The sequence below is a fragment of the Triturus cristatus genome, chromosome 1_1, assembly GCF_964204655.1.
Source record: "Triturus cristatus chromosome 1_1, aTriCri1.1, whole genome shotgun sequence".
Taxonomy (NCBI): domain Eukaryota; kingdom Metazoa; phylum Chordata; class Amphibia; order Caudata; family Salamandridae; genus Triturus; species Triturus cristatus.
The window spans coordinates 193291826-193580183 of NC_140579.1; positions in this window are offsets into that span (position 1 = coordinate 193291826).

Below are 288358 nucleotides of genomic sequence, written 5' to 3' on the forward strand. Positions count from 1 at the left end.
TGTGAGCCCATTGCGTTCCAAGACATGTAAGACCGTCGACAGCTTGGCATCATGGTCTGCTTTTCTCTTCCCCATTACCAAGATGTCATCTTGAAAGTATTGGACTCCCTCTACTTCTTTGAAGAGCCTGTGCATGAGTTTCTGGAATACCGCCACTGCTGAAGCTAGCCCGAACGGCATCCTGCGAAATTGATAGCATCCGAACGGGGTTATGAACGACGTCAGTTTCCTGCTTGTGTGGTGTAGGGCTATCTGGTGGTATGCTGATGTGAGGTCAATGGTCGAGAACCATTTCACCCCTTTGGTCATTGCCAGCATTTCGTCTATTATCGGTAGTGGGAATTTCTCTACTATTATGTTCTTGTTCAATTCTCTCAAGTCCACAGATAGACGCACCTTACCATTCGGTTTCATCGCTACCACCAAAGGAGCCAACCATTCTGCGCTGGTGATCAGTTCTATGATGCCATTTTCCTCTAGTCTGTGTAACTCCAGTTGTACTTTCTCTCTGATTGCCATTGGAATGTTCCTTACTTTGTGACACACCAGTTTTGCTTCCGTTCCGGAGTTCTATCTTGTGTGTGAACTTCGTTAACTTCCCGACCTTGCCCCCGAACACTGTGGGGAATTCTTCCTTCAGTTCACCTGTAATTGGTCGTTGTTCTTCACCTGTCATCAAGACTTGCGTGATGCCTCCCGGGTTCAGTTGTATTCCTAGGTCTCCCTGGTCGACCCACCCTAGCACCGAAGCGCCTTTCTCTGCTACATACAGCTTGCATGTCGTGGTCCGCTCTTTGAACTCGAATTTCAAACTTCTGAACCCCACCATGGGGATGGGGTCTCCCGTAAATGTGACTGGGCGAATATCCGGAGGTTCCAGATGCTTCCCTAGGTGGTCTTTGAAGTGTTCCTCCCATACCGTCTTTTGTATTATGGTGTACGGAGATCCTGAATCCGCTACCATCTTTATCGGTATTCCTCCTATTACCAAGTCACACTGGGGTTTCTTAGAGCAGTTGCTGTCTATTCCCAGTATGTGTTCTTCAATGCACAACACTCCATCGTCTTCTTCTTCCTCTTCACCGTCCCCATCAGTTTCCTGCGCTACGAACTTGACTGCTGTCCTCTTTTGTTTTCTGCGACACACTTTCTCATAATGTCCTATTATGCCACAAAACATGCATTTCGCTCGGAACGCAGGGCACCTTTTGTCGTAGGCTGGATGAGACAGACTGCCGCACCGGTAGCACGTGTTTTTGCTGTCCTTGCTCGGCTTTTTTGCCGGTGCCGTCTTGGGCGTCCATTTTGCCTGGCTTCTCATGTCTCTCATCGATCCTTTGTTCTTTTCCAGTGGTTCCACTTCGGTGACCTTGTTAACCATGGGTCTGACTGTTGTCTCTCTTTTCGCCGCTTCCGCGCATCTCTTTGACAACTCCGCCTTCTTCACCATAGCTATCACTTCCTTCAAGGTCGCCTCACCATTTACCCACAGCTTGTCCTGGATCGTCGCATTCGTTGTGTGCATTACTATCTGATCCTTTATGAATTCGTCGTGCAGCACTCCGAATTTACACGTGGCAGCTAACTTTCTCAGCGCAGCCACATACTCTTCTACCGACTCTCCCGCTGCTTGTTTCCTTTGTTGAAAATTGTATCGGTCTATGGACGTGCACACTGCGGGTCTATAGTGCTTGTTCAGGTCGTCAATGGCATGTTGGAATACATCAACATCTGCCGCTTGTCGTGGCGTCGGGACTATGTTCTGGAACACTCTGATGCCTTCTGGACCTAGACTGTGAAGTAATATCCTCTTCTTTCTCTTACTTGGAAAAGCTTCTCCATTTTCGTCTTCTAGGGCTTCCAGATAGTTCATAAAGTATTCTCTCCAATCTTCCCACTTCATCGACGGGTCTCCTGGTTTCGGCAGGAATGGGATGGGTGTTGTGAGTGAGGACGGTTGGGCACACATGTCTGCTCTTCTTCCCGGTGACCCTTCTTCACCCCTTGGGCTACCTGGCGCACTTTGCCTTATTGTGCGTGGGGGACTCTGTTGCCCCTCTGCTCCACCTCCTTGTCTATGTCCTACTTGCTCCGCCAGGGCCTTCGGCAGTCCGTCTGCTTTCGTCGAGCAGGGGCGCAGGCCTCAGCGCTACCCTGTCGCTATCTTGGTCTCCAGTTTTTCCTTGTGGGCTTTGTCCCTCCTGCGCCGTAGCTCTATCCGTTATCCCTAGCCTGGGATGTGGGTGTGTGTCCACTGTCCTTCCGTCCTAGTCACCGCGCTATCTGTTGTATCCCTTCTTCCTTGTGCACTGTGCTTTGTGCCTTTTTATTCCTGCCTTCCCCTCTGCCGCGCTCTCCTTACTGTTTGTGCCTGCTTGGTGGTTTGTGCTTCCTCGGTTACTGGTTTGCTGCCCACGTGGGTTCTTGTCTCTGCCTGGTTATCGTCCTGTGCTCCAGGTCCCAGTCTCGTCGCCAGTTGTAATGTTACAGGGCCCCACCAGGTGGTAATGACTCCAGCACAAGTAATTGTGTGAATATACTGTATTTATTTACACTTGCTCTGACACAAGAAGGAGAGCGCCGGTAGACGTCCGATCCGCACCGCGGCTCCGCGCTCTCTGCCGAATCTAAGATGGCCACCGCGTCCTACGTCATCGCGCACACGCGAAGTCTAGAACGCTACACTACAGCATTGTCCCCCTCTCGGCCACCCTCTCCTCCGGTTGCGCCCCCTGCCCCTACTTCACCACCTCTTCTGGGCTCCCCTCCACCCCTTACCTCGTAGCCGGGTTTGGACCTGAGTTACGGCCAGGGGAACGGTCGACCCACCGCACTAGGAGCCGAGAGGGAGCACAGAGCGGGAGCAGGAACTCCCAAAGCAAGGACCACCCACCGCACATTCCGCACCGAGGACCTGTCCCCTGAGTGCAGCCTTTCCAACTGCTTCAACCAGCATCCACAATGCAAATGCGGGAATAAATAAGCCAGCGACTGCTGCCCATAGTCAGTGCCTGAGCACCCACCTCCCAGTCAGTAAAGACCTACGTGTGACCAGCAAGACACCTCGTCCACCCTACCAGTGGCCAGAAACCTCCTAGCCACTGCGCAGTATGCATCCTCCCAGTCAGTGCCAATGGCAAGTGATGTGACCGCCATTGAGCAGCGTCCGCCGTGCCTGTGACCAGCGAGTGGCCAGACCTGGCTTCCCACTAGTCAGTGACCAGCGTGCAGCTGCATACCTGTAACCGGTGATGACCCAGCCTGTGATCAGCAACTGGCATCTGATTGGCCACTGAGTAACCTGCCTAAGACCAACCAGCAATTACCAATGGTAAATCGGTCAGCAACCAGTGCCAGATACCTGGACAACTCTTGCTGCTCTACTTTCAGGTGACCACTAGAAACCAGTGACCAGCTGTCCGTGCCAGGGTTCAGTCTGCCAGTGGCCAGCCATTGCGCCAGTTTGCAAGTGATCCGCGTTGGCAACAACCAACCAGTCAGCAACCTGTGCCAGTCTTACCTGTGAAGTGTGCCAGCCCATTCCTACCATTGCAGACCCCAGAGATCAGTGTTCCGACAATCTACCTCTCAGATGTGCCAGCCTCTGCCCCCCACCATCCAGCCTCCAGAGAGCACGGCTCATCCATTCGTCTTTAGAGACTAGAGACCCGTCTCCCCTCAGTCGGCCTCGCCGGGCCCTGGTATAGCGGCCCCAGCCGTGGGGCAGTACCCTTGCCCGCTTCTCCTGGACATGGACTAGCAGCACTTCCTTCAGAGCCTGAGCTCCGGGGAGCGGAACGAGTTCCTCCGGCAGCCACCCGGGCATGGAGTTGGACCCACGCTGGGACCCTGGCAGTAACACCAACCCGGGCTCTGGAGACCCTTAGCTCGCCCACTGTCAGGCTCCACCAAAGCCTTGCGCCCCCCACCGACTCCGCAGGGTCCGCGGACCCTCGCCCAGGCTGCTGCCCGACGTCCGTACCATCTCCGAGCAGCCCAAGGACCCATGGGTGCGGGAGGAGACGGGCGAGGGCCACCTCTTCCAGGCCTACTACTGCTGGCAAGGCTGGTGTGACCTGTGCGGGTGCCAAGTACAGCGCCGCGCGCTACGCTGCACTAGTAAGTACAGCGCCTTGAGGTGCATCCATATAGAATTGCATTTGTCACACTTTTTTGCATGTTAAATTCCCGGAGTTAAGGGTCCGCGACAGATCTGCATAGATGTTGTTTATTTCTGGGGTTGTATTTCCACTGGCGCCATTATTGCTACTTCATGGTGCTAGCTCAGCTCCTCAAGTAGATGTTCAAATAACTGATAGCAAATGGGCCTCGTTAAGTATCCAGGGCTCGCCAGAGCAACCCCATTAGCGTACCTAACCAGCGACTTACTTGTACTAGGACAAAGATTTGTTATGCTCACAAGAACAACGGTTCTTTCATACACCACTGAATCAACACCGCTTCCAAAATGTTTCTCTTCTGCTCACTAGTGATCGTTTATTGGCACTGGAAGGCTGACTTGTTGTGCCGCTCTGACTTATTCGAACCCTGCCCCAAGGTTGTACACAGTGCTCAGAGGCAGCCCTATTAACCCAACTGAGTTCCTTCACCAGCCCTTTCCACTGAGCAATCTGTGTCAGAGCCAGGTGCAAGGCAGAACGCCCTCTTGCGCTAGGGAATGTATCACTTTAAGCTGCCCTGCGATGGGCCCTTAAGTACCCCAGGAGTAAGTCTAGGGCTAGGCCCTGGATAAAGACACATTTGGCGCCCTTGCTGATGGTAGTGAATACACTGAGGCACCAGGGGGCCCCTTCTTGTGTTCACTGGTCAGTCCCTGGCTGAGAAGTGATTGGTCAATGAACACAAACCTCTCCGGACCTCCCCCAACTCACCTAAAGCACCCATAGCTTAGCTGCCGCCCTAAACACCGATGAGGGTATTGTTTGTGTGTGTCAAGCTCAGCAGGGGCGAGAAGGGGAAGAGAGGGCAAGGAAGGGGGCTAATTGGGTGTGAAAAACATCACCCACGATCAAATGAAGGACCACAGAGAAACAAGTAGGAGAGACATAGATCAGACTGGAGCAAGAGGAGAGGGGCGCTGCTGTTTGCACAATCCTAATGCTCCCACCCCCGCGCGCCTCTCAGAAGATTGGTGCCTAGGTCTCCCATGCCAGAACCAGGTGAGCCCTGCCCATCCACTTGCATTTCAGTGGGACTTACTTGCCCAGTGTGAAATAACCGCTTTCCCCACAGGTGACCGCATCTCACATCTCATCTTCTGCCATACGCACGTATTCAGCTCGGGTGCACTTTATTACACATAAACATCCTGCCAGCTGTCACTTACAGAGCATCGTGACATCAATGCACTGTGCAGTGCAGGCTTCTGATTGCATTATGCAGTGCATTCATCTAGTGCCTTTGCGGCACTATGTATTGTAAGTGACTACTATTGCAGAGGCTGCCGCACTTCCCCGAAGGGGGAGAGAGGCTCAGGGGCCGGCGCCATAACCCACGCTGCGCCAAAGGTGGGGAGAAACCGGTTCTGGGCGCCTACGGCGACCAGAAGCGGCAGGTGGGAGTCCCCGCCCCCGGGCCATCGTGGTGGCGACAAACTCCCCCCACCCCGTCCAATGGGGGGGCGAAGCGAGGTACGAACCCCCCAATGGGGGTGCGTTGCTCGGACGGCGGGAAAACGTGGGGGTATATAAGCAGCCGCTCTCCCAGGTAGCTCCTACCTTCGTGGAGCAGGGAGAGCGGCACACCAGGAAGAATTCTCGGAAGATCGGGATTTGCGGTGGAAGGATCGGCTCGGGGCGAAGCGCTGCCCGGGGTTGCAGAGGCCGAGCGTCTGATTGGAGCGGGAGGCGTGGGTTCGGATCCCACCGCTGCGAGTTACTTTAAACTGGTAGCTGAGTGGCCGGAGCCGCAATCGCCTTTGCTTTTGCCGTTGCGCCTGCTCACTGTTGGGGGCGCCCGCTTCCCAGCCGTCGCCGTGACCGGCGCCGACCCCGGGGGGACGCCCGAGCACAGCCCCTACCGCGCTGATATCGTGGGAGCCGGCAGAGAAGACTGGTTAAAGGGACGCCGGTTGATATTCACCCCCATCGCGGCTGGAGCTGCAATCACCGCTACTGAGCCCGCTCACCGCTCACTTTGTATCGCTGACACTCAAGCCCACCCCGAGGCCGATAGGGCTGATACCGGCACCCGAGAAAGCATTCCCGCTCTCTTCACCGCGGCTGGAGCCGCAATCACACCGGTGGGGCCGGAGCGCGCTCTTCCCTGCGGAGCCACAAGCGCCGAGAAAGAAGCCGGACGGTTTGGAAGGAGCTTCCCGCCCAGCAGTATCAAGTCGGTGGCAGAGCGCCGGGGATATCAATTTTGCCGGTAGGGGGCGTGGCTGTTTTGCCTCGCAACACCTGCGGGGCAGCGTTTCTGGAGCGACGGCCACCGCGAGCGGATACAGCGGGACCGGGTGCCGTAGCAGGCAAGCTGTGATTAACCTGTCTCTGATCTCCTCCTCGCGGCAGAGAGCGGCGAGCAGGTGACTTCCCCCTGCCCCCACACACGATCCGGGAGGTGCCCGCGAGCTATAGCGCTCAGTAGCGGGGGGGGAGTGCGGACATACCCAGATTGGTGACTCAGGACTGGGAGAAAGGTCATCCCGGTCTCTGCGGTCAAATCCTGATCGAAGGATTGTTGGAGCTTGCGTTAGCTCAGTGGGCAAAGCGGAGAGAGGAGCAGCTGCAGTTGGTGCATCGGAGGGCAGCAGCACCCCGCCACCAGAGATGGCAGAAGGGCAACCTGCGGAGCTGACAGAGCTCCTCTAGCGCATCCGGGAAGCATCGGCGGTGCATGGCAGTGAGTGGCTGCAGCCACATCTGGGCCAGGACGGGGGGGAAAGGACAGAAGCTCGGGGAACGGACAAGGCTGGCCCATCCTCCCCCAAGAAACGGAAGATGACAATGCCCGTGCAGGCTCAGAGGAAGGTCCCAAGGCAGAAGCCCCAAAGGAGGAAGCCGCCGCCAGGGGGCGCAATGGCAGGCGAACACAGTGGAAACCCCAGCAGAGCACCAGGCGGTGAGCATATTACAAGCATTGTACAGGAATGTCTGAAATCGATGGCCCCACTGTTACTTAATGGTTCAGGGCAGGGGGCTGGGGGGACTGGGGCGCAGCACGCAGATGATGTGACCGGCTTGCCTTGGCATTTGATAGACCCGGGTTGGGTGCGGCAGGCCAGACTTCCCGGACAAGGAGGTCAGGGTGGCACAGGCAACCTAGGGTCCCCTTTAGCGGCATGGGGGTACACGGGCAACTTAAGCAGCCCAACGCTTGAGGCACAAGCCGCAGAGGCCTATACCAGGCCATCCCCCGGCCCTGCATCCCTGACCACAAGAGCCACTTGGCAAGCCTCATCCCGGTGGCGGTCACAGAAAGAATATGGCGCAAAGAGTTTATAGATATTTTTTCCCTGCTAGAGGTACAGTTAGAAGGGTTGGACCACACAACCTGCGACAGGAAGGAAGAAGATAGGAGGGAGAAGCGCGGCGCAAAGAGGGAACGGAATTTTGATAATTGGCTGGACGCGTTTAGAATAATGGCTGCATCATTGTCGAAAAATTTCCGCGCTACGCAGCAGATATGTGGCTCGATGAGTCTAATATTCATTGGAGACAATTCCCAGGTGACGCATGGTTGGAATATGACAAGGGTTTTAGGTTAAAAATGCAGAGGCACCCAGAGATGGAATGGAATGAGGAGGACGTGTACGGTTTTATACACAAAATGCTAGTGGCAAAGGAAGTGAAAGCCTGGGCAGGTAGGAATGACCAGCCCTTTCGGAGCTCCTACAGAGGCAGGGGGAAGTAATTTCACAGACCCAAGTTTAGCACGGGGAAACCGCCCTCGACCAACGGTCCCCCAGCAATCTGCTGGAAGTTTGATGCGGGGGAATGCTCGTGGGGTGCAGCATGCAAATTCCAGCATGCATGTTCAAGCTGTGGCGGCGGGCACCCGTCAGCTGGATGCCGGGGCAAGCAGGAACAGAAAAGAGACAAAAAGGATAAGAAAAGGAAGCACTAAGGTTGCGGTGCGGGGTTTTGGTGACTGCCAGCTAGCCAGATCCCCTATTAATACATTTCAGCTGCGCAAACTAGCGAATAAATACCCCAACAGAGCAGACGCGGCTGTCTTGATGAAGGGTTTTGAGGACGGTTTTGTGATACCATTCAGTGGTCCGCTCCCCCTAGATGGGGCAAACAACCTGAAATCCGCGAAGGAGCACCCGGGGGTGGTAACCAAGAAACTGGAAAAGGAGAAGGCCTTAGGCAGGATAGAGGGCCCCCTACACCCGCACCTGAAGAAAGGTCTGGTTATTTCACCCCTAGGGGTCTTCCCCAAGAAGGAACCGGGACAGTACAGACTTATACACCATCTCTCCTTCCCCGAGGGGTCGTCAGTCAACGATGGGATAAGTGCAGAGGCCTGCTCTGTGAGCTATGCATCGTTAGACGACGCAATTGACCTGGTAAGGGCTGAGGGGCGGGGGGCACTTATGGCGAAGGCAGACATTGAGTCCGCACTTAGGCTGTTACCAGTCCATCCCTCCAGTTTTCACTTATTAGGTTTCCAGTGGGAAAGGGACCTGTATATAGATAAAGCCATGTCTATGGGCTGCGCAATATCCTGCGCATACTTTGAGCAGTTCGCCACCTTTATAGAATGGGCCCTACACGACAGACACCCAAAAGGGGGGAAACTCCACTACCTGGATGATTTCATGTTTACAGGCCCCCCCCGGTCACCAATCTGCGGGAACACATTGGCAGCGTTTGAAGAGCTGGCAGGGATACTGGGGATTCCCCTAGCACCAGAGAAAACGGTAGGCCCCTCCACAAAACTCACATTTTTGGGCATAGAGCTGGACTCAGTAACAGGGACAGCTAGGCTCCCGGAGGACAAAGTAGAGGATTTCAGGGCGGAGGTACGTGGCCTATGCGGCCGGAACAAGGCGACGCTGAAAGAGCTCCAAAGGCTGATTGGGAAGCTCAACTTCGCAGCCAGGGTAATACCAGTAGGTAGAGTGTTTGCCAGGCGCCTCACACAACTGACCTCAGGCCTCACCCACAAGCACCACCACGTGACGTTAGGGGCGGGGGTCAAGCAAGACTTACTGATGTGGGACAAATTCCTCACAAACTTTAACGGCATCCTCATATGGAGGGAAGGTTGGGTGACAGCCACGCAGATAGCCCTGTATACGGACACCGCTGGTAGCACAGGTTTTGGGGCTATTCTCGGCAAGAAGTGGTGTGCAAGCAGGTGGCCAGACAAATGGCATAGACTGGGTATCACAGGCAACATAACATTTCTTGAGCTGTTCCCCATTATAGTGTCACTGACTGTTGGACTTGGCCCTTCTGGCAGGTTCACCCCCGAGACTTTTTGCTTAATATTGTGACTTGGTGTAATAGATTTTGATTTCTGCGCACTTTACCGCTGTGTCTCAGGGTAAAGTGCGTGCGTGTTGTGAGGTTGGCCTGCCCTCCCATAGGAATGCATGGGGGAATGTATGTGTCCCGGTAGTTCCTGATGCGTGGGGTGTGCAGGCCCGTGTTTGGTATGTGCGGACTCGTGGGAGTGAATGCTGCGCGTTGATGTGTGCGGCGTGCATGTACCTGGTGTGGAAGTGCCACTTCTAGAAGTGGGCACTTCAGTGTGCAGTCTGAAATGTGTGGCTTGTCTGGCGATTGGCTGGTGAGGTCAGGTGACGGACTAGGGAATTCCCCAGAGTCAGGAGGAGTCACCCAGTGGTGAATGGGGAGTTAGCATGTTGATGGCTGGGGAGGAGTGTACCTGGGTCCTGAATAGGACAGGGATTCCCCCACACAATGCTGGCGCCGGCCCCTGTGGTGCGTCTAATGACCCTAGCCCTGCCAGTGAATAGGGAGAGGGGCTGAGCAAAACAAAGTGCTCAGGAACCTGTTGGAACTGGTTCGCCCCTTCCCTGCACCTTAGACAAAGGATTTGCCTGTATAAAAATGGGGCTGTGTCCCCACAGAAGTTGTTCTCTTGCATGATCCACTTGAGGGGGGGCCTGCTGCTGCTGGGCGCCAGGAGAGACCGCCACTGGGGACTGCCTCCCTGCTGGAGGGCCCTGTGAGCTGGCTCTGGGCCCAGCCTTTGCCCCCTGCTCTCTGGAGGACCTTTTTGTTGCTAAACCCTGCTTGTAGCGCCTGGGAGCGCTTTTTGGACTTCCTAGCGCTGGGCGCGCTGTTTTGCTGGACCTTCCTTTGTTTATAGCGCTGGGAGCGCTGTTTTGCTCTATGGCGCTGTGAGCGCTTGGGATCTGATAGCGGGTGCCCACCCCGCGATCCTGACGGTGTCTGCCAAGTTCGGCGGGTGCCCACCCCGCCGTTGTGCTCGCTGGCGAGGGAGCCTACCCCTCTCATTTGCCAAGGAATTCACCGCCGCGGCCGGGCTTCAGCCGGAAGTCAGGCAGGCCTGGGGGCGGGCCCCGAGACGGAAGCAGGAAGCGGACGGGAGCCTACCCCGCGCTCCTGTGCAGTGAAGATCCAGGCGGGAGCCTACCCCGCGCTGGACCCGAGAGAGGAGAAGTGCGGCCGGAGCTGGTGCGGAGGGGGCGCGAGGCACATTGTCGGTGCCTGCCCCTCCGCGTTGCAAAGAAGCCTCGGCGTCCATCGAGAGAGGAGACGACGCGGGAGTCCCCGAGCAGCCCGGTGAGTGTTTAGCAGGGCTGGGGGACTCCGCGCCTGTGCAGAGGGGGTGCGGGGGCAGTGTGACGAGCCCCGTGAGGCTCCATCCGAGGGGTCCCGAGTAGCTAGAGCGCTAGACGCTCCAACGTGCGCAGTATTGCTCCTCGAGCCTAGAAGGCTCCCACGTACCCGGGGGCATTGTGGTAGTTTCTGAGCGCGTGGCGCTCCAACAACGGTGCCACTCTTGATTTAGAGCCCCGTGAGGTTCTAGGGGGCATTTCAGGTGGCGCAGAGTCCAGAGGGACTCCAACGTGTGGGGCATGGTTGCTTCTCGAGCCCAGTGAGGCTCCAACGTTGTGCTGAGCCACGAAGGCTCTAGGGGGCATATTTTGAATGGTCAGAGCCCAGAGAGGGCTCCAGAGGCACGCAGTGCCTGAAGTTCGTTTTCCAGCTGCCCAGCACTTAGTGGGCAGCTGCCACGTTTAGGTGGGAGACCATTCTTGTTCTAGTCTGCGCAGCTGGCGCAGCTTAACTTTATTGAACACAGGGCGCCCTAGCCCCTTCCAGGCCAGTTGGCCCAGGGACTGCCACAGGTGGTGGCATAGGAGTTTTGCGCAATTGTGTTCCTACTTGCACCTCTGAATGTGTTTTGATGCGTCATGTGCCATTGCTCTACACCTCTGAATGTTTTAGGCATCATGTGTAACGTTCTATTACCCCTACAGGTATTGTGATACGTAGGTGGTTGTTGCTTTCTCCTAGTACAGGTGGTGCTAGTGAGGTTCTAGTTCCCTGCGTAACAGTCTCCTAAAGTAGTTAGGGTTACGCAGGTGGTACTTCCCCGATACCAGTAAGTACTGGTTGTGTGCTATACAGTTTATTTTTGTGCTACAGTGATTTTATATATTTATGTGCTAAATATCTAAAAGTGCCAATTCCTGACAGTGGTCCAGGTGGCCCTGTCTTGTACATAATCCCTTGTAAATTCTGCCCGTGCCTGTTGGCACATTGTAAAGTGTGTGTTTTTACCTAATGTGTTGTGTATAATACAAAGGTTATTTTTATAGAATACCTTGTGTGGAGTTTCCTTTGTGGTGGGCCTTGGGTGTTGTTGCTGGGTGCGCGCGCAAACGCTTTACACATCGCCTCAGAGATAAGCCTGACTGCTCGTGCCAAGCTACCAAGGGGGTGAGCAGGGGTTATCTTTGGCGTGTAACTTCCTTGCCCTGACTAGAGTGGTGGTTTCTGCCTGGCTTTGGCGCAAGCCTTAGCCAACCAGAAATCGCCAGTTCTAACATTGGTGTTCAGCGGTGGGATTTGGACTTGCGTTTGCGCTGTACCGCAGCAGCGACTGGCTACACCACAAAACTCTGCATTAGATAAATCACATTTTAGGGATTATTGTTTTTGAAGTTCCTTTATTTCCCCTGAAGGTATCATTGTGTAATTGTGTCCAGTACATTTGTCCCCCGCCCTGCGCCCAGAGTTTGGTACCTGTGTCACGTGGTGGTCAGGTTGAGGGATCAGGGGTGGTAGAAACTGCCTTACCAGTCCGAGGGGAGGGTTGTGTGTGGATGGTGTGTGGGGCACTAGACAGTGAGTGTGAGTTCTCCAGGATAGAGAGCTCACTGAAACCTTTTGTGAATTGTGTACTCCTGTGTAGCTCCGACCCCCAGGTTCCTTGTGTTGAACTCTTCTCAGGAACGTCCGCCAAAATGGAGCCTGCTTTTAACTTCTGTAGTCTGTTTAGGTACAGTAGGTTGGAGCTGGTAGGGTTCTGTGAGGAGAGGGACATAGAGGTGGGTGAGTCAGATACCCAGTCCAAACTGAGGGACAACCTGATCCTTTGGCAAAAGGAGGAGTGGGAGCGAGAGCGCAGCGAGGAAGATAGGGCCCGGGCCGCACGCCGAGAGGGTGGTGGGTCTGAGGAGAGCCCTGAGGAATCTGAGGAGGAGGAAGGTTACCTGACAGGGACGCCAGTAGAGAGTGAAGACCCCATAGATAGGGAGTCCCTTGCTGGGTCCAGTGTCAGGAGCAGCACCCCATCCCTTTCCCTGTCCCCAGAGGAGTGGGTAGATAGGAGGGAAGAGAGGGAGCATCAGCTGGCCATGGAGAAGCTCAGGTTAGAGCATGCCCGGGGGATGGCGCAGCTGACCATAGAGGAGAAAAAGCTGGAGACCGAGAGGGTCTTAGCGCAGGAGAGGATAGAGGAGGCTGAGAGGGCCTTCACCAGGGAGAAATCAGCGCTGGAGAGTAGACTATCCCCTGCGCGCAGTCGTAAGTTTCTGGGCTCCCCAGGGAGGGTTGAGTCCAGTGGTGGCAGCGAGATAGATTTCAGTATAGGAAGTCCCAGTTCCCCCAGTCTGGTACCTAGTTCCCGAGAGGAGGAATGTAGGTTGAAATTCAGAACCAGTAGGAAGCTGTCTCACCAGTCTTGGGAGAAGTTTTTGGATGATTGCGATAAATCACTGACTGAGTGGGCGAGGGCCAGCCCGGAAGGTGGTTATTGCGGACTATTTGGTCTGGTTATTAAAGAGCAGCTATGCCGTAGTCTTTATCCCGGATTGCGCCAACACCTGTTGGGGTGTGACGCCTTAGATGTTTGGGACCTTGCAGAGGAAGCCGACCGTTGGGAAAGGGCCCAAGGTTCGCTAGAGTCATTAGGGTGTGACTCCAAAAGTAGTGGTTCAGGGATCTTCCAGCCCAGCGTGGTGGGAGAGGCTCCGGGTAGCCCAGCTAGGTCCCAGTATAGCGAGGAGGGTGTAGGGGCTTACGGCCTGGCTCAGTGGAGCGGGAGTAAGTGGGTGACTGAGGGTCCCCAGACGTACGAAACCCTGCCTCAGGACTTGGGTGGTTTCATGAGGGAACACCAAGTTGGGGACCTAGGCTGTCCTGTTAGCCCATTTGAGGAGGATCACCTAGTGAGTAGAGGACCGGGAGCGCCTGTAAACAGGGCTCCTGTGGTTCTAGTGTCTGGCAGTACCGCTCCAGTAGGGAGGGTACAGAAGTCCAGCGAGAGGAGTGGCATGGGGCTGTGTTCCCCGGTGGAGGAGCCAGTGGGTCAGAGACCAGCCGGGAGGGCTGAGTCTCCTAGAGGTGACCATGGCGACTACACGTCTGGCCTGGGGGATCTTCGCGCACTGTCAGGTGGACAGGGGACGGGAGATCTGCGCCAGGCAGACGGTCATGCAACATATGAGGCATATGTTACTCTCGGGGGGATGGTGTGCAAATCCCCAGAAGTCCTGGAGTGCCAGGCAATTATTCCACCGAAGGTTCTAGACCAGAGGTTGGAAGGCCAGGTTCAGGAGCAGCCTGACCTGAAGGGTCTGACTACTGTAACCAGTGTCCTGACCGGTTCTTCTTCCAGAGGGACCGCCCCAGTTGGTAGGGAGCAGGACTCTGGAAGGGGGTGCAGAGGGTGGGAGAGCCCACCTCTGACCCCGGTGCAACCTGAGGGGTTAAACCCTAGGTTGGGAGACCAGTTCTCAGGGAGGGGTCCTGAGCTGGTTGGTGAGTTATGTTACGGGGTCGCCTCTCAGAGGAAGAGAGGGCGGAACCCTAGGAGAAGAGGTAGGGGGAGGAGAGCCCCACCCGTGACTTTTGGTCAGTCTGAGGGTACGGACCCTAGGCTGGAGGATCAGTGGCAGTTTAGAACTGCCCTGATGAGGGGTAGAGTGGAAAATGGTCACTATGTGCCAGGGGTTACTACCCCCCACTCTGTGGTTAGGCCAGGACCAGTGGCGCCTAGGTGTTCTAGGGCCTGGTCCTGGCCACGGACAGCTGAGGAGTACCAGGGGGGTAGCCCAGTTGGTCCGCCGAGTTTTTTCAGAGGAAACCCTGTGAGTTCAGAGTGGCGTAAAACCGGAGAGTGTCCCTGCCGTTGCGGGCCTGCGTCCGTGTTTTATCGCCCCAAGCAGGGAAGACCATCACGGTGGTGATTGGTCTACCCTGCGTTTTGGCTGGAAGGGGGTCGTGTTGGACTTGGCCCTTCTGGCAGGTTCACCCCCGAGACTTTTTGCTTAATATTGTGACTTGGTGTAATAGATTTTGATTTCTGCGCACTTTACCGCTGTGTCTCAGGGTAAAGTGCGTGCGTGTTGTGAGGTTGGCCTGCCCTCCCATAGGAATGCATGGGGGAATGTATGTGTCCCGGTAGTTCCTGATGCGTGGGGTGTGCAGGCCCGTGTTTGGTATGTGCGGACTCGTGGGAGTGAATGCTGCGCGTTGATGTGTGCGGCGTGCATGTACCTGGTGTGGAAGTGCCACTTCTAGAAGTGGGCACTTCAGTGTGCAGTCTGAAATGTGTGGCTTGTCTGGCGATTGGCTGGTGAGGTCAGGTGACGGACTAGGGAATTCCCCAGAGTCAGGAGGAGTCACCCAGTGGTGAATGGGGAGTTAGCATGTTGATGGCTGGGGAGGAGTGTACCTGGGTCCTGAATAGGACAGGGATTCCCCCACACAATGCTGGCGCCGGCCCCTGTGGTGCGTCTAATGACCCTAGCCCTGCCAGTGAATAGGGAGAGGGGCTGAGCAAAACAAAGTGCTCAGGAACCTGTTGGAACTGGTTCGCCCCTTCCCTGCACCTTAGACAAAGGATTTGCCTGTATAAAAATGGGGCTGTGTCCCCACAGAAGTTGTTCTCTTGCAGGATCCACTTGAGGGGGGGCCTGCTGCTGCTGGGCGCCAGGAGAGACCGCCACTGGGGACTGCCTCCCTGCTGGAGGGCCCTGTGAGCTGGCTCTGGGCCCAGCCTTTGCCCCCTGCTCTCTGGAGGACCTTTTTGTTGCTGAACCCTGCTTGTAGCGCCTGGGAGCGCTTTTTGGACTTCCTAGCGCTGGGCGCGCTGTTTTGCTGGACCTTCCTTTGTTTATAGCGCTGGGAGCGCTGTTTTGCTCTATGGCGCTGTGAGCGCTTGGGATCTGATAGCGGGTGCCCACCCCGCGATCCTGACGGTGTCTGCCAAGTTCGGCGGGTGCCCACCCCGCCGTTGTGCTCGCTGGCGAGGGAGCCTACCCCTCTCATTTGCCAAGGAATTCACCGCCGCGGCCGGGCTTCAGCCGGAAGTCAGGCAGGCCTGGGGGCGGGCCCCGAGACGGAAGCAGGAAGCGGACGGGAGCCTACCCCGCGCTCCTGTGCAGTGAAGATCCAGGCGGGAGCCTACCCCGCGCTGGACCCGAGAGAGGAGAAGTGCGGCCGGAGCTGGTGCGGAGGGGGCGCGAGGCACATTGTCGGTGCCTGCCCCTCCGCGTTGCAAAGAAGCCTCGGCGTCCATCGAGAGAGGAGACGACGCGGGAGTCCCCGAGCAGCCCGGTGAGTGTTTAGCAGGGCTGGGGGACTCCGCGCCTGTGCAGAGGGGGTGCGGGGGCAGTGTGACGAGCCCCGTGAGGCTCCATCCGAGGGGTCCCGAGTAGCTAGAGCGCTAGACGCTCCAACGTGCGCAGTATTGCTCCTCGAGCCTAGAAGGCTCCCACGTACCCGGGGGCATTGTGGTAGTTTCTGAGCGCGTGGCGCTCCAACAACGGTGCCACTCTTGATTTAGAGCCCCGTGAGGTTCTAGGGGGCATTTCAGGTGGCGCAGAGTCCAGAGGGACTCCAACGTGTGGGGCATGGTTGCTTCTCGAGCCCAGTGAGGCTCCAACGTTGTGCTGAGCCACGAAGGCTCTAGGGGGCATATTTTGAATGGTCAGAGCCCAGAGAGGGCTCCAGAGGCACGCAGTGCCTGAAGTTCGTTTTCCAGCTGCCCAGCACTTAGTGGGCAGCTGCCACGTTTAGGTGGGAGACCATTCTTGTTCTAGTCTGCGCAGCTGGCGCAGCTTAACTTTATTGAACACAGGGCGCCCTAGCCCCTTCCAGGCCAGTTGGCCCAGGGACTGCCACAGGTGGTGGCATAGGAGTTTTGCGCAATTGTGTTCCTACTTGCACCTCTGAATGTGTTTTGATGCGTCATGTGCCATTGCTCTACACCTCTGAATGTTTTAGGCATCATGTGTAACGTTCTATTACCCCTACAGGTATTGTGATACGTAGGTGGTTGTTGCTTTCTCCTAGTACAGGTGGTGCTAGTGAGGTTCTAGTTCCCTGCGTAACAGTCTCCTAAAGTAGTTAGGGTTACGCAGGTGGTACTTCCCCGATACCAGTAAGTACTGGTTGTGTGCTATACAGTTTATTTTTGTGCTACAGTGATTTTATATATTTATGTGCTAAATATCTAAAAGTGCCAATTCCTGACAGTGGTCCAGGTGGCCCTGTCTTGTACATAATCCCTTGTAAATTCTGCCCGTGCCTGTTGGCACATTGTAAAGTGTGTGTTTTTACCTAATGTGTTGTGTATAATACAAAGGTCATTTTTATAGAATACCTTGTGTGGAGTTTCCTTTGTGGTGGGCCTTGGGTGTTGTTGCTGGGTGCGCGCGCAAACGCTTTACACATCGCCTCAGAGATAAGCCTGACTGCTCGTGCCAAGCTACCAAGGGGGTGAGCAGGGGTTATCTTTGGCGTGTAACTTCCTTGCCCTGACTAGAGTGGTGGTTTCTGCCTGGCTTTGGCGCAAGCCTTAGCCAACCAGAAATCGCCAGTTCTAACACTGACTATTTGGAAGCAGGAGTTAAGGAACATGAAGCTTACACTGTGGTCAGATAACAAGGGGGTGGTGCAGGCGATTAACAAAGGCGCAGCAAGGTGCCCCGACATTTTAAGGCTAATGCGTCAGTTGGTTAAATTGCAGCTGGAAGGAAACCTGGACTTGAAGGCCCGCCATGTCCCAGGGGTGGACAACACAGTAGCAGATGCATTGTCCAGGTCACAGATGAGCCGCTTCAGGGAACTGGCACCTGGGGCAGACAAAACCATGACCCCTTTTCCGACACACCTATGGGACCTGGGGGGAGGTAGATCTATCTATATTGGTGAATCAAGCCCTCACCCCTGAGGCAGCTAGACGTTACAGGAAATACGCCACAACAGTGATGGAGATAGGTGGCGTTCGATCCCTGGCCAACAGGGACGAGACTCGAGGGGCAGTAGAGCGCTTCATACAGTGGGCATTCACCAACAAAAAGACATGGTCGTGGGCACAGGCCCACCTGGCAGCCATAGCCCATTTTGCAAAAATGTATACAGGAGAGGATCCGACAGCATCCCTGTACCTCAAAGCGGCCATGAAGGGGTGGAGGCGTGCCGAGGGGAAGAAAGTCGATGGCAGGCGGCCCATAGACTTTGAGAGGCTTGGCCAGCTGCTAGAGGCCCTGGTATGGTGTACAAAGGATAGTTTTGAGCTTCACCTCTTTCAAGCTGCCTTTTCCACAGCATTCTCTGGCGCCTTTCGGATCAGCGAACTGGTGGCATCCAGGAGACAGGAGTCAGCGGGGCGATGCCTTCAGGCCGGGGACGTCAGACCCGGGGTCGCCTCGGTGGAAATAGTGCTGCGTAGATCAAAAACAGACCAGGCTGGAAAGGGCGCTGTGATACATCTGCAATGCATCCGGGGGAGCAAATTGTGCGTGATGTGCTGCTTGCGCAGATACATGGGAGCACGCCCGGTGGGGGGAGGGGCGCTTTTCAAACACCAGGACGGAAGCAACCTGAGTAGATTCCAATTTACTGCTCTGATGCGCCAGGCCCTCGCCAAAGCCGGGCTGCCCCCGCGAGCATTTGCCCCTCACTCTTTCAGGATCGGCGCAGCAACAGCGGCGTCGCAGCAGGGTATGCCGGAGGCAAGAATTCAGGAAGTGGGCCGGTGGCGGTCCAGGGCGTACAAAGCATACATCAGGCCACAACTGCTTTAGGCCACACCGGGGAAGGGTCAGTGCCACTCACTTTGGGATGCCGCACGGCAGGGTGAGTGGCACAGCGTGGCACCTTGGGATGCCGCATGGCAGGGGCCACAAAAGAGAAAAAAAAAAAACCCTGGGGAGAGCCGGTGCTCCTGAGCTGCATAATGACTAGCTGATGTGCAAATCCTTTCTTCAGCAGGAAAACGCCCCCGGCTGGTGTGGGTAGTGGGCCATTCATTCGTGTCCAGGATGCAGACATGGTGGCAGCAGATGGGCCACAGGATGGCGGGCAAGCCCAGAGACACGTGCATCCGGTGGCTGGGCCAGCCAGGGATGAAATGGAGCCAGCTGAGGCCGACACTTGACAACCTGCAGGCGGACGCGGCATGGCACCCAGACATTCTGATCATCCACCTCGGGGGCAACGACTTGACCCAGATGGGAAGGAAAGGATTAGGTCACGCCATACAGGAAGACCTCACGAGGGCATCCGCAGTCCTCGGTGGCACGACCATCATATGGTCCGAGATGATCAGCAGGAGCCAATGGAGGGGTGCGGAATCGCACAAAGCAGTAGAAAATGCCAGAAGGAAATTGAACATCACCATGAACAAATTTTGCAAAATCAACGATATGGAATCCATCAGACACGGTCTGATCCCCCCCGGGCGCCAAGAGTTGTATGGCAAAGACGGGGTCCATCTGTCAGAGGAAGGGTTGCAAGTATTTTGGTACAACCTATGGGGCGCAATGACTCTGGCAGGTTTCAGATAAAAAAATAAATTTAAAAAAGCCCACAATAGCAAAGGGGGGTGTCGCAAGAAGACGTGAGCCTCCCTGCGGCGTGGCGGAAAAACTGTACAATGGTTGGCTAAGGAGACACACCGACAGGGCGGTGTGTAGAAGAAGGCCCTCTCACCTTGGGATGCCGCACGGCAGGGTGAGGTGGCCGGGCCAAGGAGGAGGGTAGCAAACGGAGACGGCGCTCGCGGCCCAGACTCGGCCTGTCGGCAGAACACAAAAGGAAGCGAGTTGGGGGCCTAACTCCGGGGGAGAAGCTATCCCTCCCTACACGCAAAGGGCGTGGGTGACCAACCAAATGGTGGTCCCAGTGGTAACAGGACAAAAGAGGACTACCAAGGACTAACAACAGAACTGGTTGGGGGGCATTTACTAACTGGATGTACCACAACAGGAGCTGCTAATGTGATGGGGACAAGGGTGTGCGACCAAAGACATGGCAGTTCGCAAATAACCCTAATGTGACGGATAACCAGTTTTTGTGTAACCATAATAGAATCTGCGGCCAACAACGACCACAACAATTACCATCCTTGTTGGCTGAGTTTCTTGGGTTGCCAGTGGGGCGGGGGGCTAGAGAATAAGTTCCACCGGTTGGGCGCAGTGCGGGGGTTATTGCAGAGGCTGACGCGCTTCCCCGAAGGGGGAGAGAGGCTCAGGGGCCGGCGCCATAACCCACGCCATGCCAAAGGTGGGGAGAAACCGGTTCTGGGCGCCTACGGCGACCAGAAGCGGCAGGTGGGAGCCCCCGCCCCCGGACCATCGTGGTGGCGACAAACTCCCCCCACCCCGTCCAATGGGGGGGCGAAGTGGGGTACGAACCCCCCAATGGGGGTGCGTTGCTCGGACGGCGGGAAAACGTGGGGGGATATAAGCAGCCGCTATCCCAGGTAGCTCCTACCTTCGAGGAGCAGGAAGAGCGGCGCACCAGGAAGAATTCTCGGAACCCACCCACCCACACCTACGAATCAGCAGTGTTGCAGTGCTGGACAGCAACACGAGCGTTGGCGGAAAAACTGTACAATGGTTGGCTAAGGAGACACACCGACAGGGCGGTGTGTAGAAGAAGGCCCTCTCACCTTGGGATGCCGCACGGCAGGGTGAGGTGGCCGGGCCAAGGAGGTGGGTAGCAAACGGAGACGGCGCTCGCGGCCCAGACTCGGCCTGTCGGCAGAGCACAAAAGGTAGCGAGTTGGGGGCCTAACTCCGCGGGAGAAGCTATCCCTCCCTACATGCAAAGGGCGTGGGTGACCAACCAAATGGTGGTCCCAGTGGTAACAGGACAAAAGAGGACTACCAAGGACTAACAACAGAACTGGTTAGGGGGCATTTACGAACTGGATGTACCACAACAGGAGCTGCTAATGTGATGGGGACAAGGCTGTGTGACCAAAGACATGGCAGTTCGCAAATAACCCTAATGTGATGAATAACCAGTTTGTGTGTAACCATAATAAAATCTGCGGCCAACAACGACCACAACAATTACCATCCTTGTTGGCTGAGTTTCTTGGGTTGCCAGTGGGGCGGGGGGCTAGAGAATAAGTTCCACCGGTTGGGCGCGGTGCGGGGGTTATGCTATCTCTTAAGCAATGCAGTGCATTGCTTGAGGGATAGCATACTGCACTATGCAATGCACATGTAATGCCGCCATTGCAATAAGCAGCAGCACTTGTGTCACATCACTTCTGTGACTTGCAAAGTAGGTGTAATGACGATAATGACGCGTAATGCATGGGCCTGTTTATGTCCTGCGTCTCGTGACTACCACATGGTGCAGCGATGGCACTGCAGTCCCAGTCTGCTTGATATTTCTTGAATGTATCACTCTGTGTACTTGTCAGAGCGTGAAACACATTGTGATGTTACACCATTCTGCATGCATTCCAGGGTGGGTACCCAATGGCTAGCTTCTGGGGGGTAGGGTGTTTGGGGTGTTACACCCCCCTAATGAATATATTTTACAGTGGTGGCTGGTAGGGAACAGGGGCGGGGAAAGATGGAGGGGGTTTAGGAAAAAATAAAACTTACCTGGTGGTTGCCATCACCAGCCGACGCCTCTACTCTGCCGCACGAGCCAGGAAGCACCCCGGCTCCCACACTCCCCATGGTTTGGCGCTCAGAGAGGGACTAGGAGGCTGGGCATATTCTCCATTCAGGCTGTGCAATCCAGCCTGTGGAGAACATGCAAAGTGTGCATGATGGTTTGGCCGACCCGAGACGGCCGGCCAAACTGTCATGCACACTTAAGGTGCAGCCACCACTCCTCGACGTCACAGGACCCAGGCCCGCCCTAACTTAAACTGCTGCAGTGTAGCTGCAACACTAAAAATAAAATGAAATCATTCTGTTATTATCATATTATTTTTCCTTTGCACTGCTCTAAAGCAGTGAGGGCAACGCTCCTCCGCCTTATCGGAGGAGCCGCCGCTGGCATTTTCTAATAAACCGTTGGATACAGGTGCTTTCAGTTGGATACGGTGAGGAGTCTGTCGGTTTCACATGGGATTTTAAATGCCCATACTGACAAAAACACACAGACACACACACTCTCATCTCTGTTTTGAAGATCTTAAAACATGTTGTTTTTTTTGGAAAACAATGAGTTTTAAGTAACCGTAACAATTTCCACTCCTCTCCCTTTCCACTGCCCCTTAAACCGTATTTTAACAAAATATGCCAGCGTTATTGTTGTAAAATGTCACGCTCATGCCGCCTCAATCTTACTGACAAATCTACTCCCCGGTGGGTACCTACTTGAAACTAGGGTCAACAACGTTTGCAGGTGGACTCACACCGAAATGGCAGCAAACCTTTCTCTAACGCCATATTAACAAAGAGGACATTTCACTTTACTGTCATTTCCTAATCCCATTTGTGAGAGTGAAAACCTACCGTTCCCCATTTTATGAATCCAGACTGTCACTTCTACAAAACCAGAATATTACTACTTCTAAGAATCCAGAATGTTACTACTTCTAAGAATCTAGAATGTTACTTTCTTAACAAGTCCAGAATGTTGCTTCTTCTAAGAAACCAGAATGTTACTTCTTCTAAGAATCCAGAATGTTACTTTCCTAACGAGTCCAGAATGTTACTTCTTCTAAGAATCCAGAATGTTACTTTCTTAACGAGTCCAGAATGTTACTACCTCTATGAATCCAGAATATTACTTCTTCTGAAAATCCAGAATGTCCCTTCTTTTACAAAACCAGAATGTTACTGCTTCTAAGAATCCAAAATGCTACTTCTACGAATTCAAAATGTTATTACTTCTACAACTCCAGAATGTTAATTCTCCTAAAAACCCGGGATGTTACTTCCTCCATGAATCCAGAATGTTACTTCACACCACATGTTTTTTTTCCCTGCTAAATTGAGCTTCGGTGATGAAAACTAACAAGACGTGAACCCAACATTATTTGCAAAAACCGGGACACTGTGTCTTGATATGGAGTGTAGTTTGCTAGCACAACAGGCCTTTGATGTGTGGTATGGATTCCAAGGTAGCTCAGCCGGTTATGTTGCTGAAATGAAGTGTTTGATTAAAAGTCCATTAAAGGTCACTAAACTTTGGGTCCTAACACGGACGTTAAAGTTGCAGGTTTTTTAATGGCCAGCCATGCCCCAGAGCTTTCCTTGGATGGCAAGATCGTGTTGGAATTACCAGATGGACAAATTGGCAACTGCTTCTTCACCACTTCATCTCCTGGTCCTCATTTAGACTGACGTCACAATCTCTGGGTTGTTGCAGGAAGGCTGCATTTACTCTTGCCTCGGATGGTCTCTTCGTACTGAGGATGTTTCTGGTCCACAGACACACTCACTAGTGGACCGGATGGCATGTCTCCCACCCTGGTCCCAGCTGGGCAGAGAATGGGATTGTATCGCCCCAAGGCCTTGGAATGTGTGAATCATCAACGAATTCGTTCCAGATGCCCATTATTTATTTTTCAGGATAACTGGGCTGCGTGTCCAGGTCCAGTCACCCCCCAGAATGTGTTTTTTGAGTCTGTATCTTTGGCATCAGTCAGTGTTGAGACAGAGTGTAATATCCTGCATTACTCTTTGGTTAGTGTTGCTTTAAAGAATTTCTATTGCTGCTTAGTTACTTCAGAATGTACATGGGTCTTTCTTGAGTGGGAACAGTTGAAACTGGACATGTCTCTTCTTCCATGTAACCAACAATAAATTTACTCAAGACAACTGCTGTTTCCTGGGACATTGTGTATCCTATAACGGCACACATCTTTAAATATTCAATCCTCAAAGAAGAAGGGATGTTTATGGTTCTGAATCTCTATTTACTTCACCTGTAGAAACCTGCTTTATATCTACTTGGGTTTTCACAACAAGTCAGACTTTTATTCTTCACTCTTCAATCAGTAAATCCGCCACCTGCCTTTTCGGACACTCCAGGTGAACCACCAATCAGATGGGAAATCTGGCATGATGCCTTCGAAACCTATTTAGGAGCTATCGGTGCAACCAGATTCGCCGCCGAAAGAAAGAAAAGTTTACTTTTACACTCTTTAGGTTTCGAAGTGAGGTCTATCTTTAAACACTTACCAAGTCTTCCAGAAGGCGATCCTGCACTGAACGATATGTACCAAGAAACTGTCGAAAAACTCAAATTAAGGTTTGACAAGCAACCTAGCCTCATGGTGCTTAGACACAAGTTCTTCAAGAGAAAACAAAGTGATAGTGAAGACGTTGACTCATATATTTCTGTCTTACGTAGGTTGGCAGCGGACTGTAGGTTTAAGAACTTCACTGTTCAACTCATCAGAGATCAGTTTGTCTGCCATTGCAAGGACAAGAACATAAGACAGAAGCTTCTCACTATGGGTGATCCTTCTTTAGATGAGACCATAAAACTAGCTAAAAGTATTGAGATTTCTATGGTCTCACTAAATGAATTAGAAGAAAAAGTAGTAGAATTTGTTAATTCGATTAACCTCAATTCTTCTTCCTTGAAAAACAACAAAAAACCTGCCAAGCCTTTGGGGAACAAATCTGTAAAGGGAACCAAGTCTTCAATACCTACCAACATGGATCCTTCTATTTGTATAAGATGTGGTAACCCACCTCATTTTAAGGGATCAAGATGCCCTGCTTCTAATGTCACCTGCAATTATTGTAAAAAGGTCGGACCCTTTGCCAAAGTCTGTCTCAAGTTAAAGGGTCAAAAGAACTTCAAGAAACCCACTGTATGTATGCTTGATTCGGATTCGTCCTCTTAATCAGAAGTTGTTTCTGTCTTTACGGATTTTTCCGTCTCTGAAGTCATTGAAGGGGATCCCAAAAATTGTGTTGATCCAATAATCGACATTGATGTTGGCAACAAAAGCATCAAACTTCTTGTCGATTCTGGTGCCAAAATAACCATGATCACTCAAAAACTTTTTGATGAAAATTGGCAGGGTACTCAACCCCTTCTTCCTCCCGACCGCACTCCAGTATCATATGAGGGTCGGAAAATTGATCTTGTGGGTTATTTTGAAGATGAGTTGTGTTTCAAAGGAAGAAGAATTAGAGGTAAAGTCTATGTTTCTGTCAAGGGTCTTAATATTTTAGGATGGTTCCATCAAGGTCTTTTCAAGATGATCCTAAGACCTGGAACTAAAGAACAAGTTCTTGTGGTTGATTGTCCTAATGAGGTTCAAGCCCTCCAAGACAAATTCCGTTCTGTTTTCAGTTCTGGACTTGGAAAAATCAAAGGATTCAAACATAGAATAATTGTTAAAGAGGGATGTATGCCTGTAAAACATAAGCTTAGGGGTGTCCTCTACAGTGTCAGGGAAGATTTAGAAAAGGAACTCAAACAATTGTGTGAGAAAGGAATCATCGAGCCAACTGTACCTTCGCTTTGGCTTTCGCCTTTGGTCGTCACTAGGAAGAGGTGTGGCCAACTTAGGGTATGTGTAGACTTGAGATCTCTTAATAAAGAGATTTGGGTAGACTCACACCCTCTTCCTAAGATTAATGATTTGTTTGCGTCAACCAAAGGTGCTAAATTTTTCACTAAATTAGATCTTGCCAGTGCCTATCAACAGGTTGAATTACATCCGGAGTCACGTCATCTTACTGCTTTTGTTTCTCCTCTGGGGACGTTTCAATATCGACGTATGCCTTTTGGTTTGGCGTCGGCAGCGTCGGTATTCCAAAGGGTAATGAGCAACATCCTCAGAGGAGTTAACGGAGTGTTAGTCTTCCAAGATGACGTACTCATTTTTGGTAAGGATGTTTCGACACATGACGACAATTTAAATAAAGTTTTGGGCCTGTTCCAAGAACATGGTGTTGTTCTAAAATTAGAGAAATGTAAATTGTTTTGTACTGAGGTGGAATATCTAGGTCATATCATCACTCAAGATGGTATCAAGCCTAGAACTGGCCTTTTGGAAGCAATCTCAAATGCCGCTACTCCCACGGACAAAACAGGAGTCAAATCTCTACTGGGGTTATGCGAATATTATTCAAGGTTCGTTCCCCACTATGCTACTTTTGTTCGTCCCATTAGCAACCTACTAAAAAAAGGGACTAAGTTTGTGTGGAGTAATGAGTGTATGTTGGCCTTCCAGGAAGGTAAAAGTTGTCTTTGTGAGAGTTCTGTTCTTAAGCCATTTGACCCTAGCCTTCATTGTTGTTTGACTGTTGACGCCAGTCAAGTAGGGTTGGGTGCTACTTTAACGCAAGTAGAGGATGGTGTCGAAAGGACAATCGGATTTGCCTCAAGAGTTTTAAGATCATCTGAATTGCAATATTCAGTTATTGAGAAGGAATTACTAGCTTGTGCATGGGCAATAGAGACATTTTGTTCATATGTGTGGGGTAAACGGTTTCTACTTCAAACTGATCACAAACCCCTAGTAAATATTTTAGGAGGAACTATTACAAAATGTTCCACGCCTAGGATTATGAGGATGGTCTCTAAATTACTTCAGTATCACTTTGACGTCAGGCACATATCTGGAGGGAAGAATGGTAGAGCAGATTTCCTTTCTCGCTTTCCCTCCAAAGATTCTCATGATGATGATGTCCTGTTTGCCGATCTCATTAATGAGGATTGCGAAGATTGTTTTGTGGCAGGTGCAGACATTCCCGAATTAAAGTTTTGTTCTGAAGATGAGTGGAGGTTGGCTTTGGCCAATGATTCTATTCTTCAAGAAGTTTGCAAATTTGTTAGCCGTGGGTGGCCTAGAGAAAAGGTATTATCAGCTTCTCTCCAACCTTTTGCTAAGATTGAAGATGAATTGTCAGTGGAGGATGATATTCTTCTTCGCAATGACAAACTTATCCCTCCACATTTGTTCAGGAGGGGTATTATTGTTAGAGCCCATAAGGGACACTTAGGATCCTCGTTTACGAAGCGTCGCATCCGGGACACATTTTGGTGGCCGGGGATGGACTCTGAGGTCGATGAGTTGGTAATGGATTGTTGCATATGCAGGTCATCTGATAAGTCTCTTAAGACTTCAGTTCCTCCACTTATACCTGTTGAGTGTCCTGATATTCCTTGGGAAAAGGTTGGTATAGACATTATGGGACCCTATATGTCTCTTTTTGGGAGTTATAGGTTTATATTGGTGTTGGTCGACTATGCATCTAAATGGCATGAATACAAGTTGGTTAAGGAAGCAGATAGTAAGAGCATCATCGATTTTTTGAGAGAGGTTTGGTCTAGAGAAGGTTTGCCTGCTACTCTCGTTTCTGACAATGGGAAACAATTTGTTTGCAAGGATTTTGAATCATTTTTGTCGTCCTCTGGTGTAAAACATTTAAAAAGTTCTCTTTATCATCCTCAAGGTAATGGACTTGTTGAAAGAATGAATCGGGGATTCGGGGATTGCGTAAAGTGGGCTAAATCTGGCAATCAAGATGTTGTAAAATCACTCAGTAGTACGGTATGGTTTTATAGAACCACCCCACATTCTTCAACAAAAGTATCTCCATTTGAGCTGATGAGGGGAAGAAAACCCAATACTTCCTTCCGCCCTGGGTGGATGTCAAAATGGCTTAATACTGAGTCAGATGTACACAAATTGATGTGTCTGGTTAAAGACAATGTCTCCGCAAACCAAGCCAAGCAGAAAGCAAACTTTGATAGCAAAAAGGGAACAAAGATGGTTACTTTGGGTGTTGGAGATTATGTTAAGATAAGAAAATCTGTTCATGTCAACAAAGGTGAATTTGGTCCTCTTGTTAAAGTTGTCAAAATTGTAGGTAATGCTGTACAAGTTGCAGGTGGTTGTTGGTGGAACATGAGCAAAGTGGCTAAGGTTCGTTGTTTCAGTCAACAAACATCTTCAAAACTTGACGATAGTTCTGCTTCAAGAGTGGGTAATACCATTCATGCTTTTAGGAGGAGTTCTCGCACTATCATAAAACCTGAACGTTTTAGGGATTGAAGTTTGTTTATTAATATTATTTTTATTATTATTATTTATTTGTTTTTTTTATTTTTTGTGTTTTACAAGAAGGGGAGGTAATGTAATATCCTGAATTACTCTTTCGTTAGTGTTGCTTTAAATAATTTCTATTGCTGCTTAGTTACTTCAGAATGTACATTCGTCTTTCTTGAGTGGGAACAGTTGAAGCTGGACATGTCTCTTCTTCCATGTAACCAACAATACATGTACTCAAGACAACTGCTGTTTCCTGGGACATTACTACACAGAGCACCCCCAGTTGATTCTCTACAAAGACCCTTGGGACAAATAGGCTTGGGTTGCAAGGGGGTGAATAACAGACCTAAGCCAGACATCTAAAAAAGACCACCATATTTCAGCGTACAGGATGTTGGCAGTGACCAAAGGGGTCTAGTGGGAAACATGCTGTTAGAACCGGCGGTCTCTAGTTGGCAGAGGTATACACTTCTGACAAATAGGGACCTACCAACTCTAGTCAGGGCAAGGGGATTACACACTCAGATAACCCCTGCTACCCCCTTGGTAGCTTGGCAGAGCAGACAGGCTTATCTCAGAGGCAGTGTGTTAAGCATTTATGACCACATACAGTAATAAAGTGAATACACTACAGATGGACACGACACAGAAGTTATTATAAAAATAGTATTTTTATATAAGGTTTAGCACAAGACCAAATAACGACAAAAATATACCACAGTCTTAATAAATACTCTTTGGAAGGAAAAATAATAGTTCAAGTAGGGTTTCTTCTTGGCAAATAGTTCTTTAGCAAAGTATTCTTCTGAGCACAGTTCTTTGGCAACAATGTAACCCCCACAGGAGTCACACGACGTCGAGTCTACAAGATTCCCAAGGTTCGGCGTCGACCGCGAGGAGCGCTACGTCGAGCCTGGAGTTGCAACAGACCCCACAAGTACAGTACCTTGAGAAACGAAGAAAACGATGATCCACGGCATCGAGATGTCGGCGTCGAGGTCGGCGTCGATCGTGCCTCGGAGTCGGGTCAATCCGCAGCGGCGTCGAGGGATGTCGGACCGGAGCAGCGCTCACGGCGTCGAGAAGGGCGTCGAGTCGATGCGATCAGCAGCGGCGTCGGGACGGGGTCACTTGGAGGTAGAGCCGATACTCACTCCTCACTGGCGTCGATACCGGCGTCGAGACGGGGTCACTTGGAGCCGGGGCCGATACCCACTGCTCACTGGCGTTGCTGCTGGCGTCGATCGGGCCTGGCGGCCGGCGACGAAGGCTCGGGACACTGGAGCCGTTACTCACGATGTCGAGCTGGATTCGGCAGCGTCGGCGGCGTCGAGACTGCAGATTTTCCCTTGTGTACTGGAAACAACACTTTCCAGCAGTTCAGAAATTCAGTAGATGGTGAAGTCCTTTGGCCCTGTGACTTCAACAGGAGACTGGCACTCTTCCAGTCCTTGGAGATTTCCTAGCAAGTGTTCAGAGAGTACACACCAAGTTCCTCTCTCCTTGTTCCTTGGCAAAAATAAAGAAGCAGCTTTCAGGTTCCTCCACAGCAAAACAGCACTCTGGCAGAAAGGGGAGGCAAGTCCTTAGATCAGCAGGTTTCTTGTCCTTGGTACAGGTTTCCTTGTCAGAAGTGATCTGAGTTCTTGGTTCAGGGGTCCTTCTCTTATACCCCTTTTCTCCTTTGTTCCCTTTGTCCAAGCAGGGAAATTCCCCCCATCTCAGGTTCGTTGTGGGTGTTGCCAGGCAGAGGCACCTGGCCTATTCACTGAGCAGGGCAGAGTCCTAAGCCGCCCAGCAGGAGGCGGAGCCAGTATTGTCACTGGCAGGAGCAGGGCTATCAGTCGCCCAGCAGGAGGTGGAGCCAGCATTGTGTCAGGCAGGGCAGGCTACTCTTCCCTCACTCTATGTGTAAATGCCTCATTCACCCCACACTGACTCATTCAGACCTCTGGAGCCACCCAGCCCCTGACACACACACCAAACCAGCAGAGACCGGTGGATAGTTGGACAAGAAAATAGCCACTTTCTAAAAGGGCTATTTTCAAACATAGAATTTAACCCCTTCGATGCTCATGACGGAACGGTTCCGTCATGAGCATCGGTTGGGCTGTGCTCATGACGGAACCGTTCCGTCATGAGGACAGCCCCCGGGGGAAGCGCTGGCGCTCCCCCCCTTGTGCAGCGATCTTGCCCCCCTTTACGGGGGTGGCAGCGGAAGAGCTTCCGCTGCCACCCCCGAGCCCCCCCACGCTTTCTGATGACGTCAGCGCGCACAGCGCGCGCCGGCGTCATCAGGAAGCGTTGGACGCGCTGGAATCCATTTCTTCCAGCGCGTCCAAGGGGGAAGAGGTAGGTTTTCTTGTCCGGTGGGGGCCGCGGCGGTGAAATTTGTAGTATTGAGGCATCGGGGGAGAGGAAAGAGTATTTCCTCTCCCCCGATGTTTCAATACAGGGCATTCCTGCTCCACGATCGCGCACAGCGTCGCGATCGTGGAGTAGGGATGCCCCACTAGACACCAGGGATTTGTTTTTTCGAATTTGGGAAGCGACCCCTTAGGCAAGGGTCGCTTCCTTGGGGGAAAAATTTGTCGAAGTCTTTTCTGCCCCCCCTGGGGGCAGATCGGTCCGCTTTCTGCGCGTTTCTGCCCCCAGGGGGGGCAGAAAAGCCCACTAGACACCAGGGATGTTGTTTATGCTATGTAGGAAGCGACCCCTTAGGCAAGGGTCGCTTCCTTGGGGGCAAAATTTTTGGAAGTCTTTTCTGCCCCCCCTGGGGGCAGATCGGTCCGCTTTCTGTGCGTTTCTGCCCCCAGGGGGGGCAGAAAAGCCCACTAGACACCAGGGATGTCGTTTATGCTATGTAGGAAGCGACCCCTTAGGCAAGGGTCGCCTCCTTGGGGGGCCCAATAATTTGAAGACTTTTCTGCCCCCCCTGGGGGCAGATCGGTCTTCTTTCTGCCCGTTTCTGCCCCCAGGGGGGGCAGAAAAGCCCACTAGACACCAGGGATGTCTTTTATGTTATGTAGGAAGTGACCCCTTGGGCAAGGGTCACTTCCTAGGGTGGTAAAATAATTAGAAGACTTTTCTGCCCCCCCTGGGGGCAGATCGGTCGTCTTTCTGCCCGTTTCTGCCCCCAGGGGGGGCAGAAAAGCCCACTAGACACCAGGGATGTCTTTTTATTTATGTAGGAAGCGACCCCTTGGGCAAGGGTCGCTTCCTTTGCGGCCTAATTATTTAGAACACTTTTCTGCCCCCCCTGGGGGCAGATTGGTCGTCTTTCTGTCCGTTTCTGCTCCTAGGGGGGGGGCAGAAAAGCCCACTAGACACCAGGGATATAAATATTATTGTAGGAAGCGACCCCTTGGGCAAGGGTCGCTTCCTTGGGCCCCTAAATTTTTTGAAGACTTTTCTGCCCCCTCTGGGGGCAGATCGGTTTTATTTTTTTGCCGTTTCTGCTCCCATTGGGGGCAGAAAAGCCCACTAGACACCAGGGAATTAGTTCAATTAGAAATAGAAGTGACCCCTCGCTTCCAGGGTGCAATTTGTTATATGTATTTGGCTCACCCACCCCGGGACTGAGTAGCCTTTTTTTTCCTGCTGTTTTCTGCCCCACCTGGCACACAAACCGATTGACCATTTGGGTAGTGACATGGCATGTTATAATGTTTATTGTTATATTTTTTGTGATTTCCAATTGTAATGTTTTTTTTGTTTACTTTTTTGTTCTAGGTGAAGGCTTTTCTTCTGTTCACATTGACGTTGTGGTACTGGTGGTTCTGCTGTTTGTGTAGTTTGGTAAGAGACTGTTTTTTTGTACAATGCAAATGTGTTTGATTTCTCTGCCTGTTTTTTTTTGCAAATGGTGTAATAATAGCAGTATGTTTGGTTTTTGAGTGTCAAAAACTTTTTGCATTGGTGCTCGATGTGTATTTTGTTGTCTTGTGAGTAATTTGTTTTTTTTTCTTCTTTCTAGTTTGATATCGTTGGTCTTTGCTGTGTCACTGCAGAGTTTGTTTCTGGTGAGTGCAGCTGTCTCTTGTAATTGGATTGTATAGTTTTTGAGTACATTGATCTTTGTGATAAAAGGTACACATTTTTTTACTTACTTGGTTTGCACATTGTTGGTTGTTGTTGACTTGTTTGTGCAGTCTTCTATCTTAGTAAGTATAATGGCTAGCCGCAGGATGACTGCTCAGCAGCTTGTTGGTTTGCTGTTTGAGTCTTCCTCTGATATTGGGTCAGAGACTGACTCTGCTTCTGAGGGAGAGGAGGCAGGGGACGATTCTGGCAGTGAGTTTTCTCTCCGTATGGGGTCATCGGATGATGAAGATACTCTTAGTGCGGATGAAGTGCCTGTGTTAGAGGAGGAGACTGATGTGCCGATAGTGCGGCAAGAGGCATCTGGGCTGCAGGCTGGGACTGCAAGGCTTCCCGTTGGTGTAGTGCGGCAAGAGGCATCTGGGCTGCAGGCTGGGGCTGCAAGCCTTTCCGTTGGTGTAGTGCGGCAAGAGACATCTGGGCTGCAGGCTGGGGCTGCAAGGCTTCCCGTTGGTGTAGTGCGGCAAGAGGCATCTGGGCTGCAGGCTGGGGCTGCAAGCCTTTCCGTTGGTGTAGTGCGGCAAGAGACATCTGGGCTGCAGGCTGGGGCTGCAAGTCTTCCCGTTGAAAGTGATGACCTCTGGGTTGCCCCTGGCATGGTGCAGCCGGAATTTCCAGAGTTTACTGGTGTTCCAGGGTCTAGAGTGAATACTGAGAACTTTTTGCCTGTAAATTTTTTTCAGTTGTTTATGGACGATGTGTTTTTGGCAGAGATTGTTGAGCAGACTAATTTGTATGCCGAACAGTTTTTGAGGGACAACAGTGCCAGTCTTAAGCCACACTCTAGAGCTACCCGGTGGACTCCCACAAATGTTGAAGAGATGAAGAAGTTCTTGGGTTTAACTTTTTTGATGGGCTTGCTAAGGAAGCCATCAATGGCTTCATATTGGTCGAGCAGTCCCTTGATGGCAACGTCTATTTTTCCGGCAGTCATGACTCGTGACAGGTATTTGCTTCTGCTTCGGATGATGCACTTTGTTGATAATGGTTTAGCGTTGCCACGAGATCACCCTGATTGTGACCGTCTTTTTAAGATTAGGCCTGTCCTTGATCACTTTGTTGATAGATTTTCTGAGATTTATGCCCCTGGTAGAGAAATTGCAGTGGATGAGTCTTTGGTGTTGTTCAAGGGCCGCTTGGTTTTTAGGCAATACATTCCTAGTAAGAGGGCACGCTATGGAATAAAGCTGTATATGCTGTGTGACAGTGGGACTGGATATGTCTCTAATTTCAGGGTGTACACCGGTAAGGAATCTAGGTTTAACCTCCCTGGTTGTCCGTCCACTTTTGGAGTGACTGAGAAAATTGTTTGGGAACTTGGTAGAGGATTTTTTAACAAAGGCCACCATTTATATGTAGATAACTTCTACACTGGTGTGCGGTTGTTCAGGGAATTGGCCAAAGTGGACACTTTTGCTTGTGGCACAATCCGCTGTAACCGTAAAGGTTTTCCAAAAGAACTTGTTTGTCAAAAGCTTGTGCGGGGACAGTGCAGTGCGTTGCGTTGCCAGGAGCTTCTTGCTGTGAAGTTTACAGACAGGAGAGATGTCTACATGCTGACTTCCATCCATGATGAAAGCACTGCACCTGTGACTGTTTGGGGTCAGGTCGCTGAAGTGCGCAAACCTGTGTGCGTTTTAGACTATAATAGGCACATGGGTGGTGTTGACAGAGTAGATCAGAGGTTGGAACCTTACGCTGCTCTTCGTAAGGCTTACATTTGGTACAAGAAGTTGGCTATCCATCTTTTCCACTTGGCAATGTTTAATGCTTTTGTTGTGTTCCAGGTTTCTTGCCCTGAGTCAAAGATGACTTTTGCTAAGTTTCAGGAGTCTGTAATAGGCAGCCTTGTTGTAGTGGAACAGGCAAGTGTTCCTAGAGTTGGACTGGTGGAGGATGTTGCTAGATTGAAAGAACGCCACTTTCCAGATCACATTCCTCCCACACCCGCAAAAGATTTTCCCAGTAGGAGATGTAGAGTCTGTTGGCGAAGAGGTTTGCGGAAGGAGAGTCGTATGTACTGCCCCGATTGTCCCTCTCATCCTGCACTGTGTCTCCCTGCTTGTTTCAGAGCGTACCACACGCGAAAAAACTTTTGGGAACATTCATGAGTGGTAAAGTGAACTGGCTAGTCTGTATTCTTTGGAAAATATGATTCTGTTTCAAGGTTGGTGTTAGTGCAATGTATTTAGTTGCTGATTTTCTGTTAGAAGATTTGTATCTATTTGCAATTTGTTTGTGTTTTTATTTTTTTCTAAAAAAATCCAAAATGTGATGGCGGTGTGTGTAGGCTTGCGCTTGGCTGTTGGTGTGTGTGGACTGGCACTTGGTTGGTGGTGTGCGTGGAATGGTGCTTGGCTGACGGTGTGCGTGGACTGGCGGTGTGCATGGACTGGCGGTGTGCGTGGACTGGTGCGTGGCTGGTGGTGTGCGTGGAATGGTGCTTGGCTGGCGGTGTGCGTGGAATGGTGCTTGGCTGGCGGTGTGCGTGGAATGGTGCTTGGCTGGCGGTGTGCGTGGACTGGTACTTGGCTGGCGGTGTGTGTGGACTGGTGGTGTGTGCGGACTGGTGTTTGGCTGGTGGTGTCCGTGGACTGGAGCTTGGCTGGTGGTGTCCGTGGACTGGAGCTTGTCTGGTGGTGTGTGTGGACTGGAGCTTGGCTGGCGGTGTGCGTGGAATGGTGCTTGGCTGGCGGTGTGCGTGGACTGGTACTTGGCTGGCGGTGTGCGTGGACTGGTGGTGTGTGCGGACTGGTGCTTGTCTGGTGGTGTCCGTGGACTGGAGCTTGGCTGGCGGTGTAGGTGGATTGGCGATTGGCTGCCGATGTACCTGGACTGGCGATTGGATGGCGGTGTGCCCGGACTGGCGCTTGGCTAGCGGTGTGCGTGGACTGGCGTTGGCTAGCGGTGTGTGTCGACTGGTGCTTGGCTGGCTGTGTGTGAGTAGTGACTTTCTGCTGGTCACTACACACACTGCTAGCTGAGTGCCACTCCACGCAATCCTTCAGCCTGTGTAGTTGCTGTGTCTGGATTGTGGGCGTGTGAAAGTGATGGGCCCTTGAATGGCGCTGTGTGCTGGTGTGAGTTTTGTTATGTGATGGGCCCGCGGCTGGCGGTGTGAATGGTTTTGTATGTCTCACACGTATGAAAGGTGTATGAATGGCCTGTAAAGAGGTTGGTGCCTTGTCGTGGCTTTACAGCTCACGAGCTGTGAGTCAATGGTTCAGTTTCTTGCCCTTTCAATTATTACCAGTGCATTTCATGTTTTGTGAAATCACTTGGTAATACAATTTTATCTACTGAACCATCACTCACCCTCGTGCCAAATCCAACCAGTATGTGTGTGTGCTTGCGGGTTAGATGGCTGTGCAGTAATATTTGTCTTTCTGAAGCAGGGTGTACCTTGTCCCTTTTTGGTGATTTTTGTACTGTGTTGCTTTTGTACCTGGTGGTGCGAATGGTCTTGTTTGTATCACGTATGAAAGGTGTGTGAATGGCCTGTAAAGTGGTTGGTGCCTTGACGTGGCTTTACAGCTCACGAGCTGCAAGTCATTGGTTTGGTTTTTTGTGAATTTAATTATTGACAGTGCATTTCATTTTTGTGAAATCTCTTGTTAATAAAATTTAATACACTGAACCATGACTCGCCCTCGTGCCAAATCCAACCAGTATGTGTGTGTGTTTGAGGAATAGATGGTTGTGCAGGAATCTTTGTCTTTAGTTTCTCTGCCAAGGTACACTTTCCATGTAAGAATAACCCACCAACTGTAGATATTGTCGAAAACCCTTGGGAGTTCATGGTGATGTCTCTCTAGTGATTTGAAAAATATTTTTTATCCCCATTGTCCTGTAAACCTCAAACTGTCTGCCACATTTTCTTTGCAGTATTATTCCTAAATTCTCACGCTGTAGTAACAATAGTTAATCTGGTTTTGCAAGGGGGGTTACTTTGGTTTTTTGCCCAGGGCTCGGCGGCCATCTAGGGAAACCTTTCAAACCCACGCATTTCTGAAAACTAGACACCCGGCGGCTTCCAGGGAGGTATGGCTTGCGTGGATCCCCCAACGTTTCCTTACCCAGAATCCCCTGCAAACCTAAATTTTTGCCCAAAAAATCACTTTTTTCACACATTTTGGGGTGGGAAAGTAGTGGCATCACCGGGCTCACACAAATTTACCACCACCCAGCGTTCCCCCAGGTCTCCCGGTAAAAATGGTGCCTCACTTGTGTGGGAGGCCCAAGTACCCGCGGCAGGCAAGGGCCTAAAACGCAGTGAGGCGACATCAAGATGGCCTATCGCCAAACCACCTGGTTTTTCAAGGGGGGTCTCTTTGGTTTTTGGCCTGGTGCGCGGCGGCCATCTAGGGAAACCTACCAAACCCAGGCATTTCTGAAAACTAGACACCCGGCGGCTTCCAGGGAGGTATGGCTTGCGTGGATCCCCCAACGTTTCCTTACCCAGAATCCCCTGCAAACCTGAATGTTTGCTCAAAAAATCACTTTTTTCACACATTTTGGGGTGGGAAAGTAGTGGCATCACCGGGCTCACACAAATTTACCACCACCCAGCGTTCCCCCAGGTCTCCCGGTAAAAATCGTGCCTCACTTGTGTGGGAGGCCCAAGTACCCGCGGCAGGCAAGGGCCCCAAACGTAGTGAGGCGACATCAAAATGGCCTATCGCCAAACCACCTGGTTTTGCAAGGGGGGTCACTTTGGTTTTTGGCCCGGTGCGCGGCGGCCATCTAGGGAAACCTACCAAACCCAGGCATTTTTGAAAACTAGACACCCGGCGGCTTCCAGGGAGGTATGGCTTGCGTGGATCCCCCAACGTTTCCTTACCCAGAATCCCCTGCAAACCTCATTTTTTGCTCAAAAAATCACTTTTTTCACACATTTTGGGGTGGGAAAGTAGTGGCATCACCGGGCTCACACAAATTTACCACCACCCAGCGTTCCCCCAGGTCTCCCGGTAAAAATGGTGCCTCACTTGTGTGGGAGGCCCAAGTACCCGCGGCAGGCAAGGACAACAAACGTAGTGAGGCGACATCAAGATGGCCTATCGCCAAACCACCTGGTTTTTCAAGGGGGGTCTCTTTGGTTTTTGGCCTGGTGCGCGGCGGCCATCTAGGGAAACCTACCAAACCGAGGCATTTTTGAAAACTAGACACCCGGCGGCTTCCAGGGAGGTATGGCTTGCGTGGACCCCCCAACGTTTCCTTACCCAGAATCCCCTGCAAACCTCATTTTTTGCTCAAAAAATCACTTTTTTTACACATTTTGGGGTGGGAAAGTAGTGGCATCACCGGGCTCACACAAATTTACCACCACCCAGCGTTCCCCCAGGTCTCCCGGTAAAAATGGTGCCTCACTTGTGTGGGAGGCCCAAGTACCCGCGGCAGGCAAGGGCCCCAAACGTAGTGAGGCGACATCAAAATGGCCTTTCGCCAAACCACCTGGTTTTGCAAGGGGGGTCACTTTGGTTTTTGGCCCAGTGCGCGGCGGCCATCTAGGGAAACCTACCAAACCCAGGCATTTTTGAAAACTAGACACCCGGCGGCTTCCAGGGAGGTATGGCTTGCGTGGATCCCCCAACGTTTCCTTACCCAGAATCCCCTGCAAACCTCATTTTTTGCTCAAAAAATCACTTCTTTCACACATTTTGGGGTGGGAAAGTAGTGGCATCACCGGGCTCACACAAATTTACCACCACCCAGCGTTCCCCCAGGTCTCCCGGTAAAAATGGTGCCTCACTTGTGTGGGAGGCCCAAGTACCCGCGGCAGGCAAGGGCCCCAAACGTAGTGAGGCGACATCAAAATGGCCTATCGCCAAACCACCTGGTTTTGCAAGGGGGGTCACTTTGGTTTTTGGCCCGGTGCGCGGCGGCCATCTAGGGAAACCTACCAAACCCAGGCATTTTTGAAAACTAGACACCCGGCGGCTTCCAGGGAGGTGTGGCTTGCGTGGATCCCCCAACGTTTCCTTACCCAGAATCCCCTGCAAACCTCATTTTTTGCTCAAAAAATCACTTTTTTCACACATTTTGGGGTGGGAAAGTAGTGGCATCACCGGGCTCACACAAATTTACCACCACCCAGCGTTCCCCCAGGTCTCCCGGTAAAAATGGTGCCTCACTTGTGTGGGAGGCACAAGTACCCGCGGCAGGCAAGGGCCCCAAACGTAGTGAGGCGACATCAAAATGGCCTATCGCCAAACCACCTGGTTTTGCAAGGGGGGTCACTTTGGTTTTTGGCCCGGTGCGCGGCGGCCATCTAGGGAAACCTACCAAACCCAGGCATTTTTGAAAACTAGACACCCGGCGGCTTCCAGGGAGGTATGGCTTGCGTGGATCCCCCAACGTTTCCTTACCCAGAATCCCCTGCAAACCTCATTTTTTGCTCAAAAAATCACTTTTTTCACACATTTTGGGGTGGGAAAGTAGTGGCATCACCGGGCTTACACAAATTTACCACCACCCAGCGTTCCCCCAGGTCTCCCGGTAAAAATGGTGCCTCACTTGTGTGGGAGGCCCAAGTACCCGCGGCAGGCAAGGGCCCCAAACGTAGTGAGGCGACATCAAAATGGCCTATCGCCAAACCACCTGGTTTTGCAAGGGGGGTCACTTTGGTTTTTGGCCCTGTGCGCGGCGGCCATCTAGGGAAACCTACCAAACCCAGGCATTTCTGAAAACTAGACACCCGGCGGCTTCCAGGGAGGTATGGCTTGCGTGGATCCCCCAACGTTTCCTTACCCAGAATCCCCTGCAAACCTCATTTTTTGCTAAAAAAATCACTTTTTTCACACATTTTGGGGTGGGAAAGTAGTGGCATCACCGGGCTCACACAAATTTACCACCACCCAGCGTTCCCCCAGGTCTCCCGGTAAAAATGGTGCCTCACTTGTGTGGGAGGCCCAAGTACCCGCGGCAGGCAAGGGCCCCAAACGTAGTGAGGCGACATCAAAATGGCCTATCGCCAAACCACCTGGTTTTGCAAGGGGGGTCACTTTGGTTTTTGGCCCGGTGCGCGGCGGCCATCTAGGGAAACCTACCAAACCCAGGCATTTTTGAAAACTAGACACCCGGCGGCTTCCAGGGAGGTGTGGCTTGCGTGGATCCCCCAACGTTTCCTTACCCAGAATCCCCTGCAAACCTCATTTTTTGCTCAAAAAATCACTTTTTTCACACATTTTGGGGCGGGAAAGTAGTGGCATCACCGGGCTCACACAAATTTACCACCACCCAGCGTTCCCCCAGGTCTCCCGGTAAAAATGGTGCCTCACTTGTGTGGGAGGCCCAAGTACCCGCGGCAGGCAAGGGCCCCAAACGTAGTGAGGCGACATCAAAATGGCCTATCGCCAAACCACCTGGTTTTGCAAGGGGGGTCACTTTGGTTTTTGGCCCGGTGCGCGGTGGCCATCTAGGGAAACCTACCAAACCCAGGCATTTTTGAAAACTAGACACCCGGCGGCTTCCAGGGAGGTATGGCTTGCGTGGATCCCCCAACGTTTCCTTACCCAGAATCCCCTGCAAACCTCATTTTTTGCTCAAAAAATCACTTTTTTCACACATTTTGGGGTGGGAAAGTAGTGGCATCACCGGGCTCACACAAATTTACCACCACCCAGCGTTCCCCCAGGTCTCCCGGTAAAAATGGTGCCTCACTTGTGTGGGAGGCCCAAGTACCCGCGGCAGGCAAGGGCCCCAAACGTAGTGAGGCGACATCAAAATGGCCTATCGCCAAATCACCTGGTTTTGCAAGGGGGGTCACTTTGGTTTTTGGCCCGGTGCGCGGCGGCCATCTAGGGAAACCTACCAAACCCAGGCATTTTTGAAAACTAGACACCCGGCGGCTTCCAGGGAGGTATGGCTTGCGTGGATCCCCCAACGTTTCCTTACCCAGAATTCCCTGCAAACCTCATTTTTTGCTCAAAAAATCACTTTTTTCATACATTTTGGGGTGGGAAAGTAGTGGCATCACCGGGCTCACACAAATTTACCACCACCCAGCGTTCCCCCAGGTCTCCCGGTAAAAATGGTGCCTCACTTGTGTGGGAGGCCCAAGTACCCGCGGCAGGCAAGGGCCCCAAACGTAGTGAGGCGACATCAAAATGGCCTATCGCCAAACCACCTGGTTGTGCAAGGGGGGTCACTTTGGTTTTTGGCCCGGTGCGCGGCGGCCATCTAGGGAAACCTACCAAACCCAGGCATTTTTGAAAACTAGACACCCGGCGGCTTCCAGGGAGGTATGGCTTGCGTGGATCCCCCAACGTTTCCTTACCCAGAATCCCCTGCAAACCTCATTTTTTGCTCAAAAAATCACTTTTTTCACACATTTTGGGGTGGGAAAGTAGTGGCATCACCGGGCTCACACAAATTTACCACCACCCAGCGTTCCCCCAGGTCTCCCGGTAAAAATGGTGCCTCACTTGTGTGGGAGGCCCAAGTACCCGCGGCAGGCAAGGACAACAAACGTAGTGAGGCGACATCAAAATGTCGCCTCACTACGTTTGTTGTCCTTGCCTGTTTGTTGGGGGATCCACTCAAGCCATACCTCCCTGGAAGCCGCCGGGTGTCTAGTTTTCAAAAATGCCTGGGTTTGGTAGGTTTCCCTAGATGGCCGCCGCGCACCGGGCCAAAAACCAAAGTGACCCCCCTTGCAAAACCAGGTGGTTTGGCGATAGGCCATTTTGATGTCGCCTCACTACGTTTGGGGCCCTTGCCTGCCGCGGGTACTTGGGCCTCCCACACAAGTGAGGCACCATTTTTACCGGGAGACCTGGGGGAACGCTGGGTGGTGGTAAATTTGTGTGAGCCCGGTGATGCCACTACTTTCCCACCCCAAAATGTGTGAAAAAAGTGATTTTTTGAGCAAAAAATGAGGTTTGCAGGGGATTCTGGGTAAGGAAACGTTGGGGGATCCACGCAAGCCATACCTCCCTGGAAGCCGCCGGGTGTCTAGTTTTCAAAAATGTCTGGGTTTGGTAGGTTTCCCTAGATGGCCGCCGCGCACCGGGCCAAAAACCAAAGTGACCCCCCTTGCAAAACCAGGTGGTTTGGCGATAGGCCATTTTGATGTCGCCTCACTACGTTTGGGGCCCTTGCCTGCCGCGGGTACTTGGGCCTCCCACACAAGTGAGGCACCATTTTTACCGGGAGACCTGGGGGAACGCTGGGTGGTGGTAAATTTGTGTGAGCCCGGTGATGCCACTACTTTCCCACCCCAAAATGTGTGAAAAAAGTGATTTTTTGAGCAAAAAATGAGGTTTGCAGGGGATTCTGGGTAAGGAAACGTTGGGGGATCCACGCAAGCCATACCTCCCTGGAAGCCGCCGGGTGTCTAGTTTTAAAAAATGCCTGGGTTTGGTAGGTTTCCCTAGATGGCCGCCGCGCACCGGGCCAAAAACCAAAGTGACCCCCCTTGCAAAACCAGGTGGTTTGGCGATAGGCCATTTTGATGTCGCCTCACTACGTTTGGGGCCCTTGCCTGCCGCGGGTACTTGGGCCTCCCACACAAGTGAGGCACCATTTTTACCGGGAGACCTGGGGGAACGCTGGGTGGTGGTAAATTTGTGTGAGCCCGGTGATGCCACTACTTTCCCACCCCAAAATGTGTGAAAAAAGTGATTTTTTGAGCAAAAAATGAGGTTTGCAGGGGATTCTGGGTAAGGAAACGTTGGGGGATCCACTCAAGCCATACCTCCCTGGAAGCCGCCGGGTGTCTAGTTTTCAAAAATGCCTGGGTTTGGTAGGTTTCCCTAGATGGCCGCCGCGCACCGGGCCAAAAACCAAAGTGACCCCCCTTGCAAAACCAGGTGGTTTGGCGATAGGCCATTTTGATGTCGCCTCACTACGTTTGGGGCCCTTGCCTGCCGCGGGTACTTGGGCCTCCCACACAAGTGAGGCACCATTTTTACCGGGAGACCTGGGGGAACACTGGGTGGTGGTAAATTTGTGTGAGCCCGGTGATGCCACTACTTTCCCACCCCAAAATGTGTGAAAAAAGTGATTTTTTGAGCAAAAAATGAGGTTTGCAGGGGATTCTGGGTAAGGAAACGTTGGGGGATCCACTCAAGCCATACCTCCCTGGAAGCCGCCGGGTGTCTAGTTTTCAAAAATGCCTGGGTTTGGTAGGTTTCCCTAGATGGCCGCCGCGCACCGGGCCAAAAACCAAAGTGACCCCCCTTGCAAAACCAGGTGGTTTGGCGATAGGCCATTTTGATGTCGCCTCACTACGTTTGGGGCCCTTGCCTGCCGCGGGTACTTGGGCCTCCCACACAAGTGAGGCACCATTTTTACCGGGAGACCTGGGGGAACGCTGGGTGGTGGTAAATTTGTGTGAGCCCGGTGATGCCACTACTTTCCCACCCCAAAATGTGTGAAAAAAGTGATTTTTTGAGCAAAAAATGAGGTTTGCAGGGGATTCTGGGTAAGGAAACGTTGGGGGATCCACGCAAGCCACACCTCCCTGGAAGCCGCCGGGTGTCTAGTTTTCAAAAATGCCTGGGTTTGGTAGGTTTCCCTAGATGGCCGCCGCGCACCGGGCCAAAAACCAAAGTGACCCCCCTTGCAAAACCAGGTGGTTTGGCGATAGGCCATTTTGATGTCGCCTCACTACGTTTGGGGCCCTTGCCTGCCGCGGGTACTTGGGCCTCCCACACAAGTGAGGCACCATTTTTACCGGGAGACCTGGGGGAACGCTGGGTGGTGGTAAATTTGTGTGAGCCCGGTGATGCCACTACTTTCCCACCCCAAAATGTGTGAAAAAAGTGATTTTTTGAGCAAAGAATGAGGTTTGCAGGGGATTCTGGGTAAGGAAACGTTGGGGGATCCACTCAAGCCATACCTCCCTGGAAGCCGCCGGGTGTCTAGTTTTCAAAAATGCCTGGGTTTGGTAGGTTTCCCTAGATGGCCGCCGCGCACCGGGCCAAAAACCAAAGTGACCCCCCTTGCAAAACCAGGTGGTTTGGCGATAGGCCATTTTGATGTCGCCTCACTACGTTTGGGGCCCTTGCCTGCCGCGGGTACTTGGGCCTCCCACACAAGTGAGGCACCATTTTTACCGGGAGACCTGGGGGAACGCTGGGTGGTGGTAAATTTGTGTGAGCCCGGTGATGCCACTACTTTCCCACCCCAAAATGTGTGAAAAAAGTGATTTTTTGAGCAAAAAATGAGGTTTGCAGGGGATTCTGGGTAAGGAAACGTTGGGGGATCCACGCAAGCCATACCTCCCTGGAAGCCGCCGGGTGTCTAGTCTTCAAAAATGCCTGGGTTTGGTAGGTTTCCCTAGATGGCCGCCGCGCACCGGGCCAAAAACCAAAGTGACCCCCCTTGCAAAACCAGGTGGTTTGGCGATAGGCCATTTTGATGTCGCCTCACTACGTTTGGGGCCCTTGCCTGCCGCGGGTACTTGGGCCTCCCACACAAGTGAGGCACCATTTTTACCGGGAGACCTGGGGGAACGCTGGGTGGTGGTAAATTTGTGTGAGCCCGGTGATGCCACTACTTTCCCACCCCAAAATGTGTGAAAAAAGTGATTTTTTGAGCAAAAAATGAGGTTTGCAGGGGATTCTGGGTAAGGAAACGTTGGGGGATCCACGCAAGCCATACCTCCCTGGAAGCCGCCGGGTGTCTAGTTTTCAGAAATGCCTGGGTTTGGTAGGTTTCCCTAGATGGCCGCCGCGCACCGGGCCAAAAACCAAAGTGACCCCCCTTGCAAAACCAGGTGGTTTGGCGATAGGCCATTTTGATGTCGCCTCACTACGTTTGGGGCCCTTGCCTGCCGCGGGTACTTGTGCCTCCTCACAAGTGAGGCACCATTTTTACCGGGAGACCTGGGGGAACGCTGGGTGGTGGTAAATGTGTGTGAGCCCGGTGATGCCACTACTTTCCCACCCCAAAATGTGTGAAAAAAGTGATTTTTTGAGCAAACATTGAGGTTTGCAGGGGATTCTGGGTAAGGAAACGTTGGGGGATCCACGCAAGCCATACCTCCCTGGAAGCCGCCGGGTGTCTAGTTTTCAGAAATGCATGGGTTTGCTAGGTTTCCCTAGGTGCCGGCAGGGCTAGGGTTCAAAATCTACAGCTAGTCACTTTGCCAAAAAAAGGGTCATTTTTCGCTACAAAACCACGTTGCGTTTTGCGCCGTTTCCTGTCGCGGGCACTAGGCCGACCCGCACAAGTGAGGTACCATTTTTCTCGTAGGACTTTGGGGAACGCGGGGTGGGTGGAAATTTGTGCATCCACGCAGATTCCAGAACTTTCCATCACAGAAATGTGGTGAAAATGTGTTTTTTTTGTCAATTTTTTATGTTTGCAAGGGATTCTGGGTAACAGACCATGGTGGGAGGCAGTCAAGTCACCCCATCCTGGATTCCCCTGGGTGTCTAGTTTTTAAAAATGTATAGGTTTGCTAGGTTTCCCTAGGTGCCGGCAGGGCTAGGGTACAAAATCTACAGCTAGTCACTTTGCCAAAAAAAGGGTCATTTTTCACTGCAAAACCACGTTGCGTTTTGCGCTTTTCCTGTCGCGGGCACTAGGCCAACCCGCACAAGTGAGGTACCATTTTTCTCGTAGGACTTTGGGGAACGCGGGGTGGGTGGAAATTTGTGGATCCACGCAGATTCCAGAACTTTCCATCACAGAAATGTGGGGAAAATGTGTTTTTTTTGTCAATTTTTTACGTTTGCAAGGGATTCTGGGTAACAGACCATGGTGGTAGGCAGTCAAGCCACCCCATCCTGGATTCCCCTGGGTGTCTAGTTTTGAAAAATGTATAGGTTTGCTAGGTTTCCCTAGGTGCCGGCAGGGCTAGGGTACAAAATCTACAGCTAGTCACTTTGCCAAAAAAAGGGTCAATTTTAACTGCAAAACCACGTTGCGTTTTGCGCCGTTTCCTGTCGCGGGCACTAGGCCGACCCACACAAGTGAGGTACCATTTTTCTCGTAGGACTTTGGGGAACGCGGGGTGGGTGGAAATTTGTGGATCCACGCAGATTCCAGAACTTTCCATCACAGAAATGTGGGGAAAATGTGTTTTTTTTGTCAATTTTTTACGTTTGCAAGGGATTCTGGGTAACAGACCATGGTGGGAGGCAGTCAAGTCACCCCATCCTGGATTCCCCTGGGTGTCTAGTTTTCAAAAATGTATAGGTTTGCTAGGTTTCCCTAGGTGCCGGCAGGGCTAGGGTACAAAATCTACAGCTAGTCACTTTGCCAAAAAAAGGGTCATTTTTCACTGCAAAACCACGTTGCGTTTTGCGCCGTTTTCTGTCGCGGGCACTAGGCCGACCCGCACAAGTGAGGTACCATTTTTCTCGTAGGACTTTGGGGAACGCGGGGTGGGTGGGAATTTGTGGATCCACGCAGATTCCAGAACTTTCCATCACAGAAATGTGGGGAAAATGTGTTTTTTTTGTCAATTTTATACGTTTGCAAGGGATTCTGGGTAACAGACCATGGTGGGAGGCAGTCAAGCCACCCCATCCTGGATTCCCCTGGGTGTCTAGTTTTCAAAAATGTATAGGTTTGCTAGGTTTCCCTAGGTGCCGGCAGGGCTAGGGTTCAAAATCTACAGCTAGTCACTTTGCCAAAAAAAGGGTCATTTTGCACTGCAAAACCACGTTGCGTTTTGCACCGTTTCCTGTGGCGGGCACTATGCCGACCCGCACAAGTGAGGTACCATTTTTCTCGTAGGACTTTGGGGAACGCGGGGTGGGTGGAAATTTGTGGATCCACGCAGATTCCAGAACTTTCCATCACAGAAATGTGGTGAAAATGTGTTTTTTTTGTCAATTTTTTACGTTTGCAAGGGATTCTGGGTAACAGACCATGGTGGGAGGCAGTCAAGTCACCCCATCCTGGATTCCCCTGGGTGTCTAGTTTTCAAAAATGTATAGGTTTGCTAGGTTTCCCTAGGTGCCGGCAGGGCTAGGGTACAAAATCTACAGCTAGTCACTTTGCCAAAAAAAGGGTCATTTTTCACTGCAAAACCACGTTGCGTTTTGCGCCGTTTCCTGTCGCGGGCACTAGGCCGACCCGCACAAGTGAGGTACCATTTTTCTCGTAGGACTTTGGGGAACGCGGGGTGGGTGGAAATTTGTGGATCCACGCAGATTCCAGAACTTTCCATCACAGAAATGTGGGGAAAATGTGTTTTTTTTGTCAATTTTTTACGTTTGCAAGGGATTCTGGGTAACAGACCATGGTGGGAGGCAGTCAAGTCACCCCATCCTGGATTCCCCTGGGTGTCTAGTTTTCAAAAATGTATAGGTTTGCTAGGTTTCCCTAGGTGCCGGCAGGGCTAGGGTACAAAATCTACAGCTAGTCACTTTGCCAAAAAAAGGGTCATTTTTCACTGCAAAACCACGTTGCGTTTTGCGCCGTTTCCTGTCGCGGGCACTAGGCCGACCCGCACAAGTGAGGTACCATTTTTCTCGTAGGACTTTGGGGAACGCGGGGTGGGTGGAAATTTGTGGATCCACGCAGATTCCAGAACTTTCCATCACAGAAATGTGGGGAAAATGTGTTTTTTTTGTCAATTTTTTATGTTTGCAAGGGATTCTGGGTAACAGACCATGGTGGGAGGCAGTCAAGTCACCCCATCCTGGATTCCCCTGGGTGTCTAGTTTTGAAAAATGTATAGGTTTGCTAGGTTTCCCTAGGTGCCGGCAGGGCTAGGGTACAAAATCTACAGCTAGTCACTTTGCCAAAAAAAGGGTCATTTTTCACTGCAAAACCACGTTGCGTTTTGCGCCGTTTCCTGTCGCGGGCACTAGGCCGACCCGCACAAGTGAGGTACCATTTTTCTCGTAGGACTTTGGGGAACGCGGGGTGGGTGGAAATTTGTGGATCCACGCAGATTCCAGAACTTTCCATCACAGAAATGTGGGGAAAATGTGTTTTTTTTGTCAATTTTTTACGTTTGCAAGGGATTCTGGGTAACAGACCATGGTGGGAGGCAGTCAAGCCACCCCATCCTGGATTCCCCTGGGTGTCTAGTTTTCAAAAATGTATAGGTTTGCTAGGTTTCCCTAGGTGCCGGCAGGGCTAGGGTTCAAAATCTACAGCTAGTCACTTTGCCAAAAAAAGGGTCATTTTGCACTGCAAAACCACGTTGCGTTTTGCACCGTTTCCTGTCGCGGGCACTATGCCGACCCGCACAAGTGAGGTACCATTTTTCTCGTAGGACTTTGGGGAACGCGGGGTGGGTGGAAATTTGTGGATCCACGCAGATTCCAGAACTTTCCATCACAGAAATGTGGGGAAAATGTGTTTTTTTTGTCAATTTTTTACGTTTGCAAGGGATTCTGGGTAACAGACCATGGTGGGAGGCAGTCAAGTCACCCCATCCTGGATTCCCCTGGGTGTCTAGTTTTCAAAAATGTATAGGTTTGCTAGTTTTCCCTAGGTGCTTGCAGGGCTAGGGTTCAAAATCTACAGCTAGTCACTTTGCCAACAAAAGGGTCATTTTTCACTGCAAAACCACGTTGCGTTTTGCGCCGTTTCCTGTCGCGGGCACTAGGCCGACCCGCACAAGTGAGGTACCATTTTTCTCGTAGGACTTTGGGGAACGCGGGGTGGGTGGAAATTTGTGGATCCACGCAGATTCCAGAACTTTCCATCACAGAAATGTGGGGAAAATGTGTTTTTTTTGTCAATTTTTTACGTTTGCAAGGGATTCTGGGTAACAGACCATGGTGGGAGGCAGTCAAGCCACCCCATCCTGGATTCCCCTGGGTGTCTAGTTTTCAAAAATGTATAGGTTTGCTAGGTTTCCCTAGGTGCCGGCAGGGCTAGGGTTCAAAATCTACAGCTAGTCACTTTGCCAAAAAAAGGGTCATTTTGCACTGCAAAACCACGTTGCGTTTTGCACCGTTTCCTGTCGCGGGCACTATGCCGACCCGCACAAGTGAGGTACCATTTTTCTCGTAGGACTTTGGGGAACGCGGGGTGGGTGGAAATTTGTGGATCCACGCAGATTCCAGAACTTTCCATCACAGAAATGTGGGGAAAATGTGTTTTTTTTGTCAATTTTTTACGTTTGCAAGGGATTCTGGGTAACAGACCATGGTGGGAGGCAGTCAAGTCACCCCATCCTGGATTCCCCTGGGTGTCTACTTTTCAAAAATGTATAGGTTTGCTAGTTTTCCCTAGGTGCTTGCAGGGCTAGGGTTCAAAATCTACAGCTAGTCACTTTGCCAAAAAAAGGGTCATTTTTCACTGCAAAACCACGTTGCGTTTTGCGCCGTTTCCTGTCGCGGGCACTAGGCCGACCCGCACAAGTGAGGTACCATTTTTCTCGTAGGACTTTGGGGAACGCGGGGTGGGTGGAAATTTGTGGATCCACGCAGATTCCAGAACTTTCCATCACAGAAATGTGGGGAAAATGTGGTTTTTTTGTCAATTTTTTACGTTTGCAAGGGATTCTGGGTAACAGACCATGGTGGGAGGCAGTCAAGCCACCCCATCCTGGATTCCCCTGGGTGTCTAGTTTTCAAAAATGTATAGGTTTGCTAGGTTTCCCTAGGTGCCGGCAGGGCTAGGGTTCAAAATCTACAGCTAGTCACTTTGCCAAAAAAAGGGTCATTTTGCACTGCAAAACCACGTTGCGTTTTGCACCGTTTCCTGTCGCGGGCACTATGCCGACCCGCACAAGTGAGGTACCATTTTTCTCGTAGGACTTTGGGGAACGCGGGGTGGGTGGAAATTTGTGGATCCACGCAGATTCCAGAACTTTCCATCACAGAAATGTGGGGAAAATGTGTTTTTTTTGTCAATTTTTTACGTTTGCAAGTGATTCTGGGTAACAGACCATGGTGGGAGGCAGTCAAGTCACCCCATCCTGGATTCCCCTGGGTGTCTAGTTTTCAAAAATGTATAGGTTTGCTAGTTTTCCCTAGGTGCTTGCAGGGCTAGGGTTCAAAATCTACAGCTAGTCACTTTGCCAAAAAAAGGGTCATTTTTCACTGCAAAACCACGTTGCGTTTTGCGCCGTTTCCTGTCGCAGGCACTAGGCCGACCCGCACAAGTGAGGTACCATTTTTCTCGTAGGACTTTGGGGAACGCGGGGTGGGTGGAAATTTGTGGATCCACGCAGATTCCAGAACTTTCCATCACAGAAATGTGGGGAAAATGTGTTTTTTTTGTCAATTTTTTACGTTTGCAAGGGATTCTGGGTAACAGACCATGGTGGGAGGCAGTCAAGTCACCCCATCCTGGATTCCCCTGGGTGTCTAGTTTTCAAAAATGTATAGGTTTGCTAGGTTTCCCTAGGTGCCGGCAGGGCTAGGGTTCAAAAACTACAGCTAGACTCTTTGCAAAAAAAGTGTAAATTTTCTGTGTGAAAATGTGGTGTGTTCACCTTAGGTTTTGAGCCACTTCCTGTCGTGGGCACTATGCCTACCCACACAAGTGAGGTACCATTTTTATCGGGAGACTTAGGGTAGTTCAAATTTGTAAAGCAACTGTTATTACCTATTGATTTTTGATGCATTTCTCCCTTCCAAATGAAAGACATTGTGTAAAAAAAAAGTCATTTTGAAAAATGACCAATAATTGTCATGCAAATATGAGTATTCCCAATTTCGAAAATGTGCAAATATGCACTGTTTCTGAACTCTGTAATTTGTTCCCATTTCAGAAATACATAGGTGACTTTCATACCGATTTTTCCATGTATACATTTTCCCACAATAATTGCTATATACCCGGACCAAAAAAAAAAAACATTACAAAATGCTGCTCATTTTTCTACTCTGGGTTCGTTGGGCTCTTGGTGAACCTACAAGTCCTATATGTCCCCACACCCAGGAAGGTCTACCGGATGTAACGGTACATTGCTTTCAAAGAGATGTCATAATTCGAAGAAGTTACAGGTAAAAACGTTGACTCAAAAGGCTGCTTTTTTCAACAAATTTTTAATTTTTCCTATATTTGCCTGTAAATTTCTATAAAGAAACCTTGATGGATCTACACAAATGACCCATTGCTGAATTCAGAATTTTGTCTACTTTTCAAAAATGTATAGCTTTCCAGGATCCATTATTGTTTTTGTACCCATTTCTACCGTTAACTGGAAGGAGGTTGAAAGCACAAAAAATAGCAAAAATAGGGTATGTCCCAGAAAAATGCCAAAACTGTGTAAAAAATGTTGGTTTTCTAACAAAATTCTGTCATTCCCTAAAAGCTGGAGAAATTTTGATTTCAGCCCCACAAACCCTTTTTTGATACCATTTGCAGAGAAAAACCCAGAAGCTTTCATTTGCAGCCCGTTTTTCACATTTTTCACAAAAAAAAAAAAAATTGCTGTATTTTGACTAATTTCTGGGAACCCTCTAGGAGAATCCACAAACCCTGGGTACCTTTGGAATCCCCAAGATGTTGGAAGAAAAGGACGCAAATTTGGCGTGGATACCTAATGTGGTCAAAAAGTTACAGGGGCCTAAGCGCGCACTACCTCAAATAGCCCAAAAAAGGCTTAGCACAGGAGGGGAAAAGGCCTAGCAGCGAAGGGGTTAAAAACCATCCATCCTAAAGGGTGTGTTATTAAATTCTGAGTTCAGGGATACTAAACTCGACCTGCTACCATGCTCCCTGAGTCAGATAGATTATAATGGAGTTAATAATCCGTCTGCCCATTCTGGCCTATGGGAGGCAGGTAGCCCTTCAATAGTGAAACACGAAAATGGCTGTAATTCACTATTAGGTCATGCCACACACATCAGGGCATCTGTAAATGGCTGTAAAAGACACATTGGGCTAAAACTCATGTTAGTACCTCAGAGCACACTAGTGGTCTCAGAGAGACCACCTGATGAAAAGAAACCAAGGAAACTTTCAGGGCAAGAAGATACAAATTACAGGATGGAACATCTGCAATAAACCAGTGTTTTTTTCCTGGATACCTGTATGTTCCAGACTCTCATTCCAGGAGTTGCCAACAGTAGTTGGAACCATGGCTTCCCCAGTATAGGTTGAGGTGTCCATTGTAGGTTTCGGAGAGTCATAAACTGTGGTAGCTCCATAAAATAGATTTGAGTACAGTGAAGCTCAGTGGAAATAATCTACATACTCCTAGATTATCCAGAAAATATTATATTTATTTATTTATAAAGTTTTATATAGCGCAAGCAAGATCCAGAAGGATATTAGAGCACTTTACAATTGGATGGAGGGAAGGTATATGCAATAACGGCATCAGAAAAGAATACCAAACAGAACAATTACAAGACAAAGGGATCAAAGAAGAATAATACAATAACTGATACATAGCGAGCTAAGAAGAGTAGCATCCAATGAAGGTCTTAAGGTTGTAGGATCAGTGACTTAAAGCAGATGATCCTAACTCATTAAGGTAAGAACTTGTTCATAAGGAATCTTTTGGCTTCCAATTTGAAAGCAACCGTGGAGGAGATTCTGCGTACTTTCGGGGGAAGAGAGTTCCAGATCTTTGGGGCAGCGCCAGCGAAGTCTCTGTGACAAGTTCTCTTTTTACGAAAGATATGTGGTTTCAAGGGGAAAGTGTTATCACTTCTTGACGGTCTGCCACCTCCGGATAATTCAAACTTATGCGCTAGGTAGCTGGGGGTTTTGAAATTGAGGGCTTTGTGCAACAGACAGGTAATCTTTAGCTGAATTTGTACTTTGTTGGGCAACCACTTAAGGGATTTTAGAACTGGGGGATATGTGCGCATTTCTTTTGGTACCCGTAACAAATCTGGCTGCAGCGTTCAATGATGCCCTTAGTGGCGCCAAGGTATATTTGGGGAGGCCACAGAGAATAGCACTGCCATAGTCTAGTCTCGGCAAAACAAGCGCTTGGACCACCTGCTTGAAATCAGCTTGTGGAAGGAATCAGGTGATTAGCTCCCTTACATATATTGCTGTGTTTCAGGTTTTGAGCAGGAGGTGGTTCTCAGTTAACCAGTTTCGAGTAGACGTTAGAGTAGTTTTGAGTGAAATGAGGTTATCCGGGGAGGAGATTTTCAGATAAAGTTGCATATCATCTGCATACATATGGAAGGGAATGTTCGTGGAATTTAGTGCTTTAGCTAATGGTTCCAAGAACAAGTTGAAGAGTATAGGAGATAGGGCGGACCCTTGGGGGACCCCCCATGGATACTGGAGAGGGCTGGGAGAGAGAGTGGTTCGCCTTGACTCTTTGTGATCTGTGGTGGAGGAAGGACGAGAACCATTGCAACACCCGTCCAGAAAGGCCCATCCTGTTCGCCAAAATGAATAGGAGGTTGTCGTGATTGACATTGTTGAACGCAGAGGAAAGGTCAAGGAGGATTAGGAGGCAAGATTAGTTTTGGTCAAGCATTTTTAAAATGTCATCCATCACGTGAGTGAGAGCCGATTCAGTGCTATGCCCACTCCGAAAGCCAGATTGATGCTGGTCCAGGAGTTGGAAATTCTCAATGTGAGCACAGAGTTGTGATTGGACTCATTTTTCTAGGAGTTTGGGTGGGTGGGGATGTTAGAGATAGGGCGGAAGTTGCTAAAGTCAGCACTATCTACATTAGGTTATTTTAGTATAGGTGATACCTGAGCTGCCTTGTGACAGTGAAGTGTTGACAATCTTTGTCCAGATGGGGATGACGACATTCTTGATTTCTTTGAAGAAGGAAGGAGGCAACGGGTCACTGAAGTGATTAGATGGGTTGATACTCTGAAGAATCTTGCTGATTTCTCTTTCACTGAAGGGAGTAAAGGTTCCCCAAGAGTAGGGTGACCAGGTGTCCCGGATTTGCCCGGGATGCCTGGCCACCCTTCTCTTGTCCCGGCAGATTTCAGGAAATTTAGCTTCTGTCTGGGTTTTTAGAGGGTCGACTGCAAACGGCGGGAGGTTCTTTTTTCTGTTTTACAAAGCAGGGATAGTTATCAGTTGTTTCAAGAAAGCAATTTAATTACCAGGCAAGCTACTGGGTTTACAAAAATTCATTTTATGTATGTTCTAACTGCCTATTCTGTAATTCTCTGCTGAGGAGGGCTGTCATTCTGTCCTCTCGCTTGAAGTAAAAATGTAGTCCTTCTTTTATTGTTGTGAAATGTCTCGGTTTTTGGCTTTAAAATTCTGGTCACCCTACACAAGAGGCATTGTTCTTGGTGCTCAGACTGATAGGTTTGAGCTTCTCTAAGAGGGCAGAAGGTGGTGTGGATCCAGAGGATGGCAGTAGAGCCTTCGTAGAAGCGAGTTCAATGTTGATGAGTCTTGATTTCTCAGTAAAAAAAGCAGCCAGTTTGTCGCATGTGGGTGGGCTGACTCCAGAGTCAGAGTGATTTGGAGCTTCCACTGATTGCTGTTTAACCAGTTCAAAAAGTTTCTTGGGGCGATTAGCGGCTTGATCAAGTTGGGATCTGAAGTAGTCAGCCTTAGTGCTCTTGATTTGTTTGTTGTAGGAGCCCCTAACCTCTCTAAGGAGATTTATTTGATCCAAGGACGGTTTGGATCTCCAAGATCGTTCAATTGCCATAAGGCTGTGGAGCTCCTAGTTTAAATTGTCGTTGAACCATGGTTTGGATATTTTTGTTGAAGCATCTTTTAGTTAGAGTGGTGCAATGGCATCCATGATGTTAGAGATAGTAGAGTTGTAGAAGTCAGTGAGTACCTGAACTTCAGATATGTCAGCTTGGGAGGAGAGGGCAGGTTTACAGTGGACTGCTAGTTCATCTTTATTGATAGCTCTGAGGTCCCTTTTCCAGATCTTCGATTTCGTTGGTTGAGCCCTCCTCATAGACACCTCCCTTTTGATATAAAAGAAGATGTAGTGGTGGTCGGACCAATCGCAAGGGGTTATGGTATCCAATGTGATGGTGTGTCCTTGATGTTATGTTAGGGAAATTTCTAGAGCGCATGGCTGCCCCAGCAACAGGGCGTCCCAGCACTGGCGGACAGGTGACCAGGGGAGATGTGGCTAGATAGAAGAGAAAAGCCAAGTTTTAATCAGTTTTCTGAATGCCCAGTGATCGTGGGTGCTGCGGGCAGCCAGTGGAATGGAATTCCATAGTGCGGGGGCCTGAGCATTGAAGGCGCGACCCCCGGCTCTACACCGGCGGATCCGTGGGATGCACAGCTGATGGTGATCAGTGGAGTGCAATGTACGCAAAGGAACATAATGGGTGCAAAGTTCCTGCAGGATTTGGGGGCCATGGCCATATACAATCTTATGTGTGGTGCAGAGGGTTTTAAACTGGACTCTCTGTTTGGCAGCCAGTGGAGACGGGCAAACAGAGTATGTGCTGCTGCATTCTGTACCCGTTGGGAGTCTTGCAGTAACTGTTTTATTTACACCGAGCAGAAGACCATTGCAGTAGTCCAGGCACGATTGGATAGCTGATTGAACTATCAGTTGGCTGGTAAGCCACGCAGAAGGCCGAAAGAGGTACCGGCCACTTTTTTTCCTTGAGGCTCAAATGAGAGGGCGGTATCAATCAGGACCCCTAAATCTTTGACTGCTTTTTTCAGTATGGGAGGAGTGCCCAAGGTCGCAGGCCACCATTGGTAGTCACACTTGTGGATATCACAGCCAACCACGAGCATCTCTGTCTTGACCGAATTAAGCTGCAGATAGTTGTTTGCCATCCAATCTGCAATGGACAGAACATCAGCACAAAATTTCAGTTGGTCCTGAGCAGGGTTATTGGAAAAGGTGAATACCAACTGGGTAACGTCCGCTTAAGATACCATTTTGATGTTACACTCTTTTGCCAAGAGGGCCAGAGGGCGGACATACACGTTAAACAACATGGGGCTCAAAGCGGAGCCCTGCGGACACCACAGCTAAGAGGGAAGTTACTAGATTGATAGGGGGGGCATGTATCTGAAAAGAGCGTTCTGATAAAAAAGAGGCAAACCAAGCCAAAGCCCTGCCTTTGACCCCGATCTCCTCAAGACGTTGAAGAAGAATCTTGTGGGAGACCATGTCAAAGACCGCACTAAGATCAAGTAAAAATACCGCCAAAATGGCTGATTCTGTGCTGTGCCTGGGTCGAAATCCATTCTGAGATCTATCTAAGATCTGGTTGAGATGATAAGGTCTAGGGTTTCTCCTTTATATGGGTTGGCCGGTCACAATGCTGAATCAGCTCTTGATCACTTAAGAATGATTTAAGGCAAGATACAGCATGGTCATTGGCGTCAGACCAGTGAAAAGTGAAATCACAGAGGAAGATTTGGGACAACACCGAGTTGACATTGCCAGAGATGATTTCCATTAGTTGCTTGATGAAGGGGAGATTGTCCCCCGGGGTTGATAAAAAGTGTGAAGTTTGCACACCAGCAGGTTTTTACTTGAAATGTTGTGACAGAGGTATTCACAGGAGGATGGCGTAGAGGACTTCGAGTGGGAAACCGAGAGTGTGCTAAGCGGAGAGAGGAGCAGCTGCAGTTGGTGCATCGGAGGGCAGCAGCACCCCGCCACCAGAGATGGCAGAAGGGCAACCTGCGGAGCTGACAGAGCTCCTCCAGCGCATCCGAGAAGCATCAGCGGTGCATGGCAGTGAGTGGCTGCAGCCACATCTGGGCCAGGACGGGGGGGAAAGGACAGAAGCTCGGGGGAACGGACAAGGCTGGCCCATCCTCCCCCAAGAAACGGAAGACGACAACGCCCGTGCAGGCTCAGAGGAAGGTCCCAAGGCAGAAGCCCCAAAGGAGGAAGCCGCCGCCAGGGGGCTCAACGGCAGGCGAACACAGTGTAAACCCCAGCAGATCACCAGGCGGTGAGCATATTACAAGCATTGTACAGGAATGTCTGAAATCGATGGCCCCACTGTTACTTAATGGTTCAGGGCAGGGGGCTGGGGGGACTGGGGCGCAGCACGCAGATGATGTGACCGGCTTGCCTTGGCATTTGATAGACCCGGGTTGGGTGCGGCAGGCCAGACTTCCCGGACAAGGAGGTCAGGGTGGCACAGGCAACCTAGGGTCCCCTTTAGCGGCATGGGGGTACGCGGGCAACTTAAGCAGCCCAACGCTTGAGGCACCAGCCGCAGAGGCCTATACCAGGCCATCCCCCGGCCCTGCATCCCTGACCACAAGAGCCACTTGGCAAGCCTCATCCCGGTGGCGGTCACAGAAAGAATATGGCGCAAAGAGTTTATAGATAGTTTTTCCCTGCTAGAGGTACAGTTAGAAGGGTTGGACCTCACAACCTGCGACAGGAAGGAAGAAGATAGGAGGGAGAAGCGCGGCGCAGAGAGGGAACGGAATTTTGATAATTGGCTGGACGCGTTTAGAATAATGGCTGCATCATAGTCGAAAAATTTCTGCGCTGCGCAGCAGATTTGTGGCTCTATGAGTCTAATATTCATTGGAGACAATTCCCAGGTGACGCATGGTTGGAATATGACAAGGGTTTTAGGTTAAAAATGCAGAGGCACCCAGAGATGGAATGGAATGAGGAGGACGTGTCTGGTTTTATACACAAAATGCTAGTGGCAAAGGAAGTGAAAGCCTGGGCAGGTAGGAATGACCAGCCCTTTCGGAGCTCCTACAGAGGGAGGGGGAAGTAATTTCACAGACCCAAGTTTAGCACGGGGAAACCGCTCTCGACCAACGGTCCCCCAGCAATCTGCTGGAAGTTTAATGCGGGGGAATGCTCGTAGGGTGCAGCATGCAAATTCCAGCATGCATGTTCAAGCTGTGGGGGCGGGCACCCGTCAGCTGGATGCCGGTGCAAGCAGGAAAAGAAAAGAGACAAAAAGGATAAGAAAAGGAAGCACTAAGGTTGCGGTGCGGGGTTTTGGTGACTGCCAGCTAGCCAGATCCCCTATTAATACATTTCAGCTGCGCAAACTAGCGAATAAATACCCCAACAGAGCAGACGCGGCTTTCTTGATGAAGGGTTTTGAGGACGGTTTTGTGATACCATTCAGTGGTCCGCTCCCCCTAGATGGGGCAGACAACCTGAAATCCGCGAAGGAGCACCCGGGGGTGGTAACCAAGAAACTGGAAAAGGAGAAGGCCTTAGGCAGGATAGAGGGCCCCCTACACCCGCACCTGAAGAAAGGTCTGGTTATTTCACCCCTAGGGGTGGTCCCCAAGAAGGAACCGGGACAGTACAGACTTATACACCATCTCTCCTTCCCCGAGGGGTCGTCAGTCAATGATGGGATAAGTGCAGAGGCGGGCTCTGTGAGCTATGCATCGGTAGACGACGCAATTGACCTGGTAAGGGCTGAGGGGCGGGGGGCACTTATGGCGAATGCAGACATTGAGTCCGCTCTTAGGCTGTTACCAGTCCATCCCTCCAGTTTTCACTTATTAGGTTTCCAGTGGGAAAGGGACCTGTATATAGATAAAGCCATGTCTATGGGCTGCGCAATATCCTGCGCATACTTTGAGCAGTTCGCCACCTTTATAGAATGGGCCCTACACGACAGACACCCAAAAGGGGGGAAACTCCACTACCTGGATGATTTCATGTTTACAGGCCCCCCCGGTCACCAATCTGCGGGAACACATTGGCAGCGTTTGAAGAGCTGGCAGGGATACTGAGGATTCCCCTAGCACCAGAGAAAACGGTAGGCCCCTCCACAAAACTCACATTTTTGGGCATAGAGCTGGACTCAGTAACAGGGACAGCTAGGCTCCCGGAGGACAAAGTAGAGGATTTCAGGGCGGAGGTACGTGGCCTATGCGGCCGGAACAAGGCGACGCTGAAAGAGCTCCAAAGGCTGATTGGGAAGCTCAACTTCGCAGCCAGGGTAATACCAGTAGGTAGAGTGTTTGCCAGGCGCCTCACACAACTGACCTCAGGCCTCACCCACAAGCACCACCACGTGACGACTTAGGGGCGGGGGTCAAGCAAGACTTACTGATGTGGGACAAATTCCTCACAAACTTTAACGGCATCCTCATATGGAGGGAAGGTTGGGTGACAGCCACGCAGATAGCCCTGTATACGGACGCCGCTGGTAGCACAGGTTTTGGGGCTATTCTCGGCAAGAAGTGGTGTGCAAGCAGGTGGCCAGACAAATGGCATAGACTGGGTATCACAGGCAACATAACATTTCTTGAGCTGTTCCCCATTATAGTGTCACTGACTATTTGGAAGCAGGAGTTAAGGAACATGAAGCTTACACTGTGGTCAGATAACAAGGGGGTGGTGCAGGCGATTAACAAAGGCGCAGCAAGGTGCCCCGACATTTTAAGGCTAATGCGTCAGTTGGTTAAATTGCAGCTGGAAGGAAACCTGGACTTGAAGGCCCGCCATGTCCCAGGGGTGGACAACACAGTAGCAGATGCATTGTCCAGGTCACAGATGAGCCGCTTCAGGGAACTGGCACCTGGGGCAGACAAAACCATGACCCCTTTTCCGACACACCTATGGGACCTGGGGGGGGTAGATCTATCTATATTGGTGAATCAAGCCCTCACCCCTGAGGCAGCTAGACGTTACAGGAAATACGCCACAACAGTGATGGAGATAGGTGGCGTTAGATCCCTGGCCAACAGGGACGAGACTCGAGGGGCAGTAGAGCGCTTCATACAGTGGGCATTCACCAACAAAAAGACATGGTCGTGGGCACAGGCCCACCTGGCAGCCATAGCCCATTTTGCAAAAATGTATACAGGAGAGGATCCGACAGCATCCCTGTACCTCAAAGCGGCCATGAAGGGGTGGAGGCGTGCCGAGGGGAAGAAAGTCGATGGCAGGCGGCCCATAGACTTTGAGAGGCTTGGCCAGCTGCTAGAGGCCCTGGTATGGTGTACAAAGGATAGTTTTGAGCTTCACCTCTTCCAAGCTGCCTTTTCCACAGCATTCTCTGGCGCCTTTCGGATCAGCGAACTGGTGGCATCCAGGAGACAGGAGTCAGCGGGGCGATGCCTTCAGGCCGGGGACGTCAGACCCGGGGTCGCCTCAGTGGAAATAGTGCTGCGTAGATCAAAAACAGACCAGGCCGGAAAGGGCGCTGTGATACATCTGCAATGCATCCGGGGGAGCAAGTTGTGCGTGGTGTGCTGCTTGCGCAGATACATGGGAGCACGCCCGGTGGGGGGAGGGGCGCTTTTCAAACACCAGGACGGAAGCAACCTGAGTAGATTCCAATTTACTGCTCTGATGCGCCAGGCCCTCGCCAAAGCCGGGCTGCCCCCGCGAGCATTTGCCCCTCACTCTTTCAGGATCGGCGCAGCAACAGCGGCGTCGCAGCAGGGTATGCCGGAGGCAAGAATTCAGGAAGCGGGCCGGTGGCGGTCCAGGGCGTACAAAGCATACATCAGGCCACAACTGCTTTAGGCCACACCGGGGAAGGGTCAGTGCCACTCACTTTGGGATGCCGCACGGCAGGGTGAGTGGCACAGCGTGGCACCTTGGGATGCCGCACGGCAGGGGCCACAAAAGAGAGAAAAAAAAAACCCTGGGGAGAGCCGGTGCTCCTGAGCTGCATAATGACTAGCTGATGTGCAAATCCTTTCTTCAGCAGGAAAACGCCCCAGGCTGGTGTGGGTAGTGGGCCATTCATTCGTGTCCAGGATGCAGACATGGTGGCAGCAGATGGGCCACAGGATGGCGGGCAAGCCCAGAGACACGTGCATCCAGTGGCTGGGCCAGCCAGGGATGAAATGGAGCCAGCTGAGGCCGACACTTGACAACCTGCAGGCGGACGCGGCATTGCACCCAGACATCCTGATCATCCACCTCGGGGGCAACGACTTGACCCAGATGGGAAGGAAAGGATTAGGTCACGCCATACAGGAAGACCTCACGAGGGCATCCGCAGCCCTCGGTGGCACGACCATCATATGGTCCGAGATGATCAGCAGGAGCCAATGGAGGGGTGCGGAATCGCACAAAGCAGTAGAAAATGCCAGAAGGAAATTGAACATCACCATGAACAAATTTTGCAAAATCAACGATATGGAATCCATCAGACACGGTCTGATCCACCCCGGGCGCCAAGAGTTGTATGGCAAAGACGGGGTCCATCTGTCAGAGGAAGGGTTGCAAGTATTTTGGTACAACCTATGGGGCGCAATGACTCTGGCAGGTTGCAGATAAAAAAATAAATTAAAAAAAGCCCACAATAGCAAAAGGGGGTGTCGCAAGAAGACGTGAGCCTCCCTGCGGCGTGGCGGAAAAACTGTACAATGGTTGGCTAAGGAGACACACCGACAGGGCGGTGTGTAGAAGAAGGCCCTCTCACCTTGGGATGCCGCACGGCAGGGTGAGGTGGCCGGGCCAAGGAGGAGGGTAGCAAACGGAGACAGCGCTCGCGGCCCAGACTCGACCTGTCGGCAGAACACAAAAGGAAGCGAGTTGGGGGCCTAACTCCGGGGGAGAAGCTATCCCTCCCTACACGCAAAGGGCGTGGGTGACCAACCAAATGGTGGTCCCAGTGGTAACAGGACAAAAGAGGACTACCAAGGACTAACAACAGAACTGGTTGGGGGGCATTTACGAACTGGATGTACCACAACAGGAGCTGCTAATGTGATGGGGACAAGGCTGTGCGACCAAAGACATGGCAGTTCGCAAATAACCCTAATGTGACGGATAACCAGTTTTTGTGTAACCATAATAAAATCTGCGGCCAACAACGACCACAACAATTACCATCCTTGTTGGCTGAGTTTCTTGGGTTGCCAGTGGGGCGGGGGGCTAGAGAATAAGTTCCACCGGTTGGGCGCAGTGCGGGGGTTATTGCAGAGGCTGCCGCGCTTCCCCGAAGGGGGAGAGAGGCTCAGGGGCCGGCGCCATAACCCACGCCATGCCAAAGGTGGGGAGAAACCGGTTCTGGGCGCCTACGGCGACCAGAAGCGGCAGGTGGGAGCCCCCGCCCCCGGGCCATCGTGGTGGCGACAAACTCCCCGCACCCCGTCCAATGGGGGGGCGAAGTGGGGTACGAACCCCCCAATGGGGGTGCGTTGCTCGGACGGCGGGAAAACGTGGGGGGGATATAAGCAGCCGCTCTCCCAGGTAGCTCCTACCTTCGTGGAGCAGGGAGAGCGGCGCACCAGGAAGAATTCTCGGAACCCACCCACCCACACCTACGAATCAGCAGTGTTGCAGTGCTGGACAGCAACACGAGCGTTGGCGGAAAAACTGTACAATGGTTGGCTAAGGAGACACACCGACAGGGCGGTGTGTAGAAGAAGGCCCTCTCACCTTGGGATGCCGCACGGCAGGGTGAGGTGGCCGGGCCAAGGAGGAGGGTAGCAAACGGAGACGGCACTCGCGGCCCAGACTCGGCCTGTCGGCAGAGCACAAAAGGTAGCGAGTTGGGGGCCTAACTCCGCGGGAGAAGCTATCCCTCCCTACACGCAAAGGGCGTGAGTGACCAACCAAATGGTGGTCCCAGTGGTAACAGGACAAAAGAGGACTACCAAGGACTAATAACAGAACTGGTTGGGGGGCATTTACGAACTGGATGTACCACAACAGGAGCTGCTAATGTGATGGGGACAAGGCTGTGTGACCAAAGACATGGCAGTTCGCAAATAACCCTAATGTGACGGATAACCAGTTTGTGTGTAACCATAATAAAATCTGCGGCCAACAATGACCACAACAATTACCATCCTTGTTGGCTGAGTTTCTTGGGTTGCCAGTGGGGCGGGGGGCTAGAGAATAAGTTCCACCGGTTGGGCGCAGTGCGGGGGTTATGCTATCTCTCAAGCAATGGAGTGCATTGCTTGAGGGATAGCATACTGCACTATGCAATGCACATGTAATGCCGCCATTGCAATAAGCAGCAGCACTTGTGTCACATCACTTCTGTGACTTGCAAAGTAGGTGTAATGACAATAATGACGCGTAATGCATGGGCCTGTTTATGTCCTGCGTCTCGTGACTACCACATGGTGCAGCGAAGGCACTGCAGTCCCAGTCTGCTTGATATTTCTTGAATGTATCACTCTGTGTACTTGTCAGAGCGTGAAACACATTGTGATGTTACACCATTCTGCTTGCATTCCAGGGTGGGTACCCAATGGCTAGCTTCTGGGGGGTAGGGTGTTTGGGGTGTTACACCCCCCTAATGAATGTATTTTACAGTGGTGGCTGGTAGGGAACAGGGGCGGGGAAAGATGGAGGGGGTTTAGGAAAAAATAAAACTTACCTGGTGGTTGCCATCACCAGCCGACGCCTCTACTCTGACGCACGAGCCAGGAAGCACCCCGGCTCCCACACTCCCCATGGTTTGGCGCTCAGAGAGGGACTAGGAGGCTGGGCATATTCTCCATTCAGGCTGTGCAATCCAGCCTGTGGAGAACATGCAAAGTGTGCATGATGGTTTGGCCGACCCGAGACGGCCGGCCAAACTGTCATGCACACTTAAGGTGCAGCCACCACTCCTCGACGTCACAGGACCCAGGCCTGCCCTAACTTAAACTGCTGCAGTGTAGCTGCAACACTAAAAATAAAATGAAAACGTTCTGTTATTATCATATTATTTTTCCTTTGCACTGCTTTAAAGCAGTGAGGGCAACGCTCCTCCGCCTTATCGGAGGAGCCGCCGCTGGCATTTTCTAATAAACCGTTGGATACAGGTGCTTTCAGTTGGATACGGTGAGGAGTCTGTCGGTTTCACATGGGATTTTAAATGCCCATACTGACAAAAACACACACACACACACACACTCTCATCTCTGTTTTGAAGATCTTAAAACATGTTGGTTTTTTTGGAAAACAATGAGTTTTAAGTAACCGTAACAATTTCCACTCCTCTCCCTTTCCACTGCCCCTTAAACCGTATTTTAACAAAATATGCCAGCGTGATTGTTGTAAAATGTCACGCTCATGCCGCCTCAATCTTACTGACAAATCTACGCCCCGGTGGGTACCTACTGGAAACTAGGGTCAACAACGTTTGCAGGTGGACTCACACCGAAATGGCAGCAAACCTTTCTCTAACGCCATATTAACAAAGAGGACATATCACTTTACTGTCATTTCCTAATCCCATTTGTGAGAGTGAAAACCTACCGTTCCCCATTTTACTAATCCAGACTGTCACTTCTACAAAACCAGAATATTACTACTTCTAAGAATCCAGAATGTTACTACTTCTAAGAATCTAGAATGTTACTTTCTTAACAAGTCCAGAATGTTGCTTCTTCTAAGAATCCAGAATGTTACTTCTTCTAAGAATCCAGAATGTTACTTTCTTAACGAGTCCAGAATGTTACTTCTTCTAAGAATCCAGAATGTTACTTTCTTAACGAGTCCAGAATGTTACTACCTCTATGAATCCAGAATATTACTTCTTCTGAAAATCCAGAATGTCCCTTCTTTTACAAAACCAGAATGTTACTGCTTCTAAGAATCCAAAATGCTACTTCTACGAATTCAAAATGTTATTACTTCTACGAATCCAGAATGTTAATTCTCCTAAAAACCCGGGATGTTACTTCCTCCATGAATCCAGAATGTTACTTCACACCACATGTTTTTTTTCCCTGCTAAATTGAGCTTCGGTGATGAAAACTAACAAGACGTGAACCCAACATTATTTGCAAAAACCGGGACACTGTGTCTTGATATGGAGTGTAGTTTGCTAGCACAACAGGCCTTTGATGTGTGGTATGGATTCCAAGGTAGCTCAGCCGGTTATGTTGCTGAAATGAAGTGTTTGATTAAAAGTCCATTAAAGGTCACTAAACTTTGGGTCCTAACACGGACGTTAAAGTTGCAGGTTTTTTAATGGCCAGCCATGCCCCAGAGCTTTCCTTGGATGGCAAGATCGTGTTGGCATTACCAGATGGACAAATTGGCAACTGCTTCTTCACCACTTCATCTCCTGGTCCTCATTTAGACTGACGTCACAATCTCTGGGTTGTTGCAGGAAGGCTGCATTTACTCTTGCCTCGGATGGTCTCTTCGTACTGAGGATGTTTCTGGTCCACAGACACACTCACTAGTGGACCGGATGGCATGTCTCCCACCCTGGTCCCAGCTGGGCAGAGAATGGGATTGTATCGCCCCAAGGCCTTGGAATGTGTGAATCATCAACGAATTCGTTCCAGATGCCCATTATTTATTTTTCAGGATAACTGGGCTGCGTGTCCAGGTCCAGTCACCCCCCAGAATGTGTTTTTTGAGTCTGTATCTTTGGCATCAGTCAGTGTTGAGACAGAGTGTAATATCCTGCATTACTCTTTGGTTAGTGTTGCTTTAAAGAATTTCTATTGCTGCTTAGTTACTTCAGAATGTACATGGGTCTTTCTTGAGTGGGAACAGTTGAAACTGGACATGTCTCTTCTTCCATGTAACCAACAATAAATTTACTCAAGACAACTGCTGTTTCCTGGGACATTGTGTATCCTATAACGGCACACATCTTTAAATATTCAATCCTCAAAGAAAAAGGGATGTTTATGGTTCTGAATCTCTATTTACTTCACCTGTAGAAACCTGCTTTATGTCTACTTGGGTTTTCACAACAAGTCAGACTTTTATTCTTCACTATGTGCACTCTTCAATCAGTAAATCCGCCACCTGCCTTTTCGGACACTCCAAGTGAACCACCAATCAGATGGGAAATCTGGCATGATGCCTTCGAAACCTATTTAGGAGCTATCGGTGCAACCAGATTCGCCGCCGAAAGAAAGAAAAGTTTACTTTTACACTCTTTAGGTTTCGAAGGGAGGTCTATCTTTAAACACTTACCAAGTCTTCCAGAAGGCGATCCTGCACTGAACGATATGTACCAAGAAACTGTCGACAAACTCAAATTAAGGTTTGACAAGCAACCTAGCCTCATGGTGCTTAGACACAAGTTCTTCAAGAGAAAACAAAGTGATAGTAAAGACGTTGACTCATATATTTCTGTCTTACGTAGGTTGGCAGCGGACTGTAGGTTTAAGAACTTCACTGTTCAACTCATCAGAGATCAGTTTGTCTGCCATTGCAAGGACAAGAACATAAGACAGAAGCTTCTCACTATGGGTGATCCTTCTTTAGATGAGACCATAAAACTAGCTAAAAGTATTGAGATTTCTATGGTCTCACTAAATGAATTAGAAGAAAAAGTAGTAGAATTTGTTAATTCGATTAACCTCAATTCTTCTTCCTTAAAAACAACAAAAAACCTGCCAAGCCTTTGGGGAACAAATCTGTAAAGGGAACCAAGTCTTCAATACCTACCAACATGGATCCTTCTATTTGTATAAGATGTGGTAACCCACCTCATTTTAAGGGATCAAGATGCCCTGCTTCTAATGTCACCTGCAATTATTGTAAAAAGGTCGGACCCTTTGCCAAAGTCTGTCTCAAGTTAAAGGGTCAAAAGAACTTCAAGAAACCCACTGTATGTATGCTTGACTCGGATTCGTCCTCTGACTCAGAAGTTGTTTCTGTCATTACGGATTTTTCCGTCTCTGAAGTCATTGAAGGGGATCCCAAAAATTGTGTTGATCCAATAATCGAGATTGATGTTGGCAACAAAAGCATCAAACTTCTTGTCGATTCTGGTGCCAAAATAACCATGATCACTCAAAAACTTTTTGATGAAACTTGGCAGGGTACTCAACCCCTTCTTCCTCCCGACCGCACTCCAGTATCTTATGAGTGTCGGAAAATTGATCTTGTGGGTTATTTTGAAGATGAGTTGTGTTTCAAAGGAAGAAGAATTAGAGGTAAAGTCTATGTTTCTGTCAAGGGTCTTAATATTTTAGGATGGTTCCATCAAGGTCTTTTCAAGATGATCCTAAGACCTGGAACTAAAGAACAAGTTCTTGTGGTTGATTGTCCTAATGATGTTCAAGCCCTCCAAGACAAATTCCGTTCTGTTTTCAGTTCTGGACTTGGAAAAATCAAAGGATTCAAACATAGAATAATTGTTAAAGAGGGATGTATGCCTGTAAAACATAAGCTTAGGGGTGTCCTCTACAGTGTCAGGGAAGATTTAGAAAAGGAACTCAAACAATTGTGTGAGAAAGGAATCATCGAGCCAACTGTACCTTCGCTTTGGCTTTCGCCTTTGGTCGTCACTAGGAAGAGGTGTGGCCAACTTAGGGTATGTGTAGACTTGAGATCTCTTAATAAAGAGATTTGGGTAGACTCACACCCTCTTCCTAAGATTAATGATTTGTTTGCGTCAACCAAAGGTGCTAAATTTTTCACTAAATTAGATCTTGCCAGTGCCTATCAACAGGTTGAATTACATCCGGAGTCACGTCATCTTACTGCTTTTGTTTCTCCTCTGGGGACGTTTCAATATCGACGTATGCCTTTTGGTTTGGCGTCGGCAGCGTCGGTATTCCAAAGGGTAATGAGCAACATCCTCAGAGGAGTTAACGGAGTGTTAGTCTTCCAAGATGACGTACTCATTTTTGGTAAGGATGTTTCGACACATGACGACAATTTAAATAAAGTTTTGGGCCTGTTCCAAGAACATGGTGTTGTTCTAAAATTAGAGAGATGTAAATTGTTTTGTACTGAGGTGGAATATCTAGGTCATATCATCACTCAAGATGGTATCAAGCCTAGAACTGGCCTTTTGGAAGCAATCTCAAATGCCGCTACTCCCACGGACAAAACAGGAGTCAAATCTCTACTGGGTTTATGCGAATATTATTCAAGGTTCGTTCCCCACTATGCTACTTTTGTTCGTCCCATTAGCAACCTACTAAAAAAAGGGACTAAGTTTGTGTGGAGTAATGAGTGTATGTTGGCCTTCCAGGAAGGTAAAAGTTGTCTTTGTGAGAGTTCTGTTCTTAAGCCATTTGACCCTAGCCTTCATTGTTGTTTGACTGTTGACGCCAGTCAAGTAGGGTTGGGTGCTACTTTAACGCAAGTAGAGGATGGTGTCGAAAGGACAATCGGATTTGCCTCAAGAGTTTTAAGATCATCTGAATTGCAATATTCAGTTATTGAGAAGGAATTACTAGCTTGTGCATGGGCAATAGAGACATTTTGTTCATATGTGTGGGGTAAACGGTTTCTACTTCAAACTGATCACAAACCCCTAGTAAATATTTTAGGAGGAATTATTACAAAATGTTCCACGCCTAGGATTATGAGGATGGTCTCTAAATTACTTCAGTATCACTTTGACGTCAGGCACATATCTGGAGGGAAGAATGGTAGAGCAGATTTCCTTTCTCGCTTTCCCTCCAAAGATTCTCATGATGATGATGTCCTGTTTGCCGATCTCATTAATGAGGATTGCGAAGATTGTTTTGTGGCAGGTGCAGACATTCCCGAATTAAAGTTTTGTTCTGAAGATGAGTGGAGGTTGGCTTTGGCCAATGATTCTATTCTTCAAGAAGTTTGCAAATTTGTTAGCCGTGGGTGGCCTAGAGAAAAGGTATTATCAGCTTCTCTCCAACCTTTTGCTAAGATTGAAGATGAATTGTCAGTGGAGGATGATATTCTTCTTCGCAATGACAAACTTATCCCTCCACATTTGTTCAGGAGGGGTATTATTGTTAGAGCCCATAAGGGACACTTACGATCCTCGTTTACGAAGCGTCGCATCCGGGACACATTTTGGTGGCCGGGGATGGACTCTGAGGTCGATGAGTTTGTAATGGATTGTTGCATATGCAGGTCATCTGATAAGTCTCTTAAGACTTCAGTTCCTCCACTTATACCTGTTGAGTGTCCTGATCTTCCTTTGGAAAAGGTTGGTATAGACATTATGGGACCCTATATGTCTCTTTTTGGGAGTTATAGGTTTATATTGGTGTTGGTCAACTATGCATCTAAATGGCATGAATACAAGTTGGTTAAGGAAGCAGATAGTAAGAGCATCATCGATTTTTTGAGAGAGGTTTGGTCTAGAGAAGGTTTGCCTGCTACTCTCGTTTCTGACAATGGGAAAAAATTTGTTTGCAAGGATTTTGAATCATTTTTGTCGTCCTCTGGTGTAAAACGTTTAAAAAGTTCTCTTTATCATCCTCAAGGTAATGGACTTGTTGAAAGAATGAATCGGGGATTCGGGGATTGCGTAAAGTGGGCTAAATCTGGCAATCAAGATGTTGTAAAATCACTCAGTAGTATGGTATGGTTTTATAGAACCACCCCACATTCTTCAACAAAAGTATCTCCATTTGAGCTGATGAGGGGAAGAAAACCCAATACTTCCTTCCGCCCTGGGTGGATGTCAAAATGGCTTAATACTGAGTCAGATGTACACAAATTGATGTGTCTGGTTAAAGACAATGTCTCCGCAAACCAAGCCAAGCAGAAAGCAAACTTTGATAGCAAAAAGGGAACAAAGATGGTTACTTTGGGTGTTGGAGATTATGTTAAGATAAGAAAATCTGTTCATGTCAACAAAGGTGAAAGCAAATTTGGTCCTCTTCTTAAAGTTGTCAAAATTGTAGGTAATGCTGTACAAGTTGCAGGTGGTTGTTGGTGGAACATGAGCAAAGTGGCTAAGGTTCGTTGTTTCAGTCAACAAACATCTTCAAAACTTGACGATAGTTCTGCTTCAAGAGTGGGTAATGCCATTCATGCTTTTAGGAGGAGTTCTCGCACTATCATAAAACCTGAACGTTTTAGGGATTGAAGTTTGTTTAATAATATGATTTTTATTATTATTATTTATTTGTTTTTTTTATTTTTTGTGTTTTACAAGAAGGGGAGGTAATGTAATATCCCGCATTACTCTTTGGTTAGTGTTGCTTTAAATAATTTCTATTGCTGCTTAGTTACTTCAGAATGTACATTCGTCTTTCTTGAGTGGGAACAGTTGAAGCTGGACATGTCTCTTCTTCCATGTAACCAACAATACATGTACTCAAGACAACTGCTGTTTCCTGGGACATTACTACACAGAGCACCCCCAGTTGATTCTCTACAAAGACCCTTGGGACAAATAGGCTTGGGTTGCAAGGGGGTGAATAACAGACCTAAGCCAGACATCTAAAAAAGACCACCATATTTCAGCGTACAGGATGTTGGCAGTGACCAAAGGGGTCTAGTGGGAAACATGCTGTTAGAACCGGCGGTCTCTAGTTGGCAGAGGTATACACTTCTGACAAATAGGGACCTACCAACTCTAGTCAGGGCAAGGGGATTACACACTCAGATAACCCCTGCTACCCCCTTGGTAGCTTGGCAGAGCAGACAGGCTTATCTCAGAGGCAGTGTGTTAAGCATTTATGACCACATACAGTAATAAAGTGAATACACTACAGATGGACACGACACAGAAGTTATTATAAAAATAGTATTTTTATATAAGGTTTAGCACAAGACCAAATAACGACAAAAATATACCACAGTCTTAATAAATACTCTTTGGAAGGAAAAATAATAGTTCAAGTAGGGTTTCTTCTTGGCAAATAGTTCTTTAGCAAAGTATTCTTCTGAGCACAGTTCTTTGGCAACAATGTAACCCCCACAGGAATCACACGACGTCAAGTCTACAAGATTCCCAAGGTTCGGCGTCGACCGCGAGGAGCGCTACGTCGAGCCTGGAGTTGCAACAGACCCCACAAGTACAGTACCTTGAGAAACGAAGAAAATGATGATCCACGGCGTCGAGATGTCGGCGTCGAGGTCGGCGTCGATCGTGCCTCGGAGTCGGGTCAATCCGCAGCGGCGTCGAGGGATGTCGGGCCGGAGCAGCGCTCACGGCGTCGAGAAGGGCGTCGAGTCGATGCGATCAGCAGCGGCGTCGGGACGGGGTCGCTTGGAGGTGGAGCCGATACTCACTCCTCACTGGCGTCGATACCGGCGTCGAGACGGGGTCACTTGGAGCCGGGGCCGATACCCACTGCTCACTGGCGTTGCTGCTGGCGTCGATCGGGCTCGGCGGCCGGCGGCGAAGGCTCGGGACACTGGAGCCGTTACTCACGATGTCGAGCTGGATTCGGCGGCATCGGCGGCGTCGAGACTGCAGATTTTCCCTTGTGTACTGGAAACAACACTTTCCAGCAGTTCAGAAATTCAGTAGATGGTGAAGTCCTTTGGCCCTGTGACTTCAACAGGAGACTGGCACTCTTCCAGTCCTTGGAGATTTCCTAGCAAGTGTTCAGAGAGTACACACCAAGTTCCTCTCTCCTTGTTCCTTGGCAAAAATAAAGAAGCAGCTTTCAGGTTCCTCCACAGCAAAACAGCACTCTGGCAGAAAGGGGAGGCAAGTCCTTAGATCAGCAGGCTTCTTGTCCTTGGTACAGGTTTCCTTGTCAGAAGTGATCTGAGTTCTTGGTTCAGGGGTCCTTCTCTTATACCCCTTTTCTCCTTTGTTCCCTTTGTCCAAGCAGGGAAATTCCCCCCATCTCAGGTTCATTGTGGGTGTTGCCAGGCAGAGGCACCTGGCCTATTCACTGAGCAGGGCAGAGTCCTCAGCCGCCCAGCAGGAGGCGGAGCCAGTATTGTCACTGGCAGGAGCAGGGCTATCAGTCGCCCAGCAGGAGGTGGAGCCAGCATTGTGTCAGGCAGGGCAGGCTACTCTTCCCTCACTCTATGTGTAAATGCCTCATTCACCCCACACTGACTCATTCAGACCTCTGGAGCCACCCAGCCCCTGACACACACACCAAACCAGCAGAGACCGGTGGATAGTTGGACAAGAAATAGCCACTTTCTAAAAGGGCTATTTTCAAACATAGAATTTAAAAACCATCCATCCTAAAGGGTGTGTTATTAAATTCTGAGTTCAGGGATACTAAACTCGACCTGCTACCATGCTCCCTGAGTCAGATAGATTATAATGGAGTTAATAATCCGTCTGCCCATTCTGGCCTATGGGAGGCAGGTAGCCCTTCAATAGTGAAAAACGAAAATGGCTGTAATTCACTATTAGGTCATGCCACACACATCAGGGCATCTGTAAATGGCTGTAAAAGACACATTGGGCTAAAACTCGTGTTAGTACCTCAGAGCACACTAGTGGTCTCAGAGAGACCACCTGATGAAAAGAAACCAAGGAAACTTTCAGGGCAAGAAGATACAAATTACAGGATGGAACATCTGCAATAAACCAGTGTTTTTTTCCTGGATACCTGTATGTTCCAGACTCTCATTCCAGGAGTTGCCAACAGTAGTTGGAACCATGGCTTCCCCAGTATAGGTTGAGGTGTCCATTGTAGGTTTCGGAGAGTCATAAACTGTGGTAGCTCCATAAAATAGATTTGAGTACAGTGAAGCTCAGTGGAAATAATCTACATACTCCTAGATTATCCAGAAAATATTATATTTATTTATTTATAAAGTTTTATATAGCGCAAGCAAGATCCAGAAGGATATTAGAGCACTTTACAATTGGATGGAGGGAAGGTATATGCAATAACGGCATCAGAAAAGAATACCAAACAGAACAATTACAAGACAAAGGGATCAAAGAAGAATAATACAATAACTGATACATAGCGAGCTAAGAAGAGTAGCATCCAATGAAGGTCTTAAGGTTGTAGGATCAGTGACTTAAAGAAGATGATCCTAACTCATTAAGGTAAGAACTTGTTCATAAGGAATCTTTTGGCTTCCAATTTGAAAGCAACCGTGGAGGAGATTCTGCGTACTTTCGGGGGAAGAGAGTTCCAGATCTTTGGGGCAGCGCCAGCGAAGTCTCTGTGACAAGTTCTCTTTTTACGAAAGATATGTGGTTTCAAGGGGAAAGTGTTATCACTTCTTGACGGTCTGCCACCTCCGGATAATTCAAACTTATGCGCTAGGTAGCTGGGGGTTTTGAAATTGAGGGCTTTGTGCAACAGACAGGTAATCTTTAGCTGAATTTGTACTTCGTTGGGCAACCACTTAAGGGATTTTAGAACTGGGGGATATGTGCGCATTTCATTTGGTACCCGTAACCAATCTGGCTGCAGCGTTCAATGATGCCCTTAGTGGCGCCAAGGTATATTTGGGGAGGCCACAGAGAATAGCACTGCCATAGTCTAGTCTCGGCAAAACAAGCGCTTGGACCACCTGCTTGAAATCAGCTTGTGGAAGGAATCAGGTGATTAGCTCCCTTACATACATTGCTGTGTTTCAGGTATTGAGCAGGAGGTGGTTCTCAGTTAACCAGTTTCGAGTAGACGTTAGAGTAGTTTTGAGTGAAATGAGGTTATCCGGGGAGGAGATTTTCAGATAAAGTTGCATATCATCTGCATACATATGGAAGGGAATGTTCGTGGAATTTAGTGCTTTAGCTAATGGTTCCAAGAACAAGTTGAAGAGTATAGGAGATAGGGCGGACCCTTGGGGGACCCCCCATGGATACTGGAGAGGGCTGGGAGAGAGAGTGGTTCGCCTTGACTCTTTGTGATCTGTGGTGGAGGAAGGACGAGAACCATTGCAACACCCGTCAAGAAAGGCCCATCCTGTTCTCCAAAATGAATAGGAGGTTGTCGTGATTGACATTGTTGAACGCAGAGGAAAGGTCAAGGAGGATTAGGAGGCAAGATTAGTTTTGGTCAAGCATTTTTAAAATGTCATCCATCACGTGAGTGAGAGCCGATTCAGTGCTATGCCCACTCCGAAAGCCAGATTGATGCTGGTCCAGGAGTTGGAAATTCTCAATGTGAGCACAGAGTTGTGATTGGAGTCATTTTTCTAGGAGTTTGGGTGGGTGGGGATGTTAGTGATAGGGCGGAAGTTGCTAAAGTCAGCACTATCTACATTAGGTTATTTTAGTATAGGTGATACCTGAGCTGCCTTGTGACAGTGAAGTGTTGACAATCTTTGTCCAGATGGGGATGACGACATTCTTGATTTCTTTGAAGAAGGAAGGAGGCAACGGGTCACTGAAGTGATTAGATGGGTTGATACTCTGAAGAATCTTGCTGATTTCTCTTTCACTGAAGGGAGTAAAGGTTCCCCAAGAGTAGGGTGACCAGGTGTCCCGGATTTGCCCGGGATGCCTGGCCACCCTTCTCTTGTCCCGGCAGATTTCAGGAAATTTAGCTTCTGTCCGGGTTTTTAGAGGGTCGACTGCAAACGGCGGGAGGTTCTTTATTCTGTTTTACAAAGCAGGGATAGTTATCAGTTGTTTCAAGAAAGCAATTTAATTACCAGGCAAGCTACTGGGTTTTAAAAAATTCATTTTATGTATGTTCTAACTGCCTATTCTGTAATTCTCTGCTGAGGAGGGCTGTCATTCTGTCCTCTCGCTTGAAGTAAAAATGTAGTCCTTCTTTTATTGTTGTGAAATGTCTCGGTTTTTGGCTTTAAAATTCTGGTCACCCTACACAAGAGGCATTGTTCTTGGTGCTCAGACTGATAGGTTTGAGCTTCTCTAAGAGGGCAGAAGGTGGTGCGGATCCAGAGGATGGCAGTAGAGCCTTCGTAGAAGCGAGTTCAATGTTGATGAGTCTTGATTTCTCAGTAAAAAAAGCAGCCAGTTTGTCGCATGTGGGTGGGCTGACTCCAGAGTCAGAGTGATTTGGAGCTTCCACTGATTGCTGTTTAACCAGTTCAAAAAGTTTCTTGGGGCGATTAGCGGCTTGATCAAGTTGGGATCTGAAGTAGTCAGCCTTAGTGCTCTTGATTTGTTTGTTGTAGGAGCCCCTAACCTCTCTAAGGAGATTTATTTGATCCAAGGACGGTTTGGATCTCCAAGATCGTTCAATTGCCATAAGGCTGTGGAGCTCCTAGTTTAAATTGTCGTTGAACCATGGTTTGGATATTTTTGTTGAAGCATCTTTTAGTTAGAGTGGTGCAATGGCATCCATGATGTTAGAGATAGTAGAGTTGTAGAAGTCAGTGAGTACCTGAACTTCAGATATGTCAGCTTGGGAGGAGAGGGCAGGTTTACAGTGGACTGCTAGTTCATCTTTATTGATAGCTCTGAGGTCCCTTTTCCAGATCTTCGATTTCGTTGGTTGAGCCTTCCTCATAGACACCTCCCTTTTGATATAAAAGAAGATGTAGTGGTGGTCGGACCAATCGCAAGGGGTTATGGTATCCAATGTGATGGTGTGTCCTTGATGTTATGTTAGGGTAATTTCTAGAGCGCATGGCTGCCCCAGCAACAGGGCGTCCCAGCACTGGTGGACAGGTGACCAGGGGAGATGTGGCTAGATAGAAGAGAAAAGCCAAGTTTTAATCAGTTTTCTGAATGCCCAGTGATCGTGGGTGCTGCGGGCAGCCAGTGGAATGGAATTCCATAGTGCGGGGGCCAGAGCAATGAAGGCGCGACCCCCGGCTCTACACCGGCGGATCCGTGGGATGCACAGCTGATGGTGATCAGTGGAGTGCAATGTACGCAAAGGAACATAATGGGTGCAAAGTTCCTGCAGGATTTGGGGGCCATGGCCATATACAATCTTATGTGTGGTGCAGAGGGTTTTAAACTGGACTCTCTGTTTGGCAGCCAGTGGAGACGGGCAAACAGAGTATGTGCTGCTGCATTCTGTACCCGTTGGGAGTCTTGCAGTAACTGTTTTATTTACACCGAGCAGAAGACCATTGCAGTAGTCCAGGCACGATTGGATAGCTGATTGAACTATCAGTTGGCTGGTAAGCCACGCAGAAGGCCGAAAGAGGTACTGGCCACTTTTTTTCCTTGAGGCTCAAATGAGAGGGCGGTATCAATCAGGACCCCTAAATCTTTGACTGCTTTTTTCAGTATGGGAGGAGTGCCCAAGGTCGCAGGCCACCATTGGTAGTCCCACTTGTGGATATCACAGCCAACCACGAGCATCTCTGTCTTGACCGAATTAAGCTGCAGATAGTTGTTTGCCATCCAATCTGCAATGGACAGAACATCAGCACAAAATTTCAGTTGGTCCTGAGCAGGGTTATTGGAAAAGGTGAATACCAACTGGGTAACGTCCGCTTAAGATACCATTTTGATGTTACACTCTTTTGCCAAGAGGGCCAGAGGGCGGACATACACGTTGAACAACATGGGGCTCAAAGCGGAGCCCTGCGGACGCCACAGCTAAGAGGGAAGTTACTAGATTGATAGGGGGGGCATGTATCTGAAAAGAGCATTCTGATAAAAAAGAGGCAAACCAAGCCAAAGCCCTGCCTTTGACCCCGATCTCCTCAAGACGTTGAAGAAGAATCTTGTGGGAGACCATGTCAAAGACCGCACTAAGATCAAGTAAAAATACCGCCAAAATGGCTGATTCTGTGCTGTGCCTGGGTCGAAATCCATTCTGAGATCTATCTAAGATCTGGTTGAGATGATGAGGTCTAGAGTTTCTCCTTTATATGGGTTGGCCGGTCACAATGCTGAATCAGCTCTTGATCACTTAAGAATGATTTAAGGCAAGATACAGCATGGTCATTGGCGTCAGACCAGTGAAAAGTGAAATCACAGAGGAAGATTTGGGACAACACCGAGTTGACATTGCCAGAGATGATTTCCATTAGTTGCTTGATGAAGGGGAGATTGTCCCCCGGGGGTGATAAAAAGTGTGAAGTTTGCACACCAGCAGGTTTTTACTTGAAATGTTGTGACAGAGGTATTCACAGGAGGATGGCGTAGAGGACTTCGAGTGGGAAACCGAGAGTGTGCTAAGCGGAGAGAGGAGCAACTGCAGTTGGTGCATCGGAGGGCAGCAGCACCCCGCCACCAGAGATGGCAGAAGGGCAACCTGCGGAGCTGACAGAGCTCCTCCAGCGCATCCGGGAAGCATCGGCGGTGCATGGCAGTGAGTGGCTGCAGCCACATCTGGGCCAGGACGGGGGGGAAAGGACAGAAGCTCGGGGAACGGACAAGGCTGGCCCATCCTCCCCCAAGAAACGGAAGACGACAACGCCCGTGCAGGCTAAAAGGAAGGTCCCAAGGCAGAAGCCCCAAAGGAGGAAGCCGCCGCCAGGGGGCGCAACGGCAGGCGAACACAGTGGAAACCCCAGCAGAGCACCAGGCGGTGAGCATATTACAAGCATTGTACAGGAATGTCTGAAATCGATGGCCCCACTGTTACTTAATGGTTCAGGGCAGGGGGCTGGGGGGACTGGGGCGCAGCACGCAGATGATGTGACCGGCTTGCCTTGGCATTTGATAGACTCGGGTTGGGTGCGGCAGGCCAGACTTCCCGGACAAGGAGGTCAGGGTGGCACAGGCAACCTAGGGTCCCCTTTAGCGGCATGGGGGTACGCGGGCAACTTAAGCAGCCCAACGCTTGAGGCACCAGCCGCAGAGGCCTATACCAGGCCATCCCCCGGCCCTGCATCCCTGACCACAAGAGCCACTTGGCAAGCCTCATCCCGGTGGTGGTCACAGAAAGAATATGGCGCAAAGAGTTTATAGATATTTTTTCCCTGCTAGAGGTACAGTTAGAAGGGTTGGACCTCACAACCTGCGACAGGAAGGAAGAAGATAGGAGGGAGAAGCGCGGCGCAAAGAGGGAACGGAATTTTGATAATTGGCTGGACGCGTTTAGAATAATGGCTGCATCATAGTCGAAAAATTTCCGCGCTGCGCAGCAGATTTGTGGCTCTATGAGTCTAATATTCATTGGAGACAATTCCCAGGTGACGCATGGTTGGAATATGACAAGGGTTTTAGGTTAAAAATGCAGAGGCACCCAGAGATGGAATGGAATGAGGAGGACGTGTCCGGTTTTATACACAAAATGCTAGTGGCAAAGGAAGTGAAAGCCTGGGCAGGTAGGAATGACCAGCCCTTTCGGAGCTCCTACAGAGGGAGGGGGAAGTAATTTCACAGACCCAAGTTTAGCACGGGGAAACCGCCCTCGACCAACGGTCCCCCAGCAATCTGCTGGAATTTTGATGCGGGGGAATGCTCGTGGGGTGCAGCATGCAAATTCCAGCATGCATGTTCAAGCTGTGGGGGCGGGCACCCGTCAGCTGGATGCCGGGGCAAGCAGGAACAGAAAAGAGACAAAAAGGATAAGAAAAGGAAGCACTAAGGTTGCGGTGCGGGGTTTTGGTGACTGCCAGCTAGCCAGATCCCCTATTAATACATTTCAGCTGCGTAAACTAGCGAATAAATACCCCAACAGAGCAGACGCGGCTGTCTTGATGAAGGGTTTTGAGGACGGTTTTGTGATACCATTCAGTGGTCCGCTCCCCCTAGATGGGGCAGACAACCTGAAATCCGCGAAGGAGCACCCGGGGGTGGTAACCAAGAAACTGGAAAAGGAGAAGGCCTTAGGCAGGATAGAGGGCCCCCTACACCCGCACCTGAAGAAAGGTCTGGTTATTTCACCCCTAGGGGTGGTCCCCAAGAAGGAACCGGGACAGTACAGACTTATACACCATCTCTCCTTCCCCGAGGGGTCGTCAGTCAACGATGGGATAAGTGCAGAGGCCTGCTCTGTGAGCTATGCATCGGTAGACGATGCAATTGACCTGGTGAGGGCTGAGGGGCGGGGGGCACTTATGGCGAAGGCAGACATTGAGTCCGCACTTAGGCTGTTACCAGTCCATCCCTCCAGTTTTCACTTATTAGGTTTCCAGTGGGAAAGGGACCTGTATATAGATAAAGCCATGTCTATGGGCTGCGCAATATCCTGCGCATACTTTGAGCAGTTCGCCACCTTTATAGAATGGGCCCTACACGACAGACACCCAAAAGGGGGGAAACTCCACTACCTGGATGATTTCATGTTTACAGGCCCCCCCCGGTCACCAATCTGCGGGAACACATTGGCAGCATTTGAAGAGCTGGCAAGGATACTGAGGATTCCCCTAGCACCAGAGAAAACGGTAGGCCCCTCCACAAAACTCACATTTTTGGGCATAGAGCTGGACTCAGTAACAGGGACAGCTAGGCTCCCGGAGGACAAAGTAGAGGATTTCAGGGCGGAGGTACGTGGCCTATGCGGCCGGAACAAGGCGACGCTGAAAGAGCTCCAAAGGCTGATTGGGAAGCTCAACTTCGCAGCCAGGGTAATACCAGTAGGTAGAGTGTTTGCCAGGCGCCTCACACAACTGACCTCAGGCCTCACCCACAAGCACCACCACGTGACGTTAGGGGCGGGGGTCAAGCAAGACTTACTGATGTGGGACAAATTCCTCACAAACTTTAACGGCATCCTCATATGGAGGGAAGGTTGGGTGACAGCCACGCAGATAGCCCTGTATACGGACGCCGCTGGTAGCACAGGTTTTGGGGCTATTCTCGGCAAGAAGTGGTGTGCAAGCAGGTGGCCAGACAAATGGCATAGACTGGGTATCACAGGCAACATAACATTTCTTGAGCTGTTCCCCATTATAGTGTCACTGACTATTTGGAAGCAGGAGTTAAGGAACATGAAGCTTACACTGTGGTCAGATAACAAGGGGGTGGTGCAGGCGATTAACAAAGGCGCAGCAAGGTGCCCCGACATTTTAAGGCTAATGCGTCATTTGGTTAAATTGCAGCTGGAAGGAAACCTGGACTTGAAGTCCCGCCATGTCCCAGGGGTAGACAACACAGTAGCAGATGCATTGTCCAGGTCACAGATGAGCCGCTTCAGGGAACTGGCACCTGGGGCAGACAAAACGATGACCCCTTTTCCGAGACACCTATGGGACCTGGGGGGGTAGATCTATCTATATTGGTGAATCAAGCCCTCACCCCTGAGGCAGCTAGACGTTACAGGAAATACGCCACAACAGTGATGGAGATAGGTGGCGTTAGATCCCTGGCCAACAGGGACGAGACTCGAGGGGCAGTAGAGCGCTTCATACAGTGGGCATTCACCAACAAAAAGACATGGTCGTGGGCACAGGCCCACCTGGCAGCCATAGCCCATTTTGCAAAAATGTATACAGGAGAGGATCCGACAGCATCCCTGTACCTCAAAGCGGCCATGAAGGGGTGGAGGCGTGCCGAGGGGAAGAAAGTCGATGGCAGGCGGCCCATAGACTTTGAGAGGCTTGGCCAGCTGCTAGAGGCCCTGGTATGGTGTACAAAGGATAGTTTTGAGCTTCACCTCTTCCAAGCTGCCTTTTCCACAGCATTCTCTGGCGCCTTTCGGATCAGCGAACTGGTGGCATCCAGGAGACAGGAGTCAGCAGGGCGATGCCTTCAGGCCGGGGACGTCAGACCCGGGGTCGCCTCGGTGGAAATAGTGCTGCGTAGATCAAAAACAGACCAGGCCGGAAAGGGCGCTGTGATACATCTGCAATGCATCCGGGGGAGCAAGTTGTGCGTGGTGTGCTGCTTGCGCAGATACATGGGAGCACGCCCGGTGGGGGGAGGGGCGCTTTTCAAACACCAGGACGGAAGCAACCTGAGTAGATTCCAATTTACTGCTCTGATGCGCCAGGCCCTCGCCAAAGCCGGGCTGCCCCCGCGAGCATTTGCCCCTCACTCTTTCAGGATCGGCGCAGCAACAGCGGCGTCGCAGCAGGGTATGCCGGAGGCAAGAATTCAGGAAGTGGGCCGGTGGCGGTCCAGGGCGTACAAAGCATACATCAGGCCACAACTGCTTTAGGCCACACCGGGGAAGGGTCAGTGCCACTCACTTTGGGATGCCGCACGGCAGGGTGAGTGGCACAGCGTGGCACCTTGGGATGCCGCACGGCAGGGGCCACAAAAGAGAAAAAAAAAAAACCCTGGGGAGAGCCGGTGCTCCTGAGCTGCATAATGATTAGCTGATGTACAAATCCTTTCTTCAGCAGGAAAACGCCCCCGGCTGGTGTGGGTAGTGGGCCATTCATTCGTGTCCAGGATGCAGACATGGTGGCAGCAGATGGGCCACAGGATGGCGGGCAAGCCCAGAGACACGTGCATCCGGTGGCTGGGCCAGCCAGGGATGAAATGGAGCCAGCTGAGGCCGACACTTGACAACCTGCAGGCGGACGCGGCATGGCACCCAGACATCCTGATCATCCACCTCGGGGGCAACGACTTGACCCAGATGGGAAGGAAAGGATTAGGTCACGCCATACAGGAAGACCTCACGAGGGCATCCGCAGCCCTCGTTGGCACGACCATCATATGGTCCGAGATGATCAGCAGGAGCCAATGGAGGGGTGCGGAATCGCACAAAGCAGTAGAAAATGCCAAAAGGAAATTGAACATCACCATGAACAAATTTTGCAAAATCAACGATATGGAATCCATCAGACACGGTCTGATCCACCCCGGGCGCCAAGAGTTGTATGGCAAAGACGGGGTCCATCTGTCAGAGGAAGGGTTGCAAGTATTTTGGTACAACCTATGGGGCGCAATGACTCTGGCAGGTTGCAGATAAAAAAATAAATTAAAAAAAGCCCACAATAGCAAAGGGGGGTGTCGCAAGAAGACGTGAGCCTCCCTGCGGCGTGGCGGAAAAACTGTACAATGGTTGACTAAGGAGACACACCGACAGGGCGGTGTGTAGAAGAAGGCCCTCTCACCTTGGGATGCCGCACGGCAGGGTGAGGTGGCCGGGCCAAGGAGGAGGGTAGCAAACGGAGACGGCGCTCGCGGCCCAGACTCGGCCTGTCGGCAGAACACAAAAGGAAGCGAGTTGGGGGCCTAACTCCGGGGGAGAAGCTATCCCTCCCTACACGCAAAGGGCGTGGGTGACCAACCAAATGGTGGTCCCAGTGGTAACAGGACAAAAGAGGACTAACAACAGAACTGGTTGGGGGGCATTTACGAACTGGATGTACCACAACAGGAGCTGCTAATGTGATGGGGACATGGCTGTGCGACCAAAGACATGGCAGTTCGCAAATAACCCTAATGTGACGGATAACCAGTTTTTGTGTAACCATAATAAAATCTGCGGCCAACAACGACCACAACAATTACCATCCTTGTTGGCTGAGTTTCTTGGGTTGCCAGTGGGGCGGGGGGCTAGAGAATAAGTTCCACCGGTTGGGCGCAGTGCGGGGGTTATTGGAGAGGCTGCCGCACTTCCCCGAAGGGGGAGAGAGGCTCAGGGGCCGGCGCCATAACCCACGCCATGCCAAAGGTGGGGAGAAACCGGTTCTGGGCGTCTACGGCGACCAGAAGCGGCAGGTGGGAGCCCCCGCCCCCGGGCCATCGTGGTGGCGACAAACTCCCCCCACCCCGTCCAATGGGGGGGCGAAGTGGGGTACGAACCCCCCAATGGGGGTGCGTTGCTCGGACGGCGGGAAAACGTGGGGGGGATATAAGCAGCCGCTCTCCCAGGTAGCTCCTACCTTCGTGGAGCAGGGAGAGCGGCGCACCAGGAAGAATTCTCGGAACCCACCCACCCACACCTACGAATCAGCAGTGTTGCAGTGCTGGACAGCAACACGAGCGTTGGCGGAAAAACTGTACAATGGTTGGCTAAGGAGACACACCGACAGGGCGGTGTGTAGAAGAAGGCCCTCTCACCTTGGGATGCCGCACGGCAGGGTGAGGTGGCCGGGCCAAGGAGGAGGGTAGCAAACGGAGACGGCGCTCGCGGCCCAGACTCGGCCTGTCGGCAGAGCACAAAAGGTAGCGAGTTGGGGGCCTAACTCCGCGGGAGAAGCTATCCCTCCCTACACGCAAAGGGCGTGGGTGACCAACCAAATGGTGGTCCCAGTGGTAACAGGACAAAAGAGGACTACCAAGGACTTACAACAGAACTGGTTGGGGGGCATTTACGAACTGGATGTACCACAACAGGAGCTGCTAATGTGATGGGGACATGGCTGTGTGACCAAAGACATGGCAGTTCGCAAATAACCCTAATGTGACGGATAACCAGTTTGTGTGTAACCATAATAAAATCTGCGGCCAACAACGACCACAACAATTACCATCCTTGTTGGCTGAGTTTCTTGGGTTGCCAGTGGGGCTAGAGAATAAGTTCCACCGGTTGGGCGCAGTGCGGGGGTTATGCTATCTCTCAAGCAATGCAGTGCATTGCTTGAGGGATAGCATACTGCACTATGCAATGCACATGTAATGCCGCCATTGCAATAAGCAGCAGCACTTGTGTCACATCACTTCTGTGACTTGCAAAGTAGGTGTAATGACGATAATGACGCGTAAAGCATGGGCCTGTTTATGTCCTGCGTCTCGTGACTACCACATGGTGCAGCGATGGCACTGCAGTCCCAGTCTGCTTGATATTTCTTGAATGTATCACTCTGTGTACTTGTCAGAGCGTGAAACACATTGTGATGTTACACCATTCTGCATGCATTCCAGGGTGGGTACCCAATGGCTAGCTTCTGGGGGGTAGGGTGTTTGGGGTGTTACACCCCCCTAATGAATGTATTTTACAGTGGTGGCTGGTAGGGAACAGGGGCGGGGAAAGATGGAGGGGGTTTAGGAAAAAATAAAACTTACCTGGTGGTTGCCATCACCAGCCGACGCCTCTACTCTGACACACGAGCCAGGAAGCACCCCGGCTCCCACACTCCCCATGGTTTGGCGCTCAGAGAGGGACTAGGAGGCTGGGCATATTCTCCATTCAGGCTGTGCAATCCAGCCTGTGGAGAACATGCAAAGTGTGCATGATGGTTTGGCCGACCCGAGACGGCCGGCCAAACTGTCATGCACACTTAAGGTGCAGCCACCACTCCTCGACGTCACAGGACCCAGGCCCGCCCTAACTTAAACTGCTGCAGTGTAGCTGCAACACTAAAAATAAAATGAAAACGTTCTGTTATTATCATATTATTTTTCCTTTGCACTGCTTTAAAGCAGTGAGGGCAACGCTCCTCCGCCTTATCGGAGGAGCCGCCGCTGGCATTTTCTAATAAACCGTTGGACACAGGTGCTTTCAGTTGGATACGATGAGGAGTCTGTCGGTTTCACATGGGATTTTAAATGCCCATACTGACAAAAACACACACACACACACACTCTCATCTCTGTTTTGAAGATCTTAAAACATGTTGGTTTTTTTGGAAAACAATGAGTTTTAAGTAACCGTAACAATTTCCACTCCTCTCCCTTTCCACTGCCCCTTAAACCGTATTTTAACAAAATATGCCAGCGTGATTGTTGTAAAATGTCACGCTCACGCCGCCTCAATCTTACTGACAAATCTACGCCCCGGTGGGTACCTACTGGAAACTAGGGTCAACAACGTTTGCAGGTGGACTCACACCGAAATGGCAGCAAACCTTTCTCTAACGCCATATTAACAAAGAGGACATTTCACTTTACTGTCATTTCCAAATCCCATTTGTGAGAGTGAAAACCTACCGTTCCCCATTTTATGAATCCAGACTGTCACTTCTACAAAACCAGAATATTACTACTTCTAAGAATCCAGAATGTTACTACTTCTAAGAATCTAGAATGTTACTTTCTTAACAATTCCAGAATGTTGCTTCTTCTAAGAATCCAGAATGTTACTTCTTCTAAGAATCCAGAATGTTACTTTCTTAACGAGTCCAGAATGTTACTTCTTCTAAGAATCCAGAATGTTACTTTCTTAACGAGTCCAGAATGTTACTACCTCTATGAATCCAGAATATTACTTCTTCTGAAAATCCAGAATGTCCCTTCTTTTACAAAACCAGAATGTTACTGCTTCTAAAAATCCAAAATGCTACTTCTACGAATTCAAAATGTTATTACTTCTACGAATCCAGAATGTTAATTCTCCTAAAAACCCGGGATGTTACTTCCTCCATGAATCCAGAATGTTACTTCACACCACATGTTTTTTTTCCCTGCTAAATTGAGCTTCGGTGATGAAAACTAACAAGACGTGAACCCAACATTATTTGCAAAAACCGGGACACTGTGTCTTGATATGGAGTGTAGTTTGCTAGCACAACAGGCCTTTGATGTGTGGTATGGATTCCAAGGTAGCTCAGCCGGTTATGTTGCTGAAATGAAGTGTTTGATTAAAAGTCCATTAAAGGTCACTAAACTTTGGGTCCTAACACGGACGTTAAAGTTGCAGGTTTTTGAATGGCCAGCCATGCCCCAGAGCTTTCCTTGGATGGCAAGATCGTGTTGGCATTACCAGATGGACAAATTGGCAACTGCTTCTTCACCACTTCATCTCCTGGTCCTCATTTAGACTGACGTCACAATCTCTGGGTTGTTGCAGGAAGGCTGCATTTACTCTTGCCTCGGATGGTCTCTTCGTACTGAGGATGTTTCTGGTCCACAGACACACTCACTAGTGGACCGGATGGCATGTCTCCCACCCTGGTCCCAGCTGGGCAGAGAATGGGATTGTATCGCCCCAAGGCCTTGGAATGTGTGAATCATCAACAAATTCGTTCCAGATGCCCATTATTTATTTTTCAGGATAACTGGGCTGCGTGTCCAGGTCCAGTCACCCCCCAGAATGTGTTTTTTGAGTCTGTATCTTTGGCATCAGTCAGTGTTGAGACAGAGTGTAATATCCTGCATTACTCTTTGGTTAGTGTTGCTTTAAAGAATTTCTATTGCTGCTTAGTTACTTCAGAATGTACATGGGTCTTTCTTGAGTGGGAACAGTTGAAACTGGACATGTCTCTTCTTCCATGTAACCAACAATAAATTTACTCAAGACAACTGCTGTTTCCTGGGACATTGTGTATCCTATAACGGCACACATCTTTAAATATTCAATCCTCAAAGAAAAAGGGATGTTTATGGTTCTGAATCTCTATTTACTTCACCTGTAGAAACCTGCTTTATATCTACTTGGGTTTTCACAACAAGTCAGACTTTTATTCTTCACTATGTGCACTCTTCAATCAGTAAATCCGCCACCTGCCTTTTCGGACACTCCAGGTGAACCACCAATCAGATGGGAAATCTGGCATGATGCCTTCGAAACCTATTTAGGAGCTATCGGTGCAACCAGATTCGCCGCCGAAAGAAAGAAAAGTTTACTTTTACACTCTTTAGGTTTCGAAGGGAGGTCTATCTTTAAACACTTACCAAGTCTTCCAGAAGGCGATCCTGCACTGAACGATATGTACCAAGAAACTGTCGAAAAACTCAAATTAAGGTTTGACAAGCAACCTAGCCTCATGGTGCTTAGACACAAGTTCTTCAAGAGAAAACAAAGTGATAGTGAAGACGTTGACTCATATATTTCTGTCTTACGTAGGTTGGCAGCGGACTGTAGGTTTAAGAACTTCACTGTTCAACTCATCAGAGATCAGTTTGTCTGCCATTTCAAGGACAAGAACATAAGACAGAAGCTTCTCACTATGGGTGATCCTTCTTTAGATGAGACCATAAAACTAGCTAAAAGTATTGAGATTTCTATGGTCTCACTAAATGAATTAGAAGAAAAAGTAGTAGAGTTTGTTAATTCGATTAACCTCAATTCTTCTTCCTTGAAAAACAACAAAAAACCTGCCAAGCCTTTGGGGAACAAATCTATAAAGGGAACCAAGTCTTCAATACCTACCAACATGGATCCTTCTATTTGTATAAGATGTGGTAACCCACCTCATTTTAAGGGATCAAGATGCCCTGCTTCTAATGTCACCTGCAATTATTGTAAAAAGGTCGGACCCTTTGCCAAAGTCTGTCTCAAGTTAAAGGGTCAAAAGAACTTCAAGAAACCCACTGTATGTATGCTTGATTCGGATTCGTCCTCTGACTCAGAAGTTGTTTCTGTCATTACGGATTTTTCCATCTCTGAAGTCATTGAAGGGGATCCCAAAAATTGTGTTGATCCAATAATCGACATTGATGTTGGCAACAAAAGCATCAAACTTCTTGTCGATTCTGGTGCCAAAATAACCATGATCACTCAAAATCTTTTTGATGAAACTTGGCAGGGTACTCAACCCCTTCTTCCTCCCGACCGCACTCCAGTATCTTATGAGGGTCGGAAAATTGATCTTGTGGGTTATTTTGAAGATGAGTTGTGTTTCAAAGGAAGAAGAATTAGAGGTAAAGTCTATGTTTCTGTCAAGGGTCTTAATATTTTAGGATGGTTCCATCAAGGTCTTTTCAAGATGATCCTAAGACCTGGAACTAAAGAACAAGTTCTTGTGGTTGATTGTCCTAATGAGGTTAAAGACCTCCAAGACAAATTCCGTTCTGTTTTCAGTTCTGGACTTGGAAAAATCAAAGGATTCAAACATAGGATAATTGTTAAAGAGGGATGTATGCCTGTAAAACATAAGCTTAGGGGTGTCCTCTACAGTGTCAGGGAAGATTTAGAAAAGGAACTCAAACAATTGTGTGAGAAAGGAATCATCGAGCAAACTGTACCTTCGCTTTGGCTTTCGCCTTTGGTCGTCACTAGGAAGAGGTGTGGCCAACTTAGGGTATGTGTAGACTTGAGATCTCTTAATAAAGAGATTTGGGTAGACTCACACCCTCTTCCTAAGATTAATGATTTGTTTGCGTCAACCAAAGGTGCTAAATTTTTCACTAAATTAGATCTTGCCAGTGCCTATCAACAGGTTGAATTACATCCGGAGTCACGTCATCTTACTTGTTAGACCTGGCATCTTTGGCGTGGTTACCCCTGACTTTTTGCCTCTACCTCCTGTATTTTTGATGCTATGCTGGATTTCGATTTTGCTGGTTTAGATGCTTTGGGCACTTTGCCACTGCTGATCAGTGTCAAAGTGCAAGTGCTCCCTTGGTAAATTGTTGTATTGATTGGTTATCCATGATTGGTATATTTGTTTCACCTGTTAGCCCCTAGTAAAGCGCACTGCGGGTGCCAGGGCTGGTGATTCAAATGCTACTAGTGGGCTGCAGCACTGATTGTGCCACCCACAGGAGTAGCGCTAAAATGATGTCTTAGGCCTGCTTGCAGTGCCTATGTGCAGTCCAGGACTGCCATGTCGACCTGGCCAGTGCACCCACTGACCAGGCCTTATCCTTCCCTTTCTGTACATGTAAGGCATCCCTATGGTGGCCCTAGGTACCTCCCTGGGCTGGGTGCAGTGTATCTGAAAGGTAGGGCATGTACTGAGGTGTGTAACATGCCCTGGTAGTGAATTACAGCCATTTTCGTTTTTCACTGCTGAGAGGCTATCTTGCCCATAGGATAGAATGGGGAAGGCTGTTTACATGCCTATCTTCCCATAAGGGCAAGATAGAAAATCCAAGTTTGGTATCTCTGTGTTCAGAATTTAATTATACATCTTTTTAGCAAGATGGTTTTTAAATTCACTGTGTGAGAATAGCACTTTTTAGAAAGTAGCTATTCTCCTGTTTAACCTTCCTGTGTGCCTGTGTGCTGGTTGGCTGAAGGGTGTCATGTGATGGGCCAGGTGGCTCCAGGAGCCTGGATGAGTCAGCAGCAGGGTGAATAGGGAGATCTGCTTTAGATGGGTGGGAGGAGTAGTCCCTGGGTTTGAATAGGGCTGTCCCTGCCAAACACAAAGCTGGCTCCACCCCCTGCTGGCCAGGCTGAGGACTCTGCCTCTGCTGGCACAAAGAAGGCTCCACCTCCTGCTGAGCGTCTAACGACCCTGCCCCTCACTCTGAAAGGAACCAGGTGCTCCAGAGCAGAGCACACCCAGGAACCGGTTAGAGCAGGGGAATCCCCCCACTGGAACAAAGAGAGACAAAGGCTTGGAGGGGTATAAGAAGAGGACCCCAGACACCTAAAACTTTAGATCACTTTGGAACTAAGAAGAAACCTCTGCCAAGGAGAAAGCTGAAAAGAACTGAAGAGGAGAAGACTGCCTGCTTGCTGTTTTGCTTTGCTGCCAAGGAGAGGGGAAGGACTTTGCTGTGTCCCCTTCTTTTGATTCTGATCTCCAAGGGCCTGAGAAGAGCTGGCTCCCTGTTAAGAAGTCCCAGGAACAAAAGGACTTCACCACCAGCTCCCCTGGAACTCTGCTGAGAGAGTTATGACCTGCCTTGGAGTGCTTGCCCAGTCTTGGGGCCTCAGGAGGTCGTTTTGCTGTGTTTGGGAGCTGGGAAGCAGAAGCGTGAACAAGAGTGACTGGTACCCAACGCATCATCCGATTGCGTGTCGCAAGACGAGAGTGCGAGGAAAATTTCATCGCGGCACCATCGCAACACGCAGGGTCCCCGCATCGCCGAGTGCGTCGAGCATCGTCCCGGTGCGAGAAGATTCCTGACGCTGCGAGGGTCGTCGCAGAACCAGTTTGCGGGCCGCACCACTGCCGGTGCGTGAAAAGTCTCCAATCGCTGCGTGCGTCGACGCAGAGTCCCGTTCCGTGGCGCATCGAGAGTTGCGGCGCCGGAAGGCAACGCTGCGCCACGCATCGCACCACATCGAAGAGTGTCCCATCGAACCTGTGCGTGAAGCTTCCCCCTAAGAAACCTACGCAACGAAGGCCAAAGTCATCGCATCCTCCCCTTACAGATCGGAGCCGGCGCATCCACCTCTGCTGCGTGAAGCAGGGCTGCTGCAAAGCCTCCCCAGGATCTCAGGAGTATCGCATCGCCTTTGCAAGCTTCCTTGTTATAGCTTTTGGGAACCTTATCGCAACTACAGGTACTGTTGGACACGAAAGTGTCGCATTTTGTGCATTGAGAGTCGCATTGTGCAGGACACTGACTTTTACATCCTGGAGTACTTTCTGCAAACTCTTGAACTATCTTTAACGTAACCTTTTGAATTATATGTTGGTTTGTCTGTAGTATTTGGTCTTGTGAAGTTTTTAGTAAAGATACATTATTTTTCTAAAACTGGTGTGGAGTAAATCTGTGGTGTTTTCACTGTGTTACTGTGAGTGTTGGTACAAATACTTTACACATTGCCTTTGATAGCCTAGACTGCTCAGGCCAAGCTACCTAGAGGGTGAGCAGGGGTTATCTTAAGAGTATATCCCCCTTTCCCTGACTAGAAGCAAGGTTCCCTACTTGGACAGTGGAACCTACCCTGCCAACTAGAGACCCCCAGATCTAACATTGGTGGTCAGCGGTGGGATTGAACTTGTATTTGTACTTGACCCACAGTAATTGGTGTACATCACTAGGAGTGCAGACCAATAGACAACCACATACTGTATTATTTTTGATTCTATTTTTGAGTAACTCTTCAAGAGCATCATGTCTCAGGTGGCAACAAGTGAGAGGGCAAAATTTGAGTTTTCCATTGCGGATTTATATTCATACAAAGTTGAAGATCTCAAGCAATTCTGCAAAGACCGTGGTTGCTCTTTTAAAAGCGGAGCTAGAAAGGATGTGCCACAAAGAGTCCTGAAGGCCTGGTGGGAGGCCCAAGAGGAAAGTGATGCAAACGAAGAGGATGGTTTTGTTCCCCAAGATCTGCCTGTGGGCAGACCAGTCTCAAGGGCTGGCAGCTCCCATTCCAGTAGGGGGCTCACTCCAGAGGAGTTGGAGGAGAATCAAAGGGTGAGAAACCATGAATTGGAAATTATGAAAATGAAAATGAAGCAATCAGAAGTAGACAAGGCGGCGGAGGAGAGCAAGGATGCCCGTGCCTTGGAGGAGAAGAAATTGCTTCTGGCTCATGAAGTGAGCATGAGAGAACTGGACATCAAGGCCAAGCAGGTGGAGTCCGGTTCAAATGGTGGCAGCGCACAGCCAGTGCAGGGGGGTAAAGTATATATCCCCAAAGATTTAGTACAGAATTACAATAGGAGTGAAGATATCTATGCCTGGTTTACATCGTATGAGATAGCATTAAGAATGAATGGTGTGCCTGAACAGCATTGGGGGGCGGGCCTGTGGAAACATTTTGAGGCTTCTGGGAGGAGTGCTCTAGAGCCCTTAGAATTAGCAGGTGCCATGACCTATCCCAATATGAAGGAGGCCCTATGTCTCAGGTATGGACTTACTCCAGAGCAGTATAGACTGCAGTTTAGAAATTCCAAGAAGAAAGAGTCTGAGACTTGGATGGCGTGTGTGAATCTGTACTCGCGGGCACTGGAAGGTTGGATGAAGGGCAGCAAGGTAACTGATTACAAGGGGTTGTTACATTTAATTAGTTGGGAGCACTTGAGTAGTCTATGTGTTCCAGAGCTGCGCCAGCATCTGTTAGATAGCAAGTTGACGGACCCCATTGAGCTTGCTAAGGAGGCGGACCGCTGGACCAGTACCAGGGTACCATTGCCAAAGGTGGGCAGGGTCCCCAGCAGAAGAGTGGGGGGGACAAGGGTAACCAAAAGGAGTTCTCACAAGGGCCCCAAAATAGTTCCCAGGGTAACCAGTCCCAGCCCCTCAAGTCAAAACCCAAACCAACCTGGCCCCCTAAGGGCAGGTCGGATAACAAGGGTCCCATTAAGTGTTATCACTGTCAGGAATTGGGTCACAAGTCTCCTGTGTGTCCCAAGAAATCCCAGGCACCCACTGGTGCTCCAACACCGGGTATAGCTAGTGTAGCTTTTGGGGGGGATTTAATTTCTAGTGATTTGGAGGGTTTAGCAGTTATGTCCCTTGTCTCTTTAGGAGACACAGAGATGGTCCAGGAAACCCCTGTCCCTGATAACACTAAGAAGTACAGGCAGTGGGTGACCATCAATGGGAGGAGGGTGGAGGCTCTCAGGGACACTGGAGCCAGTGTGACTACGGTCAGGTGTCAGTGGGTCCCTGAGGAGCTGATCATTCCAGACGTACTTCACCCAGTAGTGTCAGCTGACAACTCTGTGCGCCTTTGCAAGGTAGCACATGTTCCCTTTGAGTGGGGGGGGGTCTCAGGTCCTCTCAAAGTTGTTGTGAGTCCATCCATGCCAGTAGACTGTCTGCTAGGTAATGACCTGGAGAGTTCCCCGTGGAAGGAGGTGGAACGCCAGGCTCATTTGGAGATGTTGGGTTTGCCTGAGTGGGTCTGTGTGACCACCCGGTCCATGGTAGCCAGACAGGGTTGTGAAGCAGACCTGGAGCCTGAAACAGTGGCCCAGGTCCCTGCCAGAAAGAGGAAGGGCAAGGGGCGTGGTGCGTCCACCCCCGCTGTTCCCACGGTCCAGGAAGGAGCAGAACCTACGGGGGATGCCCTGGAGCCTACAGGGGAACAGGTCGCTGAGCTGGGAGACATACCTGAGCTGACCCATTGGCAGCAAGAGGGTGGTCCCTCCAGAGAGGAGTTCTGCCGTGCGCAGAAGACATGCCCTACTCTTGAAGGTCTGCGGCACCAGGCTGCAGACCAGGCAGCAGGTGCTGATCCGAAGAACTTTTTTCTCTACTGGGAGAATGACTTGTTGTACAGTGAGCCTAGGTTTGCTGAGCCCAGTGGATCACGTACCCTGGTGGTACCCGCAGGGTTCAGAGACTTCCTACTGGGTCTGGCTCACGACGTGCCGCTTGCAGGACATCTCGGGCAGGACAAGACCCGACAAAGGCTTGCCACCCACTTTTACTGGCCCGGGATGAAGACGGACGTCGCTTCCTTTTGTAAATCATGCCAGACTTGCCAGGCAAGTGGCAAGGCTGGAGGAAAATGCAAAGGCCCTCTCCAGCCTTTTCCGGTAGTGAGCACCCCTTTCGAGCGGGTGGGAATAGATATTGTGGGGCCACTGGACCCCAGGACCGCCTTAGGCAACAGGTTCATCCTGGTCCTGGTGGATCATGCCACCCGGTACCCGGAGGCTATCCCTCTCAGGACAACCACAGCCCCGGTGGTGGGCCGTGCGTTGATGGGGATCTTTTCCCGTGTGGGTTTCCCCAAAGAGGTGGTATCTGACCGAGGTACCAACTTCATCTCCAGGTATATGAAGTCTCTGTGGGAGGAGTGTGGGGTAACTTATAAGTTCACCACTCCTTACCACCCTCAAGGAAATGGGTTGGTTGAAAGGTTCAACCGGACCCTGAAAGGCATGATCATGGGGCTGACAGAGCCCATGAGACGGAAGTGGGATGTCTTTTTGCCATGCCTATTATTTGCCTACAGGGAGGTACCACAAAAGTCTCTAGGGTTCAGTCCCTTTGAGCTTTTGTACGGGCACCCTGTTAGAGGACCTCTCAGTCTGGTGAAGGAGGGTTGGGAGAAATCCCCGGGGAAAACCCCTCAGGATGTGTTCAGCTATGTGCTGGCCATCCGCAACCAGACACAGCGCTTCCGGGCCCTCGCTCAGGCGAACCTGGAAGCCAGCCAGGATGAGATGAAGAGGTGGTATGACCAGCATACCACTCTGATGGAATTTCAACCTGGGCAGATGGTGTGGGTGATGGCGCCAGTGGAGCCTTGCGCGCTCCAGGACAAGTGGACTGGGCCATATGAGGTGGTGGAGCGCAAGAGTGAGGTGACCTACCTGGTCAACTTGCGATCTCCCAGGAACCCCATGAGGGTCCTACACGTGAACCGCCTCAAACCCCATTTTGAGAGGTCTGAAATAACAATGCTACTTGCTACAGATGCAGGGATGGAGGAGGATAGCGATCCTCTTCCTGACCTCCTGGCAGCTAAGGAGCAAGATGGGTCAGTGGATGGAGTGGTCCTCTCGCCCACCCTGACCCCAGAACAGCAGAGGGACTGTCGCCATGTGTTGGGTCAGTTTGCATCTCTGTTCTCCCTGACCCCCGGTATCACCAACTGGTGTGTCCATGACGTGGACACGGGAGATAGCATGCCTGTGAAACAGAAGTTTTACCGGGTGGCTGACAAGGTCAGGGCCAGCATCAAGAAGGAGGTTTCTAAGATGTTGGAGCTAGGGGTGATTGAGCCCTCCAGCAGCCCCTGGGCTAGCCCAGTGGTACTTGTACCGAAAGCTGCTGCGCCAGGTGCCACTCCAGAACTTAGGTTTTGTGTGGACTACCGTGGGCTCAATGCTGTCACGAAGACTGACGCACACCCCATCCCCAGAGCTGATGAGCTCGTGGATCGGTTGGGAGCTGCCAACTACCTCAGTACGTTTGACTTAACTTCTGGGTACTGGCAGATTGCCTTAACTGATGGGGCCAAGGAGAGGTCTGCGTTTTCAACTCCAGAGGGGCACTTCCAGTTCCGTGTCATGCCCTTTGGGTTGAAGAACGCCCCTGCCACATTCCAGAGACTGGTCAACCAGGTACTGTCCGGGCTGGAGCAATTCAGCGCCGCATATCTGGATGACATTGCTGTGTTCAGTTCCACTTGGGAAGAACACTTGCAACACCTCTGCGCAGTGTTGAAGGCTCTGCATAGTGCAGGCCTCACTATCAAGGCCAGTAAGTGCCAGATAGGGCAGGGTTCGGTGGTGTATTTGGGACACCAGGTAGGAAGCGGCCAGGTGGCGCCCCTACAAGCCAAGATAGATACCATCCGGGCTTGGGAACCCCCCAAAACCCAGACAGCGGTGAGAGCCTTCTTAGGACTCACCGGGTACTATCGCCGTTTTGTCAAGGGGTATGGCACCATTGTTGCTCCCTTGACAGAACTAACTTCCAAGAAGTTACCGAAGAAAGTGATTTGGACCAGTGCCTGCCAAGAAGCTTTTGAGGCCCTGAAGGAGGCCATGTGTACAGCACCTGTACTCAAGGCGCCTGAGTTCTCCAAGGAGTTCATAGTGCAGACAGACGCTTCTGAGCATGGAGTGGGAGCGGTGCTCTCACAACTAAATGATGAGGACTTGGACCAATCTGTAGCTTTCATTAGTAGGAGGCTACTTCCCAGGGAACAGAGGTGGAGTGCGATTGAAAGGGAAGCTTTTGCTGTGGTCTGGGCGCTGAAGAAGCTGAGGCCCTACTTGTTTGGGACTCACTTCCGGGTTCAGACGGACCACAGGCCCCTCAGATGGTTGATGCAGATGAGGGGTGAGAATCCTAAGCTGTTGAGGTGGTCCATTTCCCTACAGGGGATGGACTTTACGGTGGAACACCGCCCCGGTACAGAACACGCCAACGCTGATGGTCTGTCCAGGTTTTTCCGCCTTAGCGATGAGAACTCCCAAGAGGGTGGGTAGTTCTCCCCACTTTCAGCTGGAGGGGACACGTGTTAGACCTGGCATCTTTGGCGTGGTTACCCCTGACTTTTTGCCTCTACCTCCTGTATTTTTGATGCTATGCTGGATTTCGATTTTGCTGGTTTAGATGCTTTGGGCACTTTGCCACTGCTGATCAGTGTCAAAGTGCAAGTGCTCCCTTGGTAAATTGTTGTATTGATTGGTTATCCATGATTGGTATATTTGTTTCACCTGTTAGCCCCTAGTAAAGTGCACTGCGGGTGCCAGGGCTGGTGATTCAAATGCTACTAGTGGGCTGCAGCACTGATTGTGCCACCCACAGGAGTAGCGCTAAAATGATGTCTTAGGCCTGCTTGCAGTGCCTATGTGCAGTCCAGGACTGCCATGTCGACCTGGCCAGTGCACCCACTGACCAGGCCTTATCCTTCCCTTTCTGTACATGTAAGGCATCCCTATGGTGGCCCTAGGTACCCCCCTGGGCTGGGTGCAGTGTATCTGAAAGGTAGGGCATGTACTGAGGTGTGTAACATGCCCTGGTAGTGAATTACAGCCATTTTCGTTTTTCACTGCTGAGAGGCTATCTTGCCCATAGGATAGAATGGGGAAGGCTGTTTACATGCCTATCTTCCCATAAGGGCAAGATAGAAAATCCAAGTTTGGTATCTCTGTGTTCAGAATTTAATTATACATCTTTTTAGCAAGATGGTTTTTAAATTCACTGTGTGAGAATAGCACTTTTTAGAAAGTAGCTATTCTCCTGTTTAACCTTCCTGTGTGCCTGTGTGCTGGTTGGCTGAAGGGTGTCATGTGATGGGCCAGGTGGCTCCAGGAGCCTGGATGAGTCAGCAGCAGGGTGAATAGGGAGATCTGCTTTAGATGGGTGGGAGGAGTAGTCCCTGGGTTTGAATAGGGCTGTCCCTGCCAAACACAAAGCTGGCTCCACCCCCTGCTGGCCAGGCTGAGGACTCTGCCTCTGCTGGCACAAAGAAGGCTCCACCTCCTGCTGAGCGTCTAACGACCCTGCCCCTCACTCTGAAAGGAACCAGGTGCTCCAGAGCAGAGCACACCCAGGAACCGGTTAGAGCAGGGGAATCCCCCCACTGGAACAAAGAGAGACAAAGGCTTGGAGGGGTATAAGAAGAGGACCCCAGACACCTAAAACTTTAGATCACTTTGGAACTAAGAAGAAACCTCTGCCAAGGAGAAAGCTGAAAAGAACTGAAGAGGAGAAGACTGCCTGCTTGCTGTTTTGCTTTGCTGCCAAGGAGAGGGGAAGGACTTTGCTGTGTCCCCTTCTTTTGATTCTGATCTCCAAGGGCCTGAGAAGAGCTGGCTCCCTGTTAAGAAGTCCCAGGAACAAAAGGACTTCACCACCAGCTCCCCTGGAACTCTGCTGAGAGAGTTATGACCTGCCTTGGAGTGCTTGCCCAGTCTTGGGGCCTCAGGAGGTCGTTTTGCTGTGTTTGGGAGCTGGGAAGCAGAAGCGTGAACAAGAGTGACTGGTACCCAACGCATCATCCGATTGCATGTCGCAAGACGAGAGTGCGAGGAAAATTTCATCGCGGCACCATCGCAACACGCAGGGTCCCCGCATCGCCGAGTGCGTCGAGCATCGTCCCGGTGCGAGAAGATTCCTGACGCTGCGAGGGTCGTCGCAGAACCAGTTTGCGGGCCGCACCACTGCCGGTGCGTGAAAAGTCTCCAATCGCTGCGTGCGTCGACGCAGAGTCCCGTTCCGTGGCGCATCGAGAGTTGCGGCGCCGGAAGGCAACGCTGCGCCACGCATCGCACCACATCGAAGAGTGTCGCATCGAACCTGTGCGTGAAGCTTCCCCCTAAGAAACCTACGCAACGAAGGCCAAAGTCATCGCATCCTCCCCTTACAGATCGGAGCCGGCGCATCCACCTCTGCTGCGTGAAGCAGGGCTGCTGCAAAGCCTCCCCAGGATCTCAGGAGTATCGCATCGCCTTTGCAAGCTTCCTTGTTATAGCTTTTGGGAACCTTATCGCAAACTACAGGTACTGTTGGACACGAAAGTGTCGCATTTTGTGCATTGAGAGTCGCATTGTGCAGGACACTGACTTTTACATCCTGGAGTACTTTCTGCAAACTCTTGAACTATCTTTAAAGTAACCTTTTGAATTATATGTTGGTTTGTCTCTAGTATTTGGTCTTGTGAAGTTTTTAGTAAAGATACATTATTTTTTTAAAACTGGTGTGGAGTAAATCTGTGGTGTTTTCACTGTGAGTGTTGGTACAAATACTTTACACATTGCCTTTGATAGCCTAGACTGCTCAGGCCAAGCTACCTAGAGGGTGAGCAGGGGTTATCTTAACAGTGTATCCCCCTTTCCCTGACTAGAAGCAAGGGTCCCTACTTGGACAGTGGAACCTACCCTGCCAACTAGAGACCCCCAGATCTAACATTACTGCTTTTGTTTCTCCTCTGGGGACGTTTCAATATCGACGTATGCCTTTTGGTTTGGCGTCGGCAGCGTCGGTATTCCAAAGGGTAATGAGCAACATCCTCAGAGGAGTTAACGGAGTGTTAGTCTTCCAAGATGACGTACTCATTTTTGGTAAGGATGTTTCGACACATGACGACAATTTAAATAAAGTTTTGGGCCTGTTCCAAGAACATGGTGTTGTTCTAAAATTAGAGAAATGTAAATTGTTTTGTACTGAGGTGGAATATCTAGGTCATATCATCACTCAAGATGGTATCAAGCCTAGAACTGGCCTTTTGGAAGCAATCTCAAATGCCGCTACTCCCACGGACAAAACAGGAGTCAAATCTCTACTGGGGTTATGCGAATATTATTCAAGGTTCGTTCCCCACTATGCTACTTTTGTTCGTCCCATTAGCAACCTACTAAAAAAAGGGACTAAGTTTGTGTGGAGTAATGAGTGTATGTTGGCCTTCCAGGAAGGTAAAAGTTGTCTTTGTGAGAGTTCTGTTCTTAAGCCATTTGACCCTAGCCTTCATTGTTGTTTGACTGTTGACGCCAGTCAAGTAGGGTTGGGTGCTACTTTAACGCAAGTAGAGGATGGTGTCGAAAGGACAATCGGATTTGCCTCAAGAGTTTTAAGATCATCTGAATTGCAATATTCAGTTATTGAGAAGGAATTACTAGCTTGTGCATGGGCAATAGAGACATTTTGTTCATATGTGTGGGGTAAACGGTTTCTACTTCAAACTGATCACAAACCCCTAGTAAATATTTTAGGAGGAACTATTACAAAATGTTCCACGCCTAGGATTATGAGGATGGTCTCTAAATTACTTCAGTATCACTTTGACGTCAGGCACATATCTGGAGGGAAGAATGGTAGAGCAGATTTCCTTTCTCGCTTTCCCTCCAAAGATTCTCATGATGATGATGTCCTGTTTGCCGATCTCATTAATGAGGATTGCGAAGATTGTTTTGTGGCAGGTGCAGACATTCCCGAATTAAAGTTTTGTTCTGAAGATGAGTGGAGGTTGGCTTTGGCCAATGATTCTATTCTTCAAGAAGTTTGCAAATTTGTTAGCCGTGGGTGGCCTAGAGAAAAGGTATTATCAGCTTCTCTCCAACCTTTTGCTAAGATTGAAGATGAATTGTCAGTGGAGGATGATATTCTTCTTCGCAATGACAAACTTATCCCTCCACATTTGTTCAGGAGGGGTATTATTGTTAGAGCCCATAAGGGACACTTAGGATCCTCGTTTACGAAGCGTCGCATCTGGGACACATTTTGGTGGCCGGGGATGGACTCTGAGGTCGATGAGTTTGTAATGGATTGTTGCATATGCAGGTCATCTGATAAGTCTCTTAAGACTTCAGTTCCTCCACTTATACCTGTTGAGTGTCCTGATCTTCCTTGGGAAAAGGTTGATATAGACATTATGGGACCCTATATGTCTCTTTTTGGGAGTTATAGGTTTATATTGGTGTTGGTCGACTATGCATCTAAATGGCATGAATACAAGTTGGTTAAGGAAGCAGATAGTAAGAGCATCATCGATTTTTTGAGAGAGGTTTGGTCTAGAGAAGGTTTGCCTGCTACTCTCGTTTCTGACAATGGGAAACAATTTGTTTGCAAGGATTTTGAATCATTTTTGTCGTCCTCTGGTGTAAAACATTTAAAAAGTTCTCTTTATCATCCTCAAGGTAATGGACTTGTTGAAAGAATGAATCGGGGATTCGGGGATTGCGTAAAGTGGGCTAAATCTGGCAATCAAGATGTTGTAAAATCACTCAGTAGTATGGTATGGTTTTATAGAACCACCCCACATTCTTCAACAAAAGTATCTCCATTTGAGCTGATGAGGGGAAGAAAACCCAATACTTCCTTCCGCCCTGGGTGGATGTCAAAATGGCTTAATACTGAGTCAGATGTACACAAATTGATGTGTCTGGTTAAAGACAATGTCTCCGCAAACCAAGCCAAGCAGAAAGCAAACTTTGATAGCAAAAAGGGAACAAAGATGGTTACTTTGGGTGTTGGAGATTATGTTAAGATAAGAAAATCTGTTCATGTCAACAAAGGTGAAAGTAAATTTGGTCCTCTTGTTAAAGTTGTCAAAATTGTAGGTAATGCTGTACAAGTTGCAGGTGGTTGTTGGTGGAACATGAGCAAAGTGGCTAAGGTTCGTTGTTTCAGTCAACAAACATCTTCAAAACTTGACGATAGTTCTGCTTCAAGAGTGGGTAATGCCATTCATGCTTTTAGGAAGAGTTCTCGCAATATCATAAAACCTGAACGTTTTAGGGATTGAAGTTTGTTTATTAATATTATTTTTATTATTATTATTTATTTGTTTTTTTTATTTTTTGTGTTTTACAAGAAGGGGAGGTAATGTAATATCCTGCATTACTCTTTGGTTAGTGTTGCTTTAAATAATTTCTATTGCTGCTTAGTTACTTCAGAATGTACATTCGTCTTTCTTGAGTGGGAACAGTTGAAGCTGGACATGTCTCTTCTTCCATGTAACCAACAATACATGTACTCAAGACAACTGCTGTTTCCTGGGACATTACTACACAGAGCACCCCCAGTTGATTCTCTACAGAGACCCTTGGGACAAATAGGCTTGGGTTGGCAGGGGGTGAATAACAGACCTAAGCCAGACATCTAAAAAAGACCACCATATTTCAGCGTACAGGATGTTGGCAGTGACCAAAGGGGTCTAGTGGGAAACATGCTGTTAGAACCGGCGGTCTCTAGTTGGCAGAGGTATACACTTCTGACAAATAGGGACCTACCAACTCTAGTCAGGGCAAGGGGATTACACACTCAGATAACCCCTGCTACCCCCTTGGTAGCTTGGCAGAGCAGACAGGCTTATCTCAGAGGCAGTGTGTTAAGCATTTATGACCACATACAGTAATAAAGTGAATACACTACAGATGGACACGACACAGAAGTTATTATAAAAATAGTATTTTTATATAAGGTTTAGCACAAGACCAAATAACGACAAAAATATACCACAGTCTTAATAAATACTCTTTGGAAGGAAAAATAATAGTTCAAGTAGGGTTTCTTCTTGGCAAATAGTTCTTTAGCAAAGTATTCTTCTGAGCACAGTTCTTTGGCAACAATGTAACCCCCACAGGAGTCACACGACGTCGAGTCTACAAGACTCCCAAGGTTCGGCGTCGACCGCGAGGAGCGCTACGTCGAGCCTGGAGTTGCAACAGACCCCACAAGTACAGTACCTTGAGAAACGAAGAAAACGATGATCCACGGCGTCGAGATGTCGGCGTCGAGGTCGGCGTCGATCGTGCCTCGGAGTCGGGTCAATCTGCAGCGGCGTCGAGGGATGTCGGGCCAGAGCAGCGCTCACGGCGTCGAGAAGGGCGTCGAGTCGATGCGATCAGCAGCGGCGTCGGGACGGGGTCGCTTGGAGGTGGAGCCGATACTCACTCCTCACTGGCGTCGATACCTGCGTCGAGACGGGGTCACTTGGAGCCGGGGCCGATACCCACTGCTCACTGGCGTTGCTGCTGGCGTCGATCGGGCCCGGCGGCCGGCGTCGAAGGCTCGGGACACTGGAGCCGTTACTCACGATGTCGAGCTGGATTCGGCGGCGTCGGCGGCGTCGAGACTGCAGATTTTCCCTTGTGTACTGGAAACAACACTTTCCAGCAGTTCAGAAATTCAGTAGATGGTGAAGTCCTTTGGCCCTGTGACTTCAACAGGAGACTGGCACTCTTCCAGTCCTTGGAGATTTCCTAGCAAGTGTTCAGAGAGTACACACCAAGTTCCTCTCTCCTTGTTCCTTGGCAAAAATAAAGAAGCAGCTTTCAGGTTCCTCCACAGCAAAACAGCACTCTGGCAGAAAGGGGAGGCAAGTCCTTAGATCAGCAGGCTTCTTGTCCTTGGTACAGGTTTCCTTGTCAGAAGTGATCTGAGTTCTTGGTTCAGGGGTCCTTCTCTTATACCCCTTTTCTCCTTTGTTCCCTTTGTCCAAGCAGGGAAATTCCCCCCATCTCAGGTTCGTTGTGGGTGTTGCCAGGCAGAGGCACCTGGCCTATTCACTGAGCAGGGCAGAGTCCTCAGCCGCCCAGCAGGAGGCGGAGCCAGTATTGTCACTGGCAGGAGCAGGGCTATCAGTCGCCCAGCAGGAGGTGGAGCCAGCATTGTGTCAGGCAGGGCAGGCTACTCTTCCCTCACTCTATGTGTAAATGCCTCATTCACCCCACACTGACTCATTCAGACCTCTGGAGCCACCCAGCCCCTGACACACACACCAAACCAGCAGAGACCGGTGGATAGTTGGACAAGAAAATAGCCACTTTCTAAAAGGGCTATTTTCAAACATAGAATTTAAAAACCATCCATCCTAAAGGGTGTGTTATTAAATTCTGAGTTCAGGGATACTAAACTCGACCTGCTACCATGCTCCCTGAGTCAGATAGATTATAATGGAGTTAATAATCCGTCTGCCCATTCTGGCCTATGGGAGGCAGGTAGCCCTTCAATAGTGAAAAACGAAAATGGCTGTAATTCACTATTAGGTCATGCCACACACATCAGGGCATCTGTAAATGGCTGTAAAAGACACATTGGGCTAAAACTCGTGTTAGTACCTCAGAGCACACTAGTGGTCTCAGAGAGACCACCTGATGAAAAGAAACCAAGGAAACTTTCAGGGCAAGAAGATACAAATTACAGGATGGAACATCTGCAATAAACCAGTGTTTTTTTCCTGGATACCTGTATGTTCCAGACTCTCATTCCAGGAGTTGCCAACAGTAGTTGGAACCATGGCTTCCCCAGTATAGTTTGAGGTGTCCATTGTAGGTTTCGGAGAGTCATAAACTGTGGTAGCTCCATAAAATAGGTTTGAGTACAGTGAAGCTCAGTGGAAATAATCTACATACTCCTAGATTATCCAGAAAATATTATATTTATTTATTTATAAAGTTTTATATAGCGCAAGCAAGATCCAGAAGGATATTAGAGCACTTTACAATTGGATGGAGGGAAGGTATATGCAATAACGGCATCAGAAAAGAATACCAAACAGAACAATTACAAGACAAAGGGATCAAAGAAGAATAATACAATAACTGATACATAGCGAGCTAAGAAGAGTAGCATCCAATGAAGGTCTTAAGGTTGTAGGATCAGTGACTTAAAGCAGATGATCCTAACTCATTAAGGTAAGAACTTGTTCATAAGGAATCTTTTGGCTTCCAATTTGAAAGCAACCGTGGAGGAGATTCTGCGTACTTTCAGGGGAAGAGAGTTCCAGATCTTTGGGGCAGCGCCAGCGAAGTCTCTGTGACAAGTTCTCTTTTTACGAAAGATATGTGGTTTCAAGGGGAAAGTGTTATCACTTCTTGACGGTCTGCCACCTCCGGATAATTCAAACTTATGCGCTAGGTAGCTGGGGGTTTTGAAATTGAGGGCTTTGTGCAACAGACAGGTAATCTTTAGCTGAATTTGTACTTCGTTGGGCAACCACTTAAGGGATTTTAGAACTGGGGGATATGTGCGCATTTCTTTTGGTACCCGTAACCAATCTTGCTGCAGCGTTCAATGATGCCCTTAGTGGCGCTAAGGTATATTTGGGGAGGCCACAGAGAATAGCACTGCCATAGTCTAGTCTCGGCAAAACAAGCGCTTGGACCACCTGCTTGAAATCAGCTTGTGGAAGGAATCAGGTGATTAGCTCCCTTACACACATTGCTGTGTTTCAGGTATTGAGCAGGAGGTGGTTCTCAGTTAACCAGTTTCGAGTAGACGTTAGAGTAGTTTTGAGTGAAATGAGGTTATCCGGGGAGGAGATTTTCAGATAAAGTTGCATATCATCTGCATACATATGGAAGGGAATGTTCGTGGAATTTAGTGCTTTAGCTAATGGTTCCAAGAACAAGTTGAAGAGTATAGGAGATAGGGCGGACCCTTGGGGGACCCCCCATGGATACTGGAGAGGGCTGGGAGAGACAGTGATTCGCCTTGACTCTTTGTGATCTGTGGTGGAGGAAGGACGAGAACCATTGCAACACCCGTCCAGAAAGGCCCATCCTGTTCTCCAAAATGAATAGGAGGTTGTCGTGATTGACATTGTTGAACGCAGAGGAAAGGTCAAGGAGGATTAGGAGGCAAGATTAGTTTTGGTCAAGCATTTTTAAAATGTCATCCATCACGTGAGTGAGAGCCGATTCAGTGCTATGCCCACTCCGAAAGCCAGATTGATGCTGGTCCAGGAGTTGGAAATTCTCAATGTGAGCACAGAGTTGTGATTGGACTCATTTTTCTAGGAGTTTGGGTGGGTGGGGATGTTAGAGATAGGGTGGAAGTTGCTAAAGTCAGCACTATCTACATTAGGTTATTTTAGTATAGGTGATACCTGAGCTGCCTTGTGACAGTGAAGTGTTGACAATCTTTGCCCAGATGGGGATGACGACATTCTTGATTTCTTTGAAGAAGGAAGGAGGCAACGGGTCACTGAAGTGATTAGATGGGTTGATACTCTGAAGAATCTTGCTGATTTCTCTTTCACTGAAGGGAGTAAAGGTTCCCCAAGAGTAGGGTGACCAGGTGTCCCGGATTTGCCCGGGATGCCTGGCCACCCTTCTCTTGTCCCGGCAGATTTCAGGAAATTTAGCTTCTGTCCGGGTTTTTAGAGGGTCGACTGCAAACGGCGGGAGGTTCTTTTTTCTGTTTTACAAAGCAGGGATAGTTATCAGTTGTTTCAAGAAAGCAATTTAATTACCAGGCAAGCTACTGGGTTTTAAAAAATTCATTTTATGTATGTTCTAACTGCCTATTCTGTAATTCTCTGCTGAGGAGGGCTGTCATTCTGTCCTCTCGCTTGAAGTAAAAATGTAGTCCTTCTTTTATTGTTGTGAAATGTCTCGGTTTTTGGCTTTAAAATTCTGGTCACCCTACACAAGAGGCATTGTTCTTGGTGCTCAGACTGATAGGTTTGAGCTTCTCTAAGAGGGCAGAAGGTGGTGCGGATCCAGAGGATGGCAGTAGAGCCTTCGTAGAAGCGAGTTCAATGTTGATGAGTCTTGATTTCTCAGTAAAAAAAGCAGCCAGTTTGTCGCATGTGGGTGGGCTGACTCCAGAGTCAGAGTGATTTGGAGCTTCCACTGATTGCTGTTTAACCAGTTCAAAAAGTTTCTTGGGGCGATTAGCGGCTTGATCAAGTTGGGATCTGAAGTAGTCAGCCTTAGGGCTCTTGATTTGTTTGTTGTAGGAGCCCCTAACTTCTCTAAGGAGATTTATTTGATCCAAGGACGGTTTGGATCTCCAAGATCGTTCAATTGCCATAAGGCTGTGGAGCTCCTAGTTTAAATTGTCATTGAACCATGGTTTGGATATTTTTGTTGAAGCATTTTTTTGTTAGAGTGGTGCAATGGCATCCATGATGTTAGAGATAGTAGAGTTGTAGAAGTCAGTGAGCACCTGAACTTCAGATATGTCAGCTTGGGAGGAGAGGGCAGGTTTACAGTGGACTGCTAGTTCATCTTTATTGATAGCTCTGAGGTCCCTTTTCCAGATCTTCGATTTCGTTGGTTGAGCCTTCCTCATAGACACCTCCCTTTTGATATAAAAGAAGATGTAGTGGTGGTCGGACCAATCGCAAGGGGTTATGGTATCCAATGTGATGGTGTGTCCTTGATGTTATGTTAGGGTAATTTCTAGAGCGCATGGCTGCCCCAGCAACAGGGCGTCCCAGCACTGGCGGACAGGTGACCAGGGGAGATGTGGCTAGATAGAAGAGAAAAGCCAAGTTTTAATCAGTTTTCTGAATGCCCAGTGATCGTGGGTGCTGCGGGTAGCCAGTGGAATGGAATTCCATAGTGCGGGGGCCTGAGCATTGAAGGCGCGAACCCCGGCTCTACACCGGCGGATCCGTGGGATGCACAGCTGATGGTGATCAGTGGAGTGCAATGTACGCAAAGGAACATAATGGGTGCAAAGTTCCAGCAGGATTTGGGGGCCATGGCCATATACAATCTTATGTGTGGTGCAGAGGGTTTTAAACTGGACTCTCTGTTTGGCAGCCAGTGGAGACGGGCAAACAGAGTATGTGCTGCTGCATTCTGTACCCGTTGGGAGTCTTGCAGTAACTGTTTTATTTACACCGAGCAGAAGACCATTGCAGTAGTCCAGGCACGATTGGATAGCTGATTGAACTATCAGTTGGCTGGTAAGCCACGCAGAAGGCCGAAAGAGGTACCGGCCACTTTTTTTCCTTGAGGCTCAAATGAGAGGGCGGTATCAATCAGGACCCCTAAATCTTTGACTGCTTTTTTCAGTATGGGAGGAGTGCCCAAGGTCGCAGGCCACCATTGGTAGTCACACTTGTGGATATCACAGCCAACCACGAGCATCTCTGTCTTGACCGAATTAAGCTGCAGATAGTTGTTTGCCATCCAATCTGCAATGGACAGAACATCAGCACAAAATTTCAGTTGGTCCTGAGCAGGGTTATTGGAAAAGGTGAATACCAACTGGGTAACGTCCGCTTAAGATACCATTTTGATGTTACACTCTTTTGCCAAGAGGGCCAGAGGGCGGACATACACGTTGAACAACATGGGGCTCAAAGCGGAGCCCTGCGGACGCCACAGCTAAGAGGGAAGTTACTAGATTGATAGGGGGGGCATGTATCTGAAAAGAGCGTTCTGATAAAAAAGAGGCAAACCAAGCCAAAGCCCTGCCTTTGACCCCGATCTCCTCAAGACGTTGAAGAAGAATCTTGTGGGAGACCATGTCAAAGACCGCACTAAGATCAAGTAAAAATACCGCCAAAATGGCTGATTCTGTGCTGTGCCTGGGTCGAAATCCATTCTGAGATCTATCTAAGATCTGGTTGAGATGATGAGGTCTAGAGTTTCTCCTTTATATGGGTTGGCCGGTCACAATGCTGAATCAGCTCTTGATCACTTAAGAATGATTTAAGGCAAGATACAGCATGGTCATTGGCGTCAGACCAGTGAAAAGTGAAATCACAGAGGAAGATTTGGGACAACACCAAGTTGACATTGCCAGAGATGATTTCCATTAGTTGCTTGATGAAGGGGAGATTGTCCCCCGGGGGTGATAAAAAGTGTGAAGTTTGCACACCAGCAGGTTTTTACTTGAAATGTTGTGACAGAGGTATTCACAGGAGGATGGCGTAGAGGACTTCGAGTGGGAAACCGAGAGTGTGCTCTGGTGAATACAGGCTAGGCCACCACCCGGCTTCAAGGCTCTGTCGAGACTAATTATGTCATGGGTAGGAGGTACTAGGAGGTCTACGATTGGAGTGGAGGCGGGATTTAGCCAAGTTTCAGTGAGGATGATGATGTATAACTCATTGTGTTGGACGAGGTCGAAGATATCGCAGGCGTGTTTACTGGCTGACCTACAGTTGAGTAGTACGCCATTAAGATTAAGTCGTACCGGATTAAGGGGGAAGGAGCCTGGATTGATGTTCACTCTCGTGAGGTTGTCATTATTAATGACTCTAAGATTGTGAGGGGGTTCTCTGTTCGGGTTAGAGTGGATGGCTTGGATTTGCCCCGGAGGAATAGTGTAGGTGTCGAGCATAGGCGAGTAAGAATTGAGTAGGTCATCAATATCATTAGACGCCAGATAGGCCTTCAATCTTCTGGGGCGGGTGGGGGCATTAGGTAGGGGTATGGTTTTCGAGACAGAGGAGGTGGAAAGCTGGCCTATGCGAGCTCTATCCCTAGGGGAGGCTCTGGGCGAATTCGCAGAGGAGAGGAAGGAGCTGATCAAGGGGAAATTATCAATTGAGAGGGCTTTCAAGTCATGTATTTCGAAGGTGCAGCTGGGGAGATATATCGTCCATGCATGCCACCAAGTCTGAGTGCTGGGAGAGGGGTAAAGGATGTGTTGGGAGATCTGGTGGAGAGGAGGGGCCTTGATGTATGCCCTGGGGGTCTAGGGTGGTGGCGTGTAGTTCCGGGAGGGGGAGTTGATCATTAGAGACTGGCGGAGTTCCATGATACTTGGATAGCGAGGTTGGTAAAAGAGAGAGGGTGGGATGGTCATTGAGCTGTGAGTCAGGGATGGTCTATTCTGGGTTGAATGGGTTTGGCCGATCATGGTCCGTGGAGGGCAATTGCCAGGTCTCCGGCCTAGCGGGTGGCATGGAAAGAGGGATGAGGGAAGAGGGATCTTTCGTTGAGACCAATGGCAGTAGGGCGCTAGGGAATCTCTCAGCTTAAGAATCAGTCAGTAGCTGACTGGAGAGCTGTGAGTAGAGCGAAAATGTAATGTTGCCCGCCTTCTGAGTCGGGGGTCTAGAAGGTTGGGCCAGTTCAACAGGGGACAAGAGGCTCTGCGATCATCTAAAGGGGAAGAATGTTTTAGAGAGAGTGAGGACCTGCCGGCTGTGGTGGGGGGAGGACTGGTTAGGTCCTGAGTAATGGTAGAGTGTTGGTAGGTGTCAGTGGGTTTCGCCGAGACCGTGTTTTTCAGTGTAGTGAAGATATTGACCATCTTAACTAGGTTGAAATTGGAGGCTTGGATTAGGATGATACCATTGTTATAGAGGGTGATAGTGGCATTGGTGTTGAGAGTGAGCGAGGGCTCCGTTGTTAATTTGAGACCATGAGGTGTTTTCCTGGTGCCTGACATTCGAAGCATGGAGTAGATAACATTCTGCCAGCATGCTCTTTTTCTAGTATAGAAGATGAGGTCATTAACTATACTACCCTTGTTTGCACAGAAGTAGACATCTGAGGGTTTCGGGTCTGGCCTTGAGTATGCGTTGTTTGTGTTTTTTGGCGGCATTTTAGAGAGGTTCGGTAGGAAATTGATAACGCAGGCGTTAGATCCTGTGGGATCGGGACTTATCTCCATTTTGATAGTGCGACCTGGCGGGGGGAAGCGGTACAGGGTTTATGAAGGTGAAGCTGGTTTTATTTATCAATTAAAGTCTAAATAGGCCAATAGAGGACCTGGTGGGTAGACAGAGTCAGTTTGGAGCAGGTAGTTGGGTGCAATAATTGTAAATATCGGAGTAGGATCATAGGGGAGGGAGATTGCCTAAGGAAACTAGGGGAACTGGGAGGGGGATTTGGAGAAAAAAAACAAAAACAGCAAGAAGAACGGTGGGTGAAGATGGAGTTAACTAAGCGCAGGTGAGTTGTCTGTGTGACTGAGCAGCAAGAGACTTACTGCGGTCTGTCAGGGGACTGAGTAGTCAATTATTAAAGGTGGGTGGGCTGAAAAATATATCCAACACTGTTAAGATGTCCCAAGAAGGGAGTCCTACCTTTGTCTTTACTTCTGTGATTGAGGTGAATGGAGTTGTCATACTACAGTTTCCCACCATAAGATCTGGTGTGAGTCAAGTTATGGACTTGGCCTTTGTAAACCTGCGTTCAGTTCTGTGAATGTACTTGGCCTTTGTAAACCTGCTTTCAGTTCTGTGAATGCACCAGATCTGTATGAAGTGCAGTATACACGTATGAATCTTGTGTAGTGCTAGGCAGGTTGGAGGAATCTTTAACTTTGCCTTTCCCGTTAGTTTTCCCTTTCCATATCCCTTCTTCCTTTCAATTTTCCCTTTCCCTTTCTTCGTTTTCGTTGCATTACTTAAACTGCAGTTGCAAATATGCTCTATGACCTGGCTGGCAGCATCCTTTTTGATGTCACAACTCAACTGTAATAACTTATTCTATAGTATGACATGCAGTGACATTAGGTGATGTAAAAAAAAACTATCACAAAACTCGTGCCAAACACACTTGCTACAGAAGTGATCTTCGCATAACTGCTAAGGGAGCTTCCTCAAACCTGATATGACAGGCAATGAACTTACACGGTTTCGAAATTACAGATAGCACAATGCTTAGAAAGCATAGCAAAGCATAACAGGGAATGCACGAAGTATAAGAAATTGGGCTATTGGTTGAGGGGGTGGAAGCCCCACTCAGGCAACAACCACAAAAGTCACTAAATTAACCTGTGCTTAACTCTCTGGTAGCTTGGCTCAAAGCAGTCAGGCTTAACTTAGAGGCAATGTGTAAAGTATTTATGCTGCAGACATATATTTATAAAGTGAATATACAACACAAGAAAAATCACAAACTTATTTACAAAAATGCAGTAGATGTTAATAAATAAAATGATACCAGAATGTCAAAATTCAAATCAGACAATCCAGAGATATGCAATTTCAAAGTTTTAGGTAAAAATAGCCCCTAAAAGTAGAAAGCACCACTCAAGGTCATCTGGTCACACTAGACTGGGAGAAAGTCACAAGTTCAGGCTGAGCGTGATGGAATACGAGTCGGGTACAGTAACCAGGTTAGTCCCACTTAAAATTTACACTCTGAGTCCAGCACGAAGGGTTCCATTAGCAGTGGAGGAGGCAGCAAAGAGCAGGGAGAGTGTTTCGGATGGTGTTTGCTGTAGTGCAAAGTGCAGGCCTGGGATCACAGCAGTCACTGTAACACGAAGAGTTAGTTGCGCGCCGCGGACGGTCAATGCTGGAGCTTTGTGTTGGTGGTCACCACGAACTGTCGTAGCTGTAGTGCAAAGTGCAGTTCTTGCTTTGCTGGTGGTTGCTGTAGCATGAAGAGCAGTCTCATTAGAACTTCACGTTGGTGTTTGTCATGGGAGCAAAGTTTAGTCGCAAACAGGTCAGTTTGCGGTCACAGAGAGCCCAATCTTCCGTATTTCACCTTTTCTTCTTTGGAGGAGTTCATACTGATGCCAGCCAAAGGCCAGGGCCAGGGGGGCTCCTCTACGAGATCAGGGACTCACTCCAGCAGAAGCAAGCAGGGCTCAGGCAGGTCCAGTTGCAGCCGGTCAGCGGGATAGTTGCAAGGAGGCCTGGGGAACTTGTGTCCCTGTAGCTCAAGAAGGAGGTCAGCCAACTGACCCTTGCAGTCACTCAGGGTTAACCTGGGATGAAGGTAAACAGGTCCAGTTTTCCTTCTCAGACAGCAAGGCAGTCCTCTGTCAGCAGGGCAGTCCTTCTCCTGTAATGTCCACAGGTCCAGGCGTGTTCTGAAGAGTGGCTCTGGAAGTCTAAAATGTATACTTGGTGACAGCCTTTGTGTGGGAATATTCCCTATACTTCCTCCACATCTGGTTCTGCAATGTTCTTCCCCTTTCAAGGCTCCAAACTCTCTAGGGGTGACAAAAGGCAGGCAGGTCTGGCGCCCGATTCCTTTGTATGTGCAGGAGACAAAGCCCTTTGAAGTGTAAATGATACTGGTCCCTCGGTCATCCTGTCAGGATGGCCCATCGTGTCCACACCTGAGCTCCCTTTATCACTGCCTGGGAGCAATACACAAAGCCCAACAGCAGAGCCATTCACAGTCAGGTGACCCAGGACAGTGGCAGAAGGCACAAATGGTTGGGACAAAAAATTGCCTACATTTTAAAAGAGACATTTTCAGAATTGTGACTTAAAATCTGACTGTACCATTAAAGAAGATTGAAATGTACAATTCACTTGAGTCTAAACAGCATAACTCTATCTGATCCCAATGCAAAGTTAGCACATATTAAAATGTAGTAAGGTAACCCAGTGTTAGTAAATGGGAGAGGCAAGTCTTACAAAAGTGAAAAATGACTTTAGGGGGTTTTCACTGTCAGGACATGTAAAACTTAAACACATATCATAATTTTTAAATACAATGTACCTTGCCTTATGAGCCTTTAGCGTCTACCTTAGGGGTGACATAATTATTAAATAGGAATGTTTAGGTCTGGGAAAAAGTTTATTTTGCCAGGTCAAAGTTGCAGTTTAAAACTACACTACAGCCTGCAGTGGCTGCCTGAGACATGCTTTGAAAGCCTACTTTAGTGGGTGGGACTATGAGTGCTGCAGGCTCACTAGTAGCATTTCATTTACTGGTCCTCGATACAGGTAGTACCATTTACTAGAGACTTGCATTTAAAGTAATGGTGCCAATTATGTGTAGTCCAATTTTACCATGTTTTAAGGAGATGGCACAAGCACTTTAGCACTGGTTAGCACTGGTTAGCAGTGGTAAAGTGCACAGAGTCCAAACAGGAGACGTGAATGCGAAAATGTTTTGGAGGGGAAGACCACGCCAAGGATGTTCAGCTTAACATATGTTTTATAGAAATAACCCACTACATGCAGCGTCTATTAATGCTGTGTGATTTACCTCTAATAACATAACAAGCATCGAGCATACAGTAAGCGCTAGGTAAAAACCTTTGAAGTAACACACAGTGAGCTTAAGAGCTCTATCACAATGACCTAACACAATATGCAGCGTGGTGACACACTTTGGGCAGCAGTGGGCAGCGTCAGTGCCAGCTACCAGTCATCTTGAGCCCGTGTTCCTGTGGCTGCACTGCAGCTTGATGTACGGTTTTCTGTGACGCTCCTTAGAGGCTTCGGCAAGAGACCCTCGTGGGTACTGTTCACATTACAAATGGAAAAGCGAAAAATATAATGAAGCGCGCCATTAGAACGCGGCCCCCCGGGGACCCGGTCACGCCCCCTCTCCCCCCTTGCGGACTTCATCGAGGGCCTAGGTGTGCCCACAACAGGAATCACTTCCGGGGCAATGGCGACGTGACGTCACTTCCGGTCATAGACCCGCAACAACGTGAGGGCGTGGGCCTATTTAGGGCAACTTGCCCTGGTCCTCGCCCTCTCTTTCCGTACGACGCCGGCCCCTGTATGCAGGGGTCTCCGTGAATCTGGAGTCTGGTGGGCGCTTCGCACGGTTCGTGCGCGGTGCTGTGCTCGGTGGAGGCTCCATCTGGTGGCTGGCGGATCCGTTGTCGTTTTTCCTCGGAAAAGAGACGGTATTGTTGTGTGTTAAGTGACCGGGTTGTGTCGGCTATGTATTGAGAGCGTGGGACACCCTCCTTTTTGCGGTTATTTGAATAGGCAGGAAAGGCGGTTTGCGGGTCGAGAATCTTCATTTTGTTTGTATAAGTAACTGTTGTTCATCCCGGCGGGGAAGTTCTGTGGAGTGGAAAGCTCCAATTCTATCACTCGTGGTCTGGAGCTGCATTGTAGCACTGGCGAGCATCTCCTGTAGGAGTGGCTGGGGGCACCTATCGGGTACTCGGTGTGTGCCGTTGAGGTGCGTGTACTTGTGGGCCCGTTTCGCTCTGATGGAGGTAGGATGTCGTCACCGGGGAGTACAGCGACCGAATTATAGTTGGGCTCAGGATCTGTGCATCCGGCATTACGATTGCTGTGGAGCTAATAAGTAAGGATTTTGGTTACATTTATTTGGGTAATATCGCTGGGTGTTCAAGGAGCGCCCCTTTTACTCCTCAGGTACTTCCGCCTAACTATTTAAGAGAAGGAAAGCATGGGCGTCCGTCTTAGTTATGAACCGTTTTTCCACGTGGAGAGTCAGTGTGGCCGGATGGTTAGGGGCTGAGGCTCGGGCTCTCTGGATTTGCTTTTGCGATTTTGTTTGATCAACTATTATGCACATATTAAACATTGTCTAATTTCTAGTGCAACGAGGTCATAGCTTTTCTCTACAAGAGGCCTTCGAAGTATAATTTTAATTTTGCACATGGTAGAACCCTGTTCTCGATATCCCCTGGAACATGTGTAGTTTTGGGCCTGTGTTCGTGAAACAGGCGGAGGTACTTTAAAAATGCGCCTCATGCCAGAAAAGGCCCGGCAGCGGCGCATAGAAGCCTTGAACAAGCGGGGGAGCTAGACGTGACAGGAGGCAGCTACGCCGGGCTCCTGCTAGCCACCGCGGGTGATCACCCCATGAGAGCCGCGCTTGCCTCTGAAATGAGGGGGGGCAGTGAGCTGTGCCTGGGAGAGGGGGGCATTGTGTGACTTGGGGTTCATGTGGCAGTCGAGTTCGGCGGGATAGGGTTGCAGGTGAATAGGTAGCATCCGGGCTGGTGCCATCTGGCGAGGGGGGTGGACACGTGGAGTGGGGTTTTACTTTCTCACTTAAGGAAGTGGGAAGCCTCACGATTCTCCATGATTTATGCTGTCCTGCACGGTTCAAAAATGTGCTGGAATGTTTGGCAAAGCAACGACGGGCTGCTTGGAAAGTTGATGCATGGCACACACAAGGGATGATGAGCGGAAAAGGGTATGATTGTAGACAGGTTCCCCGCATTTCGGATTTGAATTGCCGTTATGGCCATGAAATGAGCACTGCATCCTGGAGATATTGGATGGCCATTGCTTGCGAGCGGTCTTATCTGGCGGCGGGAACAGCGATACTCACTTCGGTCCCGGGTTTAAGTTCGGGTCAGTCATTCAAAGGAGAAGAGCGGGACATTTGCACCTAGGGGTACGTCCGAGGTCTCTGGGACAAGTAGTGTATTCCGGAGGGTACATCCGTGCATAGCGTTAATTCTGTTTTGTTAGCTGTGGTTTCAGCGCGGCTTCCCACTTTGTGTGAAGGTGGGAGTGGATTCTGTCATACGCGACACTACGGAGCCAGGTGCGGGCTTCAGAGTTTTCAGGGGCAGCAATGACTAATTGGGTTTCATGATGATCCACACTCCGGTGATGGATGTTTGACGGTTGGGTAATGTGTTGGGTTACCACTAAACTTACATTAAGGTGGGCTGCCTGACTGCATGGTGAATTGTTGCAGGCAGCGGGGCAACCTAATTTTTCCCTACTGATTAGTAAAGGCAATGAGAGCTATCATTGAGAGTGAGCGGCCCGGGGAGTGCGAGTTGGCTGGCGGATAGGACCCACAGAAAGGGAAAGCGCAATGGGGGCAAGGAATCAGTCCAGAATAGGCACTGGGTCTTGAGGGTGGCATTGGTGGGAGCGGGGATAGCTTCTTCCGGGGGCGGTTTCCCGCAATTTTTTCATTGCGGGGTCCTATCTGCATATGCGGCATTTCCCCTCTGGGTTGAGCGCTCCAGTCCTTGGGGGGCGATGTGGACCTGACGCAGGCATGCAGACTAACACGGAACATGATAGGTCCCTGTCTTAGGGGTTTCAGGGGCGTTCTTGTACTGGGGAAAGCCATGTGTGCCAAGGAGGGCTCATCTAAGCAGGGTTTAACCCCCCTTTTTCAGTTAGCCCGATCTCGTCTGTCTCTGGTGATTCTCGTGCCCACCCTGTCAGAAGTCCATGGATTGAGTTTTCGGGGTCTGGTCATTTTGTACGTAACTCAGCTGACTCCGGGCTCAGTCTTGGCTGGGATTGAGGGCTTGAATTAAGGTCCCATGGCTGGGCCAAAAATCTTCCCTTTAGGGCAACACTGCACTGGTTAAGCTCACAGGTGACCCGTTCTTCATACGGTTTGAGTGTCTAGGGCTGCCAATAAGATTGAAACGCGGCATCCGCAAATCTATCAGCTTACTACTAAATGAGGCCCGTTAGTGATTCATGACTCAAGAGAGCTTCCCGGTGCCAGGACAGAAATCCCCCCGGGAATATGATTGATTCCCCTTGTTAGAGGGACAAAAAATGGTGCAAGGGGTTGGAAGCCTGCCTCTGACTGTGACCAGGCAAAACAAATTGATCATGTCCCTATATAACTCAACTGGTGCCCATGCGCAGTGCGCGGATACCTTCAGGTCGAGTTTGCGCTATATAAAACTCAGAAAACAGACATTTCGGCTAAAGGGGGGCTTTCAGCATACCACCTTCATTTATAATGCATCACTATTTTCTGGGTCGCTCAGGTCCCTGCCAGGTGACTCATCTGGAAAATGAGGAAGGCTGTTGGGAAAGATAGGACTGGGCCACACACATGAATTATGCAGTAGTGGTTCACCTTCCTGTTCTATTGCAAACCGACAGTACCAGAACTCGTCAACGGGGTGGTCTGCATTTCCTGCTCTGGGTTTTGAAGTAGACAGATTCACTCCCTAGGGGAGGGTAGGACCAGAGCGTACTAGGAAGGGAACCGTAGAGGTTGGTGGATGATCAGGGGGGTGTGCATGCCCTCGATTATTAGGTGCAGGCTGGTGCATAGTTAGTGCATATCGCGTGCTGGATTATTTCCCGCAGTTGGGCGATCAGGGTAGTTGGTCCCTCTACAAAGTGGGGTCACGATATGTGCAACAAGCCGGATATTTCACCAGACAGGATGGAGTTGGTATGGTTGCCTAAAAGCGAGTTAGATACTGGGTCGCTGGCCCGTGCGCTGGGTCGGCATGGCTCTGGTGGCAAGCAGCTGTGCAAGATGCAGCTGGGGGGGGGGGGGGCGGTGAGACGGTCTGCCTCGGGTGGGTGACTCGGGGATCCTCGGATCCCACAAGTTGGCAGCTGGTGAAGACGCGATGTGGGACTTCAGTCCCCTGAGCTGGCGTATCTTACTTTACATAGGTTGACTGGCCTTGAGGGAGCTCGGTCTGGGTTGGCCCACATTTGGATACGTTTTTTCCGAAGATAGCATGGTTTCATGACGCCTGGAGAGAATTAAGAGCCTGGACTAATGTCAGAGGCCCTGTTAAATTTCGGCCAAGTGCCAGGTAGGCTGGTATGGCCTAGCGTTGCCCTGGGTAAGGGACCTGCTTGTCGATACAGCCATTAATTGGGGATCATGGGGTTCACTGCCATAGGGGGCACAGGTATACTCGGGACCCGGAAGGGTGAAACCGTGCATTTGAATCTGACATGGCTCCGAGCCTGAGGACTGGTGGGAACTTAATGGTGCAGGGGTTGCTGTGTGGTGGGGAGGGCGAAGGGCGGTCTGCCCTGGTCCCCCTTGTGGCAGTAAGGAGGCCACATAAATTGCCTTTACATTGTTAAGGGGAGTCCTCCTGCATACTCCCTAGGCCAGCACTGAGGGGGAGAGACAGTAAGCTCACCCCAGAGAGAATGGAGACACCGGCTGGGGGCAAGGGCACCAGTTTACAAACTAGGGCATGGAGCATCCGCCCCTGGTTATTCCCTACGAGCCCCGATGGGCAGCCTGGTGGTGGAGGGGTGGGCCCCTCAGGTGACGGACAAGGACCAGATGGCAGGGGCTCACCTCAAGGACGCAGGTGGGTTGTGCCATGCGTGGTTCTCAATTTAGTTGGGGGACGCGAGCCAGAAGGCCCCTTAGTGCTGGAGCCATAGATGACATTCTGCATGTTTATAAATTGAGTTCTCTTCGACTTGCTGATGGATTATGATGATATGGTCAAGTTAAATGTAAATATTGCTTAGCGATTAAATTCGATAAATCCATATCGTATCAAATTATATGATTTATATATTGTCATGTTTGCGTGATGGTTTGTAATAAACATGGCCTCTTTTACCCACAGTTCGGATTGTCAAGTATTGATTTGTGGGTTTGGATGGGGGCAGGTCCGGGAGCCAACCTGGGGGGTCCGGGGCCTATGGAAAAGCGCAACATATAATGAAGCGCGCCATTAGGACGTGGCCCCCCGGGAACCCGGTCACGCCCCCTCTCCCCCCTTGCGGACCTCATCGAGGGACTAGGTGTGCCCACAACAGGTATCACTTCCGGGGCAATGGCGACGTGAAGTCACTTCCGGTCATAGACCCGCAACAACGTGAGGGCGTGGGCCTATTTAGGGCAACTTGCCCTGGACCTCGCCCTCTCTTTTTGTACGACGCCGACCCCTGTATGCAGGGGTCTCCGTGAATCTCCCACCCAACCATCCCTAGAGGTAGAGATTGGGGAGGTGTCGGATGTGGAAGAGAGAGTGGCGGTAAGGAGGCCACATAAATTGCCTTTACATTGTTAAGGGGAGTCCTCCTGCATACTCCCTATGCCAGCACTGAGGGGGAGAGACGGTAAACTCACCCCAGAGAGAATGGAGACACCGGCTGGGGGCAAGGGTGCCAGTTTACAAACTAGGGCATGGGGCATCAGCCCCTGGTTATTCCCTACGAGCCCCGATGGGCAGCCTGGTGGTGGAGGGGTGGGCCCCTCAGGTGGCGGACAAGGACCAGATGGCAGGGGCTCACCTCTCAAGGACGCAGGTGGGTTGCGCCTTGCGTGGTTCTCAATTTAGTTGGGGGACGCGAGCCAGAAGCCCCCTTAGTGCTGGAGCAATAGACAACTTTCTGCGTGTTTATAAATTGAGTTCTGTTCGACTTGCTGATGGATTATGATGATATGGTCAAGTTAAATGTAAATATTGCTTAGCGATTGAATTCGATAAATCCATATCGTGTCAAATTATATGATTTATATATTGTCATGTTTGTGTGATGGTTTGTAATAAACATGGCCTCTTTTACCCACAGTTCGGATTGTCAAGTATTGATTTGTGGGTTTGGATGGGGGCGGGTCCGGGAGCCAACCTGGGGGGTCCGGGGCCTATATGATAGGTCAGTCACGCCTCTAAGCCACAGTGGCATGCACGTGGCACTCGGCATGCAGTGTTAAACTCCTCCCGCCTGCCAGGCCTGGGAGGCGAGGCCTACCAGCGAGGGATCGTATGGAGGCCGCGTGCCCGCCGCTGCATTGCAGCCTGGTATTAGTATTCACGCGGCGTCGCGTGGCATGAACCGTCTTCTCCAGCTGCCTGGGCGCCAAAAGGTTACCAGCAAGTGCTCGGCAGGAGTCCGCAGACATTAGTATGCACAAGGGGTTGTGTGTGAAAAGCAAGGTGGCAACCTGCATTGTAGCAATCAGTAGCCAACAGGTGGGCACGCTGTGTTGTAACAGGCTGGCTCCGTGGCTGTTGTGTTGTACGAATTATAGCACCAATATCGGGGCGGGGACAGCCTATATACCCCTGCCCCTTCTCCCGGAAGATCCCTTGCCGGACGTCTTCCCTGGCCCAAGCCAGGAACTAGACCGGCTGCCCACAGTGCCTTCATGCGGCACTAAGGCGGCCGCCCTTTTAGGGGGGGTTGCTGCGCAACCCCCCCCGGGCAGCCTTTCATAGTGCCAATATCGGCAACTGTTGTCACAACACACATTGGTACATAAATAAACCACACGACACATATGTAGGTGGAGAAATATTGCTGCAGGTTTATTAGCATAACCAATTATGCAAACATGGTGGGTTATCTTACGGGCGATCCGATACCAGGGCAGGCAAACCCCTATGCCGCCTGCCTGCCTGATAAGCCTGAATCACACCGTGGCAGTCGCCAATTGGTGCATACCAAACCTTGGGAGGGGCCACCCCCTCCCATCAGTGGACCACCAGTCCACTTGTTTACTCACACACCCCCGTAAGAGGTGGGCGGAGCGTATTATGCCAGCCCCCGGTTACTCAGACCCACAACCGCCCGTAGGACTAACGGGGCGCCGTAGTTCTTCCAGGGGACAACGCTAGACATCCCTGGGTATCCTGGCTTAGCACCACGCTGTGCTGCTGCATGAAGTACCCCTTGGTATCTGCAGACTCTGGATCGCCCTGTAACTCCTCCACAGCCTTGGGAGTGGCCACCGTCACTACCAGGGCCCCCCACCAAAGTAGGCCTATTTGCTTACAACAAGCTGATAACCGGGCCTCTCCCATGTCCATCCCAAACAGGTCTAGCCCATACAGGACCAGAGGCCAGTGTGCCCCCTCAGGACAGGTGCCCCCATCCTTTCTAAACTCCCCGTGGATTTTTAACTGAATTGACCTGAAACCTAAGAAATAGGCGATGGTTCAATGTTACCTTTGCCTGGCTGAAGAACAATACCTATGACAAGCCACTCCTGCCAGGAAGTACCAATGCGGGTGGAGTTAAGAATTGACAAGCCCGCTCTACTTCCTCTTTCCTCAGTTATCTGAGTCTAGCACTAGTCGGAGTATGACCATCACCTTCCGACAGTCACCCCCCTATAAGAAGCCTTGCCCTCCCAAACTTCTGCTAGCATATCAGGGAGCAGATAGGACAACGTGACCCAGGGGGGAGCCAAAGCATCAATACCTCTCTATTGGGAATGCCAATACTTCTCCTGCTACTTTGTAGCCCAAATATGTTTCCCAGGAGTTTCTCCCAATCATATGGACCAAATCACCCCCGTTGGAAGGCCACTTCCACAACCTGCATAGCTGCCAGCCAGTGCTGGAGGGCGGGAGAAGTGACCCGTAACCGTTACTCATATCCATAGTACCTGTTTCGTCGAACTCAAGGACGAGCTACTAAGTGAGCTTACCAGGCTCCGCCCTTGTAACCAGAGGTCAGACCCAAGCCCCTCTAATTTCTGCTGCTTCACCTGCCTGTTAACACGAATCCCAGGGCAGACCACCGGCCTCTAGCCCATGCTCGGCCATGCCTGAGCTAAAACACCTCTGAAAAGCATGCCAACAGGCAAACCACCAACATTGCATTCTGAATGTTCCTGACACTGCCAAGGAACATGCGCATAACTGAAGCAACTGGCACCATGCCATAAAAGTATCAATTTAGCCTTCTATGAATGCAAAATCTGCTCGTGGCTATCCGTATTAGTGCTCCCTCCAAACAAGCAGCGCTAACCAGGCAACCCGCACCCTCTTGGCACTGGCACACTCCCGCCCCAGCTGCCCTAGAGTGCCTGTTCGTGTATAGCCACAACCTTACGTTTTCACTGACATTATACCGGGGTATGATGACACTCATCTAACTCTACTGCTAAGTGCCCGTTGCACCATCGCAAGTATGTCTTTGCCTACTCAGTGTCTGGCTGCAAAGTTTGATGACATTGGCAGCCTAGTCCCGGGTGAAAATAGAAGCGTTACAGTTTCTGGTGCTATCGACGGTACCCGTAGCCTGATGGAACAGAATGGAATTCCCTTACTCCTGTTGAGCACGAACCCACAATCAACTGCTCACCATGGATCAATATCTTCCTGCTAATAATCATTTCCTAGAAGAATGTTGACAAATCTATGTTCTGCAATGGCACTACTTAGCAGCCTGCACCATTCTGCCAGTGCTGAAAAGACCTTTGTCATGCTGCCTGGCCTAATCAATTTGGCCCTGCTCTAGAAGCGCCCGCTTCGGCCTTAGGTCAAACAATTTGCCAGTAACATAGCAGAGTGTGCTGCAGGGTTCTGACTCCTCATTCATCGCAACCAATTATGAATCAACCCTCATCCGGCCCTGCAGCAAGCAGGACTTTGACTCAACGCGTCACCCCAGGACTCAGTCAAAAACCCCCGGAATGGACATGCTCCCCCAACCTACTGATCCACAAACCGCTTGCATACTGCTCACAGTATGGCTGAGAAGAGAGGCTGATGATTTAAAACCCTTTTAGATGAACATTAGACAGACACGACAGGGAGCATCATCCGGAATGAGGTCGGGACCACCGCACCCGCCTGTGAATCAGCCCCGGTGATATTTGTCATGACCCCTCCTAAGACCTTGGAGATCACCATCAGCAACATGCAGTGACCAGGTGGCAGGACCCAGTGGGACCTTCAAATCCCAGATACTCTCCAAGTCCTTGCTGCCTGGCGGCGCTCCCTGCTGCAGGAAACTTGCTGTCCCACAACTCGCCTTCTTGTCCCGTTGGAAATTAAACACTGAAATTGTGTGATCACCTCTCGAGGGGGGGGGGGCGGTGGAACGTATAACAAGCGTCCTGAATGTACTATATACACGAAGGTGTGCCGGCGTGTAGGAATCAGAACCTAACAGTGACTGTGCATAGTAACTAGTATTCAAACTGCGACCTATAGAATATGCATGGTGCTATGCAGCACAGCTTGGCCCATCTGATCCACTTCACAAACCTTGGAAGCAAGCCTTTGCTGGTTACCCTCAAATCCTAGCCGTGCACACCTAACCCAGGGGGTTCCCTTACTAACGAAGCATTAGTCCTAATGCTAGCAAGCTTACCGCTCAGTGTCCCAGGACATGAAATGCTAAATCCACCACATAATCTACGTTCTCTGACCGCAAGTGAAAGGATAATGTGTTCACCAAACCAACGAAAACTAAAATTGCAAGCAGCACTTGTCTGGAGACATTCAACATCTGTCATGAGCGCAGCAACGAGGCAATCAAGCTTGGGGAGCTGACATGCCTCTTTTTCCCTTGAACTCCAAGAGGCCAAATGAGGCAACCCCCCCCCCCCAAGGCTAGGAGGATAGCTTGGGCAGGAGGAAAGCTGAATGTAACCGACGAGCCAAATCCTACCACAGGGGAGCACACAGTTACAGCGAAAATGGGTACTCCTACCCTCAACAGGCTCCAACAAAAGACCGTCATGATAGCCCTAGTGGTGTAGGTTCCACTGCCTCAATCATGAAATTACCGTGCACCCAAAGAGAAAGGCGAACATAAAGACACCAATGGAGCAGAGGGAGCCCTGCGCAGGGTTCAAGGATCGTGTAACAGTTAACTAATCTGCAGGGCTACACAGCTTGCTCGGGCGATCACTATGGCAAGCAGACCGGCCATCCGGCACACCGCACCTTTACTAGGTGTTCCGCGCACTGAAAAGTATGACTGATCACTATTCATGGCGTTCTCACGCGCATTGAGAATACATCTCACTATACACATGTGAATGATGTTACGTGCGATACTGAGCACATGTCGTGCATCCCTATATTAACTACAAAATACGCACTCCCTACAACAAGCCCAACAATTGGCTAACCAGCTGAACCAACCGAAGCGGAGTAAAGCAGGGTCACCCGTGCACGTGCCGTGGGCCCACTGGAAAGCAACAGCTATATGACGCCTGACTGGGATGTACACTCCTGGCGCTGGAGCCAACCACCTTCTAGCCTGCTGCCGCTCAGGGCCCCCCTCATTGCCTACGAGACCCTGAACCACGGACCTTCCTTACACTTTTACGGTCCTGGGGCGCTGGCCGGTACCGCACAGCCGGAAAGTGCGCAACACAGCGGCTTCGATGACAAGGTTGAACGGTTAACAGCCCCTCCCCCTGCAGTCTTCCATATCTTAAAGCAGGAAACCGAAGAGAGCCGGAAATGGTCAAAGGAACCTGGGTGACGCGACAACTACTTGACTATGCCTGATCGTTTCCGCAGCGCGGACACGGGGCTCCAAGCTCATTATGAACGGTGAACCCTTTGAACGGTGAGTCCACATCTTAGCTGACACATTAATGTCAAAATTCCCCCAAGGCGGGTGCTGATCCAAGCAGATTAAACCTTTCGCCTCACCTCAGAGGACTGCACAGCCCGACTAATCCACTGTGCTGCCCAGAGGACACGGTTGACGATCTCAGCCCTGGCACCCTGCCCAATATGGAACACACACCCCATCGCAATAATTTGGGATTGGCAACCAAAAGACAGGCATAACCTCAACACCCTAAATTATAATAGAGTTAACCGCGGACTGAGAAGAGAAACGCATGCGGCTTCCCGAGGGACAAGGCACCCTTAAGTCCTTTCACCCGGTGCACTCTTGTGTCGCTGCCCATAAAACCTTGTGTACACCTGCCCCTGGAGACACCCCCTGAGTACTTGCACCCGGGTCCCCCTGTGCTTGAGGGAGCTATTCTGTGCCTAGGTGATGTGCCTCCAGACTGGTATTTTGCTGTTTCTGTCATTGCATGCGGATATATGATCCAGCAAGAACGTCCTACCCGACCCGTCCGGGTTGTTGGCTTTGTCAATGGTTGTTAGTTACATAAGATAATCAGCAGCAGCTGAGCTTGAAAGTAATATTGCAAAGTTTCACTTGGGCGCGCTGACAGACAATATTGCTTATGATGCAGCATGTACATCATACCTGCCGTGAGCATTGTTTTTACCCATACGTTGTAAGCTGCAATGCTGCATTTGCCTTTGTCTACTAGGGGGGAAGCACCGAATTCCCGATTATAATTGTTGGCTGCTATTGCTGCTGAACCAGCACTGTGCAGCACTCTGCTGTCCAGCAGTGCTGACAGGAATGACAGCACCAAATTTAAAGAAGAACAATACGTACTGTGTCTCATATGTATATTTAAACATTCCTTAACATGTGAGCTAAATCTAGAACATTCCTGACTTGTGTTGCATCTGTGCATAGTTGAATGTATGGGTAGGAATTAACTTAAACACACCAGTTCTACCCTAAGTAAACTAGCAGCATTGTAAAATGCTAATCCCTTTCCCAGAAATAACAGTTTGTCGTTCCCAAGACATGGCCCACAAGCCTGCTGCTAGTGCAGTTAAAAGTCCGCATCAGTCTACCATGTCTATGTAGAATTGAAAACACTCCGTGCCTCTTCAATTCACAAATGGACACACTCTGGCCCTGATATCTCTATTGCAAGACCGGCCAGAGATAACCCATCAGCCACGCGCCAGGGGTCGATTTAGAGCACATGGATGTAGCACGGAGATACAGGTGAGCTACTCCAGGATATGAGGATAATTTTTTATGCCGGATATGAGGATAATAATATGTCGAGCAAACTTTGCTGGGGCACTTATACTGAAGACATGACAAATGTTGCATGCTGAACAGCAAGAGATACGGTACCCACCCATAAACGGCTGCTCAAATGAAACGTTTTTTAAAATGTTTACCGGGCGCTTCACATCTGACTTCGACAATGGTTTGCCGATCCCTCTCTCTTTTCAATGCGTTGTTAGTTTGACCAGTCAGTTACTGAAGCCAATGCTGACAAGTGGACAGTGATTTAAATCCTGGGTATACTAAAGCGCCTACTACCCGTGCAAATCTTGTTTTCTCCGTTTAAACAACAAGGGAGTCGAACTCCATAAAGCCTGCCTGTAAGAACTGCTGTACATTGAAACCGGTAGCAACCCCAGCTTTAAAACCATGGCAGACCCACCACTCACATTCTACATCCCATGCCAATGCACAAACCACGGGTCTTTCGCCATTACTGCAAGCAGTGCGACGATATTCGGAAAGTTCTCGGGCGAAGTTGCAAAAAAAGCACCAGTTGCACTACCGGTGAACACATTCATTTTTTTTTTTTTTTTTTTTTTTTTTTTTGTTAAACACGTGGAGATAAGAGATCTGCCCAGATTCACAAGGTGTTCCGCGCTCCAGCTGCAGCGCGAACCCGATTCCCCAGCTGCGAGGTCAGTCGCCCCCGCCGCTGGCCCCAAGCTCTCTCCACTAACACAATGGGCGCGTCCCGGCTCTCAGCCAGACAAGCGTGCGCTGCTCGAGGACACATCTGCCATCCGTGAGCTCTCATCCGTGGGCTCGTGACACCTCGATCCTTTCTCTACGACCAGCCGTGCCACTATCTTTACTACACTCCTTGCCTCCGGCTCCGCCCCGGATGACACCGGAGCCGTTGCTTGGTGTTTTTGGGGTGGCAGGTCCGCCGTGCGGCACCATGGCTGCTGCCCGTGTCTCCACTGCCAAAGGCATCCAAGAGTGGAAGCCCGCGGGTTCGGGCCGATTTCTCCTGCGAGCACTGGGAGATCGTAAAGCCGTCCGCCACCGACTTGACACGAGAGGGGCAAAGCAACATCCTCTGCACCGAGCGGGGTTGCGGGAGGCTCGCAGGTCTGCCTCAGCCCCCGCAAGCTCCACCAAACCCTAGAAAGAGGGGGGGCAGCGGTGCTACCTGCTCTTCCCCCTCACCCACACATCGGGAGTCCCAGGCCCTGATAATCCCGACCTGGCTCTAGCTGCACCACAGGGGACCCCAAGACTTGGATGCCGTTGGGGGGAACCCGCCAGGGGATCCCCTCGGCAGCTGGCCATGCCAGTCCGACGGCTGCCACATGGGGGGCCCAATAGGTGCCCCCATTGACAGACCCCACTCCCTCGCTGCCCCCCGATGAACAACCACTCGGGTGGCCGTGCAAGGGAGCAAACCACCCCGGCGTTGGAGGCCGCGACCTCGCCCACTGCCCCGTGAACCACACGCACTCAACCCCTCCCTGACCCCCGTCTCCACAACCACACTCTCAGGTGCATCGCAACCAGTATATAGCGCCACTCCTACCAGTGTAGGGCGTCCGAACACTCTGCATCGCACACAAACCACGCAGAACCAATCAATCACATGCGTGCGAATCAGTGCACCGGAAATGGCACCCAAACCCAAAGGACCCAAAGTGTAGGAGTCCATGCCATCCCTACTGGTAGGCAGTACAGTCCAGGGTTGCTTGGTGTGAAGAATCACAACCCACAGTCGATTTCTAGCCAAATCAACCCCTTTTGCAACATTAATCAATGTTCTAACAATGTATGCACTACGGTGTGCATACAGCTCTAGATGAACGCCTGTAGCTCACTGTTGAACATTAGGACCCCAAGTTATAAATTGCAAGTAACAAACTTCTGAAAATAGTAACCAGCTGACCAATTGACACCATACGCACTCTGTAATCTACTTGGCACACGTTCTTTGCAGCAGGCATATTAACCCTCTGCACGAAATTCACCGAAGTCAAAACCTCAACTATACAAAATCCTGCTCGCTCTCCAGGAAGATATTGAATCACACGAGTTATCTGACATTCATGCGAGGCCTGGCAATTGCCGTGGAAAGAAACGCAGCATCCCCAACACCAACCAGTCACAGGGGAGGGTCGCTCAAAACACATCCCACCCGGCCCCATGCAAAACCCGACAAGGCGCGGAGGCTCCGCGAAAGGGGCAAAACACACCCGGACCACTCGGACTGTGCTGGACTGCTACACCCCCGCCACCAAAATCCCCAAAGCAGGGGCAGGGCATGCGAGACGGCCACACCAACAACACAACCCCCGAGGCCACAAGCTCCACGACTCACCGCACACAGAAGAGGGGCACTAGCCAGACCAGCGGGCCACCTCCGTGGAACCTCGCAAGCAAACGACGGACGGCGAGCCGGGCCAAGGCGCGCGAGTCACGACCAGGCCCGGAGACACCAGCGATGAGACGACGCAAGCCCTTCAAGGCGAGACGAGAGGGACAAGAGGGCGAGGAAGGGGCGGGGACAGCCTATATACCCCTGCCCCTTCCCCCTTCCGCCGGAAGATCCCTTGCCGGACGTCTTCCCTGGCCCAAGCCAGGAACTAGACCGGCTGCCCACAGTGCCTTCATGCGGCACTAAGGCGGCCGCCCTTTTAGGGGGGTTGCGCAGCAACCCCCCCGGGCAGCCTTGCACAGCCTTACAGATTGCACGGACCCAGCCCCGATTCACGTTTAAAATGAGCTTTGTCTCTGTGTCTGACATCCGGACCAGACAGGTTAAGGGACTCATCTGAGCAACTGGTACTTACTCTGCTGCGCGCATTCTATTCCATAGTTTTAGCTCTGTGCCATAAATGCAGATGTCAAACAGTCGTGGCCAAGGCCTAAAAATGAATCATGCTTCCAAAACTATTAGCACCTATGCTTTAGTACACTCACACTAGAAAATCAGAGGTGGGAAAAGCAACAAAACGAGAGGTGCCAGGGTCCAATAATGCCGTATCAACTTGTTGAATGTCAACACCCTTGGTGCAGATCAGGGTATATAAATTCTCCCTACTTCCACGGATAGAGTAACTTTACAGATACACGCACATACACTCATCATACTCCTGGGCCCATTTCACTGACATTCACTCATATTACTCTATCAGTACCAACCATGAGAGAGGAAACCTTCTAAACACCCTGCATCTACAACAAGGTCGACGAGACCTAATTGATATTGTCCTGAGTCATGATTTAAACAACAATAATCACAATAGAGTACTCAATAATTGACAAGAAATAATCACCAACACTGTATTTAAAATTATGATTCTTTATCTAAAATTAGTTCAAATGGAAAGGCAATCAAAATAAATCATTATTCTCATAGTTACCTATTCTAGCTAAATGTCATAAATGGGTCAGGACAGGTCTCTTAGTAGAAGTCTCCCAAGTCGCCGTCCTCACAGCATCGATCCTCACCAACGCAAGTTCGGAAAGAAGTGGCCTCAAAAATCCAAATGCAATGACCACAGACCCTCTCTAGTCTAGTATATTTATAATAAAAATTACAAAATAAAGCAACATAAAATGTTCTGAGTTTCCGTTGAGCCGCTGAGCAGAGCGAGCAGGAAAGGATGTAGCATCGCTACATTTGGAAAATCTCCGCTCAGAAAAATCACAAAAATAAAAAGACGGAAGAAGGAACTCAAGTTTACAAATGTTTCTTTCGAAGCCGCTCTTCCTTGATATCTCTAGCAGAGCCACCGCAGCATTGTCATTGTTCATTGTGACCTTATCCTCGTCCAAGGCACTTGGACTTACGCCCAGAACTGCTGTCCTCACGGAAAACTTTTAAACCAGGCGAAGACTGTGGTCAGGTGACTCTCGACCATGTTCAGCAAGGCCCTCTCATCAAAATTCGATCACTCGAATACAGGCTGCAAACGGTAGCCATCTTGTTTTAGGCCAAAATGAACCATCTTAATCGAAAGAAATACAAACAACGTTACTACATCATCACAATGATTAAACAGTGTTAATTCCCACTAATACCCTTATGTGTATGTAATTAACTAGCCATCTGCAACATATTTAAGCATTAGTACACGTTATTTCAAAAGCGTTTTGTGCTTTAAAACAAACAACACTTAGCAACATTCATTTAATAAAACCTGCACATTATTATTAAGCAACATGTATGCTTTCTCACGTATAATTTCTCTTGTTAATCAGGTTGGTTAATTAGAATTTTCACACAAAACAAATAATTAATAATTATGGATTAATATTTTTAGTCAACACGTATAGACAAAACCGGAGCTTAAAAAACCCGATAAATTTTCAACAGACAACTCTGCTCCAGCAATCCCCCCTTTGGTGATATTATCACCAAATAAACAACCCAAAAAAAAAAAAAAATTTTAGTCAAATTTAGTCCCATTTTAGGAGAAATTGGAATGTCTTTTCTTTTTCACAACACTACACACCAGACTCCCTTTCATCATCCCTCTTCGTCTCTAAGTAAACACTCTCCCTCAATTCTTCTAATTCTATTTCTTGTGGATCTCTTTTTGACCTCTTATTTCTCTTTTCAATATTTCTTTTGATTAATTTCTTTTTCCCTCCCCTGTTTTTACAACACAAACACCCCAATCTTAGTATCAATAGAGCAACAATTACACAGGTCAAAGGAAACAATATCTTACCTATAATAGTACTACCTATTTTTGCAATAAAACTCTTAACAGCAACTATTTTATTAGCTATTTTGGTCCAAATACTTTCAACTTCCAGTGGTACTAATTCTTCATGCAAATCAGTAATATTTTTGATATAGACCTTCAGGTCCTTACTTTCGTCAGGAATGTAAGTGCAACAATGTTGAACTTTCAGCATTCCACAAACTCCACCCTCCTTGGCCAATAAAATATCAAGGGCATGTCGATTTTGCATAGACATGGCACGTAAGGCAACCATTTCCGTATTTACCAAAAGAAACCCTCCAGCGGTACTTGTCGATAAGTGATCCACCACTGTTGACAGTTTCCGAATTCCATATGCATTTAAAGAAATTCCCACTGCTGGAATTAAAGCTCCAAATATATCACCTACTATTTCTGACCAAATCTCTCTCTTAAAACGTGTTAGTAAATTAATATGTTCTACATCTTCTATCCTATCTATATGAAAAATCTTTGGAAAGACCAGGCCCACATAACATGTGCCATACCAATGGTCAGGCAACCTGTAATAAGCCTTGTTCCCACAAACATAATACACTCCTGGGAAAACTGGATCCTCTCCTCCCTTGAAACCCCATCCTGTCGCAATGAAGTATCTATCATGACACTCACTAGTCCCAACAAAATATGTATCGGATTGGGATTTCTTCCTTGTAAGGCATAGCTTACCCTTCTGTGGTGCATCTAGAGCTAACGTTGGACTAGCCCCATTCCTCAATTCTTTCCCCATCTCAATGTCCCAAATTGTCTCACTCACTTTATATTTCCCTGCCTTTTCATGCATGCTCATTCTCCTTTCCTCTACCATGTTTAGAAAAGCCTTCTCCTCTTCTTTCAAGCTGCAAGTCAAATTATTCTTAAAAATGTAATCTAATGTTAATTCTTCTTTCTCAATAAAAAATCTCACCAAAAATGTTAGCTTCTTTAGCTGGATTCAGCCTTTTGTTCATAGGCAATTGCCCAAAAATATTATCCTTGTTAGACATCACATAATCTATTTTCCCTAACAAATAGAAAACACTACTCAACACACTACATGAAATTCCATACGTAGCTGGTAAATGGTGATAAGTAACACCCTCTGAAACGGATGCAGGTAACTGCATACATACGTAGCAATCCCTTACTTCCATTGTCTTCACATATTCATACAACAATTTTGAAAAAACATTACTAGAAAAATCATTAATTGACCTATCTTTATGCATGTAAGTATTACTAATTCTAGTTGGGACTACTTTTTGTGAATTCTTCTCTACATTAGTCTCATTCTCAGTATGTATCTCAAATGTACCTATTGTAACTCTAAATGTAACTAATAAAGCTAAAACACCCCATAGTAGCATTATTAATCCAGTACAGCAGCAGCACATTCTACACCATCTTTTAAGAAGGCACATCTACTTTGATTATTCTCTATGTTAGCCATTTTACTACTTTGACCGTGTCTTTTGACTTAGCCTCTACTACTCCACTACTGCAATTCTTTATTTCTGGATTACTTCAGACAGCTAAATTTCAGACTTTCTCCTTTTCACTTTTCACCAAGTGATTTCTTCAGTTCACTCAATTTGGATATTCATCACTCTTCACTCCTTCTTCAGCAATATCAAATTGTATCAGATCATCAACAACATCCTGTGCATCCGACTCTTCTCCAATGTCAGTCAGGATAACTTTTAAGATTCCAACAGAATTTTCCTTTTCCTCAACCACTTTTCTCAAGATCCCCTCCGGATTGTCTCGATTCACTGTTTCTTCTTCTTCTCCTCCTTCAGACAGTGCCACATAAGACCATTCCGGTGATCTGTACTTTTGGTTGGGTCTTCTAATTCTCTTTATCTCCTCAGGTTCTCTTGACTCCTTTTGCTCCTTTCTCTTCACTTCGTTTTGACTCGACACCTCATTCACTTGTTCAGCTTTCGATGTGTTTGCTCTTATCAGTCTGTATCTCAGCTTCTTTACTCTGTTGTTAGGCCAAAGATCTCCTCTTACAACATTTTTCGGTCTTGTCTCTTTATTATTTCTTTCTCCAATCCAAGTTCTCTTTCTCAGAACTCGACCTTCTGATTTTCCATTCTCACTCTCGTCCGATTCTGTTTCAAATACCTCTTGTTCTTCAGCAGTTTTCTTTTGCTCCACACTCTTTATCACCACTGTTTGAGACTTTCCTATTTCTTTCCCTCCTCGGGTCTCCGACACGCAATCTTCTTGCTGTCTACTTGTCCCTTCACCTAGCTCATCAGGAATATTCCCTACACCTCCTCGGGGGTCTTCCGCAATCTGTCCCTCTCTATCTTCTTCTGACCCTACTTCTTCAAGTGTGATCTCAAGTGGATTTTCAACCTCCTCATCTGATTCAGGAGTAATCTCTGTGGAACTGCTCTTTTCTCTTCTTTCTTTTCCACTGCTTTTTGGAACTTCAGGCTCTCTCACAGAATCTGATCTCCCTTTTGAAACTCTCAATGTTTCTCTTGAAGCTTCTCCTGGAAAGAAAGAATCACCTGACTCTCTTTCTCCTTCAGCTCTTCCAGAATTTTGATTTCTCCTTACTGGTTCTGTTTCTTCATCATCACTGGAATCTGACTCTTCAAAATACTCTTTACCAGTCCCATCTTTTGGGTTTGGAACTCTCAGAGTATGACTTGCATGCACCCAGTTCTTCACACCAGCACACTTCACTGCAGTTGTCGTAGTCAGAATGACTTGTCTTGGTCTTCCCCACCTTGGAACCAAGCAATTTCTTCTTCTGTGCACTTTAATCCTCACCCAGTCCCCTGGACTCAGATCATGAGCTTGCTTCTTCTCAAGTGTAGTAGCGTCTTCTCCAACCTGGTGAAACACAGAATGAACTGCGTCAGCCAGGCCTTTACAGTAATCCAGAATCATGTCATCAGTTATTGTCATCAACTTATTGACAGGTACAAATGCATGACGCATTGCACGTCCCATCAAGATCTCATGTGGACTCAAACCAGTAGTTCTATCTGGAGTAGATCTAATAGTCATTAGCACTAGAGGCAAGACATCAGGCCATTTCATTCCAGTGGCTAAACACATCTTACCAATCCTGTTCTTGATTGTGCCATTTATCTGCTCAACAACACCAGAAGCCTCTGGTCTGTCAGCACAATGTAGCTTCTGCTGTATGCCCAATGCCTCACAAATCAAACTCATGAGCTCATTATAGAAGTGTCCACCTCTATCAGACTCAATCGTTACTGGAAATCCGTACCTAGGAATCAACTCTCTTAACAGTAACTTTGCAACTGTTATTCCATCATTTCTCCTAGTCGGATAGGCCTCCACCCATCTTGAGAACAAACAGACTACCACTAGAACATACCTCAATCTGTTCACTTGTGGCATTTCAATGAAATCAATCTGCATTCTGGTAAAAGGACCACCTTCTCTGCCTATTGTTCCTAGACTCACCACTGTCTTTTTCCCAGTGTTAAATTGCTGACAAATCAAACATCTTTGACAAATGCTTTCTGCAATCGTCCTGAACTTTGCATTGTACTAAGTCTGTTTAAAAGACCTGATCATCGCATCCCTTCCCAAATGTCCCTGGCCATGATACATCCTTGCCATTGCTGACAACATAGTTAGGCATGACTGGTCTACCATCTCTATAGATCCAGACATGATCTGTTTCTCTTGGGGCACAACCTGCCTTGATCCAGTCTTTCTTTTCTTTCTTTCCTGCTTCATCCTGCAACTGTTTCACCTCATCCCACGGTTCTAGGACATTAGTAAACATCACAGAACAAAAAGACATTTCCCCTTCTCGTTCCCTATTAATCGAGTGATTATTTTTAGCACAATACTGTGCAATGTCGTTTGCAAATCGGTTTCCAATTGTCACAAAATCATCTCCTTGTCCATGAGCAGCACATTTTACAACTGCTAATTCCTTAGGCAGCTGTATCGCCTCAAGCAATTTTCCAATCACCTCAGCATTCTTTATTGGAGTCCCACTCGACGTCAAGAAACCTCTCTGTAGCCAAAGCTGGCCAAAATCATGCACAACTCCAAATCCATACTGACTATCAGTCATCACAGTCACTCTCAGATCTTTCCCAATTTCGCAAGCTTTCGTCAATGCCACCAATTCAGCAACTTGTGCAGATTTCACTCCTTTCAATGGTGATGCTTCCATAACTTCTGAAACTTTGCACACTGCATATGCTGCACTCAGCACACCATCATCATTCCTCAGACATGATCCATCCACAAACAGCACATGATCACTCTCAGGCAATGGAAGATCTCTTATGTCTGGTCTCGGTTTTGTACAGTAATCCAGCACATCCAAACAATTGTGATCATCTTCTGTCTTTATCCCCACACCTTCATTATCTGGCAATAATGTTGCTGGATTCACATTCACACATCTCTCAAGAGTCACATTTGATGCTCCCAGAATGACTTTCTCAGTTAGAATTTGGAGACCTGTCAATCGTTGAAGAGCCTGATTTGCGGCGGGGAAACGGCTGGTGTCCTGCCCTCCCTCGCTCACCTCGGAGTTCCGCTGGTGCTTTGCGGTGTCCAACCCTGCCGTTGCTGTTACCGCTGAGTCATCTAGCGGCCCCGGCGAGAGGAGACTACAGCTCCCAGGCGCCCTAGCGCCCCACCGACGTCACACAAGCGCCCGGAGGCGCTCAAAAGAACGCCGCTCCCTCGGTGGAGCGGGAAGTTAGAATTTGGAGACCTGTCAATCGTTGAAGAGCCTGATTTGCGGCGGGGAAACGGCTGGTGTCCTGCCCTCCCTCGCTCACCTCGGAGTTCCGCTGGTGCTTTGCGGTGTCCAACCCTGCCGTTGCTGTTACCGCTGGGTCATCTAGCGGCCCCGGCGAGAGGAGACTACAGCTCCCAGGCGCCCTAGCGCCCCACCGACGTCACACAAGCGCCCGGAGGCGCTCAAAAGAACGCCGCTCTCTCCGCATCGCGGGACGCGCGCGGGCGGGCGCCGGACGAAGCCCGGACAAAGGGCGGACAGTCTGAGACAGTCCGGGACAGGAGCGGGTAGGAGGGGGCCATTATCTTTGGTTATTTACCGGTTATTTAGCGCATGCTGATAATTAGTGTGTCATTCTGTGTATAGCTTTATTGGTTGTGCAAAAAGTTGCTACTTACAATGCCCAAAGCTAAACCAACGGCTGCGTTGTCCACTATGGATAATTATTTAGTAAAGATGGTGGATAAAATTAATCAGGAAAGGAGAAAGTCCTTAGGACGATCGGGGCCACAAAGTATAGGCCCGTCTTCCCCTACTGAGCTAGCATCTCAGTCAACCTCCATCCTAAATGTAAGTGTCCATACGAATTTATCGAACAGCCCCGTTTTGGGTGACCTCAATGATACTACAGGTGAGACCACTGATACTATTACGCCCACCAATGAATTAGCATCAGGCGTGGATTTGTCTCTAGATCCAAAAACTCCAAATGCGCAGGCCCCCAGGACACAAAGATCATTACGTTCTTGCAGGACTAATAGTAAAACCAACCAGCCCAAACGAGGGGGGAATCGTCCTGTTAAAAGAACTGACCCCTCATCGTCTAATATTCAGCATGACCTAATTAAGTCACAGGATGGCCCCACGATTAGTTTGGATAAGGGGCAACTAGACTTTTTGCTTAATGCTCTAGAGGCCAAGCTTGACCTCCTTGTTAAACCCCTACTGACCAAACTTGCTACAATTACTGACGAAGTAGCCAGACTGGGTGGTTTAGTGGATACCCTCTTAAGTACAGTAAGCACCATAAAGGCAGTGTCTGTAGTTGATAAAGAGTTGGCATCCGCTGTGGCGTCCTCCAATCACCACATATCTGACACAATGACGACTGATAGCAATAATGTTAGCTCTGAGAACGATCGTGTAGCTATCCCTGCTGTACCTGTTGTACCTAATTCCCTTTTGCAGTTGCCGGCTCAAGCTAAATCCACTTTCAACTCAGTTTTGAGGAAAAATATGGGCCCCAACTTAAGTCATAATAGTTTTAGCAGACCTCAGCCGGATTTACCACCGTCCTGTGCACCATTTGTAGCAGTATTAACAAATGTCCCCCCATTTAACACATCTGGAAGCAACCACGGCTCTGTTGAATCACATTCATCCTTAAAGAACAAAACCGTGGATTGGCTCCATAGGCAGTGCGGTTTTCCAGTTGCACTTTCGGGGGATATTCTAAGCACTAGAAGAACGAATTGGGTGGGGAAATCACCCAAGACTTGTGGAGGGGATTGTATAGTTATCAACTTTCGAAACCCCCAACTTACATCTACTGTGCTGAATAAAGCTGCTTCTCTTCCCACACGGGATGAAGGAATATCCTTACGCCCTTTGGGGTTCTTTTACAGAGATTTCGAAATTCAATCAGACGCTGAGTGTTATCAAGGGAGGTTTAGTGGCCTGAATATGTGCGATGGCCCTACCATCCCTACGTTTAACAGATTTCAGCCTCTGAGTGGCCTTGACTGTAATGACTGACTGGGGCTACCTTCGGTGGTCTCTGGGTCTGCGATTGTCTCTATGGGAAGAGGTAATTGTAGTCCGATCAAGGGGGCTCATGAACTAGTTGAGACCATTTGTCTAAAAGACCCCAATGTTAATTTAATTGATGTCTTAGTGGACAGCAGAATTGTAAGACCGATCAATGGTGTTAGGGACAGGATTGATCAAATTACACCTACCACATTAGACAATAGAGGCCGGTGCACTATTGCATGTTGGAATGTTGCTGGTCTCTCACAAAAGGATACCTGTCTAGGATGGTTTGATTTTATTAACAATTTTAGTATCATTTGTTTTCAGGAAACCTGGAGTCTGGTACCCATTAATTATTCAGGTTTTGTTTCTTACCACTTGCCGGCTGTGGCTTCCACTTCGGGCAGAGCAAAGGGTGGGCTTTTGACTCTGATCTCTGTAGAGGTGCCACTTATTGTAAAGAAACATGTAACCATCGGGGCCCACTCCCAGGTTTTATGGCTTTCTCAGGAGCCGGGTAGAAATATCCTTTTAATCAACTTTTATAACAATGTGTTTGATAACACTAGACATGAGGTGGTTTTTGCTTTGGAGTCCGCTCTGGCGGATATAGTAACGGGTAATAACGTTATGTTTGATTTTATTTGGTTAGGGGATTTTAACACAGTTGTTTGTCCACCTCCTGTTCATAGGGCCTGTGGTTTTATTAACTGTTGGGGGGAAGGTGTCTGTCACTTTCCCCACAATACTTATGGAGAATCACTTAATAAAATCCTGGTGACCTATGATATGGAACCGTTGGAGAATCTGACGGGTGACTCTGGTGAAATCATCCCCACATTTACGGGCCGGAATGCAAATACTGTGATTGATTTCATTTGCATTTCATCCAGCCTTAACCAGTGGTGTACAGCCCCTCTGATAGTGGAAAACCTTATCAGCGATCATAATTGTTTAACTATGGAAGCCGTACTATGGAAGGCGAAAAGGGGCCCTAAACCTAACATCATTGCCAATATTGAACCCCATCGTCCCAATGGCACTAGAATTAGGTGGAAAGGGGACAAAGCAGATATCTTGTCCAACTCCATCATTAATAGCTGTTTAAATGATATTACTGTTATTCTAGAGAATAAAGAAGCAATGGAGGTAACTATCCCTAAGTTTATTAATATTAACACTACTATTGATGCCAAATTTACAGTGTACTTAAAGGGAAAATCATGTAGGTCAAGAGGATGGTTCGACCATGCTAGTACCAATGCACTTAAGGGTCTCAAGGAGGCGCTTGCTGCTAAACCTAGAGACATAAATTTGGTAAGGGAATTCAGAGCCAGCTATCGGTCTGCAATTAATAACAGGAAGGCCGAATTAAGGCTAGAGGCTTGGGACAAGTTAGAACAAGCGGCTGAAACCTCAGATTCCTCCCTTTTCTGGGCTACTGTTAACAGTCCATTTCTTAAAAACGAGGAGATGCCTGAGCTGACTGCTAACGTCAGCGTAGAAAGCTGGGTCTCCCATTTTTCAATGATTTTCGAGTCGAATATAACCCTGGATGTAGACCGAGACGACTGGTCTGCCATTCCCTTAGATATTTCCATTACTGAGGTTCAGGATAGTATCTCTGCCAGTAAGGGAGGAAAGGCCCAGGGGCCGGACGGGGTGCCCATTGATGTCTACAAAAAAGAACCAGAGATCTGGGGCCCGTTATTAACAATTGTGTTTAACGCAGCAGTCTGCCTCGGTGTCCCACCCTCATGGGAGGAATCTATCATAGTACCAATATACAAGAAGGGGGAGAGAAGTGATGCCAAGAACTACCGTCCAATCTCCCTTCTTGATTCCTCCGTGAAAATCATGAGTAGGGTGCTCTTGGCTAGACTCGAAGAATGGGCTGATTCTAATAATATCCTGGCAAACTCTCAATATGGTTTTAGGAAGGGACGGGGAACAGTAGAACAGTGCCTCAACCTTGAACTTCTAATAGGGAAATATACGAAGGCCAAGAAAGGATCTCTTTATCTCTGCTTCGCAGATTTGAGCAGTGCCTTCGATATGGTGAACCATAAGATCTTATGGGAGAAACTCCTGGAAATGGGTGCACCAGAGGGCATTGTACATTTCTTGGCCCGGCTCTATGCCAATCTTAGATCGAGCGTACGTTATGGCTCGGCTGGGGAGTGTACCCCTAAGTTCCCTATTAGACGTGGTATCAGGCAGGGATGTGTACTCGCTCCCCTGCTTTTTACACTTTTTATTAATGAGGTCGATTCGGTCTTAAAGACTGTTGCGGCTGATACCCCTAAAACCCCCGATTTCCATATTCCTGTTTTACTTTATGCAGACGATGCCGTTATTTTATCTAGGACTCCCATCGGCCTGCAACGTCTAATGGACAGATTTTCTCTGTTCATTAAGGACAGGAAGTTGAAGATCAATACATCAAAAACCTTTGTCATGGAGTGTGGCAATAGTTGTAAGAAGCCACATTCTCTTTTTTTATTGAAGGACAAAAGGTTTTAACAGTGGACACTTTCAACTACCTAGGTATCACCTTTTCTAAATCAGGTAGTTGGTCCAATGAGATTAATTATGTAAGGGGTAGAATGGCAAAAAGTGCCCACGGGGTGTTTCAGTTTGCTTCTAAATTAGGGGATAAGCGGCTCATGGATATGCTGAAAATCTACCAAATGAGGTGCCTTTCTATTACTCTTTATGGTGCCGGTATTTGGGGGCATGCACCGAGTAGTAGTCTTCAAGTGGAGGAAAATACCTTTCTTAAAAGACTTTTAAGTCTACCCACTTCGGCTTCTACCGACCTGGTGCATAGGGAGTTTGGGATCCAACATCTCTCAGACCATGTAGCCCTTAGACCGCTTATGCTTTGGCGTGCAATATGGATAAAGGAAGAGACATCTTTAAACAGAGCCATTATTGAAGATTGTCTCTCCACCGATAAGCATCTATCGATTCCATGGGTAAAATTTGTTTCTGATAGTTTTTCCGAAATTTATGATCTTAATGTATTAGAGGATCATCATGCAGCCTCTTGTTTTACCAAAAATGAGTTGAAATCTACTTTTATGAACCACAGGAATGAGAAGCGAGGGAGGACCAGTGGTAATTTAACAACCTGTCGTTTTTATGGAAGTTTTAGTGAAACGATAGGGTTTCAACCGTATCTGAGTTTTGTTTCTAGACCCTCCCATCGATTTGTTCTGACAAGACTCCGTTTTGGTATTGTTCATCATCTGGTCGCATTTCCAAGCATTAGGAAACACCCAACAGGTTCTTGCCCATGTGACAATATTACCGCACAAAGTACTGTACACTTCTTACTGTTTTGCTCATTTTACGGAAATATCCGATCAGCTTTTTTAAAACCTGTTTTTAGGAAATATGGAGTTAGGACTGTAAAAGACACTATGAATCTGTTATTTAACCCGTCACCTGATGTATGTTTTTTCACTGCCACCTTCCTTCTACGGGCTATTAAAGCGAGGCCTAATCTGTCATTTTAAACTGTTTTAAAGTATTTATATGTTTGATTGTTAAAATGATGAAGTTTTTTATGTATGCATGTGCTTTTATGGACTTTGTTTTTAAGCTCCGAATAAAGCCTTATGAACTGAACTGACTTTCTCATATTTAGTCAGCCGACTATGTGACATATACTGAGTTCTGCTTCTTGTCAAAAGAATTGCCACATTATGAGGTACAAATACCCTTACAGGATATCCCATTATGATTCCTTCACTCTGTTCCAGACTTTTACATGTTGCAGCTACAGATTTCAGACAACCTGGTAAACCCACAGCTACAGGGTCAAGTGTCGATGAGAAGTACGGAATAGGCCTTCTCAGTAATCCATGTTTCTGAATTAACACTGAAAGTGCACATCCATTTCTCTCACTGCAGTACAACTCAAACTCTTTTTCATAGTCTGGCGTACCTAAAGCAGGGGCTTCACACATTCTGCTCTTCAACTCCTCAAATGCTGCCATTTGTTCTCCATCTAGTTCCAATGGGTCTTGTAATCTCACTTTTTGTCAGCTTAATCGGTGGCTTTGCTATCAGCGAAAAATTAATTATCCACTGACGACAATAACCCACCACCCCCAGAAACATCCTCACTTCTCTCTGGGTCTTTGGGGCTTTCATTTCTCTGATAATTCTGATCCTGTCATCAGTCACTTTTCTCAGACCCTTTTCAATATTGTGTCCAAGATAATGCACCTCTTTCTTGCAAAACTGCAATTTGGCTGGAGATACCTTTAACCCTCCATCTTCCAGATGATTCAGTAAAGCTATGGTATCTACTTCACAAGCTTCACGTGTCTTTTATGCCACGAGTAGGTCATCAATATACTGCACTAGTACTGAGTTTTCAGGCATGATCAAACTCTCCAATGACTTTTTCAATAACTGATTAAATATCGATGGACTCTCTGTGTACCCCTGTGGGATTCGACACCATGCTAAAATACGCTGGCCAAACCTAAATGCAAAAATCGGCTGGCTGTCATGATGCAGTGGAATTGAAAAGAAAGCATGACACAAATCAATCACTGTGTACCACTCAGCATCATGTGGAATCTAATACAAAATCACTGACGGATTTGGCACAATAGGACAACATGCCACCACAATTTGGATAACTTTTCTCAAATCCTGTACAATCCTGAACTTCCCATTAGGTTTCTTTAGCCCCATTATCGGTGAATTACACGGACTACTCAGTAGTTCTCTCAAAACTCCTTGCTGAATCATTTTCTCAATTATAGGAGTTATTCCTGCAATTATTTCTGGTGTCATTTTGTACTGAGGAATGTTAGGATAAGTAATTCCCTCTTTCACTGAAATTTTCACAGGATCTACATTATTCATCAATCCCACATCCTCTCCAGTAAAATCCCAAACTGTCTTTTTCACTGTGTCTCTCAGCTCTTGAGGCAAATCCTCTGGATTAAACACAGCATATGTACCAAGCATCTCACTTTCTCTATTATCTAGAGTCATTCGGTACAAAACATCTTCATCTTGTGTTTCAAAAGCTATTCCATCCGGAGTACAAAAAATTGTACAATTCATTTTGCATAGCAGATCCCTGCCCAACAGGTTCACTGGACTAGTGTCACAGACTACAAATCTGTGCATTTCCGAAAATTTCCCTATTTGTACCCTTACTGGTTCAGTAAGTTGTGTCCTGATTTGTGTATTTGCTACACCAACTACTTGGATTGCTTCATCCGAGAGAGGAAGATTTCTAATATCTGCTGACCTGACAGTTGATCTTGTCGCACCTGTGTCTACTAAAAAAGTAACACTTTCTTCATTTATTTTCCCATCTACAAATGGTCCTGCCTGGTCTATTTCTAGAGTTGCACCAAGTATGCACTCTTCCTCCTCTCCTCGGCACCGTCAATAATCACCTTCAGACTCACTCCCTTCATTCTTTAACAAATACTGTTGTACCTGGTTAGAACGCCTTGATTTGTTTACCTGCTCCTCATTGTAGAATCCCGAATCCTGATTGTACTTTTGTGACCCTCTACTCTGCGGCAAGGGCGGTTTTGGCTCTTGGCTCTGCTGTCTCACAACCTTCTGTTGTTGCTGCTGTTGATTATTCCCCTCGTTCTGCACCTGTTGATTTAAGGGTTTACTCTCGTTATTAGCTAATGGTGGATTGGTACATTCAGATCTCCAATGTCCCAGTTGGCCACAGTTGTGACAAGGGAACTTTTTCTTCGCTTCCTCAAGATTCCCCTTTCCTTTCCCTGCATATCTGGGCCTATTCCCTGGATTATTTGCCTGTTCCACCAACTGTGCTTCTTGTCTCTCCGCAACCTTCACTTGTGCCCACATTGCTTTCTCTTTCAGCTTTCTCTGTTTTGCTTCAATTTCATCACTGAAATATTTTGCATGTCTCAGAATCTCATCTATTTTCTTACTCTGCCAATCCACTGTATGCTCACGAATTCTCTCACTAATCTCAGGTCTCAGGCCATATACAAATCTGTATACAAAATGACTCAAATCTTTGTCACCCAGGTGCTCATCCCCACTGAATTGTTTAAAAGCCAGTATCAGCCTCTCATAAAAAGCATGAACTGATTCTTTTGCTTCCTGATGTGTTCGATCTATCTTAACCCAGTCTGTCTCTTTTGGAGGTACTTTACTTTTCAGGTATACAATCACCTGATCATACTTCCTCATTACCTCTGGATCTGGTGCTCCTGTTCTCTGATCTCTTGGATATTCCTCAGTAGGCCAACTTACAACTATTTTACACTCAGCCCACAAATCTGCTGGAACAATTATATCAAACAGACTATTCAGGTCAATCCACAGCACTTTTGACAATTTCACAAACCTGTCTACCTGCCTATACCACTCGACGGGCTTTTCTCTCAGTCGAGGGAAATCATTCGTAAATGATAGAATATCCTGTCTGGTCCATGGAACATGTACATATCCTCCTCCAGGTATTTCTCTCATAGGATAAGCATCCACTGTTTTCTCTTTTTCTCTCACAGGAAATGCTGAATAAGTCCTGTCCACTGATTCTTCCCTTATCTTATACCACCTATCCTTCCATTTTTCTACGTCACCCCATTTTCGCAATAAGGCGATCATCTCTTTAATCTGTCCTGTTCTACCATTACCATTCAAATTTTCAATATCCTTGTCTGTAAAATCCATCCTGTAAGACCTCTGCAATGCTTTCACCTTATCAATGTGAACTCCTTGCTCATTCGCTATTGCTCTTAACCTGTCATGCGTATTTTTAGCTCTCCAGGTAATGTTTTTACACATGAATAACAATTCTCCATCATGATGACTTTTTAGAATGTCTGTAGGAACTGTCCCTACAACAAGCTCCTCTAATTCTATGCGTAACTTGGCCACATCAATTGCCTGGGAATCTTTATCCCTCTTTTGAAGGACTTTCATCCAATCATTCAAATCTTCAGCTGTTATTTCAGTAGTTCTTTTCACTGGAACCACTTTTTCTGGCATCCTCTGTGGTTCTAACATTGGCATCCCTGAACAACTAGCATCACTAGTATCCAATCTCGAATTAGACTGTACCTCTAATCCTCTACTGCATGTGTCACGTCTGGATTGTCTCAAATCATCATTACCTTCTGTCCTTTTTCCTGAATCTCCTGAGGGACCAGCCAAACTTGTTATCTTATTCCCAACATATGGAACCACCAAACCATTTTCACCCATCCTCTGTTTATCAAAAACAGGCATAACCGGACCTATGGTTACAGGCACCGTAACAGCTTCTAGATTCTTCGTCAGCTCCCTAATCTTTTCAGTCAGTTCTGATGTAGTTCTGGCTAATTCTCTCGTATTCTCATCACCACATCTTTTCTCTCCCTCTTTTTCTCTGAAAGGGTTACCACTTCTTAATTCAGGTGTCACAACTTCTGTCTCAATGATACGCAATGTATCTCTTATCGGAGAAACAACTGGTGTGCTCTCTTCTGGTTCTGGTCTATATGGAGGTGGTCTCTTGTAAATCATGTCATTCAAGACCTCATCCTCATAATCACTAACTCCATATCTTCTCACTTCTGTCTCAGGAACTCTCTCCATACCCTTCCTTTCTTCCTTCTCGTCAACTGTTCTCATAGGATATAATCCTTCTGACATACTAGCACCTCCTCATTGGATCATGATGAGTTTCACGATCATGTTTCCTCCCAAACATGTATCTATAATTGCCTCCAGACCTCTGTTTTTCTCGCTCATGTACTTCCTCTTCCCATTCCACCAAAGCCTCAAACTGTGTCGGCCTTGGTCTAGGCTCTAGACCCATCATTTTCTCTCGCAAATTTCTCAACACGGCCAAATTAAATGAACCATGTTCTGGGAATGCTAAGACACCATCTTCCTTGGTATATCTAGCCCAATTCTCCAACCATATACAGGTATGATACCCATATCTCGCAACCATAAAGGATGCAGGCGTTTTCGTTGGAGGTAACAATTCACCTTCTCTTGTTTTAACATCTTTATCCTTGTCAAACCATCTCTTTATTTTTCCGAACAAGGATTTCTTCTTTTTCTCTTCTTGGTAATACATATCTACGTTTACCAAAACTTTCTAATCCCTTCCGTAATACAACTGTACAGTACGATATTTAATCCAATAACAGCGCGATTCACACCAACGCACCAATCCTGGAGCGTCTACGTCACCTTGTACCCCTTCCAATCCTTGCGCGGCTCACACCAACGCACCAATCCCAGCGCGAGCACTGTTCTGATCTACTATCCAATCAGAGCGCGGTCTGTATTACGTCAGCAGTCGCTGCAGTCGCTCCTGCTCCTGTCTCCTGTCACTCGTCTACCCCTCCTTTACAAAATCTTCTCAGTAGACTTCGTGTCAAAATTTTACAATATCTATTAGTTACAACATATAAACATCTCCATTGTCTGCTTCGCTAACCATAGAATAGTAAAGAAATCTTTTTCACAAGAATCCCGTCTCTTCCCTGAAACAGCACTCACTTCTGTTCCACTACGGAATTATTACTCTCGTTGACCCTGTAGCACATTCTTCTACTCTGCCCTTCTAACATGCATCCAGTAACTGCTTCCTCCTGGACTGCTCCAAAGAGTCTTACAATCAACTAAATGCTCATACATTCACGCACTTTCATACAAGAAAATGTAGTACATGCACACAGAATCCTGCTTTTCCTGAGAACAGCGAACAGTCTGTCCCACTACAGAATTATATCACACATTAACCAAGCAGTGTTTACCTCTGCCCAGTCCTTCAAACAAGCTCAGAGAATACCTATTACTTCTCCCGTGATAAGCTTTAACGGCAAACCTTACGGATCCCTGGGACTTAAGACCAGAGTTTCACAGATAACCTTCGCTATCATACACACTCCTTTTATACTAGAAATATATCCCTAATAGTAACACAGGACGATGTCACTAATTCCGAACTCAGACAATGTGACGCGCAACTTCAATTGTCACACGTTTTTCCTGCATACGTACAGGTTATTCCAACAATCCCGTCTTTCCCGAGAGCAGCATATACTTCCCTCTGCCCTACTACGGAACTGCTACCAGCTCCCAAATTCCAGAAGCACTACATAAAACTCAACACGACGACTCCAACATATAGTATTAGTACATATACCAACATCAATCAATAATCAATAAATCAAAAGCCAATATACAAGCAATCTAATCAGATCAAGACAATAATCAAAACCATCAAATTCTGCTACCAGGAAATTGGTGCAGATCAGGGTATATAAATTCTCCCTACTTCCACGGATAGAGTAACTTTACAGATACACGCACATACACTCATCATACTCCTGGGCCCATTTCACTGACATTCACTCATATTACTCTATCAGTACCAACCATGAGAGAGGAAACCTTCTAAACACCCTGCATCTACAACAAGGTCGACGAGACCTAATGGATGTATGACGTTACAACGCACACTTTTACAACGCATGCACTTACAACGCATTTTTTACAACGCATAATCCATTACAACGCATGACATTACAACGCATGACACTACAACGCATTTTTAAAAAATACCTTTACAACGCATTACCATTACAACGCATACTACCTTTACAACGCATACCATTACAACGCATAATATTAAATTACATTTAAGGTAAGTATTAGATAGTATAGGGGTAAAAATTACTATTCTAACTCCAGGGGGTGCAACAGTAGGGTAAGTGTTGGATAGTATAGGGGTAAAAATTACTATTCTAACTCCAGGGGGTGCAACAGTAGGGTAAGTGTTGGATAGTATAGGGGTAAAAATTACTATTCTAACTCCAGGGGGTGCAACAGTAGGGTAAGTGTTGGATAGTATAGGGGTAAAAATTACTATTCTAACTCCAGGGGGTGCATCAGTAGGGTAAGTGTTGGATAGTATAGGGGTAAAAATTACTATTCTAACTCCAGGGGGTGCATCAGTAGGGTAAGTGTTGGATAGTATAGGGGTAAAAATTACTATTCTAACTCCAGGGGGTGCATCAGTAGGGTAAGTGTTGGATAGTATAGGGGTAAAAATTACTATTCTAACTCCAGGGGGTGCATCAGTAGGGTAAGTGTTGGATAGTATAGGGGTAAAAATTACTATTCTAACTCCAGGGGGTGCATCAGTAGGGTAAGTGTTGGATAGTATAGGGGTAAAAATTACTATTCTAACTCCAGGGGGTGCATCAGTAGGGTAAGTGTTGGATAGTATAGGGGTAAAAATTACTATTCTAACTCCAGGGGGTGCATCAGTAGGGTAAGTGTTGGATAGTATAGTGTAATATTATGCGTTGTAATGGTATGCGTTGTAATGGTAGTATGCGTTGTAATGGAATGCGTTGTAAAGGTAGTTTTTAAAAATGCGTTGTAGTGTCATGCGTTGTAATGTCATGCGTTGTAATGGAGTATGCGTTGTAAAAAATGCGTTGTAATGGTAGTGCGTTGTAAAAGTTGCGTTGTAAAGGTTGTTCCCCGACCTAATTGATATTGTCCTGAGTCATGATTTAAACAACAATAATCACAATAGAGTACTCAATAATTGACAAGAAATAATCACCAACACTGTATTTAAAATTATGATTCTTTATCTAAAATTAGTTCAAATGGAAAGGCAATCAAAATAAATCATTATTCTCATAGTTACCTATTCTAGCTAAATGTCATAAATGGGTCAGGACAGGTCTCTTAGTAGAAGTCTCCCAAGTCGCCGTCCTCACAGCATCGATCCTCACCAACGCAAGTTCGGAAAGAAGTGGCCTCAAAAATCCAAATGCAATGACCACAGACCCTCTCTAGTCTAGTATATTTATAATAAAAATTACAAAATAAAGCAACATAAAATGTTCTGAGTTTCCGTTGAGCCGCTGAGCAGAGCGAGCAGGAAAGGATGTAGCATCGCTACATTTGGAAAATCTCCGCTCAGAAAAATCACAAAAATAAAAAGACGGAAGAAGGAACTCAAGTTTACAAATGTTTCTTTCGAAGCCGCTCTTCCTTGATATCTCTAGCAGAGCCACCGCAGCATTGTCATTGTTCATTGTGACCTTATCCTCGTCCAAGGCACTTGGACTTACGCCCAGAACTGCTGTCCTCACGGAAAACTTTTAAACCAGGCGAAGACTGTGGTCAGGTGACTCTCGACCATGTTCAGCAAGGCCCTCTCATCAAAATTCGATCACTCGAATACAGGCTGCAAACGGTAGCCATCTTGTTTTAGGCCAAAATGAACCATCTTAATCGAAAGAAATACAAACAACGTTACTACATCATCACAATGATTAAACAGTGTTAATTCCCACTAATACCCTTATGTGTATGTAATTAACTAGCCATCTGCAACATATTTAAGCATTAGTACACGTTATTTCAAAAGCGTTTTGTGCTTTAAAACAAACAACACTTAGCAACATTCATTTAATAAAACCTGCACATTATTATTAAGCAACATGTATGCTTTCCCACGTATAATTTCTCTTGTTAATCAGGTTGGTTAATTAGAATTTTCACACAAAACAAATAATTAATAATTATGGATTAATAATTTTAGTCAACACGTATAGACAAAACCGGAGCTTAAAAAACCCGATAAATTTTCAACAGAAAACTCTGCTCCAGCACCCTTATCTCAGGATACACAAGCCATGTTCAAACCGTGCACGAGTGATGGCTGGAAATTGTTTTCTAAGCACGTTCAGTTCAGTTTCAAGATATACTGCGCCTTTACAGACAGAGACCATCCATATGAAAACAAGCCTTTTTCCTGGCCGAACTGCATATCCTTTCTCTAAGAGAACACAAGCAGCCAAAGGCGCCGTGGCAGTGGCTCGAGGGAGCTTGTTCTGTGACCTCTCACCGAAATCAGCACAAAAGCCGTGGGCTCGCGGGTAGATTTTCTGGGTGCGTTACTCTGTTTCTAGACGGCCTGTGTCATTACAGACAAGGACCACACATGTGCAAAGCAGCCTTGCCTCTTCAAAACACGGCGCTCTAATCCACATGTTTAGGCCTCGTGTCCTATAAACCATGCCATATGCCCTGAGTGGCCCTGGCACAGGCACCACACCTGGGCATGCCCCTGTCGCTTGGGAGACTCATTTAGGCAGCATGAAAGGGATGGATGGAAAGGCTTGAATCAGTGTGAACTGCTAACAATTATTTTGGCCACAGTCAGTTAGAAAGTTTGTTAGCTTGTCTGTGACATTAAGGACAGGGACTAACCCTATGGAAAATAGTCCTAACCCTGGACAAACGAGGTTTGTGCTGCCTGTGCATCTGCTCAGAGGGCACATGGTTGCCTTTCAGTTGATCCTGAGGCCAAGACTTGTCTAGTGGCACCTAGAAAGGTATGGGGTTGGCAGCGATCCCTCTGTTGCTGAGAGTTAACGAACGGTTCTAGTGAATGTGTTAAACTGATTGAAGACTGGTAGAGGGAGTCCACGTCATGACCTACTCCTAAGTACCGGTTCACTGACAGAATATCGATGTAAAAAATATAGATGTAAACAATATAGATGTAAAAAATGTAAAAAAATATAGAATGCAAAAATATCGTCTCCCTATACTTAAAAAGTTAAGTACAAAAACATCGAGGAAAAAATATCGATGTTAAAAATATAGTTATACAAAATATCGATTTTTATATATACAAAATAAAATAAATATTAAATATATTAAATTATATTTTTCTAAATAAAGTAGATTTAATATACATTTTAACATACATAACAAATAAACAATAAAAAAAGTTAAACACACATACATAATGATAAATATATATATTTATTTTAAAACAATTATCAAACTTTTAAATGTAATTTATTTTATAATTTTAAAATTAAATAAAAATGTACAAAAATATATATATATATTCACTGGAAAAAACCATAGGTTTCAGGGGCGTTATAGTTAGCTGGACTTTTCACTCGTACAAAACCATTGAAATTCCTCCATTATAGTTAGTTCAGCTAACTATAACTCGCGCGCCCGCAATGCACTGCTGATGACATCACATATTACATCACTCATGACATGGTCAGTGACATCACTCATGACATCACAGATGACATCTCAAATGACATCACTGATAACATCACTGATGACATCATCCAGTGAATGTGTGTTTTTCTGAAAATTAAATATGTTTTATATATGTATAGCTCAAGGTCGATGGAAGAATAAATGGTTATATAAGTGTCTAAATGGATGATTTGTTTTTGAAAAATTGATTGTATAACTGACTGATTAAGTGTATCTTAGTGAATACGTGGCTTAGTGAGTAATGTTTAAAAATGTAAATATCTGTAGCAGTCTCTCACTTTGTGTATAAGTGGCTGCATGGGTTGGTGAGTAGCTACATGAGTGTCTATATAGGTTATTAGTTGTTTTTTTGAGTATCAGTATGAGTGTCTGTATGGTTCGGTGGGGGGTATTACGTAGTGCATAGGTGCATGAATGAGTGACTCACTATTTTTATGTGTTGAAGACAGCATGTGTGCAGGACTGTATGGGTGGATGAGTGTGTGTATGGGTGTGTTAGTGAGTGAATGACTGTCTCAATAGTGTCTTTATGAGTAACTACATATGTTTTAAGCTAGTATATGTGACTATTGGTGTATATAAGTGAGTATATGTGAGAGTGAGATATTGGAAGAGTTCCTGTATGAATAAGCATGTGTTTCTATAAGTGATTGTTTAAAAGACTAAGTATGCGTAAGTTTCTGTAGAAGTAAGTGTGGTGGTGTGTGTATAACTGTATATGCAAGTAAATGGATGTTTGATTCTTTATTAGCATGTGTGACTATGTGTGTGAGTAACTCTATGGATGAGTGGCGTTGTGTAACAGGATGTATAGGTGTATGAGTACATATGATGAGTGAGTACATGTATGAGTGACTGTATAGGACTGTTGGTGAATGAGTGGATGTGTATGTGGATCTTAGAATTACTTAATAGGTTGTTGTAACTGGTATTGGTATGTCCATTGTTTTGAAAATGTTAGTTTCTATTTTTGAATGTGTGTATCAAAGGTTATATTAGGGTGAGAGGAGGTCTGCCACTTTATCACACAAGGATGATGTCATCAGTGATGTCATGAGTGATGTCATGAGTGATGTCACTGACCATGTCATGAGTGATGTAATATGTGACGTCATCAGCAGTGCATTGCGGGCGCGCGAGTTATAATTAGCTGAACTAACTCTAACGGGGGAATTTCAATGGTTTTGTACGAGTGAAAAGTCCAGCTAACTATAACGCCCCTGAAACCTATGGTTTTTTCAGTGAATTTCTAAGGTTTTTTAAATGCTAATTCCTAACTATAACGTGCTTGAAACCTATGGTTTTTCAGTGAATTTCAAAGGTTTTTTAAATGCTAATTTCTAACTATGCCTACAGAGATAGGACATGTGAAAAAAGAAGAAAAAATGCACAGAAAGAAAAAAAAGAAATGCAGAAAGAAGCAACAGAAGTCCTCAAAGATGAAGAAAAGTGCAGGAAGAAGGATAACGTGCAGAAAGAACAAACAGAAGAGCAGAAAGAAGCCTTGTTGCAAAATCATCCTGCACCCTCAACTTTTTCAGACGGATACTGGTGATAACTGAATCTGACTAACCAGTCCTAGAGCCAGTGCTATGTTAAAAGACACTTATAATACAGTGAAAACACCTACATACACTAGGGAACACTATGCTTTGGTGTCCCCCTGTGATTAGCATGACCTCCTCCGTAAGCCCCTAGTACATAATAGGGCAGGGGGATTAAAACTACCTCTTAAAACGCGATACAGGGCGTGTTTGCACACGTCGCCTCAGGCCTCGTCCCCTCCCTTCCCCACTGTGTAAACACGCCCTGTGGCCATTTTAAGTTGGGAGATTAAGTCCCCTTGAATCCTGAGGGCCCTCAGGATTGAAGGTGAATTATTTCCCCAACTTAAAACGCGCCACAGGGCTTGTTTGCACACGTTAACTCAAGCCCCGTCCCCTCCCTTCACCACTGTGTAAACACGCCCTGTGGCCATTTTAAGTTGGGAGATTAAGTCCCCTTGAATCCTGAGGGCCCTCAGGATTGAAGGGGAATTATATCCCCAACTTAAAACGTGCGATAGGGCGTGTTTGCACACGTCACCTCAGGCCCCGTCCCCTCCCTTCCCCACTGTGTAAACACGCCCTGTAGCCGTTTTAAGTTGGGAGAGTAAGTCCCCTTGAATCCTGAGGGTCCCAAGGGGCAAAATAGCCCACTAGGTACGTCCAGTAAGCGCCATTGCAGAGAGGTGTAAAAAGTGGCACGGCCTGCACCACCTCTCTGCAACGCAGCGCAGTGGTGCTTACTGGAAGCACCTGGTGGGCTAGTTGGCCCCCAGGGTCCCTCAGGATTGAAAGGGAATTATTTCCCCAACTAAAAACGCGCCACAGGGCGTGTTTGCACACGTCACCTCAGGCCCTGCCCCCTCCCTTCACCACTGTGTAAACGCGCCCTGTGGCCGTTCTAAGTTGAGAGATTAAGTCCCCTTGAATCCTAAGGGTCCCTAGGGTCAAACTAGCCCACTAGGTACCTCCAGTAAGCGCCACAGAGCTCCGTTGCAGAGAGGTGTAAAAAGGGGCGTGGCCTCAGAACACCTGTCTGCAACGCAGCTCCCTGGCGCATACTGGAGATACCTGTTGGGCTAGTTGGCCCTCAGGGACCCTCAGTATTGAAGGGGAATTAATTCCCCAACTTACAACTCGCCAGGGGGTGCGTTTGCAGAGTGTTGCAAGGAGGGGGAGTGGCCTCCGGCGCAATGCCGGTCTTTTATTTATTTTATTTTTTTAAGAAGGGGGGCTGTGTGGGCCCCCTTCTTTTTCTAATTTATTGGCCCTGGGGACGCCATCCCCCAGGGCCTGCCTCCTAATTTTTTTAATTTTTTTGCCAAAATTTGGAAGGGGGCCACGTGGCCCCCCTCCTAAGTCCTTAATCGGCCACAGGGACCCCAACCCCCGGGGCATGGCCTTTTAAAAAAAAAAATCTTTAGGAGGGGGGCTGCGTTGCCCCCCTCCTCAGGCCACTTATGGCCCCGGGGACCACATCCCCCGGACCTGGCCATTGTTTTTTATAATTTAAAAAATATATATATTTATAGAAACACCTAGGACATGCTGGACAAACCGTATGTACCTATCACCATGACGATTTGCATGATATTCATTAAAAGGCGACTATGCATACAATGAATCCACGTGGAATGTATTTACACCGCTAGGGAAGCTCTGACGTGTCTGACGCCCTACCGTGCCTAATCCCGGCGCCCCTGACAGTGGGTACTCTCCAAGTAGACACCCTTGTCATTTATTTATACAAACATGGGTAGCTATTGAGGGGCACATTTAATACACACGCACACCAAGCCATTCAAAGGGGATTCGACAAAAATTAATGCAAGAAACCCCCCTCACGGTTAATAAAACACACATCCACCACCGGATGTGTAATACTTTTTATTTTACTCTCTGGAAAGGAGACGAACCTCACATGAGAGTCACAGGGCGCTCCTGGCTGAGCCCAATGCTGTGTTACACCCACCAGTGCCCGCCGAGTGCCACACACCTCTGTGTTGTATTCCACCAGCTTGTGCGTATGCTATGACACTCTCTAGCCCATGTGCACTGTAACACCACCCCGTGAATATGTCATGCCACACTTTCCTTTGCACGGGTTATATTGCCCCATCTAACGTGCCTTCCTTGATGCCTATGTTATAACGCACAGCGCTATGCCATACATATTACAATCTGGGATCCATATCTTTGTCACAGTGCATATGCAACGTTACACTCCCCAGCACATATTTTATATTACAACTTTAGAGACTAGTTAGTTTACACAACACTGCCCTGTGCATATTACACTCCAAGGCACATATCGCATAGCACGCGGCAGTGCCTGTGCTAACTCGCGCTCTCCAATGGATCTGTCATTGCGCACAATGTATTGCATATTATATTTCATGCCCGGTTCATCTTATATCACACTTTTTGGTGCATAGTTTATACCATACACTATATCTAGTTTTCATTTTCAATCGTGCTCTCAGGACTATGTTCTATATAACACTGTGTTCACCTAACCTTTTCACGGGCATTACATTTTGCGATGGGGGGTGGAGGGTCAGGGGGTGTTTCTGCCAAGTGAGCCTGGAGTCACAGTCACAAACGTCCTCTTCTTCCTGAATAAAAGTGAGATTATGCTGCATATTTGTTCATATTTTAAGTAGTTCGCACAGACACACATTTTAAAAACAATAAAGTTCCTAATACCCACCTTCTCTGAACAGTTAGCTTGCTGCCCCATCCCCCACCTCCCTATCCTCTGTTGTCTGAATCCATGGACTAGCCTCCTCCCTCCTGCCATGCATGGTCTGATGTACTGCCACTGCCCTCCATTTAGCATGATGTACCAGTCCACTCCTCCTGCCCTCCATTTCCCAATTCTATGCCCCATCATTGACCTCCTGCTTAGCCTCTGTGCTTAGCTTGCTGCCCCTATTCTCCTTCCCCCTGCCCTCCGATGTCTTTGTGCATGCCCCTGCTCCATCCTTTTTGCCCACCATGTTCCATGGACCTGCCACTCCTATCTACTCTGAGTGTTCTGTTGAGCTGCCACTCCCCTCCCACCTGCCTAGCATTGTCAGATGACTGTAACCTGTCCCTGCCACCGCCACCTTGCCTGTCCACATGCCATGCCCCTATCCCCTCCCTCCTGTCCTCAATGGTCCATTTTACTGCCACACCCTTCTGCCCTCCCTGGTCTGTTGTGCTGCAACTGCTCCTCCTGCCTGCCCCACGCGGTCTGTTGTGAGACCCCTTCCCCTGAACTCTTGTGTCTGTGCCCAGGTCCTGACCCTCCCTTCTATCCCCCATGGTCCTTTGTGCATGCCCCTGCACCCTCCTTCTTGCCCATCATAGCCATTGTGCTGCCACTAACCCTCCCGCTTGCCATGCATGGTCTTCTGTGCAGCCACGGCCCCTCCCACCTTCCCTGTGTGGTCAGCTAGCTGCCCCTGACCCCCTCCCACCTTCCCTCCATGGTCTGTGTGTATGCCATCATAGTCTCACTGTTGCTCTCCATGGCGTGTCTTGCTTCTAGTGCCCATCCTGCCTGACCTCCATGGTCATCTTGCTGCTCCTGCCCTGCCCCCTTGCTCCCAGCCCTCTGTTTCCATGTGCAGACCCCTATTCCCTCCCTCCTGGCTTGTCTGTTCTATTGCAATGCCCCTGATCCGTCCCTCCTGCCATTTATGGTCTGTTATGCTGCAGCTTTCTCTCCTGTCTGTCCATTATGGTCAGCTAGCAACCATTGCCTCTTCCCCTCTGTTCTCTGTTGTCCATGTGCATGGTCCTGTCCCCTCCCTATTGCTTTCTATGGATTGTTGTGCTTCACTCCCGTCCCGCATGCCCGTTGTGGTGTATTGTGCTGCTGCAAGCCCTGATGCCTGCCCTGCAGGGTCAGTTTGGTGCACCTCTCCATGTCCCTCCTGTCCTCTGTTATCCAAGTCCATGTCCGTACCCCAAATCCTCCTGCCTTCCATGATCCAATGTACCATACTTGCGAACATTTTGAACTTGGTAAGAGGGAGATTTTGAAAAAAAACTGGGGTATTGATTTTCCCCTTTGAGTTAAATTGAAAAAGAGGAGATTGTAGACAGGAGGCAGATCAAATAAAGCCCATTTGAGCTTAAAAACATTGGACGTTTCCTGGCTGAATCGGGTCTGTTGGTATGTATGGTTGTACTACCACTGCCTCTTCCTTCTGCCCACAAAGGTCTATTATATTGCCACAGCCTCTCTTGCCAGTCCTGTATTGTTGGTTTGTTGCCCCTGCCCCCCTTTCCACTGCCCTCCATAGTCTGTTGTGCTGCCACGGCCCTTCCTGCCTGCTCAGTGTGGTCAAATTGTTGCCTCTGCACCCTCCTACCTGCCTTCAATTTTCAGAGTCCATGCCCCTGGCCTCTGCCTCTCAACAGTATCCTAATGAACAACTAAATTGCTAACATTCTATATTTATTACAAAAGTGTGGAATGCCTGACGTTATCTTGATGTAATCAAAACTGTAATACCTAGAGCATTTCCTTCAGAAATTACATATATGAGAGGGTCTTTTTTGCATCAAAATTATGGTTAGTGCTCTAAAAAACTAAAATTAAGACATATTTTCGGAGTTTTCAAATAGCGACAAAGCACTTTTAAATTATTTGTTATCTTTATGTTTTTTTTTATCCAGTTGACCACTTGATTAAATGTTGCACTTAGGGGAGAGGATGTGGTGTTACTTCCAGAGTTGCAGACTTTGCAACTGGGGAACCAGGTTGGAGTTTCTGCTTCAGCTCAACATTCTGTGATTCTGGTCAAATCACTTAATCTCCCCATGTCTACAACCAAAATGAATTTGTTCTTGTGTGATGTAACCAATGCTCATGTAAAGCACTCCAATACCTGACAAGTCTGCACTATATAAAACTGCAAAAACACAAAAAAATAAGTGTTTTGCACACTTCTGTCATTGGGCTATACTTGGGCTACTTCTGGGTGATATTTGGGCTACATATGGTCTCTTTTGTCTCTGGTGGCCATCTTGGAAGATTTATTTGTTATGAAGTTTCCTAATTTCCTCATTTACTGCAGTCTCCTTAGTAGGAAATGCTTTCAGTTTTTTACTTTGATTCCATCAAGAAGGTATTCAGATAGGCCACACATTTGCCATAAATTCTGAATGTTAGCACTCTAGTCGCTCATTAGATCACTGTAGTAAAGCTACTGTTCACCACGGAAGTCTGCTGCTGGTATTAAAAGTGCATGTTTCAGTCTGCATGTCAGAATTTTTTAATGCAATAGAAGAGGATTTGAGAAGTCACTCAAAATGTGCCCTAATTTTTCTTTCTTCAGCACTAATCATAATTTCTATGGCAAAATGAACCCCCTCATTGTGTTCCTTTTTAAATTAAATGTTTTAAGTGTTACCAGTTTAATCCAATCAAGATGGCTTTAGGTGTGCCATACTTTTGTCATAAGTAAGACAGTAAGCGCTCTGGTTGTTCTTAAGAACACTCTGGGACATTCTGTCGTTGAGCTATACTTGGGCTACATCAGGGTGATATTTGGGCTAAATTTGGGCTCTTTTGTCTCTGGTGGCCATCTTGGGAGACTTATTTGTTATGAAGTTTCCTCATTTACTTCAGTCTCCTCAGTAGGAAATACTTTCAGTTTTTTACTTTGGTTCCATCAAGAAGGCATTCAGATGTGTCACACATTTGCCATAAATTCTGAATGGTAGCACTCTAGTTCCTCATTAGATCACTTTAGTAAAGCTACTGCTCACCAGGGAAGTCTGCTGCTGGTATTCAAAGTGCATGTTTCAGTCTGCATGTCAGAATTTTTTAATGAAATAGAAGAGGATATGAGAAGTCAAAATGTGCCCTCATTTTTCTTTCTGCAGCACTAATCATACTTTCTATGGCAAAATGCACCCCCTCATTTTGTTACTTTTCTTTTTAAATTAAATGTTTTAAGAGTTACCACTTTATTCCAATTAAGATGGCTTTAGGTGTGCCATACGTTTATCATAAGTAGGACTGTTAGCGCTCTAGTTGCTCTTTGGAACACTCTGGGAAGCTGCAGTAGAACACAAAGGAATCAACTGACAGTCTTTGCCCTTGTTGGATGTACATGTTTTACTGAGAATGTCAGACTTCATTCTCACATGACTGAGCAAGATAATGCGAATTTACGGAAAATATGCTCTCAGTTTAGCTTATAGATCACCTTCCAAACTTCTGTGGGAAAAGCATGAGAAAATAGTTTTCTCTCAAACATGATTCATGATATCCCAGCAGAAGGCGTTTTCACATGGTAAAATCACCTTAGAACAGACCACAATTCCTAAAATGAGTATGGTATCATCAACAAATGATTTATAATGTAACTAAAGTCTTAAATTCATCTATTAACTGCAATGTTTTTTAATGAGGTGCTATCATGTATATTGGTCCCAAGATGGCTGCCAACACTTCTTGGATGAAGTGCTGACAGCCAATCAGATCTCACGATGAGATGTGTGGTTAGGCTCCGCCCAGATATATATGTGATTTTACTTTTGATTTTCTCAGGAACTACTGAACGGATTTACACCATTTGAGCAAAAGGCACGACTCTGAACCAAGGTCTACCTTTCTGCCAAATTTGGTGTAATTACGTTCAGCAGTTCGGGCTGTAGCTGCAGCTAAATGTCCTATGGGAAATTGCATGGGAAAAACACATTTTGGGACCCCCCTTTTTTCTCGGCCCCCGCTACACGAATCATCTCGAGACTTTTAGGATAGGAGCGGACCGGAGCTGGCCAAAAGTTTTGAAAATTTCGCGAAGATTCATCAACGGGCGCCAAAGTTATTCCAAATAGAATGTTGCGGATTTCCTATGGAAAATAGGTCCTAACTATAACTACCTACTGGCGACCGCCAGTAGGTAATATATATATATATATTCACAGAAAAAACCATAGGTTTCAGGCACGTTATAGTTAGGAATTAGCATTTAAAAAACCTCAGAAATTCACTGAAAAAACCATAGGTTTCAGGGGTGTTATAGTTAGCTGGACTTTTCACTTGTACAAAACCATTGAAATTCCCCCGTTATAGTTAGTTCAGCTAACTATAACTCGCGCGCCCGCAATGCACTGCTGATGACGTCACATATTACATCACTCATGACATGGTCAGTGACATCACTCATGACATCACTGATGACATCTCAAATGACATCACTGATGACATCACTGATGACATCATCCTTGTGATAGAGTGGCAGACCTCCTCTCACCCTAATATAAACTTTGATACACACATTCAAAAATAGAGACTAACATTTTCAAAACAATGGACATACCAATACTAGTTACAACAACCTCTTCAGTAATTCTAAGATCCACATACACATCCACTCATTCACCAACAGTCCTATACAGTCACTCATACATGTACTCACTCATCATATGTACTCATACACCTATACATCCTGTTACACAATGCCACTCATCCATAGAGTTACTCACACACATAGTCACTCATGCTAATAAAGAATCAAACATACATTTACTTGCATATACAGTTATACACACACCACCACACTTACTTCTACGGAAACTTACACATACTTAGTCTTTTAAACAATCACTTATAGAAACACATACTTATTCATACAGGAACTCTTTCAATCTCTCACTCTCACATATACTCCCTTATATACACCAATAGTCACATATACTAGTTTAAAACATATGTAGTTACTCATAAAGACACTCTTGAGACAGTCATTCACTCACTAACACAACATACACACACTCATCCACCCATACAGTCCTGCACACATGCTGTCTTCAACACATGCAAACAGTGAATCACTCATTCATGCACCTATGCACTACGTAATACCCCCCACCGAACCATGCAGACACTCAGACTGATACTCAAAAAACCAACTAATAACCTATATAGACACCCATGTAGCTACTCACCAACCCCTGCAGCCACTTATACACAAAGTGAGAGACTGATACAGATATTTACATATTTAAACATTACTCACTAAGCCATGTATTCACTATGATACACTTAATCAGTCAGTTACACAATCAATTTTTCAAAAACAAATCATCCATTTAGACACTTATATACCCATTTATTCTTCCATCAACCTTGAGATATACATATATAAAACATATTTAATTTTCAGAAAAACAGACATTCACTGGATGATGTCATCAGTGATGTCATCAGTGATGTCATTTGAGATGTCATCAGTGATGTCATGAGTGATGTCACCGACCATGTCATGAGTGATGTAATATGTGACGTCATCAGCAGTGCATTGCGGGCGCGCGAGTTATAGTTAGCTGAACTAACTATAACGGGGGAATTTCAATGGTTTTGTACAAGTGAAAAGTCCAGCTAACTATAACACCCCTGAAACCTATGGTTTTTTCAGTGAATATATATATATATATATATTCACTGAAAAAACCATAGGTTTCATGCACGGTGGGCACGCGGTGCGCTACGCGCACCGCGTGCCCACGTTATGCTGGATGGGCCATGTACGCATGATGCGCTTCGCGCACCGTCCGCACACGGAGGACATATTATGCACTTCCTTGTGAAAGGTAATCTATTAATTGTTCGTTAATACTATATGCCTTTCACAAAAGGTGCCCTGCGGGAACCTTTGGCACACGGGGGGGGGGGGAAATTTGGATAATTCTTTTTTTTTTAATAAATTTTTACCGTAATCGGCGTTTTTTCGAAGAAAAAAAAATTTGAATTTTTTGCCTTGGGGGTTCTTGTGGGACACCTTAATCAAGGCTAGGTGGTTAGGAGCTGTCTAACATGCCCCTTTACATTCAACCTTTGTTTTTCCTCCCCCCCTCAGAGTCCGAGAGAGAAAATGGCGGCCGCCACTTCCTGGTTTCGACCGATTCGAATGTTTACTAAGATCTAACAGCCAATCAGAATCGCGCTCGCGTACGGCACCGTACGCGTACGGTAAGCTTACCGTAAGCGCACGGTAAGCGCACCGTAAGCTGCCACAGATATATATATTGATTTAAATGCTATTTTCTCAGGAACTACTGAACAGATTTACACCAGACCTACAAAAGGCACGTCCTTGACCTGTAGACTACCTCTCTGCCAAATTTCAAGTAACTCTGTTCAGCCGTTCGGGCTGTAGCTGTGTCTAAAGTCCTATGGAAAAATGCATGGGAAAAACGCGTTTTGGGACCCCCCTTTTTTCTCAGCCCCCACTTGACGAATCCCCCCGAGACTTTCAGGGTAGGAGCGGAGCGTAGCGCCCCATTAGTTTTGAAAATTTTGCGAGGATTCGTCGACCGGCGCCAAAGTTATTCCAAATAGAATGTTGCGGTTTTCCTATGGAAACAGGGTCCTAACTATAACTACCTACTGGCGACCGCCAGTAGGTAATATATATATACAGGAACTTCGCCGCAATATTCAAAATAGTAGAAAAGAACTAAGCGGACCCAGTAGTATCGGTGCAAATGATTTAATCCAGAGGTATGTCAAACACCGCCATGACGCGTTTCAGCCTCAGAAAGGCCTTGATCACATGACGCTGACTCAGGCAGCCCATAGGTTTATAAAGTGCATTGGTGCAGATCAGGTGATCGATAAGCCAATAGACATAAAAAACATACATTGTATCAATACATCAAATGCTGATATTAAATGGTCACATTTAACAATGTACAAGGTCAAATACACCACTGGCTGATATTACAATGGTAAAAAAACACAATTACTGTTTTTTTTTTTTAAATAAGGGGGGAAACAAATGCTCACCAGCGTGTCAGTTTGCAAATCGATATTCATGAGCTTACAGGCCGTACTTAATTTTTGCAGAAATATAAATACCAAGCATAGTGATTCTTCTTGAATACCCACACTTCTGTTGTTCAGTATAGTTCTGAATGTGCAAAATGTGCAAGTGCAAAATGGCGGATACATATGTGCAAAAAATCGCAAGTGCAAATTGCATACATGTAACCCCATTAGGTTGATACCGTGGTCTCAATAAAGTCCCCACAGCTCATTTGTCTGTATAATACATTGCTGTTGCTAAATATAGTCCTAAATGTGCAAAATTTATGTAAGTGCAAATGGCGGGTATATATGTGCAAATAACGCAAGTGCAAATTGCATGCATGTAACCCCCTTAGATTGATATCGTGGTCTCAATAAAGTCACCACAGCTCATATATTTGTATAATACTTCATTTGGACCCTCAAAGAACCTGGTTTGCACAAGCTGTGTCATTGCTCATGTGAGCCGACTTACTCCACTGACTAGTATAGCTGTGGGGTAGATGAACTACTGCTTGATTGTTGCCTGCTAAGATAAAATATCTACCTATAACTGTTATACAGCTCGCTAGCTCTCTTACATATTGCAAATCAAATTTTCCTCCCTGACCAGAGGGAATCCATAATAATAATAATACCACTAAAAGAGATTTTCTTTTTTGACATATAATATGACCAGCATGTATGACTAATCTGCCCACAAGATCACCCATAAAAAGTGTATAGTGAAGGGAAGGGTTTTGGTGAAAGGGGAAAACATATTAAAAAATTATTTTTAAGAGTATTCCAGAATTTATAACATATCTGCAGTATTTATCTGAATTGTCTTAAATACAAAAATATTAGAAATATGTATAATGCAGTATATGTATATTACTATATGCTGATCGTTCATCTGCCAATACTAAGTATCATGGTACTATTTAATGAAGGCAAGTAAAGAGGTCTTCACTCGAATTCAAGCCGTTCGGGGTTTTGGTATCCAACTCGAGAATGTATTTTGTTTCGAGTTGCCTAAGCTGAACCTCACGGTCTTCCCCTCGGCGTAATGGTGGAACCATGTCCACCACAAAATAACTGAGAGAGTCTAGACAGCTACCCTGTGCCTCTTTGAAATGTCTTGCTACCGGGTATGTTGCATCGTTGTTGCTGATGGCCCGCATGTGCTGGAGTATACGTTTGTGAACCTGCAACTTGGTACTACCAACGTACTGCATGCCACACGTACACTCCAGCACATACACCGCAAAGTCAGATTTACATGTCAATTTTTTGGAAATGGGCACAGTGATATCGCTAAAGGGTGTTTTATAGCAAGTCTTGTTCCTACCAAATTTACAGGCTTTGCATGAAGCACATTTAATAAAGCCTTTGGTGGATTGCAAGCAGGTGTTATTAGTGCAGATTTCAGGACTGCTTTTAACAAGCATATCACAGATGGATCTAGCCCTGCTGAATGTTATCTCAGGGTTTTTCTTAAGGAGATGACCGATGATTGGGTCATTTTGAACAATTGGCCAGTTTTTGTTAAAAATCATACGTAATGCTTTGTGTTGGCGATTATAGGCAGTTATCAATCTGGGTGGTTCTGTACTTGTTTTTCTTTTTTTTTTTCTTTTTTTAAACTTTATTGTGCAAAATAGCATCATTACAAATATGGGCCTACAACCACCAGGGCCGGCCGCTAGTATATGCATGTCAATTGCGTAACATCACGAAGCAGCGACTGCTCCCCAGAGGCTCAGCAGGATTACAGGAGATATTCTCGGCAACTCAGAAGCTAGGCAGGATACAAATATTTTAAATTTTAACAGAAAAGAACAAACAAAGAAACAATAAAACAAAACTCAAGGCGAGAAACAGTCTAGACGGTGTCGAGCGCTGAGGGGGGGATCCCACCAGGTAGAGAATCAGGAGGACAATAGAGATGACCAGGGGGGGGGAGGCAGCGGGGAAGTCAGAACAATCAACCAGAAGGGTACAGCATTCCAGGAACCTCAGGATCAGGGGGACAGAGAAGTGTCCGGGGTATCTACAAAAAGGGGCGTACAGATGTTACCTCGGTAGGTGTTCCACTGACCCCAAATTCTACCCCATGCCCCAGGCTTACCCCGAACCAGGTACACCGTCTTTTCTCTGAACATGCACCAGTCCATGTTCTCCTTCCACACTGACACGGTAGGAGGCCTGGTTCTGTACTTTTTGAGGGTTCCTCTGATGTACTGATTTGCACGTTGGCTTTTGCCAATGTTACGTGACGAGAAACTAGGTTGGCTTTTCTGATTGCTGTGTCAATTGTTTCCACAGCATATCCTCTGGCCAAAAACCTCATTTTGCTAGACAACTGTGCCTCTGTACATTCTGATTCTACACTGCAAATCCGTCTGATCCGCAGCATCTCCCCGTAGGGGATGCTGCGTATCAGATGGTCAGGATGGTGACTAGTGGCGTGCAGAACCGTATTGCCTGCTGTTATTTTGCGGTGCAATCGAGTCTCCAGATTGTTATTATTTACATATACTTCTACGTCCAGAAAATTTACAGAGGTCCTACTCTCATGGCCTGTAAATTCGAGATTAAGCTTGTTCTTATTTATGCTCTCGATAAACAGGTTGACTGACGATTCTGATCCCTGCCAAATAAAGAATAGATCGTCAATGTAACAATGCCATGCTACAATATGATTGCTGAGGATGTGGCCAAATTGAACTTTGAGGACCTGCTCCTCCCACAGACCCATATGCAAACAGGCATAACTGGGGGAGAAGCAAGCCCCCATAGCCACACCTCGCAACTGCTGAAACACCTGTCTCTGAAACAGAAAATAATTGTGGTGAAGACAAGTGTGAATCATATCTACCAACATTCTGTTGTATTCCAGCAAATTAACAGATCTTGAACGCTGTTCTGCTTGGGTTTTCGGATCAGATAGAACCCGCTCAGCAGAGCCTCTCTAACCCAAACCAGAACGTTACCCCCTCCCTAGGGTCTATTCACACCTAAATAACCACATATATGTACCACCTAAGGACAGGGAATTCCTACTATATATACCAAGACCTACAAGTCACAGCCTCGCGGTCCCAAACGGACCCAGGACTTCCTGCCCAGACGGCAGCCACAGACTTCCTGCCCAGACGGCAGTCACAGCCTCGCGGTCCCAAATGGACCCAGGACTTCCTGCCCAGACGGCAGCCACCGCCTCGCGGTCCCAAACGGACCCAGGACTTCCTGCCCAAACGGCAGCCACAGCCTCGCGGTCCCAAACGGACCCAGGACTTCCTGCCCAGACGGCAGCCACAGCCTCGCGGTCCCAAACGGACCCAGGACTTCCTGCCCAGACGGCAGCCACAGCCTCGCGGTCCCAAACGGACCCAGGACTTCCTGCCCAGACGGCAGCCTTAGACAAGTCACAGCCTCGCGGTCCCAAACGGACCCAGGACTTCCTGCCCAGACGGCAGCCACAGACTTCCTGCCCAGACGGCAGTCACAGCCTCGCGGTCCCAAACGGACCCAGGACTTCCTGCCCAGACGGCAGCCTTAGCACGAGTTCATCCTATAATTACCACGACATACAACAAGGGAATCAGTGTTACTATATATCAGATCACACAAAGACAGCTAGCCGAGCACAACTTGTTCCCCAGTTCGAAGGGCTCCTTTCTCCCTTATTCAGTTACCACCTACCTGATCAGGATTAACATCTGTCCATGTCAAGTCACAGCTGACTAGAAGAATAGGTTACCCTCTTACACAAGAACACGTAGCACATATTGCTTTACTACTTTATTTAGTTATTACATACACACTCACGGAACATAATACATATCACATAACCTGCAAAGAAAAGTGAAAGATTGAGTTGTACACTCTAATAGTAAGGGGTTGACATCACCTTGGTCGTATGTAGCCTGCACTCAATGGTCATCTAGGTTCCCTTCTCGTCTGCGCCTCGGCTTCGCCTGGAAGTCACACCTCCGCAATCACGGGTTTACTCCCGTCTCCCTCTCCGAGTCACTGGGACCTCTTCCTCATCGGCTACTCTCTTCTCTTTGGAATATCTATTTCTCGGTTTTTCTCCACCTCCAAGTTTGTCATCTGTCTTCCCTGGAATAAGTAGCAGCTTTACTACTAACGGCCAGGTGCCGCCCATGGACTAGAAGCAAGTGCCAGTATCTGCCTCAAACTTTTACTAATATAGACGTGCATTTCCTCATGGAAAATTCCAGCCCGTAACCTGCCGCCCACCAAATTCTTGTACCTCCCCGTGCCAAGGACACGTTCCCAGCCGGCCGGCCTGATGTAGTGTCTTCGGCATGAAGAAAAATACAATCCTTCGATAAGGGCCGGCCTGAACCGGTTCTCTCCAAGCGAATAACACCTCCTAACTAAAACACTGCCTATGACCTAGAAACATCCCGAGCTGCCAGAGCAGGAGGAAAGATGGAGTCTCTCCCGTTTAAGGCCTACCAGGCCTGAATTCAGCACGGCTCCATGAAATACCCTCACTACAGAACAGATTACCCCTAATGCTAACGAATCTATCCCCTAGGATGTATATGCAAACCCTGATCTATGGGGAAGAACACAGGATCATGTCGAAGTGCCTAATAAATAGGCTCTATACACTACTCTAACCCTTAGACTTGAATGGGAAGAGACTGAAGTCACCTAAATCACCCTTCAACACAATAAGACCGGAAAAATCGAGCAGTACATTTCACCCTTGACTTCAGTCTATTATACATTCATTAAATGGAGCTAACATCTGTGGAAGAATAATATGAAACAAAGCTAACTGATCTATGTCTAGTACCAAGTGTGCAGAATTGAAATAATGAAGGAATACACTGAATAAAGCAACAGATAGAAATCAAAACAACAACAGCAATCAAAATACCACCTAATATTTGGCGTAGCACGTGTATATCAGGTAACCAATTAAAGAGCCAGTCAAACCAGCCCTGGTCAATGTGTTTTCTAACTTCTTCTGTTAAGTCACGCAACTTGTCGATGTGAGCACGAATGGATTGTGTATGGTCAGACAAGTTAAAACAACAGAGACCTTCGAAGTCCGAGCAATCATGTCCATGTTTAAGCAAAAGATAATCAATAGCTGCTCTATTTTGCAAAATGGCCCTACGTTCACCCTGGGCGTCTAATAGCATGTCAGACAAAATTGTAGAAGTATGATTAATAGATTTCACCATCCAGCAGGCCATTTTCCCAATAGATTTGGCATTATAAACCGCCAAAGCAGGAACACCAATAATTGAAACAGCTAAGCTAAGGTATTCAGACTGGGAATATAAATGCAAAGATGGGTCACAATCCTCCTGTAACATTACAGTATCTCGAAGCACACGAGAGTTGGCATTCGGATGCGATGCGAACATCAACAAACTGAGTCTCGTAATGGCACAAGGGCCTCCGGAAATGTTTGCAGGGACAAATGGCCAGGAAGTATTACCACATGAGAAAAGCCATCCGGCAGGTAGTAACATCGTGCGATAGTGACTGGGGGTAACTACCAAACTATTACAAGTCATATTGTTCTGAACTGAAACACATGTGGTCGGTGTCCTTTGAAAGCACAAAGTCCGTTCGTGAGTTGTAAACGAAGTGGCGCCTTTTAGTTTTAGGCGCAGACATTCAGAGATCGCACTAGGATTACACGTAAGAAAGAAGCACAAATCACCTTGTGTGATATTATAAGTAAGTATTTGGGACTGGATGGGGGGTTGCTCGTTCGGCAATTCAATACATAGGGGGCAATATACATGGGTAGCAAAATCACCCAGGAGAATATTGGGACGGGCCTTCGAGACATTAAAAATATGAGTTAAAGTTTCCAATGAGGCGGGGACAGCAACCAGGCAGGTCGCCAGAATATCATGTACAGATCTCATCGGTGTCAAACAGAAGTGAGGGGCGTCAGTCACCCTCTTAGCAAGTGCGGTCCAAAAGTTCGATGATGAATCCCATGCGGCGAAGGAACGCAACACTCGGGTTCCCAGTTCATCCCGGGTTGATAGGATCCCTCCTTTCTCGTCGTACCAGTCCGAAAACAGTCCGGCTCCGACACATCCTGCAGCAACAATCCAAAGAATGATCTGAAAGAGAACCAAATACCGGCATTAATCATTCTCGTAAATAACATTTATCAGCCGGGACCGCTTCCCAGCTATCTTTCCCTGGTCTCATAACCAAAATGGTATTATCCTGACCGGTGGCAATGACCTCTGCTTGTTCAGGGGGATTCTTAGGCGACTGCACCCAAACTCTGGCCCCAGGATTATCCGTGGAGCCAAAACCTTTCTGGCCACGTACAGTTAGCAACGTTGGAGCAGTGCCTTTCATTAATACACCACTGAAAACAGGCATTATGAGTAATTGAGCCACTCGGTCAGTGCGATGTATCAGTAAGTCAACCTCACTGCTATTCAGCAGGAGCACCTTAATCTCTCCCTGATAATCACTGTCGATAATTCCTCCAAGCACCTGAATGCCTTTTACAGCCAGCCCCGATCTAGGGGCGATCAATCCGAAATTTCCAGGTGGTATCTGAACACCAACACCTGTCTCTATGATGACTCGATCTCTACTTTTTATAACAATGTCATCCATAGCATGCAAGTCTAAACCTGCCGACCCTGGGGTCGCTCTACATGGAGCCAAAGCTCCGGGAGTAATTTCCCAATACATCACAGTTTCTCTGATTTCATTAGGCATAGCCTCAGCATTCGGGGGAAACAAACGCATGAGTGGAGATTCAGCATTTAAAAAAGGACGATTATTCAAAATCAATAGTGCTTGGGGCAAAAAGTCTCGCCAATTTTTATACTTGTCATCCGTTAACTTACGCAGCTGGTCCTTTAGCAGGCCATTCAATCTCTCCACCAGGCCCGAGGCCTGTGGGTAGTAGGGGATATGGAATATCCATTCAATATTGTTTTCCGCACAGAACTCCTGTACCAATCTTCCACGAAAATGGGATGCATTATCAGATTGAATTTGGAATGGCACACCATAGTACATCATAATTAATTCTAATGTTTTAATGGTATTCAATTGGGTAGCTTGCTTACAGGGAAGGGCTACCAGCAGGCCACTGTATGTATCAACAATAGTGCAAACATATTGACAATTCCTACTCATGGGAAGTGGACCAATGTAATCGATCTGCCAAATTTGAGCGGGCAATTTGCCGCGATGTAAATGACCTTTAACAATTTGGGGCACCTTACGCCGTCTGATATGCTGACAAACGGGGCAGTGTAAAATAACATTTTTGATTAAATCTAAGGGAATATAAATTCCTCGATCAGCAGCCCACCTGCTAGTGGCCTTCTCTCCAAAATGTCCTGCCTTCTGGTGTGCCCATTTCGCCAATCCCGCAATATCAGAATCTTGCCTGTCCACCACTGCCTCAGCAATTTTAGACTTCTCATCTGCAATGTTATGAAAAAATTTGTCAAGAGAATCTATCGGGGTGTGAGCGTCCACATGGAAGATTGTAACAGTACTCTGTGGGAGCATCTCCCAAATTTCTTGCCATAACTCTTTTCCCCATAATTCTTTGGAATGTAACTTCCAATTATGGGAATGCCAAGTTGGCAACCAAACAGCCAGTCCATTGGCAGTAGACCAAGAATCAGTGAAAATATGACATGTACCAGGTAACTCTTGTTTCAAAACTTGGTAAACAGCGTAAAGCTCGGCAAATTGGCTGCTTTTACCTTCACCAGTTGTGCTCAACAATTTCTGTGTGATCGGATTATAGGACACCGCCTTCCAGTGCCGTGTCATCCCTATAAACCTCGCTGAACCATCAGTGAACCAAACATGGTTTCTTTCCGCTGCGGACAAATCATCAAAAGGCTTACCCCACTTGACAGGAGACTCCTGTGCTAAAGGTACGGAACATTCACTCTCAGTCTCAGTCGATGGCACTCGCGCCACCTGCTCATGTAAAGAAGCAACTCCTTTCGGGCCCACACGTGCCCTGTCTTGTATGTACCATTTCCATTTAATCACACTCGCCTCTTGAGCGTGTCCAATTCGGTGAGTTTTCGGCGAACTCAGAACCCACTGCATGATAGGAATTTCCGGACGCAGAACTATATCATGTTCCAAAGTCAATTGCTCGGTATCCACCAGAGCCCAATAACAAGCAAGTAACTGTTTCTCAAAGGGTGTGTAACGTTCACCAGCATCAGGTAACTTTTTGGTCCAAAAACCTAACGGTACTTTACTCCTGCCTTATTTCTGCCACAAACTCCAATTTGCATAAAGGCCCTGTACAGACACATTCAAATCCACGTCACCATCACGTACAGGCCATAAATCCAGAGCATGTTGAATTGCCTCTTTTGCCAGACTAAACGCATCTTGCTGTGGTTTATCCCATTCAAATGCATTCTTTTTACGCGTGACCCGGTACAAGGGGGCCAATATTTGACTCAAATGAGGAATATGCTGGCGCCAAAAGCCAAACAGACCAATGAAGCTCTGGGCTTCTTTCCTATTTCTAGGAACTGCAAAATCAAGAATCTTCTGTTTAACCTGAGGGATCACTTCACGGTGCCCTTCATGCCAATTAATACCCAAAAATTTTACAGCCTGGGACGGACCTTGCAATTTATCTGGGTTGATTTCCCAACCTTTCTCACACAGGCACTCAATGACTCTGTCTAATTGGGTCTGAACTTCCTCTTGTGTTTCGCCTTGGATCAAAACATCATCAATATAATGACATATCTGAATTTGGGGATGAACCGGTACCTCAGCCAAATGCTCTGCCACCAGCCGGTGACATATCGTAGGACTATGCACATAGCCCTGGGGAAGACTTCTAAACGTCATCTGACGCCCGTTCCACGTAAAACTGAATTGTTCCTGACACTCTGGGGCAATCGGAATTGAAAAGAAAGCATTAGCAATATCAATGGACGCGTACCATGTACCTGGATGCTTTTGGATTCTCTCAATAAGTGTAATAACATCCGGTACTGCAACAGTCAAAGAGGGTGTGTGCTTGTTCAATTCTCGATAATCAACGGTCATGCGCCAAGAGTTATCACTCTTACGCACCGGCCAAACAGGATTATTCCAAGCAGAAGTAACTGGGGTTATGACTCCTGCATCCACTAACTCCTGAATAGTGGTACTAATCTCCTCATGACCACCTGGAATACGATACTGCTTCTGACAAACCACTTTTGTCGCATGGGGAACTTGTATGGGGGGCATTCTTAAACGACCAACCCGTATAGGTCTGGACGATATATAATGCGTTGTTCCAAATTGGTAACATCCGTCATCTAGATGCAAAGTCATTCCTCTCAAAATATCAATCCCAATTATGAATTCTAGAAGTGGCACTACTAGTACAGAATACTCTTTTCTGGGAATTCTACCTATTCTCATTTCAAGCAAAGTTTGAACTGCGGGGGTTTCTTTTCCACCTAATCCGGTAATAGTAAAAGGCTGACCTGTAAACTTCTTTGATTTTCCATGAATAAGAGTGGCCTCCGCTCCTGTATCTACCAATGCTCGGGCCCTTTGGATATTACGATGTCTCCAATAAATATCAATATCTACATAGGGTCTATTATCTCTGTGAGCCCATCTGTGTACCGGAGCTTGACCTATTTCCTAGTCATTCTTACTGCATTCTGTGTACCAGGATAAATCCGGATAAAGACTCTCACGTTTCTTAGGTATCGGTACCTCCTGTTCATATCCATTCCCAGTACGGAACGGATTCATATCTTCTGCATTGTACTGCGGGTTACGATCGACCAAACTGTGACGATCCTCTCTCCTCCTCACCTCAGGGGATTGATCCCTATCATCTCTACGTCTGCTGTAAACATAGTCAGTTCTCCCCCTTTCTCTTTCCCCCTCTCTCTCCCTGTCTCTCTCTCGACGGGGGGACACATCACGTGCAGAACGTCGATCATCACGACGAACAGAGCGCCCACGGCGGTCGTCATCACCGCTACCGTCAGAACCACCACGATCACACTCAGTGGTCCGAACACGCCGGGCACCCTCCTTTCGATCCAAGCCACGTTTGCGAAACAACTCCCACAAACGAGCGGTAGTCTCACCATCAATGTCCTCCCTCCGCACACCATCAGCCAGAAGACCAGAAAAAATATCACGTCTAGTAAGTTTATTTTCACCAGGAGTACGAGTGTCAGGCCGGGACTGACGTTCAGGTTTAAACCACTCACCCAACTCACCGAGTTGGCGCACCGATTCCAAAACCGTAGATAATACGTTACCAGTCTGATTAATCAATAAAGTCATCATGACCTGCTTATAGGCAACAGGGGAAGATCGAATGATACGGTTCCGCACAGAAGATGTCAATGAACCATCAAGCAACCTGTCAGCAGTACCCAGAAAAATTGCCGTTTTCATCACCTCCTCTTTGAGACGTTGAGCAGCATCACGCAAAGTATACCACGGCTTGTCATTCACAGGCCAGTCAGATTCAGTAGGATATTTTAGATTACAACCCTCAGTCGCCAATTGGAGTAAAGAAATCTGACCAACACCATTATAGTTACGAAAATGATCCTGCACAGTAGAATCCAAACTCAAGGAACAGAATTTTAAACAATCGCCAGTATCCAACATAATACCAGCAGCGCCCAGTTCATAAAGGCGCACCATCCATGTGAGCAAGGACTCACCAGCTCGCTGCCGAAATCGCTGCAAAATATCACTAATTTCCTGCTGAGTAAAGTCTTCTAAACAGTCCAAAGAAATACCCTGCGGAGCATTGGGAGACTGTTGCAACTTCCGACGGAAAACTGGATGCGCAGAAACCGCGGGACGAGCATCACAAGGAGCCCGATCAGTACTCGTAGAGGGACAATCAGTGTAAGAAGCATTGATCCCACTCGAAGAACGAGCGTAATCACGGGGTGCACCGTCAAAGGTGCGAGAAGCAGACTTACAATCATGGCGGGAGCGAGAAGACTCACGCTTGGCAGACTCCTCACCCGAGGAACAAGAATCAGTCGAGTTCCAGATATTACCATCCCATTCATCAGGATTCCAATCCAGCCCGGCTGTCGCCACGACCAGACGCACCTTTCGCGTCGAAACCCGACCGCGCCTGTTCTTGTATTTATAACGAGCAATTCGCACAGCCGCCCGTTCGGCAATAGTTTGGTAAGTCTCAAGTTTATCAGCAAGCAACTTATTTTGACACCGCAACAAAGTATGAGAATTCTGAATCTCAACAAAGTGCGCTTCCACATCTTTAAGAGATATCTGTAGCTTCAACAGTCTCTCATGCAGAATCCTGTATGCAGACAAAAGAATCCAACCTCTGCGCCCCAAAATGGGAATCTCCTCACCCTTCGATACGGGTGCCTTCTGCAAACAAGCAATCACATCAGCCGGCTCTGCCAGCTCCAAAGAAGAATTCCAATTCTCACTCAAACCAGTAGAATCAGCCCACTCACGGGCCAAGGCTTCATAAGGCGTTGAATCCCATCCGGGAATATCAACGGGCAACTTAAAAGTAGATTTAGACCTTCTAGAAAACATCGTGAAAAAGGAAAAAGAAGAAAAGAAGAGAAAGAAAAGAAGGAAGGAAAATAAAACCTATACACACAAATATACAAAAATAAAATGCAAACAAAACCACGCACGCGCCGAAAGCAAACACAAGACAACCACAACGCACACAGGTTTCGTAAACGGTTCGTGACGCCAAATGTTCTGCTTGGGTTTTCGGATCAGATAGAACCCGCTCAGCAGAGCCTCTCTAACCCAAACCAGAACGTTACCCCCTCCCTAGGGTCTATTCACATCTAAATAACCACATATATGTACCACCTAAGGACAGGGAATTCCTACTATATATACCAAGACCTACAAGTCACAGCCTCGCGGTCCCAAACGGACCCAGGACTTCCTGCCCAGACGGCAGCCACAGACTTCCTGCCCAGACGGCAGTCACAGCCTCGCGGTCCCAAATGGACCCAGGACTTCCTGCCCAGACGGCAGCCACCGCCTTGCGGTCCCAAACGGACCCAGGACTTCCTGCCCAAACGGCAGCCACAGCCTCGCGGTCCCAAACGGACCCAGGACTTCCTGCCCAGACGGCAGCCACAGCCTCGCGGTCCCAAACGGACCCAGGACTTCCTGCCCAGACGGCAGCCACAGCCTCGCGGTCCCAAACGGACCCAGGACTTCCTGCCCAGACGGCAGCCTTAGACAAGTCACAGCCTCGCGGTCCCAAACGGACCCAGGACTTCCTGCCCAGACGGCAGCCACAGACTTCCTGCCCAGACGGCAGTCACAGCCTCGCGGTCCCAAACGGACCCAGGACTTCCTGCCCAGACGGCAGCCTTAGCACGAGTTCATCCTATAATTACCACGACATACAACAAGGGAATCAGTGTTACTATATATCAGATCACACAAAGACAGCTAGCCGAGCACAACTTGTTCCCCAGTTCGAAGGGCTCCTTTCTCCCTTATTCAGTTACCACCTACCTGATCAGGATTAACATCTGTCCATGTCAAGTCACAGCTGACTAGAAGAATAGGTTACCCTCTTACACAAGAACACGTAGCACATATTGCTTTACTACTTTATTTAGTTATTACATACACATTCACGGAACATAATACATATCACATAACCTGCAAAGAAAAGTGAAAGATTGAGTTGTACACTCTAATAGTAAGGGGTTGACATCACCTTGGTCGTATGTAGCCTGCACTCAATGGTCATCTAGGTTCCCTTCTCGTCTGCGCCTCGGCTTCGCCTGGAAGTCACACCTCCGCAATCACGGGTTTACTCCCGTCTCCCTCTCCGAGTCACTGGGACCTCTTCCTCATCGGCTACTCTCTTCTCTTTGGAATATCTATTTCTCGGTTTTTCTCCACCTCCAAGTTTGTCATCTGTCTTCCCTGGAATAAGTAGCAGCTTTACTACTAACGGCCAGGTGCCGCCCATGGATTAGAAGCAAGTGCCAGTATCTGCCTCAAACTTTTACTAATATAGACGTGCATTTCCTCATGGAAAATTCCAGCCCGTAACCTGCCGCCCACCAAATTCTTGTACCTCCCCGTGCCAAGGACACGTTCCCAGCCGGCCGGCCTGATGTAGTGTCTTCGGCATGAAGAAAAATACAATCCTTCGATAAGGGCCGGCCTGAACCGGTTCTCTCCAAGCGAATAACACCTCCTAACTAAAACACTGCCTATGACCTAGAAACATCCCGAGCTGCCAGAGCAGGAGGAAAGATGGAGTCTCTCCCGTTTAAGGCCTACCAGGCCTGAATTCAGCACGGCTCCATGAAATACCCTCACTACAGAACAGATTACCCCTAATGCTAACGAATCTATCCCCTAGGATGTATATGCAAACCCTGATCTATGGGGAAGAACACAGGATCATGTCGAAGTGCCTAATAAATAGGCTCTATACACTACTCTAACCCTTAGACTTGAATGGGAAGAGACTGAAGTCACCTAAATCACCCTTCAACACAATAAGACCGGAAAAATCGAGCAGTACAAACGCAGAAAGTATTCCACAGCTCTAATACCATCAAGATGGTGTATGCTGGTATATAGAGCTGTGACATCTAACGTCACCAACAAAAAATCAAGCTGCCAAGAAATTGATTCAATTTTCCTTAAGAAGTCCCCCGTATCCTGTAAATAGGATGGTAATTTCTTTACATGTTCCTGGAGAAAAAAGTCAATGTATCTAGAAGTATTCTCCATAATACTGCTCTTAGCGGAAATAATTGGTCTTCCCGGAGGTTTTTATGGGTTTTTGTGCACCTTAGGTATTAGATAAAAAACAGGAATAACCGGGTGATTGACTTTCAAGAATTTAAATTCATCACTGCTCAACAATCCTAGACTCTTCCAAGACAGTAATTTGGTGTTGAAGTTGTTCCAGGCTGATTTAACTGTTTGCCAGTCACTGCGCTTGTAACATTGCCGATCATTCAAATGTTGTAAAGCCTCTTCCATGTACAAGGGTCTGGACCACAGGACAATGTTACCACCCTTATCTGATTGCCGTATTATGACATTGCCATTGCTTTGTAGCTTCTTGATCAGACTCCCATAACAGTTGTTTTGTCTGCGAAGTTTTTGTTGGGCCTGCAAGGTCGTTCTATGTAAAATCTTCAATTGAGAGGTCACAAGATCACTGTAAACATCAATGTTGTCATGCAACAAGATAGGATTGAAAATAGATTTTGGTTTGAAGTTTGTGAGCCCTGGCATGACTAGTTTGGGTGTTATATCGGCAACTGATGTCACTTCATCAAGGGTCCCTTCATTGTGGAGATCTTGTAAATCACATAATAATTCATATTCCCCTGCAGTCATTCTAGGGGGCTTTGAACCAGCAGTGGCATTCAATGGTTGTGCTGTAACTTGTTTTGTTTTGTTGAGCAGAAAGAATTTGCGCAATTTAATTTTGCGGCTGTATTTGTAAAAGTCAATGCGTGTTTGGGCATAGTTGAAATTGTTTGGAGGGCAATATGTTAATCCCAGTGAAAGAGTATTGATCTCATTGGGAGTGAGTGGCATGTCAGTGAGGTTGATGATTGACAGGGACTTTGAAGGAGGGCTACTCACTTGCGGTTCCATTTTCTTTATGGCTTCTTGTAATTTGTCCTGTTTCTGCTGTCTGATTGTGTGACAGCGTCTGCGTTCGTGGCATTTGATATTGGCTCCTTGTCTTGTTTTTGATTGGTTGCTCGGGGTCTTAAGGTTTGTCTGCGATCTTGTCGTAGGCAATCTACCTCCTGGGCCAATGAGAATTTCATAAACCCCAACCGAGGGTTTGTCATCGCTTGCTCATTCTCAGACTCACTGCCAGGCGCTGAACTCAGGTCAGACACAGAAGTAGATGATTGCGCCCTATCTCCCATGTAGGAGCTAGAGGGCTGTGCCTGCGTTGACATTTTTGTCTTCTTCATAAAGTCGTATTTCTTCGCAAACGTGAATATTTGCCCATTCTGATAATCTATTTTGTCCCTTTGAAATTTAAACGCATTGCGCTTCTTGATGATATCTTCCTCCTTGATCAATCTGGCATGCATCTCTTCCCGATATTTCTTTTCTTGTTCACCTTCTCCAATTTTGGCTATTTGCTCATTCAAATCATTAATTTTGACTTGCAAGGCAGCTCTATCGCTCTCCGCGTACTTCACCAGTATTCTCAATAAGCGACACGAGGAATCCAAGTTACACTCTGCCCATTCTGATAACATTTTAGGGTCAGGATTCTCGTAACTGGGGACTAGCATGATACGGAGTCCACGCGGGACTCTGCCTACTTCTAAATAGCGGGAAAGAGATTTATGCTCCCACCATTTAGACTGCTCTGAACGCATTGCTTTTTCAAGTTGTTTAAATATTTCTTTCAGTTCGCAATCACCAGTTCGGTTTCTCGTCGAGTTTGTATTGGCATTCAACAATCCTTCGGTGACTGGTGAGTCATCGAACATTTCAACCGCCGCCTCCTCGCGGCTCCTGACAGCGTCGGCGGCCCTGACACACCGTTGCTTTGTAATGGAATATTTCTTAAGCGCAAGCGTAACAGTAAACTAGATAGTATTGTACGTTGCACCTCGCACACTCCTTCACCAGCAAATTCCCACCAGGGCTCCTACCTGCAGGTCAAGCGCATCCAGACTCGATCAGAGCCGTGAGAGTCTCCCGCCCGTACCTTGCAGTTGAAGCGAATCTGGTTGGCCGCGGGCCTCTGCGGCTGCTCCACACGGGAACCAAAGATGCTTCCGGGTAAACAGAAGCTGGCTTCCTGCCGTTCGGCCCAGTTGAAGGAGGGGTCCGCTTAACACCGAGGAAGTTGATCGGTGCAAAATATACAGGAACTTCGCCGCCATATTCAAAATAGTAGAAAAGGACGAAGCGGACCCAGTAGTATATATATATATATATATTTTCCAAACAACTGTTACGTCTCTTGGGATGCGGCCCGCTTCCACATATTTTTGCAAAGTGGTAGCTTCCCACCACTTGTTTTGTTCCACCTTGAGTAGTTTCCACCATTTATACCACATTTCTTTTTTGCCAATTACATCATCGTTGGAGTCAGATGTTTCAACTCTGCTGCCATCCTGTCCTGATGTATGGATAATAAACATTTTGCTTGCTGCCTCACTCCTTTTTATATTTCTAGACGAGGCCATTGTTTTCAAATCGTGGATGGGTTGTCAACACGCGCACACGCTGATGGAGACAGGGTAAACCAAATGCGTGTGATTTTGATTCTCCCCCGTTCCACTTGCCCTTAAATGTTTGTTCGTAGAAAAAGAAATGTAGCTCACTCACCGCTTAGAGTTATGCTAAAGTTCAGTGCGTTCCGCTCAGAAACCTCGAACTCCGCAATCGTCGTCCTCGGTGAAGGCTGTTCCGATTCTTTCCAGGTGTCAATTTGAAGGGCGGGCAGGGGTTATCTCATTAGTCAATTTCCACCGCAAAAGTTTGCGCAGAAACCCCAGCCGCTTAGCAGTGGCGGGCCTAGACGGGTTCGCGAATCCCAAATAATCCAAACAACCGTTACGTCAGTCAAAGAAACGATGTCCAGGCCACTTTCTCCTTGTCAACGTGTTTTTATTTTCTTTAGATGCCCAGTCACTCAACGCGTTTCGGAGGGAAACCCCCTTGCTCACGAGTACGAGTGCAAGTAAATTCACAGTGTTTAATACATGATCATGTGACACACCTCATAATAGTGAACAGTGAAAATAGACTCCTTGTGTTTGTGAACAATTGCGGAGCTAGAAAGCAGACCTAATGATTCACAGCTTTATTCGACATTGTGAGTGAGACAACAATGTTATAGCATTTTAGCTAAAAAGAAATAATGAACAATGGGCATAGTATTGAATTCATACAAAGAAATAAAGAAATACAGTGTACTTAAAATAACCGCACTTAAAAATGCATTCTTGATAGCTGTTATGGAGCCTGCATCCACACATACATCTGTGCCAGGTGTATATTGACTAATCGTGTTATTAAGCAACAACTAGTGGTACTCAACTTTTTACAGCCCCAGTGGGCTCTCAACTATTGCATCAAGCCCCAGTGGGCCTATTAGCAGACCAAATCAGTACAATGCCCAGTGGGCAAACAAGTCCAACCCCAGTGGGTAAAGTCCACATTCAAACTATGGTGCTTTCTCAACTCACTCGTATCTACACCATTGATGATCATGCTATTAAGTCTTGCATTAAACTCTCCTTTAGAGACTCACCAAGGACCTGTAAAATAAAGTGAATAAAGAGGAGGTGAGAAACCATTCAAATCATTCATAACTATTTACATACACCACATCAGTATTTAAAACAAAGGAGTAACAATTCCAAGCAATTAAAATCATTGTTTCATATTTAGTTAGCAGGACAGGAACAAGCAACATGATCATTCTAACATATATGCGTGCATGGAATTCATTATCCTAGGTGTATTGCCAAAGCTTTATCACAATTATGTCCCTCTGGTTGCATTGTACGATACTTGATAATCATTCTAGATTCCAACTGTTAGACCTGGCATCATTGGCATGAGTCTCTCCTCCATTTTTTTCTGTTTGCCTCCTCTGTTTACGATGTTTTTGCTGGTTTATTGCTTTGGGCACTGTGCCACTGCTGATCAGTGCCACAGTGCAAGTGCTCCCTATGTTAAATTGTAACCATGATTGGCTTGGTTGACTTACTGTTCAGTCCCTAGTCTAGTGCACTGCGGGTGCCAAGGGCATGTAAGTTAACTGCTGCTGGTGGGCTTGCAGCACTGGTTGTGCCACCCACAGAAGCAGCTTGTAAAATGTGTCTCAGGCCTGCCACCGAAGAGCCTGCGTGCAGTCCCTGACTGCCATGTCGACTTGGCAAGGAAACCTACTTGCCAGTCTCTAAAACCTTCACTTTGCCACATTTCAGACACCTCTATGGTAAGCCCTAGGGCTGGGTGCATTGTGGGTAAAAGGTAGGTCATGCCCTGATGTGTGTGGCATGACCTAATAGTGAATTACAGCCATTTTCGTTTTTCACTATTGAAGGGCTACCTGCCTCCAATAGGCCAGACTGGGCAGACTGATTATTAACTCCATTATAATCTATCTGACTCAGGGAGCATGGTAGCAGGTCGAGTTTAGTATCCCTGAACTCAGAATTTAATAACACACCCTTTGGGATGGATGGTTTTTAGATTCTGTGTTTGAAAATAGCCCTTTTAGAAAGTGGCTATTTTCTTGTCCAACTATCCACCGGTCTCTGCTGGTTTGGTGTGTGTGTCAGGGGCTGGGTGGCTCCAGAGGTCTGAATGAGTCAGTGTGGGGTGAATAAGGCATTGACACAGAGAGTGAGGGAAGAGTAGCCTGCCCTGCCTGACACAATACTGGCTCCACCTCCTGCTGGGCGACTGATAGCCCTGCTCCTGCCAGTGACAATACTGGCTCCGCCTCCTGCTGGGCGGCTGAGGACTCTGCCCTGCTCAGTGAATAGGCCAGGTGCCTCTGCCTGGCAACACCCACAACGAACCTGAGATGGGGGGAATTTCCCTGCTTGGACAAAGGGAACAAAGGAGAAAAGGGGTATAAGAGAAGGACCCCTGAACCAAAGACTCAGATCACTTCTGACAAGGAAACCTGTACCAAGGACAAGAAGCCTGCTGATCTCAGGACTTGCCTCCCCTTTCTGCCAGAGTGCTGTTTTGCTGTGGAGGAACCTGAAAGCTGCTTCTTTATTTTTGCCAAGGAACAAGGAGAGAGGAACTTGGTGTGTACTCTCTAAAAGCTTGCTAGAACATCTCCAAGGGCTGGAAGAGTGCCAGTCTCCTGTTGAAGTCACAGGGCCAAAGGACTTCACCATCTACTGAATTGCTGAATTGCTGGAAAGTGTTGTTTCCAGTACACAAGGGAAAATCTGCAGTATTGACGCCGCCGACGCCGCCGCCGACGCCGAATCCAGCTCGACATTGTGAGTAACGGCTCCAGTGTCCTGAGCCTTCGACGCCGGCCGCCGGGCCCGATCAACGCCAGCAGCAACGCCAGTGAGCAGTGGGTATCGGCCCCGGCTCCAAGTGACCCCGTCTCGATGCCGGTATCGACGCCAGTGAGGAGTGAGTATCGGCTCCACCTCCAAGCGACCCCGTCCCGACGCCGCTGCTGATCGCATCGACTCGACGCCCTTCTCGACGCCGTGAGCGCTGCTCCGGCCCGACATCCCTCGACGCCGCTGCGGATTGACCCGACCCCGAGGTACGATCGACGCCGATCTCGACGCCGTGAGCGCTGCTCCGGCCCTCGACGCCGCTGGGGATCGACCCGAATCCGAGGCACGATCGACGCCGACCTCGACGCCGACATCTCGACGCCGTGGATCATCGTTTTCTTCATTTCCAAAGGTACTGTGTTTGTGGGGTCTGTTGCAACTCCAGGCTCGACGTAGCGCTCCTCGCGGTCGACGCTGAACCTTGGGAATATAGTAGACTCGACGTCGTGTGACTCCTGTGGGGGTTACATTGTTGCCAAAGAACTGTGTTTCAGAAGAATACTTAATTTTGTTGCTAAAGAACTATTTGCCAAGTAGAAACCTTACATGAACTATTATTTTTCCTTCCAAAGAGTATTTATTAAGACTGTGGTATATTTGTGTCGTTATTTGTTCTTGTGCTAAGCCTTATATAAAAATCCTATTTTTATAATAACTTCTGTGTCGTGTCCATCTGTAGTGTATTCACTTTGTTACTGTATGTGGTCATAAATGCTTAACACACTGCCTCTGGGATAAGCCTGTCTGCTCTGCCAAGCTACCAAGGGGATAGCAGGGGTTATCTGAGTGTGTAATCCCCTTGCCCTGACTAGAGTTGGTAGGTCCCTATTTGTCAGAAGTGTATACCTCTGCCAACTAGAGACCGCCGGTTCTAACATTGGTGGTCAGCGGTGGGATTGAACTTTGCATTTATGACTCATGTGCAGTGATTAGTGTACGCTACATATTGAAAGCAGACCATAAAGCAGCCACAATCTGTTTTGGTAGGATATTCTATTTTTGTTCTCCGCTTTCCTGGAGCTTATTCTTTAAACACTGCCAGTTTTGACCATGGAGGATGCCGGAGCTGCTGCACCTGCTGAGAGTGTTGTGGGGGAATTTGATAAAAAATTGATCAATAAGTACAAGAAAAAGGAGCTAGAGCAATTTTGCAAGCAGTTTAAAGTTCCTACCACAGGTCTCAGAGTGAGAGACGACTTCCTCAAAGCACTGAAAGCCTGGCTAGAGGCCAGAAATCCCTCTGATCCGGTGGTGGTACCGGAGGAGGAAGAAGAGGAGGAAGAGGAAGTAGAAGAGCCCACAAGGTGGGCCAGTGTCATCTCCCGGCAGTAGTGTTTCCTCTAAGGGCCTTTCTCCTGAAGAGTTGGAAGACAGGGAGAGGGAGAGGGGACACCAGTTAGAAATGGCAAAGCTTAAATTAGGAGGGCAGTTGGAATTAGAGAATGCAAGAAGCAAGAGAGAAGCTGAAATGGAGAGCAAAAGATTAGATTTTGAGAGAGAGAAATTAGCGTTTGAACGTGAGAAGATGGTGAGGGAGATGGAGCTTAAAACTAAGAGTTTAGAGTTGAATCCCTCCGGTGGCTGCACTCCATCTGTGCCTGCAGAAAGTAGGTTTTATTTTCCTAAAGATGTGATCAAAGATTACAGTAAGAATGAAGATATTAGCCAATGGTTTAAAGCGTATGAGTTAGCATTGTTGGCCCACCGGGTCCCTGAGAAAGATTGGGGAACGGGGTTGTGGAGCCGCTTTACAAATGAAGGGAGAGATACCTTGTTGAGCATGCCTGAAGAGGAAAGGGCGTCTTATACTCATATGAAAAATGCTTTAATGCTGAGATATGGCTTAACTCCAGAAAAGTACAGACAAACCTTTAGAGAATGTAAGAAGTTGCCTGGTACTACGTGGGTTGAATATGTGTCTTTTTTTTGCAGAGCCATGGATGGTTGGGTAAAGGGTAGCAAGGTTGATAGTTATGATGCTCTTTATGATTTGTTTGCTTGGGAGCACTTGTCTAATAACTGTTTTCCAGAGCTACGCCAGCACCTTGTTGATAGCAAGATATCTAACCCTAGAAAACTTGCTGAGGAGGCGGACCGCTGGGTCAGTACCAGGGTCCACAAGGGTCCAGTGGGAGACTCAGCCAAAGGTGGACAGGGTCCCCAGCAGAAGAGTGGGGGGGACAGGGGTAAACAGAGGGAGTTTCAGAAAGGGCCCCAAAGTAATCCCCAAGGGAACCAAGGGAAGGGTTCCCAGCCTCCCCCAGTAAAGAAGCCAGAGGCCCCGACAGGTAAACCTGTTCCAAGGGGCCCCATGACCTGCTACGCTTGTAAGCAGGTGGGACACCGTTATTATGATCCCCAGTGTCCCATGAAGGATTCCTATGCACCACCACGTGCACCCCCTCGTCAGGTGACGAATGTAGCCCTGGGAGGGAATGAGATGGGTGCCCCCGGTGGGTGGGGTCCTGCAGAAAAGTCCCTGGTCTCTTTAGGAGACGTGGAAATGGTCCCTCCAACCCCTCTACCTAATAACACTAAAAAATATAGGCAGTGGGTGACCATTAATGGCCATAGGGTGGAAGCTCTCAGAGACACCGGAGCAAGTGTGACAGCTGTCAAGTGTCACTTGGTGTCCAGAGAGCAGGTGGTCCGTCATGCATTCTACCCCGTTGTAGCTGCTGACAACTCACAGAGTCAGTGTGAGGTAGCTCAAGTTCCTTTTGAGTGGGGGGGGTCTCAGGTACTCTTCAGGTTGCTGTGAGGCCCGCCATGCCTGTTGATTGTCTCCTGGGCAATGATTTGGAGGACTCCCCTTGGGCTAAGGTGGAGAGAAAATCGCATCTGAAAATGTTGGGTCTGCCTGAGTGGGTGTGTGCGACCACCCGGTCCATGTCAGTTAGTAAGGGTGTTGATGGGGCCCTGGAGCCTGAAAGTATGGCCCAGGTCCCAACTGTGAAGAGAAGAGGCAGGGGGCGCGGGAAACCGTCCCCCATCGTTCCCGCGGTCCAGGAGAAGCAGACCCTGAGGGGGATGCCCTGGAACCGACAGGAGAACAAGTGGCTGAACTGGGAGACCTGCCCGAGCTGACCCATTGGCAGCAGGATGGTGGTCCCTCCAGGGAGGAATTTTGTGCTGAGCAGAAAGTGTGCCCTTCTCTTGTGGGTATGAGGCAGCAGGCCTCAGCCCAAACGACAGGTGATCAGTCAGGATCACATTGGATCTACTGGGAGAACGACCTCCTGTATAGCGAGCCTAAGGCTGCTGAGCCTGGGTCAGCCCGTGTGCTGGTGGTACCCCAGCGCTTCAGAGCCTTCCTACTGGGGTTGGCTCATGACGTTCCGTTAGCTGGAAATCTGGGGCAGGACAAGACCTATGACAGGCTTGTCACCCATTTTTATTGGCCCCAGATGAGAAGGGATTCAGATATCCATTGTAGGACCTGTCAAACTTGCCAGGCAAGTGGGAAAAGTGGGCGGAAGCAGAAGGCTCCCCTCCAACCTTTTCCCGTCGTCAGTACCCCCTTTGAGCGAGTGGGAATTGACATTGTGGGGCCACTGGACCCCAAGACAGCCATGGGCAACAGGTTTATCCTGGTCTTGGTGGACCATGCCACCCGGTACCCGGAAGCTATCCCTCTCCGCACAGTGACGGCCCCCGTGGTGGGACGGGCACTGATGGGTGTTTTCTCCCGCATGGGGTTCCCCAGAGAGGTGGTGTCAGACCGGGGCACCAACTTCATTTCGAATTATATGAAGTCTCTGTGGAAGGAGTGTGGGGTAACCTACAAGTTTACCACTCCTTACCACCCTCAAGGTAATGGGCTAGTTGAGAGATTCAACCGGACCCTCAAAGGCATGATCATGGGTCTTGAAGAACCGATGAGGCGTAAATGGGACGTCCTCTTGCCATGCCTGCTGTTTGCTTACCGTGAGGTGCCACAGAAGTCTCTAGGGTTCAGCCCATTTGAGCTTTTGTATGGTCACCCGGTAAGAGGACCTTTGAGTCTGGTTAAAGAAGGCTGGGAGCAATCTCCCAGGAAACCTCCCCAGGATGTATATAGCTACATGCTGGCCTTTAGGAACCAGACTCGGCGCTTCAGAGATCTTGCTCAGGCAAATCTGGAGGCCAGCCAGGAAGAGATGAAGCGGTGGTACGATCAGAATGCCACTCTGGTTGAGCTTCAACCTGGTCAGAAAGTTTGGGTCATGGCCCCTGTGGAACCTTGTGCGCTCAAGGACAGGTGGACTGGACCATTTGAGGTTGTGGAGAAAAAGAGCGATGTCACCTACTTGGTGGACTTGAAGTCTCCCAGGAACCCCTTAAGGGTCCTGCATGTCAACCGGTTAAAGCCCCACTTAGAAAGGTCCGAAGTGGGCATGCTCCTTGCCACAGATGCTGGGATGGAGGAGGAGAGTGAGCCTCTTCCTGACCTCCTGTGTGCAAAAGAAAAAGATGGGTCAGTGGATGGTGTTGTCCTCTCTGACACACTGACCCCTGAGCAGCAGCAAGATTGTCGCCATCTGTTGGTACAATTGCCTGATCTGTTCTCCTTAATCCCTGGTGTCACTCAGTGGTGTGTCCATGATGTGGACACTGGGGACAGCACCCCTGTGAGGCACAAGGCCTACAGGGTGACTGAAAAGGTCAGAGCATATATCAAGGAGGAGGTCTCCAAGATGTTTGCCTTAGGGGTGGTTGAGTCCTCTAGCAGTCCTTGGGCCAGCCCAGTGGTCTTGGTCCCAAAGGCTGCAGCGCCTGGTGCTTCACCAGAACTTCGGTTCTGTGTGGATTACCGAGGACTCAATTCGGTCACCAAGACTGACGCGCACCCCATCCCCAGAGCTGATGAGCTCAACGATCGGTTGGGGGCTGCTCGGTACCTTAGTACGTTTGATCTAACGTCTGGGTACTGGCAGATCGCCTTGACTGATGGGGCAAAAGAGAGGTCTGCATTCTCCACACCAGATGGGCACTACCAGTTCCGTGTGATGCCCTTTGGGATGAAGAATGCCCCTGCCACATTCCAGAGGTTGGTTAACCAGGTATTGGCCGGGCTGGAAGATTTCAGCGCCGCCTACCTGGACGATATAGCAGTGTTCAGCGCCAGCTGGGAGGAACACTTGCACCACCTCCAGGAAGAGTTGTTGGCCCTGCGCAGAGCAGGTCTCACAATCAAGGCCAGTAAGTGCCAGATTGGGCAGGGTTCAGTGGTGTACTTGGGGCACCAAGTAGGGAGCGGCAAGGTGGCCCCCCTGCAACCCAAGATAGATACCATCCTGGCTTGGGAACCGCCCAAAACCCAGACTCAGGTGAGGGCCTTCTTGGGTCTCACGGGTTACTACAGGAGGTTTGTCAAGGGGTATGGCAACATTGTGCACCCCTTGACCTCGCTGACTTCCAGGAAGCAGCCGAGACTTGTGATCTGGACTGACGCCTGTCAGAACGCCTTTGACACTCTGAAAACTGCAATGTGTACAGCACCGGTCCTCCAGGCACCCGACTTTTCAAAAGAATTCATTGTCCAGACAGACGCTTCAGAGCATGGTGTGGGGGCTGTTCTAGCACAGATGAATGAGGAGGGCCGAGACTTACCTGTAGCCTTCATCAGCCGGAGGTTACTTCCCAGGGAACAAAGGTGGAGTGTGATAGAGCGTGAGGCATTTGCTGTGGTCTGGGCGCTGAAGAAGCTAAGACCCTACCTGTTTGGGACTCACTTCCGGGTTCAGACAGACCACAGGCCCCTCAGATGGTTAATGCAGATGAAGGGTGAGAACCCAAAGCTGTTGAGGTGGTCCATTTCCCTACAGGGGATGGACTTTACGGTGGAACACCGCCCTGGTACAGATCACGCCAATGCTGATGGTCTGGCCAGATTTTTCCGCCTTAGTGATGAGGACTCCCTGGGTGAAGGGTAGTTCTCCCCACATTTCAGCTGGAGGGGACACGTGTTAGACCTGGCATCATTGGCATGAGTCTCTCCTCCATTTTTTTCTGTTTGCCTCCTCTGTTTACGATGTTTTTGCTGGTCTATTGCTTTGGGCACTGTGCCACTGCTGATCAGTGCCACAGTGCAAGTGCTCCCTATGTTAAATTGTTACCATGATTGGCTTGGTTGACTTACTGTTCAGTCCCTAGTCTAGTGCACTGCGGGTGCCAAGGGCATGTAAGTTAACTGCTGCTGGTGGGCTTGCAGCACTGGTTGTGCCACCCACAGAAGCAGCTTGTAAAATGTGTCTCAGGCCTGCCACCGCAGAGCCTGCGTGCAGTCCCTGACTGCCATGTCGACTTGGCAAGGAAACCTACTTGCCAGTCTCTAAAACCTTCACTTTGCCACATTTCAGACACCTCTATGGTAAGCCCTAGGGCTGGGTGCATTGTGGGTAAAAGGTAGGTCATGCCCTGATGTGTGTGGCATGACCTAATAGTGAATTACAGCCATTTTCGTTTTTCACTATTGAAGGGCTACCTGCCTCCAATAGGCCAGACTGGGCAGACTGATTATTAACTCCATTATAATCTATCTGACTCAGGGAGCATGGTAGCAGGTCGAGTTTAGTATCCCTGAACTCAGAATTTAATAACACACCCTTTAGGATGGATGGTTTTTAGATTCTGTGTTTGAAAATAGCCCTTTTAGAAAGTGGCTATTTTCTTGTCCAACTATCCACCGGTCTCTGCTGGTTTGGTGTGTGTGTCAGGGGCTGGGTGGCTCCAGAGGTCTGAATGAGTCAGTGTGGGGTGAATGAGGCATTTACACATAGAGTGAGGGAAGAGTAGCCTGCCCTGCCTGACACAATACTGGCTCCACCTCCTGCTGGGCGACTGATAGCCCTGCTCCTGCCAGTGACAATACTGGCTCCGCCTCCTGCTGGGCGGCTGAGGACTCTGCCCTGCTCAGTGAATAGGCCAGGTGCCTCTGCCTGGCAACACCCACAACGAACCTGAGATGGGGGGAATTTCCCTGCTTGGACAAAGGGAACAAAGGAGAAAAGGGGTATAAGAGAAGGACCCCTGAACCAAAGACTCAGATCACTTCTGACAAGGAAACCTGTACCAAGGACAAGAAGCCTGCTGATCTAAGGACTTGCCTCCCCTTTCTGCCAGAGTGCTGTTTTGCTGTGGAGGAACCTGAAAGCTGCTTCTTTATTTTTGCCAAGGAACAAGGAGAGAGGAACTTGGTGTGTACTCTCTAAAAGCTTGCTAGAACATCTCCAAGGGCTGGAAGAGTGCCAGTCTCCTGTTGAAGTCACAGGGCCAAAGGACTTCACCATCTACTGAATTGCTGAATTGCTGGAAAGTGTTGTTTCCAGTACACAAGGGAAAATCTGCAGTATTGACGCCGCCGACGCCGCCGACGCCGCCGAATCCAGCTCGACATCGTGAGTAATGGCTCCAGTGTCCTGAGCCTTCGACGCCGGCCGCCGGGCCCGATCAACGCCAGCAGCAACGCCAGTGAGCAGTGGGTATCGGCCCCGGCTCCAAGTGACCCCGTCTCGATGCCGGTATCGACGCCAGTGAGGAGTGAGTATCGGCTCCACCTCCAAGCGACCCCGTCCCGACGCCGCTGCTGATCGCATCGACTCGACGCCCTTCTCGACGCCGTGAGCGCTGCTCCGGCCCGACATCCCTCGACGCCGCTGCGGATTGACCCGACCCCGAGGTACGATCGACGCCGATCTCGACGCCGTGAGCGCTGCTCCGGCCCTCGACGCCGCTGGGGATCGACCCGAATCCGAGGCACGATCGACGCCGACCTCGACGCCGACATCTCGACGCCGTGGATCATCGTTTTCTTCATTTCCAAAGGTACTGTGTTTGTGGGGTCTGTTGCAACTCCAGGCTCGACGTAGCGCTCCTCGCAGTCGACGCCGAACCTTGGGAATATAGTAGACTCGACGTCGTGTGACTCCTGTGGGGGTTACATTGTTGTCAAAGAACTGTGTTTCAGAAGAATACTTAATTTTGTTGCTAAAGAACTATTTGCCAAGAAGAAACCTTACTTGAACTATTATTTTTCCTTCCAAAGAGTATTTATTAAGACTGTGGTATATTTTTGTCGTTATTTGGTCTTGTGCTAAGCCTTATATAAAAATCCTATTTTTATAATAACTTCTGTGTCGTGTCCATCTGTAGTGTATTCACTTTGTTACTGTATGTGGTCATAAATGCTTAACACACTGCCTCTGGGATAAGCCTGTCTGCTCTGCCAAGCTACCAAGGGGGTAGCAGGGGTTATCTGAGTGTGTAATCCCCTTGCCCTGACTAGAGTTGGTAGGTCCCTATTTGTCAGAAGTGTATACCTCTGCCAACTAGAGACCGCTGGTTCTAACACCAACCGTCTCAGTTCTTGGATCCTGTCACCTCCTCTCTCTCTCATGGGGACATTGTCCAGGACACAAAATGAAATCAGACTATTGTTGCTTTTATGGTGAGTGGCGAAGTGTCTTGCTACCGGATATTGTTTGTCCTGGTTCTTTATTGCCCTCAGATGCTCCAACACACGTTTTTTGGCTTGGTGTATAGTGCTGCCTATGTAGTACTTGTTACAGGGACATCTGAGGCCATACACTACAAACTCCGTATTACAGGAACAGTGTATAAGTATTTTAAATGGGTTACAATGTGGGGAAAGCTTAACTTCTTTTACAGTAGCAATGTATTTACAGGCTTTGCACCTGCCACATGCGTAAAACCCCTGTACAGTGCTTTTCTTTGTGTCAGAAGGAATCAATGTTTGGCATACCATATCTTTAAGAGATTTGGCCTTGCAGTAAGTTATTTGGGGATAGTCTTCAATCCCTCGTATTAAATCTTTATCTGTTTTCCACACGTCCCAAAATGTGCATAGGGCTTGTCTGACCTCCCATGATTGCTTGTTAAAACTGGTTATAAATCGGACTTTATCTGTCATTCCCGATTCCTGCCCTGGTTTGACCTTTTCAGTGAGTAACTCTCTCCTGTCTCTCTTGTTAACCTCTTCTTTTTCTATACAGTTTTTGGTGTATCCTCTCTCTTTGAATCTCTCACACATTGTCATACTTTCATTTTTAAAGTCCTCTATTGTGCTACAATTACGTTTAGCACGGAGAAGTTCACCCAATGGGATGCTGTTAATGAGACTACTTGTCTTTTGAGATGTCATCAGTGATGTCACTGACCATGTCATGAATGATGCAATATATGACATCATCAGCAGTGCATTGCTGGCGCGCGAGTTATAGTTATCAGAACTAACTATAACGGAGGAATTTCTATGGTTTTGTACGAGTGAAATGGCCAGCTAACTATAACACCCCTGAAACCTATGGTTTTTTTCTGAGAATTTCTAAGGTTTTTTAAATGCTAATTTCTAACTATAACGTTTCTGAAACCTATGTTTTTTTCAGTGAATTTCAAAGCTTTTTTAAATGCTAATTTCTAACTATAACGTCTCTGAAACCTATGGGTTTTTTTAGTGAATTTTAAAGGTTTTTTAAATAATAATTTTTAAGTGTGATAGTAGTTTTACCTATTTTTTTGTACTGATTTTCTACAGTTTATTTATACATATGTTATTCATTAAATAACATTATGGTGCCGATTCCGATCGGGTAAAATAATCTCCCGTACGACTCGTATCCGTATTTTTTTACGTACGAGTCGTACAAGTCCCGTACAAACGGCGAAGTACTATTCGTACCGTAAAAATACATACGAATTGCATCGGGAAAAGTCTACGAGACGTCCCCGGACAGTTTTACGTACGAGTCGTAAAACTGAAGTCCGAGCGCACAAGTCCGATCCGTACCGGCGTCCCGAATATACAAGCGTATGGAAAACGTCCCGTACGGAGCGAACTTTGTACGACCCCTACCCCGGGTACACTTGGGCCCGGGTTATGAGTCGTACGGTCCCCCCACCCCACCCGCGCATGTCCGTGCCGTACCCCCCACCCCAGCACCCGCGTATGTAAGTGCCATACCCCCCACCCCAGCACCCGCGTATGTACGCCCGCACCCCCACCCCAGCACCCGCGTATGTACGCGCCGTACCCCAGCACCCGCGTATGTACGTGCCGTACCCCCCACCCCATCACCCGCGTATGTATACGCCGTACCCCAGCACACACGTATGTACGTGCCGTACCCCCCCACCCCAGCACCCGTGCATGTACGCGCCGTACCCCAGCACCCGCGTATGTACGCGCTGTACCCCCACCACAGCACTCGCGTATGTACGCGCCGTACCCCAGCACCCGCGTATGTACGTGCCGTACCCCCCACCCCAGCACCCGCGCATGTACGCGCCGTACCCCAGCACCCACGTATGTAAGCGCCGTACTCCCCACCCCAGCACCCGCGTATGTACGCCCCGTACCCCAGCATCGCGTATGTACGAATCATACAACACCATTGCATATGTGATCACTGTACAACAACATAGCTATGGACGCACCTTACATACGCGAAAACGACTCGTACTGAACCAGGACACTGTAAAACAGCCCAAGGAGGGTCAATTCGACTCGCACAACACCACAAAACACGTCTACAGGACAAAAAACAACTTAAAAGACTGACCTGGCACATCCAAACAGGCAAACAGAGGCCCAAACTCACAACCACCTCTTATAACACACCCACCAAAAGTTCAAACCCAGCCACACCCACAAATGGACCAATAAAAAGGGCCCACAATCACAAACCATGAGCCTTTGCAACAGACCCACTGCTGACAGACATCACACACAAACAACTGCACCCATACACCTTAACTTACACACCTTCACACAACCTCCTTCACACAGACCCCCTCTACACATACACACACACCTACACATTCACACCCACACACCCACAACCATCCACACCCACACCCCACACCATGCCCACAGACAAGAATCCAAAGTTCACAAGGGAGGAGCTGGACATCCTTGTCAACGAAGTCATCAGAGTCGAGCCACAGCTCTTTGGAACATTGGTCAGACAGACCAGCATATCCCAAAAAACTAGCCTGTGGCAGAGGATCGTCGATTGGGTGAATGCTGTTGCGCCCATCAGAAGGACCAGGAATGAATGTCAAGCCAGGTGGTACGATCGGCGCAGGGCAGTCAAGCGCAAAATGAACGAGGAATACGCCCAGAGTAACATCACAGGAGGTGGGCTGCCCCGCAGACCGGTACATTACCATCCCTGGGAGGAGAAGGTGATGGCCCTGCTTCCGCCGGTGGGAATACACGGAGTCGAAGGAGTTTGAGAGCCTGGTGAGTACACAAACAACTCACGTAACATGGGGGGAATGGCATCCACACCCCAACTACAACAAATGCACTCACCTACCCCCAGGCCCTCACCTGACACAACCACACTCTAAACAACGCTCATGCCACTAACATGAGTATGCCCCATTCACAAAGCAAGGCCATGCCATGTCCCAGCCTACACAAATCACAAACCCAAGACAGGATGTCCTGGATGCTGGGAGGGTGGGGATCACTAAACATATTGTACAACTCAGAAACAGACACCATTGCCCTCAGCCCATATGGCCCAGGTACATACCCATGCACCATGCGCAATGCACAGGGACTGGCAAAGTACTGACAAGGTAGCTGACACTTGGCCCTGCTGTAGGCAGCACAAGGCCCTCCTGTGACAACTGCAAACTCTAACACAAACACAACAAGCTCAGAAATCTAGGACAGGAACTCACACTCACTGACATGGCAGCATGCGCCATGGTGGGACAGATACATCACCTGGGAGACCCACTGCCAAATCACACCACACCCACCAGCAGGCACCGTCAATCAATCAACAATCGATCAGGGTACTTGTAAGGCGTGCTACTTACCTGTGAGGGTCTCAAGGCGCGGAGGGGGGGGGTTCCACCACTGCTCGAAGAGCCAGGTCTTGAGGAGTCGCCTGAAGGCAATTAGGTCTTGGGTCAGTCGTAGGTGGGTTGGGAGGGTCTTCCAGGTCTTGGCAGCGAGGTAGGAGAAGGATCTGCTGCAGGCGGGCGTACGTTGGATGTGTGGGACAGCTGCGAGGGCGAGGATGCCGGAGCGGAGCTGGCGGGTGGGGGTGTAGAAGCTGAGTCTGATGTGCAGGTAGGCTTGTCCGGCGGTGTGGAGTGCCTTGTGTGCGTGGCTGAGGAGCTTACAGGTGATCCGCTTGTCGATGTGGAGCCAGTGCAGGTCTCTCAGGAGGGGGGTATTGTGGCTGTGGCGGGGGGCATTGATGATCAGTTGTGCCGAGGCGTTTCTGAAGCGTTGTAGCCGCCGTTGGTGTGTGGATGGGAGTCCTGCGTAGAGTGCATTGGCGTAGTCCAGTCAGCTGCTGACGAGGGCCTGTGTCACTGTTCTACTTGTTTATGTCGGGATCCACCAGTAGATACGGCGGAGCGTGCGTAGCAGGAGGAGGAGACACCGTTGACCTGCTTGGAAATGGAGAGGGAGGATGCGAGGATCAATCCTAGGTTGCGTGTGTGGTGGGTGGGTGTCGGTGATGTCCCCAGAGCGATTGGCCACCTGGAGTCATCCCAGGCTGAGGGTGTGGGTCCGAGGATGTGGACCTCCGTCTTGTCCGAGTTCTGTTTCAGATGGCCGCTCCGCATCCAGTCGGCGATGGCCCTCAGACCCTCATGGATGTTTGTCTTGGCAGTGTGAGGGTCCTTGGTGAGGGAGAGGATGAGCTGGGTGTCGTCGGCGTAGGAGATGTTTTTGAGGTTGTGGTGGCGGGCCACTTGTGTGAGGGGGGCCATGTGGATGTTGAACAGCGTCGGGCTGAGGGATGATCACTCACCCCTTATACAAGCACACACCCCCGGGGCAGCCAATGGATTCACACACTATCACAATGGACATGTGACACAACAAGAGCAAGCCACAGCCAAAAAAGCATCCAAGGCCAAATGAGACATGTCAAAGACCCTGGATAACATTTCAATCAGTCCCCTGCAACATACCCATCCACAAGTGAACATTGATGTGAATGCTAGGCACATACAACTACCTGGAGGAACTGTGGCAACCAGAACATGTATGAAACATGGATGTCGCATGAAACAGCATTAACATTGTCTCTCACTCACACACAGGGCAACGTCATGGATCTCCCCCCAACACTGGGGGGAACAATCACAGGCCCAGGCTCGGCAGGAAGATGATCCCACCGGCAGCGACGACTCTCAGCACTCTGTGGATGACCCCAACCAACTTGGACCCTCTGGTGCCCAAGCCCCTGCAGCACCTGCGTCAGGTACATCTGTGCCAACCACCACCCCCATTCTTGCCACATCCCAGGAGACACCCAGGAGCCATGCCCGCACAGAACAACTGAGCCAGTCTGACCTGGAGGGATAAGGTTCTCCGGCCACCCAGGAGGAGGCAGACAACCTTGCAAATGCCATCCCTCAGGGGTCCCGTAGACCCGATGTGCACACAACGGCAGGCCAGGCTCGTGTAGGCAGGGGTGGTGGGAGTGGAGGCAGGCGGAGGCACGAACCTGACCAGCCAGCTGAGGGAACCGGTATGTCACACATACGCCACATCTTGGACACATACCGGCGTGACACCAGGGGCATCAGCCAGGTAGCGGGGACCCTCAACGAGATTAAGAACCAGCAGGCCGAGCAACACGCCAGTCAACAACAACACCAAGGATGGATGGAGGCAAGACTGGCTGAGCTCCTGGAGGTGCAAACGGACATAAGCCGTTCACTCCGTCGGATCGCCGACAACATGGACAACCCTCCCTGTGCCACCAGGCGAAGACCAGCACCAGCCACAGAGAGGGAGGAGGAGGAGGATTCGTCCGACGGAGCGTCCCAAGCATCAAGGCCTGCATCTGAGGGTCCCGCAAGGAAAGTGGGTCGTCCACGGAAAAGACCGTGAGAGGCAGCGGACCATCCACATCTCCCAGGCCACCTGGCCTGGCACCTGGCCCTCATGCGCAACAGCAGCACCTCATCCAATGACATTCTCTGCCACATGGACTTGCTGGTCACAGTCTGACCAATGATGACCAACACTGTGGTCTGGACTCTGATGACTCCAAATGACAAGGATCCCATCTCCCCCTGTGAACTTTGGATTCCATGCACACTGTATAGCACCTATTTGTCCACATTAAACAGGCCCCCCACCGAGAATAAATCTTAATTTCTACAATTACATGTTGCATTCATTTTGCATGAGTACACAACCTACGTGTGGGGAAATGTCAAACTATGCATGGGTGTTGAACTAACTCCAGCCATCCATACCCTGGAATCTGAGTCTGGGACAGGACACACATGGGTCACAATGTATCATCCTATACAGACATGGAGCACAATACTCACCCATGATGGCCTCAAGCTGCTGAGAGGGGGCATGCATTACTGTGCGGACAGACCAATTGGGAAGAGTATCCTGAAGGCGTAGAGGTCATGGCTCATGTGGATGTTGCCGGGGAGGGAGTAGCAGGTATGTCTTGCCAGGTGGGAGAACTATGTCCTGCATGCTGGAGTACGGTGGATGTGAAGAATGGTGGCCAGGGCAAGGTTGGATGCACGGAGTTGGCACAACGAGGTCTCGGATGACAGACGGCCAAGGTTGGTTTGGGGTCTGGGGTTGTGGCCTGCCTCCTGAGTTTGGGTGAGGAGTCTGAAGGTCATCCTGCAGCACACAGTGATCCATTGCAGCTATCTCTGGTGGACGTTGTTGTGGCTGGGGCACGGGATGTTGAAGCTGAGGTGTGCACATGCAGCCTGGATGTGGACAAGTTTCCCGGGAGATAGGATGTACTTGCTCCGTAGAGGGCGGGGCAGTAGTTGACATGGCTGGTGTCGTGGGCCTGGGGGATGGTCTGTCTTTCCTTGGAGTGGATCTATCTGTGGATCATGTGCATCATGCAGAGGGTGTTGCACCCTGAGGTACAGATGCTGGTGATTAGCATGGCAAATGTGAGTGACGAATCCATGATGCACACCATCTTGTGTGCATGGGCACTGGGTGCATGTGCAGGGCTCTTGCGGGTGGGACACAAGCAGTTGACCCAGCTGTAACCGGACAATCCTCAGATGATTACCTCAGTCCTGTACAAGTCCAGCCTCAGGTGGCTGATGTTCAGCCATTCATCAATGGATCTCATGCCTTCTTGAATGTTGGAACTGGCAATGGCTGCGTCTTTGGTGAGGGTGAGGAGCACCTGGCTGTAAATGGCATACGAGCTGATGATGAGGTGCTGTACGTATGTGATGCCGGAGAGGGGGACCTGGACACATTGAAGATTGACACACTGAGAGATGATACCTGGGCCATGTGCCAGATGATGCCACTATACTGCATGCTGAAGGCTTGAGTCCCACTCCCATGGCCTTGCTGGTGTACGGAGCTGGTGGGGAGTAGGAGGGACATGACCTGGTTGGTGTGACAGGGCCTGGAAGGCGGGGCAACGCTGTGTAGGCAGTTGGAGTTGTACACTCATCATGCAAAGGTGTCGTGTGTGTGCCTAGGGTATGCCTGAGAGCAGGCGATAGCTTTTCGGATGGACAATGCTTGGAGGGTGGCTGCAACATCAAACTGTAGTCTGATGTGGGTCATGTAAGGACATGAGGGTCGTGCAATGTGCACGTTGCATGCGCTGACGGTCCAGCCTTTGGCACCGCGTGGGCGCAACAGTGGCACAGACAAGCTGATGCCAGCCAAATGAATGGGTGGATGGAGGAAGGGAGGAGCATCTTTGAGGTGTGTGTGTTGCCGAATCTGTAAACTTTGTGGGCCCTTGCTGCAGGGCCGCAGCAGCAGGTGACATGTCCTGGAAACTATGCCACAAGTTGCACACAAAGACAAGGATGTCAGAAAGGACAACTGCAACAGGCGTATGTAAAGGAAGGAGTGTCCGGTTTCCCATGGCACACCCAGAGACAATGGATGCACAATCACCAAAGATGACTGACACCGGATCATGAAACTGAAGGCCGAGCTGCGCACAGCATACACACCCTCAGCAGGTGTTGACGGCCCGTTGTGGTCACCAACATGCCCACGTTGCAATACTCATGAGGAATAGCGGGAGGCCAAGGATGACACGAGCAGACAGCATGCGAAACTACCTGGGGATGACAGACACACAAGAAGTCAGGAAAAAGATTGCCATCCGCATGCATGGTCATTTACTCTACAGGAATAAGTGTGTCACCATGCTATATTAAAATTGAGTTTCTAAGCTAAAATGTGTGGAAGGACATCATCATTCGAGTGACACATCTGAACACACCTCTAAGTCACTTAGCATACAGTCAGCTGGACACACACATTGCAACACATGCCACACAAGGCTCCAGGCGTGCACACTCAGACCCATGGACTCACCATTATGAGAAGAATTTGCGTATGAGCTGACTCCGGATGTCGTCGTCCTCCTCCTCCTCATCCTCACTTGCCTCGTGACCAAGCCCTTCATCCTCCACGGGTGGATGTTCCTGCTCATCCGGATCCAGGATGAGTGGCACAGCCTTCTCCACTGCCATGTTGTGCAGCATGCAGCACACGAGGAAGATCTTGCAGGCCTTCACCGGTGCATATGGGAGGGAGCCGCCTGTCTTGTGAAGGTACCGGAATCTGCTCTTCAGGAGGCCAAACGTCCTCTCGATCACTCGCCTGGTCTGCCCATGTGCGTTGTTGTAACGGTGATCTGCAGCTGTTACGGGGTTGCGGAGAGGCGTCATCAGCCATGGCATGTTGGGATAGCCAGAGTCCCCTACATGGAAACATCATGTAAAGAAGTGGGTCAGGAGATGCCGTAAGATACAAAGATAGCGCTAAACACAGGACAGAGTATACCCACTGTTAGATCTGGGGGTCTCTAGTTGGCAGGGTAGGTACCACTGTCCAAGTAGGGATCCTTGCTTCTAGTCAGGGAAAAGGGGATACACTGTTAAGATAACCCCTGCTCACCCTCTAGGTAGCTTGGCCTGAGCAATCTAGGCTATCAAAGGCAATGTGGAAAGTATTTGTACCAACACTCACAGTAACACAGTGAAAACACCACAGATTTACTCCACACCAGTTTTAGAAAAATAAGGTATCTTTACTAAAAACTTCACAAGACCAAATACTACAGACAAACCAACATATAATTCAAAAAGGTTACTTTAAAGATAGTTCAAGAGCTTGCAGAAAGTACTCCAGGATGTAAAAGTCAGTGTCTGGCACAATGCGACTCTCAATGCACAAAATGCGACACTTTCGTGCCCAACAGCACCTGTAGTTGCGATAAGGTTCCCAAAAGCTATGACAAGGAAGATGGCAAAGGCGATGCGATACTCCTGAGATCCTGGGGAGGCTTTGCAGCAGCCCTGCTTCACGCAGCAGAGGTGGATGCGCCGGCTCCGATCTGTAGGGGGAGGATGCGATGACTTTGGCTTTCGTTGCGTAGGTTTCTTAGGGGGAAGCTTCACGCACAGGTTCGATGCGACACGCTTCGATGTGGCACGATGCGCGGCGCAGCGTTGACTTCCGGCGCCGCAACTCTCGATGCGCCACGGAACGGGACTCTGCGTCGACGCACACGATGACTGGAGACTTCCACGCACCGGCAGTGGTGCGGCTCGCAAACTGGTTCTGCGACGACCCTCGCAATGTCAGGAATCTTCACGCTTCGGGACGATGCTCAACGCACTCGGCGATGCGGGGACCCTGCGTGTTGCGATGGTGCCGCGATTAAATTTTCCTCGCACTTTCGTTCTTGCGACACGCAATCGGATGATGCGTTGGGTACCAGTTACTCTTTTTCACGCTTCTGCTTCCCAGCTCCCAAAACACAGCAAAACGACCTCCTGAGGCCCCCAGACTGGGCAAGCACTCCAAGGCAGGTCAGAACTCTCTCAGCAGAGTTCCAGGGAAGCTGGTGGTGAAGTCCTTTTGTTCCTGGGACTTCTTAACAGGGAGCCAGCTCTTCTCAGGCCCTTGGAGATCAGAATCAAAAGAAGGGGACACAGCAAAGTCCTTCCCCTCTCCTTGGCAGCAAAGCAAAACAGCAAGCAGGCAGTCTTCTCCTCTTCAGTCCTTTTCAGCTTTCTCCTTGGCAGAGGTTTCTTCTTAGTTCCAAAGTGATCTAAAGTTTAGGTGTCTGGGGTCCTCTTCTTATACCCCTCCAAGTCTTTGTCTCTCTTTGTTCCAGTGGGGGGATTCCCCTGCTCAAACCGGTTCCTGGGTGTGCTCTGCTCTGGAGCACCTGGTTCCTTTCAGAGTGAGGGGCAGGGTCGTTAGACGCTCAGCAGGAGGTGGAGCCTTCTTTGTGCCAGCAGAGGCAGAGTCCTCAGCCTGGCCAGCAGGGGGTGGAGCCAGCTTTGTGCTGGCAGGAGTAGCCCTATTCAAACCCAGGGACTACTCCTCCCACCCATCTAAAGCAGATCTCCCTATTCACCCTGCTGCTGACTCATCCAGGCTCCTGGAGCCACCTGGCCCATCACATGACACCAGTCAGCCAACCAGCACACAGGCACACAGGAAGGTTAAACAGGAGAATAGCTACTTTCTAAAAAGTGCCATTCTCACACAGTGAATTTAAAAACCATCTTGCTAAAAAGATGTATAATTAAATTCTGAACACAGAGATACCAAACTTGGATTTTCTATCTTGCCCTTATGGGAAGATAGGCATGTAAACAGCCTTCCCCATTCTATCCTATGGGCAAGATAGCCTCTCAGCAGTGAAAAAATGAAAATGGCTGTAATTCACTACCAGGGCATGTTACACACCTCAGTACATGCCCTACCTTTCAGATACACTGCACCCAGCCCAGGGGGGTACCTAGGGCCACCATAGGGATGCCTGACATGTACAGAAAAGGAAGGATAAGGCCTGGTCAGTGGGTGCACTGGCCAGGTCGACATGGCAGTCCTGGACTGCACATAGGCACTGCAAGCAGGCCTAAGACATCATTTTAGGGCTACTCCTGTGGGTGGCACAATCAGTGCTGCAGCCCACTAGTAGCATTTGAATTACCAGCCCTGGCACACGCAGTGCACTTTACTAGGGGCTAACAGGTGAAACAAATATGCCAATCATGGATAACCAATCAATATAACAATTTATACAGAGAGCATATGCACTTTAGCACTGATCAGCAGTGGTAAAGTGCCCAGAGTCCTATTGCCAACAACCACGGGTCAGAGAAAATAAGGGAGGAAGAAGCAAAAAGTTTGGGGATAACCCTGCAAAAAGGGCCGTTTCCAACACCCACCAACAAGACATGCTTGTTCGTTGTGCAGCCGCAGCATCATTTCTGGCACCCTGCTACGCCTCATGATGTAGTCATCGTGTGCTGACCCTGGAAAACGTGCACCGACATGGGAAATCAGCATGTTAGCAAGACACACCAAAAGGGCATTTATAGAGTGGTAATGTTTACGGTTGCGATAGGCGACCTCCTGTGCCTGTGGTGGTACCAAAGCCACATGTGTCCCATCAATAGACCCAATTACATGGGGCATCCCTCCCAGGGCATAGAACTCTCTCTTGACACCTGTCAACTGCTCACGAGTACGAAAATGGATGAATTCATCCAGGTGCTCCAACATGGCTTCTAAAACATCATGGAGGACACGGCTGAACATGGTCTGTGACATGCCACCCACATCAGCTATGGTGAATTGAAACGTACTGGTGGCAAAAAAATGTAGGGCTGCCATCACCTTCATCTTGGGGGTCAGCGCAGTAGGATACCTGTGTCGCGGTTGGAGGTGTTAATCCAGCTTTGCGGTCATGTTCTCAATCAACTGTTGCGAGAAGCGGTAACGTCTTATGCAGTCACGTTCTCTCATGGCACTCAAGTCTGGCATTGGTCGGGGGAGAGGCGGTGCCCTGCAGAAAATTGGAAGGAATAACGAAGAGTGAGTACATAACAACATCAATGTCAATGAACTGAGCACATGCTCAACTGCTACTACACATCTGCTAAATACAGAGTCTGGTCTGTGCAATACATCCAGGACACGTATGCCAGCCAGGTGATACTCCTACGACAAGCCAGCTACACCCGTTGATAGTCAAGTTCTACATGACATGCACAGAAACTAGCTGTTGGCCAGTGTAAGTGAACGGCCAGAGACATCACAGGAGTGACATACATCCACATATCTGCATTTGAAGGATGTCATCTCATACAGACTGCTGGCGGCAAGCTAGACGCACAGGTCACATGTCATTAAAAATGTACAGATCACACACATAGCGATGAAGGGGTACACGTGAAAAGCGAAAACACAGACATGGATACGGCGCAGATATGTCCTCATGTCAAAAAATCTTCTTTGAAGCATCCAGACACACGTAACGTGTGAATCCACATGTGGCATGGTGTGTGTATATGTGTGCCATGCCCATCTACACACAGACACATGTTGGATGCAGCAACAGCAGATGCAGTTGACGGAACACCAACAGCAAGCTCATGGGAACACATGACACACACAAGACATAGTCACATCGGGGCACGCTGGTACTTAGATGTCAGGTGTTAGTGTCCCTGTCCCTGGCATCAGGGGACAGTTGCGGGTGTTGGTGACTGTGCCATACCAGTGATGCAGTGCTTGACACGTTTGTACTACATGCACACATGTGCAAAGTGGGAAGGGAAAGTGTGCCACATACTGCCCCATCACACAAGACATGTGTATACAGGTCATCACACATCTATTGTGCTAAAACATGAGGAGACATGTGCCATATCACTGCCTGACACACCTAGGCCCTGCACATGAAGGACTGCAATGACAATGACTTGATGTACAGCCGTGCACGAGTCTGACACCTCCATTCCTTTCGTGTGCGCCTCCTATCACCAGTGTAAGCTGTGAAACACCCCGTACACATGCTCTGAGGGCGTGTGAATGTTCCGTATCATTACATTGGTGTTCCCGCCGGAGTACAGGTGTGTCTACGGACCGTACACACGTACGTGTACTACCAGTGTGTACACGTATTTGTACGACCAGTGTGTACACGTACGTTTACATACTGGTCGTACGCGTACGTGTCAAACGCACTGTGCAACTGGTGCCGTAGGGGTACGTGTCAAACGCACCGTACCTGTGTGTGGATTGCTAAATTACATAGGGACACATGAGGGACAAGTATTAGGGCCTAAATGCATGCTGGTTGTCATGGATACCGATTTTCCAGTTCACATTTTTCCATCAGGTGGCCGGTAAGAGGCAGTTGGCAACTAAATACAATGTTGCAAAGTGGTTGGTGACTTCACATTATGCTCAAATTTTGAGCCATGCAAAGGCACTCACTGGTGTATATTTAAAGGGATTGGAGGAAACGTAGGATGCAAATGAGACTGACGAATCACTCAGTACTCCTGTAAATGAAACAGCCCAGCAAGGCAGATATAAGTCAGCCTGAACCCATGAGAGGGCACTTGCCTGCACTACCTTTCAGTCGACACCACTGCTCCTGCCTGTGCTTCCTCTGGCACCATGTCAAGGTCTGTGGGGAGGGCCCAGCCATTCACCCAGGAGGAGAATGAGACATTGCTGGATGTCATCCTCCCACAGTACACCAGCCTGTATGGGAGACCAGGGGAGCAGGTGAGTGCTGACTCCACTACCTTTGACTGTGCACCTTTTTTGTGAATGTCACTTCTGGCATTGTGTCCAGGTGTGACAGACATGCAATGTTGTTTAGAGTGGGTCCCAGGGGGGATGGATGGCTTATGTCTCCCATGCAGAGCATGTTCCTGTGTGCACTCCTCACTTGCATTGTGCTTACTGTGACATTCACTGCATAGTGCATGGCACATTCAGCCTGCCCAATCCTTTGGGCCATTTTTGTTCTATAGTCCAGAGGTGATTCAGTGGACCCCCCGTGTGACAGGTGACTGTACCCACAGATGTGTGTGAGTTGAGTGGAGCTGTGGTGAGAGTGGTGAGAGTATCCAAATGATGTGTACGCCCCCTGGACATTGATGTGTGTGAATGTTCCTTGTCATGTGGGTGAGTGTCTATGTGGAGTGTTGCACCACAGCTGCATGGAGGAAGCAACAGCTCCACCCATCTGATGTGAGAAGTAAGCCGTGCGGAGTGTCTGACTTGCTGAGCTATCACCACACCTGTGACACCCCACAGGCAAGTGGCACATGTGCAGAGTGAGGTTTGTATCTGCTGTTGCCTATGGCAGGTGATTTATCTGTGCCTGTGTGTGTCTGTACTCTGCTGAGGTTGCGTCAGTGGCCTGGGGCATGTGACTGCTTGGAGGTGCTGTCCATCAGCCTGGTGTTGCATGTGATGCACAGTGTGTGCCATGATCAGGGAGTGTGTTGCACCCCTCATGCCACCTGTGTACTTTCAATGCCATGTAGTGCATTGGGGCTTCCACAGAGGCTAATGTCCCTATGACAAAGGTGCTATTTGTTGCCATCATACTATGCCCTGTTCAACATATCAAAGATGTTCAAATGTGTGTCTCTGTGACATGGAGCAGGTGTAGTGATGTTGTCTCACTTTGTCATCCTCACAGGTAACTGCCTACGAGAAGGGGAAGATCTGGAAGCGGGCCGTCAGGGCTGTGAGATCGGTGGAGGGTCGCAGTGGGCGCCTAGCCCAAGTGAGGAAACGCTGGCAGGACATCCGGTGCTGGACCCGGAGGATCGCCCGGTGCCAGCTGAAGGACTCACCTCCACGCAAGCACGGCGGGCGCCGATGCCTGACCCACCAGATGAAGCGTGTCCTGGCGGTGGTCTTCCCTGACTTGGATAGGCGGTTACAGGAGTTGCAGCAGCAGGAAGGGGGTAGGTACATGTGTGTTTGTTGTGTGTCACCAGCTTTTGGAAGTGCTCAGTCGCCTAGATACACTGTGAGGGTTAAATTGTGCAGTGCATATCCTGTTCCCCAAAGTCAAACGGTGCTGTTCTTCCTCCCTTCCCCTCCTTGACATGTGTTCCCTGGTCTGTTTGTAATCACTATTGCACATGGTCATCTCGGCTGCCAGTTAATCCAAGTGCACATTGCTTTCTGCATCATGTGGAGGGGGGGGTCTGAGACATGTGTTGTTACCTTGCCTGTGCCCTGTCCTGTTCAGTCATTTGGGGGTCCATATTAGTTGGCACTGATGCTGAGTCTCAACATAGGAGTGTGAGTTTTCAAATGAACAGACTTGCAGCATGCATGACCGATGTTGTGCCTCAGACATGATGTGCATGAGTGGGAGATATGCATAGTGCCGGGACGGTAGCTCATGTTACAGTCAGAAAATTCCAGGACCATGGAGCAGTGTGCCCACTACAGTCCCATAAGACACCCTTGCCTCGGAATCATGTGTGTCATCCAACACTGTGCCCATTCTTTGTGTGTTCAGCATAGGTTGGCCTCTGTGGCATTGTTCCCTGGCCTCATTTGTATTTATCTAAAGTGTGCTACATGTGCCCATTGTACAGGCTGACCCCATTTTGCTTGTGCATCCTCACACTGGGCAGTGCCTGTGTGTCTATGTACAACTATCTGTTGATGGTTGTTTGTCACAAACATGTGTTGGCAGCCTCACAAGGTGATGTGGAGTACATTTAGGAATTCTTGATGCACATTTTAGTAAACCCAGATTAAGAGGTGTAACTTCTTGATCTGTCTCAATAACATTGTCTCAGGTATGAGGGGTTTGTGCGGGCAAGGCCTACATGTCCAAACCGTATGTCTCCTTGCCAGGGCTGACCTGTGTGTGATAATTGTCTGGACAGACACTCAACATGCAGTGACCCAGTCATGTTGTTGTGGAAATATGGATTTTTCCGATCAGTTATGTCCCCTATCTTGGACCCCAACGGTTCTATGTGCATGTCACAAGTACATGTATGTTCCCTCCAGTTCCAGTTATGAAGACGCAAATACATGTGCGTCCACCGTCAACATGCCCTCTGTCAGATCCGCCATGAATAGGCCGGATATTCCATTCCTAAATATGAAAGGCCACCGGTTTTATATGGTTCACTTATGCCATTTTACAGTCCAGGCAAGTAGGCCCTGATTCTGTCATCAAACTCCTCTTGCTTTCTGCCTCTGAAAACTCCAGTTCGAGCCTGCATCTGTGACCATGAACTTTGTCTCATTCTCTGCGCGGCTCACGAAGCCTGACATCAGCCTATTCTCTGCCAAGAACTGTATTTCGCCTTCGAGTTATCTGCTTCCCCCTCAGCCGATGCATTCCTGTCTAGTAGTTTAAGTAAACATTCTTCCAGCTACCGAGCAAAAGGCTCGACTTCTCTGTCCTCATGCAAGTAATTCATAGCCCTGTTACCATGGAATATTCCTACCCCCTCGCTTTCAGTGTAGACATTCAGACGCTTGTACACGCACGCACAGTCAGTATAGAATAGATTCTGTCCGAGAGTCCTTCTTTTGTGGATAACATAGTTCTTTAAACATAGGATGTTAGATATGATTTGGGATTAGGTTGACTTGACCCCCCAGACTTTTTGTCTCCACATGTAGAGCTAAATGTCAAGTCCCCTTCACCCCCTAGTTGCACGTCAATCACACGTCATACTGCTGCGCGCGCATCTATGCCAAGTATTATCTTATAGATCCACCTATAGGTGACATCATAACCAATTATGTTCCTTTTTACTCCTTATTACACCCATTTTTTGGTTACGCAGACAAATCGTCATTTTCCTTATCAATTGTTACGCCTATTGCATTCGCTTCATTGTAATGTATGTACTATAAAGGTTACTTCTTGTCAATAAAGTATGTACTTCACTTCCTGAACCTCCGTGGTGATGGAACTTGGAGCAACCGATTATAATCGATCATTGGAATAAAGCCCATTCCGAACCTCTAATACCACGGATTCTGCCTCTCATTTTACTGAGCTATTTAATTATGTTTCTGTATCAAATTACGTCCAGGTAAAGGAAAATTATTTACCACATGAATGGCGCCCGAATAGGGACACTTTCTCATCTCACGCGCCGGCGGTGCGTTGCAGGCCCGGTCTCCTGCCACAGCTGGACGGACAATAACGCGTACCAGCAGGATTTCCTGTATCTCCCTCCGGTCAAGCGGGGGCGACTGAGACTGCGATCAACACCCAGACGAGGCGGTGAGAAGTGCGAAGTATCCCGACCAGAGCCTAGCTGAGAGAGCAAGATCCGAGGTATACAGAGACCCACCAGTTCGAAGTCAAGCCCAGTGTCCGACGAGTCGAGTCGAGTCCAGTCCGGTTCAAGTTCAAGTTACCGAGGCCTTCCGTTTCCGAAGCTACCCGGTGAGTACCATTGCTGGGGAGGCATTTCTGACGTGCACATAGGTTGTGCCGGTCAAGACGGGTTTGGGTACACAAATCCGGTCTGCACTGTTTTAGCAGTGTATCTGTACTGTTTAGCAGTATATCAAGTATTCCGAAGTATCTAGTTATTGTCAAGAATTAAGCTTGGTGATTAGTTATGCAGACGATCATCATTGTTGGTTATTTTAAAGGTTAAAAATGTTTTAATGTTTAATGTTTAATGTGTTAAACGTCCTGCATATTGTGGTATGAATGGTTGTTCATTACTGTGCTTTTGTATTAAGTGTGTTCAAGATTAAGTATCGGATCAGTTGTCAATATGCCGCTCTTTTCGAAATTAAGACAGATCACTACTAGAAAAGGGGTTCTCGAAGAAGCCGTCCCTATTCCTCCTAGGGACACTCCAGGGCACTTCATGTATCACAAACATGGCTTAGACGCTATATTATTTCTTGATTTATGGGTAGACTACACCAAGGGATTACCAGAAAGTCAGAGGTGGCCCGCAGCGGGAACCTGGGATGCAGAGTGCATCATGAAAGTCGAGGAAGAGTTATGGAAAAGGAAAGTCAGACAGTCACAGAAAGACGCCGTTGAGTTATGGCGTAAAGAATCTCATAGACGCACAGAAAAAGCACGTAGACAGGAAGAAAAGAATAAAGAAAGTTCAAATAAAGTTCGAGAAAATCTATTAATTGAGGAAGGTATCCGAGTGAAATCAGAACAAGTAGACAGACAAAGAAACGCCCTTATGAATGGTATGTATCCCCTTCTGGCCGAAGGATTACCTAAGGCTACTCCAGAAATACCGAAAGACTTGCCACCCCCATTGTTCCCAATAAAGGTACATCCTAAGGGGCATCCTAGAACCGCAGAAGATGTTTTTCTTTCCTCATATTTAGATGACGCAGCTCCCGAATATGCAAATTCCGCCCCGCATAGACCGCATACCAGGGAGGTCCAACGCCAAGATCCAGCACCCGTATCCCTACAGCAACAAATCGAGTCACAAGTTCTGGCAAGCACATCTGTTTCTGCATCCGCTCCTACAGCTACTTCTATAGCTGTATCCACACCTGTAGTTGCTGTGTCACGTTCGACGAATCCTTTCACACCCGACACCCCAGATGGGGCCACGGGAGGTGCTACCAATATCTTTTCTACGCCACCCAGAATAAATAAACTTACTTTTCAAGAATCAGCACATTCACGTACACCCAAACTCATAAGTGCCCGTACGCTGAAGGAACTTCTTATAGATTGCCGATATGACCCTGTGCCCGGTAAAGAGGACGAAATGACCCTGGCATCATTGCGTATCAGACGAGCCGCAGTGTATTTAGGAAAGTTACCAGGAATGACTGCGCATCTAGATAATATATATCATTTTGTCCAAACAGGGCGAGATCCAGAATGTATTAACAGAGCTATGGAATACCAGAAAGTAGAGATACAGGGGGAACTGTTACGTTTCCTCATAAACTGTGTGATCAGAAATCAAGACCGACCGGGGGTAGACCCGGAAGCAATGCAAATTCTTACAAGATGGAGCCAGAATATATCAGAAGGGAGACATGATAAACAAAATTGTATAATAGCCATGTGCCGAAAGATCCGTAAAGAAATAGAACGCCTACACGAAGAGAGGTTAGAGGTAGACGAGTTCGAACAAAGCGAGGAAGAAGGGTCAGGACTACCCACAGGACAGTCAGACACCATAGCCTATGTAGGTAGAGGAAGATCTTGTAATAATAATAGACGTCTTACTGACTCGATACGTCCGATATGTCCAGATAATAACAGGAATTTCCAAATACCTATAATTAATATAAGGTCTAACGAGCATTCGTTCCAAACCGCCGACAAACTACTCCGAGAACGAAGGGGTTATCATTTTCTCGATTCTATGGATGAACAAGATTTAGCCAGGGCAGCTGTCCATTGGGTGGACATTCCCGGAAAATATAGTGATGATACAGTAGTACGCACATTTTTGAATCTTACCCCAGATGAACAGAGGTTAGCTGGGATTTATATGATTCAACAACTCATTATACTATATCGAAGTCAGCATTCGGACCCTGGTCCCTTACCTGACATACTGACTGAATTGCTTATGAATAAATGGAGAGGTGCAGGTACTAAATTAATTAAAGAAATTCTAGAATCAAGAAAGCAGTATATTCTTTTTGTATGCGCAGAGCATGTCTCATTGCCCGTCAAGGAAAGAACCACGTATCACATGGATAGACAGAATCCCTTACGAGAAGTACACCCAATAAAAGGCGAGGACAACGAGTTCAAGCGCGTATTTGTATATACGCCCATATCGAAAATAGAATTGTTACAAATGAAGAAAGTGGTACCCAGTCATGACAAAGATCCAGCGGGTTTTCACCGAGAAATTAAAGACATGTTACTCATGGGAGAGTATACCTATCCCGACATTATGACAATATTAAAGGTATTGATGCCTGCTGGTATTTATGAGAAACTCAAGGAAAAAGAGTGGGAGGTAGGAGACCAAAAGATAGAATGGTCAGTGTTAGAAGCGGAAGAAAAGGCCCGAACTGCAGGAGCAGGACTTGGGGATAAAACTAAAGCACTGCCAGGTTTATTAGTACAGGTACTGCCACGTTTATTAACTACGAAAAAGGAAGATTGGGGTACAATTTCAGCCTGTAAACAGAAGCAAGATGAAGACACTAGTGATTACTATGCCCGATTTGAAAAATGTTTTGGTATAAATAGTGGCATAAAAGCAAGTAGCGAATCATACCCACATCTGTTTGTAACAAAATTAGTAGAAAATGCTCTGCCACCAGTAAAGAATAGAGTATTAAAATTCGAGAGTACCTGGCAAGGTAACACTCCATCACAAATGTTACAAATGTTACAGTACCATCACAATAGAATTAGAGAGGAACAAGAACATGAACACAGACGCATGAAAGACACGAAAATGAAAATGTTAGTTTCCCAGACAGTTCCAGCTGAAGGACATAAAAAGGGTATGACACATTCCGATTCAGCAGGACCTGTAAAAGGGACATGCAATTATTGTAAAAAGCCAGGTCATTATGTACACGATTGTCCAGTTTTAAAACATAATATCGCCATAGGTAAAACACAAGAAAGACCACGGCCATTTAGACAAGAGCAGAATGAACAAGGAACTCTGCAGCATGCCCAGGCCATGCCAGCCGCACAACAGCCAATACAGTTTGTGCCAGCTGCACCACCGTTGCCTGTTGCTGCCACACAGACAACAACACGACAAATGTATCAGACCGCACAGTATGAATATCCTGAGTATCAGCGTTACGCATGAACAAGCCTAGAGAGGGAAGTTGATTTACCCCTTATCGAGATTCCTGTAGATCAAGAAGGACCTTATGTACATAGTGAATTATTGGGCCAAAATAGGAAATTTTTACTCGATACAGGGGCAAGTCGAACAACTATAAAACGTAGTGAAGTTCCAGGGGCACCCCTCTCAGGCTCACAGAATATTTCCCTTGGTTTTTCAGGAAAACCTATTGTTAATGAAGTGTCACAACCTCTGCCACTTACGATAGGACCTCTGACCCGAACTACAGATTTATTGCTTACTAAATCATGTCCAGAAAACTTGTTAGGAATAAAGACATTGAAAGCTCTAGGAGCCATAATATGTTGTTCTCCGGAAGGAGTAAGGTTGTTTTTACGTGATTTTAAAGGTCACTATGTGTCTATAGACATGGATCCCCGACTGCAGACTTTACCTACACGTCTATGGGCACAAGGCCCTACTGATGTTGGTTGCATGAATATTACACCATATCGAGTCACATTAAAGGCAGGAGTGGTGCTACCACGAATGCGACAATACAAGTTACCACCAGATGCTGTAGTGGCTTTACTACAAATCATTGACGAGCTCATTGCCCAAGGAGTAGTTGTAGAAACAGACTCCAATGTATGTAATTCACCGATAATTCCGATTCTTAAACGAACAGATCCTAAGGCCCCGCCAGTATATCGATTGGTTATTGATCTGCGCGAGTTAAACAAATGCATTGTGCCACAATTCCCTGTGGTCCCAGATATCTCATCATTACTGACAGCTATTGATTCCGAAGCAACATTCTTTACTGTAATCGATCTCAAGAATGCCTTTTTCAGCGTCCCAATAGATCCGGAAAGCCAATATTTGTTCGGATTTAGTTTAAATGGACGTAGCTTTAAATTCTCACGCGCACCTCAAGGATTTACAGAAAGCCCCAGCATCTATAGCCAAGCACTGAAACGAGAACTCGATAGTATCCACATGCCAGTTAACACTGCTCTGCTTCAATACGTCGATGATCTGCTGATCACCGCTAGAAGCGAACCGGAATGTGAAAAAGCATCACTGACAGTTTTACAATTTCTAGCCGAAAAGGGGCACAAGGTGTCCCCTTCTAAGCTGCAATTCTGTGTCCAGCGAGTTGTTTATCTTGGACACTCGCTGTCCAAGGAGGGAAGGCAGCTTACACCCGACCGCATTCAGTTAATAGCTAACATGCCAACACCCAAGACACAAAAGGAGGTGCGGGCTTTCATAGGCCTCACTTCATATTGTAGGCAGTGGATCCCTCAGTACGCATTTCTAGCAAAACCACTCATTCAGTTAACCACACAGGAGGCAGCCACACCGACTGTTCTCCCTTGGACTCAGGAACATACACAAGCTTTTGAAAGCCTAAAGAAAGCTTTATGTCAAGCACCTGTCTTAGCAACACCATGTTACAGAAAACAGTTTACACTCTTTGTTACAGAACGCGAAGGTACTGCCTTGTCAGTACTCACACAGGAACAAGCAGGAGCACACAAACCATGTGCTTATTTTTCTAGTACATTAGATCCCGTAGCTCAGGCTTTGCCTGCATGCCTGAAATCAGTGGCAGCGACAGCTTTAGCAATCAGACAAAGCGATGCCATAGTGTTAGGACATCCATTGACAGTTCAAGTACCACATGCAGTAGAGGTTCTTGTAAATAGAACGCAAACACAACACTTGACTATAGCGCGACTTACAGGATACGAGCTTACATTGTTTCAGCCACATATAGAAATCAGACGCTGTAACACATTGAATCCTGCCACACTTTTGCCAGTAACCGGAACAGACCCACTAGCCCATGACTGTATTGAAGTTATTACTATAACGACAAAACCCAGACAAGACTTAACCGATGTCCCATTGTCAGACCCAGACCTGACATTGTATGTAGATGGTTCATGTATGAGAACAAGTACAGGAGAGTTAGTGGCCGCTTACGCAGTCACAACAGATACTGAAGTCATTGAAACTAATCGTATAAATACTTTGTCAGCTCAAGCCGCAGAGCTCATCGCTCTGACACAAGCCTGTATTCAAGCCACAAATAAAAAAGTCAACATATACACGGATTCACGTTATGCATTCGGAGTTGTACATGACTTCGGCGTGCTGTGGCGAGAGAGAGGTTATTTAACTTCCCACGGTGCCCACATTCAGCACGGACCCCTCATTCATGCCTTATTAGATGCAATACATCGACCCACTGCAATATCAATTATGAAATGTAAGGCTCATACGAAGATTACTGATATCATTTCCCAAGGCAATGATCTAGCCGACAGAACAGCTAAACAGACTGCTCAAACTCAAACCCCCGACATGACAAAGACAATAGTCCCGACACCGACACATTGTATGACAGTTAAAGATCCTACCCTTGACGTAATTGACATACAGACACATGCTACACTAGACGAAATAAAGAAATGGACTGAATTAGGAGGGATCCAAACGGACCAAGGATGGATGATGAAGGAAAAGTCTGTATGGTTCCTTCCTGATTCAATGGTCCAAGTTATAATTAACACTATACATAGTCCAGCGCATCTAGGAGAAAAAGCTATGCTAGACAGCATTCAACACATCTGGTTTAATAAACATTTACGAGCAGCAGCCAAACAAAAGGTCCGTACCTGTATGATCTGTTGCCAGTTCAACCCAGGAAAAGGCGTTCCCGTAGAACAGGGTGGATTTCATCCTCCTGACCACCCTTTTGAAGTCCTCCAGATGGATTATATCCAGATGGAACGATGTCGAGGATTCAAATATGTTCTCGTAGTTGTCTGCGCTCTGTCCCGTTGGACGGAGGCATACCCGGTTTCAGATTACACTGCCCCGACTACTGCCAAACAGTTGGTTCGAGAATTCTTCCCACGATACGGTTTACCACGTGTTGTCTACTCAGATAACGGCCAGCCGTTCTCATCCGAATTAATGAAACATGTTTCACTTCTGCTAGGATATCAGTGGAAATTCCACTGTGTTCGACACCCCGAGGCAGCAGGTCTCGTAGAAAGACATAATCAGATACTGAAAATCAGACTGTCCAAAATATGCAGAGAGAAAGGTGTCGACTGGATAGTAGCATTACCAGTTGCACTCTTTTACATGAGAATGGTAGCACACTCTCGAACAGGGCTATCCCCGTATGAGGTGATCTTCGGCAGACCACCAAATATGTGGGGGACGCCCATACCACGCAAAATAACTGATATTGACTGTAATATGCTGACAGATTACTTGGCTTCCTTGATGTCTGCACTACAATCTTGTCGTTCACAGGTTGCTGCAGCATTTCCCGACAACACTGAGGTGAAACCCCATGACATAGTTCCGGGTGATTTCGTGTTTGTGAAAAATTTCGACCGAAAGACTCAGCTGGAGCCCAGGTGGAAGACACCCAAGTTGGTTCTGCTGACCACAAGAACAGCCGTGAAGATCGAGGGCCGCAAGGGCTGGATTCATTCAAGTCATATCAAGAAATTTCATGGACAATCCTCGGATATAGACATTGTGCCCTGCACTCCCTCACAGACTGATTCAAAACTTCCTTTGGTTGAACAGACTGAAACCGAACTCTATAAAGTTAAATTGAGGCCTAGAACGTCAGACGATTTGATTGTTTAAGTCCTCTCCTAGGTGAAGCGGTTGAATCTGTCTCTGACATGTATCCTCTAGACCTGAATCATGGACAGTCGCGAAAAATGATGAAACGACAGGCGTATTGTAAATCACTGCGTAGCCATTGCATAGTGACATTAATAATCTTGTTTTTCTTGAGTCTTTTAATAATTACTGCAAGCATATTGTTGCACATATATTACCCTATTTCTAGACATGTTTATAATGTTACTGCTGAACATTCTTTTAGTGACTTACCTTCGCATGAATTGTCTTATAGACTTGCGCTGCGCAATAACACTTTCATTAGTATGTTACATCATTCCCATCAGACTAGTAATGCCACTAATTGTTGGGTGTGTGGCCGACTCCCTCCCTATCAGAATTATGAAGGAGTCCTGCCTTTCTTTCCACATCCGTTTACACATAATGGATCCTGTGGAGCATGGTTTAGTTTAATCAATTCCATAGACTCAGACACAGCAGTTTACCAAGATCATTGGGTATGGGGAAATCTGAACCTAGTTTTACTCAAGGTCTGCTACCCTGACAAGGAGGGTCGCCCCAAGAGAACAGGAACTGATCTAGAAAATGAAGTATATGGATTAGGTAATTTTACACCTAATCTCATGATTCTGAATGTCGTATCCGAAGTTGAACTAGTCTTGCCCACCATGTCAGTATTCCCAGCGAAGGGTGAATTATGCGTAAGAAAGGTTGGTTCCATACATATGGGCCATAGTAAATGCACTACTATAGTAGAATTCAGTGATCGAGGCAAATCTTCATTTAGAGCTTATCGCCACTCCTACTTTATATGTGGTCAGACTGCATATATGCGTCTACCTCTAGACTGGGATGGTACCTGCTACATTGCATTCCTTTTGCCACCTGTTTTCCTAGCTCCTCCTGATTATTACAGAAATATTCATTTAGTACACAACAGAGAGCGGAGAGATCTCCCAATTGTCGATTACACTGAAACAGCATGGGAAAAATACACAGATTTCAATAAAGGCATCTTTCCTTATATAGGTACTGTTACTAATAGTAAACTGATACGTAGATTAACTAGAACCCTTGAAGCAGTAGTGAATGAGACTATTTCCGCCTTAGGCAATTTAACGGAAGAGCAGTCTGCTATGCGGATTGTTGTGCTTCAAAATCGTCTTGTTCTTGACGTCATCCTGGCTGATAGGGGCGGAGCTTGTAGGGTCATCGGATCAAGCTGCTGCGTATTCATACCAGAAAATTCGCCATCTGTATATAAAGCCATCACTCGCCTTCATAAGATTGTAAACCAGATACACCAGAACCCAGGCACTTGGACTTGGTCCAGTTGGTTTTGGAGTGTGATATCAGCCTGGGGATGGAGAGTTTTATCCTTCCTAGGTATTGGCCTTCTCATACTATTCAGTTGCTGTCTATGTCTGCAATGTGGACCAGCGATTTGTGGTCTGTGTACCACATCGTGTATTCCACCACCAAGATTTCGTTCGTCCCGGAAGAAGAAAGAAGAACAAATGATGTTATATTAACAGATCAATGGATTGATGAAGATTGATATCTCTTGACGGGCAAGTAGGGGACAAGGAGGGAATGTGGAAATATGGATTTTTCCGATCAGTTATGTCCCCTATCTTGGACCCCAACGGTTCTATGTGCATGTCACAAGTACATGTATGTTCCCTCCAGTTCCAGTTATGAAGACGCAAATACATGTGCGTCCACCGTCAACATGCCCTCTGTCAGATCCGCCATGAATAGGCCGGATATTCCATTCCTAAATATGAAAGGCCACCGGTTTTATATGGTTCACTTATGCCATTTTACAGTCCAGGCAAGTAGGCCCTGATTCTGTCATCAAACTCCTCTTGCTTTCTGCCTCTGAAAACTCCAGTTCGAGCCTGCATCTGTGACCATGAACTTTGTCTCATTCTCTGCGCGGCTCACGAAGCCTGACATCAGCCTATTCTCTGCCAAGAACTGTATTTCGCCTTCGAGTTATCTGCTTCCCCCTCAGCCGATGCATTCCTGTCTAGTAGTTTAAGTAAACATTCTTCCAGCTACCGAGCAAAAGGCTCGACTTCTCTGTCCTCATGCAAGTAATTCATAGCCCTGTTACCATGGAATATTCCTACCCCCTCGCTTTCAGTGTAGACATTCAGACGCTTGTACACGCACGCACAGTCAGTATAGAATAGATTCTGTCCGAGAGTCCTTCTTTTGTGGATAACATAGTTCTTTAAACATAGGATGTTAGATATGATTTGGGATTAGGTTGACTTGACCCCCCAGACTTTTTGTCTCCACATGTAGAGCTAAATGTCAAGTCCCCTTCACCCCCTAGTTGCACGTCAATCACACGTCATACTGCTGCGCGCGCATCTATGCCAAGTATTATCTTATAGATCCACCTATAGGTGACATCATAACCAATTATGTTCCTTTTTACTCCTTATTACACCCATTTTTTGGTTACGCAGACAAATCGTCATTTTCCTTATCAATTGTTACGCCTATTGCATTCGCTTCATTGTAATGTATGTACTATAAAGGTTACTTCTTGTCAATAAAGTATGTACTTCACTTCCTGAACCTCCGTGGTGATGGAACTTGGAGCAACCGATTATAATCGATCATTGGAATAAAGCCCATTCCGAACCTCTAATACCACGGATTCTGCCTCTCATTTTACTGAGCTATTTAATTATGTTTCTGTATCAAATTACGTCCAGGTAAAGGAAAATTATTTACCACATTGTGCAGGGTTAAATGTTCGTGCTTTGCAGCATGTGTCAAAATTTAAAATACATGGCTCATGCTCATCCATTTTTGCCACCAGTGTGTGGTCGAGATGCTACGTAGTTTGGTCTGTGTGTGCTGACATCTGTGTGGACATTCTTGCTTGCCATGAGGGTGTCTCCTCAGTGCAGGTGCTCCTTATCCCAACACGATTGCAGGCCCATTAGCTAATGCATTGTCCTGTGTTTGGACATGTGTGCCACTCCACATGACAGGCAGTGGGTCAGATGTGTTACCAACTGTGTCATCATGGTATGGATGGCCATGGGACAGGTGGCATGATTCAAGTTGTTAGTCAAGAAGTATTGTACCTTGGCACTCACTACACTTGTCAACATGTCTCAATTTTTCATATCCTTGACTTTGCTAGTTTGTTGTGAAGGACAATAATGTGCCTGCATGACAGATGTCTCCCAGGGAAGTGCAAAAGAAAGTACCTTTACACTTTCCGTGGACACGCTGGCACATTTTCTAGAAAGGCACAGTTCGATTACCACTTGTTTTCTGATTATACATATCCATGTTCACACAGTGTGTTTGCATTTGGGTAAGTCCTTGGTTGTTGCTGATACCAACTTACGAGTGTCAAGTCATCCAGACCACCGTGTTGCCATGTATATGTACTTACTGATACCCCAATTCTTCTTTACAGTGGCTTATTTGAATTCGGCTGGCAGCTCATACAATGACTGTGTAAATGTAGTTTTGTGTGCACCTCCTTGTGTGACTTCTGTTATACAGGCACATGTGTGTTCTGTTCACAAAGTGGCACATTCACACATTCTAAACATGTACATTGTGTAAAGTGTTGTGAGTCCCAAGGGATCGCAATGTTTTTCGTTTGGGTTTCAAAAGTACTCACAGGTCTCAGAGTGTGGGGACACCTTCAGCATTGAGGTCTGTTATTTGGCCTTGGGTGCACCAATACTGTTTCGTTCACAGTGAACAAGAGGTGGCATGCCTTCATAGTCTTGCTGTGCTCAACTGTTCCCAGACACTTGCTTCTCAGTATAATTCGATATCAAGTTATTTGCTGTTGTGTCATAATCTCTATTGTTTCCAAGTGGCATGGTGGGTCAACCAACTGGGGAGTGCAGGGTTACATATGTGCGGACTATTCTAGATGTTACTCATGATACATTTCCTGATATGCACTGTGACATTTTTTGTTTGCACTCATGTGTCAGATGTATACAGGTGACTGATTATTTTCTGTATCTTCACCTTGCCCACAGCATCATCGGAGGACACCGAGGGAGACACCTGCATGGACGTGGAGGAGGGATCCAGCACCGCTGCCACCACTGCTGGCGAGTCTGCGGGAGCAAGTGGCACGGAGGGCGAGGGGAGTCAGGCGGAGGACCTGTCTAGTGGCAACACTGACTACGATGCTGACAGGTCCGAGGCTGAACTCCTCGAGGGGGCAGAGACTGCTACAACACCTGGCAGCAGCACTACATCTGTCACCGCCCCCTCCATTCCCATCATCACCCTCCCAGTTGCTCCGGTCCCTTCTGTCCGTGCTAGGCAACACCGTGTCTCCTTCGTGCCAGGCACCGCACCCCCTGCCCCTGTCCCCCTGCTGCCCTCACTGCAGAGTCTGTGGACATTCTGCGGCAGTTGCAGGTTGGCCAGACATCGATGCTGAATGTCCTCCATGGCCACACCATAATGATGACACAGATGGTGTCGTATATGGAGGGCATGTCATCAGCGATGTCTGACCAACGGATGTTGCTGAGGTCCATGGACTCTTCACTGACGGCAGCAGTGAGTCTCCTGCAGCGCTTCGTCCCCCCTTACCCCTGCACCATCCACACTTCCCACTCCCATGCCTGTCCCAAGCACATACAGACATTCCCAAGCACGCACCCCACCAGACACAGGCAGCACACCAACACGTAAGGGCAAGCGCACTCCTCCTGGCACGCACACTCAGGGGGATGAAGGCACACCCACTGGGTCTGGGGCACACAGGCATACACGCAGCCACAGTCCGAGTCCGCATGCCGCACTACCCAGTCCCTCCAATGGCACTCCCCACGGCTCCCCTACCACACAATCTGACAAGGAGGCCTACTTGGCTGTGCTGGGCCTCAGCCCCTCTGGCTCTCCAGCCCGCAAATGGGAACGGCACTCCACGGGTAGGGGAGTTGAGTCCCCCCCCTGTCCACCCCCTCCCCCAGTAGTGCTGCACCCCATCCTTCTGACCCCCCCCTCCTTTGAGCCTGTGTTTTCTTCGGTTGCAGGGGATACGCTGGACGACCTGGCAGCAGTGTGCAGTGCCGAGCTGACCTCCACCTTTGGAGCTGCCCCACCCCCTGTGGTGGAGGCGTCCGTCCCTGCACCCACCACACCTACCCTTACACCTCCTGTCCCTGCGGTGCCTGGTCCTTCCCCACATGATGCCCCCCCCAGTCGACGAACCTGAGGGTTCTAATGTGCAGGCAAGCTAGGGATGACGCTAGGCCATGTGTCCCCCCCAAGGACTTCTGATCTGGACTGGCCATGTGCCTTTGTAAATAGTGTCCTTTTATAATTTTTCATTTAATGCTGAATAAAGCATTTTCTTTTCACTTTGAACACTATTGCATTTCAGGTATTGATGTGGGTGCTGATGGTCCAGGAGTTGGGGTTGTGGTAATGTGTTATGTTTCAGGAAAATGTTGTAGTCTGATGCTCATGGGGTGGACCATGGTATCTGCGTGCCATCACAAGGTCTCTGCAAAGAATCTTTGGTCGCGTGTGCTATATGTGTCTGGAGACATTGTCCCAAGGAGTGTTTCTTCCTCTGTGGCACCTGACATCTTCCCTGCAGGGAGTTGCACATTTGTTGTGCTGACCTCTGTCTACATTTCCTTTGTTGGTGACGGATCCCTTCAACTATGGCCATGCCTGCTCAGCAATGTCTCCTGCTGCATCGTCTGTGCCATCCTTGCTAGTCACTGTACTTGAGTATTGAGTATGTTGTAATGCCTTAATGGCGACATTCACCATTTTCCGCACTATGCATGTGTGTTATCCCAGCCTAGCACACAATTGGTACTTGTTCTGCAGGGTATTTGGGCACCTGACTGACAATTGTGGGCATTGTATCTGTGGGAACTCCACCCTATTCCTTCCATGAGAGGCAACATCTTGGTGGCTGTCCCAGCACCTGTACATTCCTATCAGTCCTGGGATGTGCGTGACAGTGTGTGTTCCCTTTGGCTCTCTTAGTTTAGTGGGCATTGACAAGACTATACAGTCTTGTGGCATGATCTCTGTGTGTGTATTGTGCTGCATCCGCCAGGGGTGGGTATGCATGTGTCATTTTTCCTCACACCCACATGTGGTGTGTCATGCAGTGGGGGAAAGACATCCATCCTCATGGGAGTGGGACACTGCTGTCAGTGATGTGTTGTTATGGCACTATCAACATAGTCGAACATTAGGGATGCGTACATACACCCATGGAGTTGTGGTCATCTGATCATGATGTACACACCCCCATGTCTCTGTCCACTGCTAGTATTCCTCTGCACCCACCCCTCACATGTCTCTGTCCACTGCTGGGAGTGATGGGCACCCATCCCATGTCTCTGTCCACTGCTGGGAGTGATAGGCGCCCACCCCTCACATGTCTCTGTCCACTGCTGGTATTCCTCTGCACCCACCCCTCACATGTTTCTGTCCACTGCTGGGAGTGATATGCACCCACCCCTCACATGTCTCTGTCCACTGCTGGTATTCCTCTGCACCCACCCCTCACATGTCTCTGTCCACTGCTGGGAGTGATAGTCACCCACCCCTCACATGTCTCTGTCCACTGCTGGTATTCCTCTGCACCCACCCCTCACATGTCTCTGTCCACTGCTGCGAGTGATATGCACCCACCCCTCACATGTCTCTGTCCACTGCTGGTATTCCTCTGCACCCACCCCTCACATGTCTCTGTCCACTGCTGGGAGTGATATGCACCCACCCCTCACATGTCTCTGTCCACGGCTGGGAGTGACAGGCACCCACCCCTCACATGTCTTTGTCCACTGCTGGGAGTGATAGGCACCCACACCTCACATGTCTTTGTCCACTGCTGGGACTCCTAGGCAGACACCCACCCACCCACCCGCACCCTTGGTGGTGTACACTGCTGTCCTGGCCATGGACACACCCCAATATACTGGTTATATGCTGCACCAGGCCCTAAGCCAACATTCGTGGCGTGTGTACGCCTTGTATCACTAATGTACTGGTGCCCTAGAGGTACGGGTGATGCGGTCCGTACCCCCGCATTCATAGGTTGGGTACGGTCCGTACCACGCGTACCCCTCCATCACCACTACGATGGTGGTACGGGCGTACCCACGCCCTCAGAGCGTATGTACCGCCCGTCCCACGCGTACCCCTACATCACCACTACAATGGTGGTACGGGCCGTACCCACGCTTTGAGGGCGTGGGTACGGCCCGTACCAGCATTGTAGTGGTGATGTAGGTGTACGCGCCGTACCCATGCCTTCAGAGCGTGTGTACGGCCCATCCCACGCGTACCCCTACATCACCACTACAATGCTGGTATGGGCCGTAACCACGCTTTGAGGGCGTGGGTACGGCCCGTACCACCATTGTAGTGGTGATGTAGGTGTACGCGCCGTACCCACACCCTCAGAGCGTGTGTACGGCCCGTACCACGCGTACCCCTACATCACCACTACAATGGTGGTACGGGCCGTACCCACGCCCTCAAAGCGTGGGTACGGCCCGTACCAGCATTGTAGTGGTGATGTAGGTGTACGCGCCATACCCACGCCCTCAGAGCGTGTGTACGGCCCGTCCCACGCGTACCCCTACATCACCAATACAATGGTGGTACGGGGCGTACCCACGCCCTCAGAGCGTGTGTACGGCCCATACCACGCGTACCCCTACATCAACACTACAATGCTGATACGGGCCATACCCACGCCCTCAGGGCGTGGGTACGGCCCGTACCATGCGTACCCCTACATCATCACTACAATGGTGGTACGGGCCGTACCCACGCCCTCAAAGCGTGGTTACGGCCCGTACCAGCATTGTAGTGGTGATGTAGGTGTACGTGCCGTACCCACGCCCTCAGAGCGTGTGTACGGCCCGTCCCACGCGTACCCCTACATCACCACTACAATGGTGGTATGGGCTGTACCCAAGCCCTCAGAGCGTGTGTACGGCCCATACCACGTGTACCCCTACATCACCACTACAATGCTGGTACGGGCCATACCCACACCCTCAGAGCGTGGGTACGGCCCGTACCAGCATTGTAGTGGTGATGTAGGTGTACGCGCCGTACCCACGCCCTCAGAGCGTGTGCACGGCCCGTACCACGCGTACCCCTACATCACCACTACAATGCTGGTACGGGCCGTACCCACGCCCTCAGAGCGTGGGTACGGCCCGTACCACGCGTACCCCTACATCACCAGTACAATGGTGGTACGGGCCGTACCCACGCCCTCAAAGCGTGGTTACGGCCCGTACCAGCATTGTAGTGGTGATGTAGGTGTACGTGCCGTACCCACGCCCTCAGAGCGTGTGTACGGCCCGTCCCACGCGTACCCCTACATCACCACTACAATGGTGGTATGGGCTGTACCCACGCCCTCAGAGCGTGTGTACGGCCCGTACCACGTGTACCCCTACATCACCACTACAATGCTGGTACGGGCCATACCCACACCCTCAGAGCGTGGGTACGGCCCGTACCAGCATTGTAGTGGTGATGTAGGTGTACGCGCCGTACCCACGCCCTCAGAGCGTGTGCACGGCCCGTACCACGCGTACCCCTACATCACCACTACAATGCTGGTACGGGCCGTACCCACGCCCTCAGAGCGTGGGTACGGCCCGTACCACGCGTACCCCTACATCACCAGTACAATGGTGGTACGGGCCGTACCCACGCCTTCAAAGCGTGGGTACGGCCCGTACCACCATTGTAGTGGTGATGTAGGTATACGCGCCGTACCCACGCCCTCAGAGTGTATGTACGGCCCGTACCAGCATTGTAGTGGTGATGTAGGTGTATGCGCTGTACCCACGCCCTCAGAGCGTGTGTACGGCCTGTCCCACGCATACCCCTACATCACCACTACAATGGTGGTACGGGCCGTACCCACGCCCTCAGAGCGTGTGTATGGCCCGTACCACGCATACCCCTACATCACCACTACAATGCTGGTACGGGCCGTACCCACGCCCTCAGGGCGTGGGTACGGCCCGTACTACGCGTACCGCTACATCACCACTACAATGGTGGTACGGGCCGTACCCACGCCCACAAAGTGTGGGTACGGCCCGTACCAGCATTGTAGTGGTGATGTAGGTGTACGCGCCGTACCCATGCCCTCAGAGCGTGTGTACGGCCTGTCCCACGCGTACCCCTACATCACCACTACAATGCTGGTGCGGGCCGTACCCATGCTTTGAGGGCGTGGTTACGGCCCGTACCACCATTGTAGTGGTGACGGGTACGCGTACGCGGGGATTGGTGGACACGCCACCCGAAGTGACCAGAACCTGGAGGTAATGTATGGACAGTATATGGTATTTTTAAAATTAGGTAGAGGTTATGTTTCCTGCCCCTCGCCCCCCCTTTGCCCCTGGGTGTTGTGCTGACCTTCTGCGGCGTGCGCGGCGGTTTCGGTGCACCAGGTCATAGGCTAGGAGGGCCGGGATGACACGTAGGATGGGGTCCATGGCTGTCCGTCGCGTCGCATACCGCTGCTCTTTCTTCACGTCGTCCTCAATTTCCCGGGAGTTTTTGGCTGCCGTAAAAAATGATCCATGCGGAGTGACGTAGGCACGAATCGTACTTGCTGGTCCATAGAACGCTGCCTGACTCCGTCCGGACGTCACGTACACGATGTCCCGGATCGGAAATGTGGGTATTTTTTCATCGCACGTAGGTTTTTTACGAATCGCACGGAAATGGTATCTCTGTACGAATCGTACTTGCTGGTTTGTAAGGAGGATTTCCCGGGTACGAGTCGTACGGAGAATACGCTCCGTACGACCATTCGTACCCGGGTTTTACAGAATCGGAATCGGCACCTATATAGTTTTCTGAAAATTGCACACATTTTTTTTTTTTTTTAATTCAATTGAAATATTGATAAATTTTCTTGTTTTCATTATTTATTTTAATATATTTATAGTCGCGCACTCAAAGCTTACACATCAAGGTGGGTGCGCGCATTCTAGCCGCCATTTTGAAAAGTTGTGAAGGATCCGCGTACGGTGTGCGACGGCTGCGTGTTTTTCAGTTACATCATACACATTTAATATTACGTGATGTGCGCGATTGGTATGCGACCAGTCCGCGACTCCTACTCCCGAACATTCGCGACACATGCGCATTACGGCACGAGATGCTTGCACGATTGCGGGTCCCGCGTGATGTCATATATGTGCTGGGGCGTGCTGGGTGCGCGACTCCTGCAAAAAAAACTTTATGTTCCAAAATGATATGCATGTGTCTTTAATATACATATTAGGGCAAGAGATTATCTAAGATATTCATAAAAATAATATATTTGTACTTATAATAAACTTATATTATTTTTAAATATATTTTCGCGAATCGGGTGCGTGCATCGTGAGTGCAGAGAACCAGGTCAGCAGAGCTGCTGTAGAGCCTAAGAAGCAGGTTAGCAGAGCTGCTCTAGAGCCAAAGACCCAGGTCAGCAGAGCTGCTCTAGAGGGCGAGAACCAGGTCAGCAGAGCTGCTGTAGAGCCAGAGAAACCAGGTCAGCAGAGCTGCTTTAGAGGGAGAGAACCAGGTCAGCAGAACTGCTTTAGAGCCAGAGAACCAGGTCAGCAGAGCTGCTCTAGAGCCATAGAACCAGGTCAGCAGAACTGCTTTAGAGCCAGAGAACCAGGTCAGCAGAGCTCTTTAGAGGGAGAGGATCAGGGCAGCAGAGCTGCTTTAGAGCCAGAGAACCAGATCAGCAGAGCTGCTTTAGAGCCAGAGAACCAGGTCAGTAGAGCTGCTTTAGAGGGAGAGCAGCAGGTCAGCAGAGCTGCTCTAGAGCCATAGAACCGGGTCAGCAGAGCTGCTTTAGAGCCAGAGAACCAGGTCAGCAGAGCTGCTTTAGAGCCAGAGAACCAGGTTAGCAGAGCTGCTCTAGAGGCAGAGAACCAGGTCAGCATAGCTGCTTTAGAGAGAGAGAACCAGGTCAGCAGAGCTGCTTTAGAGCCAGAGAACCAGGTCAGCAGAGCTGCTCTAGAGCCAGAGAAACCAGCTCAGCAGAGCTGCTTTAGAGGGAGAGAACCAGGTCAGCAGAACTGCTTTAGAGCCAGAGAACCAGGTCAGCAGAGCTGCTCTAGAGCCAGAGAACCAGGTCAGCAGAGCTGCTTTAGAGCCATAGAACCAGGTCGGCAGAGCTGCTCTAGAGGCAGAGAACCAGGTCAGTAGAGCTGATTTAGAGGGAGAGAACCAGGTCAGCAGAGCTGCTTTAGAGCCAGAGAACCAGGCCAGCAGATATGCTCTAGAGCCAGAGAACCAGGTCAGCAGAGCTGCTTTAGAGCCATAGAACCAGGTCAGCAGAGAGAGGTGCTCGAGAGCCTTAGAACCAGGTCAGCAGAGCTGCTCTAGAGCCAGAGAACCAGGTCAGCAGAGCTGCTTTAGAGCGAGAGAACCAGGTCAGCAGAGCTGCTTTAGAGGGAGAGAACCAGGTCAGCAGAGCTGCTCTAGAGCCAGAGAACCAGGTCAGCAGAACTGCTTTAGAGACATAGAACCGGGTCAGCAGAGCTGCTTTAGAGCCAGAGAACCAGGTCAGCAGAGCTGTTGTAGAGCCAGAGAACCAGGTCAGCAGAGCTGCTCCAGAGCCTAAGAACTAGGTCAGCAGAGCTGCTCTAGAGCCAGAGAACCAGGTCAGCAGAGCTGCTGTAGAGCCAGAGAAACCAGGTCAGCAGAGCTGCTTTAGAGGGAGAGAACCAGGTCAGCAGAGCTGCTTTAGAGCCAGAGAACCAAGTCAGCAGAGCTGCTTTAGAGCCATAGAACGAGGTCAGCAGAGCTGCTTTAGAGCCAGAGAACCAGGTCAGCAGAGCTGCTCTAGAGCCTAAGAACCAGGTCAGCAGAGCTGCTCTAGAGCCAGAGAACCAGGTCAGTAGAACTGCTGTAGAGCCAGAGAAACCAGGTCAGTAGAGCTGCTTTAGAGGGAGAGCAGCAGGTCAGCAGAGCTGCTCTAGAGCCATAGAACCGGGTCAGCAGAGCTGCTTTAGAGCCAGAGAACCAGGTCAGCAGAGCTGTTGTAGAACCAGAGAACCAGATCAGCAGAGCTGCTCTGTAGCCTAAGAACTAGGTCAGCAGAGCTGCTCTAGAGCCAGAGAACCAGGTCAGCAGACCTGCTGTAGAGCCAGAGAAACCAGGTCAGCAGAGCTGCTTTAGAGGGAGAGAAACAGGTCAGCAGAGCTGCTTTAGAGCCAGAGAACCAGGTCAGCAGAGCTGCGCTAGCTGACACTGACTGACTGACACTGACTGACACTGATTGACTGACACTGACTGACACTGACACTGACTGACACTGATTGACTGAAAGTGACTGACTGACAATGACTAACACTGATTGACTGACACTGACTGACTGACACTGACTGACTGACACTGACTGACGCTGACTGACTACTTTCTACTACTCTACTACTCACTCTCTACTACTCTCTACTACTCTCTCTACTACTCCCTCTCTACTACTCACTCTCTACTACTCACTCTCTACTACTCTACTACTCTACTACTCTCTACTACTCTCTACTACTCTCCACCACTCACTCTCTACTACTCTACTGAAGGACTGGGCAATTTTTAAGACCCAGCGGTGCCAGGGGACAACACCTGAGACCTTCGGGGTTCACCTGTTTTGGCGTACTAAACAAACAGAGACACGGGACTCATTCTCTGGTGTCGAAAGATCGTCTTTAATGACTGCAGTCAGGAACAGAAGTCACAGAAGTATCATACGAGATAGATTCTACGGAGACTGCTCGATTTGTACAAAGCAGGTCGCTCCTTAAATACTGAATATTATGCCTCGGGAAAACATTCCTACAAGTTTACAATTATTCCCGCTTCTGTGTTCCAAACAATAAGATCACACAACATCACATTCCCATCTCCAGGTGTCCGGCCTTCAATCACACAATTCTGACATCCCTCTATTGAAAGGCCGGACCGCCCCATAATAAAATTGGTCACCTCCTCATCATAAAAGGCTAGAGGGAAATACAGGGACAGATGCAGAAAATAGGAGAGTCAGATAAGACATATTCGTAGGCAAATAAAAGAAGCTTGGTCTATTGTATCAGGGTCAGTAATCTTGCTCAAGCAGGACAAGACAGAAAACCGGTGTGGCAGGGTCAGCTTCGGGCGGCAGAGTCAGCTTTCGCCAGGTCATGCGGAATTCAGCAGAACTTGCACTAAGGAATACGTGTCCTCGTGAGGTTACCCAAACGGGGTCATCGCTCGGACATCGCCCATTCACTCACTATGTGAGGGCAATGATACAAAATGGACGTCGTGCACAAAATGAAACCCGTAGGTTTGAACACGAAAACCAGCAATATATGACAAATCCTTCAGTGCAGCGTTGCGAAAACACTCGCCCATACTAAACTCATCATTTGTGATTCACTAATACCAAAATCGTCACGGTACCATTAGTTCCAAAACACGGGTTCAGTTTTCACGGAACCTCACTACTACTCACTCTCTACTACTCTCTCTCTACTACTCACTCTCTACTACTCTACTACTCTCTACTACTCACTCTCTACTACTCACTCTCTACTAGGCTCTACTACTCACTCTACTACTCTCTACTACTCTCTGCCACTCACTCTCTACTACTCTACTACTCACTCTACTACTCACTCTACTACTCTATACTACTCACTCTCTACTACTCTCTACTACTCACTCTCTACTACTCACTCTACTACTCACTCTCTACTACTCTCTACTACTCTCTACTACTCACTCTCTACTACTCTACTACTCACTCTCTACTACTCTCTCTACTACTCACTCTCTACTACTCTACTACTCTCTGCTACTCACTCTCTACTACTCACTCTCTACTAAGCTCTACTACTCACTCTACTACTCACTCTCTACTATTCTCTACTACTCACTCTACTACTCTCTACTACTCTCTACCACTCACTCTCTACTACTCTACTACTCACTCTCTACTACTCACTCTACTTCTCTACAACTCTCTCTCTACTACTCACTCTCTACTACTCTCTACTACTTACTCTCTACTACTCACTCTCTACTACTCACCCTCTACTACTCTCTACTACTCACTCTCTACTACTCACTCTCTACTACTCTCTACTGCTCACTCTCCACTACTCACTCTCTACTACTCACTCTCAACTACTCTCTACTACTCACTCTACTACTCACACTCTACTACTCTCTCTTACTCTCTCTACTTCTCACGCTCTACTACTCTCTCTACTACTCACTTTCGACTACTCTCTACTACGCACTCTCTACTACACACTCTTTACTACTCACTCTCTACTACTCTCTAGTACTCACTCTCTACTACTCTCTACTACCCACTCTCTACTACTCCACTACTCTCTACTACTCTCTCTCTACTACTCACTCTCTACTACTCACTCTCTATTACTCACTCTCTACTAGTCACTCTAGTAGCTTAATGTATGTTTTAACATTAAGCTACTAGCACGACGGCCCTTCAGAACAAATTTCAGATAATAGCCTAACTTTATTGACATATTGGCTATTTGTACAAGGAAACGGCTCAAAACCTAATGAAAAAAGTACCTGTTTTATAATATTTTTTTAACTGATTTTATTGGTATTATGCACTGTTAACAAATGTTATATTGTTATGGTTTTTATTAACTAAACAATAAATTTATTCTTCTTATTCACTCTCTACTACTCTGTAATACTCTCTAGCTGCTACTCACTCTCTAGTACTCACTCTCTACTACTCACTCTCTACTACTCTTTACTACTACTCTCTACTACTCACTCTCTACTACTCACTCTCTACTACTCACTCTCTACTACTCTCTACTACTCACTCTCTACTACTCTACTACTCACTCTCTACTACTCTCTCTACTACTCACTCTCTACTACTCTACTACTCTCTAATACTCACTCTCTACTACTCACTCTCTACTACGCTCTACTACTCACTCTACTACTCACTCTCTACTACTCTCTACTACTCTCTACTACTCACTCTCTACTACTCTACTACTCACTCTCTACTACTCTCTCTACTACTCACTCTCTACTACTCTACTACTCTCTACTACTCACTCTCTACTACTCACTCTCTACTAAGCTCTACTACTCACTCTACTACTCACTCTCTACTATTCTCTACTACTCACTCTACTACTCTCTACTACTCTCTACCACTCACTCTCTTCTACTCTACTACTCACTCTCTACTACTCACTCTACTACTCTCTACAACTCTCTCTCTACTACTCACTCTCTACCACTCTATACTACTTACTCTCTACTACTCACTCTCTACTACTCACCCTCTACTACTCTCTACTACTCACTCTCTACTACTCACTCTCAACTACTCTCTACTACTCACTCTACTACTCACACTCTACTACTCTCTCTTACTCTCTCTACTTCTCACGCTCTACTACTCTCTCTACTACTCACTTTCGACTACTCTCTACTACGCACTCTCTACTACACACTCTTTACTACTCGCTCTCTCTACTACTCTCTAGTACTCACTCTCTACTACTCTCTACTACCCACTCTCTACTACTCCACTACTCTCTACTACTCTCTCTCTACTACTCACTCTCTACTACTCACTCTCTATTACTCACTCTCTACTAGTCACTCTAGTAGCTTAATGTATGTTTTAACATTAAGCTACTAGCACGACGGCACTTCAGAACAAATTTCAGATAATAGCCTAAATTTATTGACATATTGGCTATTTGTACAAGGAAACGGCTCAAAACCTAATGAAAAAAGTACATGTTTTATAATATTTTTTTAACTGATTTTATTGGTATTATGCACTGTTAACAAATGTTATATTGTTATGGTTTTTATTAACTAAACAATAAATTTATTCTTCTTATTCACTCTCTACTACTCTCTAATACTCTCTAGCTGCTACTCACTCTCTAGTACTCACTATCTACTACTCACTCTCTACTACTCTTTACTACTACTCTCTACTACTCACTCTCTACTACGCTCTACTACTCACTCTCTACTACTTTCGACTACTCTCTACTACTCACTCTCTACTACTCTCTACTACTCACTCTCTACTACTCACTCTCTACTACTCACTCTACTACTCTCTACTACTCACTCTCTGCTACTCTCTCTACTACTCTCTACTACTCACTCTCTACTACTCACTCTACTACTCGCTACTACTCACTCTCTACTCTCTATTACTAACTCTCTACTCTCTCCCTCTCTACCTCTCTCTACCCCCTCTCTACTACTCTCTACCTCTCTCTACCACTCTCTCTACTACTCTCTACCTCTACCTGTCTACCTCTACACCTCTACCTCTACACCTCTACCTCTCTACCTCTCTCTACCTCTCTCTACACGCACACATATGCACATATATATTCACGTAAAAAACCAATGAAATTCCCCCGTTATAGTTAGTTAAGCTAACTGTAGGAGATTAAAGCTAATTGGTCGCACTCTGCTACACCTACCAGTCGTGTTCCCCCAATGAAAATGGTCCCTGAGGTCAGCGTCGGCGGGTACGCCTATGCCCGAGTAATGCGTGCGAGTATGCGTGGCGTGTGCCATCCCTGGACACGTGTTTCGAGGTAGTTGCCTCTCGTCAGCAGGGAGTAGGAAAATGTGTGGGGTTGCTGTGTAAGCTGCTAAAAATCGTATCAGGTCTAGTACCTCTCGTAGCGCGCAGGGCGTACACCATGAGTCCGTCGACTCCACCGGCTCAAGGGAGCCTGAATATATAAGGTTAAAGCTAATTGGTCGCACTCTGCTACACCTACCAGTCGTGTTCCCCCAATGAAAATGGTCCCTGAGGTCAGCGTCGGCGGGTACGCCTATGCCCGAGTAATGCGTGCGAGTATGCGTGGCGTGTGCCATCCCTGGACACGTGTTTCGAGGTAGTTGCCTCTCGTCAGCAGGGAGTAGGAAAATGTGTGGGGTTGCTGTGTAAGCTGCTAAAAATCGTATCAGGTCTAGTACCTCTCGTAGCGCGCAGGGCGTACACCATGAGTCCGTCGACTCCACCGGCTCAAGGGAGCCTGAATATATAAGGTTAAAGCTAATTGGTCGCACTCTGCTACACCTACCAGTCGTGTTCCCCCAATGAAAATGGTCCCTGAGGTCAGCGTCGGCGGGTACGCCTATGCCCGAGTAATGCGTGCGAGTATGCGTGGCGTGTGCCATCCCTGGACACGTGTTTCGAGGTAGTTGCCTCTCGTCAGCAGGGAGTAGGAAAATGTGTGGGGTTGCTGTGTAAGCTGCTAAAAATCGTATCAGGTCTAGTACCTCTCGTAGCGCGCAGGGCGTACACCATGAGTCCGTCGACTCCACCGGCTCAAGGGAGCCTGAATATATAAGGTTAAAGCTAATTGGTCGCACTCTGCTACACCTACCAGTCGTGTTCCCCCAATGAAAATGGTCCCTGAGGTCAGCGTCGGCGGGTACGCCTATGCCCGAGTAATGCGTGCGAGTATGCGTGGCGTGTGCCATCCCTGGACACGTGTTTCGAGGTAGTTGCCTCTCGTCAGCAGGGAGTAGGAAAATGTGTGGGGTTGCTGTGTAAGCTGCTAAAAATCGTATCAGGTCTAGTACCTCTCGTAGCGCGCAGGGCGTACACCATGAGTCCGTCGACTCCACCGGCTCAAGGGAGCCTGAATATATAAGGTTAAAGCTAATTGGTCGCACTCTGCTACACCTACCAGTCGTGTTCCCCCAATGAAAATGGTCCCTGAGGTCAGCGTCGGCGGGTACGTGGTAGGTGTAGCAGAGTGCGACCAATTAGCTTTAACCTTATATATTCAGGCTCCCTTGAGCCGGTGGAGTCGACGGACTCATGGTGTACGCCCTGCGCGCTACGAGAGGTACTAGACCTGATACGATTTTTAGCAGCTTACACAGCAACCCCACACATTTTCCTACTCCCTGCTGACGAGAGGCAACTACCTCGAAACACGTGTCCAGGGATGGCACACGCCACGCATACTCGCACGCATTACTCGGGCATAGGCGTACCCGCCGACGCTGACCTCAGGGACCATTTTCATTGGGGGAACACGACTGGTAGGTGTAGCAGAGTGCGACCAATTAGCTTTAACCTTATATATTCAGGCTCCCTTGAGCCGGTGGAGTCGACGGACTCATGGTGTACGCCCTGCGCGCTACGAGAGGTACTAGACCTGATACGATTTTTAGCAGCTTACACAGCAACCCCACACATTTTCCTACTCCCTGCTGACGAGAGGCAACTACCTCGAAACACGTGTCCAGGGATGGCACACGCCACGCATACTCGCACGCATTACTCGGGCATAGGCGTACCCGCCGACGCTGACCTCAGGGACCATTTTCATTGGGGGAACACGACTGGTAGGTGTAGCAGAGTGCGACCAATTAGCTTTAACCTTATATATTCAGGCTCCCTTGAGCCGGTGGAGTCGACGGACTCATGGTGTACGCCCTGCGCGCTACGAGAGGTACTAGACCTGATACGATTTTTAGCAGCTTACACAGCAACCCCACACATTTTCCTACTCCCTGCTGACGAGAGGCAACTACCTCGAAACACGTGTCCAGGGATGGCACACGCCACGCATACTCGCACGCATTACTCGGGCATAGGCGTACCCGCCGACGCTGACCTCAGGGACCATTTTCATTGGGGGAACACGACTGGTAGGTGTAGCAGAGTGCGACCAATTAGCTTTAACCTTATATATTCAGGCTCCCTTGAGCCGGTGGAGTCGACGGACTCATGGTGTACGCCCTGCGCGCTACGAGAGGTACTAGACCTGATACGATTTTTAGCAGCTTACACAGCAACCCCACACATTTTCCTACTCCCTGCTGACGAGAGGCAACTACCTCGAAACACGTGTCCAGGGATGGCACACGCCACGCATACTCGCACGCATTACTCGGGCATAGGCGTACCCGCCGACGCTGACCTCAGGGACCATTTTCATTGGGGGAACACGACTGGTAGGTGTAGCAGAGTGCGACCAATTAGCTTTAACCTTATATATTCAGGCTCCCTTGAGCCGGTGGAGTCGACGGACTCATGGTGTACGCCCTGCGCGCTACGAGAGGTACTAGACCTGATACGATTTTTAGCAGCTTACACAGCAACCCCACACATTTTCCTACTCCCTGCTGACGAGAGGCAACTACCTCGAAACACGTGTCCAGGGATGGCACACGCCACGCATACTCGCACGCATTACTCGGGCATAGGCGTACCCGCCGACGCTGACCTCAGGGACCATTTTCATTGGGGGAACACGACTGGTAGGTGTAGCAGAGTGCGACCAATTAGCTTTAACCTTATATATTCAGGCTCCCTTGAGCCGGTGGAGTCGACGGACTCATGGTGTACGCCCTGCGCGCTACGAGAGGTACTAGACCTGATACGATTTTTAGCAGCTTACACAGCAACCCCACACATTTTCCTACTCCCTGCTGACGAGAGGCAACTACCTCGAAACACGTGTCCAGGGATGGCACACGCCACGCATACTCGCACGCATTACTCGGGCATAGGCGTACCCGCCGACGCTGACCTCAGGGACCATTTTCATTGGGGGAACACGACTGGTAGGTGTAGCAGAGTGCGACCAATTAGCTTTAACCTTATATATTCAGGCTCCCTTGAGCCGGTGGAGTCGACGGACTCATGGTGTACGCCCTGCGCGCTACGAGAGGTACTAGACCTGATACGATTTTTAGCAGCTTACACAGCAACCCCACACATTTTCCTACTCCCTGCTGACGAGAGGCAACTACCTCGAAACACGTGTCCAGGGATGGCACACGCCACGCATACTCGCACGCATTACTCGGGCATAGGCGTACCCGCCGACGCTGACCTCAGGGACCATTTTCATTGGGGGAACACGACTGGTAGGTGTAGCAGAGTGCGACCAATTAGCTTTAACCTTATATATTCAGGCTCCCTTGAGCCGGTGGAGTCGACGGACTCATGGTGTACGCCCTGCGCGCTACGAGAGGTACTAGACCTGATACGATTTTTAGCAGCTTACACAGCAACCCCACACATTTTCCTACTCCCTGCTGACGAGAGGCAACTACCTCGAAACACGTGTCCAGGGATGGCACACGCCACGCATACTCGCACGCATTACTCGGGCATAGGCGTACCCGCCGACGCTGACCTCAGGGACCATTTTCATTGGGGGAACACGACTGGTAGGTGTAGCAGAGTGCGACCAATTAGCTTTAACCTTATATATTCAGGCTCCCTTGAGCCGGTGGAGTCGACGGACTCATGGTGTACGCCCTGCGCACTACGAGAGGTACTAGACCTGATACGATTTTTAGCAGCTTACACAGCAACCCCACACATTTTCCTACTCCCTGCTGACGAGAGGCAACTACCTCGAAACACGTGTCCAGGGATGGCACACGCCACGCATACTCGCACGCATTACTCGGGCATAGGCGTACCCGCCGACGCTGACCTCAGGGACCATTTTCATTGGGGGAACACGACTGGTAGGTGTAGCAGAGTGCGACCAATTAGCTTTAACCTTATATATTCAGGCTCCCTTGAGCCGGTGGAGTCGACGGACTCATGGTGTACGCCCTGCGCGCTACGAGAGGTACTAGACCTGATACGATTTTTAGCAGCTTACACAGCAACCCCACACATTTTCCTACTCCCTGCTGACGAGAGGCAACTACCTCGAAACACGTGTCCAGGGATGGCACACGCCACGCATACTCGCACGCATTACTCGGGCATAGGCGTACCCGCCGACGCTGACCTCAGGGACCATTTTCATTGGGGGAACACGACTGGTAGGTGTAGCAGAGTGCGACCAATTAGCTTTAACCTTATATATTCAGGCTCCCTTGAGCCGGTGGAGTCGACGGACTCATGGTGTACGCCCTGCGCGCTACGAGAGGTACTAGACCTGATACGATTTTTAGCAGCTTACACAGCAACCCCACACATTTTCCTACTCCCTGCTGACGAGAGGCAACTACCTCGAAACACGTGTCCAGGGATGGCACACGCCACGCATACTCGCACGCATTACTCGGGCATAGGCGTACCCGCCGACGCTGACCTCAGGGACCATTTTCATTGGGGGAACACGACTGGTAGGTGTAGCAGAGTGCGACCAATTAGCTTTAACCTTATATATTCAGGCTCCCTTGAGCCGGTGGAGTCGACGGACTCATGGTGTACGCCCTGCGCGCTACGAGAGGTACTAGACCTGATACGATTTTTAGCAGCTTACACAGCAACCCCACACATTTTCCTACTCCCTGCTGACGAGAGGCAACTACCTCGAAACACGTGTCCAGGGATGGCACACGCCACGCATACTCGCACGCATTACTCGGGCATAGGCGTACCCGCCGACGCTGACCTCAGGGACCATTTTCATTGGGGGAACACGACTGGTAGGTGTAGCAGAGTGCGACCAATTAGCTTTAACCTTATATATTCAGGCTCCCTTGAGCCGGTGGAGTCGACGGACTCATGGTGTACGCCCTGCGCGCTACGAGAGGTACTAGACCTGATACGATTTTTAGCAGCTTACACAGCAACCCCACACATTTTCCTACTCCCTGCTGACGAGAGGCAACTACCTCGAAACACGTGTCCAGGGATGGCACACGCCACGCATACTCGCACGCATTACTCGGGCATAGGCGTACCCGCCGACGCTGACCTCAGGGACCATTTTCATTGGGGGAACACGACTGGTAGGTGTAGCAGAGTGCGACCAATTAGCTTTAACCTTATATATTCAGGCTCCCTTGAGCCGGTGGAGTCGACGGACTCATGGTGTACGCCCTGCGCGCTACGAGAGGTACTAGACCTGATACGATTTTTAGCAGCTTACACAGCAACCCCACACATTTTCCTACTCCCTGCTGACGAGAGGCAACTACCTCGAAACACGTGTCCAGGGATGGCACACGCCACGCATACTCGCACGCATTACTCGGGCATAGGCGTACCCGCCGACGCTGACCTCAGGGACCATTTTCATTGGGGGAACACGACTGGTAGGTGTAGCAGAGTGCGACCAATTAGCTTTAACCTTATATATTCAGGCTCCCTTGAGCCGGTGGAGTCGACGGACTCATGGTGTACGCCCTGCGCGCTACGAGAGGTACTAGACCTGATACGATTTTTAGCAGCTTACACAGCAACCCCACACATTTTCCTACTCCCTGCTGACGAGAGGCAACTACCTCGAAACACGTGTCCAGGGATGGCACACGCCACGCATACTCGCACGCATTACTCGGGCATAGGCGTACCCGCCGACGCTGACCTCAGGGACCATTTTCATTGGGGGAACACGACTGGTAGGTGTAGCAGAGTGCGACCAATTAGCTTTAACCTTATATATTCAGGCTCCCTTGAGCCGGTGGAGTCGACGGACTCATGGTGTACGCCCTGCGCACTACGAGAGGTACTAGACCTGATACGATTTTTAGCAGCTTACACAGCAACCCCACACATTTTCCTACTCCCTGCTGACGAGAGGCAACTACCTCGAAACACGTGTCCAGGGATGGCACACGCCACGCATACTCGCACGCATTACTCGGGCATAGGCGTACCCGCCGACGCTGACCTCAGGGACCATTTTCATTGGGGGAACACGACTGGTAGGTGTAGCAGAGTGCGACCAATTAGCTTTAACCTTATATATTCAGGCTCCCTTGAGCCGGTGGAGTCGACGGACTCATGGTGTACGCCCTGCGCGCTACGAGAGGTACTAGACCTGATACGATTTTTAGCAGCTTACACAGCAACCCCACACATTTTCCTACTCCCTGCTGACGAGAGGCAACTACCTCGAAACACGTGTCCAGGGATGGCACACGCCACGCATACTCGCACGCATTACTCGGGCATAGGCGTACCCGCCGACGCTGACCTCAGGGACCATTTTCATTGGGGGAACACGACTGGTAGGTGTAGCAGAGTGCGACCAATTAGCTTTAACCTTATATATTCAGGCTCCCTTGAGCCGGTGGAGTCGACGGACTCATGGTGTACGCCCTGCGCGCTACGAGAGGTACTAGACCTGATACGATTTTTAGCAGCTTACACAGCAACCCCACACATTTTCCTACTCCCTGCTGACGAGAGGCAACTACCTCGAAACACGTGTCCAGGGATGGCACACGCCACGCATACTCGCACGCATTACTCGGGCATAGGCGTACCCGCCGACGCTGACCTCAGGGACCATTTTCATTGGGGGAACACGACTGGTAGGTGTAGCAGAGTGCGACCAATTAGCTTTAACCTTATATATTCAGGCTCCCTTGAGCCGGTGGAGTCGACGGACTCATGGTGTACGCCCTGCGCGCTACGAGAGGTACTAGACCTGATACGATTTTTAGCAGCTTACACAGCAACCCCACACATTTTCCTACTCCCTGCTGACGAGAGGCAACTACCTCGAAACACGTGTCCAGGGATGGCACACGCCACGCATACTCGCACGCATTACTCGGGCATAGGCGTACCCGCCGACGCTGACCTCAGGGACCATTTTCATTGGGGGAACACGACTGGTAGGTGTAGCAGAGTGCGACCAATTAGCTTTAACCTTATATATTCAGGCTCCCTTGAGCCGGTGGAGTCGACGGACTCATGGTGTACGCCCTGCGCGCTACGAGAGGTACTAGACCTGATACGATTTTTAGCAGCTTACACAGCAACCCCACACATTTTCCTACTCCCTGCTGACGAGAGGCAACTACCTCGAAACACGTGTCCAGGGATGGCACACGCCACGCATACTCGCACGCATTACTCGGGCATAGGCGTACCCGCCGACGCTGACCTCAGGGACCATTTTCATTGGGGGAACACGACTGGTAGGTGTAGCAGAGTGCGACCAATTAGCTTTAACCTTATATATTCAGGCTCCCTTGAGCCGGTGGAGTCGACGGACTCATGGTGTACGCCCTGCGCGCTACGAGAGGTACTAGACCTGATACGATTTTTAGCAGCTTACACAGCAACCCCACACATTTTCCTACTCCCTGCTGACGAGAGGCAACTACCTCGAAACACGTGTCCAGGGATGGCACACGCCACGCATACTCGCACGCATTACTCGGGCATAGGCGTACCCGCCGACGCTGACCTCAGGGACCATTTTCATTGGGGGAACACGACTGGTAGGTGTAGCAGAGTGCGACCAATTAGCTTTAACCTTATATATTCAGGCTCCCTTGAGCCGGTGGAGTCGACGGACTCATGGTGTACGCCCTGCGCGCTACGAGAGGTACTAGACCTGATACGATTTTTAGCAGCTTACACAGCAACCCCACACATTTTCCTACTCCCTGCTGACGAGAGGCAACTACCTCGAAACACGTGTCCAGGGATGGCACACGCCACGCATACTCGCACGCATTACTCGGGCATAGGCGTACCCGCCGACGCTGACCTCAGGGACCATTTTCATTGGGGGAACACGACTGGTAGGTGTAGCAGAGTGCGACCAATTAGCTTTAACCTTATATATTCAGGCTCCCTTGAGCCGGTGGAGTCGACGGACTCATGGTGTACGCCCTGCGCGCTACGAGAGGTACTAGACCTGATACGATTTTTAGCAGCTTACACAGCAACCCCACACATTTTCCTACTCCCTGCTGACGAGAGGCAACTACCTCGAAACACGTGTCCAGGGATGGCACACGCCACGCATACTCGCACGCATTACTCGGGCATAGGCGTACCCGCCGACGCTGACCTCAGGGACCATTTTCATTGGGGGAACACGACTGGTAGGTGTAGCAGAGTGCGACCAATTAGCTTTAACTGTAGGAGAGTAGGGTCTGCTATCCTATGGTCACCCCAAATTTTTGCTTTTTGCTTCACTGGTTTTTGACATATTGAGGCTGTGGGCCTGCCAATCAGACCCCCAGCCTGCTGTTCTCTCTACTAAATTTACACTATGCACCCTAGGTGCATAACCAATTGGAAGTGGATCACCCTGTCAGCCCCTGTACCAGTGTACACTAGGTACCCAGGGCATTGGTGTACCCAAGGCCTGCCAGGGGCTGAAGCATGTATTATGCCACCCCAGGCTTGGCCTAACAAATTTGACACAACTGGCTGATCACTCAGCTGGGGTAAGTTGGTGTAACCACCTCTTACTTAGGTGTAGTATACCTATACCTAACCTTAAATGGGACACATGTTAACCTATAAGTCACTCCTATGGCAGGCCTTAACAATCCTGAAGGCAGAGTGCTTGGTTCCATGTGAGATGGTGCTCTGGCATGAGCTGAGCCTGTCTGCAGTGGTCGGAACAACTTCCTTCTACTGTTTCCAGATATCGTCATACCATATACTCTTAAGTGCATTATGAACCTCGCGGTTAAATGCTAACTTTGGTTTGGCTTTATCAAAACATGTCGAGTAAGGTGTCATACGAATTGGAATACTAACCCCTCGCCAATTCTGGCGACGGGGTTAGCATTCCACCCTTCTAGAGGGACACGACATGTACAGTACCTGAAACCCGGGTAAAATCAGACATAGCCTCAGCTCCACAAAATGGATGCTGCCACCACAGACACAAGTCTGCCCTCCTGCTGCTGGGAGTCCTTCCAGCTTGGGAGGTGTGGACAAAGGGTTTCCTGCCAGGGGAGGTGCATGCACCACCCCAGACAGGATTTTGTGTATTGGTCAGGTAGGGCTTGAAAGAAACCAGACATGCCTGTGGCTCACAAGGAGCCTCGGTGCATATGCCAGTTCAAACCGGTCCTGAGCACACCAGTCCCGGGCCTGGGGTGAGCTGGACAAAGGATTGGGGGTGTAACCACCCCCCTTCCTGGTCCCACCCATAGGGAGGGACCTAGCAGGTAGTCCGGCCCCTAGAATCCGCTTAAAGGTAGGAGCTGTGTCCTAAGACTTTAGACATCCTGGAATCAACTTGAAACTAAGAAGAAGACGGGAACTTCGACATTCTGCTGCACAGAAGACTGAAGGAAATCTCCCCTGTGGTCAGGGAGTGACCACCTTGCTAACGCAAGCACCATCCAGCGAATCAATGTCTGCTTTGCCGCCGCCTCCCGCCGGAGCCCGAGCCCAGAGACTGACAAGACCTGGACCTCCAGACCTCTCACCGCCCGATCCACAGTCCCTGAAAAGAGGAGACCCGTGGAGGCACCGAGACACGTGGAGCCAGCTATCTTGAAACGACCACAACAAGCTGCAAGCGCAACAACCGAGGCTCCCTCCAAGTTGTGCTTTGGGATCTGAGAAGCCCAACCCTCGAGCAGCATCTGCACCAAAGGTGAGCCCTCCAGCATCTCCACGATCTGCGTGGGGCCCTTCTGCATTTTGCCACTCGACGCGCCTAACCGGTTGCTGGCCCGCTGGCTAGTGGCCATCTTGGCGAAGAACTTCAAGAAATACACCGCTGGTCTGGTTGCTCCAGACTGGCCCTTGCTCCCCTCCAAAGGAGCAGTCCCTCTGACCTTGCTGGTCAGAACAATCAGCTTATCTTGTTCTCCACAACAATTGCTTTTGCCAAGGCTTGTTTGCTTCGATCAAGTCGCCAACACCGCCAACAGCGAGAGCCTGTGTGGGACAGCTCGTGAACCGACTCCTGGATGTCGTCGACCTCCAGGGACCACGTGGCTGCAGAGACAAGCTACACCTTTCTTCCTGTTTGCACCCGACATTGCCTGGTACCCACCTGGTGCCACGCTGGTCACTGGCTAGTGACTGTGAACACTATCCCCTCTGCTTACAGGTCTTCAACATCTCCGATCCACTCTTGGATCCACCGCATCTCTCCCGGACCGACCGCCTGCAGCATCTTTGTCTTCAGGCTCCACGGAACAGATAGAAGAAACCCGACGCACTTCGACACCTAGCACCCGCTTCCTGTGGGTGAGGTAAAGTTGGCACTCCGGTGCCCAAGTGTAGAGTATCATCTCTAGTGTCTGTGTTTCCAATCTTGAGTTCCTAGTCCATCCGGAAGATCCTTTTTGCAGTAACTTTGTACTTTTTACGCACCCATTGAAACCTATGGGAGCACGCGTGTGACTATTTGCTCTGCACACGCCACCCGTGGACCTCCTGGTCACTAACTGAAGTTAGCTCCTTGTAGGCCCAGCGATTCTAGAGGCCCTAGGCCTTTTCCCTTTTCTGTTCGTGGTACTTATACCACTATTTTAGTATATGGTTTGAGCGGCCACCAGGGCCTATCCATATAAAGTGCAACTTCTGTGTATTCTACTGTAATCTTGTTTGACGATTTGTGCTCCTGTGCTCATAAAGAGACTAGGGGTTACTTTGAGAAATAAATACATATATATTTTGAATATATATCTGTGTGGTGTCCTTTCATTGGTATAAAAGGGGGTTGCATTTGGTAAAACAGCTGGCTTAACACGCTTCACGAGTTTAGCCTCAAAGACTGCTTAGCCTACGCTACCACTAGGGCAGCTAGTCCGAAAAGGTTGACTTACAACCACACCATAAGGGTTGCTTGGCATGGTACAAGGTGATCACTTTAACTAGTGAGCATCATATACCAGGCCAACTTCTCACACTAACTATAACTCGCGCACCCGCAATCCACTGCTGATGACGTCACATATAACATCACTCATGACATGGTCACTGACATCACTCATGACATCACTGATGACATCTCAAATGACATCACTGATGACATCACTGATGACATCATCCAGTGAATGTGTGTTTTTCTGAAAATTACATATGTTTTAAATATGTATATCTGAAGGTCGATGGAAGAATATATGGGTATATAAGTGTCTAAATGGATGATTTGTTTTGAAAAATGTATTTTGTAACTGACTGATAAAGTGTATCAAAGAGAATACATGGCTTAGTGAGTAATGTTTTAATATGTAAATATCTGTATCAGTCTCTCACTTTGTGTATAAGTGGCTGCATGGGTTGGTGAGTAGCTACATGGGTGTCTATATAGGTTATTAGTTGGTTTTTTGAATATCAGTCTGAGTGTCTGAATGGTTTGGTGGGCGGTATTACGTAGTGCATAGGTGCATGAATGATTGACTCACTGTATGAGTTGAAGACAGCATGTGTGCAGGACTGTATGGGTGGATGAGTGTGTGTATGGGTGTGTTAGTGAGTGAATGACTGTCTCAATAGTGTCTCCATGAGTAATTACTTATGTTTTAAACTAGTATATGTGACTATTGTTGTATATAAGTGAGTATATGTGAGAGTGAGAGATTGGAAGAGTTCTTGTATGAATAAGTATGTGTTTCTATAAGTGATTGTTTAAAAGACTAAGTATGTGTAAGTTTCCGTAGAAGTAAGTGTGGTGGTGTGTGTATACCTGTATATGCAGGTAAATGGATGTTTGATTCTTTATTAGCATGATTGACTATGTGTGTGAGTAACTCTAGGGATGAGTGGCGTTGTGTAACAGGATGTACAGGTGTATGAGTACATATGAGTGAGTACATGTATGAGTGACTGTATAGGACTGTTGGTGAATGAGTAGATGTGTATGTGGATCTTAGAATTACAGAAGAGATTGTTGAAACTGGTATTGGAATTTCCAATATTTTTTTATTTTTTAGTCTCTATTTTTGAATGTGTGTATCAAAGGTTATATTAGGGTGAGAGGAGGTCTGCCACTCTATCACAAGGATGATGTCATCAGTGATGTCATCAGTGATGTCATTTGAGATGTCATCAGTGATGTCATGAGTGATGTCAGTGACCATGTCATGAGTGATGTTATATGTGACGTCATCAGCAGTGGATTGCGGGTGCGCGAGTTATAGTTAGCTTAACTAACTATAACGGGGGAATTTCATTGGTTTTTTACGAGTGAAATGTCCAGCTAACTATAACGTCTGTGAAACCTATGGTTTTTTCACTGAATTTGCAAGGTTTTTTAAATGCTAATTCCTAACTATAACGTGTGTGAAACCCATGGTTTTTTCAGTGAATTTGGATGGTTTTTTAAATGCTAATTCTTATATTTAACGTGTGTGAAACATTTTTATTTTTTTATCTTTGCAAGGTTTTTTACATCTTTTTTTTTTACTTTATATTCCCTTTAAACACTATGGTAAAATTTAATAAATTCTGCAATATTTAATTTTTCACCTTTTTTTAACCCAACAGGTAAGATATAGTAGTATAACATAGTGAATCTTTTTTACAATTTCTTTTTTCTTTTTTTTTTTCCGTGCACGTACGGTAAGCTTACCGTAAGCGCACGTTTTGCTTTATGTACGTAATATTTCTACTCTGTTTGCGTATGGTTACGCAATTTGCGTAGACGTCCGTACTGCGTATGAGACGCGTAAGCGCATACGTTACACGCGTAAGCGCGTGTGCACGTTACGCGGAAGTGTTGGAGCGTGCCTGTTATGCGCATGCGCGCGTGCACGTGTCTTTTATACGCGCATGCGTACTTTTACCGTAAGCGCTCCGTAAGCGTAACGTACGTGCACGGTTGGTCATGTGATCAAGAAACAACACTTTTGATTGGTTAAAACTACTTTCAGTTCTAGAACCTTCCTACACCACACCCATTCCCCTCATTTCTGCTTGTGATCCCTTAGGAGAAGGAGCTGAGTTGTCTTTGTGATACGATGGCAGAACAGCAGACCTCTTCTGAGAGTGAGCCTGGTAGCAGCATCATCAGAGAGAGAAGGAGGAAACAAAAGACTTCTTTTGTATGGGAATATTTCACCTATCCAGAGGGGCAGAAAAAGGTAAATGCTCCTGTAGTCACCTGCTCACTTTGTGAGCGTGTCTTATCTAGAGGGAATCCAAGGAAGAAGTATTCCTTTGGAAATCACTCTATGGTTAGACACATTAAGGATAAACATCCCAGGACTTATGCTAGACATACTGGAGAAACATCTCCAGTAAGTCACCCAAGCACACCTGCAGAAGCTCAGCCGAGTACATCTTCGGCAGCTCAGCTGAGCCCGTCCTCTGCGGTGGGAGCATCACCCTTTTCTGGTCCTCTGGATATAAACCCTCGTTTTGGGAGGGTTGCAATGAGGTGCACAACATGTCATGGCCTTATTGTTCATGCGGAGACCAGTGTTTCCCTCATAAACAATAGGATAGACCAGCACATCTGTGGTCCTTGTTAGTATTCCCATTCTTTCTTTCCTCTTTCCCTTTATGAGCACAACGGTTCTTTTAAGAGCCAACCTTACCTCTTAACTTTTTTTAAAAAATTTTAAATGACTTTTTTTTTTTTTTTTTTTTACCGTGCGCGTATGGTACGCGCAATTTTTTTTTTTTTTTTAAAAACAAAAAAATGTTAATCACCCTACAAGGTCCATGAGGGACTACTACAAAAATGAGAAAAGCATAGAGAAGAGTAGTGAAAAAAAGTGAGCATTAAAGTAAATGTGTGATAATTTCAGAAATTTCACACTTACCTGACAATAAAAATAATTTTAAGAAAAATAAGTGATTTATTTAACTTTCTATAAAGAAGTTTATTTTTCATATTTTTCCTTTCTCAATCTGTAAAAAAAGAAAAAGGTATTAATATTTAACAATACATTTTAGAATACAGTGCACATATTTTCATATTTCAACAAACCTTTTTTTGCCCTTTTTTTGCTGTTTTCAGAATATATTGCATTTTACTGTAAATCGTAAAAGCAATTGTATTCATCACTTAACAGCGGGCAAAAAAAAAAACAATCAGAAAGATTGTTTAAAAAAAGCCCAGAATCTCTTCTCACTAAAACATACCGTAATAGAAATGAAACATTTGCAATATAAATCTCACGTAAGAACAATAACTAATTTCAGTAAATATCGTCTGAAAATTCTGTTGCATAAGCATAATCACCAAAATAATTTGTGTCAAAGAAGTCCACAATGCAAATTATTACCTTTCCGTAAGGCCAAATGTTAATTTTTATAATAATTTTTGATGACATTTCCGATGGTAATCCAATTAAATTGTAATAATGTTTTCTACAGATGTTGCAATTTCTGTCTAAAATTTTGGTTTCAGAAAAATTAAATAGGAATTTGCTAAATCAAAAGGCAAACGTTGCTTGAAAACCAATTCAGAATCATTACACAGTGTCTAACAGTAATTCCTCTGTGCTCACAGACTCATGCTGTGATTTTACGCAGAAAATGAAATTTGCTTGCCAATTTCAAAGCACACTTACTACTGTCTTCTGTGTTTTTAGGCAGAAAATGAAATTTGCTTGCCAATTTCTAAGCACACTTACTACTGTTTTTTCCTGCAAGCGTTAATTACTCTAACAGTCGCATACATTTTCATTACAGTTTTCAGACACCTTTAAACAGCACATGTGCAAACAGCTTTTTCAGACCATGAACATGTGTGACCTTGGTGACTGACTACACTCCAGCAAAAGAAATCAGCCTTAGTGATGTTGAATGTATTAGCGTTACTCACTGCTACCTGAAACACCAGTCACTTGTGAATACTCAGCATGATTCTACAGGATAAACTGCTGAGTGTGTGCTAACAGTCTGCTTATGCAGACTGTGTATTTTCAGTTGTAAGAGACATATGCATAGTTACTTCTCAAAAGAACCAGAGAGACACGAAATACATCTCTGACAGCAATTCCTCTGTGCTCACAGACTCATGCTGTGATTTTACGCAGAAAATGAAATTTGCTTGCCAATTTCAAAGCACACTTACTACTGTTTTCTGTGTTTTTAGGCAGAAAATGAAATGTTCTTGCCAATTTCTAAGCACACTTAGTACTGTTTTTTCCTGCAAGCGTTAATTACTCTAACAGTCGCATACATTGTCATTACAGTTTTCAGACACAGAAAACAGCCCATGTGCAAACAGCTTTTTCAGACCATGAACATGTGTGACCTTGGTGAAATTTGCTTGCCAATTTCAAAGCACACTTACTACTGTTTTCTGTGTTTTTAGGCAGAAAATGAAATTTGCTTGCCAATTTCTAAGCACACTTAGTACTGTTTTTTCCTGCAAGCGTTAATTACTCTAACAGTCGCATACATTTTCATTACAGTTTTCAGAACAGCACATGTGCAAACAGCTTTTTCAGACCATGAACATGTGTGACCTTGGTGACTGACTACACTCCAGCAAAAGAAAACAGCCTTAGTGATGTTGATTGTATTAGCGTTACTCACTGCTTCCATGAAACACCAGTCACTTGTGAATACTCAGCATGATTCTACAGGATAAACTGCTGGGTGTGTGCTAACAGTCTGCTCATGCAGACTGTGTATTTTCAGTTGAAAGAGACATATGCATGGTTACTTCTCAAAAGAACCAGAGAGACACGAAATACATCTCTGACAGCAATTCCTCTGTGCTCACAGACTCATGCAAAAATCACCACATACATCCCCTCTCAAACTCATAACTCACCTTTAAAATTAGTTAGTTGAGAAAGAAATGTGGCACTCAAACAGCAGACTATCAGAGTCAGAATATCAGAGCTGTACACCTCTCTCCTCTGAGCAGAACCAATTAATGGCAATGTTTCCCTCTCTTTTTTCACACATATACATGTTAATTACAAATCTCTGTGCTTCCAACTTTTTTTCAAATGAAATCATACATTTCTATTGGTTGAAAACTTCAACACTTTTCCAAATGTACCCTTCCCCCAACTTGACTTCTGCCTGCTACCATAGCAACAGCTCATGGAACACTGCTGTGAGGAGAGAGGTCAGAAGTTCACCACACAATGTTTCAAATCGAAAGACCAAGAGTGCTTCACCTGTCCAACCTAACAGCAAATCCAAACTATTCTTCTGTGGGAACACAATTTTCTGAACCAATACAAAACATGCTTCTAAAAATGTACACATACAGCCTAGTTTTTAGTGTAGAATGGTGCGAAACAGCCAATGAGTTCTTTTTATTTTAAAAAAATATGTATGCCTCCATTTTTAAACTGTCTTTCATTTCATATTGCCATTCTACTGAAAGACACCTTCAGAGTGCATCCAGATCTCCTTGAAAGATGTTCACAGTGTGGATTGTAGGTCACAGCTATGTCTTCTGGAGTGAAAAATTTGCAGAAAAAAGAGGTATGGTGAGAGACCTTGCTTTGCCAAATGTAGACATTAAATGGATTGGTCAGAGAGGGTTAAAGTGGCACCAATTAATGCCTTTGGTGAAAACCTTTCTACATCTCCCACAGCCTAACCTTATTATTGTGCACTGTGGTGGACATGACCTAGGCACTTTAACTGGCGTAGGTCTGGAAATGCTTATTAAGGACACCTTTGTGCAATTGATGTCGCTTTTTCCTCATTCTGCCTTTGTATATTCTAACATATGCCAAAGGCAAAAGTGGAACTGGTCCAACCAATTTTGTCCGCAGATTGACAAAGCAAGAAAGCACGTCAACAAATCTGTTTCTGCTTTCCTCAGAGACTATGGTATGGGTTCTATATACCACAACAACTTGCGTTACAACATGCAAGACATTTATAGAGGAGACGGTGTACATTTCAATGATGAAGGGAACAGAGTCTTCCTCTTGAACTTTAGACTCTGCATCGGTACTTACTTGTAGGTACCAAAAAACACTCAATGAACACAACGGCTCTTTTTAGAGCCCCTTAATATCTAAACACTTAAATTTGTTTTTCTTCTTTTTTTTTTTTTTCTACCATACGCGTACGGTAAGCTTACCGTACGCGCACCCCGCGATTTAAAAAAAAAAAATTTAAATGTATTTTTCATACTTTTATGGCCTTGTTGGACCCCCTGACAAACGCTAGGGGGTCTGCAACTCTTTGTTTCCCCCTTTCCACGTTCTCCTCCTTTTTTTTATCAGTGTGAGACACACAAAATGGAGGCCGACACTTCCTGATTTCGACCGATTCGAATGTTTACAGTCATGTAACCACCAATCATAATTGTGCTCGCGCATGGCAGCGTGCGCGTACGGTAAGCTTACCGTAAGTGCTCGGAGCGCGCCTATAGATATATATATTGATTTAAATGCTATTTTCTCAGCAAAAACTGAACACATTTACACCAGACCTACAAAAGGCACATCCCTGACCTGAGGACTACCTCTTTGCCAAATTTCAAGTAATTCTGTTCAGCCGTTCGGGCTGCAGCTTGGACTAAAGGTCCTATGGAAAAATGCATGGGGAAAACGTGTTTTGGGACCCCCCCTTTTTCTCAGCCCCCGCTTGACGAACCCCCCCGAGACTTTCAGGAAAGGAGTGGAGCGGAGCGCCCCACCTATTTTGAAAATTTCGCCAGGATTCGTCAATCTGCGCCAAAGTTATTCAAAATAGAATGTTGCGGATTTCCTATGGAAACACGGTCCTAACTATAACTACCTACTGGCGACTGCCAGTAGGTAATATGCATATATATGCATATGCATATATATATGTATGTGTATATTATCTACTGGCGGTCGCCAGTAGATAGTTATAGTTAGGACCGTGTTTCCATAGGAAATCCGCAACATTCTATTTGGAATAACTTTGGCGCCGGTTGACGAATCCTCGCAAAATTTTCAAAATAGGTGGGGCGCTCCGCTCCGCTCCTACCCTGAAAGTCTCGGGGGGATTCGTCAAGCAGGGGCTGAGAAAAAAGGGGGGTCCCAAAAAGCGTTTTCCCCATGCAATTTTCCATAGGGACCTTTAGTCCAAGGTACAGCCCGAACGGCTGAACAGAATTACTTGAAATTTGGCAGAGAGGTAGTCCTCAGGTCAGGGAAGTGCCTTTTGCAGGTCTGGTGTCAATCTGTTCAGTAGTTCCTGAGAAAATCAAAAGTAAAATCATATATATATGTGGGCGGAGCCTAACCACACATCTCATCCTGAGATCTGATTGGCTGTCAGCACTTCATCCAAGAAGTGTTGGCAGCCATCTTGGGACCAATATACATGATAGCACCTCATTAAAAAGCATTGCAGTTAATAGAAGGTTTTAAGACTTTAGTTACATTATAAATCATTTGTTGATGGTACCATACTCATTTTAGGAACTGTGGTATGTTCTAGGGTGATTTTACCATGTGAAAAAGCCTTCTGCTGGGATATCATGAATCATGTTTGAGAGAAAACTATTTTCTCATGCTTTTCCCACAGAGGTTTGGAAGGTGATATATAAGCTAAACTGAGAGCATATTTTCTGTAAATTCACATTATCTTTCTCAGTCATGTGAGAATGAAGTCTGACATTCTCAGTAAAACATGTACATCCAACAAGGGCAGAGACTGTCAGTTGATTCCTTTGTGTTCTACTGCAGCTTCCCAGAGTGTTCCAAAGAACAACTAGAGCGCTATCAGTCCTACTTATGATAAACATATGGCACACCTGAAGCCATCTTGCTTGGATTAAAGTGGTAACTCTTAAAACATTTAATTTAAAAAGGAACAAAATGAGGTGGTTCATTTTTCCATAACAAGTATGATTAGTGCTGCAGAAAGAAAAATTAGGGCACATTTTGAGTGACTTCTCAAATCCTCTTCTATTTCATTAAAAAATTCTGACATGCAGACTGAAACATGCACTTTCAATACCAGCAGCAGTTTTCCCTGGTGAGCAGTAGCTTTACTACAGTGATCTAATGAGCAAAAAGAGTGCTAACATTCTGACTTTATGGCAAATGTGTGACACATCTGAATGCCTTCTTGATGGAATCAAAGTAAAAAACTGAAAGTATTTCCTACTGAGGAGACTGCAGTAAATGAGGAAGTTAGGAAACTTCATAACAAATAAGTCTCCCAAGATGGCCACCAGAGACAAAAGAGCCCAAATGTAGCCCAAATATCACCCAGATGTAGCCCAAGTATAGCCCAATGACAGAATGTCCCAGAGTGTTCTTAAAAACAACTAGAGCGCTTACTGTCTTCATTATGACAAAAGTATGGCACACCTGAAGCCATCTTGATTGGAATAAACTGGTAACACTTAAAACATTTAATTTAAAAAGGAACACAATGAGGGGGTTCATTTTGCCATAGAAATTATGATTAATGATGAAGAAAGAAAATGAGGGCACATTTTGAGTGACTTCTCAAATCCTCTTCTATTTCATTAAAAAATTCTGACATGCAGACTGAAACATGCACTTTTAATACCAGGAGCAGACTTCCATGGTGAACAGTAGTTTTACTACAGTGATCTAATGAGCAACTAGAGTGCTAACATTCAGAATTTATGGCAAAAGTGTGACATATCTGAATACCTTCATGATGGAATCAAAGTAAAAAACTGAAAGCATTTCCTACTGAGGAGACTGCAGTACATGAGGAAATTAGTAAACTTCATAACAAATAAATCTCCCAAGATGGCCAGCGGAGACAAAAGAGCCCAAATGTAGCCCAAAATCACCCAGATGTAGCCCAAATATAGCCCAATGACAGAAGTGTGCAAAACACTTATTATTTTGTGATTTTGCAGTGTTATATAGTGCATACTTGTCAGGTATTGGAGTGCTTTACATGAGCATTGGTTACATCACACAAGAACAAATTCATTTTGGTTGTAGACATGGGGAGACTAAGTGATTTGACCAGAATCACAGAATGACGAGCTGAAGCAGAAACTCCAACCTGGTTCCCCAGTTGCAAAGTCTGCAGTTCTGGAAGTAACACCACATCCTCTCCCCTAAGTGCAACATTTAATCAAGTGGTCAACTGGATAAAAAACATAAAGATAACAAAGAATTTAAAAGTGCTTTGTCGCTATTTGAAAACTCAGAAAATATGTCCTTATTTTAGTCTTTTAGAGCACTAGCCATAATTTTGATGCCAATAAGACCCTCTCATATATGTAATTTCTAAAGGAAATACTCTAGGTATTACAGTTTTGTACATCAAGATGACGTCAGGCGTGCCACACTTTTGTAATAAATATAGAATGTTAGCAATCTAGTTGTTCATTAGGATACTGTTGAGAGGCAGAGGCCAGGGGCACGGACTCTGAAAATTGAAGGCAGGGACATGGAGAGGTGCACCAAACTGACCCTGCAGGGCAGGCATCAGGGTTTGCAGCAGCACAATACACCACACAGGGCATGCGGGACAGGAGTGCAACACAACAATCCATAGAAAGCAAGAGGGAGGGGACAGGACCATGCACATGGACAACAGAGAACAGAGGGGCAAGAGGCAATGGTAGCTAGCTGACCATAATGGACAGACAGGAGAGAAAGCTGCAGCGTAACAGACCATAAAGGGCAGGAGGGACGGATCAGGGGCATTACAATGGAACAGACAAGCCAGGAGGGAGGGAGTAGGGGTCTGCACATGTAAACAGAGGGCTGGGAGCAAGGGGGCAGGGCAGGAGCAGCAAGATAGCCATGGAGGTCAGGCAGGATGGGCACTAGAAGCAAGACACACCATGAAGAGCAACACTGAGACTGTGATGGCATACACACAGACCATGGAGGGAAGGTGGGAGGGGGTCAGGGGCAGCTAACTGACCACACAGGGAAGGTGGGAGGGGCCATGGCAGCACAGAAGACCATGCATGGCAAGTGGGGGGCTTAGTGGCAGCACAATGGCTATGATGGGCAAGAAGGAGGGTGCAGGGGCATGCACAAAGGGCGATGGAGGATAGAAGGGAGGGTCAGGACCTGTGCACAGACAAGAAAGTTCAGGGGAAGGGGCCTCACAACAGACCGCACGGGGCAGGCAGGAGGAGCAGTTGCAGCACAACAGACCAGGGAGGGCAGAAGGGTGTGGCAGTACAATGGACCATGTAGGACAGGAGGAAGAGGATAGGGGCATGGCATGTGGACAGGCAGGGTGGAGGTGGCAGGGACAGGTTACAGTCATCTGACAATGCTAGGCAGGTGGGAGGGGAGTGGCAGCTCAACAGAACACTCAGAGTAGATAGGAGTGGCAGGTCCATTGAACATGGTGGGCAAAAAGGATGGAGCAGGGGCATGCACAAAGACATCGGAGGGCAGGGGGAAGGAGAATAGGGGCAGCAAGCTAAGCACAGAGTTTAAGCAGGAGGTCAATGATGGGGCATAGAATTGGGCAATGGAGGGCAGGAGGAGTGGACTGGTACATCATACTAAATTGAGGGCAGTGGCAGCACATCAGACCATGCATGGCAGGAGGGAGGAGGCTAGTCCATGGATACACACAACAGAGGATAGGGAGGAGGGGGATGGGGCAGCAAGCTAACTGTTCAGAGAAGGCGGGTATTAGGAACTTTATTGTTTTTAAAACATGTGTCTGTGCGAACTACTTAAAATATGAACAAGTATGCAGCATAATCTCACTTTTATTCAGGAAGAAGAGGACGTTTGTGACTGTGACTCCGGGCTCACTTGGCAGAAACACCTCCTGACCCTCCACCCCCTATCGCAAAATGTAATGCCCGTGAAAAGGGTAGGTGAACACAGTGTTATATAGAACATAGTCCTGAGAGCACGATTGAAAATGAAAACTAGATATAGTGTATGGTATAAACTATGCACCAAAAAGTGTGATATAAGATGAACCGGGCGTGAAATATAATATGCAATACATTGTGCGCAATTACAGATTCATTGGAGAGCGCGAGATAGTATAGGCACTAGCGCGTGCTATGCGTTATGTGCCTTGGAGTGTAATATGCACAGGGGAGTGTTGTGTAACCTAACTAGTCTCTAAAGTTGTAATATAAAACATGTGCTGGGGAGTGTAACGTTGCATATGCACTGTGACAAAGATATGGATCCCAGATTGTAATATGTATGGCATAGCACTGTGCGTTATAACATAGGCATCGAGGAAGGCACGTTAGATGGGGCAATATAACCCGTGCGAAGACAAGTGTGGCATGACATATTCACGGGGTGGTGTTACAGTGCACATGGGCTAGAGAGTGTCATAGCATATGCACTAGCTAGTGGAATACAACACAGAGGTGTGTGGCACTCAGCAGGCAATGGTGGGTGTAACACAGCATTGGGCTCTGCCAGGAGCGCGCTGTGACTCTCAAGTGAGGTTCGTCCCCTTTACAGAGAGTAAAATAAAAAGTATTACACATCCGGCAGTGGATGTGTGTTTTATTAACCGTGAGGGGGGTTTCTTGCATAGTTTTGGTCGAATTTTTGTCGAATCCCCTTTGAATGGCTTGGTGTGCATGTGTATTAAATGTGCCCGTCAATAGCTACCCATGTTTGTATAAATAAACGACAAGGGTGTCTACCGGGATTAGGCACGGTAGGGCATCAGACATGTCAGAGCTTCACTAGTGGTGTAAATACATTCCACGTGGATTCATTGTATGCATAGTCGCCTTTTAATGAATATCACGCAAATCGTCATGGTGATAGGTACGTACGGTTTGTCCAGCATGTCCTAGGTGTGTCTATAAATATATATTTTTTTAAAATAATAAAAAACAGTGGCCGGCCCTGGGGATTGGGGTCAAAAAAATATAATTAGGAGACAGGGGAACCACACAGCCCACCTTCTTAAAAAATTAAAATAAATAAAAGACTGGCATTGTGCCGGAGGCCATGCCCCCTCTTTGCAGCACTCTGCAAACGCGCCCCCTGGCGAATTGTAAATTGGGGAATTAATTCCTCTTCAATACTGGGGGGCCCTGAGGGCCAACTAGCCCAACAGGCATCTCCAGTATGCGCCAGGGAGCTGCGCTGCAGACAGGTGTTCTGAGGCCAAGCCCCTTTTTACACCTCTCTGCAACGCAGCTCTGTGGCGCTTACTGGAGGTACCTAGTGGTCTAGTTTGACCCTAGGGACCCTTAGGATTCAAGGGGACTTAATCTCTCAACTTAGAACAGCCACAGGGCGCGTTTACACAGTGGTGAAGGGAGGGGACGGGGCCTGAGGTGACGTGTGCAAACACGCACTATGGCACGTTTTAAATTGGGGATATAATTTCCCTTCAATACTGAGGGCCCCTGGGGGCTAACTAGCCCACCAAGGGCTTCCAGTAAGCGCCACTGAGCTGCATTGCAGAGAGGTGGTCCAGGCCGTGCCACTTTTTACACCTCTCTGCAACGCAGCTCTGTGGCACTTACTGGAGGTACCTAGTGGGCTAGTTGGACCCTAGGGGCCCTCAGGATTCAAATGAACTTAATCTCCCAACTAAAAACGGACACACGGCGTGTTTACACAGTGGTGAAGGGAGGGGACGGGGCCTGAGTTAACGTGTGCAAAAACGCCCTGTGGCCTGTTTTAAGAGGTAGTTTTAATCCCCCTGCCCTATTATATACTAGGGGCTTACAGAGGAGGTCATGCTAATCACAGGGGGACCCCAACGCATAATGATCCCTAGTGTATGTAGGTGTTTCCACTGTATTCTAAGTGTCTTTTAACATAGCACTGGCTCTAGGACTGGTCAGTCAGACTCAGTTACCACCAGTATCCGTCTGAAAAAGTTGAGGGTACAGGATGATTTTGCAACAAGGCTTCTTTCTGCTCTTCTTTTTCTTCTTTCTGCACGTTATCCTTCTTCCTGCACTTTTCTTCGTCTTTGAGGACTTCTGTTGCTTCTTTATGCACTTCTTTTTTTTCTTTCTGTGCATTTTTTCTTCTTTCTTCACATGTCCTATCTCTGTAGGCATAGTTAGAAATTAGCATTTTAAAAACCTTTGAAATTCACAGAAAAAACCATAGGTTTCAGGCACGTTATAGTTAGGAATTAGCATTTAAAAAAACCTCAGAAATTCACTGAAAAAACCATAGGTTTCAGGGGTGTTATAGTTAGCTGGACTTTTCACTTGTACAAAACCATTGAAATTCCCCCATTCTAGTTAGTTCAGCTAACTATAACTCGCGCGCCCGCAATGCACTGCTGATGACGTCACATATTACATCACTCATGACATGGTCAGTGACATCACTCATGACATCACTGATGACATCTCAAATGACATCACTGATGACATCATCCTTGTGATAGAGTGGCAGACCTCCTCTCACCCTAATATAACCTTTGATACACACATTCAAAAATAGAGACTAACATTTTCAAAACAATGGACATACCAATACCAGTTACAACAACCTCTTCAGTAATTCTAAGATCCACATACACATACACTCATTCACCAACAGTCCTATACAGTCACTCATACATGTACTCACTCATCATATGTACTCATACACCTATACAACCTGTTACACAATGTCACTCATCCATAGAGTTACTCACACACATAGTCACTCATGCTAATAAAGAATCAAACATACATTTATTTGCATATACAGTTATACACACACCACCACACTTCTACGGAAACTTACACATACTTAGTCTTTTAAACAATCACTTATAGAAACACATACTTATTCATACAGGAACTCTTTCAATCTCTCATTCTCACATATACTCACTTATATACACCAATAGTCACATATACTAGTTTAAAACATATGTAGTTACTCATAAAGACACTATTGAGACAGTCATTCACTCACTAACACACCCATACACACACTCATCCACCCATACAGTCCTGCACACATGCTGTCTTCAACACATACAAACAGTGAGTCACTCATTCATGCACCTATGCACTACGTAATACCCCCCACCGAACCATGCAGACACTCAGACTGATACTCAAAAAACCAACTAATAACCTATATAGACACCCATGTAGCTACTCACCAACCCATGCAGCCACTTATACACAAAGTGAGAGACTGATACAGATATTTACATATTTAAAAATTACTCACTAAGCCATGTATTCACTATGATACACTTAATCAGTCAGTTACACAATCAATTTTTCAAAAACAAATCATCCATTTAGACACTTATATACCCATTTATTCTTCCATCGACCTTGAGATATACATATATAAAACATATTTAATTTTCAGAAAAACACACATTCACTGGATGATGTCATCAGTGATGTCATCAGTGATGTCATTTGAGATGTCATCAGTGATGTCATGAGTGATGTCACTGACCATATCATGAGTGATGTAATATGTGACGTCATCAGCAATGCATTGCGGGCGCGCGAGTTATAGTTAGCTGAACTAACTATAACGGGGGAATTTCAATGGTTTTGTACAAGTGAAAAGTCCAGCTAACTATAACACCCCTGAAACTATGGTTTTTTCAGTGAATTTCTGAGGTTTTTTTAAATGCTAATTCCTAACTATAACGTGCCTGAAACCTATGGTTTTTTCTGTGAATATATATATACATACATATATAAACATATATATATTCTGCACCTCTATATAAATACAAATATAAATGCATGCATACATATACATATACATATATGCATACATATGCATGTTATGTACATGAAAGTTTGAAAAACACTAATACAAGCAAAGCTAAAAAGCCACCTAATTACAAACAGAATTGCTTTAACTTAAAGGAGGGCGAGACCTATTGCATTTTCAATGCTTGTTTACTTTGGTTTCATCAAGAAGGCATTCAGATGTGTCACACATTTGCCATAAATTCTGAATGGTCGCACTCTAGGTGCTCATTAGATCACTGTAGTAAAGCTACTGCTCACCAGGGAAGTCTGCTGCTGGTATTCAAAGTGCATGCTTCAGTCTGCATGTCAGAATTTTTTATGAAATAGAAGAGGATTTGAGAAGTCAAAATGTGCCCTAATTTTTCTTTCTGCAGCACTAATCATAATTTCTATGGCAAAATGAATCCCCTCATTTTGTTCCTTTACACATTAAATGTGTTAAGTGTTACCACTTTATTCCAATCAAGATGGCTTCAGGTGTGCCATACTTTTGTCATAAGTAAGACTGTTAGCGCTCTAGTTGTTCTTTAAAACACTCTGGGACATTCTGTCATTGGATTTACAGATCACTGTAGTAAAGCTACTGCTCACCAGGGAAGTCTGCTGCTGGTATTCAAAGTGCATGTTTCAGTCTGCATGTCGGAATTTTTTTATGAAATAGAAGAGGATTTGAGAAGTCACTCAAAATGTGCCCTAATTTTTCTTTTTTCAGCACTAATCCTACTTTCTATGGCAAAATGAACCCCCTCATGTTGTTCCTTTTTAAATTAAATGTTTTAAGAGTTACCACTTTATTCCAATCAAGATGACTTCAGGTGTGCCATACGTTTATCATAAGTAGGACTGTTAGCGCTCTAGTTGTTCTTTGGAACACTCTGGGAAGCTGTAGTAGAACACAAAGGAATCAACTGACAGTCTCTGCCCTTGTTGGATGTACATGTTTTCCTGAGAATGTCAGACTTCATTCTCACATGACTGAGAAAGATAATGTGAATTTACAGAAAATATGCTCTCAGTTTAGCTTATATATCACCTTCCAAACCTCTGTGGGAAAAGCATGAGAAAATAGTTTTCTCTCAAACATGATTCATGATATCCCAGCAGAAGGCTTTTTCACATGGTAAAATCACCCTAGAACATACCACAGTTCCTAAAATGAGTATGGTACCATCAACAAATGATTTATAATGTAACTAAAGTCTTAAACCTTCTATTAACTGCAATGCTTTTTAATGAGGTGCTATCATGTATTTTGGTCCCAAGATGGCTGCCAACACTTCTTGGATGAAGTGCTGACAGCCAATCAGATCTCACGATGAGATCTGTGGTTAGGCTCAGCCCAGATATATATATGTGATTTTAATTTTGATTTTCTCAGGAACTCCTGAACGGATTTATACCATTTAAGCAAAAGGCACGACTCTGAACCAAGGTCTACCTTTCTGCCAAATTTGGTGTAATTCCGTTCAGCAGTTCGGGCTGTAGCTGCGACTAAAGGTCCCTATGGAAAATTGCGTGGGGAAAACGTTTTGGGACCCCCCTTTTATCCCAGCCCCCGCTTGACGAATCACTCCGAGACTTTCAGGATAGGAGTGCACCAGAGTTGGCCACGAGTTTTGAAAATTTCGCGAAGATTCGTCAACTGGCGCAAAAGTTATTCTAAATAGAATGTTGCGGATTTCCCATGGATAATAGGTCCTAACTATAACTACCTACTATATATATATATATACACTGACAAGCATCGTAAATCTGGAATTAAGCCAAAGTCGAAATTTTGTCCTATCTTAAGTCCAGGGAATAGGATAGATCAATTCCACGAGCTAGTAATAAATGAATTGGAAAAAATGGAAAACACCACATCAACAACTAGAAATGAAAATCTAACTAAAAAAGAACGCCTGGTGTTGGACTTGGCCCTTCTGGCAGGTTCACCCCTGAAACTTTTAGCTTTTTAACTGTGACTTGTGTTAGTGATTTTTGGTTTCTGCGCACTTTACCACTGTGTCCCAGGGTAAAGTGCGTGCGTGTAGTGAGGTTGGCCTACCCTCCCATAGGAATGCGCTGTATGAATGTGAATGTCCCATTCCCATTTCCCGGAGTAATAGTACCTGTGTCACGTGGTGGTCAGGTTGAGAAATCAGGGGCGGTAGAAACTGTCTTACTAGTCTGGGGGGTGTGTGTATGTGGATGAATGGTGTGAGTTCTCTGAAATAAGGAGCTTGCTGCTTGATTGGGTGTGAGTTCTCTGGGATAGGGAACTTGCATTGGGGAGTGATTCCAAAAGTAGTGGCTGAGGTGTCTTCCAGCCCAGCGTAGTGGAAGAGGTTCAGAGTAGCCCAGCTAGGTCTCGGTGTAGGGGCTCACGTCCTGTCTCTGCGGAGAAGGAGTGGGTGGGACTGCGTGTCTCCAGGTGCCCGAAACCCAGTCTCAGGGCCTGGATGGTTTCTTTAGGGAACATCAGGTCGGGGGCCTAGGCTGTACCAATAGGTCATTTGAGGAGGATCTCCCAGTGTCTAGAGGACGTGGAGTGTCTGTAATCAGAGCTCCAGTAGTCCTGGTGTCTGGCGGTACCGCTCCAGTTGGGAGGGTGCAGAAGTCCAGAGGGAGGGGTGAGAGGGGGAGGGATTCCCCAGTGGGAACCAGTAGGTCAGGGACCAGCCGGGAGGGCTGAGTCGCCACTGAGTGACCGTGGTGTCGCCACTTCTGTACTGGGGGGTCTGCACGCACTGTCAGATGGACAGGAGGTCGTGAGATCAGCGCCAGGCAGACTGTCACACGACCCATTAGGTATGTGTCACCCTCGTTAAGTCCTGGTTCGCCAGGCATCTGACCAAAGGGTACGTCCCTCGGTTGGGGAGCCAGTAGTCGGTGTTTCCGGATCTGGACGTAAGGGCGGCTGTAGTCCTGAGGGCAGGAGGGGCTCATCTTAAGTGAAGAGACCCTGCTCTACAGTGGAAGGGGGTGCAGAGGGAGGGAGTCCTCGCCTCTGACCCCTTGGATCCCAGGTGGTAGACCAGTTGGTGGAGAGAGGTCCTGAACTGGTGGGAGAGTTGTGTTCTGGTGGGTGCTTCCCTGGGAGGGTGCGGAACCCCAAAAGTAGAGGTAGGGCTGGGCATTATTGCCCGTGACCTCTGGTCAGCCTGAGGGTGCGGACCCTAGGTTGAAGGATCAGTGGTAGTTGGAAACTACACTGAGAGGGAGAGTGGAGAATGTCTTGTATGCCAGGGGTTACTACCCCCCACTCAAGGTTTGGCAAGGACCAGTGGTATCTGGGTGGCCTAGGGCCTGGTCCTGGCCATGGACAATTAGGTAGTACCAGTGGGGTAGCCTAGTTGGGCCGGTTGTTTTTTTTTCAGATGGAACCATGTTGATTGAGAATGGCGTAGAACCGGAGAGTGTCCCTGCAGTGCGGGCCTGCATCCGTGTTCTATCGCCCCAAGCAGGGAAGACCATAACGGTGGTGATTGATCTGCCCTGCGTTTTGGCTGGAAGGGGGTCGTGTTGGACTTGGCCCTTCTGGCAGGTTCACCCCTGAAACTTTTTGCTTTTTAACTGTGACTTGTGTTAGTGATTTTTGGTTTCTGCGCACTTTTCCACTGTGTCCCAGGGTAAAGTGCGTGCGTGTAGTGAGGTTGGCCTACCCTCCCATAGGAATGCATGGAGGAATGTATGTGTCCCTAGTAGTTCCTGATGCGTGGGGAGTGCAGGTGCGAGTTTGGTATGTACGGACTCGTGTGATAAAATGCTGCGCGATGATGTGTGCGGCGTGCATGTATCTAGTGTGGAAGTGCCACTTCTAGAAGTGGGCACTTCTGTGTGCAGTGTGAAATGAGTGCCTTGTCTGGTGATTGGCTGGCTGAGGTCAGGTGACGGGCTAGGGAATCCCCAGAGTCAGGAGGAGTCACCCAGTGGTGAATAGGGAGATCAGCAGCTGGATGGGTGGGAGGAGTACACCTGGGTCCTGAATAGGGCTGGGCTTTCCCCACACAATGCTGGCTCCGCCCCCTGTGGTGTGACTGATAACCCTGGCCTGCTCTGTGAATAGGGAGAGGGGCTGAGCAAAACAAAGTGCTCAGGAACCAGTTGTATCTGGTTCGCCCCTTCCCTGCACCCTTGAGACAAAGGGATTTGGTGTATAAAAGAGGGGCTGTGACCCCATGAAAATGTTCTTGTTCTGACTTGAATCTGCCAGGGGCACGCTGCTGCTGGGGCCCAGGGGAAGGCTTGCCTCCCTGGGCCCTGCCCAGCCCCTGGATGCCTGATGGACTGCAAGGACTTTACTTCTAGCGCCTGGTGAGCGCGTTATTGCTTGTTCTGCTCTTGGATCCTGACAGGGGGAGCTTGCTGCTGGTGGGGCCCAGGAGGGACCGCCATGGGGGCTGCCTCCCTGCTGGAGGGCCCTGTGTGCTGGCCCCTGGGACCTACCTTGCCCCCTGATGCCTCCAGGACTGCTGGGACCTTTGGCTCTTTATTATTGCTTTTGTCAAGGCTTTGCTATAGTCCTCCAGCGCCTGAGCGCTGTATTCTGCTTTTTAAACTGGCCCAGCTGAGGGAGAGCGTGGGCTTCGCAGCGCCGAGCTGCAGCCCCTATCGGAGGGAACCCCCGTGGTAGGGATTCCCCGTGATACGGGACCAAGCGGGAGCCCACTCCGCTGGTTATGCTGCAAATTAATTTTTATTAATGAGCGGGTGCCCACCCCGCGATTGCGGCATTTTTATTTTATTCTATATGCGGGAGCCCACCCCGCGTTCTGCTGGCTGATAAAATCAACGCCGCGACCCGGAAGTCAGGCACGTCTGCCTGAGACATGGGCGGGGCCGCAGGACATGGGTGGAGGAAGCCAGGATATCCGCCCGGAGCCTCGCAGGCTCCATCGAGAAGTCCCGGGTCCCAGGAGGGGGCCCGGGTGAAGGGAAGTGCAGCGGCGAGTTAGCGGGGCTCCTATGTGCGAGGGAGAGCCCCGCCTATGGCCACAGAGGTCTCGGGTCCCAGGAGGGGGCCCGGGTGAACAGAAGAGGCTGCCGAGGGAAGCGCGGGGCTCCCATGGGTGAGGGAAGCCCCGCGTGCTGCCACAAGTGCAAGACTAGGCGGCCGGAGATCGTAGCAGAGACGCTGCAGTGGGAGCCGGTAAGAGAGGGCTCAAGGGTGTCACTTTTTGTTTACTTGCTGAGCGGACCCGCCGCAGCGGACCACTCCATCGTGGGCCATGCTTGGCCCGGGTGGCTCCATCATGGAGCAGGTTGCTTAAAGCGCCAGTGTCGCTCCCACGCTTGGGGGCTGGTTCTGCCATGGCCAAGAGAGCCCCAGGGGGGCCACAGTTCATTGGGGCAAGTTCTTTGTGGCACATATTTGTGGAGGAGAGCCCGTGCACTCCAACGTTGGGGGCGATATTTTAATAGAGCCCTGGGAGGCTCCAACGGGGGCATTTCTTTGATGTGTTGAGCCGGTGAGGCTCCAACAGGGACATTTCTTTGTGGTTCAGAGCCCAGAGGGGCTCAGGGGGCCACGAGTGTTGGATATACAATTTGAACGACATTCTGCCCATGAGCTGGACAGATCATGCTCTTATCAAATTCTACATTACCACCACAAAAACTAGAAAGCTAAATAATAGCGCACCACCCGAATTTAATTACAGGAACTGGAAAGCTCTGGAAAAACTGAACTCCACCACCACCGTCTTCAACGTAGAAGATAGCTTCTCCCCAATCAACCCGGTTGAAGACAACTACAGAGCCTTTTGCACGAGGATAGTATCCACCACGGACTCTATTGCTCCACTAAAAAGATGCAAACCTAAAAGCAGAGCACCAGCCCCATGGTATAACGACTCCCTGAAAACCCTCAAATCAGCCTGTAAACAGGCCGAGAGGAAGTGGAGACTAGGCTACTGCGAATCAAACTAAATTAGCTGGAAAAACAAGCTCCTTGAATACAAATCAGCCATCGCAGAGAGCAAATCCACCTATTACTGCTCCACTATAGTCAACGCAGCAAATAGCTCCAAAAGCATTTTCCAGATCCTTGATAACCTTATCCACCCCGACTGTGCCAAGAAAACTATCCCCCCTTCTCAGACCCTCTGCGATAATCTCGCACAGTTCTTCACGAACAAAATTGAGACAATTATTCAGAATCTTGCAATTCCCCCTTTTCAAGATATTCTATACTCCCCCGAAGCCGCCATTACCAACCTTGAGCCGCCGAGCCCAGGACACCTACCAAGGGAATGCCTACAGGCTCTCCCCCTCATCCCCGAAGCAGATTTCGAGAGACTGGCACACGGAATCACCTCTGGGTCCCCCCTCGACCCACTGCCCCCTAAAACCTGGAAAGCGTGCGGAACTGAACTATTCCACACCCTCCGCAGGATCTGTAACCAATCTCTGGGCTGTGGATTTGTCCCCACTCCCTGGAAGCAAGCACTCATCACCCCGCTGCTAAAAAAACCCTCCTTGAACCCCGAGTGTCTATCCAACTTTCGACCTATATCGCTCCCACCCTTTCCAGTGAAAGTGGTGGAACGCTGGGTTAGCTCCTGTCTTTCGACACATCTTGAGCAGAATCATATCTTGGACGACTTCTAATTCGGTTTTCGCCCAGCCCATGGCACCGAAACGGCGGTGCTTACAGCAATGGAAGAACTTCGGATGCGTGCAGACAGGGGCCACGCAGTAGCCTTGATCTTATTGGACCTGTCTGCCGCATTCGATACGGTTAACCATATGATTCTGCTGAAGAGGCTCAGAGAGGCAGGGATCGACGGCACCGCCCTGCTATGGTTCCACTCATATTTGAGAGATAGGACACAGGCTGTGTCCCTTCCCCCTTTTCAATCCGCTTTTTCCCCAGTATCTCACGGTGTACCTCAGGGCTCGTCCATTAGCCCGATCCTTTTTAACATTTATCTTAAACCACTGATCACGTTAATCAAATCCCACAGACTGAAAACGGTAAACTACGCGGACGACACCCAGCTCATCCTCTCCTGGGAGGGGGAGGATTTAATCCCCATGGAATCGTTCCACGATTGCTTAAGAGACACAGCCGGCTGGCTGCACATGAATTCCCTGCAATTCAATTCCTCCAAGACCGAGGTCCTGTTCTGCTCTGGGAGCCGGATTCCTCGTCTATTTCCTACAGAATTCTGGCCCCCGGAAAACCCAGAAAAACCACAGCCGGTCACTAGTGTCCGCAATCTGGGTGTTATGCTAAACAACAACCTCAGCATGGAAACGCAGGTAACTAAAACAGTCTCTACTTGCTCGGCCCTACTGCGTTCTTTACGTAAAATCATGCCACTACTTCCCGCCCAGGCCCGAGCACTAATAGTCAGGTGCACTATCCTTAGTCGCCTTGACTATTGTAATGCTCTTCTGCTCGAGTCCCCAGCTGTTCTACTGGACAGACTCCAAAGAGTCCAGTCGGCTGCAGCCAAACTGGCCCTTGGTTGGACCAGAAGATCCTCGGCCACAGCAGCCTTAGCCGAGCTACATTGGCTCCCTTTGAAGCAGCGAATTGCTTTTAAAGCACTCTGCCTTGTCTTCAAGGCACTACACGGAACGGGCCCCAGATCCCTACAAAAAATGTTTTCCTGGTACACCCCCACCAGAACTCTCCGATCCACCTCAGCCCGCCTTGTGTTGGTACCCAGATTTAACAAAGTAAGGACCGGGGGAAGATCGTTCAAAGTGGCCGCCGCCAAACTTTGGAACAGTTTGCCGGTCGACATTCGCCAAATTCCAAAACTCCTGCCTTTCAGAAAGCGAATCAAAACCTGGCTCTTCCCCAATCCCGTTCACTGTTAACTCCTTAATCAGCCTCCCGTCTCTTTCCTTCCTAACGGAGTGAGCTTCAGCGCCAGGATACCTGTCAGGTGACAGTTGCGCTCTATAAGTGTTTTAAATAAATATACAGGGCCCTGGAAGGCTCCAACGTTGGCCCCAGCATCACTGTTCTACAGCTGCCCAGCACTTCGTGGGCAGCTGCTCCGTTTAGGCCCCTGACACTGGGACACAGGGCGTCCTTGCCCCTTCGAGGCCAGTTGGCCTAGGGACTGCCACAGGTGGTGGCGAATGTGAGTTTTGCGCTATTGGTCCCAACCTGCACCTCTGAATGTGTTTTTATGCGTCATGTGCCTTATTCTTACACCGCTGAATGTGTTTTTATGCATCATGTGTTTTCCTTTCCTGCACCTCTGAATGTGTTTTTATGCGTCATGTGCCTTGTCCTTACACCGCTGAATGTATGTTATGCATCATGTGTTTTCCTTCCCTACACCTCTGAATGTGTTGCGATGCATCATGTGTAATGTGCTTAGACCCCTACAGGTATTGTGATACTTAGGTGGTTGTTTTCTCCTAGTACAGGTGGTGCTAGTGAGGTCCTAGTTCCCTGCGCGATATTTTCCTAAGGTGGTTAGGGTTGCGTAGGTGGTACTTACCTGTTACCAGTAGTTACTGGTTATGTGCTATGTTCTAAAGTATTATTCCTATGTTGTAAGTGCTATGTTCTAAAAGTGCTAATTCCTGACAGTGGTCCATGTGGCCCTGTCCCCTGTACATATAATCCCTTGTAAATTCTGCCCGTGCCTGTTGGCACATTGTAAAGTGTGTGTGTTTTTATCTAATGTGTTTTGGTATAATACAAAGGCTATTTTTATATAATACCTTGTGTGGAGTTTCCTTTGTGGTGGGCCTTGGGTGTTGTTGCTGGGTGCGCGCGCAAACGCTTTACACATTGCCTCCGGGATAAGCCTGACTGCTCGTGCCAAGCTACCAAGGGGGTGAGCAGGGGTTATCTTTGGCGTGTAACTCCCCAACCCTGACTAGAGTGGTGGTTTCTGCCTGGCTTTGGCGCAAGCCCTAGCCAACCAGAAATCGCCATTTCTAACACCTGGCATTAGAAAACTTGATGACAAATGAAAAAATAACAATCAAACCAGCAGACAAAGGGGTAAATGTGGTGATTTTAAATACAACAGACTATATTGAGGAAGGTATGAGACGACTGGGAGAAGAATAAAACTATATTCAACTATTATCCAATCCTATCAATGATCTAACAATAGATCTGGAAAGAAAAATCTAAACATGGAAAACCGATGGTCTCTTAAATGATGATGAAGCCAGATTCCTATACAATGAAAGTCCTGTAATGCCCACAATATATTCCCAAAGTCCATAAAACACTCATCAATCCGCCAGGCTGGCCAATAGTGTCAAGCTGCCAATCCCTCTATGAAAACATCTCTAGTTATGTGGACAAATATTTGGCACCCATAGTGATGAACCTCAGCTCCTATATCAAGGATACGGGGGATTTTTTAAGAATACTGTCAAATATGGGATGGCAGAAAGGATTTCAACTAGTAACCATCGATGTTGTATCCCTATATACATCAATTGACCATGATATCGGACTCAAAGCAGTGAAATACTTCTTACGACAGAGAAATATTCAGGAAATGAAACACACGGAGATGCTGTTGGAAATGGTAGAACTATGCCTAAAAAAAACATCTTCCTCTTCAATCATAAAATGTACAATCAGAGACGTGGTACTGCCATGGGAATATATTTTTCACCCAGCTACGCAAATTTAACCATGGGCTGGTGGGAGAAATTTGAGGCATGGAATGAAGAAAATGAAGGACACACAGCCAAGATAGAACTGTGGCTAAGATACATTGACAATCTTTTTTTGATTTGGAATGGTAGTCCAAGTGACTTAAAAAAGTATATTGACATCTTAAACATCAATGAAGTTGGACTAAAGTTCACCAATAACATCAGTTCCAAATCAATTCAGTATCTTGATGTCCAGATATACATTGAAGATGGGCAAATACAAACAAAAGTTTACCGAAAACCAACTGCTACCAACAGCATTCTCCATGGAAAAAGTTTCCATTCAACAAACCTAATAAGATGTATTCCATATGGAGAGGTTATAAGAATGAGAAGAAACTGCTCCACCGATGAGATGGCTGAAAGGAGCTTTGAAGAGAGTAAAAAACGATTCATGGAAAGAGGATACAAACACAGAGATGTGGAACAAGGTCTAATACGAGCCAAAACAGTCTCTCGAGAAGAATCTCTCATTAACAAAAATAAAAAACAAACAGATGATACAACCAGGCTTATTTTGACCTACAGTAAAGAGAGTTTCAAGATCCGAGAATGCTCCAAAAATATTAGAATGTCTTAGAAAAAGATCTAGACATAGGAAAATCACTCGGTGAAAAACCAAATATAACTTATCGCAAAGTCGATCTCTAAAGGATAAACTGGTAAATAGCCATTTTGCGCCAAAAAAACCAACAGCATGGTTAACAGCAAAACAAAAAGGATTTACCCTTTGTGGAAAATGCAAGGCTTGTAAAATTGGAAAATCAATATCCAGTATTGAAGACTTTAGAGGACAAACATTCAATATTACTGACAGAATAACATGTGAAACATCATATGTTGTATATATGATTGAATGTATATGTGGAATGCGCTATATTGGAAGTACCATCTGTCCACTCAAAAAACTAATATTAGAACATCTGAGAGCCATCCACAACAAAGATATGACTTATGCAATTTCTAAACATCTCCATGTACAACATAAGACAAATTGGGAGAATATTCTATTTGGTACTTCGGAATCGCAACTGTACCTGCACATGAAAGAGGCGGTAATCGCACAATGAAATTAATAAGACTAGAATCACGCCTCTTTGTTCGTTTCAGAACCAAGACCCCATTTGGTTTAAATGGAGATGAAGAATTACACGTACATCTGTAAATTATAAGGCATTAATCAGTATGGGTACTAAATCCGATACATATCCTACTTAATTCCCCTTTTGTAAATATCTACAAAGATAAGCATATTTAAATATCGTATCATAGACTATGCTGCTTAGGTACTAGACCGTAATCAATGAATTAATCACCTGACGCACAGACAAATTGTTGCGTTAAAATTAGACCAACTAATATAATTACTAGTGCAAGTTTCATAAAGCACCAGTATAGAAACAATTGGGGATTATGAACACAAAAATGCAACATATAAAGTTGAATTGAATTCTGAAAAATGTGATTCTATTTGAAAAACTACAGATACCAAAATGCATTGCAATCGTAACAATGAACACTATTTAAGGGTGAAACAAAAAACGGACTCACTTAACCGTGAAAAAGAAAATTTCTTGTTCGAAACGTTGGTGGGTGGTGTAAGGTGGCGGAATTTATGCTTAAATAAATAGCTTTGATGACAATTATCGTATCCTGGAGTGCGGTGAATTCTTGGTCGAATAATATACATTCACAGACCGGTGTGCTTGCCTCTTCTTTGGGAAGTTGGAGTGGTGATGCATATTACATTCGAACGTCGGCGGTTGGCGTTCTTCACGTACCACCAGTCGTCTTGTGGCTCCGCTTCGACCGCAATGGTGTTGGGAGGAGTACGGTAGTGCTACATAGCGGAGCACCCAAAGTACGCGCCAGACGAATGGAGCAAGGATGACAGCTGCGGAATCGGAGACTGCAGAGCGTGGCGGTTCACAGCGTCGGCCAGCATGCGAGTCTGTTCCAAAGCAAGAAAAGCCTTACCTGGTAAACTGGCACCCTTTGGAGACTGGACACCGTAGATGCTGATGCGGAAACGGTGAGGTCTGTCATGGCTTGCCTATTTTGATGTACATCAGACTCCCCCGACCTCCATGATATGTTTATCATGAAATTACATTTCGAGCTGCTGCTGAATTCAAGTTGTGTAACACTATTTTTCCCATACTCAACTTCGGATCGAATTTAAAACACCCGTTTCAGTGAGGACATCTCTAAAGAACACTTGCGATTTCAAACCTGTTCTGCTGGCACACACCAACGGACTTTGGCATTCCATGGCCAACAAAGGGATTTATGGGTCCTGTAGTTCCAAGGAACAGCAAAGTTTAAGCGCCACGGACATTGGACCACACTCCCATGTGATGCCAGCAACGGGTTCGTTCAACAAGTATATTTGCATATTGACAATTTAACTATGCTCTATTCGTTACGGGATTAATTGATGACAATTGGATGGCTGGGGTTTTTTTGCTTTCTATTTTCAGTACAGCAAGTGTTACAAATTATTGTGCAGCCCGATTTTAAGCACTGCATTTCACGCAGTTTTCATTGTATTGTGCTATCCATTTAAACAGGGTAGCATGTGAGGAGAGAAATGACACCACATCTAAACAGTATATGCCTCCACCACTTATGAACAGATGATTTTTTATTCTCTGTGTTATTACACCGTAGAACTGCTATCCATTTATATTATGCAGCTAAGCATGTTAATGAGACATTGTGTCGAGATCTTTACACATTAGCTGACACTTGGATTATCGGCATTGAGCAAAGTTTAGTTGAGACTTGCCAGTGACCTCGTTGCATCCAGTCTTTCTATCATGTTTATTCATGTTTTGAAGGAGTGGGAGGGCGCTATATATATCTTTGATTTGTTGGTGTCATTTGGATTGATAAAGCCTGCTGCGCAGGCAAAACGCGTCTCTCTTCTCTGTGGGGTCGAGGGCGACTTGAACTACTATTAAATCAGCCCCATATTCACAGACCGGTGTGCGTGCCTCTTCTTTGGGAAGTTGGAGTGGTGATGCATATTACATTCGAACGTCGGCGGTTGGCGTTCTTCACGTACCACCAGTCGTCTTGTGGCTCCGCTTCGACCGCAATGGTGTTGGGAGGAGTACGGTAGTGCTACATAGCGGAGCACCCAAAGTACGCGCCAGACGAATGGAGCAAGGATGACAGCTGCGGAATCGGAGACTGCAGAGCGTGGCGGTTCACAGCGTCGGCCAGCATGCGAGTCTGTTCCAAAGCAAGAAAAGCCTTACCTGGTAAACTGGCACCCTTTGGAGACTGGACACCGTAGATGCTGATGCGGAAACGGTGAGGTCTGTCATGGCTTGCCTATTTTGATGTACATCAGACTCCCCCGACCTCCATGATATGTTTATCATGAAATTACATTTCGAGCTGCTGCTGAATTCAAGTTGTGTAACACTATTTTTCCCATACTCAACTTCGGATCGAATTTAAAACACCCGTTTCAGTGAGGACATCTCTAAAGAACACTTGCGATTTCAAACCTGTTCTGCTGGCACACACCAACGGACTTTGGCATTCCATGGCCAACAAAGGGATTTATGGGTCCTGTAGTTCCAAGGAACAGCAAAGTTTAAGCGCCACGGACATTGGACCACACTCCCATGTGATGCCAGCAACGGGTTCGTTCCACAAGTATATTTGCATATTGACAATTTAACTATGCTCTATTCGTTACGGGATTAATTGATGACAATTGGATGGCTGGGGTTTTTTTGCTTTCTATTTTCAGTACAGCAAGTGTTACAAATTATTGTGCAGCCCGATTTTAAGCACTGCATTTCACGCAGTTTTCATTGTATTGTGCTATCCATTTAAACAGGGTAGCATGTGATGAGAGAAATGACACCACATCTAAACAGTATATGCCTCCACCACTTATGAACAGATGCTTTTTTATTCTCTGTGTTATTACACCGTAGAACTGCTATCCATTTATATTATGCAGCTAAGCATGTTAATGAGACATTGTGTCGAGATCTTTACACATTAGCTGACACTTGGATTATCGGCATTGAGCAAAGTTTAGTTGAGACTTGCCAGTGACCTCGTTGCATCCAGTCTTTCTATCATGTTTATTCATGTTTTGAAGGAGTGGGAGGGCGCTATATATATCTTTGATTTGTTGGTGTCATTTGGATTGATAAAGCCTGCTGCGCAGGCGAAACGCGTCTCTCTTCTCTGTGGGGTCGAGGGCGACTTGAACTACTATTAAATCAGCCCCATATTCACAGACCGGTGTGCGTGCCTCTTCTTTGGGAAGTTGGAGTGGTGATGCATATATATATATATATATATAAAGTATCACCGTCCCATCTGTTCTCGGAGTTCCGGAAAAGACAGGTACAGACCACAGCGTGTTGAAGATTTCAGTGCAGTTTATTGCTAAAGTTGTCAGCAGTTTTGGCTTAGTAGCAGCATTACGCGTTTTGACAGTAAACTACTGTCTTGATCACATGACATGCATGCGGCCAATTAGAGCTTTTATATCGGTGAAAAGACAGTGAAAACAGACACCATAAGCCGCATTTTCCTGGAGTCTCAAATGTAAACATATAACACAATATTACTTGACATATTGTTAGAGATTTACAAATAAGTATTTGCATACGGACAAATGTGCAAAAATCGCAGTTTACAATAAAATAATAAATATGTAAACAGAGTGTAAGTGCAAGTGCTAAAAAGTTGTAAAAGATTAAATTCAAACACCGATAAAATTTAAAACCTTATTGATAAAATATCCATATTAAAATCATATGAAAATCAATCAATATAGAGAAGCTACATCCATGAAGTGTGCATATGTATAATGTGTGCAGATTCTTCTAATGGCATTTGATGGAAGTGAAGTAGATAATAGGACTGAAAATAGCCATATTATGCCAACCTCATGTGAGGTTGTGGTGTATACTTCACATCAGAATACATACCTCATATAAAGTGCTAGTGCTAGAATGGTATGTTTAAAAATGATAACAAAGATTTGCCAAAAGTAGGATGAGCTTGCAAATAATTTACGTGCACAAATATAGGCGGATGTTGAATATATAGTAAATTAAACCCAGGTGCTATTATCGGCAGTCATTTCATCAATAGATTGTTGAAATCTCGAGTAGAACCGGGGACCCAGTAAAACTGTTGATAAAAACTCATCTAACAGTAAAAGCCCGATAAAATAACACAGTATAATGGTATAAGACATAATGGTTAAAAATACAACGACAGATATAGAAAGATGTAATAAAACAGAATGTATGACCCAGATATGTAAACTTCAGATAAGTAAATTACAGGAAATGGTGCAATTCATCACCATTGTTCAGACCATTTGGCATTTTGGAATCTAGAGTCAGGATGTAATGTGACTCGAGTTGCCGCAATTCTTTCTCCCTGTTGCCCCCTCTGATGGACTTGGGTACCATGTCTATGACAAAGTAGCTGAGGTCATTGAGATTGTTATTGTGTATGTGTTTGAAATGACGTGCCACAGGGTAACTGGGGTCCGAATTAACTATTGCTCTCAAGTGCTGTAGGATCCGGTTAAAGACTTGGAGTTTAGTACTCCCTACATATCTGAGTTTGCAAGTACATTGTAAGACATAAACTGCAAACTCAGTGCGGCATGTGAGCATTTTAGAGATTTTGATAGGGTTAGATGCCACCATTCCTGTAACTTCATTCATATTGATGCCGAATCTGCAAGCTCTGCATGAGCTGCATTTGAAAAAGCCCTTTCTGGTGTTGGTTAACCAGTTACTAGTGGTTCTGGTAACTTCTGGACTTGATCTTACTAATGCGTCTCTCATGGAGGGTGCCCGTCTGAAAGTAATGTTAGGCAATTCGGGCACCAATTGGGACATAGTGAGGTCTGTTTTAATGATGTGCCAATTCTTATAAATAATCCTTTTGATTTGTTTATTTTGTTGGCTGTACGGTGCAATGAGTCTAATGGTATTTTCAGATTCAGTCTTTTTAGTAGTAGGACATGATACTTCATTCAATTCTACATTATCGTTATGTGTATTGGCTCTATCCATTGCTTTGAAGAGTTCCTTTTTGTTATATCCTCGAAGGATAAATCTGTCAAATGCCCCCAATTGACATATCTTGAGGTCCTCATCTGTGTTACATATACGTTTGATCCTCAAGAATTCCCCATAAGGGATACTTTTGATCAAATGATAGGGGTGGGAACTCGTAGCATGCAGTATGGCATTGCCTGCTGTGCTTTTTCTATGTAGTTTGGTGTGAATGGAGTTGTCTTTGATATAAATTTCTACATCTAAAAACTGTATAGACATGTCACTTATATCTGCCGTGAAGTTCAGGTTTAGATCATTGACGTTTATGTTTTCGACAAATTTAAGTGCTGTTTCTTTGTTGCCCTTCCAGATAACAAGCACGTCATCTATAAAACTCCACCATCTGATGACATGAGTGTCAAACAGCTCCTTGTGGGTGGTTCTGAGGACATGTTCCTCCCACCAGCCCACGTGAAGGCACGCGTAGCTGGGGGAAAAACATGCCCCCATCGCCTCCCCGCGTAGTTGCTGGAACACTTCTTTGTTGAAAATAAAGAAGTTGTTTGTTAAACATATGTCGATCATGTTAAGTAACATAACATTGTGTTTGTAAAACATACTGGGGCGCTTAGACAGAAAATATTCATTGGCAGCTATACCATCAGAGTGTCCAATGCTGGTATATAAGGAACTGATGTCCATAACCAAAAAATTATATTCTTGATGCCATTCAATAGTTTGAAGTTTGGATAAGAAATGGTTAGTATCTCGAATATATGAGTCCAATTTCTCCACATGTTCGTGTAGGAAGAAATCCACGTATTTGGACATATTTTCCAGGAGTCCCCTTTGAGCTGAGATTATAGGTTTCCCTGGGACTGGATTAGTCATTTTATGTACCTTAGGAATGAAATAAATTACCGGAGTAATAGCATGGTCGTTCTTTAAAAATTCAAACTCATATTTGGTCAACAGTCCCATTCTTTTCCATTCGGATAGATCTTTGAATACTTTTTCTTTGGTTTTCTTCAGGTCATTGAAGGTTGCTTTGATATAGCATTCACTGTCTCCCAGATGTCCTAGTGCTTCTGCCATATACATTTGCCGTGGCCATAAGACAATGTTGCCACCTTTGTCAGAGTTATTGATAATCAGGTCTTCATGAGATTGCAGTTTGCGCATCAATTTGGAATATTGTATTTCCCTATATCTTCTTTGTTTATTTGTGCGTGAAGTTTTTAGGTTCAATTTTTTCAGATCCTCTGTAACGCAATCATTAAAAATGTCAATCGCATCCCGGGACATCATCGGGATGAATGAATATATATATATATAGCACAAAGTCCTGACCCTTCAATATCACTGAGGGGTTTAAGACAGCTACGGACCACAAACAATGTTATCTTCCAAGAAATACTCCACATGCGGTTTCAAAGTTTCCAATCCTTTTATTTCATCAGACGAGTGTCCGCCTCAGACGCGTTTCGATCGCCTCCGCGATCTTGATCACATGACGCGCTGATGCCGGACCTCCCATTAAAAAGACAGATTCACCCAATCAAAAAGTTACTCAAAATAAACATAAACAACATACTAAGATGAGGGAGTATAACATCATAGAGGATAGTGCAAAGAAAATAATGCAAATATACCATTTGTGTTCAACCCAAATTCATAACTTTGATTTATTGGACCAAATCAAATCAAATAGATGAAAATCGAAATTAGGTGAAGACGGCAAAGAATCATGGCAAGTACCCTGTTGGACTTGGCCCTTCTGGCAGGTTCACCCCTGAATTTTTTGCTTTTATTGGTGACTTGGTGATAGTGGTTTTTGGTTTCTGCGCACTTTCCCTGTGTCCCAGGGTAAAGTGCGTGCGCACTCTGAGTGCATGTGGTGAGATAGGCCTGCCCTCCCATAGGAATGCATGGGGAATGTATGTGTCCCTGGTAGTTCCTGATGCGTGGGGTGTGCATGGTCGAGTCTGGTATGAACAGATTCGTGTGGTTAAATGCTGCACAATGATGCGTGCGGCGTGCGTGTAGCTAGTATGGAATTGCCACTTCTAGAAGTGGGCACTTCGGTGTGCAGTGTAAAATGTGTGCCTTGTCGCGTGATTGGCTGGCTGAGGTCATGTGATGGGCTAGGGATTCCCCAGAGTCAGGAGGAGTCACCCGGTGGTGAATAGGGAGATTAGCATGCTGATGGCTGGGCAGGAGTGCACCTTGGACCTGACTAGGGCAGGGCTTTCCCCACACAATGCTGGCTCCGCCCCCTGTGGTGCGACTGACGACCCTAGCCCTGCCAGTGAATAGATTGAGGGGCTGAGCACATCAAGGGTGCTCCCCAACCAGCTGCGACTGGTTTTCCCCCTCACCCTGAACCAAGAACAAAGGGTTTTACTGTATAAAAATGGGGCTGTGTCCCCACAGAAACTGTTCTCTCCCAGGATCCTATCTGAGGGGGGCTGCTGCTGCTGCTGGAGGCCAGGAGGAACCGCCACTGCCCTGGAGGGCCCAGTGAGCTGGCCCCTGGCCCAGCCTTGCCCCCCTGCCTACCTTCCTAAAAACTTTGCTGGACTTTGCGCTTATTTGTATCCCTAAAGCGCCTGGGAGCTTTTATTGGTGTTTAGCGCTGAGAGCGCTTTTACTTTGTTACTCATAGCGCTAGGAGCGCTTTACTTGTGGCCCCCTGCATCTGGAGACTTCACCTGTACCTGCTTCAAAGCGCCTGGGGAGCGCTATACCTATTTTACTGAGTAGCGCCTGCCGTGTGACCGGCAGCGCAGCGCTACAATGATCTGCGAGGGAACCCCGACGTAGGGATTCCCCCGCTTCTGTCGGGTCTAAAGCGGGAGCCCACCCCGCATTGCGGCGCTCGTTGGTGGGTGCCCACCCCGCTTATATATTCACTTAAAGTGCGGGAGCCCACCTCGCATATTTGTACCTGCCACGGGAGCCACCCCCGCATGGTGTATCTACAACCAGGAGCCCACTCCGTTTAGAAATCACCGCCGCCGGCCCGGGGGCCTCTCCAGCACCATTCCCTCAGGCAGCGCTGACGTCAGACGAGAGCCGCGCTGGGATTGGACCCAGCGTGGCGCGTCATCGGCCAACAGAGGGGTTCGTCAGGCCCAGGCCGCGCGGGGATTGGCTCCCGCCCCAGAAGCGTCCATGACAACAGGGAGGCTCGGCCTGCTCTGACGCCGAGAGGAAATACTGCGGGAGGCATCCCAGAGGTCCCTACAAGCGCCGTCCCGGGGCACAGTGCCGGTGCTCGGGACCTACGACTGGAGAATCCCGGTAAGTGAGGCGGCTCACGGGCAGCTCCCACGTATGGGGACACTGGCTGATTAAGAGCGCGTGACGCTCCAACGGCGAGGGGGCATTTTCCTTTTGTGAGTAGAGCGGCCCCGGAAGGCAGCGGGCCGCTCCAACGTTGCCCCCCCCACAGTTGTTTCGATTCCACAAGACTCCCACATCGGGGGCAGAGCTCTTGAGCCCCCGAGAGGCTCCGACGCAGCGCATTGTTGGTTAGAGCCCCGAGGGAGGCTCCAACGTTGGGGGCAACATTACTTAGAGTCCAGAGGGACTCCCAAGGGGGCATTTCAGAGCCCAGAGAAGGCTCCAAAGGCACCGTGGTGCCCAAGTATTTTCCCAGCTGCCCAGCACTTAGTAGGCAGCTGCAACGTTTAGGTTGGGGCCCGTGGCGCTTTGCCCTGACGGCGTGCGCAGTCGCGCCCTGATTCTGAGTTTTGGACTGCGCCTCCTGCGCAGTCTTGCCCCTGACTTTGCTGGGACGCAGGGCGTCCTAGCCCCGACAAGGCCAGTTGGCCTAGGGACTGCCACAGGTGGTGGCGAATGTGAGTTTTGCGCTAATGTGCCTTGTGTTTACACCTCTGAATGTATTTTATGCATCATGTGTTTATGTGCTTAGACCCCTACAGGTAGTGTGATACTTAGGTGGTTGTTTTTCTCCTAGTACAGGTGGTGCTAGTGAGGGCCTGATTCCCTGCGCAGTATTTTCCTAAGGTGGTTAGGGTTGCGTGGGTGGTACTTGCCTGTTACCAGTAGTTACTGGTAGTGTGCTACATGTGTTATTTTGTGCTACAGTAATTTTATATCCTATGTTCTAAGTGCTAATTTCTACAAAGTGCTAATTCCTGACAGTGGTCCATGTGGCCCTGTCCCCTGTATATATAATCCCTTGTAAATTCTGCCCATGCCTGTTGGCACATTGTAAAGTGTGTGTTTTTATCTAATGTGTTTTGGTATAATACAAAGGCTATTTTTATATAATACCTTGTGTGGAGTTTCCTTTGTGGTGGGCCTTGGGTGTTGTTGCTGGGTGCGCGCGCAAACGCTTTACACATTGTCTCAGAGATAAGCCTGACTGCTCGTGCCAAGCTACCAAGGGGGTGAGCAGGGGTTATCTTTGGCGTGTACCTTCCTTGCCCTGACTAGAGTGGTTGTTTCTGCCTGGCTTGGGCGCAAGCCCCAGCCAACCAGAAATCCCATTTCTAACATGCACCATAATGCTAGAGATAATATGTATCCAATAACAGCTTGAGACCAATGATTCTAACACTGCCATTTAATCACGAGAGTTTACTGGATTTGAAAGATAGATCTTGAATTAATTGGTTTCTTCTAATGGATGAACTTGATGATGCTCCCAAAATAACAAGTTGATAGAATTCAATGTAAAACAATGTAATATTATTGATAAAAAAGAGAAAAAAAAATTTTAAGAAAAAGAGGGGCAGAAAAAAGGGGAGGGAAAAGGGTGAGGCTGAAGTCAAAAGTAAAAAGACTGTTCAAAATTGAACAGAGTTAAATGCATTGTTGATGCTGTGATGTAGGGCTGCCAGTGAAAAATATGGACATGGATATTAGTGTGTTATTAACATACTGCAAACTTGACAGAGCTACAAAAGGAATATTTACAAAAAATTGTGAAGATCTTCCCTCGTGTTCATTCCATTAGGCATTCTGGTATCAAGTAATAGAATGAAGGAGGACTCTAACTAACGTAGTTGTTTTTCTCTGTTGCCCCCACGAATTGAAGGGGGTACTGCCCCAATAACATAATATTTGAGGTCACAGATTTGGTTGGAATGAATGGCTTTAAAATGTCGGGCAACAGGGTACGTAGAATCCGAGTTGACAATCGCACGTAGATGTTGCAAAATGCGATTTAAAAACCGGCAACTTAGTACTGCCAATGTACTTGAGGTGACATGTACACTCAAGTACATAAACTGCAAAATCCGTGCGGCACGTAAAATGATTTTTTATTTGGACCGGAATGTTGCTGAAAGCTTTATGATATTCAGAAACATTGGTTCCAAATTTGCAGGAACGACAAGATGAACATTTGAAGAAGCCAGAACGTGACAGCCAGGTAGTTTTGGTCTCAGATTCAGGACTGGATTTAATCAGAGCATCCCTCATAGAGGGAGCTCTCCTGAAAGTAATGTTGGGTAAAGTGGGCAGTAAAAATTTCAGAGTGATGTCAGTCAAAACGATTGGCCAGTGTTTGTAAATTATTTTGCGAACGGTCTTATTTTGTTTGCAGTATGTAGTGATTATCTGATAGGTTGCATATCCTCACTAGTCAATTCACATGTATTAGATGTGGCTTGTTGTTGTTTGGTTAAAAGGCAGATTTCACGGGGACAAAGATTGGCTTTGTCAAGGGCTTTCTTTAGGTTAGATGGTTTGTAACCCCGAGCTAAAAACCGATCTGACGCTTCTTTCTGACATTGTTCCAAGTCAGATTGACGGCTGCAAATCCGCCTTAAACGGAGGAATTCCCCGTAGGGTATACTGTGTACAAGATGGGATGGATGGGCACTGCTGGCATGTAAGATGGAATTTCCAGCAGTGGTTTTTCTATGCAGTTTGGTTTCTATTTGATTTTCTGAAATAAAAACCTCCACATCCAAAAATTCAACCCTCTCGGAACTGATGGCGGCCGTAAATTGCAGATTCATGGTATTGGTGTTAATAGATGTTACAAACAAAGATGCCTCATCTTTAGTACCTTCCCAAACGATGAAAATATCATCAATATATCTGCCATAAAAGCGGATATGTGTGTCCCACATTGTCTTGTGGGTGACCATGTGGACATGTTCCTCCCACCAACCAACCAGAAGGCAGGCATAAGTTGGAGAAAAACAAGCCCCCATAGCCACCCCCCTCAATTGTCTATATATAGTACTTTGTCAAAAAGAAACACATTGTTGTTAAGGCAGAGTTCAATCATTTGGAGAAGCATAGAGTTGTGGTTATTGAAATTGATTGAGCGAGAGTCCAAAAAATGTTTAACAGCTGTCAACCCTTGAGAATGTATGATACTGGTGTATAAGGAAGCTATGTCAAGCGTTATAAGTACAAAACCAGATTGCCATTGGATTGCTTGTATTTTCTTTAAAAAGTCACCTGTGTCCTTTATAAAGGATGGCAAAGCGATCATGTGAGGTTGCAGAAAATAATCGAGATATTTGGACATAGCTTCCAAAAGGTTATTTCTAGCAGAAATAATAGGTCTGCCAGGTATGGGGTGAATGCCCTTGTGAACCTTAGGGATGAAATAAAGGGTAGCAGTTGTAGGAAAATCATATTTATATATATATATACACCAATAACATAAAATTTATTTTAAAAAACATTCTATTATAAATTAAAACATTAAACTTTTTTTAAATCTTTAAACTTCAATGTACCACTCCAGTCAGTGCAACAGTAGGGAAATTGTTGGATAGCGCGGAGGGGTAACAATTACTATTCCCACTTCAGTGATTGCAACAATAGGGAAAGTGATGGATAGCGGAGGGGTAAAAATTACTATTCCAACTCCAGTGAGTATAACAGTAGGGAACGTGTTGGATAACAGACGGGTAAAAATTACTATTCCCACTACAGTGAGTGCAACAGTAGGGAAAGTGTTGGATAGTGGAGGAATACAATTTATTATTCCCACTCCAGTGAGTGCAACAATCGGGAAAGTGTTGGATAGCAGACGGGTAAAAATTACTATTCCCACTCCAATGAGTGCAACAATAGGCAAAGTGTCGGATAGCGGAGGGGTAAAAAATACTATTTCCACTCCAGTGAGTGCAACAATAGACAAAGTGTTGGATAGCGGAGGGGTAAAAATTACTATTCCCACTCCAATAAGTGTAACAGTAGGGATAATGTTGGATAGCGAAGGGGTAAACATTACTATTACCACTCCAATGAGTGTAACAGTAGAGAAAGTGTTGGACAGCGGAGAGGTAAAAATTAATATTTCCACTCCAGTAAGTGCAACAGTAGGGAAAGTGTTGGATAAAGGTGTGGTAACATTTACTATTCCCACTCCAATCAGTGCAACAGTATGGAAAATGTTGGATTGCAGAGGAGTAACACTTAAAATTCTTACTCCAGTCAGTTCAAAATTTTAAACAAACCAAATATTAACAAAAATATTTAAAAAACTAAATAAATGAAAAATATATAAATATGTTAAAAATTAAAAAACAGATGTTTAATATTACAAATTTAAAAAACATATTATAATGTCCAATGCATATGACAAATACCTACAAATACTATATTAAATTAAACAAAAAATATTTTTCAAACAAATATTTTAATTAGAATTTATTTAGAAACAAAAACATTAATTCTTACATAAGTTTACTTTTTAAATTTCCTACCCTTTAACACCACACAATTCACAACCCACATCTAAATTTTAAAACTATACTTAAATATTTAACATAATTAATTACCAAGTAAAGAAATAATATTAATTAAAAAACAAATTAAAACTCATAAAAATTTATAAACTTCCCACACTTTACCCCTATAACCCTCACAAACCACAGTTAAAATTAACCTGTAAAACAATTAATTACCCAATTACAACTTGTTTTCAATTAAAAAACTAATAGTATTTAACAACTAATTATAAAGTAAGTAAAATTAATTTACTCCCCACCTTTTACCCCTATAAAAGTAAAACCAGCAAACAAAACATATAAACAATGACCCTAATTAAATATCAATTAATTAATTAATATTAATGTTCAACTAATTCTTAATTAATTCAACATAAATTACTTCCCACCCTTTACCTCTATAAACCCCACAACCCACACCTACAATTAATTCCAAAATGTCCATATTTAATTTTCAATCAATTAATTAATATTAAGAACTAATTATTAATTAATTAAACATAAATTACGACCTGCCCTTTACCCCTATAAACCCCACAGCCCTCACCTAAAATTAATCACACAATTTCCATATATAATTTTAAATCAATTAATTAATATAAATGAACAACTAATTGTTAATTAATCAAAATTAAAATACTTCCTACCATTTACCCCATAAAACCCACAACCTGCACCTTAAGAAAATTACACAATTACCATAATTAATTGTTAATTAATTAATATTAATTAACAACCAATTAATTACAAATAAATTACTTCCCACAATTAACAGAATAAAATCTAAATTAAATAAATGAAAAATAATAATTAATTTATTACTTCCCATCCTATTCCCTTATAAACCCACAACCCGCTACAGAACTAAAATATGCAAAATCTTATTAAAATAAAATTGATAACTACTAAAAATTTAACACATATATTAAAAAACATAAATAATACTTATACAAAAAACATACATCACATATATTTAAAATATAAACTAAAATACATAACACTATTAAAAAATCGATATTTTAAACAGCTATATTTTTGCAAACAATATTAATAACTTCTATATTTTTTTAAACGATATTTCTTACCTTACATTTGATCTTCTTGACTATGATATTCTTGCTGTGGATATTTCTGAATCACGATATTTCCAACTCGATATTTGTGTAAGTCAACATTTCCTACTCGATATTCTGTCTCAACACCCCTGGGTACATTTAGGCCCAGGATGTTGGATTTAGCGTGACAGGGCTACTAGGCGAGAGATCTCCAGGAGATGCTGTTTATGTATCAAGCACGTTGCTGCACAGATGTTACTATGAATTTGGGCCCAACAGGGAGCCTTGAGACAGGGCAGGAGTATGGGCCATGGTGGCACAGTAGCAGCTTTTCCTGGCACCGGTTTTGTACCATGAGAAGCAATCAACTTCAGGGATGGGTTTTGCACAATAGATGTACTGCTGAAAACTGGTGCTGCGTCGTAAAACTCCGTACCCAGAGCCAGCGAATGTGCCCAGAAAATAATGCGCCCTGCATCGAAGCAACCAACAAATATCTGCCGAAATAAAGTGTGGCATAAGATCGTACTTGAAATAATACAGTAGCACGTCATTCATGTTAGCCGAGGTCTTGTCAAGTAACGCTGAGGGCCCGCGGGTGTTTTGGTGATTCCAGAAAGCTCTTTGTGAGACGCTTCCAGCAGGCGATGGTGTCAGTGGGGGAGGGGCTGTGAGTGACTGGCTGTGCAGAGGGACACTGGGAGCACGTGTTGGGCACACAAGAGAGATATGGGATATACGCGATGGGCATTGTGTGCACAGGAGGAAGGGTTGATATGCGCGAGGGGCTCTTAGGGAGGACAATATGGTGCAGGCACTAAATACACAAGAAGGGCAGCGGGTGTATGCACAGGGCACACAGGAAGGACAATGGGTGCAAGCACGAAGTACACAGGAAGGGCAACGGGTGCAAGCCCTGGGCACACAGGAAGGGCAATGGGTGCAAGCACCGGGCACAAGCACCATACACATAGGAAGGGCAATGGGTGCAAGCACCGGGCACATAGGAAGGGCAATGGATGCAAGCACCGGGCACACAGGAAGGGCAATGGGTGCAAGCACCAGGCACACAGGAAGGACAATGGGTCAAGAACCGGGCACGCAGGAAGGGCATTGCATGCAAGCACCGGGCACACAGGAATGACAATGGATGAAAGCACGGGGCACGCAGGAAGGGCAATGCGTGCAAGCACTGGACACGCAGGACGGGCAATGGGTTACAAGGGCTGAGCAAACAGAAGTCCTACTGAACTGCGAGTGTTGGGTACAGCAGGAAGCAGTGATTGTACTAGATGGTTACATTGGATGAACACAGTGATTAACACACAGAGAAACACCGAGAGGAGTTCTATCATGCACAGGCTTGCAGGTCTTGACAACCCCCATACATTCAGCTTCTGATAGTGCCCAGACCTGTTCAGCTCCGGAGAGTGTCCAGTCAGAGTGCCGCTTCATGTGTCCATCCAGTCCCGAGGCTTGAGCAGTCTGATTTTGTTGAGAATCACCTTGCTTCTGATATCGCACATGTTTTACATATATACTACCAAACAGAGCTGACTGCTGCTGCCAGTTCGAATACAGACTCATCGCATGCTGGCCCTTATCAAGGAGGCCCACGCAGCATTACTGTATACGTCTAATTTCTCTCCCAGGACCATTCATTGCTCTATGCCCTGAAGAAGTTCATTGTATATGAACGAAACGCGTTGGCTGGCAATTCTTTGTATGAAAATAAAGGAATCACTAATACTTTAACAAGACTATGGGCCTCATGTAGGTAACATACCATTTACCGATTCATAAATACCGAATTTTACCGATTCGGTATTTATGAATCGGTAAATGGTATGTAGGTAAATAATCGGTAATTATTACCGATTCGGTAAATATCGGTATTTATGAATCGGTATTTACCGAATCGGTAATAATGCATCCCTTCCCATTCATTCCTATGGGCCTGGAGGCCCATATCGGTAATAGGGGAGGCATTATCATGGGTGGCAGGGTGTCACATTGACACCCTGTTGCACCCCTGATTCGTGCATGTGTGCACATGTGGCGCACATACATGCCCTAAGGGCATGTATGTCTGCCACATGGCACTTTACAAATAGCACAACAATGCTTTTTGTAAGGTATTCGTCATTTACCATCAACTTGTAGTTGGTGGTAAATAACGAATCCAGACACCAATAATGCACTCACTTGAGTGCCCCCTACATTGCATTTCTGGATTCGGTATTTACCGAATCAGTATTTTACCGATTTCTTAAAATTCCGATTCGGTAAATACCGAATCCAGAAATCAGCCACCTACATCTCAAGTGCCTCAATACCGGTCGGTAACGGGATATTTACCGATTTTCGGCCGTTACCGACCGGTATTGAGGTACCTACATGAGGCCCTATATGACTTATTGACAAACTAACTTTACTATCGAGTGGTGCACCACTCCAAATTTTGGGTACGTTTTTCTCTTGATATTGCACAGACTCCTCAGTTCATTTTTCTTCTTGTTTCGCTCAAGCTCACTGTTTCTTAGTGTTGTTTTGGCCCTCTCACCCCTTTCATTAGTCCAGGCCTCTGGTGTCCAGCATGGGTGCATGAAGGCGGGGTGCAGGAAGACTGGGTGCAGGAAGACTGGGTGCAGGAAGGCAGGGTGCAGGAAGGCTAGGTGCAGGAAGGCTATGTGCAGGAAGACTGGATGCAGGAAGGCTGGGTGCAGGAAGGCTGGGTGCAGGAAGGGTGGGTGCAGCCCTCTATAATATTCGCATAAGAGACATTCACGTACGCAGTAAGTACACCTTCCCATACTAGGGAATTCCTGAACATCCATCAGGGATCTGGCTGCTCTGGACCTGTAATGGACATCCATGGTCCACACCTTGTACTCCACCTAAATCCCAGACTCACTAAGCCTGGCTAAACCCCAGACATTTCCTGAAAGCAGACTTGATACTGAGGTGTGTAAGGAGAATGTTAATGGGGCAATGGTAAATGGGGCCGTGCAAGAATACAATGAGAGTGATTGTGTTTCTTCACTTAAAGGGGAAAACTACCAGGGGCTTGAGGGTAAGGGTAAGTGTTAGAAATGGGGTCTCTAGTTGGCAGTGGTTTGCACCCTGTCCAAGTAGGGACCCATACTCTAGTAAGTGTAGAACACACTAAGTTTACCTGTGCTCACCCTTGGGTAACTTGGCACAGAGCAGTCAGACTAAACTAAAGACGCAATGTGCAAAGTATTTCGGCACGCACACACAGTAACACAGTGAAAACACCACAAAAGTACCCCACACCAGTTTAGAAAAATAGCCAATATTTATCTGAGTAAAACAAGACCAGAATGACAAAAGGCAACATGGAGCGCAGCCCGGCTACAGGAGTCACACGAACCCTGGTACAGTACCTTAGATGAGTCACAAAGAAGAGGGTTCAATGCGCAGAGGAGATGAGGCATAGCGAAGGAAGGTGATGTGTTGGTTCCTTACTGCTATGCAGGTCGTTGGCACGTTTACGCTCAGGGACGATGCGTTGCGCAAAGGAGGTGAGGCATCACTGTAGCAAAGTGATGCGTTGGTTCCTGGAGGTGGTGCAGGGTTGTTGAGCCATTAACACCCGGTGACGATGCTGAGTGCAGGGGAAATGATGCATCAGTAGCAGGTGCCAGACCTTGGGCTCTGAAGGCAATGCATTGTCGATGATGCGTTTATGTCACAGCGCGATGCAGCGATTCCACGATGTTGATGTCAAACCACCAGGCCGCATGTGCTGCATTGGAGTCGGAGAGGTGTGTCATGGACTTTGGTGAAGCGGTGCCCGAGACTCCCGCAACGGCGGTACTTCGAGGCACTGCAGCACCATCAGGGCTTGTGTTGTAAGTCGCACACACTCAGGGAGTTGGGTCCACTGCTTCGAGCAGGCAACGGGTCAATTTTACAGGGATGCACTGGTTCCAAAGTGACGCTTGGAGTCAATTTCTTGGTTGCAGCATTAGAATCACCTCCAAGGGTCTAGGACTGGGTTTGGCACCACTTGGCAGGTCAGGACTTGTTGAGGAGCCCAGATGCTGGTAGCAAGATGCAAGCGAAAGCTTGGATGGCCCTTAAACTTCCAAGAGGAGGCAAGCTAAATTCAAGCCCTTGGAGAAACTTTAGAAAGCAGCATGCAGAGAGCAAATTCCATTCCTCTCAGTCCCAGGCACGTAGAAGCAGATTAGCAGGCCAACAAAGCAAACAGCAGAGCAGTAGTCACTCCTGGCAGTCCAACAGCACTTTTTCCCGGCAGAATGTTCTCAATTCAGAAGTGTTCCGAGTATATGGAGTCATAGGTCCAGTACTTATACCCATTTTAGCCTTTGAAGTAGGGAGACTTTAAAGAAAGGTATTTTTAGTGCACAAGACCCTGCCCTTCCTGGCCCTGGATCTAGACACACTACAGGGGGGTATGCAGTTCTTTGTGTGGGGACAGGCACAGCCCTACTCAGGTGCAAGTGCCAACTCCTCCCACCACTCTAGCTCAGGATTACCCCTCAGGATATGCAGGGCACACCTCCGCTCCCTTTGTGTGTGACTGTCTAGAGTGAATTCACAAAGGCCAACTGTCATCCAACCCACACATGTATTTCAGGGACAGGCACAGGCACAGAATGGTTAAGGTAAGAAAATGCCAACTTCCTAAAAGTAATACAATTTATAGTGAGTTCTGTTGGGTGAAAACAATTGCTTAGCAGAACTACTTACTAATTGACGAAATTTGTCCTAGTTGACACTAGGGTGCCGATTCCGCTCCTGTAAAACCCGGGTACAAATGGTCGTACAGAGCGTTTTCTCCGTCCGACTCGTACCCGGGAAAAACACCTTACAAACTCGCAAGTACGATTCACACAAAAATACCATTTCCGTACAAGTCGTACAAAAGACCGACCGTCAAAAAAAAAAATACAAATCTGATTCTGGACGGCGCATATGCGACGTCCGGACGGAGTCAGGCAGCGTTTTACGGACCAGCAAGTACGATTCGTGCCTACGTCACTCCGCACGTAGCATTTTTTACGGGAGCCAAAAACTGCCGGTAAATTGAGGACGACGCGAAGAAGGAGCACCGGTACGCGACAGACAGCGATGGACCCCAACCTACGCGTCATCCCGGCCCTCATAGCCTATGACCTCGTGTTCAGAAACCGACGCAGACGCCGCAGAAGGTCAGAACAACCTCCAGGGGCAAAGGGAGGGGGTGCAAGGGGCATGAAACGTGACCCACACCCCACAAAAAACTAAGAATCCTGCACATTAATTACCTCCATGGTCTGGTCACTGCAGAGGAACATCAGCAGTGGACAGGGACATGTGAGGGGTGGGTGCCCATCACTCCCAGCAGTGGACAGAGACATGGGGGTGGGTGCAGAGGACTCCCAGCAGTGGACAGAGACATGGGGGTGGGTGCAGAGGACTCTCAGCAGTGCCCAGACATATGAGGGGTGGGTGCAGAGGGCACCCAGCAGTGCCCAGACATATGAGGGGTGGGTGCATATCACTACCACAGTGGACAGACATATGGGGGTGGGTGCAGAGGACTCCCAGCAGTGGACAGAGACATGGGGGTGGGTGCAGAGGAATACCAGCAGTGGACAGTAACATGTGAGGGGTGGGTGCCCATCACTCCCAGCAGTGGACAGAGACATGGGGGTGGGTGCAGAGGACTCCCAGCAGTGGACAGAGACATGGGGGTGGGTGCAGAGGAATACCAGCAGTGGACAGTGACATGGGGGTGAGTGCATATCAACTCCAGCAGTGGACAGAAACATGGGGGTGGGTGCCCATCACTCCCAGCAGTGGACAGAGACATGGGGGTGGGTGCAGAGGACTCCCAGCAATGGACAGAGACATGGGGGTGGGTGCAGAGGACTCCCAGCAATGGACAGAGACATGGGGGTGGGTGCAGAGGACTCCCAGCAGTGGACAGAGACATGGGGGTGGGTGCAGAGGAATACCACCAGTGGACAGGGACATGTGAGGGGTGGGTGCCCATCACTTCCAGCAGTGGACAGAGACATGGGGGGGGGGGGGTGCAGAGGACTCCCAGCAGTGGACAGAGACATGGGGGTGGGTGCAGAGGAATACCAGCAGTGGAAAGAGACATGGGGTGGGTGCAGAGGACTCCCAGCAGTGGACAGAGACATGGGGGTGGGTGCAGAGGACTCCCAGCAGTGGACAGAGACATGGGGGTGGGTGCAGAGGAATACCAGCAGTGGACAGAGACATGGGGGTTGGTGCATATCAACTCCAGCAGTGGACAGATTCATGGGGGTGGGTGCCCATCACTCCCAGCAGTGGACAGAGACATGGGGGTGGGTGCAGAGGACTCCCAGCATTGGACAGAGACATGGGGGTGGGTGCAGAGGACTCCCAGCAGTGGACAGAGACATGGGGGTGGGTGCAGAGGAATACCACCAGTGGACAGGGACATGTGAGGGGTGGGTGCCCATCACTCCCAGCAGTGGACAGAGACATGGGGGGGGTGTACATCATTATCAGATGACCACAACTCCATGGATGTATGTACGTATCCCTAACTTTGGACAATGATGATAGTGCCATAACAACACATCACTGACAGCAGTGTCCCACTCCCAGGAGGATGGATGTCTTTCCCCCATTGCATGACACACCACATGTGGGTGTGAGGACAAATAACACATGCATACCCACCCCTGGTACATGCAGCACAATACACACACTGAGATCATGCCACAACACTGTATAGTCATGTCACTGCCTAATAAACTAAGAGAGCCAAAGAGAACACACACTGCCACGCACATCGCAGGACTGATAGGAATGTTCAGGTGCTGGGCCAGCCACCAAGATGTTGTCTGTCATGGAAGGAATAGGGTGGAGTTTCCACAGATACAATGCCCACAATTGTGAGTTAGGTGTTCAAATACCCAGCAAAACAAGTACCATATGTGTACTAGGCTGGGATTACACACAGGCATTGTGCGGAAAAGGGACAATTTATCCATGAAGGCATGGCAAAATACTCTATACACAAGTACAGTGAGTACCAAGGATGGCACAGACGATGCAGCCGGAGACATTGCTGAGCAGGCATGGCCAGAGTTGAAGGGATCCATCACCAACAAAGGAAATGTAGACACAGGGCAACACAACAATTGTGCAACCCTCTGCAGGGGAGATGTCAGGTGCCACAGAGGAAGGAACACTCCTAGGGACAATGTCTCCAAACACAAAGAGCAGACACGACCAAAGATTCTTTGCAGAGACCTTGTGAGGGCACGCAGATACCAGGTTCCACCCCATGAGATGCAGACTACAACATGTCCATGAAACATAACACATTCCCACAACCCCAACTCCTGGAGCCTCAGCATCAGCATCAATACATGAAATGCAAGACTTTCAAAACGGAAAACAAAATGCTTTATTCAGCATGAAAAAATAAGATGTAGTAAAGAACACTATCTACAAAGGCCAATGGCAAGTCCAGATATGAAGTCCTTGGGGGGGACACATGGCCACGCATCTCCCCTAGCTTGCCTGCACATACTAAACCTCTGGTTCAGCGACGGCGGGGGGGGCATCATGTGGGGAAGGACCAGGTACCGCAGGGACAGGAGGGGGAAGGGTAGGTGTGGTGGGTGCAGGGACGGACGACTCCACCACAGGGGGTGGGGCAGCGCCAAAGGTGGAGGCGAGCTCGGCGCTGCACACTTCTGCCAGTTCTTCAAGCATCTCCCCTGCACCCGGAGAAACAACAGGCCCCAAGGAGGGGGAGGGTCGGAGGGATGGGTTGCAGCGCTACTGGGGGAGGTGGTGGACAGGCTGGGGGACTTAACTCCCCTACCCGTTGAGGCCCAGCCCAGCAAAGTAGGCCTCCTTCTCCGAATCTGGGGCAGGGGAGCCAAGGGGAGTGACATCGGAGGGACTGGGGAGTGAGTCTTGTGGACGAGGACTGTGGTTGCGTGCCTGCCTGTGTGCCCCAGACCCAGTGGGTGTGCCTGCTTCCCCCTGAGTGTGCGTGTCAGGAGGTGTGCGCTTGCCCTTACGTGGTGGTGTGCTGCTTGTGTCTGGTGGGGTGCGTGTGTGTGGATGTCTTGGTGTGCTTGGGACAGGCATGGGTGTGGGACTTGTGGATGGGGCAGGGGTAGGGGGGGCAGCGCTGCAGGTGACTCACTACTGCCGTCAGTGACGAGTCCAGGGACCTTAGCAACATCCGTTGGTCAGACATCGCTGATGACATGCCCTCCATGTACGACACCATCTGGGTCAGCAGTCTGGTGTGGCCATGGAGGACAGTCAGGATCAATGTCTGCCCAACTTGCAACTGCCGCTGAATGTCCACAGACTCGGCAGTGAGGGCAGCAGGGGGGACAGGGGCAGGGGGTGCGGTGCCTGGCACGAAGGAGACACGGTGTGGCCTAGCACGGACAGAAGGGACCCAAGCAAGTGGGAGGGCGGTGATGGGAATGGAGGGGACGGCGAGAGATGTACTGCTGCTTTCAGCTGTGGGAGCAGCCTCTGCCCCCTCTGGGAGCTCAGCCTCAGACCCGTCTGCCTCGTAGTCAGTGTTGGTACTGGGCAGGTCCTCCGCCTCACTCCCCTCGCCCTCTGTGCCACTAGATTCCACCGACTCCTCAGCAGTGGTGGCACCACTGCTCAATCCCTCCTTCACGTCCGTGCCGGTGTCTCCCTCGGTGTCCTCCGATGATGCTGTGGGCAAGGTGAAGAGACAGGAAAAAATCAGTCACCTTGTGGTAAATAATTTTCCTTTACCTGGACTGAATTTGATACAGAAACATAATAAAATAGCTCAGTAAAATGAGAGGCAGAATCCGTGGTATTAGAGGTTCGGAATGGGCTTTATTCCAATAATCGATTATAATCGGTTGCTCCAAGTTCCATCACCACGGAGGTTCAGGAAGTGAAGTACATACTTTATTGACAAGAAGTAACCTTTATAGTACATACATTACAATGAAGCGAATGCAATAGGCGTAACAATTGATAAGGAAAATGACGATTTGTCTGCGTAACCAAAAAATGGGTGTAATAAGGAGTAAAAAGGAACATAATTGGTTATGATGTCACCTATAGGTGGATCTATAAGATAATACTTGGCATAGATGCGCGCGCAGCAGTATGACGTGTGATTGACGTGCAACTAGGGGGTGAAGGGGACTTGACATTTAGCTCTACATGTGGAGACAAAAAGTCTGGGGGGTCAAGTCAACCTAATCCCAAATCATATCTAACATCCTATGTTTAAAGAACTATGTTATCCATAAAAGAAGGACTCTCGGACAGAATCTATTCTATACTGACTGTGCGTGCGTGTACAAGCGTCTAAATGTCTACACTGAAAGCGAGGGGGTAGGAATATTCCATGGTAACAGGGCTATGAATTACTTGCATGAGGACAGAGAAGTCGAGCCTTTTGCTCGGTAGCTGGAAGAATGTTTACTTAAACTACTAGACAGGAATGCATCGGCTGAGGGGGAAGCAGATAATTCGAAGGTGAAATACAGTTCTTGGCAAAGAATAGGCTGATGTCAGGCTTCGTGAGCCGCGCAGAGAATGAGACAAAGTTCATGGTCACAGATGCAGGCTCGAACTGGAGTTTTCAGAGGCAGAAAGCAAGAGGAGTTTGATGACAGAATCTGGGCCTACTTGCCTGGACTGTAAAATGGCATAAGTGAACCATATAAAGCCGGTGGCCTTTCATATTTAGGAATGGAATATCCGGCCTATTCATGGCGGATCTGACAGAGGACATGTTGACGGTGGACGCACATATATTTGCGTCTTCATAATTGGAACTGGAGGGAACATACATGTACTTGTGACATGCACGTAGAACCGTTGGGGTCCAAGATAGGGGACATAACTGATCGGAAAAATCCATATTTCCACATTCCCTCCTTGTCCCCTACTTGCCCGTTAAGAGATATCAATCTTCATTAATCCATTGATCTGTTCATATAACATCATTTGTTCTTCTTTCTTCTTCCGTGACGAATGAAATCTTGGTGGTGGAATACACGATGTGGCACACAGACCACAGATCGCTGGTCCACATTGTAGACATAGACAGCAGCTGAATAGTATGAGAAGGCCAATACCTAGGAAGGATAGAACTCTCCATCCCCAGGCTGATATCACACTCCAAAACCAACTGGACCAAGTCCAAGTGCCTGGGTTCTGGTGTATCTGGTTTACAATCTTATGAAGGCGAGTGATGGCTTTATATACAGATGGCGAATTTTCTGGTATGAATACGCAGCAGCTTGATCCGATGACCCTACAAGCTCCGCCCCTATCAGCCAGGATGACGTCAAGGACAAGACGATTTTGAAGCACAACAATCCGCATAGCAGACTGCTCTTCCGTTAAATTGCCTAAGGCGGAAATAGTCTCATTCACTACTGCTTCAAGGGTTCTAGTTAATCTACGTATCAGTTTACTATTAGTAACAGTACCTATATAAGGAAAGATGCCTTTATTGAAATCTGTGTATTTTTCCCATGCTGTTTCAGTGTAATCGACAATTGGGAGATCTCTCCGCTCCCTGTTGTGTACTAAATGAATATTTCTGTAATAATCAGGAGGAGCTAGGAAAACAGGTGGCAAAAGGAATGCAATGTAGCAGGTACCATCCCAGTCTAGAGGTAGACGTATATATGCAGTCTGACCACATATAAAGTAGGAGTGGCGATAAGCTCTAAATGAAGATTTGCCTCGATCACTGAATTCTACTGTAGTAGTGCATTTGCTATGGCCCATATGTATGGAACCAACCTTTCTTACGCATAATTCACCCTTCGCTGGGAATACTGACATGGTGGGCAAGACTAGTTCAACTTCGGATACGACATTCAGAATCATGAGATTAGGTGTAAAATTACCTAATCCATATACTTCATTTTCTAGATCAGTTCCGGTTCTCTTGGGGCGACCCTCCTTGTCAGGGTAGCAGACCTTGAGTAAAACTAGGTTCAGATTTCCCCATACCCAATGATCTTGGTAAACTGCTGTGTCTGAGTCTATGGAATTGATTAAACTAAACCATGCTCCACAGGATCCATTATGTGTAAACGGATGTGGAAAGAAAGGCAGGACTCCTTCATAATTCTGATAGGGAGGGAGTCGGCCACACACCCAACAATTAGTGGCATTACTAGTCTGATGGGAATGATGTAACATACTAATGAAAGTGTTATTGCACAGCGCAAGTCTATAAGACAATTCATGCGGAGGTAAGTCACTAAAAGAATGTTCAGCAGTAACATTATAAACATGTCTAGAAATAGGGTAATATATGTGCAACAATATGCTTGCAGTAATTATTAAAAGACTCAAGAAAAACAAGATTATTAATGTCACTATGCAATGGCTACGCAGTGATTTACAATACGCCTGTCGTTTCATCATTTTTCGCGACTGTCCATGATTCAGGTCTAGAGGATACATGTCAGAGACAGATTCAACCGCTTCACCTAGGAGAGGACTTAAACAATCAAATCGTCTGACGTTCTAGGCCTCAATTTAACTTTATAGAGTGCGGTTTCAGTCTGTTCAACCAAAGGAAGTTTTGAATCAGTCTGTGAGGGAGTGCAGGGCACAATGTCTATATCCGAGGATTGTCCATGAAATTTCTTGATATGACTTGAATGAATCCAGCCCTTGCGGCCCTCGATCTTCACGGCTGTCCTTGTGGTTAGCAGAACCAACTTGGGTGTCTTCCACCTGGGCTCCAGCGGAGTCTTTCGGTCGAAATTTTTCACAAACACGAAATCACCCGGAACTACGTCATGGGGTTTCACCTCAGTGTTGTCGGGAAATGCTGCAGCAACCTGTGAACGACAAGATTGTAGTGCAGACATCAAGGAAGCCAAGTAATCTGTCAGCATATTACAGTCAATATCAGTTATTTTGCGTGGTATGGGCGTCCCCCACATATTTGGTGGTCTGCCGAAGATCACCTCATACGGGGATAGCCCTGTTCGAGAGTGTGCTACCATTCTCATGTAAAAGAGTGCAACTGGTAATGCTACTATCCAGTCGACACCTTTCTCTCTGCATATTTTGGACAGTCTGATTTTCAGTATCTGATTATGTCTTTCTACGAGACCTGCTGCCTCGGGGTGTCGAACACAGTGGAATTTCCACTGATACCCTAGCAGAAGTGAAACATGTTTCATTAATTCGGATGAGAACGGCTGGCCGTTATCTGAGTAGACAACACGTGGTAAACCGTATCGTGGGAAGAATTCTCGAACCAACTGTTTGGCAGTAGTCGGGGCAGTGTAATCTGAAACCGGGTATGCCTCCGTCCAACGGGACAGAGCGCAGACAACTACGAGAACATATTTGAATCCTCGACATCGTTCCATCTGGATATAATCCATCTGGAGGACTTCAAAAGGGTGGTCAGGAGGATGAAATCCACCCTGTTCTACGGGAAACGCTTTTTCCTGGGTTGAACTGGCAACAGATCATACAGGTACGGACCTTTTGTTTGGCTGCTGCTCGTAAATGTTTATTGAACCAAATGTGTTGAATGCTGTCTAGCATAGCTTTTTCTCCTAGATGCGCTGGACTATGTATAGTGTTAATTATAACTTGGACCATTGAATCAGGAAGGAACCATACAGACT